General features: G+C 36.3%; 7 protein-coding genes and 1 long non-coding RNA gene across 11 annotated transcripts; 6 read left to right on the top strand and 2 right to left on the bottom strand.

Moving 5' to 3' along the window:
- Positions 1 to 7,038: 7,038 nt before the first annotated feature.
- entpd3 (ectonucleoside triphosphate diphosphohydrolase 3) lies at positions 7,039 to 13,295 on the top strand. The gene is given in 11 exon segments (XM_051131993.1): positions 7,039 to 7,200; positions 8,242 to 8,364; positions 9,118 to 9,235; positions 9,564 to 9,694; positions 9,696 to 9,724; positions 10,078 to 10,237; positions 10,557 to 10,784; positions 11,699 to 11,971; positions 12,091 to 12,201; positions 12,337 to 12,474; positions 12,624 to 13,295. Coding segments are annotated over 11 exon segments (1,560 nt in total). The 5' UTR covers positions 7,039 to 7,143; the 3' UTR covers positions 12,816 to 13,295.
- Positions 13,296 to 13,852: 557 nt separating this feature from the next.
- LOC127177869 (uncharacterized) lies at positions 13,853 to 18,683 on the top strand (the record flags this gene model as incomplete). Its single annotated transcript, XM_051130389.1, has 4 exons — positions 13,853 to 13,946; positions 17,068 to 17,261; positions 17,637 to 17,895; positions 18,091 to 18,683. Coding segments are annotated over exons 1-4 (1,140 nt in total), but the record flags the coding sequence as incomplete, so codon positions are not given.
- A 2,624-nt stretch (positions 18,684 to 21,307) lies between these two features.
- On the top strand, positions 21,308 to 57,549 carry gask1a (golgi associated kinase 1A). The gene is made up of 5 exons (XM_051131991.1): positions 21,308 to 21,589; positions 33,602 to 34,951; positions 51,543 to 51,665; positions 54,528 to 54,631; positions 55,863 to 57,549. The coding sequence occupies exons 1-5, from the start codon at positions 21,587 to 21,589 to the stop codon at positions 56,065 to 56,067; spliced, it is 1,785 nt and encodes a 594-aa protein (XP_050987948.1). The 5' UTR covers positions 21,308 to 21,586; the 3' UTR covers positions 56,068 to 57,549.
- A 10,634-nt stretch (positions 57,550 to 68,183) lies between these two features.
- On the bottom strand, positions 68,184 to 78,901 carry pomgnt2 (protein O-linked mannose N-acetylglucosaminyltransferase 2 (beta 1,4-)). Its single transcript, XM_051131992.1, has 2 exons — positions 78,639 to 78,901; positions 68,184 to 72,022 (listed from the first exon to the last, which is right to left on the bottom strand). The coding sequence occupies exon 2, from the start codon at positions 71,985 to 71,987 to the stop codon at positions 70,239 to 70,241; it is 1,749 nt and encodes a 582-aa protein (XP_050987949.1). The 5' UTR covers positions 71,988 to 72,022; positions 78,639 to 78,901; the 3' UTR covers positions 68,184 to 70,238.
- Positions 78,902 to 81,273: 2,372 nt separating this feature from the next.
- Positions 81,274 to 132,646, top strand: snrka (SNF related kinase a). Its single transcript, XM_051131472.1, has 6 exons — positions 81,274 to 81,460; positions 85,193 to 85,909; positions 108,338 to 108,479; positions 122,956 to 123,168; positions 126,836 to 126,970; positions 129,077 to 132,646. Exons 2-6 carry the CDS (start codon positions 85,321 to 85,323, stop codon positions 130,404 to 130,406), a joined length of 2,409 nt encoding a protein of 802 aa, XP_050987429.1. The 5' UTR covers positions 81,274 to 81,460; positions 85,193 to 85,320; the 3' UTR covers positions 130,407 to 132,646.
- A 2,644-nt stretch (positions 132,647 to 135,290) lies between these two features.
- On the bottom strand, positions 135,291 to 176,369 carry ano10a (anoctamin 10a). 2 transcript variants are annotated; one of them, XM_051131353.1, is made up of 15 exons: positions 175,870 to 176,369; positions 172,443 to 172,593; positions 170,733 to 170,930; positions 169,918 to 170,052; positions 168,113 to 168,232; positions 167,397 to 167,730; positions 166,883 to 167,118; positions 165,184 to 165,239; positions 164,852 to 164,926; positions 164,531 to 164,713; positions 164,096 to 164,287; positions 161,649 to 161,777; positions 148,843 to 148,959; positions 145,543 to 145,559; positions 135,291 to 135,982 (listed from the first exon to the last, which is right to left on the bottom strand). In XM_051131353.1, the coding sequence occupies exons 2-15, from the start codon at positions 172,579 to 172,581 to the stop codon at positions 135,931 to 135,933; spliced, it is 1,983 nt and encodes a 660-aa protein (XP_050987310.1). In that variant the 5' UTR covers positions 172,582 to 172,593; positions 175,870 to 176,369; the 3' UTR covers positions 135,291 to 135,930. The 2 variants fall into 2 exon arrangements, with proteins under 2 accessions (XP_050987310.1, XP_050987311.1); XM_051131354.1 differs by lacking the exon at positions 145,543 to 145,559 and having other exon boundaries at positions 175,870 to 176,368.
- Positions 176,370 to 176,871: 502 nt separating this feature from the next.
- On the top strand, positions 176,872 to 188,858 carry abhd5a (abhydrolase domain containing 5a). 3 transcript variants are annotated; one of them, XM_051131859.1, is made up of 8 exons: positions 176,872 to 176,947; positions 177,302 to 177,382; positions 178,382 to 178,467; positions 179,592 to 179,964; positions 180,936 to 181,090; positions 184,762 to 184,873; positions 185,019 to 185,205; positions 186,137 to 188,858. In XM_051131859.1, exons 1-8 carry the CDS (start codon positions 176,916 to 176,918, stop codon positions 186,224 to 186,226), a joined length of 1,116 nt encoding a protein of 371 aa, XP_050987816.1. In that variant the 5' UTR covers positions 176,872 to 176,915; the 3' UTR covers positions 186,227 to 188,858. The 3 variants fall into 3 exon arrangements, with proteins under 3 accessions (XP_050987816.1, XP_050987817.1, XP_050987818.1); XM_051131861.1 differs by having other exon boundaries at positions 176,903 to 176,947; positions 177,302 to 177,399; XM_051131860.1 differs by lacking the exon at positions 177,302 to 177,382 and having other exon boundaries at positions 176,902 to 176,947.
- A 50,088-nt stretch (positions 188,859 to 238,946) lies between these two features.
- LOC127177895 (uncharacterized) lies at positions 238,947 to 266,739 on the top strand. Its single transcript, XR_007829276.1, has 3 exons — positions 238,947 to 239,158; positions 253,938 to 253,995; positions 266,684 to 266,739. It is a non-coding gene; the product is annotated as an uncharacterized LOC127177895 (long non-coding RNA).
- Positions 266,740 to 270,673: the final 3,934 nt, after the last annotated feature.

Here is a 270,673-nt window from a genome sequence, read left to right as displayed (position 1 = left end):
TCACTGCTGCGGCAGTGAGCAAAAGAGTTTGATATGATGTCTGCTGAGGCCAGTGGGAGAATTCACTGCTGCGGCAGTGAGCAATAGAGTTTGGTATGACGTCTACTGAGGCCTGTGGGAGAATTCCACTGCTGCGGCAGTGAGAAACAGAGTTTGGTATGACGTCTCCTGAGGCTGGTGGAAGAATTCACTGCTACGGCAGTGAGCAATAGAGTTTGGTATGACGTCTGCTGAGGCCTGTGGGAGAACTCACTGCTGTGGCAGTGAGCAATAGAGTTTGGTATGACATCTGCTGAGGCCAGTGGGAGAATTCACTGCTGCGGCAGTGAGAAATAGGAGTTGGTATGACGTCTGCTGCAAGAAGGTAGGAGACGTCGTTGCAGAGGAGGGGAGTAATAGAGTTTGGTATCGTATTTTCTCTGGGAATGGTGGAAGAAATCACTGCTGCAGCAGTGAGAATTAGAGCTTAGTATGGTGACTGTCTGCTGCAAGAGTGGTAAAAAGAAATCACTGCTGGAGCCGGATTAACTGTGACTTTGCAGAGTGTTGTTAGTTGGAGAAGTGTGGAACGTCTACGTTCTACGTTTGGAACTTCATTTAATGTTATTGGAGAATAAGGAACAGTTGTTCAGATTTCATTGGTGATTTCAAATATGAAATTTAATCGTAAGCTTGGTGAACAGTTTGGAGAATTTGACTTGATGGCAACTCTTTGGTTCTGTCTTAAGCCCAGTGCAAAAAACCCAGTTTGGGTTGTTTTTAACCTAGCAATTTTTAGAGTGTGTGGAGGACAAACAAAAATCATTTGGAAAAAATGTCTCTGTGTTTTGAGGGTGAGTAAACAATGTCAGAATTTTTGGGTGAAGTATCCTTTAAGTTTAAAGTGCCCCTATTATGCCATTTTAAAGGTTGCTAATATTGTTTTAAAAGACTCCCAAAACAGGTTTACATGTATGCAAGGTCAAAAAACACTTCAGTTTTCTCCAAAAATAGATTTAATTTTACCCCATTTCTAAATGATTCATAAACGACTCGTGTGAAGCAGTTCGAAGAATCAGTCTCTCTAAACACCTCCTTTCCGTGAGCCCTCACTGCTGTGATTGGTCAGATGGCGCAGTCCTTTATGATTGGTCTATCGCATACGGTGTGTCAGAAAAGGAAACGCCCATTGCCATAACTGACTGACAGCCCTGGATTCCTAGTCAATACATAGAAATGAAGGCATTGATTTTACCATAACAATTCCAGCCAGAGTCTGATGATGAAACGGCTGAAGTGGCTGATCGACAGGTTAGCACAGTCTACTGTGGAAAGTGCTCGCAATTTGCTTATGTAAGCGAACTGGGCACACCTCTATGTTGTAAACTTCAACATTGTATAATGCATTAAGGCGGTTTTCACACCGAACGCTGAAGGTGCTGCGCTGGCCGCTGGGTTCAGTGCAGCCCTTCAGAGCACAGCGGCAAAAGTTCATTTGAACAACTTATTTGAACTTTGTCTGCGGCGTGCACGTTCCACTGCACGTGCGCTTGGTCGAGGCAGAAACCAGCCGTCCTCGCGCGGCAGAAGCAATTAAAACGAATGGGTTTCATAGCACAGTGCTTTCCGCATTCGGTGTGAAAGCCGCTTCGTGCGCCATCCTTTATCATTACTTCAACTAATGAGACAGACAGACAGTCAAGCTGCATCAGTCATAAATTGTCAGACTACAGTGGGTCCACAGCTGAACAACAGAACTACAGAAGCGTGATTTAGCCGGTTAGCATGACATGTGCAGGGTTGTTACACAACATAACATAGACAACTACTTATTTTGAATGATCGCTAGAAAATACGATCTTTGTAGATTCATCATCTTTTAAAAGTGAATATAAAACAATTTTACTCACAGCATAGGATACAGCGTCTTCCGTATAATGTACGTGTAAATGTCCATGTGAGGTAAACCACATGGAAATTTATGGGCGGGCAAGTTGTTCGCGACGTAGAACGTGGGTGGACATTATGCAAATGTGTTATTCGTGACATGTGGCCGTAACAGAAAAAGATTAGAAATCTTGACGACTCGTTCAGGCAAATGTGAGCCGACTCTTTTTTTTTGATAGACAATAACTTTATTTATCGTGCACTGTCGGCTTCACAACTTTGCAGATAGTTTATGTTCACATACAGCTACATGACACACTACATGAAAGATCATATTTGAAAAGGCATAATAGGGGCACTTTAACAGGTTGGAGGACAATACAGGATATAATTGACATGTTATAGAGATAATGGATTGGAAAATAAATAGGATTATCTTTTTTTTTCATGTAACATGCCAAATAAGCATAATGACAGTTGCATGCACCACTTTCCGAAGCTGGGTGGCCAGCCAGACTGCCTGGCAGATGATTATAGGGAATCACATACATTACACACAAATGTTCAATTGTGCAAATGGCCTATTAAAACTTACTGACTTTGAGGGTCTCAAGAAAGACTATTCATATTCCAGTCAAAAAAGGACAAGTGTCCAATTGTGATGTCACATTTGAAGTATGGACACAGAAAGCACAATTAGCAGGAAGCCTGTTTAAAGGGCACCCCAAAGTCGGACATTCATTCTTTTGATCATTCCTCCACTGACATGATGTCTTCACAATAATCTTAATATGTTCCACTGGTGTGTTTGTTTAAGCGTCTGGCCCTCTCACATTACATCTGCAGAATGTGACAGGATATTGTCTGGCACTCAACTAAATGCCTTTGGTAACGTCCTAGCAGACTTGGACTCGTTCTGGCCTTAACTGATAAACAGACATGATATAACTCTTAAGACCTAAGGGAGGAATGATTTGTGTACAGTTAAGTCAACATCGTTCCCCTTCCTGAATTTGTAATATTTGATTTACTGGTGTGGATGTAAAAAGCACATTATTTCTCTTTGTGGTCGGTGTCTGTCAGCTGTGAAACCAAGGAACACTTGCATCACTAATTGCTTCTAGAGGAATCACACATCTCAACTTCCTCCATTTAAGACGTCTAATGGAAGTGCTAATGTATTCTGAAAGTATCTGAATAACTGATACAGATGTATTAACAATACAGTATATTTTAATGCTTCTTATAATAATTAACTGAAGATTAATCTTTGCGTAGACAGTATTTGTGGTCACTTATTCCTGATTATTATTGCTATTTGCCACTTAAATGATTCAAATGACCAACGTAATGAAAGTTCATTTGCAGTCTTCTAAAAACCTAACATTTCAAAACATCAGGGATGTTATAATAAATGAGTTAATCGTTCATATCTCTTCACACTCAAACTCTGCATTGATTTCCCATCTAAATATGAAGGCTAATGTAATAAGCTGGTTTTAAGTTTCACTGAGAATTGAATTGAAACAAATGCTATTAGATTATTCAATGGTTGTATGACATATTAATAGAATTAGGGGAACACATTTCTTCTGTCTATACTATGATCCTCATAATCTTGTAAATGAGACTGCATACACAAATGGAGCGTTTTACACTGAACAGATTGAACATTATTTTTTTAGATGGTGGGCATATTAAAAGCGTGAAGAATTACATTATTAAATTAAATAATATATTATTTTAAATTAAAATATTGAGTAAATTATGTGTAATATGTTTAGAAATACCTAACTTTTACAGAACAATACTTTAACAGCATTTATTAATATTGGTTTATGTTAATTGCTACATGTATAATACATTTTTAGCTATCAAAATTGTATAAATTAACATTAGTTATTCTTTTCTAAACAGTCATTAGATAACAATGGTCAGTCATTTAAGGAGAAGTCCACTTCCAGAACAACAATTTACAAATAATGTACTCACCCCCTTGTCATCCTTTCTTTCTTCAGTCTTAAAGAAATTATGTTTTTTGAGGAAAACATTTCAGGATTTTTTCTCCATATAGTGGACTGATATGCAGTTTAAATGCGGCTTCAACAACAATCCCAAATGTAGCTGTAAATGATCCCAGCCGAGGAAGAAGGGTCTTATCTAGCGAAACGATCTGTTATTTTCATAAAAATAATACAATTTATATACTTTTTAATCTCAAGCGCACATCTTGTCTTACTCTCCCTGAACTCTGTGTATTCTAGCTCAAGACAGTTAGGGTATGTCGAAAAACTCAGACCGTATTTTCTCCCTCAACTTCAAAATCACCTTACATCGCTGTTTTACCCTTTTTGTTAAGGGTGTTTGATCTTCTTTGCATGTTCACTTTGCAAAGACTGGGTCGGAACTTCTGCAGTGATGTAGGATGATTTTAAAATGATTGAGGGAGAAACTACAGTCTAAGTTTTTCGACATACCCTGACTGTCTTGAGGCATAATACACAGGTTCAATGAGACAAGATGAGCGTTTGAGATTAAGAAGTATTTAAATTGTATTTATTTTAATGAAAATCACCAATCGTTTTGCTAGATAAGACCCTTCTTCCTCGGCTGGGATCATTTACAACCGTATTTGGGATCGTTTGAAGCTGCATTTAAACTGCATTTTGGAAGTTCAAACTCAGGGCACCATATCAGTCCATTATATGGTGAAAAATCCTGAAATGTTTTCCTGAAAAAATACAGTTTCTTTACGACTGAAGAAAGAAAGACATGAACATCTCGGATGACAAGGGGGTGAGTACATTATCTGTAAATTGTTGTTCTGGAAGAGGACTTCTCCTTTAATATATCCCTGTAATAATAAATTGTGGAAAATATATAGTTGTCCTTTTCTAATTTATGATACATGCATTAAACAATGTTAACAAATTGAACTATGCTATAAAGTATATCCTTTTTTGTTGAAACTAGTACATGTAATGTACTTGTGAAGTATGTAAAGTACCTCATCAGAACATTAAAAAATATATATATATATATATATATATATATATAGTTGGTATAGAAAACACATACAAGATAACACAAATGATTTGGAAAAGGCATGAACTGGCTCTTGTCATTAGTTCACTCTTGCATACAAACAGCAACACAATAAGCTGCAGTCATCCATGTCATCAACACAGTGGATCACGTTTTTGATATTAAACACCATTGACAAGCAAGGGTATTTATAGGTGCAAAGCCTGTGTGCGTGGCAATGAATCCAAGGACTGCAAACTATGTTATAGCATAGTGAGAAAGGCTTTAATATGCCTGTTTTCCCTCCCTTCTCTATCCTAATCAAATTGTGAAGAACTGACTTTCCGGCTTCTTGTGGCTAATGGAGTGTCAAATCACACTTCCAGCAGCTAAAAATACATGTATTCAGCACATCCTATGACGAAGTGAACTATCTAATTCAGTTTGGCTGTCTTCATCTCCAGTCAGTGTTAAGGTATGATTCATCTTCCCAGGCTATAGCAGGTTTGGTTAGATGTGTGCAGCGTCAGGGTGGCGAGGATGCCCAAGCACTTTGTAGAACTGCAGCGAATTAAGGACAGCTGAAGAATTCTATTTTTTTTTTTTTTTTCACATTATACATTTTCAGAATAATACTAATACTAATGGGTGTGAACCTTTTATTTTTGCTGAGCTTGGTCAAGTGATAATAGTAATCATAAAACAACAGAGGTAACATGAAGTGAACGTACAGTAAGCATCCAGCACAGTGTAAATTATTTGATACAATTAGTGAGCTCAAAGACATCATCTAATTCACAAGCTGAAATTTTATTTAAAGTACATAGTTTAAGAATGGCAACACGTCAAGCCAACAATGTCAAACAGTTTCCAGAATAAATGAATTTCCATGCTGATTCAGACTATTTCATGCTCTAACAGTCACCCATTTAACTTCAGACACAGATTTCTTTATCAGTGGGAATATTCAAAAGGGTTGAAAGTAGAATGAATTGATTACAAGCTTTAACCATTTTGGAACTGCTTTAATTTTACATTAATGTGATACAGAATTGAATTTAAATTCCAGTTTCAGATTTTAAAATAAGTTTGCTAAAATGATGCTGAATTGCAAGTCAATTTTGAATGTATAGAGCTAGATAGATTCACAATCATTTCATACTGTGGACAAAAACATAACATTTACCGGTGACCAGTCATTTAACAGGGTCAGCTGACTGAATTACTTTCAGATTTTTTTCTCCCAGCAGTTCCCAGAATGTTATCGGTTTGCATTAAAAATTCTGTTAGTAAATGAGGATTTCACTTGGAGAAGATCTTCCCTAAAGGATTAATACCTCACCCAAACCACACTGCAAAGTGTGGGTCTGTTGTGTAAATGGATCCTGTTCTAGCAGAGAGTTAATGTAAATGTCAGTGTCAGTATGTCTCTCATGCGGTATGTGACTTTCCAATAAAGCAATGTTATGTGAACTCTGATCACCACACAGCTCTTTTGTTCATTCTCAGGTTGCCGTAAAGTGCCCCATTAGGATCAGGCATAAACATATCCAGCTGACCAAGCAAACAAAATAACCCATTAAAAGGGGCATTTTCAAATAATATTACAAGCTTTTAAAAACACCTAATGCACAGCCAGCAGAAAGAGAATTATGAATAGATTTTTCGTCTCAAAGTGTCAATACTCTTGCAAACGGTTTTCATGTGCTGTGTTTATTCCCCACAAATATAAAGTCATTATTTTGTACTTTAACATTATTGAATAAAATATGTTTTTAAAATAAACTGAAGTCTCTTTTTTCTTTGCAGTGGGAACTCCTATATTGATATCTAAGAATATGTATAGCAGAAGATATCTGGAAAGGAATTAAACCTAATGTTTAAATATTTCCCTAAAACAATTGATTCTATATTTTTCAAAACAGTAATTCAATGTATTTAAAAAAATAAATTAAAAACATCATCCCCAGACATAAATAAATAGCGAAATATGAGCTAGTAATATTATTTGATTATTTTCAGAAATGCTAACAAAGGCTAACAAAGGTCTTTCCTTATTAACACCCATCTGAATGGGAGGAGTTTCTAATTAACTTTAATAGAAAGGTCCTGCTTACTAGGAGTGACAGACAAATACTCCTCCCATTCTGTCTCCTCAGCACGCTTTTTCACACACTAACATATGCACACACACTCTCACATACATACATCCAAACACAGTTACACATTCACAGTCTTGCACGTCTGGACAGAATGATCAATAAGGAGTCTCAATCTTCAGACCACCTTACAACAGCCTCACGCAGAGGGGTAAGCAAATAAACCTTTTATTACTGTATTAATAATGGCATGATTGTTACAGAAATGTATGGGGTTTTTTGCATTTGATAATAGCTTTCTTATCAGATCATGTTTGACCAGATCATAGAACAAATGTGGGTTAGATAAATGAAGAATTTCATTGATTTTGTTATGAAATTGTATTGATTGGTATGACGTCTCTGTAAACCGTCATCTCTTTATAAAAGAGCCATTTGTGGGCATCTCAAAATAAATACATTTATATGTATGTTATATAATTAGTTTAATAGTTTATAATGATATTAAACTAAACAGATACTGTGCTGTATGCCATTGTGCTTAAACCGCTAACTACTTTCTATGATTAAATTAGAAACTGAAACCATAATATGAGTTAGGATAAGAGGCTCCAGGGTGATGAGTACATACTAATATGTGTTTGAGTAGGGTACAAAACTGGGTGTCTTCCAGATAATTTTTACAGAAGATAACAAACCCATGACTGACAGAGTGCCTGTGGGCTTGACAGTGTGTAAAAGAGTTTCTCAAATCTCATAACGACAAAAGTAGATATGTCTGAACTTGTACTTTTTTTGTTCAAGAAAGTGCTGAGAGTAATTTAATGGGGAAATCATTTAGAATTATAGTACATTTTTTAACACTTCCTATGCTCAACAAATAACCCCCTTCCTATCATAAAAAGCTATGTCGTAATATATAAATTAACTAGTTAAAATCAATTTATAATATTTACTGAATAAATCTGGCTACAAGCTTACAATGATTTACACCTCACCTCAAGATTACAAGTGACAGTTGCAGATTTCATTTTTATACGAGCCTTTGTTGGCTGTTTCAGCTTCTAGATGGATGCATAATTCTCTGGAGAAAAATAGATGATTTGATTTCTTGGTTCTTTAAAGCATGACTAACTGGTTTTCTAAAGAAAGTGTGAACAAAAAGTTAATCCTTTATTTGAAAGAGTGCTTGGCTATCGGATGAGAACCGAGCAGTAAACTGGTAATTTGATATTCATCTTTTTGTCTGTAGGTGAGGATGGCAAAAGTGGCAATAGCTTTGGCCGCCGCCTTTATGCTTGCGAGCATAGCGGTCATCATTTCCATAGCAGTTGTACAAACTCATAAGAAGACTTATGTATCACGTGGATTAAAGGTAATGTTATATAATTTAAGCATGCATGATCCAAACATTACAGTCTATTGATCTGACAAGTAATTTTGATTCTCTTCAGAGTGAGTAAATTTATGGGACATAAAAGCATAATTACTGCTTACCAGTCAAATGTTCAAGAATGAATTTTCCTTAACTTATTTATTCCTGTTATTTAATAATATATAATATATGTGTTTTCCTTCTAATTCACATGAAAGAAGAATGTTTCTTTCACACATCACACATGTGGGCCACTATTCATTTATAGATGAATGGTGGGTAAAATGTGGTGAAAGACATATGACTTACAGATTGCGCTTTTCCATAATGCTTCATTCAGTGTCCTATTACTTTTAGTAATAACAAATAACACTCACCGGATACCTTTTTTCTACACACATCAACAGCTTTCAGTGGATAATCACTATTGATGGAGTTATTTAATTCCATACAATGCTGCATCCTTAATCTTAAAATGGTCCTTTTGATGAGTCATAAAGTCAGTCCTTGAATATTTTCCCAACAGAAGAATGTCCTTTTGTTAGTTTCTTCCAAAACAGCTTCAGGCAATAGACATGTCTGTTCTTGCATGCTTCACTCAATCATGATTTAGACCATGGCAAATTGCTATTCACCAAAGTGTGCAAATGAATAAGCTTATTATGGCTTTGCAAGATCTTCAGAATTTGGTCGTAACATGGTTACTGTAACATGTCTTTCTTCAGATCTGTTGCTTTCTCTTTTTTTCTCCAGTATGGTATTGTTTTGGACGCAGGCTCCTCCAGGACGACCGTGTATCTCTATGAGTGGCCTGCCGAGAAAGAAAACAACACTGGGGTTGTGAGTGAGACCACAAAGTGTCAGGTTGAAGGTACAAATCAACTGACCTAAAACCTTGGAAGGTTTATGTAAAGGCATGAAGGATCATTCTTTACAGTGACCAAAAGTTCATAGATACTAGTGAAACTAAGTGCTGAGATCTTGACCTTCTCATTAACAAAGCATACAACATAATACAAAAGGTCACACATTTTGGAAGGCTGAGTACCATTTTTGTGGGTATATTAAGTATTAAGAATAGTTATAATGAGTATAGTTCTTTACTACTCTTTTAACATAGGCAGTGATACAATAATAATGTATCTTCAAAATGTTCACATTACATGACGTAATCTAATAATAAAATGTGTCTTTTCAAGGCCCTGGAATTTCAGATTTCGGTAAAAATGAGGATCAGGACAAAAAGACATGGAAAAGTTTAAAAGATTGCATGGCAAAAATAACTGAAGCCATTCCTTCCCATCGGCATTCCTCGACCCCGGTTTTCCTCGGGGGCGACAGCAGGGATGAGGCTTCTACAGTAAGAATGATTTTAACAAATTCCATTCATTTTTTTTTTTATATATTATATAAAATATTTTCTATTTATGTTCTTATCCATATCATGACCTATCAGTAGAGCCATTTACTGTGATACTGAGTTCAGTGTTAGATAATACAATAGAATATAAATAACATAATGTTAGACAAAAAGACAAATGGCCTTATGCACTTCTTCAGAGCGTTAAAATTATGTCCAGAGTGTTCAAATTGTGGTGCTCTCAAATAACAATCAATTTTAAATCAATAAACAAATAAAATGTATAAATATGTATTTTCCACAAACCTGACACAATGTGTGCCGTATCTTTGCAATATCTTTTTTTTAAACAGCATGAAAGATGAAGAGACATCCAACTCTATTCTAAAAGACATAAAGAACTACCTTAGCTCTCTTCCTTTCAATTTCCAAAATGCTTCCATTATCTCTGGACAGGAAGAAGGCCTTTATGGCTGGATCACTGTCAACTACCTGAAGGGGAACTTCCTAGAGGTCAGTTCATGGGCAGTGGACATCTATTGTTCTCTCTCTCTCTTTTCTGGATCTACCTGATAATTTCAGGATTTGTTTGGTTACAGTTTAATTTTAAATGTATGTACTTAAACAACATAAATCTTTTACCCTTACATTACTAGAATATTAGTCTCATACTGTAGTAGGCCTGTTAAATGTCATCATATTATTTTGAAGGTACAAAGTACATTCAAGGTACTGCAGTAGTTTTATGACAAAATACTGAATCCAAACCAGAAGTAGAGAAAACAGATCTTACTTGAACTTTTAAAATTGTAAACTTTAGTCTGTTTTATAGAAAACTCTTTGGAATGCCTGGGTACATCCTCATGGGGCTAAGACAGTTGGCTCACTGGACTTGGGTGGAGCCTCCACTCAGATTGCCTTTGCCACTTCTGATGAAGCCAAAGGTGAAGACATCATTAAGGTTTCACTCTATGGCTATGAATACAACATCTATACACACAGTTTCCTCTGCTATGGGAAAAATGAGGCTGAGAAGAGAGTTTGGGCCAAACTTGCAAAGGTAGAGTATACTTGTAATCGTCAAGTGAATTCATCTGAATTAGTACTTGTTCCTTAAAATATAAATATGTTTTATTTACATTTTAGATCCAGACTAGATTTTCCTTTTAGATTGCATATGAATTGTTCCTGTTAGATAACTTCTTCTTGTTTTGCTACTGTCAGTACAAAAGACATTGATTGCAAAATTTGCGTAAAACCTTTCTTATAAAATCCATTATTGCTGAAAGATGCAATTAACCCATAGCTTATTCTTAACATTTCCCCAAACAAGCCACGTCAATACTTGTACAGACTGCATTGCCATCAGCCATTTAATGTAACATTGAAAAGATGAAGGAATTACAGAACATTCTGTTTTCCTGATATCTACCAGAAATGTTTATATTAATTTATCAGTAGACTTTTATTTTCTTTAAATGCATTATATTAGGTATTTTCTAACATAAAATTATCCTAGCATTAAAAGCAACATATTCAGTGTAAATGATTATGTTTATTATAAACATAAATGTATGCTGCCTTATTGGGATCTTTCCCTAACCATATTAAACCTACTGATCAGTAAATATGTCATCAAAGGTCCAGAAAAAGGATTTTGAGTGTAAGCCACTTAATGTGTCATGGTTGATGTGCAAGCTAGTCTGATTAACAGGATTCTTTTGTAATTTTGTCTAGCTCAACCAGACAATGGTAGGCAGAGCTAGTGTAAATAACCCAATTTGCATTTAGTTTTAATAGACACTTCAATATTTTTAATGATTAACTATTTTAAAGACCAATTACCTATAACCATTACAAAAAAAAAAAAAAAAAAAAATAAAAGTAGTTGTATTATCCATTATTGTAATTGCTCTCTCTCTCTCTCTCTCTCTCTCTCTCTCTCTCTCTCTCTGTTTTCTTCTTCTTTTCCAGCAAACCACCAACTGGGCTATTGTAAAGCACCCCTGTTATCCTTCTGGCTACAATATTTCCATGCTTGCACAGGATGTTTTTGGCAGTGAATGTACAAAGAATGTTCTTCCACAGGGTTATAGCCCAAATCGATATATTACTTTTGTTGGACAGAGTAACCCTGAACAGTGCAAAACCTTGGTCAGGAGTATCTTTGACCTGACATTGTGCCAAGGAGCTGAAAACTGTTCCTTTGATGGAGTTTATCAACCACCTCTCAGTGGGGACTTTGTGGTAGGCATTTCTCTTTAGTTTAACTAAATACTTTAGTATAAATAGTTTACCTAAAATTATGTCATTATTTCTTGCATATTTCTTGTTATTGTGCCCAAACATTATGACATTTTGCTTAGGCTTATGCTGGGTTCTACTGGACTGCTTGGGCTCTTAAAGTGGAGGGTTCCAAAAGTATGGACACATTCAACATGAACATGAAGACGTTATGTTCAAAGGACTGGAAAACTGTGAGCTGTGGCCGACTGCATAATCATGACTAGCAGGAAAATATAGATTGGGAGGAATTAATTTTTGTGTTAGATTTATGTTTGGCATGTAAAATCAATAAACCTACCTTTTTATGTCCCCCGACCACCCTTTAGCTCAAGAACTCCATCAATAACATCAAAGACATCCATCTGAAGTCCTACTGCTACTCTGCAAATTATGTGCACAGTATTCTCGCAGATGGTTACAAGTTCAACACAGACAACTGGAAAAATCTCAATTTTCAGAAAGAGGTACACTACATGCTTAACATGAGATTTGATTTATGGTTAGGTTTAGGATTAAAATGGTTACATATCTGCCAGTGTCTGCCAACAAATATGTTTTATCCAAAATTCTGCAGTGAACTGGACCTCTTCATATGTCTCTTTGTGTTTCACAGGTAAATAAGACCAGTATAGCCTGGTCTCTGGGCTACATGCTTGCACTTTCCAACATGATCCCAGCTGAAGGGAAAATCATCAAGCTGCCCATAAACAATGTTCTCTTCACTGGACTACTCCTCCTGTTCTCTGCTCTGACTATTATCACCCTCACGTACCTTGTCATTGCTCTGGTGCGCTTTTGTTATTGAGGTTTTTGTACTTGAGTCTATACTGCACTGAGTTCTCATCTGTAGAACTAGTGTCCCACTTAGGGAGGTTTTGTAAACCTGAAAAGACACTAATGTGTCAATGCAGACGTAGCTGCTAAGAAATATTTTAATTTTAGAACCTGAAGGTCTTGAAGTTCCAGCGGTGATAAGGTTAAAAAGAAGACACTTGATGTAAACACCAAATGTGTTTACAACCTGTATTCAATGTCATTCTATCAAAAAAAGGAGTATACAGGTCTTTCTAGTCTGGGAATGCAGTAGCAAAGTCTTGTACTGTGGATTCGAATGAAAACACTGAAGACAAAGAATTGATTTTAGCTTATATACAGTAAAAATTATCTACTAAGGTCATGACAATGTTTTGATTGTGCATTGTATCTAATGTTTGTATCATTTACTTGCATCATCCCTTATGTATCTTACACGTGTATTTCTGCATGTGCTTTCCAGCACACATTGTCTTTGGATGAAATATGTCATAGTACTCTAAATAAATGTTATGATTGTTAATGACAGTGCAGTGAGGACTGGTGATTATGTATTTCAACTGATGGTCTGGGCATTAGTCATTTAATGCTATTACAGTAAATGAAAATGAATTCTAAGGACAAGCTATATAGTCAATATAGCACTTCTCTAGTGAAAAATAATGGGCAGGGAATCTGGCTTAAGCAGCCATTCTGTCATAGCATCTTCAGGTTACTTTGACTGAAGCAACAACTGAGTTGTGCAACTACTAGCTTAGCACAGTATCTCAGTACATGCAGTATCTCAGGGAACTGAGGTTACGTTAGTAACCAAATACGTTCCCTATTGATACTCCACTCGTACTGCGTCGTTAGACGCTATGGAAAACCAGTAAAATCACGCCATGCTTTGGTAGTGAAATGACTAAATATATAAACTTGCCTTAAGCACCTAAGGGGCCCAGAGGGACAAGCAAAAAAAGCTGCACAAATTTCTGCGATGGACACACCGCTAGACCATGCCCAGGAAGAGGCAACGCCTCTGGTGGAATGGACTCGTACTTCTATGGGGCATTGCAGGCCCAAGGAAAGTGTGTCAGCTATCCACCTGGAAAGTCTCTGCTTTATGACCGGATGCCCATTGGTATGGTCACCAAAGTAAACTAAGAGTTTTTCTGACAGCTTAATGGGGCGGAATGCTCAATGTTAATTTTTAGCACCTTAACGGGGCAACTAATTTGTTCCTGCCCACCAACTGGCCAGCTATAAGAGCATGAGAAGCTGCTTTAGCTGTTACATAGACCTTGAGCATGGATGGGGAGTATCCCTTATCCAGTAGCTCTCACAAGAAGAACAATATCAATGATATGTCACAGTAGGTTGGATCTTTGCCATGAGTTGTGCACCAGGCAGAGAAAACCGACCATTTAAGGGCATAGAGGCGCCTCATAGACAGAGCTCTAGCCTAAGAGATTGTGTTTAGAATGCTCTTGGTGAGGTCAGCAGGCTCTCATTGAGAGTTCAAAGGTGCAGAAGCAACAGCTTGGGCCGGGGGTGCAATATTGTTCTGTTCGCCTGAGAGACTAGGCCCCGTCCTAGAGGAATGGGCCACGGAGCATGTGAGCAGCCGAGTCACCTCCAAGAACCAATGATGTTTCCTTCAGAACTGATGGAAATTTCCATCAGGAATGAAGAATGGAGAACAAGTTTTTTTTTTCTGATCCTCTGAAATAATTCTTATTAATAATTTGCTAGACTTAATGCTCTTGCAGCAAGAGCAATCACCCCTATGAGGTTGGACATGGCCCAGATGCATCTAAATCTAAAGCAGTCAGTAATAATAATCACTAATGATAGCATTTTCTTTAAATCCACCTAAAAAGATCAAACCACTCGTTAGAAGCATAGTACTGGTCATCCATATGGGTAAACATACCAGCAGATCAAAGGTGCTGTGCGCATTCTCTCAGATCCACTCGTAGCAGATGAGAAGAGGGACGGGCCACCTTCATTGTAGAAGGCAAACTGCAGGCGAAGCAGAACAAGACACAAGACTCTTGTAGTGTGAGCGATCTGTGTCAATGAGCGCAGCACACTGAATTCACAGCTGTCAGTGATATTGAAATCACTGGTGATAGCATTGAGCCACTTGACGAACGAGAGCTGCTGATCCTCACATGTAAACACACTGGCAGATCACAGAACTACATCAAGAGTGAAGCACGCGGGGGCTGTGCCAGCGTTAAATCACTAAAGCCTGATTGCTCAGCCCCATGAGTTCGCCATTTCTTTCTAATATAATATTCTAATATTCTCATTTTATATACTGGGAGAAATACAGTTAAAAGCTGGTGAGAAAAATCCACAAATAGAAGTTTCTCTAAATGTGAATACAGCAGATGCAATACAGTTAAAATTGCATCCTTACCCCCCTGGATGACTGATATGCAAATTACAGAGGATCTGTAAGATGTTGTGTTTCATATACAATGTACTTAGACTCACTATTTTTAATGAAGATGATTGTGTGTTGAGTATCTGTGGTGACTTGCCTTCAGTTTGCGTCGGCTTGCTGAAAAGACACCCAGGTACTCATCTGCGGCGATGGGTGTTGTAGGGTCTATTAGCACTGTCATATCTTACTGTAATGCCATATAGCCTATAACACACTCTCAAATGTTTATTATTTTAACATTTTGAGAGGTGTAAAATTTACATAATGTGGTTTCAGATAGCTATGAAGTGACCAGGTGTAAACAAGTCTTTGCGATTGACAGTTATCACTGATCTATTTCAGAGGATTGTCCTCTAACAGAGGTCACTATCATTACTTAGGTAAAAAGGATTCTGATTGGTTAACTTATAGAAAAACATGCAAAATCAAAACAGATTTACTTACGGATGTACAGATGTACAAGGTAATAAAGCGTATCTCGGAAAGTTATTTAGGTGACAAGCGATTAGAGGTCAGAAGCAATGTTCCAATTGCAAATGTTTTGGTATTCATGTGCTTATTTTTTAGTTTTTGTTTGCAGTACAACAACACAAAAAAAACAGAGAAGAAAACTCAAACTTCATAAAATTTCACACAGAACTCAAAAATGGAATGGACAAAATTATTGCCACCTAATTGTTTTCAAGCATGTGATGCTGCTGTAATTTGTATTTAGACACAACTGTGGCAAGTAACAGGTGTGAGCAATATAGTAATCTCACTTAAAATGGTAAAATGTAAAAAAAAAAAAAAAAAAAAAAAGACTCAACCTTTGTGTTGTGTGTCACACTGAGCATGGGGAAAGAAAGAAGTGTAAAGAGTTGTCTGTGGATTTGAGAGAAAAAAATGTGGGAAAACATGGACAATCTCAAGACTACAAGTCCATCTCCAGAGATCTTAATGTTCCTGTGTCCACTGTGCGCAATATCATCAAGAGGTGTACAGCCCATGGCACTGTAGGTAACTTTCCTGGACGTGGACGGAAGAGCAAAATTAATGAAATATTACAACAAAGGATTGTTTAAATGGTGGATAAAGAACAAGATTAACTTCCAAACAAATTCAAGCTGATCTGCAGACACAGGGAACAACAGTGTCAGTATGCGCTATCAGTCAGCATCTGAATGAAAAGGGACACTATGGTAGGAGACCCAGCAGGACACCACTGCTGACACAAAGGCATAAAAAAGCAAGACTGGAGTTTGTTAAAACTTATGTGACAAAATCACAATCCTTCTGGGAGAACGTACTGTGGACAGATGAGACAAAAGTAGAGCTTTTTGGTAAAGGACATCTTTGCACTGTTTACAGAAAAAAAATGAGGCCTTCAAAGAAAAGAACACAGTCCCTACAGTCAAACACGGTGGAGGTTCAAAGATGTTTTGGGGTTGGTTTGCTGCTTCTGGCACTGGATGCCTTGACTGTGTGAATGGTATCATGATATCTGAAGATTACCAAAGAATTTTGGGCCACAACGTAGTGGCCGGTGTCAGAAAGCTGTGTCTCCACCAGAGGTCATGGGTCCAGTAGGACAATGACCTGTAACACACTTCAAAAAGCACTCAGAAATGGTTACAAACAAAGCGCTAGAGAGTTCTGAAATGACCAACAGTAAGTCCAGATCTGAATCCCATAGAACAGCTGTGGAGAGATCTCAAAACAGCAGTTGGGAGAAGGCATCCTTCAAATCTGAATGACCTGGAGCAGTTTGCAAAAGATCCATCTGACTTGAGTATGTATCAGTCTTTGCTTTCATCCTTCTCTGCTCAAGTCCATACTGCCAAATCCTCATACTTCCACAACAAGATCAACAATGCTCCAGACACACGTAACCTCTTCAAAACATTCAATTCGCTCCTCTGCCCTCCCACACCACCACCCACCACTTCTATAACAGCCGATGATTTCGCCACATTCTTTACTGACAAAACTACAACTATCAGCAGCCAGTTCTCGGCTCCACACGTACAGGAACTAATACCGACAACATCCACAGCTAACACCCCACTCTTCTCCTTCTGTCTCCTCTCTGAGGCAGAAGTATCCAAACTTCTCCTATTCAGCCATCCTACAACATGCCCACTAGATCCTGTCTCCTCTCACCTTCTCCAAGCAATCTCTCCTACACTCTTACCAGCACTTACACACATCATCAACACATCTCTCCACACAGGCACTTTCCCCACTGCATTCAAGCAGGCTTGGGTAACCCCACTGCTCAAAAAACCTACATTAAACAGTTCACTTATAGATAACTATAGACCGATCTCTCTCCTTCCATTCATAGCAAAAACACTCGAATGAGTCGTTTTTAACCAGGTATCACTATTTCTCACGCAGAACAGTTCATTGGATGCTAACCAGTCAGGGTTCAGGAGTGGCCACTCAACTGAAACTGCACTACTGTCAGTCACAGAAGCGTTGCGGATTGCAAAAGCTGATTCCAGATCATCAATACTCATTTTGCTGGATCTTTCTGCTGCTTTTGACACGGTGAATCATCAGATCCTCCAGTCCACCCTCTCATCACTGGGCATCACAGGGATTCCACTTCGCTGGTTTGAATCCTATCTCACAGGTAGGTCCTTCAGGGTTGCCTGGGGAGGGGAGGTATCCAAAGCACATCATCTTGTCACTGGGGTTCCTCAGGGATCAGTTCTTGGACCCCTCCTCTTCTCCATATACACTACATCACTGGGGCCCATCATACAGGCACATGGCTTCTCTTACCACTGCTATGCTGATGACACACAGCTCTATCTTTCAGTTCAACCAGATGATCCAACAGTAGCTGCACGGATCTCCGGCTGCTTGGCAGACATCTCGGAGTGGATGAAAGAACATCATCTACAGCTCAACCTGGTAAAGACTGAGCTCCTTGTTTTCCCTGCCACTCCAACTCTACAGTATGATTTCACCATCCATTTAGGTACATTAACAATTACCCCATCAAGTTCTGCCAGAAATCTTGGTGTTATCTTTGATGACAAGCTGACTTTCAAAGACCATATTGCTAAAACTGCTCGATCTTGCAGGTTTGCCCTACACAACATTAGAAAGATCAGGCCCTTTCTAACAGAGCAGGCCACACAACTTCTTGTCCAGGCCCTGGTCATCTCTAGGCTGGACTACTGCAATGCTCTTCTAGCCAATCTTCCCTCATGCACAATCAAACCTCTACAAATGATTCAGAATGCATCAGCACGACCGGTCTTCAACGAGCCCAAAAGGGCCCATGTCACACCTCTCTTTATCACCCTGCACTGGTTCCCAATTGCAGCTTGCATCAAATTCAAGACACTGATGCTTGCATATAGAACAGCCACAGGCTCGGCGCCGGCCTACCTCCACTCACTGCTACCAATCTACACTCCCTCCAGAACTCTGAGATCCGCCAGTGAACGACGCCTCATTGTACCATCACAAAGAGGCACAAAATCACTTTCCAGAACATTCTCTTACACCATTCCTGGCTGGTGGAATGATCTTCCCACCGCTATCCGGAATGCCAACTCCCTAACAACTTTCAAGCAGCCGCTGAAAACCCATCTCTTTCGACACTATTTGACTTAAAAAAAAAAATTCCTTTATTCTACTCTTTTCCCTTTCTAGCTTGTACTTATCTGAACAATGCCTGTTATATGGTATTATGAGCACTTCCTAAGTCGTTTTGCCTCTTTAGGACAAATCGCTTGATGTATTCCCCACCTGTAAGTCGCTTCGGATAAAAGCGTCTGCTAAATGAATAAATGTAAATGTAAATGTAAATGTAAGAGTGGTCCAAAATTCCAGTAGAGAGGTGTAAGAAACTCATTCATGGTTACAGGAAGCGACTGATTTCAGTTATTTTTTTCCAAAGGGGGTGCTACCAAATATTAAGTTAAGGGTGCCAATAATTTTGTCCAGTGCATTCTTTGGGTTCTGTGTGGAATTGTATCAGATTTGACTTTTCTTCTTTGTTTTTTGTGTGTTGTTCCAATGCAAAAAAAAAATAAATAAATAATTAAATAAATAAATAAACATGTGAGTACCAAAACATTTGCAACTACAAGAATTTTCTGAAGGAAGGGTTGCATTTTCTGACAAAATTGCAAGGGTGCCGATATTTTTGGCCATGACTGTATATCTGCCATCAAGACACCAGGGTGACAGCAGACCTCCATATGAGTGTTTCCTCCTGGGTGCCATTTACGAATCTCTCTGGAATCTAGTCCTGCACAGACAGATACCAACGCACATACATAGAGAAACACTTATCTACTTGAAGGTAGTGTAGCTGAGCTCTTACTCTAATCCGGTAATGTTTCCAAAACACACAGACAATGAGTGCAGCTTCTCAGAGAGAAAAGGAGAGAATTTCAGACCACATTCAGCTTATTCTTAGGAAGCAACCTAAATGTTCTGAGTACACATTGGTCACGTAGGCATGTCTGCTACTAATGTATGGTAACTAATAACTTGATTAATAATCACTCTGAATAATAACTTGATCAATAATCACTCAAAAAGGATATGGGTCATTTCACAAAATCTGTGCCTTTTTTGTGTCCCTAAGAAATAATCATAATAATAAACAGAATTAATATAACAACAAATAAAGTTGCGATTTAAAAACATAACAATACTATGTATTATTTCATCAATATTACATCAAAAGTCAAATAAATATTATTTAAAAAAAAATAAATCAATAGCATCAACAATTATTGCTTTTGTGAACTTAACTATTAGCTAGCAATGAGCAAATTAGTCTGAAATTGTCAAACCTGTTACTTTCAGCCCTGTTACTTTTCAGAGTAACAGGTTTTGATGTGGGTAACAGGGATGAGATAGATTAGTCAAACAGATGGAAGCATGATGTAATTACAACACCCTTTAAAACATCAGATCTTGTAGAAATGTAATGTTGTAAATCAACAATGAACTGTCTTTAACTGAAAAATTGACTGTTTACTAATGTGGAGGACACTATTTTACACTATTAACACTTTTTTCCTTTATAAAATTGTAAAGCTGCTTTGACACAATCTGTGTTGTATAAAGCACTAAATAAATAAAGGTGACTTGACAATGGTAAAACTTTACAGTATTATGTAAACAAAGAATGTGCTTTGTGCTGAAGAACGTGTGTCCTGTCACCCCTGTTACTCTAAAAACTGTAAAAAGTGTTATTTTATACAGCCTTCCAGGTTTTTCCATTGTAACATATAGATCCAACCCTAATAAAACTCACCTGCCTATAGCTTCCTTGTAACCATTCAGACCTTGTTTAGCTTGTTCAGCTGTGTTTGATTAAGGTTGAAGCTAAACTCTGCAGGGCTGTGGCTCTCCAGGAACGATGTTCACCACCTCTGTTCTATGGACTAGTCTGGTTTCAGTCATTCCCTTCTACTGTAAATCACCATTCTACCAGAAGAGGACAGTATAGTCCTAAAATAAGTTTTTTTTAGATGCATTAAACCATTTTTAGACATACTCTTTATGGATTGTAAAACAAAATGTGAAATATTTCTTTAATAATAAAATTTATATAAATCATTTTCTTCGTAAATTGTAAGTGAAACTGTTTTACAAAGCTCTACATTTCTTCCTCTAATTTACCAAAGTAGCTATTATTGTAAGTACTCTGAAATCATAATTTATTTATATGGTATCTTCTTCAAACAATGTTTCAGAATGTTTCATCATTTTGTTCTTTTTTTTAGTTGACAGTGGAGGCTATCACCAAGTTCCCATAGAAATGTTTTCACAACATTAACTGTAGCTGCAACTTCTTTGATTGAAATTACAGTTACCGTAGCTAATTTAATTGTCTTCTGAATGAGGATTCTGTTTACATGAAAATTAAATGAAGATCACATACAACATTTGTGCATCAGCAATACGCCGTAAACTCTTGAAGCGCCCAGCCCAGGACAATAAATCTCCTCAGTATGTTTTTTTTTAAAGTCTCTTCTCAAGTTACACAGCACATTCCTCTCCAAACCTCCACTCCGCTTTCCCTTCTCAAGTCTACCATCCTCCTGCAACGTGTTGCTAGAGATCAGAGCTTTGTTCTGAGACTTTGGAGACTTTGCAATAGAAAAAGGGAAAGTCACTAAACAACGTGACTTTAGATGCATCTCATGCATACACTGGACGAGTTAAGATAAGAGTAACTTCAAGAAGGTTTACATGCAGGAATAATACTGTGTTTGCATGGATGAGGAGCGCAGGAATGAAGATGATGTGGCGCTGATGCTGTGCGCGAACAGTCGAAACACATTAGACTTCTATCGGTAGTGTTTACAATGGTAAGTTTCCAACTGAGAACTTTCCATTCTTATACTATCTCAGAATGATTTATCTGTAGTTACTGTTACACATTAACTGCTTTCATGTCATGTCCAGTGGTTAATTATCAAATACTGAAAGCGTGAATGAAAATTGTCTGAGATGAGCATTTATTGTTTAACTCACAATGCAAACCCTCACAAAGCCAGATAAATTACTGCTATTAGAATGTATCTGAATTCAGTAAAAAAAAACAATAGTCCTGAAACAGATCAAAAGAATTTGTTCCAGTGCTGTTTGTAGGATATGGCACTAAAGCCCATTGTGTGTATTAAGATCAGACTTCTGATGTATGTATTTATACTCGGCAGGAGTATAAATACATAATGCAAGAGTTGTACAACAACAGTGCCTAATGTTTTTCAGCATTGAGAATTCTTTGAATCATTCATCCCAGCGCCAGCCCTTCTCAGCAGACCCCATTAAACTCCCTGACTCAGCAGACCCAAAGATCATTGGATTTTGCCTGTGAGGGTTTGGTTGCAGTTACCAAGCATTGCATTGCAATTATTTGCAGAGAAGCCAATGAAAAATGCATGTGGTCTTTATCTGCTGATCACTGAACCACTGAGATAAATCTAATGTTTTATGAGGTTAAATTATTTAAAGCTATCTTTGATATGAGTCACTACTTTAGGTACTCATGCATTCAGGTGGACACTCTTTGATGGCAGAACATCCAGCCAGCTGTTTTTGCAAAATAAACAATGATCAGGACACCACTGTGAAGCTTAAAATCTTACCTGCTTATTATGTTATAACATGTTACCATGTACAAAACAGTCATCCTGTCAACAAGATGAACAGTATTGGAATACTATTACTACTCACTCTCTGCAGTTCTATGGCACACTCCAAAAATTGTACCTTTAGGGGTCAAAAGCTTATCCCAGGGTACCTTTATGCTTTCTTTAACTCTAAAGGCTGCATATTAGTACCATAAGAATACATATTTCTACCTTAAGGGTACGTTACTACTCTGAGGTACTACTATGTTACGTTTAGGGGTATAGAAGATACAGAGGTGCCCCCTTGAGGATACTGCCCTATAGTTACACTCTTTTGACCCTTAAAGGTACAATTTTTACACATATGTTATGACAGTGAAGTCAATAAGTAAGATGTAAGATGGTACCAATTGTGTTTGTATGAAAGGGCAAGTCAGCGGTATGATATGAGGGACATAAAAGCTGTGCTGGCCTCAGATACCTGGATAAGCAGTTTATTATTCAGTATTGCTATTGACAACGGCTATTATCATGGCATAACAAACCTCAGAATGTTGCAAACGACTAGTCAGAATCAAGCTTTTCAGAGCGCTGTGTAATAAAATAATGAAAAATGCAGGAAATAATGCATCTCTGTGAGACAAAATATTCCATGCGTGCTGGCACTGGCATCCAGATGTTGATGTAAAAACTGGAATTTAATATGGAGTCCGTTTGGAGGTATTTTAATAAGATTACCAGGTGTTTTGAAAGTAAAACCAAATAATCATACCTCACATGGAGATTCGTTTATTCTCTCTACGACATAATACCTTTTATACCAAACCTTTTGCAATAAATCTATGCCAGAAAGCTTTGTGTTTTTCTCTGTACTAGCCAATTCCTTTTTAAACAACAGGAAACCCTAGGCACTTACAAGTTTGGCAAGAGCAAAAGGGTTTTATTCTGGCAAACCTTTTAAATGGTTTGTTGGCATGGAGATTGTGTTTAATTGCAGGTTACAGTATTGTTGACACCAGGATGCTAAAAGCTCCTGCAAATGTCCGACTGTGGTCCTTGCTGTGTGGACAATACGCTATTTGTAACGCATTGTCTGGTTTATAAATGCCTACAACCTTCTGTCTCAGTCTCTGTTCTCTAATCTTGCCTATTTTTATGCGTATCTCTGATTTCTTGCCAGTTCTAGAATGGGCAGATTCTTTTATGTTTTCAGATCAAAGAACATTTAACAATGAAAAAGACATTTTTATATCCAGTAATTATGGAGGTTGCTGTTTGTATGTATTTACGTTTGTCGTTCGGTTTGTGTTGGCTTATGATAGCTGGCATGACTTTTCTACAAGATTAGAAAAACAAAACTTTGCCACAGATTTATGAATTCTGAAAACCCACAGAATATTGCCATCCCTAAAGCGGTCTCTTAAAGCTTCGACATTAAAGTGAAAATATAGGGAAATGAACTGCAAAACCAATACATCACTGTCATTTTACAAAAGTCTTTTTCATAGCTGAAGCTTTTGCAGGTGAGGTTGAAACATTTTGCGTTTTATTCAGAACTTATGCTGTAACATCTGCTAAATGTGACTCATTGCTGAACATCTTGAATTCACTAAGAAGAACTAGGTTTGAAAATATCTGTGCCATCTGGTCTAGAGAACCAGTTTGCCAGTTACTGCCTGGCTGACTTAGTCACTCCTGAGAGAGCAGTATTTCCTTCTGATAACTTTTAAGTACGGCAGTCCCAGATTCCCAAGCAACAGTTAAAGCATCAGACTTATTTCTTTCCTTTATGTAAAATCAGTAGCTGTGCAAATTTCTTGCTGGAAAAGACGTGGTACTAATCAAAACATTCGAAACCATAGCACCATCTTGGTATCACAGAACATGAATATCATTTAGTACCATCATATTTCACATATACATTTTGAGTCAGTAAGATTTCTTTCCTTTTAAGATTTGTTTGAATAAATTCATCATAAACTGAGATTTGACTCTGACTCACATAACATTATTTAGAAGTCATTTCTGCAATGTTATTGGTCTGCCTGTTAATCAGAGGCAGCCAATGAGCAGTGAGCAGTGAATGAGCATGGCAGAGTGAGATAGCCACCAAGGGAATTAGAATTGATTGTCTGAGGAAGTTGTGACATTGTAATAATGGCTTCTCAAATTGCCATGGAGTAACAGCACCTGCACACAATTTTGTTGAGCTTTTAGAGCAAGTCAGTGTCAGGGAGAGACTAAATGTAAATCATCAAGAAATATGATGAAATTTGTTAGCTAGCCTATATATGGAGTAATTACATGCAGGAAATCTGTAGCCTGTTATTGAATTCCATGGGTTTATCCAGCAAAAGATCCGAAATTTTCAGAGGTAGATATGCATAATTTTCATTATTATTATTATTTTTTAAAAATCAGTTTCTTTGAGGTATTTACTGTATTGGATGTAGACCTTATTTTAGAGGCTACATCCACATTAATCCAGCTAAATTTGAAAACATGTTATTTTCTCTGTGTTTTGGCCTTCCATCTACACCGCGACAGTGTTTTTGAAAACACGCATTTTCATATTGTAGTGTGGACTGTGAAAATGGAGATATTCAAAAACTGCTGAGTGTTTAGTCATGTGACGACGCATATAGATATGTAGATAATGTTATAGCCTTTATATTAAATTCCTAAAAAATATTCCTAAAAAGTAGAATTGTTGTTCTACAGCAGAACATGACAATTGTGTATTAGGCCATGGATGGCGTTTTTGAGGGTGAGCTGGATGCACCAGTGAGTCATGGAACATTTTGTTAATAAAATGAATGTGCAAAAAGAATTATGTGTAGTCTTATCTCACTGAGCTTTTATCAAGTTTTATACACGTGCAGTAAAGTGATTGAAGCGTTTTCAAACATTTCGGTGTGGACAATGAACTTTCAAAAAAAAAAATGCTTGAAAATTCTAACGCTAGGAAAGAAAACACTGTTTTCAGATATATCCAGATTAATGTGGACGCAGCCTAGGCCCTGCTAAAAATCTGTGATTAACTTGGTTGTCAGCACCCTTCTGTGATTATGAAATCTCCTGCTTTAGCTGTTTGCAATTATTTCACTTAGAATCCTCACAGTTTTTATTTAAAAAAAAAAAACTTACATTTTCTTAAAGTTACATTAAGTATTATTCTTCCCTCTAGTCAGTGGTAGACCTGGTCATAGGTCATAGGGCAGCAAAAACCCTGCACACAGCTCTCAGGCATTTACACTCCACTTCTCTATTTTCTCATCCAAAGTCCAGTGAAACTACAAATATTAAATTGAAAACCAAATCTGCCACCATTGTTGACATACATCTACTGACAAACAGATGCTAAACAGATTTTAATTTGTTTATCAAAAACATTTTCAGTCAAGATTTTTGTCAAGAGCTCAAGCTTAAAACCAATAAATATTCCTCTGAGCAACATCAGCTAAAATACAAATAGTATTGCAGCAGACTATTTACATAAAATGCATATAAACATTGTCATTCTATATCTCCCAGTAATATATCTTGCAAAAGTATTCATACCCCTTCATTTTTATTTATTTATTTTTTCCACATTATGTTATGTTGCTGCCTTTAAATTACTTCCCCCCTCAGTCTCAGACTGGGTAGGACAATGACCCTAAGCACACAGCAAGAGTGGTTTATAGACAACTCTGTGAATGTCCTTGAGTTGCCCAGCCAGAGCCTGGACTTAAACCCAATACATTTTTTTTTTTCTGGAAAAACCTGAAAATGTGCATCTGCACCTATCCAAGCTGATATAGCTTGAAAGGTGAAGAGGTGAGGAGAAGAATGGTTGATAATTGCGACATGCTGATGTGCAAAGCTTGTTGCATCATACCAAAAAGATCTGAGGCTATAAAGGTGTTTAAGCTAAGTGCTGAGTTAATGGTATAAATACTTATGCAATGTACTTATTTCAGTTTTTTTTTTTTTTTTTTTTTTTTTTTTTTTTTTTTATACATTTATGCAGTTGTGACAATTCTGTTTTTGCTTTTGCCATTAGGGTGTATAGAGTGTAGATTGATGTGGGAAAAAAAAGTAATTTAAAGCAGTTTAACATAAGGCAGCAACATAAAACATTAACAAAAATGAAGGGGTTATACAGTATACAGTATACTCTCATTTGTTCTGCAATGAATGTTGAATGTATGCAGCATGGCATCTGTTTGTGGTATTACACGTGCACAGATAATAGTATGCTTGACAATGTTTTTATTCAACAACGCTTGGGCCACAATAGCCTGTTGCTGTGTGTTTCTTTCTCTTTTTTATGTTGGTTTATGCTGTTTTTTTTTTTGTTTTTTTTTTTGTTTGTGAATATAAATGACTGCAGCAGGCTGTCAGTGACACATTTTCATCCTACACACACAGCCCCGCACATTGTATATTTCAGGATGACACTAGTGTCAAAAGCATCTGCTCTATAATAAGAAAGACACTCCGCTGATGACACTCTGAGGTAGGACAGACACGGCAGCAGATGGCTGATCTCTCTTTCTTCCTCTCTCTTTTCTCTCTCATTCTTTCCCTCACCGTACCTTCTGCTCCCCCTGAACTATTTTCCTTCTGCATGCAATGGTGCCGCGAATCCTCCTATATGGTTAAGAGTGTAATGCTGACCTTTGCACAATGCATGAAAGATCATACATCAAATAGTGTTTTCCCACAGCCGGTCATGCTATGGAAGTTCCTGCTATGCTGACAAAAAGTGTTAAGTTTAGTCTTAGGGGGCTACAGGATTTCTTATTGTAAGCATGATGTCTGTGTCTTGTTTTGTTTTGTTTCTAAAGCGCAACAGAACTCATCCCCTCTGTTACAAAATGGAATTGTCCTATTATTGGAGCAATTCAAATTTGAATACAAAACAAATGCAAAGCATTTTTGCATTCATTTTACATTTGAAAACAGCAAGATGGAACGCAGTAGAATAGAAATTGAGACCGCATCTTAAAATTGAACGAGATACTGCAGTATGACATGTTGCAATAATATCAGTATTTCATATTGCAAGATTTCCATCTGATCTGAATATATTTGTATACTTATATGTTTTAAGCATAAATGTAATAGGTATGCACAATGACAATCATTTTAGTTATAATATCTTAATATATGATATTTTTAACCACCCCAAACCAACCCTTCTCTCTGTCTTGGACCTAACCATTTCTTGACAATATAAAAACATGCAGATAAATGTATAGTAAGAGGTAATTTAGGCCTACTAAATTTCTTCATTATCTTATGCAACACCAGCAGTGAATAATCACCCTTCATTAAACGAATATTGGCTTAAAATGACTGGATGAGGAAGAGCGATATGCACTGCAGCTGAAGGGGCTCAGAGCACCATCTTTCCCAAATACATTTGAGCACTGAGTGAGTCTTTGTTCTCTGTTGTCATGAGAAGGTGTTCATTCAGATCTCTAATGCAGCTGCCATAAACAAGCCTTCAGTTGCTGGCAGTTTGTTTGTTTCCTTTGTCTTGCTCCTGACAGAGAAAGATGTTGTGAAGTAGTTCGACATTCTATATATTATTTTAATTCAATCAGAAAGATAGCAACTCCTCCTCAGTGGACCCTGTTGGCTGCAAGGACACATGTACGTACTGGATCAATGCCCATTTTAAGATACACACCGTATTTATGTTATTTTGAATGTTCTGGGTCAATAAAAGTTTATTTTCTGTCGCCATGTCAGCTTCTGCTGGCTTATTTTTTTTTAAACCCTATGGCTGGGTTCAGCTTGTTGGGTCATTTATTGGATTATTTTTTATATTTTTTCCCCAGGTCCTGGGTAGTTTTTTTGTAACTAAACTGCTGGGTCATTTTTAATGCTGGGTTATTTTTTTCTACCCAGCCACTGGGTTGAGCCTGTCTCCAATGAAACAACTCAACCGGAGACTTTTTGCATCCACTACAGGAGAGAGCGGTTCTCAGCGCCGCTGATTTGGTCACTTGTTCTGCAAAATAAAGGTTTGTATAAATTTTATTTAATTTCTACAGTAACGTATCATACAAGGACAAGATGTCAGTCAGCTGCGTCAGCAGCAGTCATTTCGCATGATGGAAATGCCTTTTGCTTTGCATAACATACACTGATTTTATCCGTTATAATACTGAATTGAATTGAATTTGATGTTATAATATGTTCTCTAATCTCAGTACTGTTTGTTTATGGGCAGGTTATGGAGTCAGTCATGGCATCTTTCAGCTATGAGTTAAACGTGAGGTAGCGGCCTGAGGTTTGCGTTTCCCCCAGCGAACAGCAGCCCATCACCGGCTCAGTTTTTGGTGACACACCAGCACGAGAATTAGCGCTATTTTGGTGAAAAGTGATTACAGGTAATGGTTGAATACACTTAAATTAAAATGCTACTTTTAAATGTTGCATTTTTTATTTCTAAAATGCTTGTTAAACGAGTTTAAATGTATGTAATATTGTATACTATGCTGTATTCACCCAAATAAATTGAAATTGTCTTATATTTTTGTCCATGGGTGTTCTTGCTTAATAATAAATATTCATGTTTTGATTATTGCTGTTGCCTCTGTAATTCTTTTTTATTATTATTTCCAGCCCATTTTAAACCAGCAATATAATATTTTTTAAACAATAGTTAAACTATATAAAAGAAACCTTTTCAAAACCCATCAACAGAATGAAACAGGTTTCTCAATAAAGTAGACGTATTGCAGTCCAGTAAAATATGTTTTAATGGTCAGTGGATTCAGACAAGATAGACAGATGCCATTGGTTTCACAAATGTTGCAAACAGAGTAAATGGATTACTTACAGTTGTCTATACATATTAATCTGGGATAGGAAAAGGTATTTTTTAAACATTAAAAAAGGACATACTTCACTTTTAAGCTCCACCGACAGCACATGTGAGATGTCGATTTTCACAGACAGTAATTTTGCCTCATCCATCGACATTTTTGGCTTCTAGCACATAAAGAGTTTTTCATGGACAAAACGCTTAACCTATTTCTATGATGTGCTGTAGACACACAGCAGCCGAAGTGAAAAAGGACAGTGAATGAAAGCACGGGGAACTGCTTGGCAAGAGTTACCAGAATGATCACAATTTATTTTCAATGAGAGTAGCCAGCGAGCGGGTGAGTGCACTTTCAGAACAAATTGTGCAAAAATTGTAGCTTTAGGGGAACAACAGCTTGCCACTGGGGCAGTACCTTCAACGGGACATCTTTGTACCTTCTTTACCCCAAAGGGTTCATATTAGTAACATAAGAGTACATATTGCTATTACAAGGGTATATATTACTACTCTAAAGTACTAATATGCACCCTTTAGGGGTAAAAAATGTACAAAGGTGTCCCTTTGAGGGTGCTGCCCGAGCAACATGCTGATTTACCCCTAAGGGTACAATTATTGCACTTTTTTCTGACTGTGTGGGAGCAAGAACTTTCACTGAATAGTGTTTCTGTTTTGTTACACATTTTGGTCTATTTTCTTTCATCTGGATTAGCCCTTTAAAGCAAGAGTGTGACAGTTAAGCCAATTCTCTCTTGCTATGCCCTGTCGTCTATGAATAGCTGGATAAACTGGCATTTCAACATTGTGTTTTTTAGAAAAAGCAACTGACCTATTTTAGATTAAACTGTGGGTCATTTCAGAATCCTTCACTTTAATTCTAAATCCAACACACTCTTATGGCAATACAAAGACTAAGTTTTGGCGAACTGGTTGCTAATTAGTTTGATCTCAATTGTACGTTTTCTGTCACTGACAGTTATGTTTAGGTGTAGGAATGGACCTTCATGCTTAGGGCATTTTTTCATACAAAGCACCACTTTCTAAAATAGTTAAAATTTCTCATGAGATTGGGTTGGGAAAACCATTTAAATAATTTTAGCGTTGTTTTACCCAATTGCTTCTATATTATATTTTACAATATTTTATACTATACTATATATATTTACTTTAAAGGCAGCATTTGTATTAACATTTCATATTAGCTTCATCACTGCTGGTAAAATGGATCTAGATGTGCTAAATGAATTGAGCAGATAAGAGAAAAAGATAGAAAGAACAAACAGAAGTGATAGATATCACCTTACATTAACACCCCAAACACCCTGCTTTAAAAAAATGTGCGGTGAGAAGTAACTACCATGTCTTGACATGTCATATTTTCAATGCAGACAGCATGTTTGCTGGATTCATTTGGCTTTTATTACTCCTTTACTTGCTTTCCATTATTTCACTAGAAATTGATTTATACACTGTTTTGAATCATGAAGGCGTAGTCTGTGCAAGTAAGACTTGGAAAAAAACTATTGAAAAACAATAGCTTTGAGATGTGAACATGTTTTCCCCAAAACATTGTACTTGTCTGAGTAATTCGTCTTTGTGGTCTCAGTCTGTCTCCCTGTGTTTGTTGTGCTTGGATCGCTGCCTTGTTGAACTGTGATGTCTTTGCCATACTTGTTTGTGTTGTTTGCGTTTGCCAGTTTAACACACTATGGTGTCATTATGCTTTGTTGTTAACAGAATTACTGAGAGCTTACAAGACACTTCATTTGCAAGGGTGGTCTAACCCGCAGACACAACAACTTTAAGTGTGAAGTTAAGTTTATTTAGAGTTTCCTCACATAGCCATACCTTCAACACTTTCCTTTAACCGTCTGAACATCTAGTCAGCTCTCCACTCACTCACCAGTGGGTAATCAAACACATTTGATACTTTTGGAGGTTTAAGATTTGTTAATGATTTTGAAGGTTTTGTTTTATTTGTTTTGGTAGATGTTCTGTGTCACTGGATCAGCGAGAGGCTGTTGCTTTAGTTGTTGTTTTCTTAACAGTTTGTTTAGAAAATGTGAATTGCTGAGGGGTTTCATCTCTGACTCACCGTTAATACGCTGACCTGGATTTAAAGATTTCCTTTGTGGAACTGAATTGCTGCTGTTGTAAATATGGTTTGTAAATGTGTGGGAAAGAGCCAAATCTCTTTTACAGATCTAAAGCCTGTAACCGTAAATAAAAAGGCATAAACTTTATCCTGCACTTCAACCAAACTGTTTTTTTTTTTAATTCAGTATTATTTATTTATCTAAAAATATATAAACATTTTAAAATAAAGATACATTTATTTGAGAAGAAAATGCAAAATATATTAAAATTAAGTAAATATCTGGCAATGGGGTAGGAATAAAAAAGCTTAGTTCAGTGGAAAAACACTTCCTTTTATCTTACCTCTTTTGTCTGTTATTATTATTATTATTATTATAATTATTAATTATTGGGTATATATTGAATTATTTGGGATATTTAACTGTGCATGTTCATTGAATTTATAATACCTTTGCTTTCATTTAAACTAACATCTAAATCTAATGTATTCTTTTGAGAAATATCTCAAAAGAAATATCCATTTTCATACTGAACATTGTGATGTTGTGATGGCTGAATTCCCTTGTAGCATTCAAAATGACTAATTTATGTCTTTAGTATTTTTTATTTTTTTATTTTGCTCTTTTAAGCTCTGAGTGAGGGATTTGAACTCTTGACATCTGGTAAGCGCACACATGAAAGCTTGTTGAGGCTTGTTACCAATGCAAGATAACAAAAATTGCAAATGAAAATCATTGTTTTTTGTTTGGTTTTGTTTTTTTAGGATAAATACCCAGAGGGCAAATATCGCAGATGATTATGCTTAACAAACAGAGAGAAGCCATGATCATGATCATGATTAAAATATGATTTATCGTGCAGACTTATACATTTCCATAATGGATTATATTTATCACTGTGAAGCTCCTTTGATACAATGTGTATTGAATAAAGAACTATATAAAAATAAAGATGACCTAACTATTTATTTGAACACAAAATATACTATTTTAATAAATTACAGGTAATTAAATTAACTATAGATTTTTGAACACATTTTAAGTGTGGCTTAAGTGTCCACTGTACATCTACAGTATTTGACTCCTTTACCAAACTACTTCACAGCAAACATGGTGAATCCCTACATACCCAAACATCAGCTAGAAATACATCAGCTAGAAATTTGCAAGATTTCCTCATGCATAATTATATCCACTTGCCTTCAAAGAAACATTTACTTTTTTGTGTGTAGTTAGCAGTCAAACAGGCCCCAACCTGTTGCAAGCTGTGTGATAGTTCTAAGCCTTGTGAAACTGCACACCAAAGCATTCTTCAAACTGAAGCAAAATAGAAGTCTTTCACAGGTACTATCTGCTAAAGTCATAAACATGTCAGCCAGAAGAGAGAGATCTCACAGTATTGAGAAATTTCATTTCTGTTTAGCTTCCAGATATATGTGAAAATATATTGCATTTAGGTGTCATGTTCCAAAAAAAAAAAAAAAAAAAAAAAAAATATATATATATATATATATATATATATATATATATATATATATTTTTTTTTTTGTTTTTTTTTTTTCCTAAAAAATGCATTTTCACTATAGTGTTGTGGAGTTACTAACTTTTACAAAAGAGCTTTACTCTCATTTGGCTACTTTATTTTAACTTAACTTGTTTGTAACACTGTAACACTATTTGTCACAGTTAACAAATGTTCTGACTTTCAGCAGTCGTTTCAAGCTATATTTTTCTATTCACAGTTGTGTGTACAGCTTCAGGATGATTGGTACCTCTTCTAAACCTTAAATAACAGGCTTCACCAAATTTAGAATGGGTCATGGCTAGGGCAGGAAAATTAGAGAATGCAGCTAAAACACAAGCCGAACACACTGACATTCTCCAGACTCTGTTTAATTATTCATGTTAAGAATATGATAAGAATAACTGTGAATCCAACATTTCATTTTCAGGCTGATTAATTGTGCTACATATCTCTGTAAAACTAACAGCTGTGAAAGATCCAGTCTGCATTCCAGTCTGAATCTGTAGAACCTGGAGAGCAACATAGAATGGACACATATGGAAAATCTCCAGCCTGAAGGCATAATGTCAATCTTAACCACATATGGAAATGGGTGAAATGAATCTCAGGCATGTGCATTCAAATTCCAGACCTCGGAATCCCCTCCAAAAATATCCCCTCATTTAGATTTCTTTGCCTTCCTTGAAATCCAAACTGCTTTTCTTGTTTACAAAGTCTTTTCTCTTTGACATTTACGACTTGCTTGCTGACTTTATTGTACTATTTGTCTATACCACTATCTTCTCTGCTGTGTCTTGCAGGCTTTAAAAGTGTGGTTGAAGTTCAGACTAAAATGTCGGTTTGTGGTGGCCTTCCTGTTTCTCTTCAGTCTATCAGTGGTGATGATATACACCCTTCCTCCCTTCCCATCTGAGCAGAGCAGGCTGAATGTACGGGGCCCCCGTAATAACAAACCCAACAGACTGGCTGAGAAGTTTCTGAGACATTATTCGCCAACGTCTTCATACGAACACAGCAAAACCTGGAAGGACCCTGAAATGAAAGATTCTGCTAAACATCTCCTGATGTTCAACCATCACCAACTATCATTTTCCTCTGGAAAAACAGTAGAGAAAAAATTATCAACTAATAAGCCTGCAAAAAGCAAAGCAAACAAAAAAGAGCAGTATCTGCAAAACATAAACAAGCGTCCAGTCACGGCATTTGCAGATGGTGCCAAAAGAGGGCGAGTCGTTAAACTAGGAAATAGCAGCAACTCTAACCCAATCATCCATCTTCGTCGCTCCAGACATGACCCAGCATTCCCTCAGTCTGCCAGCATCCAAAGCCTCCACCCAAACAACAAGACGTGCAGGCACAAATGCACTCCAGATGGGGCTAAAGCAAAGAGACTTGTGGGGCAGTTCTCTGATGCACAGCAGGTGGTAAAATTGAAACAGACCCCTGGAGATCCAGGAACACATGAAAGACAAGCAGGGCCCTCTGAGAGGAAGAGGCCCAAATTTAGAGCAGAAACCAGGATTCCAGGAGAGGCAGGCATCCAGGAGTCAGCCAATGACTGGTGTAAGATGGTCTCCGATGAAACTTTCATTGAAAACTGGAACCAAACCAAAGCAGAGTCTTTACCCTGGCTCAGTGAGGACGATATAAAAAAGATGGCACTTCTCTCCAGGGGCACTGTGTTGAGTAAAGCCAGGCTTCCGGGCCATGGACAAGTGCTTCAGGTTGGATTTAGTGAGAAAAAAGACATATTTGTTCCTGGAGGGGACAATCATATCACACGGTGTGAAACAGGAAACTGTGCTCTCATAAAACGTCCCAATGACTGGTTTGAGGTGTTCTCCTTTCACCTGGACAGAGTTCTGGGTCTGAACCGGAGCTTGCCCGCAGTGTTGAGAACATTCAACAGTGAGATTCTACCATACAAGTACACCAACGGATCTCCCAGACCAGTGATATGGTGGGATCCAAGCATCAAACATCTGTCTGATGCTGAAAATGACCAGAACTCTTTCTCACTCACTTGGCCACAATATCAGACTCTACTTCAGAGGAGGTGTGGTACTCGGGTGCCACTGAACTCTACAATCTGCGTGGGAGTTCATCATTCAGAGTGGGGGCGACTGACCTTGTTTGACTTTCTGCTGCAGGTAAGACACACTATTAAAATCAACATTTGGTTTCCACAAACTTTCCAGTTTAATGTGTTATTATATATTTAATGAGAGTAAATTGGATAGGTGAGAGTGGGGTAAATTGAGCCAGTGGATAAATTAACCCACCCCCTGTATCTTGGCAACTGTACACTTTTACTGTCATATAACCATGTATTTTGGAATCACATCATTTCTGCCAGACTGTGAAAAGGAGAAACACATGGGAGAAGTGGAAGGCACCCATTTTTACTCATTTTAGCAACATATAAAACTACGCAAATCATTTAGCTAAACATTAGCATGTATTGGTAAGCTAGCTAGGCTTTTCCAAAATGCCAGCTATAGGGCAAAGTGAGCCAAATGCGCTGGGGTAAGTTGAGCCAGGACGTTAACTTACCCTACCATAAGGCACTGAAGTTAGGTTAAATATCTGAAGTATAAACTGATATTTTAATGTGATATTATGCAGCTGGTTTAGTTTATCATATATATATATATATATATATATATATATATATATATATATATATATATATGAAGGGTTCAGATGCAAAACCAGCTAAATCCATCTGATGTTTTTCTTTCTGGCTACTTTGTATAGGTTTCTATGTAAGTACTGGTACTTCTGATTGGGCTGAGGCTGGAATTTAGCGAGTTTGAAGTAAAAGTATTTGATGAACGTATAATATGTGTGTAACGTGGACGCTGAGGCCAAATTAGAATCCATATGCGGTTGTTTATTGGGATTAGCAGCAGTAAACAAACACGTGAAAACAGGCAATGGGTCAGCAACTGTAAAGCAGTCCGATCTGTCGACAATCCAAGGGGCAATCCAAAAGACAATAGTAATGAGGCAGGCTTTAGGTCCAAACCATAACATCAGTCCACTCAAACAAACAATCCAAAAGGGTAATCCGTGAACTCGTAAATCAGAAAAACAAAGCAGGATCATACACAATAGTCAGGCAGAATAATCGGAGGAAACCACTCGGTAAGGCAGGTAAACTGGCAATACTTCGCAATGAGCAAGCACATTTCTGTTTAAAAATAATTTAAATAGTCCCAAACAGGAAGTGAATGTAGAAGCAGCAGAGTGAGCGTAGGCAGTCAGTATTTGGGTGAGGGCTCCCTCTGCTGGCTTGGCATTACAATGTGACAGGAGCATTCACTCAGTATCATTATCTCATTTTTGACTGAGATGGCTTTTAGCTGGTTTTGCAACAGAACAACAGTCCAGGGGAGCGGTGGGGTGGGAGCGAGACAGGGCGAGGGCTGGAGTACCAGGACCATGTGGAGGGCCTGGTGATTAAGGCAGGACTGGCAGAACAGGAACCCTCCAGGGCGGAGCCGGTTTTGCATCTGAACTATATATATATATATATATATATATATATATTTGTAGTTTATTTGATATGGACAGTGTACAAGTGCACCAAATCCTTCTCTGAGAACTAGAATTTACTTTCAGTCACATTATAATAAAATATATCTTTCCACCTGTAGTCCCTAATGGCCAGTTCGACATTGCAGAAAAGGTACCATGCAAAGAATCTTTTGACTAAAATATTTATTAGTTTCAGTGACATTAGGGGGCAGTCGGGGCCTAATGTTTAGAGAGTCGGACCTGTAACCCAAAGGTTGCGGGTTCGAGTTTCAGGTCCGGCAGGGATGGTGGGGGAGTGAATCACCAGTGCTCTCTTCACCCTCAATACCACGACTGAAGTGAGATCCTTGAGCAAGGCTTCCCGGGCGCCGCAGCATTGGCAGCCCACTGCTCCGGGTGTGTGTTTGTTCTCACTTCTGTGTGTGTGCACTTGGATGGGTTAAATGTAGAGCACAAATTACGAGTATGGGTCACCATACTTGGCCACATGTTACGTCCTTTCCTTTCCTTTCCTTTCCTTTCCTTACCATTTATTTCTTCATTCTATCTGTTTAGTCTGGTTAAAACTTTGGTGTTCAACACAGTGTTTCAGAAATGCAAACAATTAAAGATTGAAAATTAAAATGAATGTTGTTGGGTTTTATTTAGTTTAAGTTAGCTTTTGAATCAGATGCAGTCAGATGGTCAGTTTTCACCCAGATGGTGCATCTAACCCCCTAACTCAGGTCAACTTACCCCTAACTTGGGACAAACTGAGCCACAGGAACACTTTTTTTATAAGAAGCTATAGAACCCTCTTGTCATAGATAACATTCTGATTATTTAAAATGATAGGAAACATTCTAAAAAAAAACAAAACACGATTATCTTAAAACCAAGGGTCTTCAACCCATTGTCTTGCAGAGTTTAGCTAAATCAAACATACAAACACAGGTGAGCTGAAACAGATTGGAAATATCCTTTGCAGGACAGTGGGTCCCCAGAAGTAGGGTTGGACCTATCGAATAATATAAAAAAAGACTAGGAAATGTAGACCATAAAATAGAAATTATTACTAATTTAATATTAAAAGGTATAGGTTATATGACTTTAGTTTATTTGCATTCAAATTATGTGTTTGACCACTATGGTGAGAAAACTGTTCTATGAGTCACAAAATTTAGGGTGCTGCCAAGTAAAAAATTGCCTACCTGCCAAGGCTGGTATTTAAAATAATTCATGTTTTCCATTTTAGCGTTGGCATTTTTCCTGCTCAGAACAGACTCTCTTAAAGGTGAAGTGGGTTATTTTAGAATTGTGGGTTTCAAACTTGTTTTCTGAACAATTGGCCTATCTGTCATTGGTTAGACTAACAGGAAGTCCTGCCTCAAACTCAGATCACTGGTTGAGCCAAGACTGTTGTGTTAGGTTAGCCGGATGCTCATTCAGCCAGAGGCCTGTTGCGTTATAAATAATTTAAACAAACTCTAACTTTTATAGTAGGCTCAGAGTTGACAAACTAGACAAATCCAACATTGTTTATGGAAAATGTGCATTTAAAATGTGACATCTGCAGTCTAATTCATCTTTCTCTGGAGAGTCAGTTCTCATCTCTGTTGAAGATTAAGAAATCTTAATGAAAATGAAAACATATTTAGAAGAAAAGATTAAACACCACTGCTGAAAGCTTGACAAAACAGCTGAACGACTATATTAATGCAAATTAATCAGCTGAATTTTTATAGTTTTACAACAAACCTACAGAAAAGCATGTAATTATTAATGATTTTTAAAGCTTTATATAATTTAAAGCTTTTATTTATATGCAAATTGAAAGTAAAAGCCTAATATTAATATAGATAATAAACGTTTTGAGTTTGCTCAAACTAAACTCAAAATGACCTTGACATTAAATTAGCAAAGGAGAAAGCAATTCTACATGAAAAAAAAAAAATTACACATCACCTTTGAGCAGATTCATATAAGGCTGCTTTTTTGTTTGTTTTGTTTTTCTTTTCTTTCTGATATTTCTTATGATAGCTCTTAGAATCATTTTTAATAATAAAAAAAAAAAAAGCAATCACTGATGTGAGTTCATGACCTAGTCAACCTAGTTGTTTAAAACAATGATTGTAATTGATAACCAGGCAGTTATACCCTGCTTGAATCTGTAATGTGGAGAGCGAGACGAGAGGCGAGGGGATCCATACGCAAGCTTTTATTATTGGGACGAGACAAATATATGGTCAAGCAGGCTGGGTCAGAACAATAACAAACAGGTATGTTGGGGCGAGGCACGAGAGTAGTCCGTGAGGCAGGCGTGGGTCGATCAGCGGCGAACATAGTCCATGACGTGAGACAGAAAGGTATTCCTTACAACGAGCAAGAGTTTAGAAGGCAGGCGGCGAAACAGATGAAAACGAGGTAGCCAGGCGAGAATACAAAACTAAGGGAACTCGGGAACACGGGAACTAGGAAACTAGGAACTAGGAAACACGGAAACTAGGAAACAGTGCTAGCACTAGGAGAGCGCTAAACGCAACTGACACAGTTCTCCACATAACACTCCACAATACTCGGTAACTACCGAGTGAAAGTCCGGGGCATTTATAGGCTTTCTGATTGGCCACAGCGTGGTGGATGATGGGAGATGTAGTCCGGGGTGTAGAGTAACAGTCTGTGTGTGATGATAGAGCGAGAGTGACATCTGGTGGTGAGCGGACCATAGGTCACCGACCAGATTTATGACATAGCCCCCCCCAAAGAGCGGCTTCCAGACGCTCCAACAGAACAACAGTCCAGGGGAGCGGTGGGGCGGGAGCGAGACAGGGCGAGGGCTGGAGTACCAGGTCCATGCGGAGGGCCCGGTGATTGAGGCAGAACCGGCAGAGCAGGAACCCTCCAGGGCGGAGCAGGAAGCGCAGGAGCCCTCCAGGGCGGAGCAGGAGGCAGAGCAGGAGGCACAGGAGCCCTCCAGGGTGGAGCAGGAGGCACAGAGGCCCTCCAGGGCAGAGCAGGAGGCGCAGGGGCCCTCCAGGGCAGAGCAGGAGGCGGCGTCATGGACTGGGACCTGGGGAGAGCAGGGACAGAGGAGGCAGACAGAACAAGGAGAGAAGCAGAGTGTGTAAAGGTTAACGCCGCCACCATAGGAGGTTCTACAGCCGGAGCTGACACCTCTGGAGGCATTGGCGCGGCTTCTTCGGCGGAAGAAGCCTCTAGAGCTGACTCGTGGTCAGACGAGACCTCTGGAGCCGACTTGAGATCAGACGGGACCTCTAGGGCAGACTTGTGAACAGACGTGACTTCAGGAGCAGACTTGTGAACAGACGTGAGCTCAGGGGCAGACTTGTGAACAGACGTGACCTCAGGAGCGTAGTGTGCAGCCCATATACTCAGAATAGTGACCGCCAGCACACTGGCAGACATGACGTGATGAGGCTCTGGGAGGTCGAACGTGATCTGACTTGACTCTTGACAATCAGACGTGTTGTGACGAAACTCTGGACAGACAGCGGAGATGTGACCGGGGCTCTGGGAGGTCACACAAGACGTGAGGAGGCTCTGCACAGACAGACAGGACGTGACCTGGCTCTGGGCCGTCGGACGGGACGTGACCTGACTCTGGGCCGTCGGACGGGACGTGACCTGACTCTGGAACAGCAATAACTTGACTTGGCTCATGAAGATCAGCTGTGACTTGACCAGGCTCATGGAGATCAGCTGTGACTTGACCAGGCTCATGGAGATCAGCTGTGGCTTGACCTGGTTCGTGGAGATCGGCTGTGACTTGACCTGGTTCGTGGAGACCGGCTGAGGCCTGACTTGGCTCATGGAGACCAGCTGTGGCTTGACCTGGCTTGTGAAGATCTGTAGTGACTTGACCTGACTCATGGAGATCAGTAGTGACTTGACCTGACACATGAAGACCAGCGGTGACTTGACTTGGCTTGTGAGGATCAGCGATGACTTGACTTGGTTCGAAGAGACCAGCTGTGACTTTACTTGACTCAGGAATGACAGCTCTGACCTGGCTTGACTCAGGAACGACAGCTCTGACTTGACTTGACTCAGGAACGACAGCTTTAACTTGACTTGACGCTGGAACCACAGCTGTAACTTGACTTAGGAAGAGCAGCTCTGACTTGACCTTGGAAACACAGCTCTAACTTGACTTGACACAGGAACAGCAGCTGTAGCTTGACTTGACCTTGGAAACACAGCTGTAACCTGACTTGACACTGGAAATACAACTGTAGCTTGACTTAGTAAGAGCAGCTTTGACTTGCCTTGACATATGAAAACACAGCTTTGACTTGACCCTGGAAACACAGCTGTAACTTGATTTGACACTGGAACGACTGCTGTAATTTTGCTTGACTCTGGAGTGGCAGCCGTATCTTGACTAGACTCTGGAACAGCAGCTGTTGCTTGACTTGACTTGTTGGAAACTTGACTTGAATTTAGGAAACGCAGCTGCAACTTGACTGAACTCGGGTAGCAGCTGTGACGGAACTCCGTTTTCGCCGCCATTTTGTGAACGGGCTCCGCTGTCGCCGCCATTTTGAGCATGGGCTCCGCTGTAGCTGCCGTCATGTGAACGCGCTCCGGTGCAGCCGCCATTTTGCGAGCAGGTTGCGCGGCCGACATTACTGGGTAAGCGATGAGCCCACACACAACAATGCATAATCCAAGAAGGCAGCTAGTGATGAGCGCGGACCCTCGCGTCTCAGCCTCCCCCCTTAACGGCTGATTTATGCCATCGCAAAAAAATTTCTATAAATATACAGTCCGGGAGATCTGAATGATTAGCGATTGCCAGAAATTCACGGAAGTGTTGCTCTAATGAACGTGGTCCTTGTTTTAATCTGAATAAAATCCTTGTCGTGTCCATACCTGTTGAATGTCCGGGGGTAAAGCTGCTGGATCCTGTTGTGACCGAGTATTCTGTAATGTGGAGAGGGAGACGAGAGGCGAGGGGATCCATACGCAAGCTTTTATTATTGGGACGAGACAAATACATGGTCAAGCAGGCTGGGTCAGAACAATAACAAACAGGTATGTTGGGGCGAGGCACGAGAGTAGTCCATGAAGCAGGCGTGGGTCGATCAGCGGCGAACATAGTCCATGACGTGAGACAGAAAGGTAATCCTTACAACGAGCAAGAGTCCAGAAGGCAGGTGGCGAGACAGACGAAAACGAGGTAGCCAGGCGAGAATACAAAACTAAGGGAACTCAGGAACACGGGAACTAGGAAACAGTGCTAGCACTAGGAGAGCGCTAAACGCAACTGACACAGTTCTCCACATAACACTCCACAATACTCGGTAAATACCGAGTGAAAGTCCAGGGCATTTATAGGGTTTCTGATTGGCCACAGGTGTATGGCACAATCAGCGTGGTGGATGATGGGAGATGTAGTCCGGGGTGTAGCGCAACAGTCTGTGTGTGATGATAGAGCGAGAGCGACATCTGGTGCTGAGCGGACCGTAGGTCACCGACCAGATTCATGACAGAATCACAGGGTTGTTTAAAATAAAGGAGGATTGCATCTAATTAAATGTGTACGTTTGACATGTAAATAATGAAACTGTGATGCAGCTTAGTTTAATTATCTCCTCACCTTTAGCAAGCATGTTATCAATCTATCGTTGTTGTTTCTAGGATTGTGTAAGATTTGGCAGAAAACAGGTAATTCTCAGAAAACAGTGTTGTTAATGTGGCCTGTGTGTCGCTATGACTAACTACTAACATAACTAAAAGGATACTGAACTGTAGTGACATTATTTGATGGATTATTTTGAGTTTCAGTTTTCAATGTCCTTTCATTTGGAATATAAGGATCAAAATGTACAGAGATTTAGCCTTTATTGAAAATAATATTAAATGTTATATGCTGAATTAGTTTTTGTTCCTGTACTCTCAACGTTTTAAAATAAAAGCCATTTTAAGATGATCATGTTAACTGCATGGTTCTGATTATTCTCTAACAGATTTTTTCAAGTCCAATAGTTCAGCTTTGTTGGCAATCACAGCGGTCAGATGTTTCTTGTAGTTGGCCACCAGGTTTGCACACATCTCAGGAGGAATTTTGTCCCACTCCTCTTTGCAGATCAATATCAAGTCATTAAGGTTTCGAGGATGACGTTTGGCCACTCAAACTTTCAGCTCCCTTCACAGATTTTCTATGGGATTAAGGTCTGGACACTGGCTGGGCCACTCCAGGACCTTAATGTGCTTCTTTGTTGCCTTGACCGTGTGTTTTGGGTCATTGTCATGCTGGAATACCCATCCACAACCCATTTTCAATGAGGGAAGGAGGTTCTCGCCCAAGATTTGACGGTACATGGCCCCGTCCATCATCCTTTTGATGTGATGCAGTTGTCCTCTCCCCTTAGCAGAAAAACACCCCCAAAGCATAATGTTTCCACCACTGTGTTTGATGGTGGGGATGGTGTTCTTAGGGTCATAGGCAGCATTCCTCCTCCTTCAAAGATGGCGAGTTGAGTTGTTCTCCTTTAAATCATTCAGATGTTCCCTGGAAAACTTCAGACGGGCATGCACGTGTGCTTTCTTGAGCAGGGGGGTCCTTGCGGGCAATGCAGGATTTCAGTCCTTCAAGGTGTTACCAGTTGCTTTTTTGGTGACTACAGTCCCAGCTGCCTTGAGATATTTGACAAGATGCTCCGGATAGTTAGTTCTGGGCTGATTCCTTGCCATTCTCATGATTAATGAAACCCCAAGAGGTGAGATCTTGTATGGAGCCCCAGACCGAAGGAGACTGACAATTATTTTGTGTTTCTTCCATTTGCAAATAATCACACCAACTGTTGTCACCTTCTCACCAAGCTGCTTCACGATGGTCCAGCCTTGTGTAGGTCTACAATCTTGTCCCTGATATCATTGGACACCTCTTTAGTCTTGCCCATGGTGGAGAGTTTGGAATCTGATTGATTGCTTCTGTGGAGAGGTGTCTTTTATACAGGTATCAAGCTGAGATTAGGAGCACTCCCTTTAAGAGAGTGCTCCTAATCTCAGCTCGGTACCTGTATAAAAAATCCCTGGGTGCCAGAAATCTTGCTGATCGATAGGGGATCAAATACGTATTTCACTCATTAAAATGCAAATCAGTTTATAACTTTTTTGAAATGTGCTTTTTTGGATTTTTTGTTGTTTGTTGTCTCTCACTGTTAAAATAACCTACCATTAAAATTATAGACTTATCATTTCTTTGTCAGTGGGCAAACAAAATCAGCAGGGGATCTGAGACATCGTAGACAAACGCTCTTAGACAGGTTGAAATGCAATGTGGGCATTCACTGTGAATGATTATATCTCTAGGATTGTGATTCAGTATCACCTCATTAGCAGGTTTAGAAGATGTATTTTACACTTTCTTCTTTTCTTCCTCTTCTTCACTTTTTGCTCCCCATGGCTGCACTGGCTTTTAATTCTTATTCAAGAACTATTGTTGTCATGGTGATGCTTAATTAAAATTGTGAACATAGGTAATGTAGGAAAATGCATTCGTACTTTCTGATAAACAGGTTAAAACTGATATTGTGAAAATTCCTTTGTAATTTCATGATTTTAAGATAATCTTTACAAATTTACTTAAAATTACAAAATTTACTTTTAATTAAATAAGCACACTGACACTGATTCTTGGCAGCTGGCTGGTGAAATGTATCGTAACTTGTAGTTATAATAATAGCTTCAAGATATTAAAGGAACAGTTCACCAAAAAATGAAAACATACTCAGGCCATCCAAGATGTAGAGGAGTCTATTTTAATTTATTTTATTTTTTCAGATTTCTGAACATATTTACAGAAATTTAGCATTACATCATTTTCTCACCGGTGAAGTGAATGGGTGCCATCATAATGAGCTGATAAAAGCATCACAATAATCCACAAGTAATCCACTCCTATCAATTAATGTCATGTGAAGTGAAAAGCTACATGTTTGTAAGAAACGAATAGAATCCATCACTATACGGCATTTTAACTATAAACTGTTGCTTATGGCTTTCCAAAGATCAGCTCTCCAAGTTTCAGCATTTTTTTTTTTTATTGCACTATTTCTTTAAATTGCTTTTACTCCTTGAAACCTAACCTTGACATGTCTTTGTTTGTACTAATTTTGCTCGATGAGCATCTCTTTAACACAAAACATAACATTTTTCAGATGGACTTTCTATGCATTTTACATGTAATTTACAGCACTGCAAAACTTCTGCCATCTTCCTGCTTGATTAAAAAGCAGGGCAAATCAAGTATGAAAAAATCACTTGATGGCAGACATACTGTGGACTAAAATTGTGTGTCCAAGAATGTGTAATTGCAAGGGCTCATGAATGTGCTTCATGAATTTGTGAGAATAATTTGTGTGTGTGAAAACTGTGTTCTGTGAAAAACTGGGAGTATGGATTGTCCATGAATAATACATTAGATCTTAGAAGAAAAGTCAATAGCTGTAACATGGCCAACAGCTAATAGCTTTGTATTGATTTGGTGAAATTGCTGACTGGGACCCTTGAACACTTGTTCCTCTCTATTCATTTAGCACCTCTGATGGCACTGATGTGAAACCTCACACCCTTAAGCACAGAACAGTGTGAAGGACACGCTCACTGTCACCATGGGAAACACAAGTCCTTCTGTGTGCCGTTCTGAAATGTAGATCAGTGGTTCTCAACTGGTGGGCCACAGGTCTGGCCTGAGAGGATCACAGATGGCAGGAAGTAAGACAATTTGAAGCTATGGAACACAGACTTCAGTTTGGTTGTTGAAGTAGAAAAAGTTTAAAAAGTGAAACCAAAAAAAGTTTTAAGTTTACGAAAATGCTTTATGAACTATATTTTATATAAAATATATATTTTATGAAACATGTTGAACACTAAACTTGCTAGAAAACCAAAGCCATAAATCTAAACAAGTTGTGCTCCAAATTTGAGGTTGATATCTCATAAAATGAGCTTTCAGTAAGATTTTGTTTGGGCGCAGAACCGGATTTTCCTCATTAGGTGCCAGCAAAATTGCACTGGTGCACACAGTGGTTGGATTTGTGATTTGAAGTATTTTTTTTCTCTCTCAAATATTACAAGAACACATACACAATTTGTTTTTATGACACACATACAAACCACACTCTGACTTCCAAACCAACACACCCTCAAAATTATAACACGAAATAATAAAGCGAGTTTCCTGAAATAAAGCAAGTATTTGCTTTATTGGCTAAATCTAAAAAAAAAAAAAAAGACACCGTCTGGTAAAATATTGTAAAAAAAAAAATTCTGAAGCCTTGCCAACAGAATGGAAGTCTGTTAACAAAAATTGCATGATTTTACAGTTAAATGGCACTGTGATTAAAAATTTTAATGGGTTTCAATGGGGACATTTTTGTCCTTAAGGTACTGAGATTTTTTTGTACTATAGTGCAAAATAGATTTAATAAAGGAAATGGAAGTTAAATAGTAAAATTCCAATAAAAATACACACCTGTGCCAAAATGTATGCAGCTGGCAATAACACAGGCAAAATGATCTTTTTTTCAAAATGATGAAAAAAAACAAAAAACTGAAATGGACAAAAATGTCCAAAAGGTTAACATAAGAGTTAAATATGCTAATTAGCATTTGTTGTACACATTTCATTGTTGATGTCCAAACCAACTGATTTCACATTGGATTCACTTTTAACATGAAAATTTACCAGTATAAAGCCAATTGGTTTGGAAGTGATGCTTCATGCACTCTAAAAAAAAAAAATGCTGGATTAAAAACAACCCAACTTGGGTTATTTGGCAACCCAGCACTGGGTAAATATTGGACAGAACACATGCTGGGTTATTTTGACCCAGCTGGTTGGGTTAAACGTTTTACCAAACATGCTGGGTTATTTTATGTAAATCAACTATTGTTTAAAAATTATTATATTGCTGGCTTAAAATTGACTGGAACTTATAAAACACACACAGAATACTAGAGGCAACAGCAATAATCAAAAGATGAACATTTATGTTTTATGTTTTTATGTTTGGCGAGATTTTATTGTCAATAATGTAATGATGCACACTCTAAAAAAAGCTTTTTTTTTATTTTAACATAAAAACATTTAAAAGTAGCATTTTAATTTTAACATATTCGACTGTTCTATGCAATTGTTTTTTAACCGAAATAGTGCTGATTCTCGTGTGTGTGACGTCGAAATCTGAGCCGGTGAAGGGCTGCTGTTGGCCAATGTAACTGCGAACTTCAGACCACAGCCTTGCATTTCACCGCATTCTGAAAACCTGTCCATAAACAAACAGTACTGACATTAGAGAACATATTTTAACTTAAAATTAAATTAAACTCAGTACTTTAAAGAATAAAATCCATGTTATTTTATTCAAGGCAAAAGGCATTTTCTATCCTGCGAATCAACCACTGATAGCTCAGCTGACTGACTTCTGGTCCTTATGTTGCATTGCGTAAAATAATATAATTTACAGCACAGTAAAGACTTTATAAATGAAATAAAATGTATACAAACCTTTTTTCGCTGAAGAAGTGCACCAAATCGGCGGGAGCCGAGAACCGCTCTCGCCTGTAACTCAGCAGCTGGGTTGTTTCGTCAGCCTTATAAATGACCCAGCAGCTTAGTTACAGAAAAACTACCTAGCACCTGGGTAAAAGTATTAAAAATAACCTAATAAAATGACCCAACAAGTTGAACCCAGCATTTGGGTTGTAAAATAACCCAGCTTTTTTTTTAGAGTGTGCATCGTTACATTATTGACAATAAAATCTCGCCAAAATTTCCCTAATGTGGCTGTGCCTTTAAGATGCTATCATTTAAAAAAAATATCGGCAAAAGTGTCTATTGCCCATTGTCAAGTTTAGCTATACTTTCTGTAGGTCAGGGTGGTTATAATTCACATAACCAAACAGATTTTGCCAATAATAGAATTATTCAATAATTTAAATACATTTTACTTTTCATTTTAATCATTTAGTATTTCAATATTTCCTCTTAACCTTTAAGAACTTCTTAATTTTCCATATGAATTTTTCTCATATGAATCATAATTTGATTTAAATGAACCACTTTTATGCATAAAAATGTGCCATGGCTCCTATCATGCTGCTTTATGCACTTTGTAAGAGCTCACAAAATGGATTATACTGGTGTGGACAAATAAGGTTAATTATGGATCAGTGAGTTCATTTTTAATTAAATAAAGATAATTACGAGAATTAAATTAAAGAGATTGTTTTCAATGGCCTGTAACAGCAGTTAAGATACTCTAGCATAAAAATACACGCTTATACAATTATGAGGTAATTTTGTCTTCATTACCCCTTAAATGAATGAATGTTTCACCAGTTATTATCGAGTCTTTAGCGACCCAGACCTATATATCCAGCATGAATGGATCTCTAACTTCTCCAATAGCAAAAATCTCTCTTGATATTTTAAGAACTGTTACAGAAGAATAAAATAAAGCATATACCTTTTGAAACTTAGAAGGGTTCAATTTGAGCAGGTGATTTTACCATCGGCATCATTCTCAGAGCACCCCTTCACAGTACATTTAGCATCTAGCTCATATTCGCGATCTCAGACATTTTCTTAAAAATATAATTTTCAATGACATCAAAGTCAACATTTTGATCGCTGGCAGCTTATTTAGAAAAACCAACATCAAATAACAGTGACATTTATATTTTATTGCATACAGTAATTGCTCTGCAGTAAAGCCATTCAAACCACTTACATTTTTGCTGATGATATTTTTTTTTATACCTATGATAATTATGAGTGAAACATTACATCGCTATTGTCCATCAGACAGTGCCACCTCGAAGAATAAAGGTGAATTGCACATATTGAGTCATCGGATATTTATCTATTTTTTCACACAAAAAATATACTTACACTATTACACACCTCGGGTCTCTAGCGACCCTATACACTTTTTACTAAAAAATGAACAGAAAACAGACATTTTTTTTACATTTTTTTCTTGTTATATTGTTTATAATAAATAGACTGAGGAATATTTAAAAAAAAGTGAAAGAAAATGGGAGAGGGTTGTGAATGACGTCCTGGGTCGCTAAATACCCTATGGTATGTATTTAAGGGTTAAAGGAGAAGTCCACTTTCAGAACAAAAATTGACAGATAATGTACTCACCCCTTGTCATCCAAGATGTTAATGTCTTTCTTTCTTCAACCGTAAAGAAATTATGTTTTTTGAGAGAAACATTTCAGGATTTTTCTCCATATGATGGACTGATATGGTGCCCTGATTTTGAACTTCCAAAATACAGTTTAAATGCAGCTTCAAACAATTCTTTAGTAAACTCTCTGTGGACTGACTGAACTTAAAATCTGACTACTGGTCTGCAGTTGTTTTACTCAAATTGTTATTCTGAATATGCTAAATCTAATTTGTAATTACAGTATTTTTGTAAAAAAATGTGCTAAAAATGCCTGTATGTATACTGTCTATAAATCCAACATAACTCAAACCAGTGGCAAAGATGTTTGCATTGGTTTCTGAACAAAAGGTCACATGATTCAGAACTCTCAGGGGCTGTGACATGGAAATGTCTTCAACTGAAATGCTCTGCGGCATTCACCATGGTTCACTAGCAGCACTAGGCTAGAAAATTACGTAAGTGAGCCCTAAGGTTATCACAGTGCTGTCTGTGTGAGGAAAGAGAGCACAGATTTGAGTATGATGTTCGGCAGGAACACAATGTGTATTGACGACTGTCTGCTTCTGATACTGCCGACTGACAGCAGCTGTCACAGACACTGAGCTCATGTTAAAAATATTATTTTTAGTATAATATCAGCATGAAGACAAGTGACCCAAACATCTTTCTAGCTATTTGTAAAGCTTTTTTTTTATATAATCGACAAAGACTTTTATACAAACACTAATATTTTTTATTCAAAATGAATATTTTTAATAGAAATTGTCCTTATTTACTCACCCTGGTGTATACAGTATATAAACTGTGAAACACAACAGATGTTAAGCCGAATGTTCAAGGCTAAAGCTAGTTTTGTGTAAAGAACAGACCAAAATGAAAGCTGTTTTATATACTGAATCTTCCTCTCCACGCTGGTTCTCAAATCTCTTTTGTGCTTGCATCATGTCAAGTTTAACAAAAATGAGACAACCACCACAGGATTTAAAAAGTACAAGACAAAATGTTTATCATTTTATATGGTGGTTTGAACTTTACACTTTTAAATCCTCTAAAGTACAAGGGGAAAAAACACATATTTAATTTAATTTCCAAGATTTTACACAGCTATTGAAATCATATCCATCAGTGGATCTCAGCTGTTCTAAGATCAGACCCAGTTCACTTTACAGTGTGAAATATTGCAGTGGCGTGTCAGTACGGCCTGTGGAGTTTGAGAAGGAGGGAAGGTGTTCTAACTGGGAATAAGCTGGTAAAACATACACTTACTGCTCCACAGGGTCACATCTCACCTTAACTTCTCACCCACAGTGTGGTCCCAGTACACATATAGAAACCAAAGAGGAGTAATGTTGTTAAATGTTATGAGAAAAGATAAATCACAATATTACCACTGGAATCTCTTAAGACTCCCTGCTTGCAAGTTTAGTTACTTACTTTTTCCAAGTAGGAGGTGGGAAAAATTCTATTTTCAAGTAATCTGGAATGGAGCATTAAAAACAAGACTATGGGGTACTCACATGACGTAAACAACCAATGACCAAATGGAACTGGGGCACATTCAAGCTCAAACCGGTGCCCAACGTTTTGCTACAGTTTCCGGGTTGAACGACATGTTACCTGGAAACGGTGTGCAACGGGGTTTGAGATACATTTTCTCTTGTTTGGGGGGTGTGTCAAAAATGTCAACCCAATCAGCTGCAACATGTATACAAACCACGTGGTATTAAAGTGAGACAGCTCGCACAATGCACGCATTTATAGTAGAACTTTCGACAACCCCTATGGTGCTGTAAATAAGCTGACACAAATCTTGCTATGGCTGTTGTTTACGCACTGTTGCACATACTGCTATATACAGTAAGTAAATGTAATTAACGTCAAAATAAATTCACAAGAGCAAGTATATTGCTTGCACATGCCTATTTACATTAAAGGCAAAATAACTAAAATAGTAAGAGCACAAGTACTGGAACTTATTTAAGTCTGTCTAATATCATGTAGTAATTGCAATGTCTTCTGGTCCATATCCTTTCCTTAGGAAGGTGTGCTAGACACTGATTAATGTAACAACAAATACTATACATATTTATATAGTTTGCTACTGTATTGCATAGTGACACTTTCATAAACTTTACTTTACTCCTCTAATTGGGCTATATAATAGTAAATATTACAGTATCATAGCACGGCAACAGTGACCAGCAATAATGATAAGGCTAACGCTCACAATAAAAATAATAAGGTCATATAGATCGTAACACAGTCTTGGAGGTAAGAAGTAGATTATCCTTTACCTGAAATGTTTGTCTTTTCATCCTGAAATGCAAAGCAAATGTTGGATCACAATTATTAGGAACCACAGTTTCCACAAATCCCTTCACTTGACTGGGATGTTCTCTTTTATTCTGGACGGCAAGGGCAGTGACTATAACATTAAGCGTATTTTGCTGTATTAAACACGTATTTATACCAATTTCATCAGGCTCCGAAAATTCTTCAAAATGAACACAAAAAATAATGGCCTTCTCAGCTGCCATAGTTGCAACTCTTGCATCATCAGAACAGGGTGTTCAACGCACCACCGTTTCCATTTAAAAAACATGTTGCATTGTTTTGTCGGGGCTGAACCCAGTCTTGCTAAACGAAATGAACATGAACCAATGAGGGAACAGAATTAATAATTAGACAGCAAGACAACGAACCAATGAAAACAAAACATAAGCAACAAGTGGGAATATGAAGTCACATGACATTAAACAGGAAACACATGACTGAAACCAAAGTAGAAGACCTGGCATAAAAAAAACATGACTAGACCTGAACTGAAATCATGAAACATGAACAAAAGACAAGCTGTTTAAACTAACCCTCTTTCAAAATAATGTGTAACATTACTTTACCCAGGATAATACGGTAATTGGTTTTAAAAGATGCGCTTTGAAAGCCTATTTGTGGATGTCTATTGACATATATGAATTTGGTTAACATGTGTTTAATTTGTTGTTTTTTCCAGGTGAATGACAGACTGGACCGGTCTTGCTGTGGTTTCAGACCAGACCCATCAGAACTCTGTGTAGAAAACTTGCTGCATGTCAAATGTGGAAACCCAAAGGACTTAAATCTGGTGCACATCCTGGTAAAGGAAATATTGGTTATATTTGTCAGATCACACTCATTTTAGTCCATCCCTCAGTCCATCTCATATTATCTCCCAGTTGTAGAGAAATGGGTCCCATATTTTATATAAACTGAAATGATTGTATAAACTGTAAAAAATAAAAAAGCACACTTGTATTTTTACATGGTTGCCTGAATGTTTATTACAGCAGTTTTCAGTGGAATATATAGTGAATATATAATGAATAACAAAATTTTGAGCTGATGAAACCCAGAATAATACATATGATATGGAAGAATCCCATTACTGTCTATTATTATTATTTATACTTGAGCTTTTTCCATTTGACTTTAAAGAAAGTAAACATGCATTAATAATGACACTATGGCTTCAGTGAAACTTGAAGCAGTTGCCTTTTTTCATCAAGTTGCATTGACTGACCTCATGACAAGGTCACATAGCTAGCAAGTATTCGTTTTCTACCAGGAGAGTGTAGAACATTTTTCCCCTTCATTCTGCTTTCCAATATCAAAAGTAATAACTTTCCAGCAGCTCTTGAGATCTACGTGAAGTTTGAGTTCACACTCAAACTGTGAGTTAGAAACCCACGGAAATTAAGTGAGGCAGCTAAAACGAGTCAAGGCAATCAGTTTCTGTGGGAGCCTTTAGATTGGTTCTGTAGTCATTATCTGATAGCGTTCAGAGAGCTGGTGAAATGGAGCTCCAGTGTAGCTGTGGTTTAGGTTTCCGGAGCCAGTCTGCAAAAGTCATCTGTTTTAATATTGCTTGCCCAGAAAATCATTCCACAATTTCAGAAATATCTCCATGTCGCTTAGAAAAACCTACAGAGCACACTGCAACCAGTATAATTCATACAAGCTGTCCCTTTTGTTAACCCTAACCCTCATACTAAACATGCATGTGAACTTTCATAAAAAAAAGATATATTTTCAGTCAGATTTTTCAATGGCAGGCAAGATGTTTCAGTCTTACTCTACTCATGATTTCTAATTTTTTTTTGTACACACTTAATATACTTTTGACACAGTTATGCGATTGGAAATATAATTCAATAAAATCTGAAAAGAGGTCTACCATACCATAATTTTTATGTATTTTTCTTATTGTTTTATTGTGTTTTACAATTTTAAACTGTATGTGTTATGTTTGATATTTAAAGCATTTTGGTCAGCGTCTGTTGTTTTTAAATGTGCTATATAAATAGAATAGAATAGAATAGAATAGAATAGAATAGAATAGAATAGAATAGAATAGAATACCATTTGGTGTCAGGTGCCATTTTGTATGTAATGAAATGCGATTCTAAAATGTTGGAAGTGTGACTTGAAGGGTTAGTTCACCCAGAAATAAAAATTCTGCCACATTCTCATAAGGCTCCATAAAGCTTTTGTTCATCTTGAAATGGATATATTTTTAATGAAACACGAGAGATTATTGAACGCCCACGCAACAAGAACTTTGATGCTACAAAATATTCATGAAGACATTGTAAGTGCAAGTTGTCTGAAAAGATTGCTTCATATGATGGTCAGATTTAATTTAGGGTTTAATCACATGAACATTGATTAACACTCAGCCACATATGGTAAGTGGAAGCTCAAATGTGCTTGCTTGGCCCCCAAAAAATGATGAGAAGCATGTTTGAGCTTCTGCAAGAACCAAAGGGATTCGTTCTTATGTGTCAAGCAAGTAGCTGAGCTTCCATTTACCACATACTGTATGATGAGCTCTATGTATGTGCATTGACCAATGTGTATATGTGAATACATTAAATCAGTTCATCATATGAAATTATTGTCTCTTTAGAAGAGTTCATATGGATTACTTTTACATGGATTTATATGGATTACTTTTGCAATGATCTTTTTGAGTCATCAAAGTTTTGGTTGTGTGGATGTATATAACAGAGGGACAGAAATGGCTCAGGCTTCATTAGTGTTTCAAAAACTAAACAAAAGTCATATTTTAAACAACATGTGGCTAAGTAGGCTACAGTAACTTTTGACAGAATTCTCAGTTTTGGGTGAACTAACTCTTTAAAATATCCGGAGTGTCTATTTAGCCTTGTTGGCAGAGGTTATTTACACTAACTCCACCCACGAACATGTGATTGGGACAGACGTATGAAAAGACGTCTATTAGACCAGTGGTTCTCAACTCCAGTCCCCGGGGTTCACTGCTCTGCACATTTTATATGCCTTCCTCATTTAACACACCTGATTCAGATCATAGCTCATCAGGTGAAAGATCCATGAACTGAACTGTGTCAGTTTCAGAAACATACAAAATGTGCAGAGCAGTGGGCCCCAAGGACGGAAGTTGAGAACCAATGTATTGGACAACTGTTCTAGCAGCACAGTTGGTGAAGCGTTTATTCTAGTCTTTTCAACGTGATCGACCCGGGTTCAAATCTGCCCTTTGTCAAATCTCATTTAATACCAGAAAGGCTTTTTTTTTTTTTTTTTCAATAAAAATAAAGGAAATAATCGAAAAGTTGAAAATAAAATATCAGTTAGGGTTAGGGTGGGCTTTATTGTCCCAATAAGGTGGCATCCATTTAATAATTTGAATTAAAACTATAATTTACTCAATATGTTATTATTGCATACTGTTTTATAATATACTACAATACTGAGGTGCAGATAATTGCCTCTATTTGCATTATGTATTATAAATGGCGAAAAATCCTGCTATTTTAACACAATGTAAATAGAATCTATAGCTGTATTTACACTTAAATACAAATAGCCGCTGCCTTAAATATATCTAAAAGTTTCCAAATATTTTAGGGCTACTGCACATAATATAAATCAGCATGAATCTACTGAAAATAATCTGTATATTAAACTCTATTTATAGGTTCGAAAAACAGATCCATCCAGACTGGTTTTTATTGACAATGCAGGAAGACCTCATCAGCCACAAGACAACCTCAACTTCAGACTAGTTGAAGGAATTGATGAGTAAGTAGACACACTATTTATACTATCTTACTGGTTAAAATGTAGACTTTTAACTATTGTAAGTTTAAACTATGACTTTTTAACATTTGTGCCTTTGAATAACACACTTGTTGAACCACATCCATTTGGATACAAGTGGCAACTGAATTAGAAGCAGACAAGTTATGTTTACAATTTTTCAAAATAAGGATGCTGTTTTTAAAGGGGTCCTATTAAGCTCTTTTACAAAGTCTTGATTTTGTTTTGGGGGTGTACTAGAACATGCTTCCACGCTTGGTGGTTTGAAAAATGCATTATTTTTAACACAATTTACATTATTACAATACATTTCTCCCAGCCTGGCACAAAAGGCTCGATTAGTTCTGGGTTTAATGAAGGCCAGCCTTCCAAAAAATGAAATGTGTTGTGATTGGTGAACAGCATAGACTTGTTTCAGTACTGCCACTCCCCTTGTCAAAGAAGAAAGTTCCGTGTACAACTGTTAGCGCAAGCTAGATTAAAGTGATTCTTACATTTTAATTCTTACAAAAAAAAAAAAAAAAAACATCAATTCACTACAGCAGTATACACTTAGATTACACTTCTTACTCATGGAGGGTGAGTAAATAATACGCTACAGTAATGTTGGGTCGTATCATCAGCCTGCGAGATCGCCAATACGTGATATTGTCGTGCTAATGTATTTAATTATTTATATACTTAGTTTCATTGCCCAAAACCAGCTCCAGCATAAGGTTAGAAGCAGCCTAACATTATCAAGAACATTATTACTGATTAGCCTAGCCTAGTCTAGTGCAAGTTTATGCATTTTAAAAAACACTTGCGTTAATAAGTGATGCTATCTACACTGTATCATTAATCTCTGCAGCACGTTACTGCTCTGAAGTGGCCACTCTAGTCAATGCTTGTGTTTATACCTGCCGTGCTGTGGCTCATTGAAGCGTCTCTCCCCAACAATTCAAATTTCCGTGGGTGGGATGTAATTTAATGATATTCCAATAGACCGCGTTGTGACATCATTGCATGCGGAAAACAAACGTTGTAGTCCAAAGGAGCCGTTTGTTGTAGTTCTTGAAAAGGGATTTTTAAAAAAAATATATATATATTTCCTTTTGGACTGGACTTTGAGATTTGTAACTTTGTAGATCTTTCTAAAGCCCAAAGATACACACCACACACTGACTAAAGTTAAAAAACAGTTAGTGTTAACAGTGTTTTTGTTAATTGGTAGGTTTCCAGAGCGGGCCGTTTCAGTGCTGCAATCAGGATGCCTGGAGAAGATGCTCCTTCGCTCCCTGTCTGTGGATCGGGAATTCTGGGTGAGCAGAGGAGAGGCGTCCGGACTCAAATCTGTCATTCAGCACATAAAACAAAGAGCCAAGGCCCTCCTCCAGCATATACAAGAGAAGAAACTGCGACTTAACAGAGATCTTTAACTCTCCCATGAAGACATTCTCTTATATTGTAAAACCAATTACTGAATTCTAAAAAGACACAAAAGGTTTATGAAAATCCTTTGCTTTGATTTGTATCATCCAAATTAATTTCTGTGTTTTTTATGTGTTGTTTAGAAAGTCATGCAAACTATGCAAGACAGCTAAAATGTGAGGAGGCAGTGCATTTGCATGGATTTTTGAGTTGATTTCCCTAATCAGGGTTGACAATCCTTGAACTGTGATTAAGTAATGCTTACAGTGTCTGAGAGAAGACATTCCAGATGGTCATTTGCAAAGCAGGACTCATGCAGGGGCCCATCACTGTGAAGAGACTTACGCTATGTCCTAAGCAGACGCGACACAATAAGATTTCAACAACAAGCCATTTGTCTTTCTATGCTGAATGTTAATGTGCTGTCGACGGCACACAGTTACAGCCAATTAGAAGATATTTAATATTTAATGTACAGTTATGAGGAGTGGAATTTCGGTGTAATGATATTTCATAGTAAGTGAACGTTACACAGTTAGACAACAAAGCATCAACAAAATCTGTTGCTTAGCTGTTTTGTGGTCACAGCTGCATTGGACAAAACCAGAATTTACAAGCTTTGTAGTCAAGCGTTTCTGTGGTGCATTCAGGAACAGTAACTGCAGCTGTAAATCAGATATGAAGCTAAGCTAATGAAGCTTCAAAACTATTTTTCTTGTACAGTGTCCTTGAAACGCCAAAAACAAGAGAATTGTGGTGTACAAGCTAAATCTTTAATGAAGGCTGCTATACTAGAATAGATGCTGAGGACTATGAAACTGGTGTGGAGTGAAACTGAGCCCTCTCCATGTAATTCCTGCTGGGCTCTTACAGGGCACTCAGTGCCCAAAGGCTCAGTTATGCACAAATTGCTGAGTCAGAATTTGTGGTGTCATATGTTGAGTTGTCATACATGATTCTAGGCTTTCCACTGCAGCTTACAGGCCACTGCAGTTAGATATGGGTGTCTTTTAAACAACAATTTAGAACAATGGTTCTACTTTTTTTTTTTTTTTTGACTCCAAGGCCCCCATTCCAAGGCCAATATTCTAAGGCCCTATGATTGTTTGTGATTTCTGAATAAAAATAAAGATTTAAAAAAAATGTTTTAATATCTGATTTCTACCAAATCTTATACCTGACTTACAATTTAATGTCTACCTGATTTTTTTCTTCTTTTAATTTCAGAGCCTGGCATAACTAGAATATGTTAATTTAAAATGGCCATGCGCCAAAAAGAACTTCAGTTACTCCGTCATTTTTGATCGTACAGATAAGAGCAATACATCAATCGAATCTGTAAGGAATCTACTTTTATTTGTGTACACTCATAATAACAACAACACTCTATGGCTTTGTGAAATAAAGAAAACAAACAGGGTGTGCAGTCTGCTGCGTTGTTCTCTGTGATCGGCATTAAGAAATGCGTCACTAAAATGAACTAAAACTCAGCGAATACTCAACACAGAGACACGAGAGATATCTATAGAAAGCCTGACATGTCTACTTTTAAATGAAGCAAGTCTCATCGAAAACATGTCCAGTCTTTCTCGTCAGACCTAATTATTTTTAATTTGATTTACAAGTTTGATTAAATTTACCCTTTGGGACTCTATAACGGGGTGGTTTAGAAAAGGGGCCTGTCCAAATTTACACAAAATCCAATATAGCCTAAAGGAAAAGTCAAAACGTGATGAAACCTGGTGAGCACATGAGACAGGTGATTATAAACAAGCATGCAAAGTTGCAAAGTTGCAAAGACCAAAACTGGCACCATAACAGTCATAAACATAAAAAAACAAAAAAAAAAAAAAAAAACAACAGCAACAAAAAAACATAATATTTCAATGGCAAATTACCTGTATTAGCCCAAATCCTTTTTTTTTTCAATCATTGATTTAGGTGGTTACAGGCTTAGTAAACAATATATCTTTTTATATATTTGCTTAAATGCCTTAAAATCCTTGAATCCCAGTAATTGCTGTGTGTGTGTGTGTGTATATATATATATATATATATATAGTAATCATTGGAAGTCATCTTGAGGCCCCCTTTGGACGTTTGCTGAGCTGCAGTGTGCCCTGGTCCTCTGGTTGACAAATGATTTAGACAATTCAACCATGTTTATATGCGGTTGTTACTCCCAAAATACGTGGTGTGTACTTGGCCTTTTTGTTAAATAAACTAAATTGTTTAGACTGATTTGTCATCACTCACTCCCACTAGTTCATGCATAATTAAAAAGTCATTATTTTTGGAAATGTATGACTGCAGCTTTGGAACATTGATTTTTCTAATTACTGCTGGCTGAATTTGGATTTTTTTTTTTCTTGAATGAATGTGTTATCTAAGATTTATAAAGTATTTCAAGACTACTCAGAAACCTTAATCATATGAAGAATCACTAATATCTGACAGCTTATTTATTATATTTTATTTATTATTTATTATAGATCAATGCTCAAATCACATTTTTATTTTTAAGTTTGCATTTTTGATTTTGTCTTTCTTTGTTCAAGAACTGCAAACTTTAAACTAAAGACGTTCAGCAGATATCACTTCCTGAAATCAAATGAATAAAGGCTGAAGAAGAGTTCAGAGTGGCTATATCGAGCCCATCTGTTCGCGAGCTGATCTTGTCACTTCCTATAAGCCTCATACTGATCACACATTTGGAGATTAGGAGCATGCCGAGGGAGAAAAATAAATGATATCAGCGAAACATTAAATCTCCCTTTCATCCAGTTTAAATTCCCACAGGTCTCATTTACATTTGCCTAATGTGGGCCAGAGACTCCTGCCTGTGTTCTGCTTCCATTCTCACTTCAAAGTACTTTGGTTGCTTCTTTTTAAACTTAGGAAGAGAGTTCACCAAACAAATTTGTTACCCTATGGAACATAAGACTTGTTTAACATAAATGCTGAATACACAGATATTTTATATCCTTGATGAGCTGATATAATATTTAAAGACTGCAGTAAAGCTAGTGTATTTTAAAAAAATATGCATGGATAAAACAATGTAGGTCTTCACTAAAGCACATAGCCATATACAAAGGAACATCACTGACTTTTAACGGACAAAACGTCACTCTAATATCCTTAGAAGTTCATGTTTTGTTGTAAAGGATGAAAGTATAACATTTATAACACTGTTAACAAATAAGTGAAGAATATTTGCTTCATCAGAATTGATTGCACGATTATTTCAAATAAGAATTCCCCACCATCATAATTCAAGCTTCTTCTTTTTTTCATCAGCTGAATTTCTCCCTTACACATTTCAGCTCCTTTGAAGTTCATGGTTTTGCAATTTATAAATAAGTGCAACTTGATCGCAGTTGTCTTACAAGGTCAGGGTATAAAAAGAATGAAATATAAAACTACAAGCTTACTCATTAGGCAAGAGATGAGTGGATCAAGCCATTATTGCTGGACCACGTAAGAGGGTTTCTCAGAAAACTGTGAGAGTAGCAGAAGTCTCTGCCATGTGTTACCTCTGGCCTGCATTCATTTTAATAGAAACATGGTTTTAATTAATCATAACCATGGGAGTAATTAAACTAAGTGTAATTACAGATAGAGGGAAAGAAAGAGAATGAGGCAGAGGCATGAAAGAGAAAGAGAACGAGGATGCAGTTCTTCAGATGAAAGTAAGCTCCTTCTAACCCCAGTTTTATAAGTGTTTCCACTGACAGTCGAGCACATAATGCGTTCTTCCCCTTGAGTATAGATAAAAGCATCATCCATGCCTCACAGTAAAACTATAGCTGTGTCTTTACATATTTCTTAGTGATAACAGTAATATTTTATTAGACCGTTTTTGTCAACTTACCTCAAAATCCATGTGGCAGTATTACTCTGGGCATTGTACCTTTGTGCTTTTTTATTGTCACAGTTTATTAACTCTAGGCTAATTACCTAATTACCTCACCTACCATTGGTCATAGGGTATATTAACTGGTCTAAAAAAAAGAAAAAAATTGTCAGATTTTATTCACCCTTGTGTCATTTCAAACTAGTTTTTCTTTTTTCTCTGGAGCATAAAAATACTAAAATATCTTTTCTTTTTTTTCCCTCACAAAAACCAACCAACATTTGAAAATGACATTGAGAGTAAACAATGACAGGATTTTTATTCTTGGGTGAGCTGTTCCTTTAAATATTACATTTTGGCACTCGACTTACATTCTTTAAGCACTAAATAATATCTCAAAATGTGTGCCTAAGGTTTGCTATTATTTAAGTCATGAGATGTCATGTTTAAGTCATGTTGCCATCCAGTTTTGCAAACAAATGCACAAATCACATTTTCAGAGAATGTAAAGGTCTCGCTGGAACTAGAAAAGCTTTAAAAATCTATAATGACCACATACATTGTGTTTAATTGTAGCTGTGAAAATTTCTACAGAGCCTTACAATAGTAAGTAGGAACATTTGACTTTCTGTTTCTTGTTCCTGCTATTGGAACTTGGATTTCTGCCATAGATAAATACAATCATGCGTTTGGACAAATTCAAATAAATAATCTATGGTTTCGACTACATCAGCTCTGAGTGTGCGTATTCCTTTGGAAAGTACTGGGGAACAAAATGTTATTTTCACAAGCAGTACAGATCATTAAGCCTTAGACTCATTGCTCTCTGGAAAGAATTAACTAACTCTCTTTCATTTGCCAGCTTCAAAATCCACCACTGCACTGGCAAAGCAGTTACTCCTCTATTATTCAAGACAGTGTAACATTTGTGTATAGATATCACATTTATATATAAAAAGATATAATGTATGTATGTATTAAAATATACATATAATATAATATAATATAATATAATATAATATAATATGGATAAAATCAAAACTTTCATTAAATTTGTCCTAAAACCAAAATGAATACCTGTTCTTGTCTTAGGACAATTTTTAACTTTTTTTGATCCACTTCAAATGTTGACTGCTGTATATATATATATATATATATATATATATATATATACAGATAATAGGAACTGTTACTTGAGCATCATTCAGCATATTAGAATGATTTCTAAAGGATCATCATGTGACACTGAAGACTGGAATAATGGCTGCTAAATATTCTGCTTTGCCCTCACATGAAACTTATTTTAAATCGTAATAATACAGTTGAGGTCAAAAGTTTACATGCACCTTGCAAATCTGCAAAATGTTAATTATTTTACCAAAAAAAGAGAGATCATACAAATTGCATGTAATTTTTTAATTAGTACTGAACTGAATAAGATATTTCACATAAAATACACAATGACTATGATTTTGAGATACATCTTTTCACACTGAGGACAACTGACTCATATGGGACTCATATGCAACTATTACAGAAGGTTCAAATGCTCACTGATGCTTCAGAAGGAAAAACAATGCATTATTCTGAATTTGAAAATCAGGGTAAATTTAAATTATTTTGTCTTTTGGGAAGCATGTAAGTATTTTCTGTAGCTTCTGAATGGCAGTACTAAATGAAAAAAAAAAAAAAAGATATTTAGGCAAAATAAGAAAAATATACACATCTTCATTCTGTTCCAAAGTTTACACCCCTGGCTCTTAATGCATCGTTTTTCTTCTGGAGCATCAGTGAGCATTTGAAACTTCTGTAATAGTTGCATAGTTGTCCTCAATGTGAAAAGATCGATCTCAAAATCATACAGTTATTGTTGGGTTCAAATGCACAAAAATGCTAAAAAAAAAAGAGGAGGATTTTTCTAAAGAAACAAGGGACTCATGAACAACAATAACTAAGGTCCAATTCTCACTACTAAAACAACAATTAACTATGACTTTTGCCTCAATAAGATCCTAATTTGCTGCTTAATAATAGTTTGTAAGGTAGTTGTTAAGTTTAGGTCTTGGTTAGGATTAGAAATATAGAATATGGTCATGTGGAATAAATGTGTACTAATAGTCGGCCAATATGTTATTAATAGGCATGTAAATAAGCAAGTTAGTAAGAATTGATCCCTATACTAAAGTGTTACCAAAATATCTTATTCAGGTCAAATAAAAAATGCATTTTGTATGATCCCTCTTATCCCTGGTGAAAAAACCAGCATAAGCTGGTAGGCATGTTTTGATGCTGGGATGCTGGTTTGGTATGTTTTGGTGCTGGTTTAAGCTGGTCCTTTGCTGGTTTATGCTGGTCCTTTGCTGGTTTATGCTGGTCCTTGACCAGCAACATGACCAGCATAAACCAGCAAAGGACCAGCATAAACCAGCTTAAACCAACATCAAAACATACCTAACCAGCATCCCAGCATCAAAACATGCCTACCAGCTTATGCTGGTTTTTTCACCAGGGATTTTGGTAAAATAATTAATGTTGCAGATTCTGCAAGGTGTATGTAAACTTTTGACCAACTGTATTTCTGAGCATAAAAGATTTTTTTATATGAGGTGAACTCTAAACATTTTATATAACTGACTAATAGTATATAAACAATTTTGAAACTACCAGTGAAGCTGGCTTGAGAAGAGTGAGTGTTCAGTGAGTAGGCTGTTATCTCTGCTGTCTCTTCTTTCCCTGTTGCTGGTGATTTATTTAAGACACGGTTATCCTATTAACCCTCGTCTGGAGAGACATCTACCACAGACAGCAGCAGAAAGACTGTCATGATCAGGGTCATGCTACTCTCAAAATGTTTCAGAAGAGAGAGTTATTTCACGAATAAAGCAGGATATAAGCATGTCCTTGGAATTTAATAGGTTTTTAATTGGTTTAAGATGACTATATATTTTTTTCAATGGCCTGTCTCTGTCTGACATGCTTTATTATGGAAACCTTTAACATCAATAGTCTGTTGTGGCTCGTGTTTAGACTGTCTTTTGCCAGAATGACATACTGGTATACACAACGTGTCCTGTCTGTGAAGTTGTCTAAAGCTCATTATTAAAGGAACAGTACACCCAAAACTAAAAATTCATAAATTTTTCATCATAATGCCATTTCAAACCCAAATATAAACTTTTTATTTTGTTCACTGTTCATTTTTTATATTATTATTTATATGATTATTATTATACATGCCCATTGTAGAAGAGGTGTCGCTGAACCTGATTTTACCAAGTACGACATGTTCCTGGATCAACATCTTTGTTGACCCTGGAACAACATTGTGATTAACCAATCAGATTTGAAAAAACTGTTTGTAGTTTTTGTGAAGTTTAGGCTTACAATCAGCGTTTGGTGGTTGTACATCAGTGTCATTCATCTATCATTTCCTCTGATTTTAGGGATTACTCATGAGTTAGTTTAGGTTTAGGTTTAGGTGTAGGGATGTGGTCAAGATTAAAATTTTGAATTAAAATGTTGTTCCAGGGTCAACAAAATATATTGACCCAGGAACACATCTGACTCAGCAAAATCAGGATGTGCGGCAGAAATGTATGATTTGCCTTTTTTCCCACTTGTTTTTGAATAAATTAATAGATATGACAAAAATGTCATGTCATTGTAAGAGTAAACAAAAAATGGGCACACTTTGTGCTTACAATCTGTCATGTTTTCATATTTTCTACTAAACAAACTTGAAAAGCAGAGAAAACTTTAAGTAAGCCATTTAAAATTGGATCTACCAATAGCATACTGTTTGAATGTTAATGGCTGTTTAAATGTTAATTTATTTAATTAAATGCTTCCAGTTGCTTATTGTTTTGGTTTCTGGTATAGTACTTTTTGGAAACTATTAAGAGGAAATACTCTCCTAATTATAGCTTTACAAAGATGTCCCTATATTTTTTGCCTGTTTAGAAACTATCGTGTGTTGTGCAAGAGCTCTGCCCTCTGGTGAGTCTCTCTGACGCAAATGAGAGTCCTTAAGGTCCTCACCTTAGAGTGTTGCCATGACAATGAGCAGTCAGCTCCAGGCACCCTCTCAGGCTCATTGTGACGACGTGATTGACAGATCGCACTCGGGGCTGTTGTCTCAGGTGTAAAGATGTGACAGTAGCAGGAGAGAGTGTCATTTGGCTGCCCTCTCTCTTTCGTTCCACAGCTTTAATGAGGATTTACACAGCTAGCAAAGGTCACTTTAAACCTGGACCTCAGACTGAGATAATGTGGAGAATATTACAGCATTCCATTCGCATTACATTCAAGTCGAGTTGCTAATTGCTGTACCTGGAAAACTGGAAAACAGATATTGACAAATATTGAACTAGATTAACAATGTCATCACAGTCTGTGAAAAGGGCCCATTATTGGTCTTTCGCGGTTTTAAGTCTCAAAAAGGATGCAAAAGCTCAAAAAATCTACCATGGACTGTCTATTAACACTAAGTGCAAATAGCCTGCATTGTTGGCAGAGGCTATTTACACTAACTTCGCCCATCAGCATACACAATATTAAAAAAATGGTTACCAAACAACAGCTCAAGTGGCATAGATTGTAAAGTGCACTTCTTTCAACATGATGGACCCAAGTTCGAATCCAACTTTTACTGAACTCGTACTTCTCCCTTTTTACGGCTCATATCACATCGGTAAGACATTTACATTCAATAATGAATGAATGAATGAATTAAATAAATAAATAATAATCGGAAAGTTGAAAATAAAGTATAAAGGGAGGGCTTTATTGTCCCAATAAGGAGGAATCCATTTAAACATTTAATTAAAAATGATAATTTACACTCCATACGTTATTACTGCAAAGTGTTTTATAATGTACTACAATACTAAGGTAAAGATACTTGCCAATATTTGCAATAAGTAGTGTAAATAGCACAAAATACTATTTACGCTTAGTGTGAATAGCATCTCACTATTTTCACTTCATGCAAATAGCCGCTGCCTAAAAAAATTATGGTATAGGGATTAGTATAGGGAACAATTCTCACTATTAACTAGTTACTTATTAGCATGCTTATTAATAACATATTGGCTGTTTATTTGCACTCATAAAACACTATTAAATAAATAAATAAAACTATTCTACATGACCATCAAATGCTTTTTTTCATGTTGTTTGAACATAAATGTGTGTTGGCAGGGTATGTATTTAGTATATTACGTATTTATATATTTTTAAGTAAGTATTTTTAATGTATTATCTTAATTATGAACACACTGGTTTGTACTGCAAACAGTTTTAGCGCTTACTGCTCGTTGTTTTTTTTCTCATTATTTCCCTATAGCAGCTAATGAACCAGAAGTCTTGCCCAGAGGCTTACTTCCACATTGAAGAATAAGGTGGATAATGATAAAAATCCATCCAGTAGTGTTTTTTTAAATCTTTATAAGATTTTTAAATCAAGCCATTCTCTGCATCTTGTCTGTGTCACATTACAAAAACCCAAGTCGCTCCCATGATAGTTGATTGACAAGGCCGTCTTACCTTAGACCCACCCTGAGTGAGCTGTCCGCCATTGTGTTGACTCCGGTGCAAAGAAAGACGAGAATGTCTCCGATTGAGTGACTGAGGTGTTTGTTGTTAGATGTAATAATGAACATAGCAGTCATTATTTACTACCGACATATGAGCTGCTGAAGATGAAGGAAATGCACCCGGCAATTTACATAAATGCGTCTATGTTTACGCTAATCATTTGTGATCAAGCCTCACCTACAGCAGAACTGAGTATAAGGTATTTTTTATGCATCATTGCAAATTTCTTAATACTGTGCTAGTTAGCAAGTTTTGTGGCTAAAGTAAACATTATGGCTCTTCACCCCACAGAAGAGAGAGGCGGGCAGAGCTCATTAGCATTTAAAGGCAAGTGCAACAAAACGTCCCGCTCTGTAAAGGGGTGATTTTGACAAGGCAAAAAAGGTGTTTTTTACACTACCACTGAGACATTTTAACCATGTTATAGACTTCTCATTAAGCCCCTTACGAATCATATCAACATGTGGAAAATGGGCATCCGATGACCCCTTTAACTACCTAACTAACTATTAATAAGCAGTTAACGGTTTGTTAATAGCGTGAACTGGACCTTAAAATAAAATGTGACCAAATTTATTTATAACACTATGGTGCTATTCCAAAACTTCTGTCATATAATGGCTTTTAGTGTGGAACAGGCTAAAATTTAAGTCATTATTTACGGATAATCTATACAACTGCTGTAAGTCTCTCTGGCGTGTTGATAAAAATTCATGACAGAAGTAATGTAGCAATGTACAATTGATAGAATTTTCTAAATGGGGGAACATAATTAATAAAAAAAACTACCATGAACAGGTATGCTAACATCACATACCAGTCTGTAATATTCTTTTACAAAACAAGCTCAGGAAATTACATCAAAGGGTGAATAACTTAAACCTCAAATGCTTCTCTTTCACCTCATCTTTACTCAGATGGGTTATTTTTTTTTAATTTTTTTTTTTAATAAACTCTAATTAACTAGCCACATTTCCTTTGTAACATCTTCCTTTGGAAGAACACTACCAATGTATTACACATCTAAGAAATTTTCACTAATGAATGCCAATTTGTGGTCTTGAACATTACTCAGACTGGGCTCGTTTTCCCCGTGGAGGTTAAGTAAAATTTTTGCCTCAAAGACACACTTTGCAATTTCAGTACCATCTAAATAAAATGAGTGTATCTTGTTATGACTCACATAACCTCTGTGAAATGATGTAGCAAATTACCTGCTGTTTTTCAGCTAACTCGGAGGTCCTATGAGAAATCTAATCCAGTCTGTATAGGAATCCTGTGTTTTCACTTTTAGTGCTTCTCCTCATTTACTTTGACCTTCATCAAATACAGAAGCTCTGGTTGTAGCCCTAAAACCTGACAAACAATTAGTATCTTCAAGCCATGGGTTCCCTAAGGAACTTCTACAGGTTTTAAGAATTGTTTTTTTGTTTGTTTGTTTTTTTTTTTTTAATTTATGAGTAAAATAAGGTCTGCACTAACTTTACATGAAGTGACTTTCTCATTTTGCATTATACATTCCATAGTCACATTCACCTTGTCTTGTAATGCATTTTTAATGTTAATAAAAAATAAATGTAAAGCCAGATCAAAAACGGCCACTGTAGTGTCAGCATCAGGAACAATCATCACCATAATTAATTTTACTCCCTTTATACATATAATGTTATAATTCTATAATCACAAGTTTGTTTTATTAATTTAATGAAGCATGCATCCAGAGCACATGACCTTTTGTAATGGCCACATCCAGACAAACTAAATTTGTTCTTTTAACCAGAAAACTATATGCGCCACTAAAGAAAGCACATTTCTAATGATTCCTTTAAGAAAAGAAGTATAAAACATCACACCATTTCATGTTTAGGTTAATGAGTTCAAAGGAAGCTGATGTAATTTGTACTTCATGCCTGAAACCTGGTTTGAATCTCAACATGGTTTGGTCTCAACATGCGGAACACACCCCACACACATTCTATCCTTTTCATCGGCTCGTCGCGGTTCAACAGTACCCCCTTCGGCTATACATACCACCTTGAACTGACACTGCCCTACATGGAGACGCTGAGCATATTATCAGATTCACTATTCTTTCATGTTTCATTCTGTAGGCAGATGCAGCATCCATAAACAAATCTGTCTCTGGAGGGTCACAGTGATTCTGATCTCAAATTAAATGGCAAAAAACAGCAAGCAGAGAAGAAAATTGGTTACAAGAAGAGGATTATACTGTCCTCTAATAGACAATAGTAAAATTATAAATGCTTAGTATCAAACATATATGTATATTATCTGTAATTGAGTGCAGCATTTTTAAATCGGGCATATATTGTTGTTTGGAGCTAAAATGGCCAGTTATTAACAATATAATCTTTAAGGTTAAAGTACGAAACACCAAGACTGCACATTCTGGGAAAAAAAAGAAGAAGAAGAAGAAAAAAAAAAAAAAATCAATCCATAGTTTTCCAATTCATGACTGCTAGAGTGATGTTATTTACCAGGCCACCTGTTATGGACTGTAGTCTAATAATTCAGGACTTCTTCAAGGTTTAGAAAATATTTACGAAAAACAAGATATTGACAAACTAAGACAATAAACATTAAATAATGAACATTAAATAATACTACTGATAAATGATACAAGACATCACAAAACATCTGAGAAACTGTACATTTAATAAAAGTGACAAAAATGATGTATGACATTCCAGTGGCACATAATGGTAAATCTCATGAACTGGCACAGGGAAAGGAGCGGTTTACAGGACCCAAGCCTGCAATCCTATATATACTGTTTCTATGTTAAAAACTATCATCTAATTATTAAAAGGAGAGAATGGGAAACCACAAACATTTCTCAACTCAAAGTGTAGTTAAAGACAGTTAAAGATTTCCATGCTAGGTTTTTTTCTCTGATTATATGCAAAGGACATTTCTGCTATTTTGTATTACAAACAGAATTCATTTATTATCCTCATACTTGAATAAAATTACCATCGAAACACTGAGTTATGCTAATAAACTGCATGGCTGAGGTTTGCCGTTTCCGAATTTCAATTAGAAATGTTCTTGTTTAATCTGTTTTTAGCATCGTTTATATCCACTCCCATGTAATTCAGAATGTCCTCGAAGTGAAGGACAGAATAAAACCTCACTGTGGGAAAAGGGAAAAAAAAAATAAAGAAATAAAGAAATACAGATGACTTGACAGGCCATTCAGAACAAAACAGAGAAACAAAGCTTGTGGCTAGTTGTTGAATTTCTCATGTTCTATTCATTGATCACAGCACTGAAACAAATTTAAACACACAGTGCAACTTTAATAAATCTGGGCTACAGTATGTATAGCGTTCCAGAGATGTCTTCAATAAATAATAGGCAGAGATAAAGTACATGTTTCCATCTTCTCAAAAATCCATAAACTGGCAAAACACACCTTGTCTTTGCAGAAATGGAGATGAGAGCATGTAAAAAAAACAACAACAGAAACTGGCACTGTCCTTTTCTAAAGCAGATATAGATACGGTTTTAAGTTTGTTTGGTGAATGACAGAATAGGAAGCACATCTAAACAGTGGTTTCTTTACACATCATATAAATATTCATCTTTAAATCTTTAATATTGCATTCTGTAAGGCTTATGCAGTCATAAAATGTTCAAAGTACTGTTACTCCTCTACTCGACATTTATCAAATGCTTTTAGCCAGTTACTCAAAAACTCTACAGTTCATGAATTGGCCTTTCCCATGTTTCAACCTATTTTCTTTGTGCTACTAGCCACTATGCTGTTTTCACCAAAAACTCTAGCTTGCTTAACACAGTGGTTCCAACTTACTTAACATTGAAGTAATTACTGACATGCCACCAACAAAACAAAAAAAAAAAAACAAGACTTTCAAATTTCAGGACACTATCTTAACTATTTCACTCAAGTCATCAAAGATACTACTGACTTGGACATCTAAGTCTTCTGTCTGTGATGCGATTTGATAGATCTCACTAGCAAACAAATTAATTTCCCATTGAACAGGTAGATAATCAGTGTTTTTGAGGCTGGTTAAAATAAAAATAAAAAATAAAAAGAACATCAATATTGCCGGAAACTTACAGTTAACCCACGCAACAGCAGCCTATTTTTTTAAAAAGTATAATGTTTATCTTAAGTTCACTTTTATTTTTTTCTTCTATTTTCTTGCAGTTACTTCATACTCTATTTCTAAACCCTCTCAAAAAAAAAGCTTCTTCATAACTAAAGTCAATGAAAAATACAATGCAAAACCTTGGGCAAGATAGGGCACACTCACTAAGTCACATAAAACTCACATGTTGCTTAAGCCACAGAAATTTGTGTATTATTTTAGTTAACAAAAGCAGGTGTCAGACAAAACCAGTGTCTTGGACCTATAAATATAAATTTAAATTATGCATTACATTTCTGATAAATAAAGTCACTGAGAACTTTGCTTAGAAGGTGGTATGAACTAAAAGAACTGGCAGTTTGGTAAACTGCATTCTCTTCTAACCTTCACTGCAGTCAGGCCATTTGTTCTCTCAGTTCGTGACACTCCATTAGGACCATGAAGAACAATCAAGTCATAAGAGTGACAACCGAGTCCGAAAACAATTCACCCATGTCATACCTTTTAGTTTTCAGGATAGCTCCTGAGAATTAATCTTCACATTAACTCTTTGCTAGCTGACAGTGTTACATCTAACCTGATTACCGAATCAAGTTTTACATATAAGAACATCTGCAAATGGACCCAAGAGGTTCTTGTTAAAAATACAGCGCACCCATACTAAATATGTGGTAAAGGGTTTGATGTTCTCCGAGAAGGTGTAGTTCTGATGGGGCAGAATGTAAGGCATATATGTGTTCTCTCCCTGCTCTTGGATCCACACTTCATATTTCACCTCTTTAACCTTCAAGTACTTCAGGTTCCAAGGGATCTGCCATGACACTGAGAGCTTTGCTTCATTGGTGGCCTGTACTGACGTCTGGCACTTTGGCTCTCTGACTCGACCAGGATGTACAGTGCTAGCCACCTTGGCCTTTTTCAGATTAGGCTTTTTTAGAGTTTCTCTAAGTACTTCCAGAAAAGAGGCAATGTCCACAGTAGTGTCCTGGTAAATGCGAAAAAGCCACTCTGGATTGCGACAGCAAAGATGTCTTGGCACCTCCTTGCTGGCAAGGATCCGTTCTTGTTCCTCCTTCTCAAGGTGGACGATGCCACCTTGATCCCAGGGGCGATCAGGATATGTAACGGTGTTCTCTTCCATGGTATTTCTCCATGCGACATACTGAAGGTCCATGCCAGGTAAGGAGGCCAAGGTTTTGTAGGGAGTGTACTGCTCTGGGTTTATAGCGTAAGGGAAGAGTTCAACCACAGCGGCACCACGAGGCAAGAACATAGAGGTGATCATCTGGGCTCCGTGCATGCTCACCAACATAGTTGCCCCTCTGATAATTTGGATAATGCTATCAAACGGCTGCTCCTCCAAAGACACTGTGACAGTCCTCATCTGAAACTCTTGGGCTAAAGCCAGAAGTAGTTCTGCCTCATTGAGGATGAGCCTGTTAGTGGTACGTTTAAAAACTACAATGTAGTCATCGCCCTCCTCTCGCGTGACGTTAAGCCTCTCCACCAAAAATGAAGCAAACTGGCGGATCTCGTTACCTGAAATCAAAATATTGGCTTTGGGTCCTTGCGGTTGCACAAACCCATATTGGTACCATGTTGTCATCTTTGACAGTCCCACGTAGGACTTGGTGAAGCACATGAGCTTGCCAAAGGTCTTCAACTGCTCCTTGAGAAGTGGTTGCTTGCTGCTGAGCAAGCGGTAGAGATCGAAGTGAGCCCCTTCACTCCAACCCTCCATGAAGACAAGCCTGGCCTCATCATCCAAGTCTGAATACTGCTGCATGGTGTAGTAGATAGGCAAAAGATCATCGTGGAAAATGTGCATGAGGTTGTCCGGGTTAAAACGGTTTAGAATTAGAGTGACATCTGGCACAAACACAGGTTTCGGCATGAACTTCAGAGCTGCTGCCGGGAGCTCGAGAAAGTTAAAATATTGAGTGTTGTGGTCTTCTACAGACGAGAGGTCCAGCAGGGCGGGCTGAAAACGGCGAGGACCAAGGTTGGGCAGCATCACAGAGGCATTACTGTGGAAGAATACAAACTCCTCAGCCTCCGTGCAGTAGCAGAGGTAGTCGAAGCGGCAGATGCGATCGGTGTGCATCTTGCCAGTGCACACCATTCTGGTGCCATGCTCTTGGAGTGCTAACAGGGCACCGTGGTAGTCAATACGCACCTGTGAGAACTCCTGTGATTGGCGTGTAAGCTGTAGCTCCTCTTCCAACTGTGATGTGTGTTCAATCAACCGAACGTATTTCCAAAGCAAGGCAGCCACCACTGACACCAGCAGGCCATTCAGCACTGCCGGCAGGTTCATCCTACACCCAATAGCACGCATCGCAGCAGAGCTCCGACCACACACTCATGCTCCACCTGCAACAATCAGAATACCGAGTATGAACAAGGAGGTTCATGAGTTGCAAATACATCATAAACATACAGTTGAGGTCAAAAGTTTGCACCCCCCTTTCAGAATCATTAAAAATGAGAATTATTTTACCAAAATAAGAGGGATCATACAAAATGCAAGTTATTGTTTATTTCGTACTGACCTGAATAATAATTTTTACATAAAAGATGCTTACATATAGTCCACCAGTGAAAATTATTGAAGCTGAATTCATAAAAATGACCCTTTTCAAAGTTTACATACGCTCGAATGATCCACAGCTGTGTGTTTTTTTTTTTTTGTTTGTTTTGGTTTAGTGATAGTTGTTAATGAGTCCCTTGTTTGTCCTAAACAGTTACACTGCCCACTGTTCTTCAGAAAAAAAAATCCTTTAGGTTCAATTCTTTGGTGTTCCAACATTTTTGTGTTTTTGAAACCTGTTTTGAATGACTGTATGATTTTGAGATCCATCTTTTCACACTGAGGTCTCATATGCAACTATTACAGCAGGGTTCAAATGCTCAATGATGCTCCAGAATGAAAAACCATGCATTAAGATCCGGGGGGTGAAAACTTTTGAACAGATTGGAAATGTGTAAATTTTGCCTAAATATTAGGGATGCAACAATACAGTTAGTCCACGGTTCAATACGTATCTCGGTTCTTAACCAGGTTTTCGGTTCGGTTCGGTTCAGTTCTGATATCTTGCCACTTCAGTGTGGGTTTTTTTTTTTGGAACAAATTAACAAAATACTCCCGTAAACCTCTGTACACTACAAAAAGTGTGGTTTAGTATATGTCTGCTTAATTTTTCTTTTGAGAGAGGTATTATTTTTTCGATTTTTATGCAAAATAGAATGGGTTTAATTTATACTGGATGCCAGAGGGTGCCCTCATGCAAAAAAACAAAAAACAAAAAAAAAAACACATATGCGTAAAAGAAGTAGCACTGATTACGTTCCGTTCCGTTTGTATGATCCTTCTTATTTTGGTAAAATAATTCACATTTTTAATGATTCTGAAAGAGGGATCCTAACTTTTGACCTCAACTGTATAGTACACAGTAAACAAAAAGGGTAAAGAGTAGGGTATTAATAGAAAGAAGTGTACCAAATACTGTAAACTCATCCAGCGTGATATAAGTACATGGTAGAACTTATTTTGTGATGGTGACTGGCTGACTATACATTGTTCTCTATATGTCATAGCCTTTTCTTATCACATATTTCCACACCTTAAGAGTTTTCCTAGGGTAGTCTTTAAAGCTTTTACATTGTGAACTGTGAATGTGTTTATTTATCTCAAGCCTCCAAAACTGACCAGCAAAAATAAATTATATTTCAAATGCAGGATTTTTTATTACTATAATCATCAGTTTTTAGTTAAAGTTAAATTAAATTCATTACCTCCCTGCAGGCTTGTACTCCTTCTCAGTCCTGGGTTTTTTTTTTAAAAAGCCTTGACATAATCTCATCCTTTTAGCTGCTACCATTACGGTAGCCAGCAGAGCCATGGAGACCAGAGAGTAGCTAAAGATGCCCACCTGCATCCAGACATTCACAGAATTTGTGTTCTTAGTGCACCATGTACGCAACAGCCTATAGGCTAATGCTTTAACTGTACCTGCTGGTGTGGGACAACAAACAGGCTGTTTTTAGAAGGAGATAAGACATAAAAAACCTGCTTCAGTAATCTAAAATAGCGACAGCTCTTTCTATTATTCACAATGACTGAATCAAATTGAGCAAGACAACATTCTAGCTATGTTAAAGGCTTTACCACTACTAAAAATTAAAGAGGAGGTTGGCAGAGCTTCTTGCTGTCACATCTCGTGGATGAAAAATGCAAATTTTCAGGATGTGAAGGACAATCTTCCTTGTTTGTTTTCATCCATAGCATTTCATGTTTTGAGACTTAGGCGGCATTAACATCCAATCCACAAGGATACAAACAGGAGAAACGGCAGTGTCGCCAGTTGTGCATTTAATTCCCTTCACTGCATAGACAACCCAGAGGGAAACATAAAAAGGCTTTGCCAACTAACAAATGCCTGCAAAATGTCAGCTACGTATTGCAAATTACTGAGCAAACCCTCAGTGGCACCATCTCAGCTAACATAACTGTTTAAGACTGAAATGTCTTTGATGTCTGCTTGGAAATTAGGCATAAACTGAAGAATTAATGGTTATAAACCCCACATAGCTTGGGCTCCCCTGGGTGCATTGCCTCATATATTGGCCAAATTTCACATGATCTTCTAAAACAGAAACAGTTAGCTTCGACTAATTAATAATTTTCATAATACTAATCAGCTATTCTTTCTGTATTATCAAATTATGAAAACAGTAAAAGTCCAAAATAATTCAAAACATGCCTACATTTGGCTCATACTGTAGGTGATAATTAAATCAAGAAGTTTAATTTTAATAAAGAACTGACATGAGTTCCAAGTGAGTCCATTTCTCAATTTTCAGTCTATTTTGGTTTCAGGTAACATTTACATCCGTTTTAATGCTCAGTCTGTCTCTCTCATGGGACTTAACACCCACATTGCTTCAGAGACGTTTCGCCTACTCTATTCTGCCAGTGATTATTTCAAATAACTTCACTCAACTCAATGACTCTGCACAATAATCACTCAGAGAAAGTATAGGCTTGATTAAACAAACCAACAAAATGATGTTCAGAGGTAAGTATATGCAGCAATCTCATGAATCTGATTAACATACTAACATGCTACTCATACAATTTATGCAGTATGTAGTACTGCATGTACTGTGTGCAACATGCACATTTTCTGCATTATGCAATACTCAATTGATCTACTATAGTATATGTTCAGTATACAACACAAGCATACTGCATGGAATACTGTAATGCAATATGTTTGACATGGTCTCCAATTTCCAGTGTGATGAATGAACTAGAAATAAAATCAGCAATGATTTAAACTCTATTTCAACCCATTATTTGGCCAGACGGACAAATGTTAAGACACTTTACGCAATATTTAATTATAAATTATATTTTTCAGAATCATAACTGGATGTGACGCTAAGTCATATGGCAACAATGGCGGATTGTTATATGCACAATAGGATACTGCCTACTGTTTAAATTTTGTATCTATGAAAAGTCTGTACATATAGAGCATTATAATATGCAGGAATTTTCTGTGTTGGTTTCCCCCATATTTTTAATTATACACTGCCTTATTTTGTGTTTCAGGGTTAAAGGAAACATCCATAATCTTCATCAGATTATTATTTTTTTTTTCAGTGTACAGTGTGGACTATGCAGTATTTAATAAATGAAATGTTCCTAATACATTCCAAACACATTATAATTGAAACAGTTACTATAAATACTACAGCAATTTGGGAGCTGGATATTCAGCGCTCCATTTCTGGATATTCTGGCAAGTGGTTAATGCTTGTATTGGAATCTGACATGTTGAGCATAAGGTTGTGGATCAGATCCTAAGATTACATGCAAGCTCATGTGCTTCACATACTTGACTGCTTTGCTATCATTCAGATCTTGCATTTGTTTGTTGATGCTATGAGCAAAACTGACGGTAAAACCTAGAGGGAGGATGTTAAACTGCTTGCATGTAATGCACTGTGATATGGATCAGATTATGGAAGGTTCATTCACTGCTACAAGGGAAAATTCCAAGCTAAATCCAGACCAATGATGCATATTAACTTTTCAGAGCTCTTAACGTGGGGGGAAAGGGTTTTTAAAACTGATTTGTTTGGCGAAGCGACATCCCAACGCATTAAAGAGACAAAGAGACGAGTAATATGCTAAACAGCATAACGACTCTGGGAGCACGTGGCACTAAGGAGTCTCAGTCTATCTGAGCTGTCCAGATCTAAATTGCTTAGCAAGAGCTGGCAGATCTCACGCCCTTGAAACGCTGTCCTTTCCATGCATATGAAGAAAGAAAGCAGGGGGTCGCATCATGCAAGAGAGGGTTTTCGGAGGATCCGGGTGCATGCGTTTATGACCACGTGTGAGAGAATGGGAATGTGGGCCTGGCTGACAGGGCTTGCCCAGCTCCCTTGTGTACAGCTGGGCTGTTTGCTATGTGGATGATAAGCACCACAATGATGGGGGAAGGCAGCCTAGTGCTTCTAATGCATTTTAATAAGGCTCCTGGAAAGACACGGCTCTCAGTCTTTCAGTGGCTTTCTTCTCCGATGAGTCCCTTCAGGATAACCAAGGAGATTCCCTACTCGGCTCCCTGCCCACGACAGAAAACTCTCAGGCTAAAGAGACACAATCATTTCACCTCTTCGATTCTTCTGCCTGACTGCCTGTCCTTTCCACTTCTCAATAACGTCTCCTGCTAAATTTTTTAATTACCTTGTGACCAAGATCTTTCTGTGGCGATTTTTAATTTTGCTGATGTACATATGATTGAGACTTTTTTTCCACTGCATAAATAGTAGATGTTGTGCTCTGCATGCACGGTCAAATAAAGTGTTAAGTACTGATTCAAAGTACTGGCACACATTGCATCCTGATAAAAACCGCCAGGTACCATCAAAATTGACACTGCAACCAATCAAAACTTGTTCTCAGAAATCAAAATCAAAAGAGATTTCTTGACTGATTATTGCTGTCAGAATTTAATGTTAATGTTTTCGGTACAATTTTTTAATGTTAATGTTTTCGGTACAATTTTTTTTTTTTTTTTTTTACCCAATCCACATTCATTTTGTGTGTGTGTGTAAGTGTCTTTAGATACTATAATAACATAAATAAAATTAATAATTTGGCACAATGCATTTATTGTGTACATAAAATTATTAACTCTTACATAATGCATAGCTGTTGTACTAATACTGTACTAATTTCGCACAATAACAATCCATGTCTTTTTATATTTGTCTCTTATGTTTTACAAATCTAGTAGGCTCCAGAATTATATAGGTTCACCTCTTGTTATTACTCTTAATAAGCCGAATGCTGATTGATATAGTAGGCACTGAAGCAGGCAAATGTCTTCAGCATCCCTCTGTTCCTCAGGGACAGATGAAGAATAGGTCTGAAAGAGCTTTTCAGTGGGGGTTACAGGAAACAATGTCACTCTGCCTCCTGGGAGAAGGACTCTACGTAACACTGCAGAGCTGGGTTGAGGACAGCAAAATGACAAAATACTGGAGCAGGAAAAGGACAGGGTGCAAAATAAAAAGCAGGAATATACATAGGAATGAGTTTGCTTATAGAAATTGAGGCTGTAGCGTTTTTGAGATTTCTGTTTCAACATACGATAAGGAAGAACAATCCAAAATACTGTTACCCCTAAATGCTGTGACTGTTGGGCACAATGCATGCAGTGATTTCAATATGAAATGCCACTCGCTATCAGATTTAATGTGAAACGTATCTTTCTTTACCGACAGTGTAAAAAGTGTTGTGTTGCTTTGTATGTCACATGGCAAGACAAGATAGTCACTGGCGAAGGGCTTGGGACTCTGCATGTTCTTGAGATGCCATCAGCCAATCAGTCTAATTCTTCTACTTCATCTGGGGTCCTGCATCAGCCTAGCAACTGCTATTGACATAAATGGGACTGGAGCTTTCTTCATGTATTACAGACGTTATCAGTGATAACCAAATAGTCTGAAGACAGAAAAAGTTGCTACAATTTTATTAAAGATGTAATTTCATCTTGACTCTACACTTATCAAACTTATTTTGGCATTTTTAATGAATTTCAAGATTGCTTATATAGTATGCAGGACTGCCCAATTGTTGTCATATCCCTGGTTAAACAGTGTTTTAGATTAGGTTATGAATTCTCAGAGGACTCAGACCTAGTCTGCAGTTTTGAGAATGACTGGCAAGTACCTTGTCCACGACAACAACAAAAACAACAACAACAATAAGGTTGATCTAATGTAACGGTCAGTCAGAAAGCATTTATGTCTGGGGAAAAAATAAAAAATAAATAAAAAGTTTTAAAAAAGGCTGGCTTTCTTCCCAGAATTGTTTATACACGTCAAATGCTTATCCAAAATAGTGGTAGCATCACATTCAGCACAGATATGCCCTTTGCATCTAGTTTTTATTTCTAATATTACCCATGAAAATAGCCACTCTTCTTAGTGTTCCAGCAATGATGACATGATATAATTAATTTTGGCCTTATGATTCAAGCAGATCTGACTCGTGTGAGTGCAAATCATTCATAGTTGCAATACAAGCACTCAAATAATTAAATAAATGTAATATGATATCTATCTATCTATCTATCTATCTATTTATTTATTTATCTATATACACACATTATATGTGTGCGTGAGTGTGTAAATATATATAGATTACATATATATTCCCATTCAACACAACAGGTAGCAATTTAATACGGTCTTATGCAATGTTAATATATGTTTACATATTATTAAATAATCACGTGAGCAGTGATTTTAGATATTTAGACTTTCAAGAGTGAATGATCGGTCATCATTTGGTCAGCTTGTCATGACCACTGCTGGTGTAGAAAAAAACTTTTTTGCATTGACTTTCCCATAACAGACAGATAATAATACATATCAAACCATATAGAAACACAAATGCATTACATACCTGTGGAAAAGGTGAGCCAGGACGAAGTGATGTGAATTCACTGCGGATACACTTTCAACAGCAGCTCCAGCAAACCAGTGCCAATGATCATTTACAACTTTACATCGTACCAACGCAGCATTTCCGGGCCTATTGGGCTAAATACACGATGTGTTCATTCACCATTGTGACTAACTGATCGAGTGTTAATTTTATCGCTACGTAGCGCAAAATCGACTCTGTCGCGCGTATTCTGCCAGCATTTACCCAGCTGCTGAAGAAGTCTCCACCCACAGCTATGACCGAGCTCAGACGAGAAAACCTCGCGAGATCTTATCGCCGTTAATCAGTCTGACGTTTACATTCGTGTTATCGCGAGAGCTTCGCAACAATTGACAGCCTCATATGATAACGCACAATAAAACAACACAAATAACTGCAAATTCATGTTCTTGTTTATGCATTTACTTAGTCAGGTAAGTTAAGAAAAAGATTGACTTACGGCATATATTGACTTAACTTGTTAAACTTTACATTTACAAGTATATCTTTAAATGTAACTTTAAAGATGAGGATTGGATTTTTGAGTATATTGGCTATATATATGACTGATGTTAAATAAACACTATTAAACTCTCAGGTGTGACTTACAGAAATTAGTTTTATCAGCCAGCTAATCAAAATAGATGCATATACATTCCATAATGCCACAGTTATTGGCAGAACTATAGCATATAATTGATATACATTTTTGTCGGGTGAACGCAGATAAAAATTATATGACTTGACCAGGCTACTGAGCTTCTTTTAATGACCTAACTGAGAAATTATGTCCGGATTTGCTTTGGAAATGATTCATTTATCTCTCAAAGTCTCTCAGTGAATGAGTTTATCTATTCTCGTCGATTCTAAGCGGTAACACAACACCCTCTAGAGCCCATTTGAGAGACAACAACAATATATTAAAATACGTTCATAAGATCCTGTAAAATTGTATCTTTTAATCATAAAAGTGACTAACCATTGCCTATGTGTGTCATAATATGCTAATACGACTATCTCATACCTTATAATAAGCATTCTGCAGTAAACCGTTAAAATGAAGAGCTATTTAAATACAAAGAGTGACACTAATGACCAGTAGATGGCAGTCAATAGCTTTAAAAAAATAAGTGGAATGTAAAATAATAATAATAATAATAATAATAATAATAATAATAATTCATTTTGAATTTAATACTCCTCGCAGCGTTGAGGCAGTGTGTACTATTGTACAATAACCCTTCCTCTTTTCAAGAAACTAATAGTAATGCATTGTATTCATGTGGCATTGACCCGAATCTGCAGTTTTGTTATATCTTTGATATGAGTCATTGCAATTCTGTGTCTCCTGGGTCAAGAACCAAGCTATGGCTGTTCTGCTCTGTAATCAGTATCTATAACTCGATCAAATGTGTCACATTGCTGATTGCTGTTGCAAACGCATGTTTTGTTCTACCATAGTTTCATGAATTATTTATAACTCTGTTTCCATATGTAGGGCCTGTTTACTATTTGAATGGATGTGCACTGTTGAAATAAGATATTGTCTCAATCATATATATATAAAGTTTCATAATGTGAAAGCCTTTTTTATTATTTGTGATGAAGGCGCAATGTGTCACAATTAGAGATTTAAAAGATAACAGAGGGTAGGCTACTATAAACAGCAGAAAGGTTCAGTTGAATCATTTAACCCTGGATAAATCGGGCGCAATCTGCGCATGATTTCATAATTATCTGTTTAGAAAATTACGCCATGTGGAGTCATTTTAATAAAACCTATACACAACAGGGTCGCTTTAAAAATAAAAATAAATACTCCACGATATGAAATCGTTCAGTGACGTACAAGAATGCGGTTGTTTTAATATTAGAAATACACTTAAAACCTAGAAAAGACAACAAGTTTGAAACCAATTATTATTTCCGCACCGTTACAGTTACCACTTGATTGGTCAAACACGTGTCACGTGATATTAAATCGCCTTTTTTATTGAAATTGAATTTAAATTTTAATTAATAACTTGTTTACTCCCTATTCTTCCGTCGAACGCATGCTGATGTAAGATGTTTCAGCTTTTTCCCCGAAAATAATTTAGATGTATATCCAGTATAATGATTTATTTGTTTCCTTGTTTGTTTCCTGTGTTTTTACGTATGTTTTTAGATTATCATTTGTTTGAATTAAAGCAAAACACCATATAACGTTAGTCAACAATTTGCAAAAAAATATTCACAGTTACTGCAAAACATATTTTGATATTTCTAGGAAAACTCTAAACAAGGGTTACATCTACAGATTCCTTAGAAGTGTGTTTTACGGGATATTTTTGTCAATGTATTAGTGTACCAAGCCCAATCTGTTGAAGTTCGTCTCGCCTGCAAAAGTGTTCCACGTCGCTACGGTTATTTCTTCGCTCTCTGTCATCATTTGAGGTTATGGATGCTCTGTACTTCGCATCTCGATGCAAAATTTTAAAATGCGTAATCTGTCTAGACAAGCGCTAAAGGTACGACCACATAGCGTCCCCTGCTGATGGTATTTTTCGGTGCAGCCCGTCACAATGTGACTCATGTAATGATTCCGTGCAGATCACTGGTTTCAGGGCGGAGAGCGAGAAGCGCTGAGAGTCGCACTTCCACCAGCAGCCTTTACACACAGTGATCAGTACTAACCTCACACACATACACACACACACACAGGGCTGGACTCGCACTCAGCCGGGCCGTACCTCTTCGGACCTACAGCTGCCGGAGCATTTAGGAGTTTTAAGTGGTTTTAATGTTCGCCGGAGCGAGCGGTAAGTCAAAGCTTTGTGTGATAGTGCGTTAGAATGCTAACACGGTTAGCCGGTTAGCATCTGGTTAGGACACAATAAACGTGCGGTAAACAACATCCATTAGTCTAGATGTGATGTGACAGCTCTATGCATGCTCTGTTGGGGCTCATGATGCTGGATTGGCCTTGTTCCAGTGTATCCGATCATCACGGTCTGCGTTAGGAACGTATAGCCAGCTAGCTATTATTTATATCCTCTTCCTCTCTATGGATGTATGGAGCTCATAAGGAGCTTATGGGCCAGATCAGGCCTGGCATGCATGGGTATATCAGGTCTGCCTTCACATGATGTGTTCATGATCATCACCAGACATGGATGCTTTTCTCTCTTTGCACATGTGGTTTTGTTAGCATTGATGCTAGGAGAATGTTTCATGATGGTGGACTTGAACTATTCTGGTTTTTAGAACAAGCTTGGTTACTTGCATCACATCAAGAAGCTGGATGTGGTTTTGCAGGCTTGCTTCTGATGAGAGTGTGTGTCTTGGTAGCTGTGGTTTTTTGCTCTCAGTATTAAAGCTTGTGATCACATTACTGATCCATTGCATTTTGCCTGTGTTTGTAGGTTTCTTTTCGTCCATCAGCCTTATGAACATGAAAAGACTGCATTTCAAAAGGCTTGATGGTTTCTTGGGAGTCTTAAAGTCTTCACTTAGAGGTTTAATTCTTCATCAGTCCTTTTTGTACTCAATTGCAGAGGCTAGGAAGAGTTCAGAAGATCAGGTTCTGTTCCCTGAAGCCTAGTGTTGTAGCCTGATCAATATAACTCATGTCACACCAGTATGTGTTAAGGTGTGGAACACGTTCCTTCAGCTTAGTGTACTGTAATCATGTTACACAACCTGAAAGGTAAAACTAGGCCTATAACTGCTGGCCATATGATTGTGTGTGCAGTTGTCAGGGTTGTCTCGTAATTTGTGACTGGAATGTGATGTTAATATGTAGGACATCACCATCCCTTTTTTGTAGCGATGTAAAACATAGAACAATTTAAGTACTTTAACCCTACAAAGCCGACTGTGCAATATTTGACACATGCAAGGCCTCTAAATTATCAACATGTTCAATTTTGAAGGCAAACCTGTTTTATACAATCTTCTACATCCCTCCGATTGATAGTTCATACATTTTTAAAGTAAAATTCTGAAAAGGTCTATCTTCAGATTGTGTTACACATGTCTTTTTGCTGGGAAGTCTTTTATGTTTTTATAAAGTATGCTGATTATCCATACTTAATTTTTTTGAAAAATTGCTTTAAAAATGTATCAAATGTGATACAACAGGCATCAAACTTCAATAAACTGTTACATTTAAAAAAACAAAACAAAACTAAATAATTTAATGTGGGTTAGGGTTGGGGTCAGGCTTTACAGAGTTAACTTTGCTGATCTCACCTGTGTAATGACAGTGAATGCAATATTACACAATCAGTTACAGTACATTCCTGGCAATGAACAATCATTCACTGGCAGATTGTTGGCTGATATCCTTTATCAAGAACTCCACCAAAAAGGTGGAGCTGTGTGATTGTGAAAAAACTGTAAATGTATTCTGATTTCAGTGTTTTGGCATTCAAGATAGGGTTTTACTATGCTGCTGGGGTCATTTGAATCCATTACGACTGTGTGGTATTAGACATTATTGCGGGATATGATTTATTTAGGCCTTGCTGTAGGCTGCTCAATAGGCAAACTGAAATCTGAAACGTTATTTGTGCTAATCTCCCACTTTGCTTATGTATAACAGGGTTTGAAGCATCTGGGCCCCCTTGTTTGGAAGACATCCAGATTTGATAAATGCATACTAATATTATCCTTAGAAATTCTAACCATTCCAATGTGGGCTTTGGTATTAATATCAGTAATGATCAGCTGTTTATGATGACACCATAATCACTAGTGCAGGGGGCTGAACAATGATACAAATCCTTGAACAATTGCTCCTCTTAAACAATAACAAGCTCTGTTTTATGAAAAGAGAAGGACATTTCTTTCAGCTGAACAAAGCTGGTGTAGTGGCCTGTAGTGTTCATTGCCAATGAACCAAGCTATTATTCATGTACTATGAAAGCACTATAGACAATTAATGGACCTTGCAGGCTAATTAATGTTTTTTTGCTAAGGCAAGCATGCTGCTGCTTCTCATACTTAGGGTTAGGGATCTGAATGAACCCTTAACATTAGGAAATAAATGTATAGTTCACCCATTCGGTCATAATTTTCCAACCCTGACTTTTCATTTTTGGGTGGAAAATCCCTTTAAATTTTGTTTTTCTTTTTGTAGCCCATTTTTGCACATTTCCTATATGGAAACACCTGAACAAAATTAGGTGAGATATTGTTTTCTAATGATGATACTGATTGCTTTGTTTAGGTGTATAGCTGAGTTGATAAGCTGATTTTATGTTTTGTTTTTTAAGTTGCAAAAGTTGCATGAGTTGTTCTTGTTTGCATTCACAACACACTATTAGCATTACAACTTCATTAAATGCTACCTGTCAAGCTTTTCAGTAACACCTCTCATGTCAGAACGAATAACTTTTATGCAATAAATGTAACAATGTATGTAAACAACACATTAAAATGTTAACTTAATTTCCCTAGGAACACTGTTTCCTGTTGTGGTGTTTAGTGCAATTCTGGTGGTAGCCAGATGGAATTTATTGGTGCTACCAATACATTTAAGAATGCATGACTGATGGGATGGAAAACTCTGAATATTGGTTAAGAATGTTAAGACTCTTTTGACTTGGGCCAGCAACACACTCTAATGCAAGAACCTCTCAAATTTCCTTCAGAAAATGTAAAATGCAGTGCTGTATAATAAACAAAAATTGTATATGTGTTTTAGCAACCTAGCTCAATTTATATTTAATCTCTTTTTGATGTGTGACATGATTTTTGGAGATATGGAGAATAAATAGTATGGTATAAACATGTGAAAGTCATGGCAGTTTTCATGGCAGTCATCTCCAGTACTGGCCTGAGGTTAATGCCACTAAAATTGAATCAGCCCTTTTAGGAGGCAGCCTCTCTTCTGGAGCACCAGCTTGCTTGCCAGACTTGTGGCTTTTATTTTTTCACTAACGAGAGGAAATCAATACAAATCTATGATGCTCCATGTTGAAGGCTTGTGGCAGTGGAACCACTCTGTGGCTTGGCATGATGGAAGTACTCTGATATTCAGTGAAATCTGCTATGGTGCTGTATAAACATTTGAATCCTTTATTATTGCAACTAGAATAAAGAGTTCAAATGGTCTATTAAACCAGGGTAAAACACATGATGCTCTCTGCAATGCTTGATTCGGTGTGACCTTTATACAGTTTAACAAGCATGACTAGTTAATTTTACGTTCCTTACGTAACATATTATTGACAAGAAGTCTTTATTTGAAAAATAAAAGCCTTTACTTTTATTACTAAAAAAAGTGTCTTGAGCAGCTACCATTAAAGGCCTCTATGAAAGTTGAATTTATGAATCTATGAATGTTTTTAAAGTTTAGCCCTGTGCTAAAATTGATTCATGTAACTGCACTGGTCAAACCATTGGGTGACACAGAGCTTTAAGGTCTTCATTGCGACGTCAACGTGCAAGATTACAAACGTTATAAAACGATACTTGTGGCTGTTATCAATTTATGACTCTTGGTTTTCTTAAGATAATTTTTGTACTTGTGTATCTCTGATTAACAGAAACCTGCCATCATGGGATTGCCGTTACCAGCCAATGTGCTGAAGTGAGCTGGATTTTCCCTCCGGTTTAAGCCCCACCCTCCCCGAGGGGCCACTCCCCCCTCCATCCCACCGGAGGACCAGCAGTCATGGCGGGAATCAAGCGCGGGTACGACGGAAAGATCGCTGGACTATATGACCTGGACAAGACGCTCGGCCGTGGCCATTTCGCCGTGGTTAAACTAGCCCGTCATGTCTTCACCGGCGAAAAAGTGGCAGTGAAGGTAATTGACAAGACCAAGCTCGACACGGTCGCAACCGGTCATCTGTTCCAGGAGGTCCGCTGTATGAAACTGGTCCAGCACCCCAACATCGTTCGGCTCTACGAGGTCATTGACACCCAAACCAAACTCTACCTGATTTTAGAGCTCGGCGATGGTGGTGACATGTTTGATTACATCATGAAGCATGAGGAGGGGCTGAATGAGGAGCTGGCAAAGAAATATTTCGCCCAGATTGTGCACGCCATCTCGTACTGTCACCGGTTGCATGTGGTTCATCGCGACCTGAAGCCGGAGAATGTGGTGTTCTTTGAGAAACAGGGCCTGGTCAAGCTCACCGACTTTGGCTTCAGTAATAAGTTTCAGCCGGGAAAGAAACTGACCACCAGCTGTGGCTCGCTGGCTTATTCTGCCCCTGAGATCCTGCTGGGAGATGAGTATGATGCACCTGCTGTGGGTAAGTGTGTTTGCAACTCTGGATAGTAAGTCAGCTCAGTAATTCTGACTCTAAACTTCAAAACAAATAAATGCCTATGGCATTTATCCAAGCACAGTTTATTTCCTCTAAACTCCTCTAAACGTCCTATTTTAGTGTCTCGAAATTTTAGGATTACACCGATTTTGTGGATGTTATTTATCACAAATAAAAAAATTCTTCTAAACAATAGTAATATATGTCTTCAAGTTAAACCAAACTTTTATTTTGACGGGTTTCCGTGAATACCTTTACATTTCGGGGTGTATATGATATGACAATAGCTTCTCAAAGAAATGGTAAAATGCTCATAAAGAAACTTCAGAGCAGTTCTGGAAATGTTGTTCATGTATTTATGTCCTCATTTGGCGAGACGACAGACACTGAAATCACCGCAAACTAGGGATAGGGGTAGACTGATATGTGTTTTTCAGGGCCGATGCTGATACCGATTATTACAGATCAAGTAGACCGATAACCGATATTTTGAACCGATTTATGTCTAGTGTAAAAATTTATGTCAAAAATAAGAATAACAAGGGCTCTGACGAAAACTGCCTTCCCTGGGGTTAATTGAGTGTAGAACTCCAACACTGCACTTCTGCCTACCTCTGTGCATCTGTCTACAATAAGGGTAATATAAAGAGAGAGTTAAAAGTGGCGTCACTGCATCCCTGCTGACTGTATGCTTCATGATTAAGCCTGTGAACACTGTACTACAGCTAAACAGCTTGGGAAAATGTAAGTATTTGGCTTCAATGATGTTAGAAATGTATGTGTAATACCTTTACCTCTCGTAATTCCTCATTAATTATTTTCTGATGACTAAAACATAACCTAAAATAGTAGATGACTATTCAGTTCATCTAATGCACATGAGTGGATTAACTTAAAAAAACAACAACAACAAAAACAATGCATATAATAAGTGTAAATAGTTGAATTGTCTTCATAGCTCCACTGATGGCGTTGTTAATAAGACCACTATTTTTATGAAACTATAATAATAATAGTCTATTATAGGCACACTTAGTTCAATAGCTTAGTTCAATCAGTTAGTTGTAATTTAGAGTACAGTGCAAATGAAGACATAAAACAATTTAATTTACCTTTTAATCAAATGAGAGTTAAACTCTTTATTTTTGACAAACAAAGGGGTTTACTATTAAAACTGATGATTGTTATTTCAAACAAAATTGTAATAAGTGTTGTAGTAGTATTGCGTATATTGTACTGCACCACAGTAATATATCTCTGACAATTTAAGCTAAACAGAACTTATATTTTGACGGGTTGCCATGAGGACCTTTTGAGTTTCTGTAGTCTATTATATGATATGACACTAGATTTACTCATTTGAAATGGTCAAATGCTCATGAAGTGACCATCAGAGTAGATCTGGAGATGTTGTTCATGTATTTATGTCCTCATTTAGTGAGACAACAGACGCAAGCATCATCACAAGCTTCCGTATGTCTATAAACAAAACCCTGCGTCTGTTCCATTCACATTCACAGAGATACACAGAGCATGCTGACCTGTTTTTGCTTAATCCAAACTTTGACAAATTCTGTGACATTCCGTGTTATACAGTAAATTCCATTTATGACTGGATTCCGTGATTCTGTCTGCTTTTTCTTATTAAATCAGATAATATTGAGGTGTTTTGCAACTTCAGTGTGTCGTTAGTGGATTGAGATTTATTGCAACTTTAGCAATGTCTGCTGCTGCCTTAACTTTAAGAGACAACTGATGCGTGAGTGTTCACTGAAGCCTCCGGTTAGCAAGCGCTTTCGGTGTGAGAGAGTGTTCCGTGTTGATTGGTCGGACTCGTGACTCTCAACAAATCAGATTGGCGATGGGTGGAGATTGCTCTCGGACACAGAGTGGTGAGTTCCGACAGGCTGCATCAGCATCAGAGCCAAATAGTTCAAAATTAAATTATTTTATCTGTGAATCGGCTTTGAAAATGACCTATAATCATAAAAATGCCTAATATCGGCACCGATAATCGGTCGAACCCTACCGCAAACGTCACGCACGCTTTAGTCTGTGTGTAGTTAACAAAACTGAGTGTCTGTGCCATTCACACACACGGAGATACGCAGAACATGAACGATTCATATTTAAATAGTTTTTTTGCTTAATATTTAGAGATACTAGTCCATATCACCATTTGATTTAAGTGTAATAATCGACTTTTGATTAATTCATCCAAACTTTGACAAATTCCCTTACATTCTGCATTATACAGTAATTTCCGGTTTTATGTCTGGATTCAGCGATTCTGTCCACATGGCGGAAATCATAGGGCCTTTTGCTTCTACAATTGCCATAGATAATTTACCAGCTATGGTTTCTCATTGTTTACAGGCGACTTCTAAACAAAAATGGAATAAAAATGGAGTGTTAGTGTTTCTACAATACATGCATTTGCCGTATGGTAACCTGTCCCATTATGGACAGGACTGATCGGTGGTTTGACAGCAGCTTCATTTATTGATTTATTGAATATCTGGTACTTTAAGGCGTCTCCATACTGCTGCCAAAAACACAGTTTAACCTCTTCATCAGAAAACATGTCAGAACAACCCCCTTAACCCTAGATACTCCAAATGTGGTTCTTCTTGTCAGTTATGAACAGGAACCGTCATTTGAGCTTCAAGTTATGGATCATTAGGCCATGGATTCCTGAAGTGCGTTGGCGGATTCCTTTCATCATTGCCATGTTAGCTCCTCAAGATAATGAACACAAGCGTGCAAGTTGATGCAGGCTAGGAACTAACCTTTTCAAGGCTAAGAGGTGGTAGAGGCGTTAGGCATGTCGAGACATGCAAAGCTTCAATCCATTGACTGGCCAATACAGGGCGACAAGAGAGGGAGTCCTTTCTGAGCATCTTTCAAAAGCATCTCGTACGTTTTTTTTTTTTTTTTTTTTTTTTTTTTTTTTTTTGAACCATCAACTCATTAGCCCCTTTCACACATACAGTCTTTACTGGTAAATTACTGTTAAGAGATCATGTGTGAACAGGACTTTTTCAAAAATTCCAGGAAATTTGTCCTGGAAGTTTACCGGTATTAGAAGTTGTAACATTACCAGCAAATTATCGGTAATGTGCTTTTTGTGAACGCAGAATGAGATTACCGGTATGAGCATGTACGAGATGACACATTTACTCTGTGCTGTGTAGTTCGTTTTGAAGTCATCTAATATGATGTCTCTAGGCCAAAAGTAGCTGCATGAATGTGAACGTTTGACACAAAAATGAAAACATCAACAAAAACACTGACCGCGTATACCCCTCCATGTTTACAAATGATGTCACAGAACTTGCCGGTATTCTGAAACTGATGTATGAATGGTGCTTTACCGGTAAAAGAAGGAACGTCGTTGCCTGTGTGAACAGTGCACTTTTGTGTTTACCTGTAAAGTCGTTTTTTGTAATTTTACGGCAATTTGCTGGTATTACCCTGTTTAATGAATTACTGCAGCTGTGATCATGATGAACAGTACACAACCACTTTTAACAAAATAAAATACTGTAATATTAGAATACAAATCATTTATTGTCCAGTATCGACACGATTTTTAACATAAGATGTATCTTTTTTTAAAAAAAAATGCCTAATTTCTTATTTCTCATGCTCATTACTCCTTTTGTTCATTTTCATATATCTTCAACACTCACTCACTTGGAACAAATAAAAAATAAAACGAATAAATTAATAATGATTTTGCAGTAATAGAAACAAATCTAATATCAGTGTATCCCTGATTAAAAACCTCATATTCATAGAAAAGAGGTATGTTTGTGCTGAAAAGCTTTAATTTAAGCATGCATGGTGCCGAGTTATCCCAGCACACTAGCACGGATAGTATATTTAAACAATATTGATACTGTATCTCTGTACACATTTGTATGGTAACTAGCTGTCACAACACTGCAGTTGTTGAGGCATCGTCTTTGGTTAATTGTATTTCCAGCCCTTATACAGGCAGGTGGTGGGACAGTTAATCCGCTCCTTGTTTGAGCTGAGCTTCCCTGCTGGAGCCCTGATTAAACACTCTTTATTGACACTGTCAGTGTGATCAAATAGACATTGTGCTCTGATGCCAGTGGGTTCCCTGCTGAGGTGATTTCTGGTTTCGCTTCCTAATCGATAATAATTTGTCCAGTGTTTGGCTGGGAACCTGTTTAATACCTCTTCGTGCTCTTGTAAAACAGAGACAGGCAGTGTAGACAGGTATATTTTGAACCCTAGCTTTCAGGCCCTGTATTTGTGGTATAGTTTAATATGTAATGGATGTATCCCTGTGCTAAGCTAATATTGAATTGAATTGTCTCTCTTTATAAAAAAGGATATTCTTTTTCTGAAAACTTTTTCTCCAGTCCAGCTCAACCACAATGAGGTATTAAGTGAAACCAGGATAAATGCTATTATTACACAGATGATAATTTATAGGAAAATTGGCCTAATATTGTACTATATTGTGGTTGTGTGTAGCACCTACAGCTCTGCATGTAATTCTGTTTGTTGAGCTGTATTTTTACCAAGAATACAAGAAGATATACAGTTCAATTTATTAAATGTATTTGAACCCTTTCCAACAATGACTGAAAGTTTTCACCCTCCCGGCTCTTAACGCATCATGTTTCCTTCTGGAGCATCAGTGAGTGTTTGAACCTTCCCGTAATAGTTGCACATGAGTCCCTCAGTTGTCCTCAGTGTGAAAAGAAGGATCTCAGAATCATAGAGTTATTGTTGGAAAGGGTTGAAATACACAAAAATCAGAATTTGTGGGATTTGAAAGATTTTTTTTTCTAAAGAACAGCAGACACTTTTCAAGACAAGGGACTCATCAACAGCTACCACTAAACAAAAAACACAGCTGTGGATCATTCAGGTAACAACACAGTATTAAAAACCAAGCTTATGTAAGCTTTTGAACAGGGTCATTTATAAATTCCACTATTACTTTATGTGGACAGTATGTAAATGTCTTCTATAAGAAATATCTTATTCAGGTCAGTACTAAATTAAAAAAAAAAATCCCTCTTATTTTGGTAAAATACTTAACATTTTGCAGGTTCTGCAAGGTGTATGTAAACTTTTGACTTCAACTGTATATGCTGTATGATACAGACATATTGCTCATTTTGCAGTCACTTTTGAAAAGAGAAATATAGAATATGCACAAACTTAATGGATGCAGAGTTTTCTGCAGTAATTGAAAGACATGCCAAGATGTCCTAACCTTGGCTTCTGTATCATCATTAAAATGATGAGCAGTGTGATTCCTTCAAAATAATTAATTTCCAGAGTTTATTTGGAGACACTGGAAAAGGGCCTTAATACATTTTTGTTAGAAATTAATATTAGACAGATACACCTTATCATTCCTTTTTATATAAAGAAGAAGTCTAAACATAAACCACGCCAGCTGTATGTGTAATCTTGTGATATAACATTAATGGATTATTGGATAGCTATATTCATTGGGACACTTTTTACACTCCTGTATCTCTCTCATTTGTCCTTGAATCAGACTACAAGTAGTTAGATGCTTGACTGTCGTGACCCATCCTTAATTTATTGAAATTATATTTTTACCTTGACGTTGACATTTTTAAGCCTTCTGCTATAATAAAAAATGAATGAGCTTTTACACTAAAGAGAAAATTTCCGTCATTTGAAATGATGGCAATTCTGAATGAAATCTGACTTTTCCACTTCAGTTAGTTGACTGATAGTGTGGTGCTTGATGATACCTGATTCGAAAGACATCAGGTGTGAAAATGTTGAATCATACCTTGACATGTTTGTTCATGTTGGTTTCTTCAGATGTCACTTCCTAACTCTTCATTTAGAGTTAAGTCTAAGTTAACGTATTTACACCTGAACAAGTCTTTTGTCAGGGAAACCATGCACAACAGGATTTGAAAACGTTTCCCACGGTCATTGAAAACCTGTTTCCTTTTTAAATTATGTATTTCAGTCATGGGAATTTAATATAGTTGTGGACATTCAAATTTAATTTTACTCTTTGCGAATACTCTCTAAGTTAAATGCTATTTATTTATTCATTTATTTTAATTCTGGTTTAGTTAAAGGAGAAGTCCACTTCCAAAACAATGTGGAAGTTCAAAATCGGGACGACATAGCAGTCCATTATATGGAGAAAAATCCTGAAATGTTTTCCTCAAAAACATAATTTCTTTACGACTGAAGAAAGAAAGACACAAACATCTTGGATGGCAAGGGAGTAACTACGTTATATGTGAATCTTTGTTTTGGAAGTGGGCTTCTACTTTAATAATAACTCTTAATGAAATAAAAACCAATCAGTATCCTATGCATTGTGTGCAAAAATTGTTTGCAGATTTCCTGTTGTTTATCTGTACAGTGTGTGAACAGGCCTTCACCGGATTGATGCTAAAAATAGACTTTAATATTTGTCTAGCTCTGTCTGTGTTTAGCTAGTTTTTAAATCAGCAGCCTCAGAGACAGACTTTGTGATTATTAGACTAGCATGCATTTATTTTTATTTGAGTTTGTGTAATCACAGGGCTTTTATACCAGGTGACATACCTGCCTCTGACAAACAAATCAAAGCTTCTGTTTTAAATATTGGCCTTGTTTCAAATTAAATGAGATCACTGAAGTAGCAAGCAGCACATGGAAAATCTTAAATGGGGATATTAATTAAATAGTGTCCTTATTAAGTGATGGCAGAGTAGTGGCTTCTTTGCATCAACATTATGTCCTTGTAATCTCAAATATTTATTATTTATAGCGAAGCTTAAATTTTCCATGTTTTTCTTTAAGCTCTGTAGTGTTGACTTTGGTTCGATTTGTTGTATGATAATCTAAACACAGGAAACACGAGCTGAATTCCAGGACTGTGAACACTGATGTCTGTAAATTCAGTCTTGACTGTGGTTGGTTGGTTTATTGGCTCCAGTAGAGTTTGCAAGGCTTTTGGTTTGTTTTTAACCTTACATTCCTGCCTTGTTCTGCCTTGAAAATCAAACTTTATCAACAAAACTATATTGACTAGATGTTTTTTGAAGCATGTAAAAATGTCTCTATTTTGCATGCTCAGACAAGTCACATTAGAACACCTTGTAGTGGCCTCATATGTGATGTTTCTTTTTTATAGCTGCATCTATCTGTCCATTCAGTCATCTGAAACCATCACCAAAGGCAAACGTGTACATACTGCGGGAAACACACACACACACATAAAGACTGAATTGCAGTTTGTGTGTGTGAATGTTCTCAGCTTTCTTCCACACTTCCAGCAGAGTCCCTCAGCTCAAGTCGACAGCTCAGGTTCACCTCCTAGAGCGTCTCACGCCTGCTATAAATGACTTTATCTGAAGTTAACTTTCATCAGTGTATCATGAAATGGCACGTACGCTGTAGTATTACATATTTTGTTAATGATTTTTCGACTAATGTTTAACAGAGACACAGTATTTAGAGAAATTTAACTAAAATTAAACAAATTTTTACTCCCACGTCATGCCACAATATATTTAGTTAGATAAATGTACATCTAATGTAAAAGTATATAATTCACGTAGTTGGATGGCTTAAAATGTCAATATAACCATCTTGACAAAGTATGTTAAAAGGCGAAGTTTACTTCTAGAACAAAAATTTGATGTTTGTGTCTTTCTTTCTTCAGTCGATAAGAAATTATGTTTCTTGAGGGGAAAAAAAAAATTCAGGAATTATCTCCATATAATGGACTTCAATGGTGCTCCCAAGTTTGATCTTCCAAAATGCAGTTTAAATACAGCTTCAAATGGCTCTAAACCATCCCAGCTGAGAAAGAAGGGTCTTATCTAGCAAAATGATCCATTATGTGTGAAACAAATTGACAGTTTATATACTTTTTAACCTCAAATGCTCATCTTATCTAAGTCTACGTGATCAATACAGTTAGGGTATGGCGAAAAACTCCCATCTCGTTTTCTTCCCCAACTTCGAAATCGTCCTACATTGCTGCAGAAGTCCAGATCCAGTGTTTACAGAGTGAACATGGAAAGATGATCAAATGACCCTTTCCCAAAAAAAGCTTAAACAACGATAGAGGATGACTTTGACGTTGAAGAAGAAAACGAGACGGGAGTTTTTCGACATACCCAAACTGTATTGACCCGGATTACACGGACTACGCATGCACATCACAGAGACGAGACAAGACGAGCTTTTGAGGTTAAAAAGTACGTAAATTGTAAATTTGTTTAGAAAATGACAGATCGTTTCGGTAGATAAGACCCTTCTTCCTCAGCTGGAATCATTTAGAGCCATTTGAAGATGCATTGAAACTGCATTTTGGAAGTTCAAACTTGGGGGCACCATTGAAGTCCACTATATGGAGAACATTCCTGAAATGTTTTCCTCAAGAAACATAATTTCTTATCGACTGAAGTGAGCTTCTCCCTTAGTACATTATAGTGGTATTTTTTACAATGTATGACCTACTTGCTACAGTATAGGAAGTTTAAAGTACTGACATTTGATCTACTGTCTGAATGACAGGTGCCTGCATTCGAGCAATCGGCACGTGCTTCATAGAGCCCGCACGTACCTTGAGGCATGCTGCTGTGCGTGTGAACAGTCAAATGCAAGTTCCCATCTTGGTGTGGTATTGATGTAAACAGTCAAAACTAATTGCTGCATTAGGCCTTGCCAGTGCATTAGGCTAATAGACCTGCCTGCTGCTCTTTATTATGTCATTAATATTAATAAAGCACTGATATTGGCCAGAAGAAAATATAACCACTCACTGCTTTTAATTTATTTCTTCATTACTGACTGTTTGCTCAAATAATGATTGGGAACATCTTGGAACATTGTTTAGTTTAGTAATGCTTTAAGGCTATGTGTGCCATTGTTTTCATTTGTTTAGACTGATATTAAGCTATTTAAATAAACAAGTGTGATTAGTAGTGTATATGGTTTTTGGTGTAGTATTGAAATTGATATCTAGAGCATGACATGTTTGCTGCTGTTATTATCGACTAATGAAATGCTTGTATCAAAACATCCCTAAGCACTGGAATGAAACTGCCTAAAGTGAACAAAGTAAAGAGTGGATAGTGCAGTGGACAATTCCTTTGGGCTTGGCTGCTAAAGGAGTGGATAATAGAAACTTAGACGGTCTGAAGCATAGTGTCACTTAAAAATGTTCAGAAATATAGAAAAATTAATGGTTTTCCACAAACTTGTCAGAACACCCTGAGGCAAGATGGCAACTAAGATGTTAATATTATTTAAAAATTTGGGGTCAGTACGATATATACCTTATTCAACAAAGATGCATTGAGTTGATGCATTAAAGTGACAGTAAAGCTATTTACATAGATTTTCAATTTCAAAGCTATTCTTTTGTACTTTCTATTAATAAAATAATCAATAAAATATATAACACAGTTTCCACCAAAATAATAAGCAACTCAACTGTTTTCAAAATTGATATAAATAATTCTTTTTGAGCACCAAATCAGTATATTGAATGATTTCTAAAGAATCATGTGACACTGACTAGATTAAAGGGATAGTTCACCCAAAAAATTCTGTAATTAATTACTCACCCTCATTTCGTTCCAAAGCCGTAAGAGCTTCGCTCATCTTCGGAACACAAATTAAAATATTTTTTCAGGAAATCCAAGAGCTTTCTGTCCCCAAATAGGCATCAACACAACTACCATGTTCAAGGCCCAGAAAGGTCAAAGGACATTGTTAAAATAGTCCATGTGATTTCAGTGGTTCAACTTTAATTGTATGAAGCTACAAGAATATTTTTGTATTGTCTTGGACACACATTTACAACAGTACCACAACACATGCGTGTACATTCCTCTATTTGCGAACAAGGCTTGGTGCATCCAGGTTGTACGTCAGAACGCTGGCTCAGCAGCACCACACGCATCAGTCATGGTACTCTTGTGAACATGCATCGAAGACTGACACGGAAGAGAAGAAATTGTTGAGTAAAGTACAAAAATATTCTTGTAGCTTTATAAAATTTAGGTTGAACCACTGACGTCACATGGACTGTTTTAACAAGGTCCTTACTACCTTTCTGGGCCTTGAACATGGTAGTTGCGTTTCTGTCTATGCAGGGTTAGAAAGCTCTGGGATTCCATCAAAAATATCTTAATTTGTGTTCCAAAGATGAACGAAGATCTTAGGGGTAGGGCTGCACGATTAATCGAATGTGATTTCCATGCACATTTTGTCAATAAAGCCTGTTCTGTAATCATCAGTAAATATCCAACACCTGCTTTCAGATGGAGCAGCATTTACTACACAGAGCCGTAGTTTACTGATAGGTTATGCAAATCGAAAGAAATTTTTCGCGATAATGACAGCTGTTTGCATAGCTTCTCCGTTAACTTCGGCTTTGTGTAGTACATCTGAAAGCTTGTGAAAATACCACATTTAATAACATGTTTTTACTCCAAACTCGCTTCATAACATCAGGCGAGTGTTTAAAATAAATCCTTCTGTGAGATGATGTGGCTTCTTACACAGAATAAGGCACACAACATATTTCATAATATTCTAAGCAGTGATAAAGGCATTGCATTATAAATATACTTTATTATAATGACAATTCTAAAAAGAACTCTGATAAAACATTTATTGTCGCAGTCGTGTTTATTAGTCACGTTGAATCAATGAAAGCAGTTAAATCTTCTGTTTATTCAGCTGCAGCAATAGGCATTTCCTGTTGTTTTTTTTTTTTTTTATTCAGTGTATTTGGACGTTCTCTGGCCTCTGGCCTTCGCATGAAGATTTACTGCTGATCACAGAACCGTGCTTCACTGAAAAATACGCATGACAATCGCAGCTTCTGCCTAATCGCGATTGCGATTTCATTTCGATTTATCGCGCAGCCCTACTTAGGTGTTTGAAACTGAGGGAGAAACTGAAACAAGGATATACAAGCTATACGCATATATACGAAACATAAACAAAGCTGCGCTTGCTTACTATTTTGAATATCAGTTGTGTTGATGATTTTCTTGATTTTAGGTGGCTCATGATGTTATGAAAATATTCAAATACTGGAATGCTTGGGTTAGATCATGTAACATTAGAACAGTCTTCTGTTTTTGCCACCTTCGTTTACTTACTCGTTTTCATCACTTTCGCTTTAATTCTCCGGCACTGACTTATTCGTTAAACTGAACATCTAATCAGAATTCTTACTTGCGCCGACAGCCCTGACGCCCCCGACGCCGATTCAGCATGTTGCATCGGGCAAACTCCCACCTACGTGAGCTCGACGAGAACTGAGAACAAACAGACGCTGCCCGACAGCCAACTGCCGGCCTTAGAAACCATCTTTCGAATACATTTTAAAAATCTTACCAACTTTACATTTTTTGAAAGCCAGTATGTATATAGATGTAAAAAGAAAGATTCCTGCTCTAACCAGTTCTTACCACTGACTAATTCTTACCATTGACTAAAGCTCTGACTAGCCTATTGTGTCTTTTTGTGAGTGTGGTAGCCCTGCACCAGCATTGGAATAGGCTAGTTAACAGTGGACAACTCTTTATGCATGTGTGTTAGAAGGGGAAATGATGCGTACTTTCTGTCAGAGCAGCATGCTGCTCCTCTATGGGCCGCTCTGAAGCTGGTTACTGGAGAGGAGAACCGTTGCGGTGAGCTCACCAGAGAAAGTTGCCAAGTGACTAATCCCCAATCACTAATTAAAGCACCAGCAAGGCACATATGCTGCTTGCACGCTTACGCGAGTCCCGTCACTTCTGCTGCACTGGCACCACAACGAGGGGACGGCAGTGAGGTGTATCTTCTACCCTCCTCCTCGTCTCCTCCCATGTCTATCTCTTCTATGCTGTGCAACGCTGAAGCTCTGGATTACAGAGGGAGGGAGAGGGAGCAGAACACTAATGTGAGAGATGGATGACGCAGGCTGTTAAAGGAAATGGAGGAACTATGTTTAGAGTGGCGTCTTTTCCTGATTTTTGCCTGAGACAGGTGTACAATGTGAAGTCCACCTGGAGGGCCATTAATCCAGGCCGCTGGTTGCTATGGTAACACCTGCTGCCGCTGTTGAACCAGGTGTGTCCGACACTCTTGAGGTTTTCCAGAGATGTGTGCTCCCCGTTCAGATCGCCCATCAGACCTGACACCGGGACAGAAAAAAAAAAAAGACTCCAGGTGCAGGTGTACTGATGTGTCCCAGTCTTTCAGGGCTGAACAGGAGTTTTTTTTTTATTTTGTGTTTTTTTTTCTTTCTTCAGCCAGATTTGTACTTGCCCAGCCAGTCCAGTCATTACAAATATAAATTAATAAATGTTTAAAAATAAATAAATAAATAAATACACAATTAAATAAAAATGTGTATATCAATACATTAAGATATTTTACTTTAATAATAACTTATTTAATAAATACATGTTTATAAAAAGGAAAATATTTTTTTCTTTATAGTAATTTATTATTATTTGGGAATTACTAGTATTTTGCAGCCTTCTTTTGATGCCAGTTGTTTTCTTCATCGCTCACATCAAGATTGGCTTCCCTGATGGTGCTTTTCATATGAAATGTTTTGGTTCATCTATTTTTTTCTGAACTCTAAGGACTCGGTTAATTTCAAGCAACATCAGCTGGTGTCTAGTTGCGTGAGCTGAGAACATTATTAATGTCTAAAAATAAAACTGACTAGCCTTCCCCAGTTCGTATTCTCTGATGTCGCAGGTGTCTGTGCAGTGATTTGGCACTTCATATGTTGTTTGTGTGCATGTTTTTGCACGCAACTTCCTTGTTCACTAACACACACCTCTCTTCGTAGACAGTGAGTCTTTTCTGTAGCTGCCTGACCTTTGTTTCAATAGGACTCTTTATTTTGTGTAAACACAGAAAGAGTGCACACAGTGGTCGGGAGTATTGGGACAAATGAAGGCAAAGCATTTCTTTTCTTCGTGAACCTACTACCCTCAAACGCGGATGTGCTACAAATCTGTATCTTTCAGTTCCTGCTGAAACATCAGTTAGAGAACACAGATGCCACAAACATACAAAAACCCTCAGGCCCTGCCATGAAACTTAAATAGTCCTCATTGTTTTGGTTCTCTTGGGTTAGTGATCACAGGATGTTATTAGTCCACTGAATGGCTGTGGTGTGAAAATGAAAAATACAAGACCTTTGTTAAAGAAATAAGAGCGGTTGTCGTTTACTCACCTTCTCGTTGTTCCAAACCTGTATGAATGTATTTTTTTTTTCACTGGAACACAAGGCAAGATATTCTGAAGAATGTGGGTAACCAAACAGTTCCCCATCCCCATTGACTTCCATAGTATGAGGCTGGAAAATACTCTGGAAGTCATTGTGGACCAGAAACTGGTTGGTTACCCACATTCTTCAGAATATTTTCTCTTGTGTTCCAGTGAAAAAAAAAAAAAAAAATCCAAACAGGTTTAGAACAACTTGAAAGTGAGTAAATGATGACAGATTTCTCATTTTTGTGTGAACTATCCCTTAACATGTCGCATCCTCATCAGCATTTTTCATGCTGTAAGGCTGTATACCTAAAAAACAACTTTACTGAGTTCCAGAGTGGTTTTAAAATGTGAAACTTTGCTTGGAAAGTTAATGTCAAGTGTTTGTATCTTATTTCATGTAGTGGCTTCCAGTTGTTTGTAGCTGTCGTGTAAGTGTCCAAGTGCTATGAGTCATTGTATATGTAACTAAAAATGTGTTGTGACATTGGTTATATAAGCATAGGGTAACTAACCCTTTAATGAAACTATTGTTAATTTTTTTTTTTTTTTTATCTTCTTTATTTTTATCTTTATAAACTCTAGATAAATTCTTTCATTTATGGCAGTTTATGAAATCCAGTTGGCCAGTGAGTGTTATGTAATAATACAGCACCAGTTAAGGTTTTGTATATTTGAAAGTGTCATGCTTTCTCTCATCCAGTCCTGCAGAATACGTGCTGCTATTACTCATACTTAGGGTTAGAGAATTGAACAAAACAGTGCATAACTCAAACCACACCATATTAATTACAAAAGTGCATGACACCTCTAATTGTGAGTTTTATGCCGTGCCATTACTTGTCTTAGCAATTTACGCTTATGGAGTGTACAAATACAGTGATGATGTTTCAGGTATTATGGAGGAACATATTAGTGTGTGTATGTTTTGCAACTCAAACAGTATATTTCACAGTGATATAATAATGTTGATCTGCGAACTTACTTAACCTACACCACCAGTCAAAGTTTTTGAGCAGTAAGATGTTTAATGTTTTTCAAAGAAGCCACTTCTGCTCACCAAGCTAGCATTTATTTGATTCAAAGTATAGCTAAAAAAAAAAAACTTTTTACAGTAATAGAGTAGAGTAATATAATAGGGCTGTAGCGATACACTAATCTCACGATACGATACGATGCACGATATTCAGCTCACGATACGATATATGTATCACGATATTTAGCCAACGATACAATTCGATATAATTCGATACGATTCTATATAATTCGATACGCTTACATCATTTTCTGATAGATTTAAAAGAGACAGAGTGATTTTGGTGACATCTTGTGAGTGTTTCATTTACTTGGATTGAATTAATTGAAATAAACTCAAAAAACATCAGACAGCTTGCAAAATAAAAGCTGGACAAAATTAATCAAAGATGTGTTGAGAAAATTAGTTCCATTTATTGAAACAGTGCAAACTGTAGCTTACAAGCTTACAAGCCGCTGCTGCTTTGGGTCCTCCGTAAGCATAAACTTGTCCAGGTGGTGACGTTTTAGGTGCGCTCGTAAATTTGTGGTATTGCCGGAATATTTAACATTAGTGCCACATAGCTTACAAACCGCAATGCTTTTATCCAAGTCGTTGCTTTCCTTCTTTTTTTTTAAAACCAAAGTGCTCCCACACATCTGCTTTTAAGCAGGCGGGTGCTGGATTTATATTCGCCGCCATTCTCTGAATATCCTCGCTCTGACTTGGTGGACAGAAAGAGGTAGACGTCTGCGTCTGTGTAAAGTTAGTACGGGTAACTTGCTCTACAGCAACACTAGCGGCTGGCTGACCAAATCGCTCTTCCTGCAAGGCTAACGAGGGGAAAACAACACGGGGGATTTGAATGGGACGTATGTATCGATACTCGCGGCTAAAAAATCGATACTTTCTTTGGAAAAAAAATATCGATTTATATCGCAGAATCGATAAAATCGTCCAGCCCTATAATATAATATAATATAATATAATATAATATAATATAATATAATATAATATAATATAATATAATATAATATAATATAATATAATATTTATTTTTTTAAATAACTGGTTTCTGTTTAAATATATACATGTAAGTTATTCCTGTAATTTCAAAGATGAATATTTAGCATCATTAATCCGGTCCTTCAGAAATCATTCTGATATTCTGATTTGCTGCTCAAAAAACATTATTATTACTATTATTATTATTATTATTATTATTATTATTATTATTATTATTATTATTATTATTATTATGTTGAAAACATTTTTTTTTCTTTGATGAATAGATAGTTCAGACGAGCAGCATTTATCTGAAATGGAAATCTTTTGTAACATTATAAATGTCTTTATCATCACTTTTGATCAATTTAAAGCATCCTTGCTAAATAAAAGTATTAATTTCTGTAATTTCTTTCCCAAAAAAAAAAAAGATACTGACTCCAAGCTTTTAAAATGTATAGTGTATAGTGTTACAAAAGCTTTTTTTTATTTCAGATAAATGCTTTGGATAAAATAATATAAATGTTAATAATAATAAAAATATGTTTTTTTTGAACAGCAAATCAGTAAATTAGAATGACTTCTGAAGGATCATGTGACACTGAAGACTGGAGTAATGATGCTGAAAATTCAGCTTTGAAATCACCGGAATAAATGACATTTTAATATATATTTAAATAGAAAATAGTTCTTTTAAATAGTAAAACATTTCAAAATTGTACTGTTTCTGCTGTACTTTGGTGAGCAGACGAGAATTTGTTTTTTTTTTTTGTACTAACAAGAACCATAAATTTGACAGTATTTTACATTAAATTACATATAATACAATGTCAAACCATATAGTGTTTTTACTGTATATGAAAGTACACTGTTTTGAATGAATTAATACATAAATGAATGATTGGAAATTTACTGGAATTGCTCATTTTACTGGTCATTTTCTGCCAGAACATCCTCAATTCATTTTACAGACATTTCGGTTAACCCTAGAACACAATGCAATAAATACAGTAAAAAAAAATAAATAAATAAATAAATATGAAACATTCCTTTATTTCTAAAATTCCTTTAATGCAGTACATTGTGCCGTATTGTACAGATCTTTTTATTATTATTATTATTTTTTTTTTTTTAATGTGCAGAATTTTTACTTTTTTTCCTAAAAAACATTTATTTATTTTTAATAGTGTTTGACTAGGGCCAGTATGCAAGCACATGTCTGTGTGCTTATGAAACACTCAGAACACCCTAACAGTATTGACAGGTTCATTTTTAAAATGCCTTAAACTCACGCCACTCACGTGCTGACTGTGTTACGTAATAATAGCTCACCTGTCACGTTCAACACGAGAGCATGACCGTCACTCCTCAAAGCTCCCATAGCGGATCTACTGAAATGGATCTTCTACTTTAACTTTCAAATGGGTTCATTTTCTTCAGACTGTAAAGCCTAACCCCTTCTTGTAGTAATCAGATTCATTGTTGAGAATATTAGGCCACTGCGGTTTTCCATGGGAGCTTTTTTCATCTGAATTATAGAGAGCTCTAGTTTACGACAAACCCTAGAGGTCTAACATGCTGATTTCCACTCGCATTATGCATGTAAGGAGCAGTCGGGAGAGCAGCATGCGAAAACTGTGGGAGACATAAAGGATGCGCAAGGAATGCAGGGCTTGTGCTTTGACACAGATGCAGGATAGTGTGAAAAGTGTTTTATATATGTTTCGAAAGTGATATCGTTTTGAGTTTATGGAGGTGATATCATGAGTGGATGGAGAAAAAGACTAGGTTTTCCAGTGCTGTAAATATATTTTTGTATTTAGTATTTGTTTGAATTTATTAATAAATTCATGTTATTTTAGGTGAAAGGCTTCAACAAACCATTTGAGATTAGTTAGGGTTGGATTGTGTATGTGCACGCCATGCTCGCGAATCGATCTTGGATTACATTATGCTGTAAATATTTTATGTTTAGTGCAGGCGTTTTCTAGCGCCAAGGTAGTGTAACAGTCTAAGATGGATCCACACTTGAGTATTGTCCAGTCCTGAGGTTAAAATAACCCAAGTTTTGCATAATGACCCTGACGTCAATTGCACTGTGACAACGAGCCATTGATAGAGCTGCATCTGACGGCTTGACACAAAGAAAAGCACTCCTGTCACCAAGGGGCGTAGTGGTGATGGCATCTGTTGATGACTTGCTACACTTCTACAGCAGACTTCACAGACTGAGCCATTGTTTCTTTATGAGGGAACTGCATTTGAAGTTCATCCACAGCTGACAGACAGAGCGCCACAGATGGACTCGTACACTAAAGCAGCCCTTTGTTTGGCCACAACTCATTAGTCTTTGTCTAGAGCTGGAGAGAGTGTGTTTGAGGCATTGTCCTGTCGCCGAATGCATTTATATTTGAAGTACTCAGACGGTGAAATGAGTTGTTTGATTTACGTAGCTTGGATTGATCCTTTTGATGTGCCAAAGAGCTGTGAATGTTAGAGATGTAGTTTGAATGTCTTTGTATTGTTATTATGTCAGTATTTCGATGAGAGTTTCAGTGTCTTTGTTTGTGTATGGCTTTTGTCGCGGTTTCTTTTCTCGAATGAATTGGCAAAGGCATGATCTATCAGTAACTTGATTGTGATTGTTATAATAATGTGTCGAGTCTTCTGTTGAGTGGCTGAAGGAACCCATCAAGTGACTAAAGGCCCTTTCACATGATGTGTGTCAACATTTTCGAGCATGCTGAATTAGATGGAGTTAAATGTCGAGCTATAGTTATATACATGTCAAGTGTTGAAACATCAGTGCTCAAATTATTTCAACCTTTCAGATCTTTCTGTGCCAATTTAGATTTTTTTTTTTCAATGCATATTAGTGGAATGTGTGGCACATACAAATAAATTGAATTATAAGTGCATTCATTTAGAAAAAAAAAACAAAAAAAAAAAAACTTTTCAAATTGACAAGTAAACAAATATATATAAACTCATTTAATTATTGGTTAAATCACATCAATAAATATTAACATTCATTATATTGCATTTCAAATAAATGAATAAATTGATCTTAAAGTTATTTAGTTTCTACTAAAAATTAATGCAAATGAAGATATTTTACAATAATCTCAGCATTTTCATTTTGCAATGTCTTTGACACTTTTGATTTCTGTTTACTTTTTTTATTAATAATTTGGTAATAGACTCTTTATTTATTTTACTTTCTTTTTTAATATGGTTCACCTGGTACCTGGTAATTACATTGATCAGTAAGACCCTGTGCAATCCTAAGGTTTAAATTTGATGCATTTGGCAGATGCTTTTATCCAAAGTGACTTTCATTCAAGGTATTTGTTTCATCAATTCTTGCTTTTCCTGGAAATCAAATATGACCTTGGTGTTGCTAGTGCAATGCTCTACTGTTTAAGCTGCAGGGACATAATGTATGACTCAATGTTGAATGATTTTTGACCTTCTGTGGCAATCAACAAGACTTGTTTTTACTCAGTGAATTAGGCATATTAGTCTGGATTGCTCTGAAAGGGTGCTTTATGATGATGCTCACTGATTCAGGACCTACCCTCTCTTCAGTCATTCAAAATTAACGAGACATTGATTAATTAAATCATATCTCTGTCCATTCTATTTCCTGGTGCTCGTAATGGTTGGTGCAGTTTCTACCTTTTATCCATGTAATGTCTTTGTTATTACAGATGGATTATGGAGCCAGCCGAGAACTTTTGATTCTCGATGTGTTCACTTTATTTAAAATTGGAGCATGGTATGTTCCTTGTGGCACTGACCTTTATTTGAAAGCATTAATATTTCAAGGCCCTTGGCATCAGGAAGGTGTGTAGTATGGATTCTTTTTCTTGCTATTAGAGGATTTTTGGGTTTCATTTGGTTTTGAAAACCTTTATACCATTTTTAAGAAGTTTAATGACTCTGGAAAAAAAGTCATGTGGGACATGTTTGCAAGTGACTTTCAAACAAAGTTTGAAACTTCTTTTTGCATTATAAAATTAAGGTTTTCTTTTATGAGTTTAGGCCCACCCCAAACAGTTTTTAAATACATTTAAATTGAGAAATTAAAAACATGCTCATCTTAAAGGCTCATTCAAGCCATTGTGGGCGTGAACTGCATTTTTATGTCTGATGTCATTGACAGCTCCATTTTTGAAAGCTTGTTCACAGCAAGGACGATATACAACTCTAAAATTTAATAATTATCATAATTCTTTGAGAATATGGGACGTGAGCAACAGCTATAACAATATAGTAAAACGATTCAGCGGACGAACATTCACAGCCAATTAGAATTCACACAAGCAGACAACATAACTGCAGTGTGTGCTGATAATAAACAGAACGTTATCACCGTACATCGTATTCATAGTTGTTTATAGCTGTTGTTCTTGGTGTGAACCCACCTTAAATGGGCACTTCTTGGTCAAGACCAGACGTTTGTTTATAGTCAAAAATTCTGGCTGCAAAAGACTGCATTCTTTATAATATCACTTAATGCTGCCACCATGAATGAACTATGTTTAAATCCAAATTTAATAATCAGAAATGACAAAGCTCTCACAGTCATATTGGATGATTTACCATCTTTGTCCATAGGTAGATCATGCCGTGTGTTTACCCTGGTGTCAGCAGTAGAGTTTAAAATACTGCAGGATATCTGGCTATACAGTGACCTCTTGCTGGGCCAGATTGTTTCCGATCCATCTGTCTGTCAGTGGTCAGACAAGAACCCGCAGCCTGCGGGTGTACAGGTCATTACAGCCGAACAGTCCCAGCAGGGACGGAAACGGTCCAGAGCCACTGGCATGGTCCATAACCACGGCTGCTCGATGCCTCAGGTGTACTGCTGCACACTCCAGATTGGAGCTCTCCGAGGGGCCATTATCAGATAAAACATCTCCCATTACCTTCTAGAAATGCACCCCTGCCATCTGTGCAAGCTAGAGCAAGAAATCATGCCTCTTCCATTTTCTCAAATGTGTTGTCAGTTTTATAAATTGGGACTATTAAAGTGGTTTGCTTTCTTGCCATTGCAAACTGTTGCCGTAGTTGTGGTGACATCCCTGGAGAGTGAAGGGCTAATGGAAGTTTTGCTTAAACTTTCTCTCTCATTTCAGTTACAGCTGTACTTACAGTTTCTGATTTAAGATTAGGTAGTGCATGCCATTGCAAACTGCTCATGCAGTGGTGTTTTATGCTGTTTAGTTATTGAACATTCCGTAGCACTTGTTAATTATGTCCCTTGTGTTTTGACAGTCGGAGCTCGTGGGGCAGATTTTGGCTGCGACAAACCAATTTTTCTCAGTCTGTGGGCCACCCACACTGCTAAATTGATTTAATGTCTGTTAATGGGCTCGGCCACTTCTCCCAAACTCTGTTGACTTTCTGCTGCTCACCACCAGAGCACAGAGTCACTTAGCATCTCTCACACTTTTGCACATGAGTGCTCCACAATTACAGAAAAGTTGTAATCAATTAAGGAAACCGCACTACTTTGAAACTATAATAGTATAGTAAAATTATAGTATAGTATTGTAATAGTACAAATCCTGCGAGATATAGTGGGATCATAGTGGGACTGGCATACAGGGTTCCAGATTAAAATAGTCACAAATGTGACCAAAAAAAAAAATATATATATATATATTTTATATATATAATTTTATATATATAATTTTGTTTTTTTTTTTGGTCACATTTGTGACTATTTTAATCTGGAACCCTGTATGCCAGTCCCACTATGATCATTCACCCTGAAACTGAACAATTAGTCCATTTATTTATTTATTTATTTATTCTTTTGTAGCATAATACGTACACAAAATATTTAGGATGATGTGAGATGATGACATAATTTCCATTTTGTGGTGAACTGATACTTTAAAATAGTGTTCACATGTGTAACATTTGATTGAGTCTGAAACCAAATTCAGTTTGCCCCCCCTTTTCTACAGAACACTATTGTCAATCTGAATCATTTGGTTCTTTTTGTGAGATTATGATTAACTTTTTTATTTTGGGGCAAGTTGTCCTTCAAAATTGTCCACACTTGGTACATTTGATTGAGTTTAAAACCAAATTCAGTTTGTCCACCTTTAGAACACTCTTGTCAATCTGAATCGTTTGGGTCTTTTTGTGAATTATGATAGACCTTTCATTTTGGGGCGACTTGTCCTTCAAAATTGTGTTCACACTTGGCACGTTTGATTTAAGTTTGAAACCAAATTAAGTTTGTCCCGCTTTCCTTCAGGACACTATTGTCAGTCCGAATAATGTGGTTCTTTTGTGTGCCATGATGACAGACTTTTCCTGTTTGGTTGAACTAATCCTTAAAAATTTTGTTCACATTATTACATTTGATTAAGTTTGAAACCAAATTCAATTTGTCCCCCTTTCCTTCAGGACACTTTTGTCAATCCGTATCATGGTTCTTTTGTATGCTATGATGATAGACTTTTCCTTTTCAGTTGAAGTAATCCTTTAAAATGTGTTTAGACTTGGTACATTTGAGTTTGTAAACAAATTTAGTTCACTCTTTTCAGTCTAAATCATTTGGTTCTTTTGTATGAACTGATGATAGAATTTTCATTTTGGAGTGAACTTAATCTTTGAAATTAAGTTCACACTTGGTACATTTGATTTAGGCCATTTAGTTATTTTTTTTAAAAACCAAATGATGGGAGTTATTTTTGTGTGCCACCAAGTTAAAATGACAGCTTTTTTTCATACTAATCAAAGTAAATAAATGTTACGGCTGTTTGAAATCAGGTCCACACCTAAACCACCTGTATGAAAGTGTCTCACCACCATGGAAAAATGAGCAGTCACAGTTGATTTATTGAGAAGCATACTGAATACTGAACACAAATGCAAATAACGTGCCAGCTGTTACTCTGTGCCAAATTCTTGGTTGTCATTGTAGATATGTAGACCTTAACATGCACTCATAGAGTTTATCACGTTTGTCTGGTTTCATTCTGCCTTCCTGAGGCAATGACGGCTATGTGATGTTTTTTTTCTCCTTTCTTCTATATTCTTATGAATTAAACAACCTGTTGAAAATACTGATGACATTTTGACCTTCTTCCCTGTAGATATCTGGAGTCTAGGGGTCATCCTCTTCATGCTGGTGTGTGGTCAGCCACCTTTCCAGGAGGCCAATGACAGCGAGACCCTGACTATGATCATGGACTGCAAATACACTGTACCTGCCCACGTCTCCAACGCCTGCAAAGAGTAAGTTACTGCTTTAACCTCTACCTCAGCCCCAGTCGGATCATCTCTGGCATTTCCTGCAGCTTGAATGTCGACATTTTTTCCTTTAGACTATTAAGACACAATGCCTTTATGGAGCCTTTTAATTGTCTGGAAAGCAAAGTAATGTTGACATGGATGTTAATAAGCGACCTCAGACAGAGTCAGAGTGACCTTCTCTGAATCTTTACATCTGACATAACTTCCTTATGTTATATACAAAAATATTTATACAAAAATATTAAGCAGCACAACTGTTTTCACTGACAATAAGAAGATTTTTTTTTTTTTTCTGAAGACTGACGTAAAGATACTGAAAATTCAGCTTTGCCATCTCAGGAATTAAAATACAGTTCAAAATAGAAATTAAATTGTATAATAATATGCAGAAAGTGATCTGATGTGTCCCTAAGGTGTCAGGATGCTTGTGATTGGTTTAACAGGAGTCAGAGTTTGCATTAAATGTGATAGGCTGCCGCATCCAGACTGATCGTATTGTGTCAAACAGCACGGTTATGTAACCGATAAGCTCCAGGCGTAAGCTGGAGCTAACCTCTCATTCACTCAACATTTTTCCCCCCCTCCACTCCAAACTGTGTCGTTTAGCTCACACTACTAGCTGTCTCTTGCGGTTTGTCCTCAGGAACTTGCATGTCAGGCCAATGTGTGTTTGTTTTCCAGTTCTTTGTCCGGGCTTTGTGAGCACACATGTTTAGTGTTAACATCTTTTAGAACTACTGCCAACAGCTAAAATTAGACTTTGCTTATAGCATAGCTTAAATAGAAAGACTGCTCACAGAAAAACGGCGCAGAACACACACACGCATGTTCACGTCCAGCTGGTGGACACGCTACAGTCTGGTTCAAAATGGTTTGTGTGTTTTGCATGCCCTGCCACCATTTGAGCAGAATTTTTTTTCTTGGAATGTCATCTTTTAAACAGTCTTTGCAGATATATTTGTATGTTGTTGTTTTTTTTTAGTTACATGTATATGTTTATCATTCAACATAAGCCACAATTCTTTTAAATCTGACGTTATTTGCACATCCGTAATGTCTTTTGTGCCTTTATTTACAGGAATAGTGTTTCCTGATTATCACATTTATTGTACTTTCAAGTACCAAAACACATTTCAGACACTTCAGGAAAGTTAGGATGTGTTATAATAGTGCTGCAGACTTCATCCTGTCATTATCACTTCCATAGAGAACAAGGTGGAAACTGTGCGACGGGGTAAGGAAATGTGTTGGGTCTTGACGTCGTTTCTCTGCAGGATGCCATTGTTAGGCTGTTAGAAATATCACACAATGCTCGGCTGGAATTTAGATGAACAGTTGGGGTAGTTAAGCACTGAAACAAGACCTGTTTAACCAGTGGTAAATACTTTAGTACATATCTGTGTAAAAAGCTATTACTGATTACATTGATATGCAAATGACTTTTCCAATGAAAGGAATTTTAGGTTTTGTCTTTGTGAAGGTGGAAGATTCTGACTTATTCCAAAGGTGTTGAGTTGGTTATTCATTGCTGCGTCAGCATAACTTTAGGGTAGCATAGTTTAGCTGTTTTATCAATTGAGTAAGACATATTTCACATTACAGCTCCTAAGGAAAGTGAAAATGGACAGTGCACTTAGCACAGTATTTGCCAATATAGGCCTTAAAGGGTAACTTTGCTGATTTTCAACAAGCTTTGTATTGTTATAGTGTTGGTAGTGTATGTGACTGTTATTAGAAGCATTATTTAATGTAGTAACCCAGAAATCACTGTATAGTTCCACAGCATGCTTTTTCTGCGTGAGTTTCTACCACAGAAAAAAAGTATGCTTTCCATGTTATGCAAAAATGTTGAACCAGTTGTGACAACGATATGCGATAAGCAACAGGGTATTCTATTTTTGGAATGTTTTCTGTTTCTGCAATGTCATGGTTGAGAGTTCAAGATCAATAACTCTCAGGTATGCGTGTGTTTTACAATATTACAGTTGTTTATTGATGTTTATTAATTTGACTAAGTAATGTTTTGACCATTTTAATATTTTGACTATGTATTAGTTTTAATTGGCTGTCATTTAAAACACAGTGGATAACAGGAAAATTTCTTGGCTGTTTGGCTTCAACACTATCAGATTGAAATGTGATTGGTACACAATCCCAGTTTGCATAATTGTATATTAAATATAAGTAGGGCTGTCAATCAATAATAATAATAAAAAAAATCCGCTCATTAATTGCACATTTTTTTCTGAAATGATTGATTTGATTAATCACAATTTAGGGCTTTTAAAAGTTTTTAAATATGCTTTGATATTGTAATAACTTCATATTCAATCTTCAAATTAATGTAGAAACAACATAAAGATAGTATATTTTTAATATTTGTTCAGTGGCATCTTTTTTAGGTCTGAATGTGAGTATTACTGATACCAGTACTACTGATATCTCGATAAAATTGTTCTTTTTTTTCTAATATTTAACCACTGACTTTAGCCATTCAGCATTATAGTATAACTGACGCTTCGCAAAAAAAAAACCCTGCTTAGTTACTGTTGCTACGTCTGACAAACAATGCAACTCTCACACTACACATCATGTTCTAACGCAGTGAGAAATACATTGTGGAGCAAAGAGAAGATTGTAAACACACTGCTTCTGGTATGCAACAAGGTCTCAGCTTTTTCTTTTTGTAATGTAAGAAATTCAAACAGTAAATACAGTTTTGTGACTCTTTAATGTGTCGTGACAGATTAGTGTATTGCCTTATTAGATCAATGACACATGAACTGATCGTGTTTTCTTATCAACTTAAACCACAAAAAAAAAAAAAAACACGAATGAACATCAGACAGTATTTCATCTTAACCACAGAAAGATGTCAATACCGAAGTTAATCTACTCTCTTGTCTGAGTTGTTTGTCAAACACAATGGCGGATTCGTTGTTATGATTGGTCAGCTCGCCTGTCAATCAAGCTATTTGTGAAGGGTCAATTGAGAGTCATCAGTTTTAATGTTTATTAGACTTCAAAAAATAACTTGTAATTTAAATGAACTTAAAACAGTCTTCACATAAACCTATTATAATAAATGTCATGTGCCTGTGCCCTTCAGCAAGTAGGGAATATACAGAAATTTAAAAAAGTTCTGAAATAAAGATGAATCCTTAAAGCTATAAATTTTATTGATTTCCTCTTTTTTTGATTTCCTCTTTTTTTTTTTTTTTTTTTTTCTCAGATCTAACACACATGCTTATAGTTTCATTTGCGCTTTTATATGAAATGATACAGGCTACAGCACAAGCACGTGTTACGAGCACAGTATAATGGCTGACAGAACAGGAACATTAGTTTTTACCGACATATGGCCTGTTCGCAGTTTACTGATGTTCTACTAAAGCTGCCTTGTCACCTGTACCATTTCCGTGCCTGTTTGACTAGTGCGTAGGACCCTATGATTTCCGCGATGCGGAAAATGCAGACGAAGTCGCGGAATCCAGTCATAAAAACGGAATTTACTGAGTAACGCGGAAAGTCTCAGAATTTGTCACATTTTGAATGAATTAATCAAAAGTAGGTCATTACACTCCAATCAAACCGCAATACAGACTAGTATCTGTAAATATTATGCCGCAAAAATACAATTTAAATGCGAATCCTACATGTTCTGTGCGTCTCTGTTTTAATGAATGGAGCAGACGAGCGGTTTTGTTTACTACACACACTGAAGCATGCGTGAAGCTCGATGTGATTTCAGCATTTGACCGTTCCATTTTAGAAAAACTAGCATCATATCATATACACATAGAAATGTAAAGCTAGACACGACAACCCGTCAAAATAAAAGTCTGATTTAACTTGAAGACATTATATTACTACTATTACTACTGCTACTACTAAAATGAAACAAAAATTATTTTTTAGGGTATAATGACACAACATTTCTTCCGTGTTTTAATTTTAATACTAAATTCCCCTTCGTTTGCCAAAAAAAGGTTTGCTTCATTTTCAATAATTAAAAGATAAATGAAATTAATGTTTTATGCCTTCATTTGATTAAAAAGAACATTTTAAATACACAACACAGAATTTCTGAGGGTAAAAAAAAAAAAAAAAAAACTTTCATAAGGCTAATATTCAAATAATTTGACATGCTAAAACACAGAATTTGATAACAATAAAACATGGTGAGAAAAAATAAAACGTTTCTTAGGGCCCTAAACATGTTCTTTGTGTTAAACCTTTATTAAATTGATGTGAAATTGTGTAAGTTTTATGATTTTAATTAATGAGACATGCTCTTTGATTAATACAATTTAATTTACCATTAAAAAGGAGTTAAGAAAAATTAAAATGGAAAAAAAGTAATCCAGAAAAATTAAAACGGAAAAAAGTAATTTGGAAAAAAATAAAATGGAATTTGGGAAAAAATAAAACGGATTTCATAGTTGAGGTGATCTGAATAGTTGAGGCATCTGAATAAATGCAGTTCTTCTCAAGAAAAAAGAGACTGAAGCAGCAGTTGTGAGTGGGGTGGCCAACCCTAGCTCCACCCCGCGTTAAAATTTTTTAACGCCGTTTAATTGGAAAAATTAATCACCTGTGTTAATGTGCTAATTTTGACAGCACTAAATATAAGAAGTTATAATTGACTGATCTTGTGGCATCGAACAGCATTTCGCTGACAAATTTGTTGACAACCTACATGTTGAGTCACATCTGGTGAGGACATGGTGTAAAATCATAGAATGCATTTGTTTATGTGTACGTTGTTAAGGGTAACTACACAATTTAAACCCGTTGAGCCAACATTTTTACATGTTAATAAGGTTAACGCAGTAAGCTGCGGAAACATTCATGTGGAGAGCATTGGGCTAATTGGCTGTTGGCATGTGATTGAACTTTCTATGGGGGTCCAGTTAGCTCCAAATGCTCACTGAGCTGAATCTCTTTCAGCAAAGAAAACCCGAAAACAGCCTCTGGATCTCATTTTATGAGTTCTCTTGTTGTCCCAACAAGATTTTTGTTGGATTTTGAGTCATTTTTCATTGCATTGATGCATCTTACATGATGAATTCATTTTGTGTATTAATCATCTGCCCTTTCCTGCATTTCATAGTCCTCAAAATTCCTTGGAGTTTAATAAATATGGTAATTTCAGAGGATTATCTTTTAATGTGCAGTTCTCTCAGCATGTTCAAATGCGAACAAGTAATGCATGGAGAAATTCAGAGCATTCCATTAGTCGTTTTGTTTGTTCTGTTCCCTCAGTTATTTTTCAGTTTTTGTCCTGTGCTTTCACTCTTCTTATTTTATTTATTGTTTTTTGTTTTCTTCGTGTTTTTGGTCTGGGTCATTTTGATATCACAGTGGAACTGCTTCTGCTTCTGCTTCTCTGCTGAACAGACATTCTGTCTGATACAGTGTAGTGTGGTAAATGTGATTTATGGCTTTATCAGCAAACTGTCTCCACTAAAAACAATATTATAGAAGATTGTGGTTTTCTCTGGAAGGATTCCTTTCACCTTTCAATAGTGTTATGTTTATGCATTCCATTACTTTACTTAAAGCATGCTTTTAAGCAAGCTTTTAAGCTGTTTACGTTCTTAGTAGATGATGGATTTTTTTTCCCCTTTTTTATGCTAAAATACTTTTTCTATCCTTTAAAAATAAACAAGCAAACTCAATTTTAAATCAATTGTAGGGCTTCCCCCTAATAGTTGACTAACCATTAGTCGATGAGAAGAGACTTGGTCGACCAAAATATTATTAGTCGCTGAGTCGCAGGAAAAAAAATCATGCATCAAACTCAAATACAGCTTTTCATCTGAAAGATGTATGTAGTAACAACTTGCATGACAGATTGAGGAGCTGGTGCAGACACTTGCTCTTAACATACAATTTTTGCTCATACAGATAAGAGTCATACATCTTTTGAATCTGTAAAGACTATATTTATTTGTGTGCACTCAGAATAACACCGGATGTTGTGCTTTTGTAAAATAAAGCAAACAGGATGTGCTTTCTGTCATCTCTGCCTCTATGAATTTGAGCACAAAACTTCGAAAGTCTGTATACTTATAAAATTTATATCTATAGAGAGTAAAATGTCTACTTTCAAATTAACCAATTCAAATATAAAACAAATATACTCCAATTATGTAATCCGTATGAAACGTACATATAAGTGCATCCACTACTGCAGAGATGACGAGTCAGTGTCGTCAACTTCATCAACCCGAAAACAAAGAAAGTGCTAGTTTATTAATACGCATATCTGCCGGTGTGCTGTGGCAAGCTTGTTTTGCATGCGTTTAGGCTTGGTAGGCAATTAAAGACTAATTATTATGATTCATATGGTTTATTAATAAAACTGCAACTTAGGTCTGCACGATAAATCGTAAGAGATTGTGAGGCGCGTTTAGTCTGTAAAGCCGGTACTTTGATTAGTATTAAATCTCCATCACGTGCATTCAGCTGGAGCGGCAATTAATACACAGAGGCGTAAATCATTGACAAGCTAACCAAAGATCGCGCTCATAATCGAATGCATAATTAATCTGCGATTATGAACGCGATTTTTGCGTAGCTTGTCAGTGATTTACGCCTCTGTGTATTAATTGCAAATAATTTTATCAAAGTACCGGCTTTACTGACTAAACGTGCCTCACTGCAACTAATAGCCGACTGATGATTAAAATGAATGACTACTAGTCGACCAGAAAAATCTTTAGTCAAAGGCAGCCCTAATAAATTGCTAAATTGCTATAGACTGATTTGGGAGGGAAACCTGTTTCATAAGTCATGTAATTTGCAGTTCTGTTTGGTGTCATTAATGCCCAGAGTTATTGTTAACTAAAACATAAACTAAAACTGGCCTGTGTCAACACAAGGAAAGATTGTTCAGAGTTAGAACTGGTTGCACTGTCATTTTGTCTTAATATCTCCTCTCATCAGGGTGTGCCCTGCTCTACATGCACTTCTGCAAATTCCTCCCATGACTTTATTGTCCCTTTTCTAAGTTTAGCTTGACTCATACAACATCAACTTCCAGTGTTTAAGACTGGCATACACTGTCAGGGTGTATTTTGGCCCTAAAAAGAGCCAGCTGTCTAATTTAGCCCTCTCTATACCCCTGTGACTGCTGTCAGGTTGCTTTCTTCCTCATCACTGCAGAATCACAGATGAATTTGATAGGCATTGCAGCACACCGTGTGGTTAATGCATGTACAAGCAGTGGTTGGATCATCAACATGGCTGTGATTCCATCTGCCACCATTTTCATGTCAATCATCATTAACATGAATAATTCATCATTATTTGATCACTTTTTTTACGCCACATTCCTACATTCCTTGAGGTGGACGAAGGTGTTGAATTTCCTCTGGATGTCATCCACATTCTTGGTGTAAGATAAAAAGAAAGTGTAACTTACGGCCTGCTAATATTGTGTCTTCTGTTGATTTTACTTTGTTGTTTTTATCCTCGGAAGCGCCAGGAAGAGCGTAAACATTCCAAGCAGATCTCAATGGCTGTTCCTGCGATGGCCTTTCCGCTAGCAGAGATGCTGGAGATAAATTTAGACTAAACAATCAAAGTGCCCATTTCTTGGTTCGGGGGAAGAACATCCTTGACAAATCCCTGCATAAGTCAAAGTGTTAATTTATGCTTCTCTTTTCTACATCTTTTTCTCCCCTGGACAGAATAGACATCCACTTTTATATTGCGACTAAAAACCTTAATTTGTGTTCCAACCTTGAGATAGCTTGTGTGTGTGTGTGTGTGTGTGTGTGTGTGTGTGTGTGTGTGTGTGTGTGTGTGTGTGTGTGTGTGTGTGTGTGTGTGTGTGTGTACTTGTTTTTGCTACATTGTGGGGACCAAATGTCCCCACAAGGATAGTAAAACCTGAAATTTTTGACATTGTGGGGACCGGCTTGTGGTCCCCATGGGTACAAAAGCTTATAAATCATACAGAATGAGATTTTTTTTGAGAAAGTAAAAATGCAGAAAGTTTTCTGTAAGGGTTAGGTTTAGGGGTAGGGTTAGGGTAAGGGGATAGAAAGTGTGGACAGTATACAAACCATTGCGCCTGTGGACAGTCCCCACAAAGATAATAAACCAGACGTGTGTGTGTGTGGTAGGCAAGCAGCGGTGGTCTGCTGCAGTGTTTTGGACCGTTCAGCAGCGATAGAGTGATTATTAGGATTGAGTAGGAGTCTTATCGGGGCTCCCTGCCATGCTGGAGATCCGAGCGGTGTGTGGAGTCTTAGGGGAAGTAGTTGCTGACAGCAGTCTGGCATCATAGAGAGAGACAGAGTCAGTCCATGAATCCAGTGCTTTTAGCTTCCACACCTGAACCCACTGCAGCAAGTCACAATGTGACATGTTGACTGTTTTTTTACTTTAAAGCGTTGATATTTTTAAAAGGTTTAAATTGTAATGTGTGATTTATGCCACTATTGCCGACAAATGGAAACATTTCTTTTTTTGCTTTTCAGATTAAACATAGTGTTGAAGTTAAAAGTTTACATACACCTTACAGATTCTGCAAAATAGGAAGGATCATACAAAAATGCATGTTATTTTTTTTTTCAGTACTGACCTGAATAAGATATTTCACATAAAAGACGTTTCCTTGTTTGTCCCGAACAGTTACGCTGCCCGCTGTTTTTCAGAAAGGGGGTGAACTTTTTTTTTTTTTTTTTTTTTTTTTTTTAATTTGAAGATCAGGGTAAATTTAACTTATTTTGTCTTCTGGGAAACATGTACGTATCTTCTGTAGCTTCTAAATGGCAGTACTAAATGAAAACAAATAATATTTAGGCAAAATAAGAATCTTCATTCTGTTCAAAAGTTTACACCCCTTGCTCTTAATGCTTTGTTTTCCCTTCTGGAGCATCAATGAGCATTTGAACCTTCTGTAATAGTTGCATTTGAGTCCCTCAGTTATTCTCAGTGTGAAAAGACGGATCTCAGAATCATACAGTCACTGTTGGAAAGAGTTTGAATACACACAAATGTTGAAAAACCAAAGAATTTGTGGGACCTCAAGATTTTTTCTGAAGAACAGCAGGCAGTTTAAACAAACAAGGGACTTATGAACAGCTATTGCTAAAAAAAAAAGCTGTGGATCATTCAGGTAACAACACTATTTTTTTCTTGTGGACTATATGTAGACATCTTTTCTGTAAAAAATGATATTCAGGTCCGTACTAAATAAAAAATGATGTATGATCTCTCTTATTTTAGTAAAATAATAAACATTTTGCAGATTCTGCAAGGTGTATGTAAACATTTGACCTCTGCTGTGTGTATATTTAAGTATTTATTGAAAGAAAATGTATGGAATTGAAGTTAAATATTGTTTTTAATGCCTAAATGTCTAATCTCTGTGTTTTTGTATTCAGCTTTAGTTAAATTTGCAAATTAGTGGCCTCTTTTCTTTCATGCTATGTTGACAGCATTTTATCATTTAATATTTCTGTGTTTTGCGCATTAGCTTTGATTCACTCATTTTAACTTGCAGCTTGTCAGAATCTCTCCGATTTCCATTTTAAGCTCTTTTGTCTGGATTTGGTTTTTATCTTCGGGGCTTTTCAGACTGGGTATTTTAAGGCTACTCTGTCAGGCAGATTAATTTAGTCACTGCCTGCTTGCGTAATATTCTCACTCTCATTAAACAACTACCCCTGTTTTCACACATTTGATTTGAATGTGAAATTCAAGCTATTGAGCTGAGAGACAGTTCTCCACCTTATCAACAGCAAACTACTCAAAACTCTACCATTTGCGGAATTTCGACTTGTCTTAAGCTGATAAGAACAATTTAAGTAGTTAAATGACCTTCTCAGAGAGGTTAGCAACTAGATGTAATTGTCATTTCCAGATTGCGGCGAGGGCGTAAATCCTCGGAGAGAAGGAATAACTGTTTTAGATAAAGCTCTGAAGCCTTTTCTTCCTGCAGCAGAAGCTGTTTTCCACTGTGGAGTGCAAAAATGGAAAGCTCTACTGTAGCATGAATATTTCATAGACAAACGACGTGTTAAAAATGGTGACGGGCTGAAAGTAAATAGTTGGCTATGAATCTAAGTGGTGTCTTTTTTCTGGTGACAGGTTCTGTTTGGATGAGGTAGATTGCTTTCTATTTTGCCATAAGGAACCAGGAATGTGACTGGAAAATCTAACAAGTATTGCAGATTGGCATTGGACAACAGAGTTTCTTGCATTACTTTTTCAGCAATGATACTGTGTGCCAAAACAACATACAAATTGACCAGTGTAGTCCAATTCATTAAGAAATTGGACTATTTATTAAATTCATTAAGAATTCCTTAAAAAAGATCTATAGGCTATAAGTTTGAATCAGACAAATCCTTCACTAACCTGAACCATTCAGAGCAGTTAGTGTTGAATTAATGAATGAACATCTTACATAGGGATGTAACAATATTATCAATATTGTGGTATCGTGATAGCAAACTGTCTCAATATTATCACGGTCACATGACATTATGAAACATTATCGGTCTTCGGGGCAAAAAGTGTATTTTTAAAATACTCTAACATAAAAGGCCTTTAAAGTTTTGTTTTGGGCCATTATGCTTTGGCACAGTATTTGTCAAACAAACTAAAAAAAAAAAACAATAGATCTTTATCGCTTCATTTTCACTGTGCATTTTAAAGCGAAGCGCACATTTCGTTTAGGCGATCAACTCATGATCCGGTGTTTTTGGCGTCTCAGAACAGCTCTAATTACAGTGAATGCTAGTGATGGGAAGTTTGGATAATTTTACCGACTCGGACCTTTGAGTCTCGTTCAGCAAAATGAACAAATCTTTTTTGTCAAGTCATTTCGTTCATTTTAACAAAATATAATTACAATGGTACGCATTACTTCCCTAACACATCTACTGCTTACACAAATGTTGATCACACTACAAACAAGACAAAACTATAATGCTATAAGAAGCTATAAGAAAAGATTAATTAATTGTTTACCTGGGTCTTTAGTCTATGATTAGCTCACTTCACCTCTTTTCAGGTTTGAGTCGTTTGTTCATCACGTGTTAGCCCCATAAGCTTAAACTATGCAGTCTGAGCTGGAAAGAGAATTGATCAGTTCATCTCTCAAATCTTCAGGTTCGAGTCGTTCGTTCATCACTTGACAACCCCATTAGATGAACGAAAGACTCGAAAAACCCAAAGACTTGAAACAGGTGAACTAATTCCAGTACAGAACCTAATATGATGTTGCGCGTGCGCGACTGAACGAATCACTCCCAAAGACAACTTGTTCTTTTCGAGTCACATTACAGATTCATTCAAAATGAATGAATCGTTCAAGAACGACCCATCACTAGTGAATGCACTGCAGTGAACTCGTTTACATGTGCTGTGAGTTTAAGCGTGTTTGAGAATACAACAGCCACCAGTTATGCTTTATTTTCGTGGCAGATGATTACAGCATTTCACTAGATTTTGTAGCGAAACACATTTTTGTAAGCACGTTTTCACTGAAGCTCGAGTTTCCCACCGAAATAAAAGCTCTACTGCCATTTTGTCAAAATAAAAGCTTAAAAATGCAGTATAAATTGCTGACAGCTAGTGGTTTTAAATGAATAACGTTACTGCAGTCCAAATTCAAAACTTCTCTTTCAAGTGTAGAAATCAGGAAAGAAGTATTGTAATTTCCCTGCTGTGTAAAGCAAAAATAATATTTTAAAATATTAATTTTCATTTATTTTACAGTGCGGTTGTTTTACAATGGCTGTTACTGTCATAACAATAATATAACATTGTTATTATTATTATATTCTAAATTGTTTGGCTTTCAAAACCCCAGTGTGAATGCAATTTAGACTGAGATTGTATATCACAACTAAAAATAGGGTTGAGATCCCTTTAAAGTTCCCTTTAAAGGTACAAGTCAGTTCACTTTCTTTTCTGACATAAAGGGTTACTCCACCCCAAAATGAAAATGTTGTCATTAATCACTTACCCCCATGTTGTTCCAAACCCGTAAAAGCTTCATTCATCTTCTGAACTCAGTTTAAGAAATTTTGAAAAACGGGACTGCCGACTGCCAAGTAAATACCACTGTCAAGACCCAGAAAAGTATGAAAGACATCATCATCAAAATAGTCCATCTGCCATCAGTGGTTCAATCTGAGTTTTATGAAGCAAAGAGAGTACTTTTTGTACGCCAAGAAAAAAAAAAAAGTTTTTATGCAACAATTTGTCTCCTCCACGTCAGTGTAGCGCCATTTTGGAGAGTATCCGCTGGACGCAAACTATGTACACCAGATACCCTGTTTTTGTTCAAATCAAAGCATAAATACACAAAGAAAATTTATCTGTGTAGTGCGGCTGACACAGAATGGCATTCGCAGTTTGCGTCCAGCAGATACTCTGCAAAATGGCGCTACGCTGACGTAGAGGAGACAAATTGTTGAATAAAATCTTTATTTATTTTTTTTTTCTTTGCATAAAATTTTTTTCTGGTCGCTTCATAAAATTCAGATTAATCCACTTATGGCAGATGGACTAATTTGGTGATGTCTTTCAAACTTTTCTGGGTTATTTAGGTTATTTACCTGGCAGTCAATGGGACGGTCAAAAGTCCTACCAGTTGTCATCCAAAATATCTTGAATTTTGTTCCAAAGACGAACAAAGCTTTTACGGGTTTGGAACGACATGGGGGTAAGTGGTCAATGACAAAATTTTCATTAGTTTTCTTAGGAACATGGGTTGAAACTCTTAATTTTGAACTTAATTTTTGAATAATTTTTTTTAAATATGAAACTTTTTTTTTTTTTTTTTCCCCCAAGTCTTCATTTTTTTTTTTTTTCTTAAATATTGCAGTAAATATTATATTGTGGACTTCATATTGCAGTATTATCTTATTTTGATATCGTTACATCCCTAATCTTGCATGAAACGGCAAGTTTATTGTTTTCAGGCATATTTAAATGGAAAAAAAATATGCACTTTACCTTTAAATGTTTCAACAGCATATTAGTAAACATAAGCAGCCTTTCCTTGATGACAGGAATACTGAGCCTTGAGATGTCAGAGTTGTCTTGCTGTGTGCAAAAACAACATACAGATTGGCCAGTGTGTTATTAAATTCGTGAAGAAATAACTCTTATGAGGTTATTTTTAGTGATTCAAAAACAGACCTCATGACCAGTGAATACTGATTCGCAAAAAAAAAAAAAAAAAACTCTTATGACCCAGTTCTTTTTAATGAATCAAAAACATACAGTGTGACCAGTGTCATCTAATTCACAAACAAACTTTGACTTTTATGACATAACATCTTAAACTAAACTGCAAGTTTGTTTTTATGGCTGTTTAAATGAAAGAAGAAACTATACACGACAGCATAATAGTAAACTCAAACATCCTTTTCATAATGACGGAATACAGTGACATCATTTAGCCAAGCATTTGAGATGTCATATGCAGTGCATTGTTTGTTCTTTCAGGCTTTTTAATGTTGACATTGAAAGGTTACATCTGGACCCCATTACTTTGTCCCACAGCATTTGATAATTACACTCTTTTTATGTTACCCTAATGACAGCTGTTGTTGCCAGAATGCCCAATGACTGTAGTTATTTCTGAGACCCTGGAGAGGAAACGTCATCCTGACAACTTGCAGTCTTGTCCCCTATCATATTGTGACAGGCAGAAATTGTGGCTTTAATCAATTTGGTTCTGTTCTAAAAGCGCCCTGTTGTTCCGAAGCCCATTTTTGGCACCGTAATGGAAATTTCAGATGTAATGTCTGTTGATAAGAGCCCGGCAGCATATTCAAGGAGAAACAAACAGGCAGATTCTCTCGCCAGTTCTCATATCTATCTATTCTCTCTCTCCCTTAACAAATTTCTTGCATGCAGATAATGACTAGAGCAGGCTGGCTGCTTCTTCAGCTCAGCGGTGATGATTTTCAGACTGCTGCTGTAAGCCCGCTGAATCTCCTCGGCTCTTTCATGGTGGTTGGGCTGTAATTTTGCCACGTACGTGTGCTGAATGCTGATGCGCCCCCGGTCGAACTTTGCCTCAGCGGCTGCTCACAACAACAGCAGCTCAAGTCATTTTCAGTCAGCTAATACAAGTGTTATTGGCTCCTCTTTCGACTAATGATAGAAAGGCCCTCTGTGGCAGCTACATCTCAAGCACATTGTGCTCCTGTTTGCTTTCAGTGTGAATAACTGCGTAAGGCGCCTAGCTAAACCTTAAGCAGTTTAGAATTTTGACCAGTGAAATATGAGACCTTAATGAGATATGAGATAATGACCTAGATGTCTTTGAGCATTTACCCAAATATTGGACAAGCCTTGAACTAATTCTGGGTTTCAAAAAGTCACTTGTAAGACCATGACACAGCTCACATGTTAAAAAAAATGTAAGATTCTTCAAAAAAACTACATCCTCATCTTCTCTTCCTCTTCTTCACAGCCTGATAAACCGAATGCTACAAAGGGATCCGAAGAGGCGAGCATCGCTGGAGGAGATCGAGAGCCACGCGTGGCTTCAAGGAGTTGACCCATCTCCAGCCACCAAATTCAACACCCCCCTGGTGTCTCACAAGAATTTGTCAGAAGAGGAACACAACAGCATCATCCAACGCATGGTGCTCGGAGACATCGCCGACAGAGAAGCCATCATCGAGTAAGGCTTGTTGTAGGCTTGTGATACAATTGTTAAGAAGCTGGGATCTCTGATATCCTCAGGCTAATGTACAGCATTTTCCACAGAAGCAATACCTCTCTGTCATTCTTTGATTTTCCTTAAGCAGGACTGACTTGAAATGAAAGACTGTTTTAGAAACTGCCTCCAGGTTTGTGTAATCAGCTTCAAGATTTTGGTGTGAACGGTGTTAAAGCTCTTCACATGAATATGAGTTAGCTGGACAGGGAATAGGTAGCATGAAACATAGTGTTCAGTGTTTCAATGACTCTGCTGTCAAGTAATACACTCACGTATACAAAGGGCACTATAGACCTTTTTCCTGACTAAACGATGAGTGCTGCCATTACGTATTCTAACTTCAGATTGGATGCTCTTCTGTTCCGGTCTCCATTGGAACCCATTCAAATAGCGCTCAGCTGTTTTTAATGTAGCTACCGTCGGCAGCTTTGTGTCATCTACACACACGTTAAACTTTGAGGAGTGAGGCACTGACAAATGACAGTCATTGCGGCATTGCTAAATGATGGCGCTATGGAGCCATTTGCTTTTTAAAAACGTTTTAATAGGTTTAATAGACACTGAAACACTGGAGACCAGAAATGCAAGGCATCCATTCAGTTAAAAGAGAAGTCCACTTCCAGAACAAAGTTTTACAGATAATGTACTCACCCCCTTGTCATCCAAGGTGTTCATGTCTTTCTTTCTTTTTTCAGTCGTAGAGAAATTATGTTTTTTGAGGAAAACATTTCAGCATTTTTCTCCATATAATGGACTGCTATGGTGCCCGGAGTTCCAAAATGCTGTTTAAATGCGGCTTCAAACGATCCCAAATGCAGTTGTAAGCAATCCCAGTCGAGGAAGAAGGTTCTTATCTAGCGAAACGATCGGTTATTTTCATAAAATAATACAATTTAAATACATTTTAATCTTAAACGCTCATCTTGTCTTCCTCTGCCTGAACTCTGTGTATTCTCTGTGACAGTTAGGGTAGGTCAAAAAACTTCAATTGTATTTCCTCCCTCAACTTAAAAAATTTCAAAATCACCCTACATCGCTGCAGAACTACCAAGTCTATGCAAAGTGAACATGCAGAGATCAAACACCCTTAACAAAAAAGGTAAAACAGCGATATAGGACGATTTTGAAGTTGAGGGAGAACATGAGATGGGAGTTTTTCGACATACCCTAACTGTCATGAACCGGAAAAAAAACAGAGTTCAGGGAGAGAAAGACAAGATGCGCGTTTGAGATTAGAAAGTATATAAATTGCATTAATTTTATGAAAATTACCCTTCTTCCTTGGTTGGGATCGTTTACAACTGCATTTGGGATCGATTGAAGCCGCATTTAAACTGCATTTTGGAAGTTCAAACTCGGGGCACCATAATAGTCCATTATAAGGAGAAAAATCTGAAATGTTTTCCTCAAAAAACATAATTTCTTTACGACTGAAGAAAGAACGATATGAACATCTTGGATGACAAGGGGGTGAGTACATTTTCTGTAAATTTTTGTTCTGGAAGTGGAGTTTTCCTTTAAAAGTCAGGTGTGACATCCGCATTCAGGAAGAACGTCTATAACATAGTTACCTGAACTGTCTTCTCTGTCATTAAAGGGACAGCTCACCCAGAATGAAAATTACCCCATGATTTATTCACCCTCAATGCATTCTAGATGTATATGACTTTCTTCTATGTTATATTAAAACAAATGCCCTGGCTCTTCCAAGCTTTATAATGGCAGTGAATGGGGTTAAGATAAATTTGGATGGATGAAGTCCAATAAAAGTGCATAAATCCATCATAAAAAGTATTCCACATGGCAAAACCAAACATTGGTCATGAATTAATAGCACAAAACAAGGATTTGTGAAGAAAAATGTTGGTGAATCATGTGGTAACTTAAAGTGAATTGGGGGGTGTCCATGGAAAATGTGTTGTTGTGATGCCATTTGAAGCTAAACGCAGACGTTTAAACGGACAGACTACGGATGAAACCTGCTAGGATTACTGTACTTTTAAAGCACATATTTGATTTAAACAATAGGTCTACATAATATTCACATATGCAGTTCATAGAGAACAGATTGTATTAGCCCTACCCTGATAGCACACATACATCATGGAGATGTCTATTTGACGTCTGCATTTACATCTGCAAGACTTTTTTTTTTGTTTTGTTTTTTGTTTTTGTTTGCTCATCTACAGTACGTGTATAGGAGGTTTCCTATCAGATGTCAAATAGACGTCTATTAGATGGCTTTTAGATGTTTGTGATTTAGAATGTATGTAAAAGTGACATCTTACAGACGTCTATCAGATGTTTGTACACAGCAGATGCTTTCCAGATCAAGTGATCTTTATCTCACAATTCTGACTTTTTCCCTGCAAATGCAAGTTTATATCTCCTAGTTCAGACTTTATAACTCAGCAATAGTGAGTTTGTCAATTCTGAGGGGAAAAAAAGCCATAAGTGTGCGATATGAACTCTAATAATTCTGAGGGGAAAAGAAAGAATGATGAGTAGATTTTTCTTATCAGAATTGTGAGAATAAAGTCAGAATTTTGAAATATAATATCTATAATATCTTTTATTCCATGACTGCTACTTGAAAACAGTAATTTTCTGCCACCAGATAGGCTCGGCTCACAAAAAACGTCAACGCTGTTTGCAAACACTGAACTGGTCTATAGCTGGTTTAATATCTGAAAACACAACACATTCATGTTATTTTTGGGTTCAGTTTTCGGCAAATTGAAAATGTTTAAAATTAATTTCAGATTTTATACTGTTGTGTACATCGAGCCTGTTGTAAGACAGCATGGCTATATTAGTAGCAGGGTACCATTTTTCACAAATGTTAAAAAATAAGTTCATTTTACTGTCAGTGGAGCATGAAACGAACATAGTGCAGAAGACTCCCGCTGTACAGTCTCGTAGAAAGATGCATGCTGGGTGACAGTTCAAAGCACCCATCAGTCTTTTCTTTGTCTTTGATCCCACTCTGCAGTAGCTGGGGAACCCCACCACGAGAAACTGTAGTCAGTCCGCCTTAAAGGAACCCGCAATGTGTTTTAAAGAAGTGTACTGAACGATTGGGATTAAAATCCCATGTACAAGTCTTTCATCCTTTTCTACACACACACATGAACATAAGTTCACCCAAAGATCACAATATAAGTGTCACTATTCATGCTAATCGCTCAGTGCATTTAAACACAGGAGCTGAATTGAGCCATGAACACAGGCCATGTCGTGGATTCAAACCTCGCCAAAAGATTGTCACTACATGATTTGAACTAATTTGTTCAATTGTTGGTATGTAATCCCCAAAGAGGCAGTGTAATCTTTGCTAACATGCCCAGACTCACCAGCTTAAAAAGTTGGATGCAGAATGTCCCATTTGTATTAGGACAGTGTGGTAACTGGGATTCTTCATAGTTATTTTAGTCTCAGGTGTTCAAAATATAGGGCACTATGCAAGACCTTTTGAACTGATAGAAGCCACTTGGGTCTCTAGTTGTTAGAGCCCTGGAGTTTTACTAGTTATTGACATGTCATATTGCATTGTCTAAACTGGTGTTTCTCTCTCACATGCTGTCTGTATCTCCTCCTCACTTGTCCATTCTCTTTGCTCTTCCTCCAGAGCCCTAGAGACAAACAAGTACAACCACATCACTGCTACTTACTTTTTGTTGGCTGAACGGATCCTGAGGGAAAAGCAGGAGAAGGAGGTGCAACCTCGTTCTTTAAGCCCCAGCAACATCAAAGCCCACTTCAGGTAATTCGTGGAGGTTATTCTGTCTCTGTTGTCTGTCATTTAGTCTTTTGTGTTTTGTCAATAGAATGTAACTTTGTGTACATACAGTAGGCAAAACTCAATGTTGAAGGTATTTGAAACGTTTTTGTGACGTACCTATTTCCAGTTACAACCAAGAATGAAAGAATTACAAGCAATAATTCAAATAAATTGGGGGAGGAACAAAGGGTGACTTCCTTTATTGCAGAATCCCATGGTCACCCCTTGGAATGTCTTGAGTACACTTTCTTTTTAGTTGGATTTATATTTCTAGAAAGGTCAGACAGTGGGTCCCTGAGGTTTTCATGGTAGTGAAATTTTAGGAATTTCCTATTGTCAATACACAGACATGGTAACAAAACAAATGGAATGAAAAACCCAATTACTTGAAGATTCATGCATTGATGCCAACTAATAAGAAACTTGAGCTTGTACCAAAGTCAGCCAGTGGAGGAATCAAGTGATTAACGTTCTTCTCCAATTCGTACCTGGTTCATGCCGTAGTATGTACGAAAAATAAGTCACTTTACAGCGTTGCACATTTTTTGTTGTAATTATCAAAAACAGTTTCAAATCAGTCTGCCATATCATGGTGTGCTTAGGCAGGCTAACTGCAGGTTTGTTGTCTCTCAGAAGGTATCTGTGTGCAGTTAGGGACAGGACTCACTATAAGAGGTTGTGAGAGGTCAGCTCTGCTGGATGTCAGAATCCCTGTCTGTTCTTCCTGCTCTGTGTGGACAGCCAGCACATCCTCTGAGCACTGCACCGGGTGACAAATGTGTTTAAAAGATGAGGCTGAAATTGGTTTGGACTGACCTAGAAAAGCAGTGAGGCTGCGGATGCTTTTTGAAAGAAGCAGGGAGTGGAAGAAAAGAGAGGATGTGGTGGGAAAGAGAAGTAGGAGAGGTAGATGGAAAGAGGGGAAGAGTCCTCAGGATACAGCAGGGATCATGAGAGGGTGACAAATGTTTTTTTTGTGGGAATCAACATAGGAATTTCAGCCGAATGGGAAAGCAGACAGAGCCTCTCAGATTCTTCCCAGAATCATGTAATTCGACCTTGGCTATAGGTAACCCAGATCACGATCGCAGTGTTCTCGTTAATCAGTGTGCCCTTCATAGACAGAAAAAGTTTATAAGCTGTATGCTTTTAGATTTGTAATCCCTGTTCCTTGTGGAGAATATAGTTGAGCAGTAGATGATAAATTCTGACTAGAATGTTATTTTGACATATGAGGTTGAGTCTTGATACTATGCAGAAGTTTCCACATGCGTAGACTGACACCATCATTTGCAACACCTTTGTTAGGCCATTGCAGTAATTCTGTAATTCTTTTCTTAATGATGAACAGATATGGGAACGTTTACAGTCCTGTCTCATAAGGCCTGTAAATACAGCTATAGTTTCATAAGTCAGATTTGCACTTAAGTCCACTTCATTATATCCTAGAAATAATAACGTAGGCACAGGTTTTACCCTGTATCCTTGTTAAAGGATTTTCTTTACATTTCTAAGTGTGATTAAACATTTGCTTATTCACACAAGCCTTTTGCTGCATTTGTCTGCAATGGCTTGTCTGCATACCAACGTAAGGTTTATAGAGTGTTAATGTGGTTATGACAACCGGAGAGGACGTGCTGGAGCGATGTTCCTCTGATTTACTTTGTTTCAAAAGCCTCAAGTATCACCTTAGCAGAGTGTATACCCAAAGCAACTTGCATGAAAGTGCACATACTGTGCTGTGTAAATGATACTCCAGCAGGAAGGTAAGAATATAAGACAATAAAAGCATGTTACAGCATCAATTCCGACTTATCTTGCAAATGTCCATGTTCCCTGCTTGAGTGTTTGGCGCAAGAAGGCAGTCTGGCTTTTGTCAAGGACTGTCATTTACATTTGGGTTGTTTTCCTAAGGCACTCTCCAGAGCTTCTGTCTTTAAAAGTTATTTTTGGCAATGTCCAACTTTACTGAATATTATCCTGCTTGAGTTACAACCTTATGCTGTTTTTCACTTTAAGTGCGAATGTACTCTTTTTAAAGCAAGGTTATTCATATCAAGAACTATGTCCATTTTTTTTTTTTTGCAGGCAGTCATGGCCGACCAAAATCGACATGCATCAGGACATCGAAGACAGGTTAGCCTCTTCATCCATCTCACATGCTGGAGGTCCACAGTCTCCTGCTCGCAGTACAGAGAATCTGCTAAATGGTCACCGCAATAAAGGGCTTCTAGAAGTGAGCCGTAGAGAGGAGATCAGCGAAGCCTCCAGCAGCTCTGCTGCACATGCTGCTTTGCCCCCAAACCCCCTTAAATCTGGAGTCATGGCCCCTCTTGCATCCGCTTCAGCCAAGCAGCGAACCTGCCTCTTTCGGGTGGAAGAAGATGAAGAGGAGGAGGAAGAACAGGAGCCTTCACCCTTGCCCACCCAGGTGGTCTTGCGTCGCAAACCACTGTCTATCACCAACCGGCTTACGTCTCGAAAAAGCGCCCCAGTGCTCAATCAGATCTTCGAGGAGGAAGGCGAATCAGATGATGACTTTGACATGGATGAAAGTCTCCCACCCAAGCTCAGCCGGTTGAAGATGAACATGGCGTCTCCTGGTACGGCTCAGAAACGCTACCACCGGCGCAAAAGTCAGGGCCGCGGTTCAAGCTGCTCTAGCTCCGAAACGAGCGATGATGATTCAGAGAGCCATCGCCGCAGACTAGACAAAGACACAGGGTTCACCTACAGCTGGAACCGCAGGGACAGTAGTGAGGGTCCACCTGGAAACTCTGGGGGCAATGGAGGTGGTAGTAGTGGAGGGCAGAGCAAACCACCTGGGGAAGGTAACTCAGGACCAGACAAGGGCAGCCCTCCAGGAGGAGGGAATGGTGGTAGTACAGGAGGGGGCAGTGGAGGTGGTGGGAGTACAAAAGGACAGGGAGGCCCTTCCAGCTGCTCCCGTAGCAACAACAACAATGCTTCATCTGGCCAGACACGTAGTGCAGCTCGGAGTGCAGGGGAACTGGTAGAGAGTCTGAAACTCATGAGTCTATGCTTGAGTTCTCAGTTTCAGCATCGCAGCTCTGGAGGAGGTGGTGGTGGACGGTTCATCCTAGATCCTCAGAGCCTGTCCAGCGTTAAAGTCCAGGAGAAGTCCTCCTGGAAGATGTGCATTGGCTCCAACAACAGTCTAGACAAAGTGATCAAACCTGCCTTGAATGGTGGCGTTGGGGCTATGGAGCATTATCAAGACCAAACGGCAGTCATGTTAAATGAACTTGGCCTGGTCAAGGAGAACAACCTGAACTTGAAAAATAACGTTCTCCAGCTACCTCTGTGTGAAAAGACCATCTCCGTGAACATCCAGCGAAGCCCCAGGGATGGGCTACTCTGTGCCTCAGCCCAGGCCAGCTGCTGTCAGGTCATATGACGGCATGGCGCACAGGGCTGGTTCTCAGAGTGGATTGTTCCTATTGCCACATTTGTAGCTTTCGATGACTTGAGTTCTCCACCAGTAGCTGTACATGACCTCTCTTGATCCCAACTTGACCGTTAAACCTGCCTTCTATGTCATCTTAATCATTCTCATTCAACTTATTTATTAAGTTCTTTCCTTGGACCCATTGGTTTTTAATGAAGTGCACGCTGCTATCCTTTTCTTTTTTGTGTCTTTATTTGTTTTGCCCAATTAGACTTTAATACAATTTAATATGTGTTTCCAAGGCCTGTTCATTTTGCTTTTTTAGCCCTTGAAACGCTCTTAATATAAATTCCATGATTCCAACACCACCCAATCAGTCAAGAGTTGTGGAAACTGTATGTATAAATAAATGACCTTTAATAAAGTGAGATTTAAATTAAGACCAACAGTATGACAGAACAGAACATGGCAATTCATAAAACAAGCACTTAAAGTACCACAACTGGTTTTGTAAATTTAAGCCCCGATATGATTGTAATGAGATGGTTATACAGTAAAAGCAATAGTGAGAGTAAAGAACAAATCCTGATTTTTAATTCATAGTGCTGTCTGACGAGTCTTAAACTGAATGATTATTTTGCACACTTTCTTTCACCTTTTTTAAGTGCTATTGACTGTTTCCTTGTCACCATTTAGAAATGTTCACTATAGATAAACTTTTGAGGTTAGTGACAATCAGTTGCAATAACAAGGGGGATTTATTAATGAATAATTTCCAAAATGGGGCTACAGATAACCCAGAAGTGTTTTATTTGAATAACATTAATCACATTCACCATGTTCTTGATTCACATATATATTTCAGGAAACATTTGGGATTTAAGTGCAATTTCTCCATGTTCAAGCTGGTAAATTTTGTAATTCAATCTGCCCTCTTAAGTAATAATGTTTTGCCAAATTTGCAACCCAGACAGCACTGTGGATACACCCACACATAAATGTGTTCATCCTAGTTTTATCAAATTATAAAATTAAATTGCACTACGGTATAAGTAGAGACTACAATTAGGATACTTTGAACACCATACAATTCACAGCGGGGATAATTAGCCTTTACAATGTGTTTCTGCCAGAGTAAAATCAAACCGGCAGACAGCGACCGTATTCAGTTTGTGTAGTTTTAAATGTGTTAATAAGAAGTACCCCTCTAGAAACTATTTTATCATTAAGGACACTTTTTCGGTTCTCTCCCCTGTTGTTCTTGTACCATTCAGCTTTGAGTTACTGTATATACCAGTCTCAGATCGACTGGCCTTAGGGGATGTTTATAAGTATGTACATATATTTTTTTAAAAGTTTATTTTTTTGAAAACTGCTGTTTTAAAATGCTGTTTTGGATGTGAGCCTTGAACTGGCTTGTAGTTGGGATATATTGGGGCTTTTTTTGTCACCTGGCCACCTGATAACAGAGAAATAAATAAATGGTATGACTTCTATTCAGTGGATGGCCACTCTTTCAGGAAATTTGGCTTCAAGAGTTGGCCGTTGGGTGACCATCAACTGGTATAGAAAAAAAGTCAAAGATCTACAGGACTGTGAGTGTGAAAGAATCGGTTGTGAGATTTAAAGGGCATTTGCAATAAGCTAAGCTATAAGTTGCAGCTATATGTAAATATAATTTTTGTTTTGTTTTTATATTTCAAAACTGTACATCCTCTAAATGGCTCACTTGACCCAAATTATCTTAAGTATTTCTGTTTGTTTTGTCTTTTTGTTTTTCAAAATAAAGTCTGTAAATATTGGTGTAAATATGGTGCTCTACACTTAGAAATGCAGTGTTGGACTTCTTGTTCATAGCTGTAATATAGCCTTATTAGATATGAGTGTCAAAAACAGAGCAAGGGAGGTTTAAAAGAAAACAGTGCTATATGCATAATGTCAGTCTCTGACTTTGTCCTACCCTAATGTAAACAGCTAAACGACATGTGCATGTGTTGTGCGTTTGACATTATTGATCCACGTTCATTCAGAGGAAAAGAACCACCACAGAAATGTTACAGGACCAAACCATGTACTGACGTTAAAAAAGAAAAAAAAAAAAGAAGAAAAAAAAAAAAAACAACTTTGAAGAAGCAAAATGAATAAATGTTCTGTTGCTGAAACTTGTCTTTAAAAGTTACATATAGCTATGGTGATGTCCAAAATTAAATGTGAAATATGTTGTCTTTAAACCCGGACTTTGTCCTTTTTTTGCTGCATTTTTCTCATTGAATAGCTTGTTTTACTGCAAAATATATTACGTTACTCCAAAAGACATAACGGATGTAAAATGGTGATGTTTCACATCAGTGTTATTAATCTGTAGGCTTTCTGTACAATAGAAGCAATCTTGGTTCAGAGTTTCACTGGACATAATGTGGAAAGAAGTTAAACTTGACAGAGTACTGCTGCCCACAAACCCCCTTCTGCTGAAAGGTATTTGCTCCTAATTTACTGCCCGTTTGTGCTGCCAAGGTGTCTCTGATAACCAAGAGCTTTTCAGGGGTGTCTCAAGTGCACACTTCTCGTCCAAGCACATGTCCAGCATCAGCTTAATGGTCAAACACACTAGTGTGTTGTCAGTGGAGCACCTTGCGAGCACACAGACACATTCTGCATATTGTCAGTGTCATGCTTGGCCGGTGGAAACTGCTGAGACTGCTTCACTGTCAGAAAGTGTGACAAGCTGTTCTTTAATTAGAATGAGTTGTAAGTTGGCTAGTCACACTGCCCTCGGTCCTCAGCTTCAGGAAACACCAAGTGTGAAGACACAGGGAGTTGTTTGTTTAAACGGTAGTCTTTTTTAAAAACACTTAGACAAATATAAATTACAAGCATTTCTGCAATCAGTTGAATTCAAATAGCACTCTCTAATAAGACATACAGTTTTTTTTATTTTTATTTTTTCCCCCAAACTAGTGAAAGTAGGGGTGCGTGGGGCACAAAGTAACGCGGGGTTAATTGTAACACGTGGTTTAAATATTTCCACACACGCTAACATAACCAAATTTACTGTATTTACTAGTTGCCATAGCAACACTATACAGAGAAAAAAGTACGCCAAAATTCAAAAGCCTTTTGATGATATCGCTGAATACTTATTTAAGTAAAATTTAAGTAAATTTCTGCCTGAAGTAAATTTTTCTTCTCAGTTTTTAGTATTCATTTAAAATTAGACAAATCTGCTATTATTTTAATTGGCAATCTGTTATTTATCAGTTTAGATAGTTTATTCATGATTGGCAAGTCATCAGAAGACACTAACCACTTTTATATTCCAGTCGTGCTGATGGGGAATGTTGTAACACTGTGTTACAGTGTGCCCCACTATATTAAACTATGCTTTTCTATGGCATTAGCCATGTAATTTTCACTATTTATTTATATGGATTTTAAAAAGAAACCACAAACAGGTGAATAAAGACTGACAATCGACGTTTAATGTTGAGAAATGATTATTTCAAGAAATGTAAAGCATTTTGGCTCATTTATGGGTCTCGTGTTCTATGAGAGCTGTGTTTGGAGGGAGGGAAGTGTTTTTTTTGAATGTCTGAATGGGTTCCCTCTATTTGCGCACATTGTTTTGATCAGGGCCGTCCCACGCATGGTTGTGATGTTCATTGTGAACCTCAAAAATTAGATTTTTTTTTTTTTAATTCTTAAAAAACGCCATTATTTTATTTGAAAAAGTTAATCATTTTATTTTATTGACAAAATATTTTAGTTTGTCGTGTATATTTTTTTTTCATTCGATCAGATAACATTTTAAACTGTCATATGGTCATGTTACAACGTACCCCACATACGGGGCATGTTGTCACTTTTCACTTCCTTTCTTTTGAGGTAAATAACGAAACGCGTATACACTGTAATTATGAAACAAACCAACATATTTGTACAAGACAAGTGTGAAATTAACATGGATAACAACTTTTTGATCCACTTCAAATGTTGACTACTGTATACAATTTGCATACACTGCCCTCCAAAAGTTTGGAACCACCCCTGGCAAAGTGTCGCTTTGGACGAAATCAGCATAAATCCTTATCATTTTTTGGTGCAAAAACATTAAAGTAACTTAACATTATCATTGAAGACCAGCAATAATAATTTTCATTTTGATTACATAATAATGGCAATATATACATGTCAAAGTCCGACATGCCCCTTTGCCAGCTGTGATGCCTGGTTACTGGTTTAATCTTGGCCCAGTTTTTTAAAAGATTTTTGGGTCAGCACACCTTAATAGCTTCAACAGCTGATTGCCAATTAAGTTTATAATACAATGAATTTAGGCCCAGATAATACAGAGCTGTAATAGCTGCTAATGGTGGATATTTTGATGAATCGAAAATGTAATTTTTTTCTATGTATAAACTGTTTATGTAAAAAAAAAAAAAAAATGTTTTTGTAGTTTGTGTTGTCCCTTATCGGTGCAAAATTAAATGGAAAAAGGATTCATGCCAATATTGTCCAAAATCCCACTTTTCTAGGGCGTTTCCAAACTTTTGGAGGGCGGTGTACATACAATTTTTTTGGAAAAAAAAAAATTTCAAGACATTTCCAGCTCTAACTTGGACCAATTATACAGAGTGGCCCATAAACTAATACCAGCTGCTAAACATAAACCTTTTTCTGAATGACCTTTTCTTAACCAGAATATGTACCTCAATCACAAGATAAGCATGAAAACATTAAGATTTGCTTATATTTTAGAGCCTGATGAGACAAGTAACAGTTCATTTGGTTGTTCTCACACTATTTCTGTTTTTAATGCACATGACATAAATGACATCTGTAAGAAAGTCTCAATCACAAACATCTCATAGCAAGTGTTAAAGGATGAGGAACGTGTTATCTGAATATTTCAAATGTTTATTTTCAGGCAGAGAATATTGAATATGCTTAATTCAAGTACAGTACAGGGTGAAGTGGCCTGACATCTGTAAACAAAAGCCATAACAGTTAAACATAATACAGTGATGTTTAAAGGCACTGCTCTTCTATCTTTGGTAGAACATGAAGTGAATGAAAACGGACGATTTTAATTCTCTCCCCCCCAAAAAAAAAACAAAAAAACAACAACAACCTTATTTAGACCCAATGTCTGATAAATATTTTTTCGAATCACCTCTTTATACAACATTTTTTACAAGTTCAGACAGTCATGAATAAAAATGAGATGTAATTTGACAACCAAATCAACCTAGTCATTTAACCCCATCATATATGCGCAGATTGGATTTCCATTTTCACTGTCTCTCATTATACCAGTAACAGTTTTATTGTCATAGAGAAATAATAAAACAATGCGTGCAATTGCAATAACAGGAAAACATAGAAACCCTGTCATATTCAGAAGTGTACAGCATCAATAAGCCATTTCGTGAATAACATGGCTAGGAGTGCATATTTAAAGACAAAGTCAGTTAAATATAATACTACATAGTTTACAGCATGTGTACACCTTGAGTACTTTGTTGTGTTGTTGTCATCACTCGTCACTTATTCCACGTATTTCAGCTCTTCGCAGCTTCCAGTATTTTCTGAAAAGATAAACAGTATCAAAATATGAATGAATGAACATGTTTGGGAACCTAGACCAAAATACCACAGATGAACATAGAGTAAGTAGAATATCTAGGGTGTCAAAAAGTCTCAAATTTGAGAGATTTTACACAAATAACCAAGGGTTATATTCATAATCTTTCAGGTTTCGTAATGTAAGAGAACTGATTCAGACTGATTTAGCATCAGTTCTCCCTGGTCTAAACAAGTCTTACATGTTGAGATATAAAAGGCAAAGGCTGATCTTAGTTCAGCGTACATACAGCCTCAGGCAGGATGGTGTTTCAAATGAGTCATGCTGGGTTTTCAGAGACTGAGGGGAGCTGGGATGCTGCTATATTTTGAAAAGCTTTTGAACAATAAAAGAACATTACAGAAAGCTACTAAATCTTTTTAAAAGACATTCAAAATGAACCCATCTACCCATAACAGATGTTTTTCTCTACAGCATACACAACTTCCAGACTGTGGCCTATGCTGAGTTTCATTTAATCAATTAATTTCACTGCCTGCAGCAGCAAACCAGAGCAAATTACATTCTCAGTGAAAAAGTGTTAGGCGCAATTAACTTTTCAATCCAAAAGAGAGATCAATAGGGCCAGAGCTGCTGACTCTGTGATTCTGTACTTGTAAGTTCAGTGAGTCTGAGCTCTGGTCTCCACTGAGAAAACTGCACAATGGTTATTACTAGGCACCAGATATAAAGTCCCTCTAAATGTGGTAAAAGAAAAACTCATACTAGTTCTCATACTAAGGCCTCCACTGGAAGCTCCAATTTTTTTTTTCCAGAAAAACAAAATGAAATAGAAGAAAAAATCCCCTTCCATTCCTTTACTGATGATTACAACAGCGTTTTAGTGGCACGTAAAAAACAAAACAAAAAAAAACAAGATTAAAGTGGAAATACTACGAAAATAAAGTCAAAATATTACGAGAATGAAGGCGAAATACTACGAGAATAAAGTTGTAATATTTTGAGATTAAAGTCGAAATTAGGAGAATAAAGTCAAAATACTACGAGAATAAAGTTGCAATATTTTGAGAATAAAGTAGAAATTACAAGAATAAAGTTGAAATACTACGAGAATAAAGTCAAAATATTGTGAGAATAAAGGCAAAATACGATGAGAATAAAGTTGTAATATTTTGAGAATAAAGTCGAAATTAGGAGAATAAAGTCGAAATACTACAAAAATTAAGGCAAAATATTACGAGATTAAAGGCGAAATACTATGAGAATAAAGTCGTAATATTTTGAGATTAAAGTCGAAATACTACGAGAATAAAGTTGCAATATTTTGAGAAGAAAGTAGAAATTACAAGAATAAAGTTGAAATACTACGAGAATAAAGTCAAAATATTGTGAGAATAAAGGCAAAATACGATGAGAATAAAGTCGAAATTACGAGAATAAAGTCGAAATACTACAAAAATTAAGGCAAAATATTATGAGAATAAAGGCGAAATACTACGAGAATAAAGTCTTAATATTTTGAGATTAAAGTAGAAATTAGGAGAATAAAGTCGAAATACTACGAGAATAAAGTTGCAATATTTTGAGAAGAAAGTAGAAATTACAAGAATAAAGTTGAAATACTACGAAAATAAAGTCAAAATATTGCGAGAATAAAGGCAAAATACTATGAGAATAAAGTTGCAATATTTTGAGAATAAAGTAGAAATTAGGAGAATAAAGTTGAAATACTACGAGAATAAAGTCGTAACATTTTGAGAAGAAAGTAGAAATTACGAGAATAAAGTTGAAATACTATGAAAATAAAGTCGAAATATTGCGAGAATAAAGGCAAAATACAACAAAAATAAAGTCGAAATATTGCGAGAATAAAGGCAAAATACAACGAAAAATAAAGTCGAAATATTGCGAGAATAAAGGCAAAATACAACGAAAATAAAGTCGAAATATTGCGAGAATAAAGGCAAAATACAACGAAAATAAAGTCGAAATATTGCGAGAATAAAGACAAAATACAACGAAAATAAAGTCGAAATATTGCGAGAATAAAGGCAAAATACTATGAGAATAAAGGTGCAATATTTTGAGAATAAAGTAGAAATTACAAGAATAAAGTTGAAATACTATGAGAATAAAGTCGAAATTAAGAGAATAAAGTCGAAATACCACGAGAATAAAGTTGCAATATTTTGAGAATAAAGTAGAAATTACAAGAATAAAGCTGAATATATAATATATATATGTATATATGTATATATATATGTATATATATATATATATAAAATTATTTATTTATTTATTTTATTTTATTTTATTTTATTTTTTTTTTTACCTGGCACTAAAACGCCGTCTTACATGATTAATGGGACTCCCCAACAAATACAAATGTAGCAAATGAGGTACCTCACCATTAGTAATGGTTTGTCATGTTAAAAGCATTCAAATTCCATTAATCCGATTAACCCAGTCAGGTAATTCACAGTTAAGTATGAATGCATAGGATCAGTTTTTCTGTTTCTAGAAGGGTAGTATATCTTTTAAAACAATCTAATATTCAAAATAAGAACTGCCTCTAAATTTTCCTATCTCTAAAATACTGTATCTGTTCACATAGTGAGTCAAACTCCTCAGCTGCTCACGGAGACCGAATTTGCAGGAGCTCATATCTCAGGAGACACTCCCTTTGCTTCCTACGGGCTGAATTAGCATTAACTAAAGTGAGAACTGAGGTGTTCAAACAAAGGTTGTTGACATGCTTCTAAACGGAACAATATTCTGGATTTCAAGGGAGGTCCTGATGTGCAAACTGGGATAATTGATGGGACATGTCAGTATTGATTGTTAGAAGGGGGTGGGTTTAAAGCTTTTAAGCTTCTGCAACTCCAACATACTATCACTCATGTTAACAACTGTACTCAAGTGCAAACTTAGGGTCAATAAATCAATAGAGGTTGAACAGCTGTGTACAGTCCCATCATACTGATAAGATATTGTTTTTACAGCCTAATCGTTAATGAGAAAATCATCAAGGTGATTTTGGTCCAAAGTCTGACTCACAGTTTGTCAACTCACTCTGTTCACTGCAATGCAATGCTGGCTGCATTGAAAGTGTTGACTTCATTTCCCTCAACACCATTAAAGGTTGACATGGGACATGTCACATTCTCATGGACTTCAGCAAGTTGACAGATTGCCTCAGACGGCTGGCTTGTTCCACTTCCTGTGACGGTGGTCAGGCATTGATGTGAAAGCAGACTGAATCTGACGGGGCCCATCACGCAACCAACATTCTTTGGCACTAGAGCTGGATTATAGACCGCGTCAAAGGGTCCAGTGCCCCGGGGCCTCAGACTAGTCAAAGACTGGGCCATTAGTGCACAAAGTGCAAGCTGACAACTATAGCTTCTTGGCGCCTTGAAGCGCCCAGGGCCCCACCATATTGCACAAGATAAAGCCCTAGTTTTAATCTTAACGTAAGCAACCGAAACAAACATTTTCAATGATCCGTCCCTGTGTGACACAGTTACTTATAGTAAGTCTATTATAGCAGAAACTCAATCTTAACTTTGTTTTTATAAAAAGTTTCATCTTGCGATGATGTCCCAAGGTGTCCACCCCAAAATCAATTACTACTGATCAACTTCTGTCCAATCCTGCTCCTGAATGGACACTGTCCTGCAGCGTTTAGCTTCAACCATTATTAAACACCTGAAAAAAGGTAATCATGTTCTTCAGGATTACTAGAATCTTCCAGTCAGGTATGTTGGGATGTTGGCCCTCCAGGACCTGGACTGACCTAATGGTTAACGTGGTACAGTATGGTGTCACCCGTTGCCTGTCGTAGCAGTCAGAATGCACTGAATGTGGATTTGCAAAAAGTGGCAATTCAAGCTTGAATTGCTCTGAAGATAGGAATAATCTTTATTGTGTAATTTATTCTGGAATCTTATAACTAAAATCTCCCATTTAGGTGTGTTGGGACACGTTAAAGCTAAACTCTGTTGAATGCTGGCCCTCCAGGACCAAGACTGGATACCCCTGACCTTCTGTTTAATGTGGTAAGTGTGGCAGAGTATGGTGTGACTCGTTGCCTGTAGTAGCAGCCAGAATGTGGACTCACAAAACATGGAAAATCAAGTTTAAATTGCTCAGAATGTAGGAAAAATCCTTATTATGGAATTCATTCTACAGTCTTATTGCTAGAATCTCCCAGTCAGGTATGTTAGGACAAGGCAGAGCTAAACTGTCAGATGTTGGTCTTCCAGGACCAGAACCGGACACCCCTGACCTTCTGGTTAACATGGTAAGTGTAGTACACTATGGTGTGCCTCGTTGCCTGTAGTAGCAGCTGGTCTGTACTGAATGTGGACTTTCAAGGTGGTAATTCAAGCGTGAATAGAATTTCATTCTAGAGTCTTATTACTAGAATCTCCCAGTCATGCATTTTGGGCAACCTGGTCACATGGTAAAACCTGGGGGAACTTTTTCGCGAGATGCGAAATATGTACCAATAAGTAAATATCACCGCTTTTTCCAACAGAAATGTCCACTGACTGGTGGTGCAAAAAAAAAAAAAAAGTGTTAATTTTTTTATATACTGTACAAAAATTATTTTTGCATTAGGGGGTAAGGGGTAGGTTTAGGGTTGGGGTAGGTGTAGATGTTAATATAGCATAATCTAATAGGTAGAAAATGTAATTTAGTTGATGTTTTAAAAATTACATACCATCTGCACTACATCTAAACCTACCCAAAAGTATACGAACAAAAGCAATGTGGCGTAAAACGCAATCCCAAGGATGTCGTTTTAGCTTGTTTTTCGATCTCTCATCTTTCAGCTATCTCACTGTGAGTCATGTTTTTCATGGGATTCATACCCAAGGTTTCTACATCTTAAGTCCAATTCCGTGCCGCCTGAGCTACCGAGCAAGCTTGTTATGTCCGGTGTTGTGCCCATTAGTAAAAAAAAAAACAAAAAAAAAACACCCTGTCATGTGCACCTACTCCAACCCTAAACCTACCCTTACTGTATTAAATACAGTGTTGGTAGCATAATCTGATAGGTAGCATTATTTGTCGTAACGCTGGAAAGCAAAACATATGGAATGTAATCATACCGCCTCTAGTGTTCATTTTTTTTTAGAAACTACAGTGATATTTACTTACTGGTACATATTTTGCGTCTTGCAAAAAAGTCCCCCAAGGTACAGTACGTTTTTGTCATGAGACCAGGCTGATGTTGGGACAAGTCAGAACCAAACTCCAGCTAAACTTTGTTGGATGGTGATACTCCAGGAGCAGGACTAGACACCCCTGACCTTCTGGTTAATTTGGCAAGTGTAGTACAGTACAGTGTGACTTGTTGCCTGTAGTAGCAGCCAGAATCCACTGAATGTGGTCTCGTAGAAAGTGACAATTCAAGTTTGAATTGCTCCAAAGGTAGGAAAAATCCATATTATGGAATTTATTCTTGAATCTTATTACTAGAATCTCCCAGTCAGGTATGTTGGGTCAAGTTAGACCTAAACACTGTTGTTGGATGTTGGTACTCCACGACCAGGACTGGACACCACTGGCCTTCTATTTAACATAGTAAATGTGGAACAGTATGGTGTGATTCGTTGCCTGCAGTAGCAGCAATAATATGTTAAATACAGACTAGCAAAAAGTGGCAGTTCAAGGTTGAATTACTCCGAAGGTAGGGGAAATCCATATTATGGAATTTATTTTGGAATCTTATTACTAGGATTTCCCATTCAGGTATGGTGGGCCAAGATAGAGCTAAACTCTGTTGGATGTTGGTCTTCCAGGACCAGGACTGGACACCTCCATCTTTCTGTTTAACATAGTAAGTGTAATACGTAGTAAGTGCCATACAAAAGGTGGCAATTTAAGCTTGAATTGCTCTGAAGGCAGGAAAAATCCTTATGGAATTTATTCTAAAATATTATTACTAGAATTTCCTAGTCAGATATGTTGGGACAAGTTAGAGCCAAACTCTGTTGAATGTTTGCCCTCCAGAACCAAGACTGGACACCCCTGACCTTCTGGTTAATGTGGTAAGTGTAGTACAGTACATTGTGACTTGTTGCCTGTAGTAGCGGCCAGAATCCACTGAATGTGGTCTCGCAAAAGTGGCAATTCAAGTTTGAATTGCTCCAAAGGTATGGAAAAACCATATTACGGAATTTATTCTGGAATCTTATTACTAGAAACTCCCCCGATCAGGTATGTTGGGTAAAGTTAGAGCTAAACACTGTTGGATGTTGGTCTTCCAGGATCAGGACTGGACACCCCTGGCCTTCTGTTTAAGATCTGGCTGCAGTAGCAGCCAGAATGCACTGAATGTGGACCAATTCAAGCTTGAATTGCTCTGAAAGCAGGAATAATTGTTATTATGGAATTTATTCTGCAATCTTATTACTGAATCTCCTAGTCAGGTATGCTGGGACAAGTTAGAGCTATGCTCTGTAGGATGTTGGCCCTCCAGGACCAGTATTGGACACCCCTGACCTTCTGGTTAACATGGTAAGTGTGGTACAGTCTGGTGTGACTAATTGCCTGTAAAAGAAACCATCCTGGACTGAATTCGGACTCGCAAAAGGTGATGATTCAAGCTTGAATTGCTCCAGAGGTAAGAAAAATCCTTCTTGTGGAATTTATTCTAGAGTCTTATTACCATAGTTATGTATAGCTAGATGCCATATTAGCAGCTGTTTCTATGGGCCGATACATGTAAGCAGTCCGCCATATAGGAATGTGAACACTTCTTTTTACAACTAGATGCCGTGCAATGTTGTTACATCTTGAAACTCATTGATTTTTATTGTGAGTGACGACAAATAGACACTTCCAAAATGGTGGACTCGTTGACGTGTCCGAAGAAGTCAAATATGGCATCTACCGATACACATCTCCCTTTTAGGTATGTTCGGACAAGTTAGAGCTAAATTATGTTGGATGTTGGCCCTTAAGGACCTAGACTGGACACCCCTGACCTTCTGGTAAACAAGGTAAGTGTGGTACAGTATGGTGTGACTCGTTGCCATTTGTAGCAGCCAGAATGTGCTGAATCTAGACTCACAAAATGTGGTAATTCAAGCTTGAATTGCTCTGAAGACAGGAAAAATTCTTATTATGGTATTAACATAAGGGTCAGGAGGTATGATTAATTGTGTTAATTTTTTATCACATTATTTATTTTTATAATTACTTACACTAAATTAGTGTGTTAAACTGACAGCCCGGGTTCTAAGATTAATGGCCTCCATCATTCAACAAATTGACATCTGTTCGGAAAAACAAACCATTAATTCTAAGTTCTAAAACGAAGCAAATTAAAACCCAGGACACAACATGCATGCAAAATACAAGCTGCCTGTTAAAGGGAGAAACAGCTCTTATCAAAGCTTTTTAGTTATGGATCACCCATGGATGGGAACTGTAGACACCAACATCTTTTAAAGAAACCGTATCATTGGACTGCCACCTCGTCCAACCCATCTACATGGAAACACTTTCATCGAGCTCAAGTACTGACTCAAAGTGAGATCATACACAAATGTGACTTAACACACAACATGGTTCCCAACCATTTCTCTTCATCTTCAAGGGAGATCACGTCTGATCCTTACTGCCAGCCTCTTTCTTTGTTTTCTATTCCTATCAGCCACTCATACAGCTGTTACGGGTTAAAAAGGTTTCGTTCAGCAAAATAGAAAGGCTAAAATCACCAGTTGCCGTAATGGTTCCATGATAGTGTTGGCAGCTTGGCCTTTTCCTGGAGTTCACCCCGGATCTTTTCCAAACACTGGCCACTAACAGGGGGTTTCCACTGTCGGCTGAAAGTGGCGGCTATTTTCAGAGTCCCTTTGCCCTAGAGCAGTGGGAGCTTTTCTCCTGACAGCTGTCTACACCCTCTCAAGCTGCTGAACACATGGAAATACAGCTAAATGGCGTCATGTGCTGCTAGCTCATCACTAGCACTCTCAAACCACTGGACCAAGCACCTCCCCGAGGTCCTGCAGTCTTATATCACCAACCAAATGCACCGTTTAACTGCAGTCGGCACTTTTGAACTCTAACAGATCCGGACGAGGCCGCTGAAGCTATTAGCTGCCGTCCATCATTCTGATGGAGAGACTCTGGTGAAGACGCACCGCCAGCACTGGCAGAGGGATGAGCTGGTGTCAGGTGAAGTTTGTGAGAGAGAATTGGAGGGGTAGAAGCCCAGAAACATCACATCTTCAGTCATCCTGAAACATAATCAATATGTGTTTTACGACCTGCGTCTCTCTGCTAAATTAAAAGAAATGTTAGACGGATGAAGCTTCGATGGAGTCCCGCCTTCATCACAGATCGTCAGCCAAGTGCTTCATCATACCATTAAATGTGCTGTCTTGATTTCGCTGTGAGAATGGTCTTCCCTTTTCAGTACCTACGATCCCACAGCTCCACAGATAATCCTTCACAACACAGTCTTCATGAAATTGGGGTCATCAAGATGTTTTCATGGCTTCCGCCTTGAATAAATTTCTGGGTGTATTATCAAACGAACAACCATGCCAATCAGGATATAAACAGCCTGTCCTCTGTAGAGTTAAACGCAGGATAGGTGATTTGGTTCAAAAACACGTTTTGTTACACTGGTAGAAAGTCTCTTCACATCCCGTGTGTGGAAGGCGCGGGACCATAAAATGTTCGTCCAATCATATAGCTTGGACTAGGGACTATAATAGACAGTCCTACCTGCCTTTCCTTTTAGGGAATATTTGATTGGACAAATCTTGGATTTGGATCTTGGACAGGCCGAGTCATCAATGTCTTTTGGTCTTTTGGTCTTTTGAGAAACAAACAAGCTGTACTAGATAATAAATACGAACTGAAAGATCTTAAAAATTTATTATATTGCTGTCTATACTTCACAGAATGATAGCAGTTATTAAAGCATTTAAAGGGCTTCCATTAGCCTGAAGTCAGGATGTCCTTCAGTGGCTAAAGATTAACTAGTCACAAGGTGTTTACAGTTCAGGTGACTGCCTTAAAAAACCTGTCTGGAACTGAGTGCACATCAGTGAAATGGCAGAATTCAATTCACATACTTCTGGGGGGGTCCTGCACCAGCCCAGTAACTGCAACCGAATAGCTCTCCTCAGGTATTATAAACCTACTTGTCTTGCACATATTTATCAACGTCTGCTTTTCAGCAAATAAGGTAGAACCAATTGATATTCATAAACTAGTTGATTTTATAATCTGCCCCCTACTATGTTTCATTCCTACACCATTGCGCATTAGTGCTGCGATTTGCTTAAACCAACACATAAAAATGCAAAGTTATTAGAGTAGTGCTCATCATGTACCCAAATTAACTAGAAAATATTATAATCCACAGCATTAAGAGGCAAAGGGGGGCCATACTGCACACATCTTATCTGCTGTTAGTGAGGGGAGGAAACACAAGGCCACATTAAGGATAACGCTGGATGCCAACAGCACACGCCAGCTCATTGTCATTCACAATCCAACTGTGCCATATCACTAGAGCCATGGCAACGGACTTACCGACCGAGGGCTCGTCTCTGCAGAAATAAAGCCATTGAATCCTGTTAAAGCGTGGCGATGCTGGTGCTTTGACAGACATTGTATGAAATCATTATTAATACTTTAGATACTATATCATGCCCGTTCCCATTTTAGAAGAGAGACAGCGGTCTGAATTCATTACCACAAATGTTCCAAATGTGAATCACTGTTTCAATCTACTTGAGACTGGGTAAGGTTCATATCCATAAACAATAAATTACTCCCACTGGCACCACCAACCTTGACCTTTGAATAACAGTAAAAATCCATTCACGGATGTACATAGACATCTTAAAGAGACAGATAACCTAAAAATGAAAATTATTTTCCCTCACCGTCATGCCATTCCAACCTTGCTATTCTTCACTTTGTGAAGCATAAAATGAGATATCTTAAAGAATATTCCAACTGTTTGTGTCCGTATTAAAGGCCCTACTGATTTTCATTAGACGAAAAAGAAAAGAAAATCTTTTGGATTTAACAAAAGAAAAAAAGCATACAGGTTTGGATCATTTATGTGCATAAATTATGGTATGGTTTTCATTTTTAAGGCTCCTTTTTAAGGCCTCAGGACATGTTTGGTTCTGTTTAGAATAGAATACTTCCATACTGCCTGTACTAGTGTTGAATTGATAAAAAAAATGACTTTTATATTGTTACAAAAAGTTTAAATAAATGCTATGATTCTTGATCATAAATCAGCATATTAGGAGGATTATTAAAGGTCCATGTGACATTGAGGAGTTTTGATGCTGAAAATTCAACGTTGCCATTAGAGCAATAAATTCTTTTTAAAGTATTACAAAATATTCCAGTAAAAAAAAGTTTAATATCGTAGTTTAGTTTAATATAAAGATAATATTGTTTTTAGTTTTAATTGATCAAATAAATGCAGCCTTGTTATCCTTAAAAAACACAATAAAGAAACCAAATTGTGAACAATCACCTATTACTATAATATTATTGCATGTTTGTATTAAAAATACCAGCAAGACTTTAGTATAGGTAACAATTCTTACTATTAACTAGTTACTTATTAGCATGACTATTAGTAACATGTTAATGCAGCATATTTTGGCTGTTTATTTGTACTTATAAAGCACCTATTATGTATGACCATATTCTACATCCCTAATACTACACACTACCTGAACTTAACAACTACCTTACTAACTATTAATAAGCAGCAAATTAGGAATTTATTGAGGCAAAAGCCATAGTTAATGGTATGTTATTAGCGAGAACTGGACCTTAATGGAGAAGTCCACTTCCAGAACAACAATTCACAAATAATTTACTCACCCTCTTGTCATCCAAGATGTCTATGTCTTTCTGTCTTCAGTCATGAAGAAATTATTTTTTTTGAGGAAAGCATTTTCAGGACTTTTCTCCATATAATGGACTTCATTGTTTCCCCCTATTTTGAACTTAGTTGTAGTTTAAATGCAGCTTCAAAGGGCTCTAAACGATCCCTAAACAAAGAAGGGTCTTATCTAGCGAAACGCTTTCGGAAAATAAATATTTGTGTACTTTTTAAGCACAAAAGCTCGTGTAGCACAGGCTCTGGGATGCACGTTCACGTACTATTGAATCACGTTGAAAGGTCATGCAGAACGTAGGCGGAATCACAGACCCAGTGTTTACAAAGCGAGCGCACAAAGTCTAAGGAAGTGCAAGTAAGTCAAACGCTGTTTACAAACTAAAAAGGAACAACGATGTCAGACAATTCTGAAGTTGTGGGAGAAAATGAGATGGAGTTTTTTGACATACTCTACCTTTTTGAGCCAGAGTACACAGACGATGTACTTGTGGTGATTCAAAGACGTGATTCGTAGTAGTGTTGGGAAGTTCGGATCATTTTACCGACTCAGCAAAATGAATTAATCTTTTTTAGAGTCATTTCGCTAATTTTAGCAAAATCAGCATCACGTGACAGCCCCATAAGATGAACAAACAACTCAAAAAACCTGAAGACTCGAAACAGGTGAACTAATTCCAGTACAGAACCTAATAGGATGTTGCACATGCAAGACTGAACGAATCACTTCCCGAGATGACTCGTTTTTCCCGAGTCACATTAAAGATTCATTTAAAATGAACGAATCGTTCAAGAACGACCCGTGGACGTGCATCCCAGAGCCTGTGCTACATGAGCTTTTGTGGTTAAAAAAAAAATATTTTTCAAAAACAATGACCGATTGTTTCACTAGATAAGACCCTTCTTCCTCGGCTGGGATCATTTAGAGCCCTTTTGAAACTACATTTTGGAAGTTCAAATTCGGGGCACCAATGAAGTCCATTATATGCAGAAAAATCCTGAAATGCTTTCCTCAAAAACCATAATTACAACTGAAGACAGAAAGACATGAACATCTTAGATGACAAGGGGGTGAGTAAATTATTTGTAAATAGTTGTTTTGGAAGTGGACTTCTCCTTTAAAATAAATTGTGACCAAAATCTAATTTATTTATTTCAAAACAGCAAGTCTCACCATTTATACATTATTAAACATTTTCATATTGCTTCAAAAATAAAAGCTGATGAATCAGATGAATTTGAATTAATATCAACCATTATTCAAACAAACATATTTTAACAACAAATTCATATTTCATTTTTGACTCATTATTTTAACTCGCTGAATTAAACATGCAATATAATGAGGTCATAAGACAACAGTTACATACTGCTGTTTGAAATATTTATCACTTATTATTTATCATTTATTAAGATACATATTGTATCAATGTTATTTAAAAAATACTTTGCAGCAAGTAGTATGTTAGTATTGTATTCCAAACATAGCCTTGTCCTTCGAGGAAAACATTTTTCCCCTCATTACTATTAAGTAGACTATTAAGTCTACTTTTCTGCTAAGGGCAGACTGCAGCGCGTTTCTTTGTGAATGACCTACTTCTTATCCTGCATACAAGGTGATAAACATCTGCCTAAATAGCTAAACCTCATTAGCAAACACTACCTGAACATACTCTGTATGTCAGCAGAGCATCTCAGCATGTACAAAGGTCTCTCTGGATCATTTAATGACCAGAAAGCACGTTAACGCCGCTCTCTGCCTCTCTGAGCCGAGAGATAATGGTTGCCGCATCACCACTCATGTTGACGCAGACATGTGTTGTTGACTCTGTAAAGCCCACCGAGGCATATACGCAGATGACTGTTTGCACTGAAGTAGTTCCTGACAGGGCCTGTCGTATAGATGGTCACATTTCCTGTTTGCATGCTATAGATACGTTCATGTACAAATGTGTACTCACCCTTTTCTTAAGAGCTTCTAGGGAGTCAAACTCTAGCTTGGCTAGTTTAACTTGGATATGTTTAGGAACATCTGGAATGACGAATGCCAGGATGAATTTGAAGGCAAGGAGAACATGCTGCAATAAACAGAAAGAAACAAAATTACAACACAGTTTTCATTATGTAATTGTCTCTATATAATATAATTAAGTGCTAATTACACCACAAATATATTTTATGATGTGTTTAAGGGTTTCTAAGAAATTCATACTCCTATAAAATTGTCTAATTCCTGACTGATCAATGACATTTAACAGAGAGGCTTTTTTACTTTGAACCTCTCCTGACAAACAGAGACAGAACAAATCATAAGAGAACATATTTTAGTCATACTGAATGGCTGGATGATCTTTATGGCTTTCTATGTATTCAAAGGCCACATTAGTGAGATGTATGGTGCTGGCAGAGTGTCATCTGTCATTGCTACTCCATTTAGTGTGTTAAATAATCACCATATGCTGACTGCATCTGAAGCCGGCTCACTATTCATCTTTGTGTGATCTAAAGAGATCCAAAGAACTCTTTACAGTTGAACTACTGTAAATGTTTTAATAAGAAATTAATAATTTAAACCGTTTCAACAGAAGAATGTCCTGACTGGCATTTGTTTTTAATTCCCACCTTAAAGTTAACATGAAACGTTGATATTGCAGTGCAAGTAATGTGAAAACATAAATTTAAGGAAGTAAATTGGTTGCGAATGGGATTTCCTGTTGACTTAACAAAAACAAGTCATTTTTTTCACCCAAAACTCACCCATCATGTCCATAAGCCTTCCGTTCATCTTAAACACAAATGAAGATATTATAATGAAACCACAGGGATTTTGACAACGGAGTTTTACTGACACGTAAAAAAAAAAAAAGATTAAAATCATAATATTTTTAGAATAAAGTCTAAATGTTTCGAAAATAAAGACATGCAAATGGCCTGAATTGGGAGCAATGGAGAAGTTGCCAGACCACCAGAATTTGAATATATGTAGGATTATTAGCAGAAATCATACCATGTGTTATACTCGCAGGGACAGTATGCTTGGAATAATATTTCACGTCTTCAATTGCATTCATTAGGCCTATTTGTAGCCACACAATAATAGCAATAAGCTTTGTGCTTTTGATACTTTTAATATAAAACAAAGTCTCAGCTTTCAAAATCTGTCAGTTTTATAGCGAAATACAATGTGTCTAGCAATAATGCTTTTTAATGTGGCAGGACAGATTGCTGTATTCGTGTGAATCAGTCATCTTTTCGATTATCATGAGATTTTCGTTTAATGAAATTACACTGTTTTCTTTGTGAAAATTCCACCACGTACTCCGCAATAACATCTGTGGCATCCAGTCACCTTTATTTATATACCGCCTTTAACAATACAGAATTGTGACAAGGCGGCTGTACAGTATTAAATAGGAAACAGTACATCAACAATGCCAAAGGCAACATTAAACACTCACATTATAGGTAAAGGTAGTTAATCAAAAACAATAAAATAAAATGCAATATTGTGTTAAGAGAAAGTGTCCCCAACTAAGCAAGCCAGAGGCGGCATCCAGTCTTTCATTCCTTACATGTATTTAATTAAAAACAACAATAAAACGAAAATCCAATCTCTAAAGAGACACAATCACTTTATATGATGAACAGATTTAAAGTAAGCCTTTATTTTAAAATAAACATTAACACACCTACATGGAGTATATCAAAGATGGTAAACCCAAAAGCTCAAAAGTACTAGATTCATGCGCGAGAACAAACCTCAATCATTCTTGATGAAGTTCAAACATGCTTATGTTCCTACGTAAACCTCAATGGTTCTTCTGATTCAAGCAAGCTCGTATGAGCTTACGTTTACCATATGTGATGAGCTGTATGTATGTGTACGTGTGAATAAATGCCTGAATTAAGTCTGTTCATTTTTATATAAAGTGACTGTGTTTCATCGGAAGACTTGGATAAAACCAACTTGATTCATATGGATTTTTATCCATATTTAGATGTCTATATGAACCTTTTTGAGGCATCAAAGTGTTGGCTGCATGGATCTTTCAAAGAAAAGACAAATTTCTCTCTTCATCTGAGTTTCAAATATGAATAAAAGTGTAATGGATTTGGAACAACATTAATGTGAGCAACTGATGACACAATTTCATTTTTTAGGTCCAAAGTTCTGTCATGAAACTCTAGAAGGCACAGTCCAATAGGTCTACCTCAATCTGAAATAATGACATCATCACATGGCGCAGCTGATTGGTTCTTTTTTGTAGTAGCAGCCAATGTGCTTAACAATCAAATACTTGTCTAGTGCTTGCTGTAGCAGTTGCAGTGTTTTTCAGAAACCCTCCACCTTCCCCAGCTCCACCTGTATAGATCTGCTACGGGGTGATTCATGTATGCTACATATGGGGGTTATTCATATATGCTACATGTGCAGCAGCAGTATTTCTTACATGCTCACAGCAGCATGTTGTGGATGTATTGGCAGTAGCAAGTCTGGGTACTTCCTGTGCTGCACCAGTAGCAGCGTAGCAGATCCGTTCCACCAAGACCAAACACATTAACATTGTCATGTACATTACGATGCCAAACCCTTTTGTCATGATGGAACTAACATTTCAAACATTTCTTCACAGTTAGCTTAAATATAAGTGATGACGATATATAATATTCACTATAAAACTGCATGTTTCTTAATCTCCCTGTTAGTCAGCTAGTGTAGACTAATATGGAAAATGTACCAGCTCTACTTTGGAAGCAGTAGTTTAGCTCAGATCTCAATAATCAGTGTTAACACTCTAAAATGGTCCTAAAAGTCAGAGAAAAGACATTAGCTAAAGCTGTGACTGATGGAGCAAAAGGAACCCCTGGGACTCATCAACAGATTTTAGTGAAAACCAAAACAAAATCTGCTCTTCTTGTGTGGATGACATAAAGTAGGATTATGTCATTATAAATGATGTAGTGAAAGACGATGTTAGTTGGGAAATGCACCAAGATCCAAACTGCTCTTCTGAGACTCTGGGCCATTTTTGAACTTAAATGACCCAACTTCATATAAAAATATGAATCACTACACCCATGATCCATAAATATGACAGCTACTTCAGCTTTATTGTGCTAGCAAACCTCCCTTTACTCAAATTTCATTCATATTTAACAGTAAATGTACACTTCCCACAGTTTATAATACACATTGAATACTTAATGTCTGCATTGTAGACTTGCAAAAGTCACAGAATGGTTAAACAAACCATCATCATATCATCAAAGGATATACTGACTAAAAGAAACTCAACAAAAGTAACAGATCCAGAAATGCTTGATGTTAACATATTGCTACAAACCAATAATGGCACATGCTATACTGTACATTTTTAGCACTTCTTTCAGTCTTGAATGAAATTAGTTCATAGTAAAACTTCAGTGCAGCCATATTAGCAAACTTTCTGCAAATTTTGCAAGCAAAATGGTGCATTTTTCCTTGTCAAGTGTGGCAATGCAAACCCAATGCAAAATATGTGGATACCTTTCGCTCTTGTGAGAAATTCTAGATTGCAAAGACTCCTGTTGAAATTGCTAGATTTTGCCAGTGAGAATTTGCTGAACAATGGTAAATGTGACTGCATTAAAAGGGTCATCGGATGCAAAACTCTACATAAATGTGTCACACAACTCATTGCAGCTTGTGATGCAGCTTCACCTACAGCAGAAGTGAGTATAAGGGTTTTTATGGATCTTTGCAAATCGCCCAAGTTAATAATGTGCTAGTTAGCAAGTTTCACGGCTAAATGCGGCTAAAGTAAACAGACCGGCTCACCCCACAGTAGAGAGGGTCATAGATGAATTTACCTGTTCAGTGTGATGATGATTAATGTTCCCGACAACCTCTATAGTCACTTTCAGCTACTTGTTAGTAACAGCCTTTTTAAGACAAGTAAAAGCTTTTAAAAAAGGGGGTGTCTGATGTGTTTTATGTTGTAGAATAAAACATGAAAATATCTTGAGCTTGTGTTTACCACAGACCTTATTTCAGGGCATTTCAGGACCAAAAACTCATTTAAAAAACCCACTGACTTCAGAACGATTGAACCAGAAGATCTAAATTGATACTAATTTCTGGGTTTCGGCTTTCATCCCTGCAGCGCTTTATTAGACACGTTTTAAAAATCAAACATTGTGTGATTTTATTTTTGTTTTATAACATAAATGTGTCTATGTTCACACAAATCATTGCAGCCTGTGATGCAGCTTCACCTACAGCAGAAGTGAGTATAAGGGTTTTTATGGATCTTTGCAAATCGTCCAAGTTAATAATGTGCTAGTTAGCAAGTTTCACGGCTAAATGCGGCTAAAGTAAACAGACCGGCTCGTCACCCCACAGTAGAGAGGGGGCAGGGTGAGCAGAGCTCATTAGCATTTAAAGGAACATGCAATAGAATGGCTCACTCTGAACAGGACAGATTTTGAAAAGGTAAAAAAGGGTGTTGTTTTACACTACCACTGAGAAATTTTAACAAAAGTATGTTATAGCCTTCTCAGACCCAAGACCCTAAAGAATCATATCAGCTTATGTAAAAACTCTTTAGGATTTTAGCTAAAACAAGGTACCCTACACTGCAGCATCATTTTGGAACAGCCGTATCATAGATAACTCACTAGACTTTGGAACAGAACTCCTGTGTTTATATGAAAATTTCCATCAAATTTTCACTAGCAAGCCTTAAGAAACACTCTTCACTCAGTATTGCAGTCAGATAGGGCTTTGAAAGCACTGACTGAATGATTCATCAGTGATTTATCACAACAGTACATCAGTAACAGACAAGCACAGTCTCCTGCAGGGCACTGCCTAAAACAAGCTGAGAGCATGTGCAGAAGTGTGACTCAAAATGATGTTGCATTTGAACAAGAACTGTGGAAGATGCCACCCTCTCTTCAGGCTGATTGCTGTCTGAGCGAGAGAGGGGTGTGATGCAGAGACTGAGAATCTCAGATCTCATATAATGAGAAAACAAAGCCCAGATTATTTGTGCAGTCACATTTGTCTCCATAGACTTTACCAGACAAATGTATAATTACTGCAGATGGACTTAAAAAGGCAACCACACCACAAATACAGACAAATATGGAATTGCTTGAATAGGTAAACGGAACCCTAATAATAAAATCCTAATATTAAAGGAGCTATAACATCAAAAGCAACTAGAGACTCAAATAAGAGTATACTGGAATATTATAAAATAGAATTCTGGCCTGAGTTCATGAATTCATGCATCACTACTCTATTGGCAATGGACATTGGATCTATTTTGCCCATGGAATTTCAACACAATTTTGCTAATTTAAAGACAGAGCGTTGTATTGCATTGTTACATACTAATGTAGCAAAAAAGCATTGTGAGAAAGGAGAGGGTAGCCTGTTGATGACCAATCTCATGTGTGACCAGAGAACTGGAGGAAAATGTGTGTCGGAGAGGTGTCAGAGTCTTTCCAGGCTAGCCGTCATCCTCTTTAAGATGTGAGTGGAACGGAGTGAGAGAGAGCGTGAGAGGGCGGCCAGACACATCTGATCTTGCAGCATGTCAGACATGGTTAGGGAGTCATGCAACAGCACAGTCTTCAGTTAAACAGCTCTGGAAGAGCCCGTCTGCCAGTTAACATGAGCACTCACTGGGTGGGGTACACACAAATACACACACTCTCATTATGTCCGACTGCTAATTTAGCCACTGACATCTAGACAGCCACAGTCAAATCAGATTATATGAAAACCATATTTGCCCTTTGTTATAATCCCGTAGAAAGCCATGCTGCAAGCAATGGCAAAATTCATGATGAGACTCATAAATCTCATAAAACAAAAATAAAATCACACAATGTTTGATTTTAAAACATGTGTCTAATAAAGCGCTGCAGGGATGAAAGCCGAAACCCAGAAATTAGTAGCATTTTAGATCTTCTGGTTCAATCGTTCTGAAGTCAGTGGGTTTTTTAAATGGGTTTTTGGTCCTGAAATGCCCTGAAATAAGGTTTGTGGTAAACACAAGCTCGAGATATTTTCATGTTTTATTCTACAACATAAAACACATCAGATACCCCCTTTTTTAAAGTTTTTACTTGTCTTAAAAAGGCTGTTACTCACAAGCAGCTGAAAGTGACTATAGAGGTTGTCGGGAACATTAATCATCATCACACTGAATAGGTAAACTCGTCTACTCATTAGTCTGCTTTCACAGCCTCGCTGTGTTTATAATCACACTCTTGCAATCTATTCTAACTTTCAGGTAACATGTTTTTTTATGTTTTTTTTTTTTTTTAAATAAAGACTGAAAGAGTTGTTGGAGGCTTAATACTGGTGACTTTGAATTAATGTGACTATAGTGTAGTTTATAGCCTACTTGAGCTTTTTTACGTTGCCAATTGTATTTAGGCTTTAAAAATTCATAAATGTGGTGTTTCTTTGTGAAGATTATCAAGATGATAAAATATAATAAACTTTTGCTGGTCGCAGAGGTTGTTTTCTACAATAATCCAAAATTAAAAACAGTCCTATTGGGTTTTGGTTGAGCGACCCAGGGTTTTGCTAACTTCTGCGTCAGTCTACAAAAATGTCATTACTGCAGCACAATAAGTCCAAATTGCATTTAATTTACTTAATTTTAATACTTAGAGCACAGCATTACTTGACAGGTGTTGTGGAAGTCTGCTTATGATCGCATAGCAGTTATAGCAGTTAAGCTATATTTAAGCTACGCATAGTTACAAAGATGCAAGCTAATAAAGCTACAAGACCTCAAGCTACAAAGCAGCACTACAAGCTACTAACAAACACATACACACACAAATGCATACACTATCAGTCAAAAGTTTCTGAACGGTAAGATTTTTAATGTTTTTTTTTAAGAAGTATCTTCTTCTCACCAAACCTCCATTTATTTTATCTGGATTACAGCAAAAACAGTCACATTTTAAAATATGCTATATTTAAATAAATGTTTTCTATTTAAAATATTAAGTGTAATTTATTCCTGTGATTTCAAAGCTGAATTTTAGCATCATTACTCCAGTCACATGATTCTTCAGAAAGCATTCTAATATTTTAATTTGCTGCTCAAAAAATGTTATTATTGTTATAATGTTTTATTATTATGAAAACAGCTGAGTAGATTTTTTTTGTTTCTTTGATGAATAGAACGTTCAGAAGAACAGAATTTGTCTTTTGTAACATTATAAATATCTTTATCATCACTTTTGATCAATTTACAGCATCCTTGCTAAATGAAGGTATTAATTTCTACAATTTCTTTCCCACAAATAAATAAATAACAATACTGACTCCTATTCATCAAAGAATCCTAAAAAATAATAACTCAACTGTTTTAAATATTGACAATAATAATAAATGTTTCTTGAACAGCAAATCAGCATATTAGAATGATTTCTGAAGGATCATGTGACACTGAAGACTGGAGTAATGATGCTAAAAAAAAAAAATCAGCTTTGATCACAGGAATAAATTACATTTTAAAATATATTAAAATAAAAAGCAGTTATTTTAAATGATAAAAACATTTCACAATATTACTGCGTTTGCTGCATTTTGGATCAAATAAATGCAGGCTTGGTGAGCAGAAGACAGTTTTTTTTTTTTTTTTTTTTTTTTTTTAAAACATTACAAATTTTACTGTTCAAAAACTTTTGACTGGGAGTGTAATTCTCTGCCTCTGCCTGTAATTCTCTGAGGCTGTTCAAATGAACAAAATTCATTCTGTTTGAAATGAGAGCATGAAGTAATATAAATATTTAAAAAAATAATAATAATTACACTGTTCAAAAGTTTGGGGTCAGTAAGATTTTTTAACATTTTTGAAAGAAGTCCCTTCATTCTAATTTGCTGATTTGGTGCTGAGGAAACATTTTTTATTATCATCAATACTGCAAACAGTTATGCTGCTTAATGTTTTTGTGGAAACTGTGATATGTTTTCTTTGAGGAATAGAAAGTTCAAAAGAACAGCAATGATTTTAAATAGAAACAAAAACATTTAGCTTTTTTATGTGTGCGCATCTGTCTGCAGACAAATCTCTCTCCCTCTCTCTCCTTCTCTCTCAGAGGTCACAATCAGCCTCCCTACCATCAAGCTTTTCAGTTCTTCCTGATCCTCAGCCGTCTCCTGTCACCGTGGCTACACTGTTGCCTAGTTACTGCTCTCTGAGGCATGTCATCGTGTAATTACCTGAGTATCGAATGGCCCAAAAATAGGCAGCAGTCATGGCTCTGAGAAATACCAGCAATGACACACACACACACACACACACACACCCACACATACACACACACATGCTCAAAAACCTCTCTGATTCATTCCACCGTGAGCCAGTGACAATGCTCACAACAGCAAAGTAAAGAAAAGATAACAGAGTGAGGGGACATTTGCATTACCCATCATCCAAAGATGACCTTTGAGGGCATAGAGATTATTTCTGCATTAATCTTTTAGGGATGATTGCTCACCTATGCTACAAAAACAACAAATCTGTGTTTTCCTATATTCAAATACTGACAGATCTACAGTATATCTGTTACTATTGCTGAGTTTCTTTCTTCTGTTGAACACAAAAGAATATATTTTGGTAACCAAAAAGTTGACGTTTCCCATTGACTTCTGTAGTTTTTTTTTTTTTCTACTATTGTCAATACGATCAGTTGTTAACTTGAGGGTGACAGAATTTTCATTTTTGAAGGAGCTATGCCTTTCAGAATGATATCTTATGTGGCTTTTTTAAGAAAAAGATGCACCATTACCCTTTTAGGCAAAGATACATTTTAATTTTTTCAAGCAAATGATAAAACAGGTGGAAAAAAAAAAAATCTGTGAGACATTGACAGAGAAAGTGGGCCATATGGGGTCTTGAACATGAAAGATTTGAAAGTGAGATCTTTTGATTTGGCCATTAAGCAAACATTTTTTAAGGGGTCATTATAAGACATCTTGCATATGATAATTTAATGTCATAATATGTTGCAATAATCTAAACGATTTAATCGTTTATCCTGCCTCCTCTGTTGGTATATCATATTGCCATGTCAGACTTCTGAAAGTGATCCATACATCACACAGCACTCCGCAGTCCGTAAGAAGCAGACCCTCCCCCTCTGCATACTGATCTAACGCCATTCCCTGCTCACTCCACTTAATGAACTAACAGATTCAATAAAATATAGAAAGACAGCCTTGAGAAGCACCCTGCATAATAGATAGAGAATGTGCTTTGCTTTCTACTCAATGTGTGAGTTCTATGTAAATGAGAATATATACACATAAGTTTGTTAATTACAGAGAATTTATATAGCTATTAAGGAGTAAAATCTTAAATTTGTAGGCTCTTTAACAACTCCATTAACATTTCCTTTATCACTTTTGAAAAAGCACCATGCCTGCAATATTTCTCTTTACAAAATAATAGACTAAATAATAATTACTAATTACTAATAAAAGACTATCTAAAAGAATTATGTTTTTGGTAATATATATTCCTGTTTATGAAAATTACCACATTTAAAAACTGTAAAACACAAAAAAAATCAGTGACATTTACGATAAAACATCAGCAGCTGTGGGTTTTACAATTGTAACTTAAATTCACAGTAAATTAAAAAGTAAATAAATATATATATATATATATATATATATATATAAAAAACCCTATAATAAATATATATATAAAACCCTGATGTACACATCTGATGAGGGAAAACAGTAATTTAAAAAAAACAACAAACAACGACAAAAACAAATGTAACGGGTCATGCAGGGCTTTCTGGAAATGTCAATTTGCGTTTCCTTTACTGTAAATTATACAATGACTTGTTTTTTTGTTGTTGTTTTTTTCACTTCGCAAAATTGTCATTTTTTTGGGGGGTGCGTCTGAATAGTTTTGATTTTATTTCAGTTTTAGCTTTAGTTATTTTAGTACATTTTAGTTATTTTAGTACAAGGCTTTTTTGTTGATGTTATCGTTGTTGTTTTTTGGAGAACTATGGTTATTGGCTAGGAAACGTGTCATGCTCTTTAGTGTTCAGTGGAAGAATGACGACTTGTGATGTGAGCCAAATATCTTGAAATTATTTTGTTTAACCAGTGATTTCTTTGTTTTCAGCTTAAGAGATGAAGTCGGCGACACTGACTCGTCATCTCCACAGTACTGGATGCACCTGTACGCATGTTTCATACGGATTATATTATCTCAGAATATTTGTCTTCCATTTGGTTTATTTGAAAGTAGGCATTTCACTCTCTATAGATATATTTTTCATGTCTGTAAAGTAAGAAACACTGAGTTTCTGAGTTTTGCGCTCAAGTTCAGACCGAGACGACATCCTGTTTGCTTTCATTATTTTACAATAGCGCAATGTTTTGTTGTTATTGTGAGTGCACACAAATAAACGTAGAGTCTTTACAGATTCAAAAGTTATATTACTATTATCTGTATGACCAAAAATGATGGAGTATTTTAAGAGCAAGTGACCACACAAGCGCTCATCTGTCATGCAGTGAGTGCGCTACTATTCAGCTTCCACACTCCGCACAGACATTTGAATAGCACACATTTTTCTAGGTTAACATTAGATTGAGTGGCCGTGTAAAGTTGCTACTACAAGTTTCAAATAATAAGCCTCATTTGAAGTTGATGAATGATCAACCTACGAAAACGTATAATGACATGGATACTACGTACACACTTCCTGTGTCCTAATTAACCAAATGGCTTAAAAAACCATGGCTTAAAAAACATACTCTCCATTTCTGAAATTCAAAAATTGCTAGTAGTTTTCTGTATGGGGTGGGTTTAGGGGTAGGGGTAGGGGTAGGGTAAGGGGTATAGTACAAAAACCCATTACACCTATGGAGAGTCTCCAAAAAACATGGAATGTGCATGTTTTATGGAACTGGTTCTTGGGAAAATAAACACTCTCTTTAATACAAAAAAAATATCACCCATTGATAAAATAAAGTAAATGTAAATGAATGCAATATCAAGTCCAGCATGATTAATAAAAAATAATTAATAAAAGACAGACAAATTTTATAGGTGTTTCCATACAGGTTTATAACTGCCCCTTAGGTCGCTGTAAACACAAGCTACTAATTCAGCCAAAAGTTGACGCATAAGACCTAAGGGGTTTAGGATTTTGGCTGGTTAGCATTGTCCAGTTAAACGTGTCTGGTAGATGCTATAACTACACTATTATGGCTCCAAAAAACAGCTTTCTCCATTGATGCCAATTCAAGAGCTTTATTTATTTATCAATAAAATTAATTTATATTATAAGTTTTCAACTAGGACAGACTTGACTATGTTTCTCATGATCTTGTTTATTTATTTTTTCGTTAGTTTGTCTAATAGCTTTAAATACTTTTTAGATAATTATAATGTCAAGTAAATAAGACAGGTACGAAAAGGTAGGTATGATGGGATGGCAGTTAAGTATGGTGGTTTTTATTAATTACATAATTTCCATACTTCTATTTCTGATGATTGAATCTCATGATTTCACTGTTATTCTGCTCTACAGAGGCAAAAAACTGTACCTATGCCAACACTGAACCTGAGGAAAAAATATATGAAAATAGTTCTGTATGTAGTATAGATAGACAGATTACACAACTGCCCTAATGTAACAGCCTCTGCTCTACCATCCGAGCTATTGAAAGTTGATGAGTGCCATGACCCTCACAGGAAATGAATGAACACGTCAGAGATACACAGATACAGTGTAGCCACACACTCACCCACAAACAAAGTTGATTTGGAGCAATTGACCTGCCATGAACTGAGCTGACAGCAGCTGTTCCAGTGTAACCAGCGTAGCCGTACTCCAGCTGAACCAGCCCTAAACAAATCAATTCACACCAGCCAGCAGGAGCGGCCAAACTCAATCCAATCAATCTGAATTAGTACTTCAAATACAGCCTTATTCGCGGCAACACTACTATTTGCTTTTGATTTGACATGCATATCTTCTCTGACTTCAGTCAATTTGGATTAAGTTTACTTGATTTAATGTGGCAGAACGAAACAACAAAGCCACACACAGACCTGAATGACTACAGCCATTTGCTTTTGAGGTTTGTAAAGACTTTTCTATTCCCACAACACTCCCGGTTTTGAGTTTTATTTAAAATTCTGTCATGGTACACTGATGCTGCGCGCGAATCAGTATGGCCTAATTACAACTCCAGTGATTACTGCGAAGTTTAATTAGCGGAAAACAAGACATGGCACAATGAATTCCTCCCCAGATCCCCACCAGGTTCACACAGAATTTCAGGAGTTCTATTTTCTCTTCCCCAAAAACCCAAGTCTCTAGTGTGTTTGTGCGTGAGCGTGTGTTTCTCTCCATGCTTTGGGTCAGTTATTTTGAGTGAGTCTCCTGAGGCTAGAAGCAAAGCTTATCCTTTACTGAACCTCCTGTTTAATTCTGATGTTAACCCATATGGACTGGAGCTCCACAGTAGTGGGGTTCTGGATTCTTCTCTTACACAAACTGACAAAGTCTAATACACTATGTTTCCTGCATTATCCAAACCACCAGGATGGCGGTTAAGGAAACAAGAACTACAGCCAAGTTTAGCACCCTTTAACACTCATAGACTCACATGCAGAATGAAAACAACTCACTGATGCCACCTTATGGATCATCTGAGCCATTGCAAAAAGGGGTTATAGGTTGTTTATGGTGTAAGGACAGGAGAGAATGTTACCTCTATTGCCACCACAATGAGGATCAGCTGAGTCTCTGATTCAGGGAAATACGCTTTCACTTGTGGAGACAAACCAATCAAGCCACAGTTGGTCACCACTGCGATAATGCTCATCGTCTCGAATGCCAACTGGAAGAATAAAAACCCAAATGTTAGTTTTGTTTGTGTGTGTATGTGTGTGTGTAACACTGTTATTATTGTTACATACCAACTGATATAAAGTTTAAATAAAATAAAATAGTAAAAAGTGTAAGTTGCACTATTAGTAAAAATTACAAAAACCTAAAACTGATTTTTTAAAGAATTTGAATGAATGAATGAACAAATGAATGAACAAAGGCACATAACAAAATCACTAAAACAAACTAAAATGAAAATGAAAACTAAAAATCTAAAAAATAAAAGCTAATAATAGTACATAAATAATACTAAAATTAAAACACTGATGTGCAAATATATAATAACAGTTTAAATGTTGGGACAGGCTTGATTATAAAGACATTCAATCTAAATAACTTTAAATTATTTTTCACATACACATAAGTGTATATCAGATGTGGTTTGATGTTTCTTTATTTTCTTAATTTATTTTTTTTTCTCGTGCATTCTTCTCCACTAATCTTGCTTATGACTAGTTCTGGCTAGTTCTGACTTATATGTATTCTGAGTAATATGACGAAGCATATCAAGTTGAATGATGGAATTTTACATATGATACTTAAGTACATTAAAAACAAGTACCTTTGTACCATTTGCTCAAGTAAAACTTTAAAGTACTTATATTTTTACTGGAGTATTTGTACTTTTACTCAAGAACATGGTTTGTGGACTTTGTCCACCACTGTGTGATATCAATTTCACATGCCCTTTTCTCTGAATATGAGTATAGCTGAGCCAAATCCATCTTTCATGGGGCCTTTGCACGCAATGTAGTTCACTCAACAATGAAAATTCTGACATCACACAATGCATTACAGATAAATATGTACACTACCATTCAAAAGTTTGTGGTCAGTAAGGTTTCCAGGTATCATGGTTTCCAGAAAAAAATTAAAATAAAAAATTAAGCAGCGTAACTGTTTTCAACATTGATAACAATTTAAAAAAAAAATTAAAAATAATGTACTTGAGCATCCAAATAAGCATATAATGGCTCGTTTCCACCAAGTTGTGAATGGTACCAAAATAGTGAACCATACCGTACCCTTTTTTTGCTTCTGTTAGGGTACCTAGCACAGCAAAAGGTACCAAAAGGGTGGAACTAAACTCACCGCAGAACGTAGATTGGTTGACTAGAATCGGCACTTGTGCATGCTACAAGGGGATAAAGCGTCACTTGTTCCTTCACTTGTTCCGCCACGCTGTTCAAGCCTGTTGGGCTTATTAGAGTGCACAAACCGTATCTCAATATGCGTTCTTGTCTGTTCTTGAGGTCTCGTGAACCGTCATCAGTCATTGCCCAAAAACCTGCATTGTTTTCAAAATATTACTGTTATTGTGCTATGACAATAACAATATGTCATGAGTTTTTCAGGTGAGATTGTAGTTAAAACTTCAACCTGTGGTTTATTTATAAAGCGCCTATTTGAAAATTTGCTATGCCTTTTTCTGAGATGTGAGCTTCAAATGATCACAGAAATGTAAAAAAAAAAGAGGCAGAGCTGTGCTTTATGTCATATTGAGAAATGGCTACTGTTGAGGTTTATCGTCGATCGCTTCCTTCTGGCATACACCACGCCTAGCAAGTAAGGGTACTGTTGGCGGTGGAAACGGAAGCTGGATCAGGGTGTTCCATCCCGAACTGCACCATGCTGTACTGTATGGACCCAACCCGCTCAGTGGAAATAAGCCATTACAATGATTTTTGATGGTCAATATTGTATAAAAAAGAGCTGCTTATAAGACTTTTCTCAATTTCACATTTTGTTTTTCCACAAACAAAACAACAGCATACTTATTTAAACCAGAATATACAGACGATAAACTATGAGAGATGGATGTTCTACGTCAGAGCGCCGGCTCCTGCATCAGGAGCACTCATGGTCTCGTGGTACTCTCATGAACATGCATCAAGGACTGACATGACAGAGAAGAAATTGTTGAATAAATTGAATAAAGTTTATCCTTTTCTGCACAAAAAAACATTCTCATAGCTTCATAAAATTACAGTTGAACCACTAATGTCACATGGACTATTTTAACAATGTCCTTACTACCTTTCTGTGCCTGGAACGTGGTAGTTACGAAAGCTCTCGGATTTCATCAAAAATATCTTAATTTGTGTTCCAAAGATAAACAAAGGTCTTACGGGTTTGGAACAACATGAGGGTGAGTAATTAATGACAGAATTTTCAATTTTTGGGTGAACTATCCCTTTAAGCTTTCTTTAAAGTACTTTAAATTATCAGCTCTTCTGGATGTGAGACTTTCTCATGAGGTTTTCTCACCTGCCACACCCCGATGTTCGCGGCTGGTTCTGAGAAAGGCCGCTTGAAAACATGGCACATCTTGAAGGCGTCAGAATAAACCTCAGTGATGTTGTTCAGCACCACCAACACAGCAGCCAGCGGATACACACAGGAGAACAGACTCACATAGCCAAACAACAGGAACTGCTCAAGGTAGTCGTCAAACGTGCCCTGATGACCAAAGTTATTTCAGAGAATTTTAAAGGTGAGAAAGGGACAGAAATGGTCAAGTAATACTTTCTGTTTTTTTAAGTGGGTTTTTTTTCGGGGGTTTTTTTTTCATTTTAAGTGGACTTAAGGGAAAAGAGTGTATATCCTAGGTGCTTGTTCAGAAAATCTTTTTTGTTTACAATTATTTAATTATATATTTTACCAACCCAAGGAACCCAACTGATAACGATTACTGGGTCCTACCAGATAGGTGTTCATTTCAGTCTCCAGCTGAACTTGTTCCAGTAGGGGGAGCTCTTTATCACCCATTATTCTCCTCATCCTCTTATGAACCTTCTTGTTCCTCCTCCTCTGCAGCCAGTATGGCAGGAACGCCTCCATCACTTGATTCAGGATTTGAGAGGTGATGAGCAGAGTGGCCAAACTCTGACGATCCACACACACAGACAAATTACTTCCATTTAAAACCATAAGGCATCTTGTAAAGTAGGTTTTAATTAAATCATTCAACTACACTTGATTTATTGCTTGTCAGAGCAGCTGAGCTTAGTCTGAAATACTGACCTGTCTCAAAAGCACCATATCTTGCATGACAAAGGCAATATAGAAGAGAGAGGCAAAGCAGTTTACGAAGTTAAACTGGAAACAAACAAATCAAAAAACAAACAATAATTAAACCTAAATTTTCACTTCTATTTGCATAATTTTAATAATGACAAAATTCCTACATTTTACATGCATTTCTACTACTATTCTAGTCGTTTATAGTTACTAGATAGATTTACTAGGCTATTACTTAAAAAAAATAATCATGCATGGAAATCACAGTTTTCAAATTAGTGGGAACCCTATATTATAGGCAGAAATGTAAGAACAGACAAAACTTAAACGCGTACCACCAAAACCTTGAGCACAAGGTGATTTTGAAATGATGACTCCAGTCTGTGGTTTTCTGAAAAACAAAACACAAGGAATGTGATTTACCTCCATGTTGGAAGGTAAGAAGATAGAAGGAAAATAATTGTTGTGAAATAACAATTAGTATGAGGCATTAATAGCATGTACAGTACACTATGGCAAAGTTTAGACCATATGTTTTCAACCAGGAAGGCCAGAGCCCACTTGGGGGAAGCTAAATTAATTAAAACTATTTAAATAAATTATTTTTAATATATGTCACAATTAAAATGAATAAAACCTAAATATAAACTGAAATAATATTAACTTTTATCTTCCCTCAAAAACTATTCCTTTTACTAAACAACATATGCAGGATAACTTGCAGGATCGCAAAATGAATAGTGGTTAACCATGTTACGTCAATATATCTATTAAAATTCAAAAACAGCTTTGTCCTAAATACAGCAAATATTCCAGCAGTAGGAAAATAGAAATAGTTTCCTTCAAATATTGCTTTGAGGGTGCTATTAAGAATGATAAGAACCACTGATTTAGACTTAATATCTCATAATTAAAATTTTATTTCTCATATTTTTTACTGTATTTCTCATAATTGAGACTTTATATGCCCCAACAGTGACTTTAAATCTTACTATGTGGCTTTATATCTTTCTATGTGATATTACATGTCATTATAGCGACCGTATCTCACAAAAGTGAGTACACCCATCACATTTCAGCAATCATTTTAGTATATCTTATCAAGGGACTATACTATAGAAATGACACTTTGATATATTTTAGAGTACTCAGTGTTCAGCTTGTACAGCAGTGTATATTTACTGTCCCCTAAAAATAACTCAAAATACAGCCATTATTGTCAAAACAGCTGGTAACAAAAGTGAGTACACCCTAAGTAAACTTGTCAAAACTGTGTCCAAAGTGTCAATATTTTGTGTTAGCACCATTGTTATCTAGCACTGCCTTAATCATTCTGTGCATGAAATTCACCAGAGCTGCACAAGTTGTTGCTGGGATCCTCTTCAAATCCTCTATAATGACATCATGGAGCTGTTGGATGTTAGACACATGCTGCTTCTCCACCTTCCGTTTGAAGATGCCCCATAGGTGCTCAATAGGGTTCAGGTCATATCACCCTCACCTGCACTTTCCTCAGCAGGACAATTGTCATCTTGGTGGTGTGTTTGGGGTCATTACCATGGTGGAAAACTGCCGTTTGGCATTAAAAACTATATAAATTGTATTATTTTTATTAAAATAACAGATTGTTTCGCTAGATAAGACCGTTCTTTCTTGGCTGGGATCGTTTACAACTGCATTTGGGATCGTTTGAAGCCGCATTTAAACTGCATTTTGGAAGTTCAAACTCAGGGCACCATATCAGTCCATTATATGGAGAAAAATGCTGAAATGTTTTTCTCAAAAAACATAATTTCTTTACGACTGAAGAAAGATTGACATGAACATCTTGGATGACAAGGGGGTGAGTACATACTATATGTGAATCTTATTTTTGGAAGTGGACTTCTCCTTTAAGAAGATATACTAAAAACATTGCTGAAATGTGATACTGTATATCTCACAGTTTGACTTCAAATGTTATAATTGCAATTTTAACTGAAAAGATGATAAAAGAAGAATGGGAAACAAAGACAAGAAGAGTTTCAGGCTCACCCCAGTCTGTAAGAAACTCTGCTGCATAGCGATACAGTAAGTTCATGATCTCGATGACCACAGCGTAGATGATACTGGGTACAAACAGCAGAATGCTGGTTGCAAAGTTTGGACTTTCATTGTAAATGCTTATGGCCCAGTGCTCCATGTCAAAGTAAATCATCATCACGTAAAAGGACAGATACAGGCACAGCAGAACAAATGGAACGGACACCAAATATATCCTCAACTGCCGCCTGTCGTGGAAAAACAAACACTGTCAAAACAAATTGAGCATCTAGAACACTTCCCATATTTATCATGCTTATATTTGTTTGCCATTGATTTTGAATAGGCAGCTCTGTGTATTATTATTACATTTATCAATCAATAAATGTGAGTACATAAATCTCAATTACTGCATGCTGAAAATCTACACATCTTGAGGCTAACCAAGATGTGCCTATATACAGTCTTGCTAAAACTATGCCATTTTTTTTCTTCCAAAACACGATAACATTTAAAAAATTGGTACTTTGAGCTAGGGTAGACTGGTTCCTCTCGTCCCGTGACTGGATTAAACCCCAGAGCTCCGTGGAATCCAGCCCTCGGTTCTTCAAACGCTTTTTTACGGCTCAGAGTTCCCCATCCATATGCTAATGTAGCACTGCATCTCTTCCAGACTTCCAAGAATACTGTAGACCAGACCAGGTTGAAGACAGCAAACAGCACATACTTGTCATAGTCCTCCCAGTCAAAGAGGTAGTAAGGGATACCGATGAGGGCCATGGGTACCAAGGCATACGTGAAATACTCCAGAAATCCAAAGTAGAGCGCCAGACCCTCACCAAAATAATGTCTGATGTCATCTACATCATAGAGGACATAAAGAGAACATCTTTAAATTAATATATGGCAGTGCACTGCAGTTTCAAAGCATGTGTATAATGTTCATAAACACCAGACTTTAAGTTTAAGCTGGTGTATTTTTTTTTTAAGATGATGCAAGTACAAATCTGCATCACTTTACATTTACATTAACTGAGCAGTCAACAATGCTCTTTGAATTCCCACAATAACTCAAGAGAATAGTTACACATACACCTACCAAAAAAGACATTCTGTTGTACTTATATAACCAAAATTCTTGTGAAATTCTTTTCACAGTATGTTATATCAGAAACCTGATAATAAAGTCTGGAGGTAGGTTTAAAGTTCATGCTGCCAGCACACACAGACAGAGTGACTCACCCAGTGGCTGGAAGGACAATTTGATCTTTTTGTACCATGAGAACGAGAGTCTTTTAAGGTCTTCTTTGTCGTGGAGAGGAAAATACTGGACTAGGACACCTTTAGACTGCAACCTCCGCACTGGAAAAGAGTTTACCATTAAAATGTAACTTAAAATATAAGCGAAACAGCACTGTGCAATAAAAAAAAAAAAAAAAAAGTGAATAAAAAATATTAAAGTGGACATCGGAAGCAAAATCCACTTTAACATGGTGTTTGCATATACATGTGTCTTAGCAATGTGTGGACACAACCACCCTACAATGATAAAAATCCATGCACTCCTTTTTTAGAATCCCTCAAAAACCAAAACAGTCACAATTATCAAGCCATTTACATTTTTCTGGCCCCCGCACACAAATGCTTAAGGACTGTCTCGTATTAGCAAATTTCCACCCTTAGCCAGCTGTACGTTGACTGTCATTTCTCTGCGTTCGAGCAGCTGTACCAACAACGTCTCGTAAGCCATACTGTAGTTGGATGTAAAAGTGAACAATTTTCACCTGACATCAGAGCCACTAAGAACGCAGTGGATTAGTTTTGTTTTTGATGGTAAAACAAATACACAAAAGCAGTAGCTCATTATCATTTAAAGAGACACCGAAATGGGTCGATTTGAACAGAGCTGTTTTTGACAAAGTAAAAAGAGTGCTGTTTTACACGACCACTAAGGAATTTTAACCAAAGTGTTTTTCAGACATTTCATGAAGACCCTAAAGAATCATACCAACTTGTGGAAAATAGGCATTTGATCTCCCAATTAACAATTATTAACAATTAATATTGTTAAACAGCAAAGATAACAATCTAAATGGTGATGTGTTGAGTTTCAGCTGCTGACTAATTTTACGTTTTCTCAAAGCTGTGCTTTTTCTACTTCAAGACAGTTTTATGTTAATATAATATTGACAAATATCCAAAATGATTGTCACACCCCTGTGGACTGTTTTGTTGGTTTTTCCCTCATGTGTCTTTATTTGGTCTTTCCTGTTCCGTTTCTTGTTATGTCGTCACTTGTTAATCACGTACACCTGTCTGTGTCTCATTAGTTTCCTATAATAGTTTGGTTCAGTTCCTAGGTCATGGTCTGTTCTTATAATGTCGCTTAATGTCATTTATGTTAGTTTCGTTGTGTTGGATTGTGTTTTCCCTGCTGTTCCAGTTTGTTCCTGTTCCAGTTCCCGTTTGGATTATCTCATTAAACCACGTTTTGTATGATTTCCTCGTCCCTGCTCCTCCTTCCCACACACGACCCTGACAATGATATTGTTTTTACAACAATACTGTTATTGTGTTTTAAAAATTATGCTTTATTCTACAAGGGCAGGGTCTCCTACTCAAGTGAACCATCATCACATGACCTACCAAATACTGCTAGCTTATTTCAGTATACTTTTTAACAGTACATAAAAAATACCAATATATATATTCCCTCTCTAGCAATTTATTACATTTTGATTAGAGATAATGAGGATGAACAATTTTAAGGAACAAGAGGCACAGATAAATAACACCCAGAACATGTAAATGGTGTGAATTTTGATTTAGAAGCTGAAATTCTGAAGCTGACTTTAATATACAGACCACTGTTTGATGTAATGTTCTTATACCGGGCCATTCACACAAACAAAACAATGATCAAAGCATAAAAGAGCCAAAATGTTTATAACTGTTTGGAAAAATGTAATATACAAACTACACACAGCAACTCCAAAGTTTTAATTTCTGTATTTATCTAATTCAGCTGGTTATAGAAATGCACTTACCAACTGATTTTCCTGGGTAAAGCTTAAGCTTAGGGTATCCTGGAACATGCTCTTCATTCTTAGCCCTAAGTGTGTCCAACTCATGTTTGATAATGTATTGACACTCTGCATTACTGAGAAATCCTTCACCATCTCCTATGAACACAATGTAATAGTGTTATAAAACAACCTGAACCAATACAGTTACCATATTGTACCCTGATGTATCCCTGTTAGAAAAATCAGTCACTTTAGTTCTCACTATTAACTGCAACTTTCGCCTCAATAAACTCCTAATTTGCTGCTTATTAATAGTTAGTAGGGTAGTTGTTAAATTTAGGTATGGGATAGAATTAAGGGATCTAAAATATGGCCATGCAGAATAAGGCATTATTATGTGATTCATAAGTACTAATAAACAGCCAACATGCTACACACAGAAAAAAATGGTGCTTCAGCGGTTCTTTGGTGTGATTGTGGTGCTATATAGCACCGTTAGTGTATAAAGAACCGGTTAAGCCCCTGTCTGGTTCTTCAGCGGTTCTTCAGTGGTTCTTTGGGGTCGTTAAGGTGCTATATAGCACCACTGCCATACAAAGAACCTGTTAAGCCTCTGAATTTGACAAAGGTGCCATATAGCACCTTTTAAAATAGGTGCTTTAAGTACTAAAAGTGGTTCCGCTATGATTACGAGCCAAAGAACCACTTTTAGTGCTATATAGCACCATTTGTTTTTAGAGTGTAGTAATATGCATGCTAATAAGCAACTAGTTAATAGGGAGAATTGGTTCTTAAAATAAACATATTTCTCATATCTAGTTATAGTTAAATCTCACCATTAAAGTCTCTGAAGCTTTCTCTGTTGACATAAGTGAATCCTCTCATTGTCCCATCTTGAAACTCCTTAAACAAGCCTACATCCTCAGCTCCATTTAAGAGCCTCTGCAATGTGGAGCCCACCACAAAAACATTTGGATTAGACTTCTGACCATCCTGAGCTGGAAACAGGAGCTGATCCACCAACAACTCTGCTCCTGTAAACAGAATCACAGTGTTAGGAAATACATGTTCCACAAGGTCAAATTTCCAATAAAGAATAAATGTGCATACAATTTTTGGCAATAAAAACAATTGTCCACACTAAAGAAAAATGTGCATGTGCAGGCAATATCCTATAATAATATTAAACAGACAATTTTTTTGAAATTCTACTTTAAACCACATGTGCCAAGTTCTTTGTAGTTTTGTTAGCTTCATATAGTTTTAGAACATATAAAAAAAATAATGATTCTTAAAATTTAATTATTAACTCGTAAAATATTATACTTGCTTTGTCAGGCTTTGTCATTTTGTCTGTTTTTTTAGGAGACTTTCTGACCATTTTACATTCATATTTATTCATTTATCCTTATATAGGAAGACTGCAAGCAATTTGTCATAGATCTAGCAATATTCATAGTACATGTTCATGTTTAGTGGAAATCTAATTTAGTAAACAAGAAAAATCAGAGGTGAAATGCAGAAAAGATTTTGTGATGACATGTTGGGTGGGGACTGGCAGCTCATTCCACCAGAGAACAGTCATGAGGGATTCATTTCCTTTTTCTCTCTCTCTCTCTCTTTTTTCAGCATAGTGGTTACATCTCATGACTTTGATGTTGTAGACAAATATTTTCAGGAATTTCATATTTGAATTGTTTTCTTTTTTTCTTCAATATTGCATCTGAACAGTTGCAGAATAAGTTAAACCCCAAAATTGTAAACATGCTAATCATAGAAGAGGAATATTCAAGTAATTGTGTATAAAATGGATTTTTAATGTACTTTTGAATAAACAAGCATCATGTCACTGAACCATCATCTGTTCCTAATTTTCATATAAAATTTCATATAAAATTACAAACTGTCTGGAACAACCCCAAATGAATTTTAATACAGAACTGAAATTGTAAACATGCTTATCAAAGAAGAGGCATATTAAAGTTATTGTGTATAAAATGCATTTTTAATGTACTTTTGAATAAACAAGCATCATGTCATTGAACCATCATCTGTTCCTAATTTTCCTATAAAAACAGCTTCATATAATAGCAACTCATATTACTGTTCTCTAGTATTGAAACATTACAGCAGTACTTTATCATTTATCACAGCTTTTAAGTACAATAAAAATTAATTACAGAACTATTAATATCCATTTTACACTGCAGTCTCAGACTATTTTAATTAACAAATAGAGAACTGAGCAGTTAATATGAAACAGTTGCTCCTGTTTGTCATAATCAAGTATCTGCGCAAGCAATATGTATGAAGTAACTTTGCATTTGTATTTCTTCTACAGGCAGAATTTGATATCCTATGTCCCTGACCTCTGTGAAACGCAACGTTCACGTTTGGTGGCTCACAGTGGTTGAGTAACACTGACAGAGGCTCAAAAAAACAAAGAATGGTCTTCAAACACAACTTCAGAAGGCTAGTAGATATTTCAGAAAATATTCAGTTCCTGTCAGCCTCTATCCCTAGATGTAACATGCCAGGGCTCTCACCTCCATTTTGCTGCTTGTCTCTGATCCTGTTTAGTAACCAAGTGATGGCCTCTGCTTTGGTGTCATCAGCAAGCTCCAGGACCACCAAAGGGGTGAACGAAGAGACATCACTGTCAGAAAACGACAAGCCAAGTTGCATTTTTCCTGATCCCTGTGTTACACACAGACGAGAAGAGGCACAGGGCATAAAATTTATAAATAAAACATATCACTCTTCTCAAGACAATACAAAATACAAAAGATACAGGGTGAGATTTTACTTCAAAGTAAATGAAACACCACAAGTAACACCACACAATTTATGCAGTGCAGACCAAGCCGTATTTGCATCCATAACTGCTTAGAAGACTCATGCAAATAAATCATTCTAACAGATAGGTTATTCTGGTTAAATTCATGGCTGGTTAAAAATAAGTATACATTAGAGTATGTACTGCTTGATGATGAATACATATCATACAGTAGAAAATTCACTGTATGACTCATATACAGCAGATAAACTAAGTATTGAACATGTCACCATTTTTCTCAGTAAATATATTTCTAAAGGTGCCGTTGACTTTTTTCAGGGAAAAGGTTTTGAACATATGGAAGGTAATAAGGGAGGTGCAACAATGCATGGAAAACCAAGACACCAGCTGAAATCTATCAGTAATTAGAAAGCAGTCCTGCCCCTTGTCTATGGAAATTAATATTAGGTGGTTCAGTCCCAACACATACAGTACCAGGATGATGAAGATGAAACAAGAGTGGACATTTCAGCAAGACAATGATCCCAAACACAGCTGAGGAAACTCTCAATTAGTTTCAGAAGGTGCTAGAATGGCCCAGCCAATCACCTGACTTGAATCCAATAGAAAATAAGAACTAAAGATCAGAGTTCACAGAAGAGGACCACAGAACCTTCAAGATTTGAAGACTCTGTGGAAGAGTGGGCCAAAATCACACCTGGGAAACACATGTAACTAGTTTTTCCATACAGGAGGCATCTTGAAGCTGTCATTACCAAAAAAAGAACTTTGTACGAAGTATTAAATAAATTTCAGTAGTTCAATACTTCTTCCCCATGTCATTCCATAACTTAATTTCTTAAATTATTTGTTTTGTTTTATTTGTATGTATGGATTGTTTGGGTTGTTGGATTGCATCTGGTGATTTTCATGTCAACTGCACCTTTAGAATATATTTATATACTGTCATATATATATACGGTTCTTTTGAACTTTCTATTAATTAAAGAATCCTGAAAAATGCACGACAAAAAAATAAATAAATAAATAAAATAAAACGCATTAAAAGAGAAAACAGTTATTTATTTAAAAATGTAATAATATTCCATAATATTAAATTAAATGCAGCCTTGGAGAGCATAAGAGACTTCTTTAATTTAATTAAAACATCTTACTGACCTGACCTAAACTTTCGAACGACGTGTATCCATTTTTATAGTCAAATGTTAAAAAAAAATAGGTTTAAAGTGATACAAGCAATAACAAAACTGATGACAAGTTTAGAAGATACTGTTAATGAGCTGGTGCTTTTAAGTGCTATAGTAATTTGTAAATACTTCTTTATGTTTCTCTATGATTCTGTTACTGGTCAGTCGTGGTACTGGGCAGTCAAATCTTTTTGTATAATGGCTGTTAAGCTCTATGTTTTGCTGCTGTCTATAAAGCAACATACAAGTGCTATTTTCGTGTTTCTTGGATCACACCGTGGTGTCTTTCTTTTTATACAAACTAAGCTGGTTTAAGCTTGTTTCCCCAGTCTGACCAGCAGTAATGTACCCAATACCACTCTGAAATCAACTTTGTGGTAATGATCAGCTGACCGACATTACCCCTTACGTATACTTAAGTATCCCTTAAGTGTATATGTAGTGCACATATGTATGTAGTACTGTTTTGTTTTTTATATTAGTATGGAACTGACATTTCACAAATAAGCCATCCAAGACCAGAGATCAAGATGCTTCAGGGCCTGGCAAACTTAAATTTCACATTAAACCAAGTAAAGCTTGGGAAGAATGTGAGGTCATCAGTAAAAATGTTGCTGAACCATAAATTTTAACATGATAATGACACTAAACATGCAAGAAAATCCACAAAAGAATGTCTCAGAAGAAAGAAACTGAAAGGTCTAGAATGGCCAAATCAAAGCCCAGACCTCAATCCAACTGAAATGTTGTTATGGTCTGTACATGAAAGAAAACCCTCATCACACAGTTCTTCTAGCTGCTATAAGAAATTTTGGCCCCACTTTATATTAGGTGGCCTTAACTACTACGTACTTACATTTAAATGAATCATTTGATACAATGCACTTACTGTATACATACACATTTTACATTATACTTATATTAAAAAAAAAAAAAAAATACCTGCATGTTATTACATCTGTCATTAATTTATGTAATCACATTTATAATTACACTGCTGACCCATCCCTTACACCTTAGCCCACCTTTAAACCTACCTATACCACTAAACCTGCTCCTAACCTTATCTGTATCCCACCTCAGTAGCAGCAAAAGTGTTTTGCAATACAATATGAACAGAATAATGTGTTTTCATGTAAGTACACACTAGTTGAGGCCACCTAATATAAAGTAGGACCGAATATTTTTATAAGAACTACTGAAACACATCAAGAAGACACTAATGTAGGGGTGTACTTATTTTCTGCAGTCAACTTTCCATTGTTATTCATTACATCACACTCTAGATTATGTTTTATGTTTTAAATAATCTAAAAATGCAAAATGCCTTCTGTGAGGGTTAAGTTTATGGGAAATATGATAGGAAATATCATTGCTTCAATATTAAAACAACATAAGTGAATGGAAAGTCTCCATAAAGGCACAAAACATATGTGTGTGTATTATTTTGTATCTACCTGCTGCTCGCCTAATGTGATTAATAATGCATGTATGCATCTGCTAGTGAATTATCTCAGTATATGTTCAACATAACATGAACCATTTGAAGATGCATGCATCTTTAACATGCAAAAAAAGTCCCAAAAAATGTAACATTGCATGAAAGGGTGTGGCAAGAAAACAACAAAGAAGATCTCAGTAAAACTAAACCTGCTGGAGTATCCCAGAGTTTGTGGACATCTCTCAGGAAACATGAAGCATGTGAATCTCAATACATTTAACATTTCCTTGGTTGTCCTGGCTGATGACAGTCAACGAGGTTTGACTTCACTGACAGATTATTGGGCGGAGCTAAGCATGCATACCCGACAAGGAAACATACAAAGACAGGCTATATGATCCCACTTACATTTATAGGGATAGATAACCCACAGATGTCACTTTTGCGACCACTTTGCAAAGTTTAAATCCTTGTAAAGTCACATATTAAAGATACAAGCCGTATGTCGGGCCTGAAACCCCACTGACATGTAAACTACGTCTACTTACAGTGTTGCACGGGCGATCAGCTGTCCGGAAAGCGAAACAGACGTCAGTCCAGCGCTTTAGAGGCCCATTTAAGGCACTTGATTTCAAAACTTTGATTTAATCACTGTTTAATTCAAGCGTATGAGCCGGAGAGCTTTAAAGTTAAGGCTGACTTGAGTTCATCCACGTCATCGAGATGACACAGCCCTAATTCTAGATCACACCCACCCACCGTTCAAACCTGTTATACAGACACATAAATATAACAACTGTTACAACTGTGAGTGATTTATAAACACTGATTTAATTGTGCAGTCGAGCCTACAGTAAATGCGCTTGAAACAGATCCTCTACTTATTCGCGAATGCGCCATGCACCATTATAAATTCGTTTTAACATAAAAGAAAATAAACATTATTTGTGTATTTAAACAACACGTATGAAGTGAAAACGACTTCTGGACTGTACATTTCACGCTGATAATAATCACTAGCCAGCTAGGAAGTCTAGATCAGAGTTCACTGTTGACGCTTTTGTCACGTGATCAATGGTAGTGCTGTCCGATTCGTGAGTGAATCACTCTTTTGAACCGGTTCTTTATAATGAACCAGTCTGATTCGCGAAGCCTATGACTCGCTGGCTTATTACATGGGTCGAAACTCTGAATGGTTACCACTATTTCTCTCTTTATGTCATTAGTTTATGTGTAAACTGTTTACTTAGTTACAATAGACACTGAAATATTTATGGATGCCTTACAAGATAGTTGTTACAGAGCAATGCACAATTCATGATATCACAGATGCACGAATGCATAAATATCAGTACAAAAGTAGTTCTTTAATTATCCCAGCAGTTATTTTGTCGCTACCCTGCGAAACCTCGTGAGAGTTTCACGGGAGTGTTTTTTTTTTTTTTTTTTTTTTTTTTTTTTGTTATTTGTTTTTTTGTTTATTTTCTGTCAACTGATTCAACCGATTCAATAGAAAGATTCGACTCATTAGAACAATAACACGTTCACGATTCGGACATTGCTGTCTGATTGAACAACAAACAGGGTTGAAAACATGGCTGAGGAGACAGTGTTAGCGGACACGGGGTAAGTGTGACCCTCTAAATTAAACACAAAAGCATTCAGGATGAAAACGTAAATTAAAGCGTATTTGCGTTGTTACAGTTTTATTTTGCACCGTGTAAGCGAACTGTTTGTGTACTGTCAGTGTTGATCAATTAAACGTAACGTAACATGTTTGTTGTATTCTGTGTTACTTATTTAAAGTCTGCTTTAATTGTTACAATTGTCTGTTTTAATACTCCCTTTTAAAAATAAATATTTTAATTCAACTAATATCGAACTAAATGATTAACTGCCTGGATTCACTGTAATATAATTACTGTGTCTTTGATTGACAGTCGTTTGATTGACAGCTCTTTCACATTCTTTTGGCTTTAGACTGGCACAACGTGTACTGATGTTACTCGGTATTCGTAGTCTCTTCTACAATGTTTTCTGTTTCTTGGACAAGACATTGAGGTAAAATGTGTCCTTAGGTAATTCATAAACCAATTACTAAGTGCCATTACCATTTACAGTACCAGTAGCATGTTTTGGTCACTTTACAGTGTTCATGTTATTACATAAGAACAATGTAATCCTAATAAACAGCATGTAGGACTACTTAATGTGAATCAATATTCAAAATCAAATCTCCAAATCTAACAAATCTCTTCCCTTCTGCTTATAGAAAACTATTTTCTCTGTCTTTTTTCTCTGCTGGCCTAATAGTGTTTTTGGTGGCATTGTGTGGTCAGAGTGTCTTTTCTCAGTGATGTTTTTATTCTACAGGTTCTTAAAAACTGATCAGTTTTGTTCAAGCTGATTAATGAAGTCTTTTAACTCAAAATAAATATGATAGTTTCATAGATTCTTCTTAACTGTCTAAATTAGCAACATTTTTAAAAAGATTCAATGACAGACCCATATCAATTTGTCATTCTAATGAATCAGTCATTGCTCTTGATGACCGTATGCTTTAGGGCAGCAATGGTTGTTCAAGAAAGTACTGGTTTGTTTTGGTTTCTCTTTAGCTTTGGGATGTATAGCCCCACAGTACCCTATACTCAATATGATTCTTTTGTGAAAGTGTGCATAATAAACATTGTCATTAGTAATATATAGTTTAGTAAAATATGTTATTAACTTGTAATATGTATAACATGGGCACTGTAATGTACTTTTTTTTTTTTACAACACAATGCTGCTTTGATTTTTCAGAGTGGGATTTATAAAGTAATTTCTGATGGATATAGATCTTAAATATTTCTGCTATGAAAATAGATTTTAACATGTGCCTCCTTAGTATTTCCTATGTATGTATTTGTTGTTGTTGTTGTTGTTCTTTCTTCTTCTTCTTCTTTCTCTTCTTCTTCTTCTTATTATTATTATTGAAAGAACAAGCATTTTCAGCCATATCATTTTAGTTTCTTTCTAACTAAAACAAGAATGAGAGGCTCACCTTTAATTATATTGTAGGTCATGGTGGATCACTGGCTGGCTGCCCTCCTGGTGCCCGACATCTCAGAGCCAGCTGAAGGAGGCTGAAGAGAAAATGCTGCAGCGTGAGTAACCACCATTGTACCATTTCTTTGTATCAAATTATAAAGTCAAATTAGGCTGGCTCTAGAGTTATATTATCCACATAACTGATGATGATAAATGTATATTGATGTAGCTTTCAGTTTAATTTTGTTGTTACAATTAAAAATAATGTCATAGTTATATACAGTCTACAGTATGTTTTCTTTTTTTTTTTAAAGATTTTTTCTTAAGTAAAAAGAAAGTACAGTAAAAAACATAAATATTGTAAAATATTGCAACAATTTAAAATAGCCATTTTTTATTATAAAATATTTTAAAATGATTTATGTCTTTGATGACAATGAATTTTCATCGAGGCTTGTCTATGATTCATTCTAATATGCTTATTTGGTGCTCAAGATACATTTCTTTTTATCATCAGTGTTGAAAACTGATTGAATGCTGTGTAAGAATAATGCGCAGTGCAGAATGATTTATTAAACACAGAATATACACAGCAGAGCTAGTCTTAATGTATAGAAAGTTCAAAATAACGGCATTTATTTAAGATAGAATTTTTTTGTAGCATTATAAATGTTATTGCTCTCACTTTTGATCAATTGCGTCCTTGCTGAATAAGAGTATTAATTTATTTAAAAATATTTGTTTGTTAATTTATTTAAAAAAGAAATATATAATTATAAGTGTATATGTCTCTATTGTATGCATAAAATAGTGTATATGTATTTAAGCCTTGTGGGAGCAATACTAAAAACAGTGTGTGTGTGTGTGTGTACTTGCCACAACGTGTAGTATACATTACCAAGTATAGTAATACCAGAAAACTTTGACCTTGTGGGGACATTTTTTAGGTAAATCGAACAGAATGAAGTGTTTAAAGAAAAAAAAAAAAAATTCTAAAAATGCAGAACGTTTTGTGTGAAGTGTAGGTTTAGGGTAGGGGGATAGAAAATACAGTTTGTAAATTATAAAAACCATTACACCAATGGAATGTCCCCATAATGATAGGAATACCAATGTTTGTGTGTGTGTAAAAGATAGAAAATACTAAACCTATTAGTTTAATAAGTTGGCATGTTTTTTTGTTTCTCTGTAAAGAAGAAACTTATTTCTTCCCTCTCTTTTCCTTTTATTCCTCTGTCAGAAACCACAAACAAGTTCTGCAGGCAGTTTGTCCACATATCTGATGAAAACAAACTGTGGACATTGATATTTAAGGGGTCAATGGAAAATAAGACCCCTCTGGTGCTGCTGCATGGATTTGGGGGCGGTGTGGGACTCTGGGCGCTGAACCTGGACTCCCTCTCTCAGCAGAGGCCCGTTTACGCATTCGACCTGCTGGGCTTTGGTCAGAGCAGCAGACCTCACTTTAACACAGATGCACAGGAGGCTGAGCTCCAGTTTGTGGAGTCCATTGAACAGTGGAGGGAGAAACTGGGCCTGGAAAGTATGATTATGTTAGGCCATAACCTAGGAGGATATCTGGCTGCATCCTACGCAATCACATACCCAAACAGGTTTGCGACTAAAGAGAATGAAAAGAGTTCAGCTTCAGTGAAATGTAATGTGTATATATATGAAATGAAATATATATGTGACCCTGGACCACAAAACCAGTCATAAGTCGTATGGGTATATTTGTAGCAATAGCCAACAATACAATTATCGATTTTTCTTTTATGCCAAAAATCAGGATATTAAGTAAAGGTCATGTTCCATGAAAATACTGTGTAAATTTCCTACCGTAAATATATCAAAGCTTAATTGTTGATTAGTAATATGCACTGCTAAGAACTTCATTTGGACAACTGTAAAAGCGTCTTTTTTTTTTTTTGCCTTCTCAGATTCCAGATTTTCAAATAGCTGTATCTCAACCAAATATTGTCCTATCCTAACAAACCATATACAAATGGAAAGCTTATTTATTCAGCTTTCAGATGATATAAATGCAAAAAAAATGACCCTTATGACTGTTTTTGTAGACCGTGGTCACATATTTAATTTCAAATATATAACTTCCATAAATTTAAATTCATATTTATCATTTGCAGTTCTGTATCCTGTGTATTACCTGAATTCCAATTTAAATCTGATTTTTAAATCAGCCCTTTGATGAATAGAAATTAATTTCTGTGTGCTGTTGTGTTGTAACTGTGCACTCTGAATGTAAACCACTTTTCTTCACATCCTTCCTGTTTCCCCATTTCCCACATCCTTTACGTCTGTCAGCAGTTTTACCTCCGAATTTGATTCGGAACTATTTTTGTTAGCATCAGATTTCAACGGCATTAGACTTGCAGTGTTTTTGTTTACTGTTGTGTAGTTTCACTTATATCCTCTCCACAAAGATTTTTATTTTAAAAGATTAGTAGAAAAATGGTTTTAGTTGGTGTAACTAATTTTGCTGGAAACTGACCATGAAAAAACAGATCTAATTGAAAACATGCCATAGACTTAGTACACATGTCCTTTTTAACCCAATGTCTAGAGTAAAGCACCTGATTCTGGTGGAACCGTGGGGTTTTCCAGAGCGTCCTGACCCAGGAGACCAAGATCGACCCATTCCTGTCTGGATTAAAGCTATAGGGGCAATGCTGAGCCCATTCAACCCTCTCGCTGGTCTCAGGCTCGCTGGGCCTTTAGGTAAGATTTACTCTAATCTGAGAATGCAAATCAAATGTAATAAAAGTATTAATGAGAAAAAGAGAAATGATAGCTTAAGGCTCAAGATGTGCTTGTATATCTTAAATGATGTGGAAAACCATTTGATAAAGATTGTCATTAATGAAACCAAGGGACAGATTTAGCCAAGACGATGTGCTTGCAGTTTCACTAAAATGATTCCCTCAGTAATTGGAGCATGTCTCTTATCATACCTTTTACCTGTCTCATATCTCATATCTTAATCACATTGCCTTCTGTGTATATGCTGAAGTAAAATTGTTTTGCAAGAACAAATTGGCTTTGGCAGTAACCCTAGGATTTTCCAGAATCTGAATGTTTGTTTTTTGAAGTTCATAGATTAATATTAATGAGGATGTTCCAAACATATTTTATCAAGTTAGCTTTTTAATAACTCATATGGGATAATATTTCATGTCTCGTTCTCTCTTTTTCCTTTTTTTTTTTTTCAAGCGATAATGTTTGATCATGTTGTAACTAAATTTGAGATCAGTCCAAAATTCATGTGTCATCTTAGTTTACTGCTAGTTTAGTATAATATCACCTGGGAAGAAAGTACCCAGTATTTTAGAAATGGCATAACCTCGTACCCAGAAATCCCCTGACTCAGGATTGTTCTAACTTCACAAGCTAGCCCAGACAGAATCAGACTTTTTTTCACATTTTATTTGCTGATTTTTAGAGAAAATAGATTAATATAGTTGAAAGTGTTAAACTGACTATGATTACTATGATATGTGATTACTACTGTGATTACTGTGATTAATTGAAAGCTACTTTAATAAACAACTCAATAGCAATGTGCAGTAGTGGCTGTTGGGTTTTTAATAGAAGGAGGCGCACTAAACTTTGAGTTCTGAGGACCTGGATGTTGTTTGTTTTTCTTCGTTTTTGTCTTTCTCCCTTTTTTTTCTTTTTCTTTTTTCTTGGTAACTGCTTAAAAAGGCCTCTCTTATTATCTTTTAGACAGAAAATGTAAGAAAATTACAGCAAGACAATATGAATATAATTACACTCACCTACCACAAAATCTATCATGTCTGGCACTGTCTGCTGTTTAATGAAAATTGCTTGATGTGGGTCTTCCTTTGATTTGAATTTGTGTATAAAACAAATGTAGTACAAACTGTTTCAAAGAAACTTTACAGAAATCATGATGTTATTGTTAAACTGCCCCTATTAGGCCATTTTTAATATTCCTAATATGGTTTTGGGAGTCTCCTACAATAAGTTTACATGCATGTAAGGTCAAACAACGCTTTTGTCTTCTCAAAATATGCATTTAATATCACCCTCATTTTGCATTTTCTCATTTTCCGATTCTCAAACGATTCGTTCGAAGCAGTTCAACAATTCAGTCTCTGTAAACCCCTCATTTTCATAAGCAGTTGGCCCAGTTTGTTGTGATCGGTCTACCGCGTACAGCGCGTATCGGAACGAGTCGATTCTTTTTTTTTGGGAGACAATAACTTTATCGTGTACTTTAGGCTTTACAGTTTTGCAGATCGTTTGCATTGACATAGCTACATTACACACTGCATGAATGGCAATATTCGAAATGGCATGATAGGGGCACTTTAATAATTTCTTCTTATCTTCATGCCTTATAGTCACATTTAGCAGATTAGAGCTGGGTGATTATATTTTGCATAGATACAAGCAATCAAGCAGCTGAGATATGTATTATAGATCACCCTACGCAAGTATACTGTATATACAGATAACATTGGACATACTTATATATCCAGCTTTATACTGATACATTTTTGCAACAGTATAAACAATCACACAGCCACGAAATATCACATTACTTGAGTTTACTGTATGTATGCAGGTAAAGTATGATGTACACTACCAGTCAGAAGTTTTTGAACAGTAATATTACTTTTATATTTTTAAAGAATTTTTTTCTGCTATTCTACCCTAAGGTACAAATGTGAAAAGGAACATCTTTGTACCTTGCCTACCCCTAAAAGGTACATATTAGTACCTTAAAGGCACATATTAAAAGTACATATTTGTACCTAAGGGTCCCGTCCCGGCGACATAACTGTACCATTTTTTTTTTCTTTCTGACAGCGTACTATTTAAAATAACTGCTTTCTAACTGAATATAAGCTAAATTTTCAGTGTCACATAATCCTTCAGAAATCATTCTAATATGCTGATTTGCTATTCAAGAAACATTTATTATTATTTTATTATTATTATCGATATTTAAAACAGTTGAGTAAATTTTCAGGATTCTTTGATGAATAGAAAGATCTAAAGATCAGTATTTATCTGAAATAAAAAGCTTTTGCAACATTATACGCTATACCATTCAAAAGCTTGGAGTCAGTATGTATGTATGTATGTACGTATATATATATACATTTATATATATATTTCTATAATTAATATATTCTATATTTTTTAAAGAAATTATAGAAATTAATATTTTGTTTAGCAAACATGCTTTAAATTGATCAAAACTGATGATAAAGAAATTTATAATGTTATAAAAGATTTCTGTTTCAGATAAGTGCTGTTCTTATGAACGTTCTATTCATCAAGGAAACCTGCAAAAAAATCTACTCGCATGTTTTTAACATATAATAATGTTTTTTGAGCAGAGTATTAGAATATTACAAGTCAGAATATTAGAATGATTTCTGAAGGATCGTGTGACTGGATTAATGATGCTAAAAATTCACCTTTGAAATCACAGGAATAAATGACATTTTAAAATATATTATTCAAATATAAAAGAGTTATTTTATATTGTAAAAATATTTCAAAAATTTTACTGTGCTTTGGATCAAATAAATGCAGGCTTGGTGAGCAGAACAGACTTCTTTAGAAAAAAAAAGTAAAATTTTTTGACTTTTGAAAAACCTTTGACTGGTAGTGTACTATACGTCCAACTTGTAATATATATTACAATTTGCTCCACCCTTTATAACTAGGTAGTTGTCTAGATTATCAGCAGTTCATAATAATATAATGTAAATAACATTTATACAATGAATTCTTGATATATCAAGGGAGTTTAGCCACCTTTGCATTTTTGTTTTATTTCTATGTGCACTGTAGATGGTAAATAAGTAAAATACTCATTGGTGGTTGGCTGTATTATTTTTTTTTGTTTGTTTTGTTTTTTTTACCAAAAGAAGCAGAATCTACAGTACCTATGGATTGTGCCTCTCGCTTCCCTTCTCCATCTCATCAGATTTGCTTCCTTGTAATTACATTGGCAGTAATTGCATCATTAACATTACAAACAAGAAATACACATTCTGAAGATATGAATAATTAGGGAATTTATTACCATTAAATTGTTCTTCCATTTTCCACGTCAAAATTTTGAGTATGCTGTGCTCCCTGCTGCCTCTTCTAATGAGTCGCCAATGGTTATGTGTAGAACTTTGTGAGTGATGGACGTCCAATCTGGAGAGCTTTCTGATGAGTTCTGCAGAATTCTGAATGGAGCTGGACATTAGTCACTGACTATGGGAACATGTGACACATGAAGGGAAGAATTGATGATAAGATGAAAATTTTATGGGTGATCCATCATTTTTGGATAGATCGATTTCAGGTGGATTTTCAGTTTTTAGTTTTTACAGATGTGTGTTCACATTGTTCTGTAGGTCCCACTCTTGTGCAGACTCTGAGACCGGACTTCAAAAAGAAATTTGCAGCTGTGTTTAATGACAACAGAGTGACAGAATATATTTACCATCTTAATGTCCAAAGTCCAAGGTACTAAATCTGTCTATCTATCTAACTACCTATCTACCTATCTATATTATGCATTTGTAGTGTATGGCCTTGTTCAAGAAATATATGTGTGAATGTTGAAATGCTCATAATGGTCTGTTCTTTGTTATGATTCTAATTTTTGTAGCGGTGAAACAGCCTTTAAAAACATGACCATTCCGTATGGTTGGGCAAAGAGGCCCATGCTGCAGAGAATTGGCCTGATTCACAGCGACATCCCCATTACGGTGATCTATGGCTCACGCTCCAGCATAGATGGCCACTCCGGCAATTCAATCAAAGAAATGAGGCCAAACTCCTATGTAGAGATCATTGTGAGTTCTCCATTCACTGCTTAACACACACTGTCACTCATAGAGACTTTTGCATTGCTTTAAAGGGGTCATATATACTTGATCTTTTAAGATAACAGCTTGAGGTATTATGACACATGGCTGTCCATATTTGTTCAGAAGCTTGGTACACCTAGTCACAGTGAGAAATAAGGAAAAAGCCAGACAGCGCTGCTTCTGGATGTGTGTAGCACCTACCCCTCTGCATATCCTTCAAAGGATTCTAGCGCTGAGTGACTGAAGTTTATTTTTATCAAGATCCCTTGTCATTGTCAGAGAGGCTATTATTGAAGGATAGACTATTTAAATACTATTTTTGACACAGTTCTGAGACACACTGGTGTGTGAGCAACACAAAACATCTCAATTCTCAAGCAAAGAGGATGATTTTTAAAGATCACGTGACAGCATTTCCGTTTTAGTGCATGATATGACTCCACATGATGATAGGCAAGATATCCGTCATTGGGAGCTTTGACTGGATGACATGACTTTCATAAGTAACTTCTTACTCCCAGTGGGAGTTTAATTTGCATAAATTCTAATGTTGGTAGCAGACAGTCTTGTGGAAATAGATTTGCAATTGCTTGAATTGGCAGTCCAAAAACAAAGGTCTTTGTACAATGACTGTGCTCATGTTCCAGACTGACTCCTCTCAACACAAAAACTGAGCTAATTAGTCTAGTTCTGCAATGCCATTGTGTAATCTTAGAGTTATTAGGAAAGTTAGTTGTACAAAAAGAGCCAAGCAACAATATTGCAACATTTTACATCACTATCTGTGGCTGTGGTTCAAAATAAACACCCACCATTTATTATGGCACTTCTGATACCCATATTGTTTTCTTGGTATTCTGTGCCTGTGTACTGTTTAACTAATGTTTAACTTCTTATTGACATGCATTGGTTTTAGGCCATACGAGGTGCAGGACACTATGTGTATGCTGACCAGCCAGAGGATTTCAACCAGAAGATACTTCATATCTGTGAAACAATAAGCTGAAGAATGATGGTGAAGGTATTTCCTGTCGGGAACTCTTCAAACACGGCTTTCCGCAGAACTGTGTATCTCCACATCAAGTTGGGCATGTCAGAAGATTTTCTTCGTGGCATCCTAATTTTGGACCTGAGAGTTTGAAAACCACTTGGTTTGAAAACCACATGTTTGTTTTGCACCACTACTGAATTTTTGTAAAACATTTTTGTGCCAAACAGTAAGTTTGCACTGCAAAAAAAGGCTCATCTTACTTAGTATTTTTGTCTTGTTTCTAGTAGATAATCAAAATTATGTGAAATATTTAGTCTTGTTTCCCAAGGGAAAAAAATCTAAATTAAGTGACAAGATTATTTTTCTTACCCTACTGGCCGATCATTTTACTTAAATTGCTTAATTTAGAATTTTTTACCCCCAGGAAACAAGATTAAACATCTTATGTTAATACTATATTAATAGTTTTTTTTTTTTTTTAAGATTATGAGATTAAAGTTGCAGTATTTCGAGAATAAATGTGAAATACTATGAGAATAAAGTCAAAAATGTTTTGAGAATAAAGTCAAAATTGTGAGAATTAATTCGTAGGAATTATGAGATTAAAGTTATAATATTTTGAAAGTCTATTCTATCTTATTGCCCAAATGGTCCGGATTGGGAACTCTGCAAGAAATTCCAAAGTCTCAGCTTTCAAATTCTGTTAGGGTTTATAGCGAAATATAAACAATATGTCTGACAATGATGTGTTTTTCACGCTCTTTAATGTGGTGTGACAGATGGCTGTATTCGCTTCAGTTTGATTTAAGTCAGTCATCTTTCCGATAATAAAAATGAGACATTTGTTTCATTAAATTAGGCTATACTGATTTTTTTTTTTTATTCATTCCTTCTTATGTTTCTTCGCTTTTATATCTTTTTATAAACTTGAAATGAAGAGGAAAAACACATTTATAATTTGTATTTAGAGATAAAACGACAGAATTTGAAAACTGAGCTGTGTTTTATTAAAAGCAACAAAGCACAAAATTATTACAATTAGACGTTTTTGCGGAGCAGGTGGTGGAATTTTCACAAAGAAATAATTTAATGAATTGATTTACATGAATACAGCTATTTGTCCAGCCACATTAAAGAGCTTTAAAAACACGTTATTGTAAGACACATAGTTTGTATTTCGCTAAAAAACTGATTTTGAAAGCTGAGACTTTGTTTTATGTTAAAAGTACCAAAAGCACAAAGCTTATTGCTATTGGGGGGCTGGCGCACTACAAATAACAAATGCAATCGAAGACATTAAATAATATTTCCAAGCATACTGTCTCTGCGAGTATGACACATGGTATGATTTCTGCTAATAATCCTACGTATATTCAACTTTATTCTTGTAGTATTTCAGCTTTATTCTCATAATATTGCGACTTTTTTCTTGTAATTTTGACTTTATTCCCAAAACATTTCAGCTTCATTCTCGAAACATTATGACTTTATTCACAAACTATTTTGAATATATTCTTGTAGTATTTCAGCTTTATTCTCATAATATTGTGACTTTTTTCTTGTAATTTCGACTTTATTCCCGAAACATTTCGACTTCATTCTAGAAATATTTCAACTTTATTCACTAAATATTTTCGACTTCATTCTAGAAACATTTCAACTTTATTCACTACTAAATATTTCGACTTTATTCTCGAAACATTTCAACTTTATTCTCGAAACATTTCGACTTTATTCTCAAAACATTTCGACTTCATTCCCGAAACATTTTGACTTTATTCCCGAAACATTTCGACTTCATTCTTGTAGTATTTCAGCTTTATTCTCGTAATATTGCGACTTCATTCTTGTAATTTCGACTTTATTCTCGTAGTATTTCGACTTTATTCTCGTAGTATTTCGACTTTATTGTCATAATTTTGACTTCATTCTCGAAACATTTCAACTTTATTCTCTAAATATTTTGACTGTATTCACAAAATATTTCAACTTTATTCTCATAATATTTCAACTTTATTTTCAAAATATTCTGCTCTCGCATTCTTAAAATTTTTTGTTTGTTTTTACGTGACACTAAAATGCCATTGTATCTAGCAAATGCATCTTGATTTAAGAATTTTTATATATTTTGACTAAAAACAACACAAAAATACGTAAGATAAGCCTTAAATTGCAGTGTGCATGTCACATGATTATGATGATATATTAATGTGAAAAAAATGATATTTTTTATAAAAAAATGTGTGATTAGTGATTATTAGCTTTATAGAATAGAACTTAATATATACATATAATCCACAGACAAAATTCTCTAAATCAGAGCTATTAGGCACTTTAATGAAGCTATCATTAAAAAAAAATCCCTTGTTAACTGTTTTTAGTATTGATAATATTTTTATTCACTTTTTTAAACTATCATGAATGTGTTTTAGAGCTTTTAAAGCTTTTTTTGTTTGTTTTCTACCTCATGAAACTATAAACTTGTTCGGATCAGAAGGGAGACAGGTGGAGCAACAGAAAGCATGTATGTTCTCTGGCCATGGAGTTCACTTGTAGTGCTTTACTTAATGTAACCTGAACAGTTTCATGTAAGATTCCCGCAAAATCTTTTTTAAGTGCCTCAGTTTCCAAAACATCTATAATTTAGCCGTCTACTCTGTCATTTAAAATCCACCTTGCCTTCATCGTTATCTGCAGGCTGGTGTTACAGTTTTCACAAATTTGATATAAAGGTTCTGAGCCCCAGGTTACAGTCTGTTAAGTATTCAAGCAAAAAAAAAACCAATGCAAATGCAATGCTTTGGGGAAAAAAGTCAATATTCTGCAAAGGCATTCAGTGATAAATGGGCATTTTTTGTAAAGAACAGTGATTTTAATATCAATATTATTTTGAATTAAATTGAGGCTGTCATAAAGATTTTGTAAACAACATTTGTTTGCGATTATATTTTTCCAGTTTTGACAAATCTATTTTTCATGTGGAAACTCAAATGTCTATTGTTAATTTTAATAATAATAAACTTCTTTTGTGAGTCTCTTGAATACAGCTGCCCCCTGTCCTGAGGGTCATATCAAACACCCTCATCATACGACTCATTGTGGCCAGACCGTTGCCTGGAAACCGTTATGACACAGCAGGTGGAAAATGCTCTCATGATTTGCAGGTCATAATTTATATTGTACATTAAATGTCTTTTTACCTTACCTATAGCATTGATAAATGTCTAAGTATTCCTTATGTTTTTGTAACACTCTCCTTTTGTGGAAAGATATCTTAGGCTTTCATCCAAAACTACAGATACGATATGTTCTTAGCGTCGAATGGTCACCATTCTGAAGGTCTGTACATAATGTCTGTTCATATCCACAAGAGGGCACAATGTAACACTGCAGGGATGTTACCGCCCTGCACCACCCCCACCAACACACACACATACACTCAGAGTCCATGCAGTTAAATCACACACACTTACTGACACTGACTATAGAGTCAATGCAGTTAAGCATCAAGGGCAATGTTAAGCCATTATAACATCCGCTACATCAATAATATGACCCCCCAGCTCGACCCACAGGAAGCACTTTATAACTGCACTTCCTGTGCATGCGGTAACACTGAATGACCAAGAGTGCTTTACTGAGTTAAAGTAAAAAGCACATTTTAGCCCTGAAAGTACATGATAGTCTTGCGGTGCGTGGACTATTAGGTGTCCGATTCTCAAATGGTGCATCATAAATATTTGCTGATAAGACATGGAAAGATGTTCTGGGAAACCTGCGTTCCTAACAGAATGCAACAGACCCTGTGTGCATGAGTTGAAGGCTTGGTCGATGACAGGAATATACAGACAAGTGCACACAGAATAGTGTGTGGTTTGTTTGTGAAGAGCTTTAATGGTATATTCACGAAGCAATACAATGGTATATTCACGAAGCAATACGGAGCTGCTTTTTTCACTTCATTGATTTCAGTTCAGTACGTGTATGCACTACCGTTCAAAATGGCTTGGTAAGATTGTTTTGTTTTGTTTTATGCTCACATGTGTTTATTTGATTAAAACATGAAGTGAAGACAGTGATAGTATTACAATTTTAAGTAAAATTAAATAACTGTATGCTATAATAATATATTTTAAAAAAGTATTTTATTCCTGTGATGGCAAAACTTCTTATAGAAATAATTTGGTAATATGCTGATTTGGTACACAAGATGGTTGATGGTCATCTCATGAGGCCAATGGTAAAAAAGATTTGTACACCGATGTTCAGATTGTCCATATTGTATTCATACTACATACATACATACTTTCATAGAATATAGTTGCTTTTTATGGTCAGCCTCATTAAATGTAGTACCTACACAGAGAGCGCATGGTTTTAAAAGCATACACTTTCAAACAGCCCACTCCACTCTCTTAGGAAAAGAAAATCTGATCTGTTTCTCCTAGACAGCAATGAGATTAAAAGGAGACTTTTGCTCAAGTTTCTTACTTTCACACTTGTCTCTAGTAAGCTCTCAAGTCTCATTTGCAGTTCTAGATTTTAAACTGTGCTCCGATTTGACAAAATAGACCTTTTGAGGTCTGTAGGATTTTGTGTGTGTTTTTGAAAGGTGTCTTATTCTCACAAAATACATTTATTTGATCAAAAATACAGTAAAAACAGTAACATTGTTACAATTTTATGAAATAACTGTTCTATTTTAATATATTTTAAAGGACAAGTTCACTTCCAGAACTGGTGCCCCCAGGTTTGAACTTCCAAAATGCAGTTTAAATGTAGCTTCAAATGGCTCTACATGGTCCCAGCCAAGGAAGAAGGGTCTCATCTAACGAAACCATCTGTCATTTTTGAAACAAACTGACAATTTATTTACTTTTTAACCTCAAATTCTTGTCTTGTTTCATCTCTGTGATGCGCATGCGTAGTCTGTGTAATCCAGGTCAGTACATTTAGGGTATGTTGAAAAACTCCCGTCAGGTTTTCTTCAAAGTCAAAATTGTCCTACATTGCTGTTTTATCTTTATTTATTTATTTTTTTTATATATTTTTTTTTTGGGTTTGCTCTTCTTTGCATGTTCACTTTGTAAACACTGGGTCTGTACTTCTGCAGCGATGTAGGACGATTTTGAAGTTGGGGAAGAAAATGAGATGGAAGTTTTTTGACATAACTGTATTGAACCGGAAAAACTGAGTTCACACAGACTTAGACAAGAAGTGCGTTTGAGTTTAAAAAGTATAGAAATTGTCAATTTGTTTTGAAAATGACTGATCATTTTGTAGATAAGACCCTTCTTCCTCGGCTGGGATTGTTTAGAGCCATTTTGAAGTTGGATTTAAACTGCATTTTGGAAGATCAAACTTGGGGGCACCATTGAAGTCCTTCATATGGAGATAATTCCTAATTTTTCCTCAAGATACATAATTTCTTAAAGACTGAAGAAAGAAAGACACAAACATCTTGGATGACAAGATGGTGAGTAAATTATCTGTAAATATTTGTTCTGGAAGTGAACTTCTCCTTTAAAAGCTAATGTAACTGTACTGAAAACTGAATTGTCAGCAGCCATTACTCCTGTCTTGTCTACTCCTGTCTGCTGAGTGTTGTGCTGCTTAATATTTTTGTGGAAATATAACATTTTGTCAGTAGCTCTTTGCACTAAATAAATAGCGATAGGGGCTATTTACACAGAGCGCAAAAAGCAATGGATGCTACAGCTGAGGTCAAATGTTTACATCCCCTCTTCAAAATCATGAAAAATGTTAATTATTTGACCAAAATTAGATTAATCATATAAAATGCATGTTATTGTTTATTTATTACTTACCTAAATAAGATATTTCACATAAAACATGTTTACATATAGTCCGCAAGGGAAAATAATACTATTATTTTATATTACTATTATAAAAAATTACCCAGTTCAGCAGTTTACATCCCCTTGATACTTGATACTGATTCCCTCGATACTGTGTTGTTACCTGAATGATCCACAGCTGTGTGGTTTTTTTTGTGATAGTTGTTCATGAGTCCCTTGTTTGTCCTGAACAGTTAAACTGCCTGCTGTTCTTCAGAAAAATCCTTCAGGTCCCATAAATTCTTTGGTTTCTCTGCATTTTTGTGTATTTGAACCCTTTCCAACAATGACTGTATGATTTTGAGATCCATCTTTTCACACTGAGGACAACTGAGGGACTCATATGCAACTATTACAGAAGGTTGCTTCAGAAGGAAAAAACAAGCATTAAGAGCCAGAGGGTGAAAACCTTTGAACAGAATGAAGATGTGTGTTTTGTTTTGTTTTTTTGTTTGTTTGTTTGTTTGTTTTTTGCCTAAATATCATATTTGTTAATTTAGTACTGCCCTTCAGAGGTTATAGAAGATAGTTACATGTTTCTCAGAAGACAAAATAAGTTAAATTTACCCTGATCTTTAAATTTAAAAAGTTTTCACACCCGGCTCTTAATGCATTTTGTTTCCATCTGGAGCATCAGTGAGCATCAGTGAGCGTTAGAACCTTATGTAATAGTTGCATATGAGTTTCTCAGTTGACCTTAGTGTGAAAAGATAGAACAGCAGGCAGTTTAACTTTTCAGGACAAACAAGGGACTCATGAATAACTATAAAAAAAACAAAAAATAGTGATAGATGCTATTTACACTAAATGCAAATAGCAGTGGATTGTATTTACACTGTTAAAATAGCAGGATAGTTTCTTTCTGCTATTTATACTACTTATTGCAAATAATGCCAATTATCTGCGCCTTTCACAGCTGAACTGCACATTAAAGGAATAGTTCACCCAAAAATGAAATTTCTGTCATTAATTATTCCACCCTTATGCAATTCCAAAACCATAAAAACATTGTTCATCTTCGGAACAAAAATTAAGATATTTTTGATGAAATCCTTGAGCTTTTTGACGCTGCACAGACAGCAATGCAATTGACACATTCAAGGCCCGGAAAGGCAGTAGGGACATTGTTAAAAGAATAATCCATATGATGTCAGTGGTTCAACCTTAATTTTATGAAGCTATGAGAATACTTTTTGTGCTCAAAGAAAACAAAAATGACTGTGTTCAACAATTTCTTCTCTTCTGTGTCAGTCTTCAACGCACCTTCGCGAGAGTACCATGTGCATTTCTCTGCTTGTAAACAAGGCACAGCGCATCCGGCTTCTACTATACGTCAGATCTCCGGTTCCTGTGTCAGCAGCACCACACGCATGTGTTGTGGTGTGACTGTACCTTGAAGACTGACATGGAAGAGAAGAAATTGTAGAATAAAGTCATTATTTTTGTTTTCTTTGCACACAAAAAATATTCTCATAGCTTCGTAAAACTAAGGTTGAACTACTGATGTCACATGGACTGTTTTATCGATGTCTTTGCTACATTGCTGGACCTTGAACGTGGTAGTTGCATTGCTGTCTATGCAGTCAGAAAGCTCTCGGATTTCATCAAAAATGTCTTAATTTGTGTTCCGGAGATGAATGAATGTCTTATGGGTTAGGAACAACATGAGGGTGAGTAATTAATGCGAAATTTTCAATTTTTGGGTGAACTAACCCTTTAACATCATGCCATTGTGTCTATTTTTATTTCTCCTAAGGAATTGTACTGAGACAAAGTTAGTTCAATTAACTGAAATGTAGAGGTAAAAGAGACATTTTTAAAAAGATGATATCTGTGTTTTTTAGTCCATAAAATGAAAGCCAATGTTGTGTCATGGTCCCCATCGACTTCACTGTATGAACAACTACTCTTTAGAATATGTATTTAGTGTGTTCCACAGAAGGTTTGGACTGACATGAGGTTGAATAAATAATGGTGAGTTTTCATTTTTGGATGAACTACATCTATAAGACAGTATGAGTGTATATACTAGTGTTTAGTAATTTTGCACTAGTTTATTGACAAAACACCATGTCTTGTCAATTTTTTATTGCATTTTCATATTATTCATGCCCCAGTCTGCGTGGTATTTACCCAAGGCGGTGAGCTATTTGTTTTACTTTTAAGAACACCTGAGATGTGTCATACCACACACACAGACACCACAAATTACTCAACCTTGCAAGTTCATTACAATCTCCTTTCTGAGTCACGCACAGATATGAGGTTAATCTGTGGGAGAGTGTTTTCCCGTCTTTGGGTACAGCACTAGAGCTATGCGAAAGCAACGGAGAGGGAGGAGATGCAGTGCACTATGGGTCGTCTCAGCATACGGCCGGAGGAGGTCTTCACACAGCCCTCGGCAGACAGGGCTCTGTTGGGTTGCTAGGAGACCAGCCCGGCGCCTATATTAGATCTGATTTATTAAATTCCCCCTTCTCTCATGCCGATTTCTCACCATCTCTCAGCCGTCTCTCTATCGCTCTCTCTGCATAGGCTGAGAAAACAGAGATGTACAGAAAAAAAAAACAGATCTGCAATAGATGCTGCACAAATTCACGGAATGATACCACTTCCTCAGTGTTTTAGATTATGACTTATTCTAAGATGGGTGTGTGTTTATAACTGTAGCTGGACTGATATCTGGATTCTGACATGCCCACTTCAGGACATTACAGTTGTTTTTTAAAGGGGTCATAGATTAAGATGGCACCTTTTTTAACTTTAGCTAGTCGGTAATAATGCTGTTCGAGCGTAAACAACCTCTGCAAAGTTACAACACTAGGGTCCTAAGTTTTCCATGATGCGGAAAGCGTGGACGGAATTGCGGAATCCAGTCATAAAAGCGGAATTTAGTGAATAATGCGTAATGTCACAGAATTTGTCAAACATTGGATGAATTAATCAAAAGTTGGTCATTACACTCAAATCCAACCACGATATGGACTAATATTTGTAAATATTAAGCCGCAAAAATACCATTTAAATACGAATCTGTGTTAATAAATGGCGCATACGCCTGGTTTTGTTTGCTACACACATAATGAAGTGCACGTGACGCTTGCCGCGACTTCAGCGTCTGTCAAAATAAAAGTCCTTTTTACCTTGAAGAGATTGTGCCAGAAATATATTACTATTGTTCAGCACAATTTATATAGCCGAATTCGACACAGAATTTGATAACAATAAAACATGGTGAGAAAAAATAAAATATTTCATAGGGCCTTTCTGTTAAGCTTTTAATAAATTGATGTAAAATTGTAGTTTCATGGTTTTAATTAAATAGACATGGTTTTTGATTAATAAAATTTAATTTAGCCACTAAAAAGGATTTCATAGGACCCTACAACGCTCAAAGTTTAATGCAAAGGGAAGAATTCGCTTTTTAAAGCCTACAACAAATGGCTGGTAGGGACCACAATGAGCTACTTACTGGGTTAGTGACTTCATAAACCCTGAAATTTATAAACCTTGTCCCCAGGAACATGCAGTTACCCATAATGGTAAGAGGCATGACTTTTCCCGGACAACATGCAATATGTCGTTATTAAATCACAACACACTGGGGCCAGCTAACCAATCTGATCCCAATCTGAACCAGCCTGAAGGAGGAACCAGGAAGTCAAAAAAAGAATGTGATTTTTTTTTTAAAGCATGAACATGTTACATTGCACCCCATAAACAAAAAAAGCCAGAAAAAAAAACTTTAAAGTCGACATGTATGGAAATTTTGATCTTATGAGTGCTGATGACGTATTTTCATAGGCCATCCCAGAAGTTGGCATCTACCTGGTTCCCTCAAAAAAAAAATCCCAGTAGGACTTATTTTCATATCCTTTTGAATTGTTGCAGAAAATGACCAAATAAAACCTTATGATTCTTGAACATTGTGTTCATCATGACTTTCAAACTTGAAGCCTAAATTTCTTTAGAAAAAGCCAAACGCAGGCTATAAATGAACTAAAGCACGGTCATATGATTTTAACATCAACACTGTTTTCGTTCTTTTTTTTTTTTAAAGCATTTTCCCTGAAACTCTGATTTAGAATAGTTTGCAAGAGCACAAATATAAGCATAGTGAGGCTGTGAAAGTGAACTACTAATTAGATTGGTGTTTGGCTATTATACATTTAATGTCCTTAACAGGCCCGTAGCCAGCTATGAGGTCACCGAGGTACGACCTCTGTAAATTTTTCATGTTCTAATATAAAATTTGTTCTCTGAATTACTAATATGTTTGCAAGAATGTTTAGCGTCCATGGTATGAAAATGATTGCTGCGAGGTTTGAGAGAGAGTTGTGAGCAGGGTTGCCAGGTTTTCACACCAATTGCATTTCGAGGGGGGTCCCCGGTTAAAAATCACGTTCCGGGGGATAAAATACATGTGGTATAAAAGTAGCCCAGTTGGCAACCCCTTGGCAACACTGGGGGTGCTCTCAATATGCCTCCCATCTCATTGCTCCTCCGTCCTCCATCCTATGACCTGGAAACCGATCGAGCTCAGCCATCTTGTAGGACATCATGCTAAGTTCACTTTTACATGTTGTTTGAACATTAATGTGTGTTGGCAGTGTATGTACAAATCTACCCTATAATGATAAAAATCCATGCAGATTTTTAATCTGTAAAAATAATATTTCCTTTTTCAAATCGAGCCATTTAACAAATTATGATGCAATAAATACGACTTAAAAATGACCATCCCTCCAAAGCAGAGAAAACATCTTTCACAAACATCTACATGTCTGTCCTTTTTAAAGTGTTTATAGTGTATATAATGTAGTTGTATTTGTAATTATACAAATACAGCCTCACAAATTTTCAAAACCTGGCTATGGCCATGCTTCTTGTCCCATTTAACCACTTGTTAGCAACTGCCTTTTACAAGAAATGTAAAAGCTTTTAATTGATATATCTTATTTAGACCTTATTTATTACCTTTAATTATCCAGAAATCCATTAAAAAAAACTCAATGACTACAGCATGATAAGACCAAATGTTAACTTGTATTCAGGTTTTGTCTTACATAATGGCATCATCCCTGCAACACTCATTGTGGGCGATTCATTTGTGCGTTTTATTAAATTTGACCTTTTTTAATCAGAATGTCTTAGCTCGGTTTCTGTTTACATACAGTACGCCAGACTCTAATAACCCTAAATCCTGTCCTTTCCTCAAAATCAACCTCAGTCTTGCATTCAGATCTGTATTGTTCCAATCAAAAACCAATAGAAACAAGTCCCTGTCCTGCTTGGCCCAGAATGATAAACCAATAATTATTTTCATGTTATGCTACATACACAATAAATTGCAGATAAAATACTCCTATATTACTTCATTTTTATTTAAATAATAATAATAATAAAACACTATAAACTGAAAACTAAAATTAAGCAGTATGCTACAAATTTAGCCTTTACCGAATTAAATTTACTGTGTGAGAGATTAAAAAATATTTCTTTTGAAATCGGTTATAGGAAAGAATGTGAAGTTTGAAGTCTGCATAACAGAGGACGGACCTCTGAGATGCACTTAAAATTGTCCTTGAAAAACTCTAGTCCTTTTATGAGAGAGAGAGATGTGGTCAGAAAAAAAAAAAAAAAGTGTTTACTGTGTATTCAAAGAAACTTATAATGGTTCTCATGCTGCTTTCTACAACTGAACCAATTTTATCTATTAATCCACACAGCAATCATTGCATATAGATAAATAAAATATTTGTGACCCTCGACCACAAAATCAGTCATAAGGGTCTTTTAAAAAAATAATAATATTATTAATAATAATTGAGATTTATACATCATCTGAAAGCTGAATAAATAAGCTTTTTATTGATATATGGTTTGTTAGGAAAGGACAATATTTGAAAATCCGGAATCTGAGGGTGGAGAAAAAAAATTACCTTGAAAGTTGTCCAAATGGAGTTCTTAACAATGCACATTACTAATCAAAATTGATATATTTACAGAAGGAAATTTACAGAATTTCTTCATGAAATATGATCTTTACTTAATAACCTAATAATTTTTGGTATAAAAGAAAAACAGATTTTCAAACTTTTACCCATGCAGTGTATACCCATGCTACTTAAGACTGGTTTTGTGGTCCAGGGTCACATTTGTCTTTATTGTCAATGATGAAAACAGCTGTGCTTGAGAGACAAGACTAAAATGGTTTAAATTTGAATCCTCTGCTCAAAACCCAGCAGTAAAACTGTACAACATTACATTTTCTTGAAGAGAAAGATTGTTTGTAAATCTCAGGAGGAATGAGATGGATGTACTGTATGTGAGAGTCTGTTTGCTCTGTGTTCATGTGTCTATTCATTTATTTAGACCCTCATTAGTTAATGCCTCAGTGATTGCTTCCTGTGGTCCACAAGGAGCCAATTATTAGGCATCACAGACAGGAAATGACAGAATGTAGAGTCGCAGGAGGGATTTTAAAAAGCAAAAATGTATGGACAGCAACTATGATATTCCATGAATATGAGTTTTCTCCTTGCCTCTCTGACTATGATGTGTCTTGTGCGGTTAGGGGTTTTTCATTCTAATTAATGAATTAACAAACGCGAAGTATGTTCCATGTTCTCATCTCTGCCTGTCATCTCTACAGCGTGATCGAAGCAAATTACAGGCCATAAATATCCTAATATTCTCCCTAAATGTCTTTTTAAACAGCAGCTGTGAGTAACATGGAAGAAGCCTCGCAAAGCTGGTGGTCTCATCAGTAAATAAAGTTATCTTGCCAAAAACATTTTGTTATTTAAAATCTCAGTTGCATTTGCATGTCAAAATATCAAATTGCGTAAGTGCGGAGCAATTTGTTCTTCTTAATTTGATTTCAAACAAAATAACAATGGAAAGTCTTGGTAGGATGACAGGTTATTACAATTACACAAAGCCATTATGAATAAAGAATAACTTGCCTCTCTGGCACTGTTAAACAAGAACTAATTAATGAAAATAAAAATGCAGTCGCATTTAAGATGCGGCAATACTCCATTGAAAAAAAAAAATGTAGTGTAGGAACAATTTTCACTCAGAAATTCCTAGTGAGTTTTACAAATATTTACAAAGAATCACCAGGTAACGTAGTGAATTAAATATGAAATTATTAAGTAATTAGTAATTATTGTAAAACATGCTCCAATAATCTTTGTTTTACTTACAACTTTGGAAATAATTTGTTATAAGGTGGACTTTGAGCACTCAAAATGTATGTGGATGCTATAATGGTCATAAAACGGCATCACACTCTGTGCTGTCTTTTGTAAAACCATAATTTAACAAATAACACATCCAAAACTCAAAAATTTAATTCATCAGAGCAGTCTCTAAGTTTTAGAGAGATAGTTCACCCAAAAATGAAAATTACCCCATGATTTACTCACCCTCAAGCCATCCTAGGTGTATATGAATTTCTTCTTTCAGACGAATGCAGTCTGAATTATTAAAAAGCATCCTGGCTTTTCCAAGCTTTATAATGGCAGTGAATGGTGGTCAAGATTTTGAAGCCCAAAAAGTGCATCCATCCATCATAAAAAAGTACTCCACATGGCTCCAGAGGGTTAATAGAGGCCTTCTGAAGCAGAGCGATGCATTTATGTAAGAAAAATATCTATATTTAAAACTTTATAAACCATTACCTCTAATTTCCGCTAACTGTCATTTACGCGTTCTCGAGATGTTTACGAACAAGAGGTTCAGGCAGAACCTTTGCATTATATTTCAGAGTGGTATGTTTTTCCAACACATTCTCACTCCCAGTTCGTCACATTTTAATGCTTGGTCAGGACCCTTTGGTGTCACTTTTTGACGCACAGGGTACCCCTTTAGCCCTTTTCGACGTGCAGAGCTTTAAATAGAGAAATTGTTGGCATCAATATGCAGATGCAAAAGGCACTGGGAATTTTATCTTCATGACAAATTATATATTGAGTAATACTGCCATTATTAGATATATATCTATGTTGGGGTGTGATTTTTCAAAGTAAACGTTCACATCTATTTTATTTACATTACACCATGGTCAAACTCCAGTCCTGGAGGGCCGCAGGCCAGCAGAGTTTAAATGCAACCCTAATAAAACACACCTGATCCAAATAATCAAGTCCTTCAGGCTTTCGAAAACTGCATAGTATGTGTGTTGGAGCAGGGTTGAAACAAAACTCTGCAGGGCTGCAGCCCTCCAGAAACTGAGTTTGACACCCCTGCATTACACTATTTACACATTTATAAGCACTTAACTCAAGCCCTGCCCCTAAATCTACCATTTGTCAATAAAACAGGATATAACAGGCAGATACAACTACAGTCATAATTTATTCTAAAAATATTAATATTTCAAGTCTTTCAAGGAAAAATGATTGATGCCCCACACCTCGGCGCAACACCTGTCTTGCTCGCAAAGTAATCAGTTTAACATGGCAGAATTTTAATTTTGTTCGGTTTATAGAAAGGGTTATCCCACCCCTCTCAAACTGATTACAATTTATTCTGCTTTTTATTCCGATTGAGGTGTTTATATGGAGCATTTTCATTCGGACTGGACTTTTAAACCGATTACAATGCTCCATGTAAACGCTCCTATTGTGACTTCACAATATCTGTAAGAAGCACTCTGTCGTCTGAGTGAGCTGTTTGTTGTAGTTCTTGAAAGTAGTTTTATGTTAAAGAGAATGTGTCCTTTTAGATCTTTTATATGCTCGAACAGCAAAATAAATACAAAGTTCTGTCATTAAACACTAAATGGCGCAGTGTGTCTGCCATAATGACATCATTATTCAAATGCCGCAGCTACTGGTTTCCTTTTGCATCAGTGGCCAGTGAGCTTGCTGCTCAACATTTAAATACTTGGCCGTGCTTGCTGTAGTTGCAGCGTGCTTCAGAAACCCACCTTCCCCAGCTCCACCTGTGTAGATCTACTACAGGTTTATTTCAGGTATGTTATATGGGGGTTATTTAATGTATGCTATATGTTCAGCAGCAGTATTTCTTACATGCTCACAGCAGTATGTCTGTGAATGTATTGGCAGTATCAAGTTTTGGTACTTGCTCTGTCGGAGCAGCAGCGTAGCAGATCTCCAAACACATTAACATTGTCATGTACATTACTAAGCTAAATTCTCCAAGAGTTGTCATGACAGAACTAAAGTTGAAAAAGCATAATAGGACTCCTTTAACAGAAACAGAATCACAGGGATGCATGAAGTCAGTTCCTCCAATATATCATGAGGAAAAAGCATGTTAGTGGGAAAACTCCACTGCAGGGTTTGTGAGAGAGCGAGAATAAAAAAAGTTTTGGAAAGAATTGGTGATCAGACCCCGGGGCACAGCCATCTCTCTCCGTCAATGTGCCACTACTTCCTGTACAGCTCATGACACTCAGCAGGCCACAGCTGGAGCAGCAGACAGGGGAGGAATCAATCTACCATTTCCCTTCTGCATTCTCTCTTTCGCTCATGCTTGCTGTCAGCCTCTGGACTGGCTAGAAATGTGCTAAAAATACACCCGTGGAATAATAAGGTCTGAGTGCCATGCAAAGAGAGAGAAAAATCTATAAAACATGACAGCTGATGAGCATGTGTAGAGTGTGCGTATATATGCGTGTGTGCGATTCCAGCTGCTGTTGTTTTTGACCATAACCCTTAGGTTGGCCAATGTGCGATACGCCACTCACGCGTGCTTCGTCTGAAATGCTGTGCGACTGCTGACTGCCTGAAACCGCTCAGGTGAGACAACAGCACAACCGTCGCCATGGTGACCAGGACCTGGTGATGCCTGACAGCCCAATACTCGCTCACTGCATCCCTGCTGCACTAAAACATCGCTCAGTGTGACGAAGACTGATTAGAACACTTCAGCAAGCTTTCAGAAAACAAAACTAGGTAAAATGTGAGGGGTATGCACCCATCCAAATGTTATTGCCACAAAGCTAAGGTGTTGTTGAATGTTAGCTAAATGTTTTTTTAGCATGTTGCTAAGTGGTTTTTAGGTTTGTAATGTAAATGTATGTTATATTTTCACTTGACCTTTGCTTCAATATAAAGCAACCAATACTATTACTGTATGTTTATATTGGCATAATATTTATTAGAACAAAGTCATACCAAAATCCCATTGGGTTTATGCATTTGTAACTTTTTTTGTAATATGTTTTAAATAGTGCTGTCAAAATAAACGCATTAACGCAGGCGATTAATTTTTCCAGTTTCCAGGCATTAAAAATATTTCACTTGCACGCACAAATGCAGTTACGTGTGCTGTGGTCTTTATTATTTATATTAAAATGTATAAAATAAACAGTAAAATAATAATAAGCACCACTATATCACAGATGAACCATAATTTTTTTTTAGTTATATTTTGTTATATTTAAAAAGTTTATTTGCAAAAACGGATAAATAGCATTTTCAAAAAAAAAAAAAAAAAAAAAAACGAACTGGGTGCCGTGCATTATTTTCCACATACAGCACGATTTGAACCCTAAACACATTTTGTCAAAAAAAAAAGCCGGTTTTGACCACTTTCAAGGCATTGTGATTTCACCTTCTACTGCAGAAGACGACAGGCTCCCTTGTTTGTGAAAAGAAGCCGATAAATCCATTTTAGCGAATCAGCGCGCTGTATTCAGGTCAGGTGACAAGGCTGCCAGTCTCTTTGAAAAGATGTGGTAGATGAAAGGAACTTTGTCAAAGCTGACTACAAGTGACTGAGGATGGTTAATTTCGACATACTTGATGAACCCGTGAAAACTTCTTCAGGGCGTAAAAGGAAAATAAAAGCTGAAACTTTTTCACAGAACCTTTCAAAAGCAGCATGTTACAGTGGTAAGGGAAAACTGCATGTAATCACAACCACACATGTCTATGATCACAACCATAGATATATATATATATGTATATATATATATATATATATATATACGATAATTATCGCGATATAATTTTCCTCGATAAAACGAATAATCGCGCCACACGGACTGTTTACCGCTCGGACCAAAGTTCAAGCTGAGTGAGCTCACTAGAGAAGATGCATTTATTTATCTCGATGCGTCGCGGATGCGCCTGGAAAAACCGAGCGGCGCGACTGCGTCGCTTCTGTTGTTAGCGCAGCTACCTCACTACCTGGATGCTAGCTCCAGACCTCTCCTTGCTCTTCCCCTTGGAATTCCTGTGCTGCAACCTGGACTCTCTGCTGAATATATAACCTGGACTTATCCATCATTACAACTATACAACGAACTCTCAGATAAGCATTGCTCAACCCATTCTTGCACAGCATTCATACCAACTTGTCAATAAAATTCCTGTTTGGTTTGCACCTAACATCTGCCTCTGGTTTCATCATTCTGAGATCGTGACAGAAGACCAGACCTACAACAACAATGAGCACCGAAACCCCCACCGCTTCAGACCCGTTCACGGATTTGGTGAATGCCCTCAAGTCATCGTTGTTACCTGCACCAATGCCACCATCTGTCTCAGGTAGTCCCATGGCGATGCTGACAATATACTCGGGGGACACGGCTAAGTGTAGCGGTTTTCTCCTCCAAGTCGATCTCTACATACAGATACAACCACACCGTTTCCTCACTGAAAGCTCCAAAGTTGCCTTTCTCATATCACTCCTCTCCGGTAAGGCCCTACAGTGGGCAAAGGCTATTTGGAACGTTAACAATAACATTATCAACTCCTATGAACAGTTTACTAGTAATTTTTTACTAGAAGTTTTCAGCACAACCGCCGGATCACTAACCACTTCCGATCAGCTCTTCCGTCTACGTCAAGGTTCTTCTTCAGTTCAGGAGTACACCATTGAATTCCGCACGCTGGCGGCTAGCGGTTGGAATGAGGTAGCACTCCTCAGTGCTTACCGTCAGGGACTCCACCCAGACATTCGTGCGGCCATGGCACTCTATGACGACACTATTGGGTTGGAGTCTTTTCTACAACGAACCACCAGAGTGTCACAATGCTTAGCTGCCTGCCAGCCACCCGTAACCGCTCCTCAGCCTCCATCAGTGGATGGAGGACTTCGCCCCTGTATCGACTATCGCCAGCTCAATTCACAAATTATCCAACAGCCGTATCCACTTCCCCTGGTCCCTGCCGCACTAGAAGAGTTACGAGGAGCTCAAATATTCTCCAAGTTGAACCTTCCTCTCCTCCATCCCTGTGCATACTTCTTCCATAAACTCTCAATGGCGGAGCAGAATTATGACGTTGGAAATCGGGAACTCCTAGCCATCAAGTTAGCCCTGGAGGAGTGGCATCATTGGCTGGAGGGTTCGGTTCACCAATTCACCATCATTACAGACCACAAGAACTTGCAGTATCTACGTGAAGCCAAACGCCTAAACCCAAGACAAGCACGCTAGGCACTCTTCCTGACTAGGTTCAATTACAAGATAACCTACCGGCCTGGTACCAAGAACACCAAAGCGGATACCCTCTCCCGTCAATTCTCCACCAACTCTCCAGCCGAACCTGAGACCATCATACCATCAGACGTGATCATTATTCCCATTGTTTGGGACTTCGAAGATGATATCCATCATGCCACTCTCCAGGAGCCTGCTCCGCCAGGGTGCCCAGAGGGTAAAATCTACATGCCCAGCTCCTTACGTCAACACCTTCTGGGCACCATACATGAGTCTCCGGGCTCTGGACATCCTGGCAGGAGACGGACCCTCTCACTCCTTCAGGCTCGTTACTGGTGGCCCAGTATGCACCATGATGTCAACAGGTATGTCCTGAGTTGCTCAGTCTGTGCCATGTCTAATACACCACGTCATCTGCCCACAGGAAAGCTGGTTCAACTCCCCATTCTACAGAGGCCCTGGTCCCATATAGGAGTTGACTTTGTCACGGATCTCCCCAACTCTGAAGGTAACACTTGTATTCTTGTCACAGTGGACAGATTCTCAAAATCCTGTAAGCTCATTCCTTTAAAAGGACTCCCCACCACCCTGGAAACAGCTGAACACCTATTTCAACACATCTTTCATAACTACGGCTTACCGGAGAAGACTGTCTCGGACCAGGGTCCTCAATTCATCTCCCATGTATGGAAAGCTTTCTTTAAGCTCCTCGGCATCTCAGTTAACCTTTCATCTGGTTATCACAGACAGACAAACAGCCAGACTGAGAGAAAAATCCAAGAGCTCGGACGGTACCTCCGGTCATACTGTCAAGAGGACCAACACAGGTTCCTCCCGTGGGCCGAGTACGCACAGAACTCCCTCCGCCAAGACACCACCGGCTTAACACCTTTTCAGTCGTACTTGGTTATCAGCCTCCACTGTTTCCCTGGATGGAGGAACCCTCCAATGTTCCAGCTGTAGACCACTGGTTTTGAGCGAGTGAGAGAGTGTGGGACTCAGCTCATCACCATCTCCAACGAGCCATTCGTAGACATAAGAGGTTTGCAGATGCTAGAAGGAGGGATGCTCCCCAATACCACCCAGGGGACCTGGCCAGGCTGTCCTGCCTGGACCAGCCTTCCATCTATCTGGTCCATGAGATCCTGGACTCACGACGTCGAGGAGGCCGGCTGGAATACCTGGTCGACTGGGAGGGGTATGGACCAGAGGAACGCTCCTGGGTGGCCAGAAACAACATTCTTGATCCTGCTCTCCTGCTTGACTTCCACCACAGTCACCTGGACTGTCCTGCCCCTCGTGGCTGCCCCTCAACGTCATGTTCTTCCCCTTGGAATTCCTGTGCTGCAACCTGGACTCTCTGCTGAATATACAACCTGGACTTATCCATCATTACAACTATACAACGAACTCTCAGATAAGCATTGCTCAACCCATTCTTGCACAACATTCATACCAACTTGTCAATAAAACTCCTGTTTGGTTTGCAACTAACATCTGCCTCTGGTTTCATCCTTCTGAGATCATGACAATAACTCATTAGAACATTCAGAAATTATTTGTTCTATTAAGATATTTATTTTGTTAAGGAAAATTAATGGTCTGGTTTGTACAACTTTCACTTTGGAGCAAAAATCTGACGTTAAACTTGAAAGAAATAAAGATTTTACATTTATTGTGTGTGTGTATATATATATATATATATGTGTGTGTGTCTTTGAAATGTGAAATGTGGAGTTATCTGCCTTTTCTATAAAACAAACTTTATATATATATATATACACACATATACATATATATATATATATATATATATATATATATACATATATATATATATGTATATATATATATATATATATATATATATATATAAAAACATACTTTCAGTGAACATTCATTTGGTAAGTTATCTGTATTTAAGTTATTACCTAATCAAAATAACCAAACTGCAGTTTTTCTATATAAGCTTTTGGTTGTTCCTTTTTTTTTTTTTTTTTTTTTTTTTTGGTTTAATAATAATAATAATAATGAGAACACTCCATTTATAGAAAGACTTTTAAGATATCTATTTATTATAACTTATATTTGGGCCATCATTTGGGGTCTATGGGCATGTCACAGCCTATGTATGCATTCCTCTAAACTACCTTGGCAAATAAACCCATGTTCTCAGCATAGTCACATCCGTCAGATTTTTCTCTTTTTTTCTCTCTCTCTCTCCCTTTTTAATTTAAATTAAAAGGTCTTGGCTCTGCCTGTGCTGTTTAGGCAGACCAACCCTGGCAGCTGCTCTGAGTTAGAGCTTCTAAAAAACAGCTACAGGACAAAAGACAGCAGAGAGACCGAGTATTTCCTCTTTTTCTGTCCACTAACTGTGCTGACCCCATGGTACGGAACAGACTGAACTGCTGAGTGGACTGCTCATCTGGTACCTGCTACTGACATTTGGGATTTTTATGTGCATGTGAGTGTATTTCTAGATATGTTTTTGTACAGAGCACATATACATTTGACATCTGAATGTTCTTTTGCCACTATAAATACTTGTTCAAGAGTATGCAACTGTGTGTGTGTGTGTGTGTGAAAATGAACGCATGGGTTGTTCCTGCCAAGCCAGCAATAATAGGGCTAATGCTTCCGGAGGAGTTGTCCAGCTCTGCATTAGGTCTAGATGGGCTCATTGATTTAGAGCTAAGAGGCCGAGTCGGACCAGCCCCGGCGCTTACAAACACACGCGGCATCCTGTCCCAAACCAAGCCTCTTATCTCCCCAATGCAATTACAGCTGGTGAGAGTGCATTTTCAGGAAGGGGGAGGGAGGGGTAATGAGGTCTCAGCTAACGCCACTCCTATAGACGGCCCTCAGAGCAGCCGCCACACCCACGGCGCTCACGAGGTAAATCGGTGCATTACTGCATTACTGAGGGCGGAAATGCATCTGTTGAAGTTTCAAGGGAGAGGGTGCATGAGGACGGTAATGGAGTAATGCAGGGAGAAAGAGAAAAAGGAGAGAGATAGAATGGCAAGAGATGAAAAGTAGTGAGATGAGAGAGAGGAGAGACAAAAACAACAAAAGAGATACGCTACGCTCACACAGCAACAGAATACCATTGTCAGCAGTGTTCGAATTATGGGGGGATTATTTTTTTCACACAAAGACATAATGTAATATTTTACTTTATAAAAAAAAATATTTACTAAATTAATTTTATCACAATATTCAAGTTACTTTTTCAAAATTATTATTTCACTCACTCTTTACAATGAGGTATCATTTGTTAATATTAGTTAATGTATTATATTAGTTAAATGTATAAACAAACAATGAACAATACATTTATTACACTATTTATTCATCTTTATTAATGTTACCTAATAAAAATACAGTCGTTCATTGTTTGTTCACGTTAGTTTGCAGTGCATTATCTAATGTTACCAAACAAATTATGATTTTAATAATGTGTTAGCAAATGCTGAGATTAAAATGAAGATGATAAATGCTCTAGAAGAACTGTTTATCTTATTTCATGTAAACTATTGTAGTCAGCTAATGTTAACTAATGAACCTTATTGTAAAGTGTTACCATTATTTCAAATAATATTCATTGAACATATTTTGTGAAGAAATATATGTTTTTTATATATATATATGCAGGTTTTTTCAAAGATCCCCACATATGATCTCCTTAAATTTTCTATTTATAGTTATACTGTCGAAAAAAATATAAAACACGAATATATAAACATGTTGTTTGCAGATTTTTAAAATAATTTACTAAATCCAATTTAACATAACATCTGAGTTTTTTTCCCAAATTATTTTAGTAAATGATATTTATTTTATATATTTACTGAACATTTTATATTGTAGGAGTCCGATGACAAATATGATGATCTCCTTGTCAACTGTACATTTTCACTTACAACGTTTTACTATAAGAAACATATATCTTAATATTATAAAAACATGATGTTTGCAAAATAATTGTTTTATACTAATTATTAAAATATTTACTTTGTAGTAAGTTGCATAGCGACATAACATTTTTTTTTCTGGTAGAATTATGTTTAAGCCTAAAGGAAAACATTCAAAATTCAATTAAAATTCATACTTTTCATGTTAAATACCATTCTAAATTCTATTATTTCTTACTGTTAAATAATACAATTAGTTCATTTATCTACATATATATGTGACCCTGGACCACAAAACCAGTCTTAAGTAGCACGGATATATTTGTAGCAATAGCCAAAAATATATTGTATGGGTCAAATTTTTTCTTTTATGCCAAAAAACATTATGATATTAAGTAAAGATCATGGTCCATGAAGATTTTATTATTATTATTTTTTTTTTTTGTAATTTTCCTACCATAAATATATCAAAACCTAATTTTTGATTAGTAATATGCATTGCTAAGAACTTCATTTCCATAAATGTGTTAAATAATTTTGCGTTTAATAAATAATTTACAAATTATCGTTGTCAGCTCTAAAAAATAAATACATTTTGTAAAATTTCTGTATAAATACATATATATGTGACCCTGGACCACAAAACCAGTCATGAGGTTTTTCTTTTTTCTTTTTTTTTTTTTTTTTTTTTTTTTTTTTGTTGAATAAATAAGCTATCCATTGATGTATGGCTTGTTAGGATAGGACAATATTTGGCCGAGATACAACTATTTCAATATATGGAATCTGAGGGTGTAAAAAATCTAAATATTGAGAAAATCACCATTAAAGTCGTCCAAATGAAGTTCTTAGCAATGCATATTACTAATTGAAAATTAAGTTTGTATATATTTACGGTAGGAAATTTACAAAACTTATTCATGGAACATGGTCTCTACTTAATATCCTAATGATTTTTGGCATAAAAATCAATAATTTTGACCCATACAATGTATTTTTGGCTATTGCTACAAATATACCCAGAGTACTTAAGACTGGTTTTGTGATCCAGGGTCACACACACACACACACACACACACACATATATATATATATATATATATATATATATTGTACATATTATACATATGCTATGTCTTAGGGAAATAAATGTCTACAGTGAGAAATAACTCTTTGAATGTTAAGAAAATGCACAGTGCTTTTGCTGAATTCTCTCATCAGTCGGTGGGAAGCAAAAAAAAAAAAAAAAAAAAAAAAAGTCCTAGTCTTTAACATATATGGTCTGATGGTTTGAGACCACTTTTAGTTTGTGCATCACTTGGTGACATGCAAAACTTGATGCTTTGGCATCTATTGGAACTATTGTCATCAACAGAAAAAAAAAAAAAAACAATTGGATAGTCACTTTGGTAAGTAAATATGGTTGTCGATCCAAAATATTGACAGCGTGAATGTAGCTAAGGAGATGAGTCAGGAATGAGACATACAAGAAGAGTCACACAAAACATAAAAAGAGTGAAGATTCAGAGATGGGGGCAAGCTAGAGGGTGAAAGATTTGAAAAGGGAAATGAAGAGAGAGAAAGAGAGAATCATTGTGACTGATGAGATAATTACTTGAGACCATTTTCCCCTGCTGCTCTGCATTATACAATAGCGTGTGGGTGAAGCTAATCAGGTCCAATCAGCTGACGTTTCTGGTGTCTTCTCACCCAAGTATTGGTGTTTATTTGGGGAAATCCTAATGTAAACTATTAAATCTTTACATTTTCCAAAAAACATCTGAGTTTAAAACTGCCACAGGGTGTTGCTATGCAGTTGGTAACATGTTATCAGTGGTTTTTAGTGCATTACAATACAGTTGCTATGGTGTTGCCAGATGATTGTTTACTAACAAGGCAAAATAATACAGGCAAACCATTGTTTTTCATGCACTGGTCATTTTTGATATATTGGCTATTTAGTCTGTAACATCTTTCAGACTAGTGCAAGAAAAACATTCAAAATACACGTTTTTACAGCTTATTTGCTTTTAGATGTCAGTAAGAATATATGTCTTCTTTTTTTTGCATGTTTTAAGAAATCGTTTGAGAAAATCTTCACTTCAGAAGCATTATTTATTTATTTACAGAAAAGTTTGTTCATATATTATTCACATTTGCTTATTTAACATTTTATTCACAAGCACATGGTGGTTTTTTGTATTTTTATTTATTTATTATTATTATTTTTCTTTTCCTGGCTGTTTTATTAAAACCTTTTACTCAAATAGTTCAACAAAATTAAACAAGAATTTTGAATGCGTTGGTGTTTCACAGTTTCACCTGTGGTGGTATCTTGCTTTAAATAAATAAATAAATATTCTGGCATACAGTCATGTTAAAAAATTAGGACACCCTATTGAATTTCATGGTTTTCTGTATCAGGACATAATAAAAAATTATCTGGTCCTTGGCAGGTCTTAAAATTTGGAAAATAAATCCTCAGATAAACATCATCACATGACATATCACACAGTGTCTTTATTTATTTAAGAAAAGTACAACCAAGAGGATAAGGCCATGTGTGACAAATTTAGGACACCCTATGAGTCAGTTGCCTGCAGATCCACCTTTAGCAACAATAACTTGAAGCATTCATTTTCTGTGTGACATTAACAGTCTCTCACATCGTTCTGGAGGAATTTGGACCACTCTTCTTTTCAACGTTGCTCCAGTTTATTGAGGTTTGTGGGCATTTGCTTATGCACAGCTCTCACCACAGCATTTGAGTCAGGATGAGTTCTGGAGTTGGACTGGGCTATTGCAACACCTTGATTATTTTCTTTTCAGCCATTCCATTATAGATTTGCTGGTGTGCTTGGGATCATTGTCCTGTTGCATGACCCAAATTTTGGCCCAACTTTAGATGTCGGACAGATTCCCTTGCATTTGACTCTAGAATACTTTGATATACAGAGGAGTTAATGGCCAACTCAATGACTGTGAGGTGCCCAAGTTTTGTGGCTACAAAACAAGCCCAAAATTATCAGCCCTCCTCCAGCATGCTTGTCTTTTGGTATGAGGTGTTTGTGCTAATATACTCTTTAGGTTTTCACAAAACTTGACACTGTGCATTATGGCCAGACATCTCCACTTCAGTCTCGTCTGTTCAAAGGACATTATTCTAGAAGACTTTGCAGACCTAAACTGTTCTGCAATGGGTTTTTTTTTTTTTTTTTTAGATAGAAGAGGCTTTCTTCTGCCAAGCCTTCCAAACATGCCATTTTTGTCCCATATTTTTCTAATGGTATTGTCATGAACTTTATCATTTAACATGTTAACTGAGGCCTGTAGAGTCTGAGGTTTAGTTCTTGGGTTGTCTGCCATTTCTCTGAGGGTGAATTTTCTGGGATGTCCACTCCTGGAAGGAGAGGTGTCTGTTTTAAATGTCTTCCACTTGTGAATAAACTTCAAATAGTTTGGAAATGGCCGTATTACTCTTCTCAGATTGATGGCATCAACAATTGCTTCTCTAAGATGATTGCTGATGTCTTACCTCCTTGGCATTGTGTTAACACACACCTGAAAGGTCCAGACCAGCAAACTGTCAAAGCTTATGCTTTTATAGAGGCGCTCAGACTTGCTGATGATTAGTTAATCAAAGGTATTTGACTGTTATTTACCCTCTTAATTCCAGTGTTAACAGAAAGGCTGTCCTAACTTTGTCACACATGTTTTTTCCATTTTGGCTTTATTTTTGTTCACTAATAGGTTTTATTTTTGAAATTTTAAGACCAGCCAAAGACCAGTTTTTTTAATGATGTCCTAATACGGAAAAACATGGAATTCAATAGGGTGTCCTAACTTTTTCACATGACTGTATATGGCTCAAGTTCCTCCTTCAATGTAAACTTATAGTATTTTTTTCACCTAGTTTATGTTTTGTTATGTTGGTTATAAATCCAGTCGCTATCCGCATAATTTAAGGTATAATTTATTTGTGTGACACCAACCGACATACATTTTCCTACAGTACTTTTAATTAGTTCAAATCCCAAAACAATATCTATAAAGCAATTGTAGGCCTAATCCTTAGCAGACACAACTAATAGCATTTATGGATATACATATCTGTATGCTTATATTATAACAGAATGTGTCACTTTTTTATGTGTAAAAATGTATAAAGCAGAAATATAGCTTATATACATGTGGGCAGAACAGCGAAATCCAGACAACATTCCATAACACCTCATTCAGCTGCCGCACGCCATTTATAGCACTGAATTTTTTTTTGTGTATTCGCCCCAAGTCGGTAACTGAAATACATGAATACGTTCTAGGCTTGGTGTAAGAAAATAAAGCCCCACTAGGTCAACCATTTAATTTGCTGAGTTCATTCACGCAACACTGATAGATGGTAAAACTGTGAAACCCCACAGCAGTTCTTCACTATCTGTCAATACCTCACACTCGTACACTACTACAGTCAAAATGCTTCAAATGAGCTACCGAAGGCTTTTAGGGTGCTAAATATAAAGCTAGAAGCGACTCATCGGAGGACTAACGGAATAAAAGCATATGAAAGAAAAAAACGTTGAGAGGACAGATGAGCAGAGCTAATGAAGAAGGAGTCTTCCTTTGGCTGAGTGCTAGCCTTGCTGCTTCCAGTAAAAGCCAGTCGTCTTCACAATCAATAGCACCATAATTCCACTGCAGTAATTGCCGTTTGCATTGAGAAACGATAGTAAATCATTAGCTGGTGAGACCAGCTATAGGCTTGAGGGAGCTGGAGAAGAGATGGTGACAATCGCTAATAAGGTCAGTGGTGGCAGCTTAACACTTAATGAAATTCCCATACACTGAACCACCACTGAGTCTTTCTCACTTTGAGTATAAAAAAAAATGACAGGCCACATGAGTGGGAGCAGAGGATGGAGCTTGATACATTACTGCGGCTATTATCAACGTGAGATTTTCACAAACAAAACTGTGAGAATATATTGCGACTACGGTTGTGGTACTAATTGCAGACTGCTTTAATAATTGTGTTTCTGCCATTAAACATTTTATATTTTATTGCAGGAATTTCAAATTAAACGTACCATAACACTTATTTTAAGGACCAATTCTCACTGTTAACTAGTTGCTTATTAGCATACATATTACTAGCATATTGGCTGTTTATTACTGCTTATTAGGTACATATTAATGCCTTATTCTGCATCACCATATTCAAGATCCCTTAACCCAACCCAATACCTAAACTTAAAGGGATAGTTCAAACAAAAATGAAAATTCTGTCATTAAAGGGGAAGTCCACTTCCAGAACAACAATTTACTCACAATGTATTCACCCTCTTGTCATCCAAGATGTTCATGTCTTTCTTTTTTCAGTCGTAAAGAAATAGTGTTTTTTGAGGAAAACATTTCAAGATTTTTCTCCATATAATGGACTGATATGGTGCCCCGAGTTTGCACCGAGATCCCAAATGAGCTGAACTCAAAGATCTAAGACTTTTTCTATGTACACAAGAGGCCTGTTTCTCTCAAATATTGTTCACAAATCTGTCTAAATCTGTGTTAGTGAGCACTTCTCTGCTGAGATAATAAATGCACCTCACAGGTGTGGCATATCAAGATTCTGATTAGACAGCATGATTATTGCACAGGTGTGTCTTAGGCTGGCCACAATAAAAGGCTTGATATGCCACACCTGTGAGGTGGATGGATTATCTCGGCAAAGGAGAAGTGCTCACTAACACAGATTTAGACAGATTTATGAACAATATTTGAGAGAAATAGGCCTTTTGTGTACATAGAAAAAGTGTCAGATCTTTGAGTTCAGCTCATGAAAAATGGGGGCAAAAACAAAAGTGTTGCGTTTATAATTTTGGTCAGTGTAAACATTACTGTGTATTTTTAACAGCTTGCTTGCAAAATTTGAAATCATTAGTAGGATCAGTTTTTGCCTGTGTTTATATTTTGTGTTCAGTCTCGTTTTTTTCTAGATACTTTTGTTACTATTCTTTTGTAACTATATCTGTTACTATCTATCTTTTGCATTAAACAGAACTTAATGCTTGACAAATACCTGCTGTACAGTAATGCCCTCCTGAACACAATGTGCTCCAGGCTTACAATTCTCCCATTTTCTAGCCCTCAGTAGATTATAGAAGTGGTAAAATGTCCATTTACACAACCCTGCAGGGCATGCTGGGGGTAAGAGGCACACTGTCTATTACACACTAATGACATCAGAGGAAATCTGATTTCTAGAAAAGATCTGTGAGAGAGAGGGAGAGTGAGCATAAGACTGCGGTAATGGCTTTATGATTGAGCCGTCTCACAAGTATCGTCTTCACATGCATTAAAAGACCTCACACACACACTGTCACACAGAACCATATCTAATAGTCTTGACTTCCTGTGACACATTAACAGTGAATAAAACTGAAGAAAACTTAAAGTGCTTCAAAAACAATAAAGAATGTCATTACAAATCTCAGGAGGAGGCAAAACTTGAATTTATACTATAGCCTAATGCTGTATAGTTTTCCGATATTATTATTTTTAACTGTAGTAGTTCTTTTTAATATGAATATTTATTATAATATTTTATTAAAGTTTGATGACAGTGGTATACTGTCACCACAGTGAACATATGTAGGAAATGCTCTGAATACAATAACAATATTGTGCTGTAGAAACGTATAATCTTCTGTATATTTACAGATAAACTGAAACAATGTGATGTGCACGGAACTATGCTGGCGCTAAGGTTTCAACTGTGCACAGCAGCATGAATAAGTAATGTGGTTTCAGTAACGTCAAATCAACAAAATATGACAACAATGTTACGGTAAATTTAGCTTTTGAACTTTTTTTAATGCCTCAGTTAATATACAGGCGTAGGCCTACATCTCTGTTATAAAGGCAAATAGCTCTTGTAATTGAAACTGCCATTCCTACTGTTTCCATGTTCTTGTTTTGTCTCTGACTCGACTTACTGTTGAGCCTAACAGTTTGGCTTTACTTATATGACAGTAACATGCATAAAAGTACACCGCACATAAATATTGAGTAAAATGGTATTGAACAACATGTCATTTTGTAAATAATTCCATCAACTTTAGTTTGTTGAAATGCATTCTGAGATCAACTTCTCCATTAAAAATATATTAGATTCTGTCTTAGCTAATGGTACAAAACAACAACAACAACAACAACAACAACAACCCAGGCTCATAGAAATAAGTGCCTGTGGATATTAATTCTTGCATGTTTCACGACACTTTCTGATTATTTTTTTCAGAAAACGGATGAACGTGAATCTGTAATGTTTTATCACATCGCTGTTGTCTATTAATACGCAAGATCAAAGATCAAAATGAAATGTAATAATAATAATGTACCACCCTAAACCTTAAACCTAACCAAAACAATTATCCTGTTAACAAAAGCAAACATAAGAATGTGTTAAATCAAATGCAATTGCTAAATCAAGCATGCATTTTAGCATGCTTCTATAAATGTTTTATCATGACCCGTGTTTTACAGGACTCACACACGAGGTGTAATGCTGTACCAGGTGAGTTACCAATGAAGTTTACTTTAGCCACTTTACATAAAATGATAATTTCACAATTATCTATATACTTATTTTTCCTGGCTATCTAAATAAAATATAATTTATTAATATAATACTTACGCATTGATGATTAAGAATTGTATTATTTAAGATTTTTTTTTTTTTTTTTTTTTTTTTTACTGTTGCATCAAAAGCAGCTTGTATCAAAATAGACTGGTAAAAAAAAAAAAAAAAAAAAAAAAAAAACTACCGTCAGTTGGTTGGTTCAGTAAAGTCAACTTTAAACATGCAACTCTGCCACAAATAAAAGCACCATTTTAATGGAAAAGGAGAGAGCACTTACTTGCCTCTACAAAACAGAGCATTGATTGCTATGGCATTGACAGACAGAGAAACATCATCACAGACTAAATAACGATAAATGGGTGCCATGGGTCCTATGGGTGCCAACCACTAAAAAGCCCAAATACATAACTGTATTCTGGAAATAAGCAGCCTGCTACTGCTCAAATCTATAAGGGCCAAAACAAGCCCAAATTTTCCAGAGTTATAATAAATGGACTTGGCAACTCTGTTTACTGTTTCAGCAAAGCCATACATATGAAGCTGCTTATGTAATGTAAATGTCAAAATGTATTTGTTTAAAAATCATGCTCTGTGGTAAAAGCATTTTAAAGTCATACCCAGTGTTGGAGAGTAGTTACATGTAACAGAATTTCGTAATTTAATTACAAAATAAATGTAATGTAATAAATGTAATAAATGTAAACTGTAATCTGTTACAGTTACTGAGAAAACAAAATGTGTAATTAAATTACAATCACTTATGAAGGCGCTGCTCATTATTACAAACTGGCTGCTTTAAAATATGAGACACCAATGTTTCAGGAGTTTAGGACACAATGCTTATTCAATAACTGTTTTATTTTCTGTTTGGGTTTATGTATGTGCCGTAATTTTTAAGAACTTTTTCAAGGCATTGTTAGTGTTTCTTGTTAGATTTGATTTGATTTCAAAAACAGTATCGTAACTATTAACCTATATATTGTGATATTAAATCTGCATTTAAACTCAGAACGATCTCAAAGTAAAAAATAAAAAAAGGTGCTAAAGTCTAAATTGGGGTGGCTTTGCTATAAAATTAAATTATTATAATCTTAATTCAAGTGATGAAGGATTTTGAGAATTTAAAAAATGAAATAGTTACACATTACAAAAGTAACCTTCCCAAAGCTGGCCATACCATTTGTACAAGTAACCGTATAAGAATATTTCTTTAGTAAATGATAAATGCCCCTGCAATCACAATTTATGTGAAAAAGAATAGAAGATGTGCACATTTTACTGGCTCTAGTGATAATTTCAGCTGAAAACTGAAGTAAATTGTATGTATAGAGGCATGTATTTCCAATAAGTCTAAGTTTGAAATTTCTGTTAAAGCTTCTAACAACCTAGTCTTTTTTCGTGTGCTGTTCTGCTCTTAAATCCTGTAAAAAAGTCTTATTTACAGCACACATCTGTCAGGATCACGAATGGCTTTCTCTATTACAGTATCCTCTAATGTCTATTTTCAGGATTTTGAGGACGCAGCAATCATTGCTGACTAACAATCATTTTTAATGCTAATGACAGCAGTGTCGCTTTTCCTTTTACAGCAATTACCCGAACATGAGGAAATGTCCTCAACGGAGGTTTCAAATTTGTCTATTTAATCCCACAACCTCTCTGCGAGAAACCTTATTTGATCTCTCTTTTCTAAGAGGATCGGATCTTTACGTCTCTGCGCATTCCGAGGTAACGGGCTAATTTCCGTATTTAAATATTCATGTATGCAGACGAGGCAGTGTGAGTGCGTTTACACCTACACAGGGTCTGTGACAGACAGACGGTTTGTTTTACAATGAGCTTCCCCCCTGAGGGAGAGACAGGCTAAAGGGTGGATTTCGTTCTGAAATAGCAACATTAAGGAGGCATTCTGGGGCTGCAGATGAGAAGAGAGTTTGATTGAAGGTTCGTCGTGGTGGGTGGGTGCGGGTGATGGTGATGGTGGAGGTGGGGAGTTGCAGGCAGCAGAGGCCGAGAGAACCGAATGATGAGTACAATACCACCAGCAGGATTTATCCTGGATTATGATGAAGAGTCGGAAAACTGCACAGGCATGGAAAGAGGTTTCTGTCTCTCTCTCTCTCCTCCTATCTCTCTCTCCTTCTGCCTTTCCTCGTTTTTTCCCTTGTCGCTCTTCGCTGGGTCAGCAGAAGCATTTGGAAATGAAATGGGTTTCTTTATGGCAAGTTTACAAGGAGTCTCTCCCTGTTCTGGAAGCATTTTTGGAGAACACTTAGAGTTAATTAAGGTCCAATAATTTGCAAATGGACTGTGAGTCCAGATGCAGAAATTTTGCACCTCAAGCTTTCTGTTGGCATACTGAGAGAGAGAGCATGTTTTATAGTGGGGTTTTGCAAATGCGATTGTGTGAAGAGATTGTCCCCACTCCGCATTGTCAGTAGGAGGCAATGGGAGCTACAGCATTAGACTAAATGTGATTATAGCCACATTACAATGGTTCCTGTCAGTCTTGCATTCCAGAGTGCATAACCAAACGAGGACCGTCTTATAAGTCGCTGTATAGCGACTTTTATCCTGCACCACCAAAACGTCACTTTTGGACAATCTCACTTTACATCAGATGAATGAATGGGATCAGGAAATGTCCTCAAGTAAACAAAATAATGTAAGATTTGAAAGATTTGTAAGAAGGTGCAGATTCCATTACACTACCAATCATAGATTTTTAATGTTTTTAAAAAAGTCTTTTTTGCTCACTATACCTGCATTTATTTGATCCAAAGTATAGCAAAAAGAGTAAAATTTTGAAATATTTTTTACTATTTAACTGTTTTGTATTTGAATATATTTTAAAATGTAAATTATTCCTGTGACAGATTTTTTTTATCATCATTACTCCAGTAACATGATTCATCAGAAAACATTCTAAAATTCTGATTTGCTGCTGAAAATACATTTATTATTGTTACATTGAAAACAGCGATGAATAGAAAGTTCAGAATGGCATTTATCTAAAATAGAAGTCTTTTGTAACATTATAAATGTCTTTATCATCACTTTTGATCAATTTAAAGCATCCATGCTAAATAAAAGTATTAATTTCTATAATTTCTTTAAATATATATATATTGACTCCAAGTTTTTGAATGGTGTTGTGTATAATGTTACAAAAGCTTTATCCATCAAAGAATCCTGAAAAAAATGTACTCAACTGTTTTAAATATTGATAATAATAATAATAATAATAATAATAATAATTATTATTATTATTATTATTATTATTATAAAGGTTTCTTGAACAGCAAATCAGCATATTAGAATGATTTCTGAAGGATCATGTGACATTGAAGTCTGGAGTAATAATTCTGAAAATTTAGCTTAAGATAATTCCTTAAAAACATTAAAAATCTTGACTGGTAAAAACTTTTGACTGGTAGTGTAATTATTACGAAAACACAACAACACCATAAAAAAAAAGTTCTACATTTTAATTCTTCTAAATTTTTGTGCTAGGATTAGACAGAGAAAAATACTTTGTTTACAGCAGAAATATTCTTTACGCAAGTATGCAAATATACGTCGCATACTGATGCTTGGTCGGGACCCTTTAGCGTCAATTTTCTAATTTTTTTCAGTGTTTTCAGTTTTTTTGAGTGATTTTTCAATGTAAACAGTCACAGCAGTTGTATTTACATTACATTACACATTTACAAACATGTAACTGAACCCCTAAACCTACCATTTGTCAATAAAACACAAGATATAACAGGCAGATACAGCTACAGTCATAATTTATTCAAAAAGTATTAATATTCCAAATCTTCCGAGGCAAAACGATTCATTTGTAAGAGGTATAGACGCAATCACTATCTCCGTCCGCCGTAAAGCTCAGTCTGTTTGTGCATAAATTCAAAATATGCCACCAGAAGAAGCGTTACGTCAGCCTTGGTTGTGAAATGCCATTGGCTCTTGTGTTTCTTGTGACCGACTGCATCATGCTAATGTTCGGGAGTATCTTTTTGAATGAGATGTGAGCGTGTTAACAGAGCAGAATCATTTTCAGTGATTAAAACCTTATGTTTTACTCTCTTCTTCGCATAAAGATATTGTGTGGCTTCAGAAGACTTGGAACGCAGCACCACTTGTTTGTAATGCTTTTGTACAGCTTGTTTATGGTCAGTTTCTCCAATAAATACTATGACTGTACTAAATAATGACTGTGCTTATATTTGCCTGTTACGTTTTTTTTTATATTGTTCAGAAATGGGTAAGTCTAGGGTAGGGGTGGGGTTAGGTGCTCTAATGAAAGTATACATTTATATAAAATTATTTATATATTTTTTTACAAATGCGTCAAAAAGCGACGCCAAAGGGTCCTTACTGTGCATCAACATGTGACGAGTTGGGAGTGAGAACATGTCGCAGTCAACGCATGGCTAACACACAGTTGGTTCAGCATATTTAATGGGCGCTTGAGTTGTTCAAAAGTCCCTTTAAGACAAGTCATTTCACTCGGCCGCCATCTTTGAAATGCCTCTTGGTCATGCAAGTGCAGCTCATATCTTTTTAAATGGAGAAACATCAAATTCTCCAAAACTGTTCACTATGATTACATTTCGTATTTGAAAACACCAATGAAATTGGACAACACCAGGCTCATAAAACATGTTTCTTATGTTCAGATACCAATAAAAAAGCTTGTTTTTAATGGTAGACCAGCCAGTGCTTCTTTGAACAGTCACTGCGTACCATTAGCATTAATACACACAATTGGTCAGGTTTTGACCATGCAAAAGGCTCTCCAGCAATCTAACAGTAATTTTATAGAATCTACAATGCATCCCAGAATTGATTGTTCTTTCATGTCAATTTCACATTTAAGTTTTTTTTGTTTTTTTTGTTTTTTTAACATAATTGATAAGCTTTATGTATATGTGTTATCCTATATTAAATCTTTTCATCATATTAAACAATCCTCTCTTCAGAAGACTTGGATTAAACCACTTAATTTGTTGAAGTGTGAACATTTTGGTTGAGTGGACTTTCAATAGAAGATGAGATGAGAATATTAAAAAAATGTGATCCAAAGATGGGTTTGGAACAGTGAGTAAATGATGACAGAATTTAATTTTTTTGTATGTATGTATTTAGTATATATGTATTATGTACTTATTACTATGTATATAAATTGTAGGTGTTTAAATGCAAAGCCTGCTTAAACACGCAGTGAGCTATAATGGGATAGAGCTCAAATAACTGCAGTAATAGACGTAGCACCCGTGATATCACTGACTGAATATAAACCATTTATTTCCAGTTTAATTGCCATTGTAATGCAAATATGTGTCCTACGCCTGTGGTGGATCCAGTAAAACTCCTCTGTCTGTTCGTATTTGAGTCTGAGTCTGGCTAATGTGTCCTCTCAGAGGCAGGAGCCTAACAGCATATTAACGAGCAGAGCCCAGTTTAACCGGGCCGGGATGAGCTATGCATGTGGGAGAGAAGAGACTCTAAGGCTGCTTTATAGCAATTAGATGTTACGCTGCTGTTCCCTTCTCTTGCCATCCTCCTTTTTTTTCCTCTCCCGTCTCCATCCCCCCCATTTATCTGCCTTTTCTTGCCTCATCCAGTGTACTTACGCCACAACCAATGTGCTTATGCCACCAACACACGGATCAATCCAGCCTATTGAATGAAGCCTGTTTCCGCGCTGTCCTCTCTAAACGCTATTTTATGTGAATGTTTAAGCTTATTTGTTGGTTGGCAGTTTTTTTCTATATCGTACAGATTTTGAATGAATTTTAGACACTATGAGAATATAAATCTTGACAATGTACATGTACTCACACAGATACACTGTTCCCATCTGTGGTTTTATGAGATAAATCGTTCACCATTTCTATTTTTGTGACAATGTCATCATGTCCTATACACTGTAAATACTGCGTCTGTGAAGCTTCTTTCTTTTAACATAATCAATGACATGGGCCTTATTCCCAAAATAGCACTTCTCTGTCAGCTAAAAATAGCCCGAAATAAAACCTAAAGAGGAAGCAAAGCCTGGAAGAGAGACCTGCCTTTGCAGAGCACAAAGAGCTCTGCTATTGATAGTCCTTTGCAATTGCAACTGTCACTAGCTCTGTTTCAATACCTAGCAAGCATTTAAAGGCATCATATGGCTACTAATACAAAAGACTGTTTAAAATGAGGTAACTGATTTAAGCTGCTACCATTAGATATCTTGTTTAAATAAAATTGTTATGCTTTTATTTCCTTTGTGAAGTAGGTAATTGTAGAATGCATTTAAAGAAGCTCAAACAAGATCATGGATGATAATACACCAACAATCAGTTCAATACTATGTAAAAACCTTCACTGTAATAAAAAAAACAACCTATTTTGCCCAAATATGAGCTATGTATAGTTTTCTTATTATGGTATCATAGTTTAAAGATTCAGTGCTTCCAGACACTAAATAAGCAAGCTAACATGCAATACAATCTATTTATTGTATTCCACATATACACAAATTTTATTCTGTCTTTTAGTTTGTTGACAGAATGAAAGTGCTATTTTTGAACAGTGTGCATGTGTGAATCAACATTTGTAAACAAAGCACAACAACAGAGAACCAAAATAGCAAAGTAGTCCTTAGATGCCATATTTGTTATTTACAGCAATAATCTGTTGTTAATTAGATCTTGAACAGATTAATTAGCAGAATTTATTACTCTTCCACCTGCGTTTCATGATTACTGATAGTTCTGTATTATATGTTGAATCAACATTCTTCAAAGGTGAAATGTATGAAAAGTTTTGATAAACAGTCCATGGTAGTTAAGCAGTGAGTTACAACGTTGTGCGGGAAACACACCCTAGTAATATAATGCAAATTATCCAAATAAAAAATTGGAAAAATTAAGGTTACAGCATATATTTTTTTTTATTTTAGTTTTCCACACTAATACGTTTCAGTTTGAAAATGCATCTTTCTCTCTCCATTTTGGCCTTTCGTCCACACTTTGTCAAGGAAAACGGCAAAACATGATGACAGTTGTATGTTAGATCGGACATATAATGGTGAGTAAGTGTGACCTGGACAACTTTTGAAAAAAGATTGAAAACAGTAGAGTGAACACGAAAACGTTGTTTTCAAATGTACCCGGATTAATGTAGAAGTAGCTTGAATGTTTCACTATGAATATCAAATTCCATAATCATTAATTTCCTAAATGATTTTAGTCGCAATTGAATTTGAAAATCCTTGGAAATATTCTGATATTAAACTGTAAATGGACCACGGTTGATCAAGAATTTTGACCAACCCGGGCTCAAAAAAAAAAAAAAAAAAAAGTACCTGTGGCGACATTTCTGCTAAATGGAATTATGTTGCTTCTTGCAGATTACAAATATGATTACTATATGGTCATTCAGTTTTATCTTAAACAGATGAACATGAATCTGGCAGTGTTTTATTTTGTTGATTGTCGTACCATCAAAGCAGTTTGGAAACGAAACCTTTGTTCATCTTCCTAACACAAATAAGGATAAGAAATAAAATAAGAACAAATAAGAACTTTCTGTCTTTCCATAGACAGCAACGCATCTTACACATTCAAAGTCCAGTGGTTTAATCTCAATTTTTTTAAGTGCTTAATAAAATTTTTGTGCTTTGCTGCATCAAAAAAATAAACAGCATAATTTACAACTTTATGAAAATATTGATCTACACTGTGTGTTCACAGAGTACCACGATGAAAAATATATATATAAGAATAAGAAAAGAAAAGATTAAAATGACCTTGAAGTATTTTAAGTATTTCAGTACAAAATACTCTTTTAAAATATTTAATCACAAATTACATTTTATTTTTTCTTTGTTCAGCGAAATATAAATTACAAAATACTCAAAAGTAATTAAATACATATTTTAAATACATTTAAATAAAATACTGTTCATCACTGATTGCAAGTAATGCAAGTTATGTAATCAGATTACTTTTTTCAAGTAACTAGTAAAATAATGCATTACTTTTTCATTTACAAGAAAATATCTGAGTTACTTTTTTAAAATACTGTTCATCACTGATTGCAAGTAATGTGAGTTTTGTAATCAGATTACTTTTTTCAAGTAACTAGTAAAATAATGCATTACTTTTTCATTTACAAGAAAATATCTGAGTTACTTTTTTAAAATACTGTTCATCACTGATTGCAAGTAATGTGAGTTTTGTAATCAGATTACTTTTTTCAAGTAACTAGTAAAATAATGCATTACTTTTTCATTTACAAGAAAATATCTGAGTTACTTTTTCAAATAAGCAACGCCAGTTATTTTGTTTTACCATTGACTGATTGACAGCTCTTCTGTCCCCATGTTGAGTAAATTCAGGAGTAAGTGCAGAGGCGAACTTAGAATATGCGGCAAACCTGCAATAATTAAACATGCTAAATAACACATATGTGACTCTGGACCACAAAACCAGTCTTAAGTAACGGGTATATTTGTAGCAATAGCCAAAAATACATTGGGTCAAAAGTACAGATTTTTTTTTTATGCCAAAAATCATTAGGATATTAAGTAAAGATCATGTTCCACGAAGATATTTTGTAAATTTCGTACCATAAATATATTAAAACTTAATTTTTGATTAGTATTATGCACTGCTAAGAACTTCATTTGGACAACTTTAAAAGGCGATTTTCTCAATATTTTGATTTTTTTTGCACCCTTAGATTTCAGATTTTCAAATAGTTGTATCTCGACCAAATATTGTCCTATTTTAAAAAAAAAATTACCCTTATGACTGGTTTTGTGGTCCCCAGTCACATATATCCTTGATGTATTTAATCCCATTGTATTAACTAATGTTTTTGCTGCTGACCATCGATGATCCAATTCAACCATACTAATAAACAAAAATTAAATTGGTCTAACATTTCAAACTAACATTTGTGCTTTATTTTATTTTATTTATTTATTTATTTTTTTTGCTGAAGAGTGTTGAACTCTTAAATGTGGGTGGGCAGACATGCTCAGATGCTTCGTTTACTTTGCTGTGTTACAGGAGTGCAGCAAGCGCGAATATTCCCTAAACACACCCAGTATAGACAGCGATGTGGTCAGGACCGTGGCACCCGCTTCCTTTGAAATATGTTTGATTGCGCCTGATGCGCCCGTGACCGTTCCGTCCACTCCTCCACCCCTGATGCTGCCTATAGACTATTTCAAGGATGTAAACAATAACAAGCGCGTTGGAATGCTACTGCGCATGTCTGGTTCTGGAGCATTTCCGGTAGCGCCATTTTTAAATCTCGTATCTGTCAAAACAAGCGCATACTTTAAGTCTAGCAAAAACGCAACAGTTATGCCCCGTTCACACTACAAACGACACGCAGCGACAAAGCGACACGATCCCATTTATTTCAATGGAGAGCTGGCGATTTCCGGCGACAGCGAGCTACAGCGACTGTTGGCGACCGGATGGGGTGTGTTCAGTGACGCGACAAAGTTCAGAATTCCTCAACTTTATGCAAATGAAGAACGACTTTCGGGAGCGACAGCAAATAGGAAAGAAGACGGTAGAGCTCATGTGATCTTTCTCCTCTCAGCCGTAGATAAACATACGCAATGGAAAAAAGCAGGCTCTGCTTCTCATTCGTTTTTGTTTGTATGTACAGATTTAATTTATATTTATATTATATTAATATAATATATATTATTAAGATATATTATATCTTTTGCCTCCAATTGTTTGAATTTAGCGGCAAGAAACCTGATTCGCTGTCAAGGAAACCAGCAGTGAGAATGCCCACTAGCAACCTCGTCGCCTGCCCCTGGCGACATGCAACGACAGAAGTCGCTGTTGGTGTGAACGCAGCTTTAAGGTTAAACAAGCAGCTTATTATCTGATTGATGCTGCGTGCTTGTTCGGCACTGCAGGACGATCAGCTGTCCTTCCTATCTCCCTGTAGCACTGTCTTAGGTGTCTTACATTAAAAATTATGGCTTTCCTAAGGACAAAAGTAGAAAAACAATTATTTAATTTAATGCACAATATTTAAAAATAATAACATTATTGTTTAATACATCAGTATCGGAATTAACATTACACAAGCTTATGATGAAAAATGTTTACAGTACACATTTTTATAACGTGTTACCCACTGCATTTGTCAGCTGACAAAATAGCTAGACAACTAATGTGATCTCGTACTTAACTGTAGCCCACATAACACTTAGCAATAAAATGGAAATAAAAACTTGCCCCCTTTTCACTACACACAAATCAAAATGCTAGGTGCAACAATGACAAAATGCTAGCTTAAATTATGCTGCATCATACTTGAAGAGTTAACAAAGATGTACAAAAAAAAAACTGCCACAACCCAGGAGCGTTTCTCGGAAACCTAACGTTAAACACGTTTCCGAATATTAGTTCCGGACCAGATGGAGCACTCAACCACCGAACGAGAAGGATCTAATTTTAGTGTTGACATTTTAAAGGGGTCATCGCATGCCCATTTTCCACAAGTTGATATGATTCTTTAGGGTCTTAATGAAACGTCTCTAAAATACTTTGATTAAAAATTCTCAATGGTTTTGTAAAACAACACCCTTTTTACCTTGTCAAAATTAGCTCTGCAAAAATCGTCTCATTCTGAGGGGTTGTTCCTTTAAATGCAAATGAGCTCTGCTCACCCCGCCCCTCTCTTCTCTCTCCGGAATGACGATCTTGTTTACATTAGCTGCATTTAGCCGCGTTTAGCCGCTAAACTTCGTAACTACCACATTATAAGGAAAGGTGATCGCAAAGATTCATAAAAAAAACGTTTATATTCACTTCTGCTGTAAGTGAAGCTGGATCATGAGTGATTCGCGCGAACATAGACGGACATATGTAGATCGGGAAGCGCATTCCATTCACAAACAAATGTAATGTACTGCATCTTCAGCTGCTCAGATGTCGGGAGTAAGTGACGACTACTATGTTCATTATTACATCCAGCAACACAACACCTCAATGGCTCAGTCAGAGATATTCTTGTCTAACTTACATCCCTGCTTCGGCATCGACACAAGGAAAGTTACTGGACTGTGACAGCTGGTCTGAGGTAGGAGCTCATGTCAATCAACTATCGTGGGAGTGGCCTCTGTCGGTGTGACGCCACCTGTCGGTGTGACAGGCATCTGAGAACGGCTCAATTTGAAAAAGGGGATATTATTTTTACAGATTAATTAAAAACCACTGCATGGATTTTTTATGATTATAGGGTAGATTTGTACATACACTGCCAACACACATTAATGTTCGAACAACATGAAAAAGTGAACTTAACATCCGATGACCCCTTTAAACAGCAGGATTAAATGAATTATCGCAATCCCACTGGGCATCAAGCGCCTCCCGCCATTGTTTTGAATGCGCTCGATCACTAACTGGAAACGTCCAAGGAACAAAGACGTCACTTCCTTAATCTGCCGCATAGCCGTTGAAATGGTCAGGACTGTGGCACCCGCTTCCTTTGAAATATGTTTGATGATTGCGCCTGGTGCGCCTGTGCCCGCTCCGTCCACTCCTCCACCCCTGATGCTGCCTATTCATACGCGTGAGCATAGAGCTTAATCTATGAGAGCATTTGTCACGTGGAATGAATTTGACTGATGGCGCTCTAAAAAGTCCGCAGACATATTCGCCGAATTAGAGAAAAGTGAAAAGTAGAAAAGTGAGAAAAGTAAAAGTGGGTGGTCTGATATCATTGGTCTTCAAAAGTGGGTGGGTCCTCTCCCACCCACATTCAATGGTTTCGACGCCCATGAACACAAAAGTAACATAACGCATTACTTACATAAAAAGTAACCAAGTAGTTACTTTTTTAGGCAGTAACGCAATATTGTAATGCACTACTTTAAAAGTAACTTTCCCCAACACTGTGTAATCTCATAACTAATAAGTCATCCCAAAAAAGTAATATTGTCTAATGGAGTGGTTATCAAATCCAGTCCTAGGACCACATTTTGTATTTTTCCCTTATTTAACACACCCGATTTAGATCATCAGCTAGTTAGGAGGGAGATCCATGAACTGAGCCAAGGGTGTCAGATAAGAGAGATATACAAAATTTGCAGAGCAGTGGTACCCTAGAACTGGAATTGAGAACCACTTCTAATATATACTGAAAAATTTAAAAAATACAAGTACACATTTAAACTTAAATGACTTCAAGATTATATTGCATTTAAGTACAAAATTTTGCTTAATTCACTGCAATCCAGTGTCTTTATTTTATTATTTTTTTGTCTAACTGAATATTTGCTAGAATCAGAATCTGTCTTGCTCTGTTAGACAAAATCTAGCTGCAGCAGTGTGGATTTGTCAGAAATCTCTTATCGTACATTGCCAGCATTCTTTTGTCAGCTAGTGGTCACTGTGTATGAAACTATTTTGATAGTACATCGCAGGACATTCGGATGTTATGACTGTAGCCTGTCATATTATGTTCTGTGAGGGATGAATATCCTGACTGAGTCAGTTTAAGTGGTTTCCATGTTGACTGTGGTGATCTGTTACCACAGTAGCTAGTTCCTCAGTAGCTATTATAGGTAAATAAACATGCTGAACTCTCTTTTTCGCTATCCCTTTCTGTTCTCTCTCTTTCTGTCTGTCTCTCTAACTCTGTCTAACTCTCTGTCATTGCTTTGCCCTCTTGTGAGCATAGGGTGGAGCATGCCAAGTTGCTCTGCCAGGCTGCCATGTGCTTGGCACAGAGGAGAGCGCCAGTGAATCAGCCTTTTCTCTGAGCCGTACCCCCAGTACTGCAGTGGGAACCGCACGTACACACACACACATAGAGTAAAAGAATTCAGGACAGTTCTGTTCTCTTTCATGCTTTATTTAGCAAAATCATAACACTACATAATGCTCTGTTTGTCATATTTAGGATTTAGCCGTAAACTGCTTACTGAAGCGATCACAACTGTCAGGAAATGAAACATTTCAGATCAAATGATGTTTCCTTCAAATAACGAAGTTATGGAATTCACATTATCTTAAAAAAAAGCAAGACATTATCTTGAAAAAAGTAAGGCGTTTCAGCATCAATAAATAGATTTCAAAGGATTATTAAAGGTTTGTCACTTATTTTTGATGAAGCACTGTTTTGCTCTGTTAACGCCATCAGTATGTGTAATTTATGTGCATAGTGGCCTGTTATTCAAAATAGCACATCTTGACAACCAGCAAATTAACTGAGATCTGCTACAGATTAGTGTAACTAAAAGATGTAACATTATTGTTATTACATTGTTATTACTTAGTAATTACGCTGTAATTATGTCTATATGACTTAGAAAAAAATCATTTAAGTATTTCACAATATATAAATGCACTTAAGGCAATGTTGGTCCAAATCTTATTCAAATTTTAGCTATCTAAAATGATAAAAGCACCGCAGAGCTAAAAATAAATACCCCTCTCTCAGGGGTAGAGCAGCCTGCTGTAATTCTAAAATTCATATTGATCTTTTTAATAGAGAGATGATGAGACCTCTATGAATTATCTGCTCATGAATTATCACTTCCCAATAAAGACACTCTTGCTAACAATATTTGATGCTTGAAATGAGCATGTGTCTTTTGATAGATATCACAGATAAATGAGCTATATCAACATTTGTAGACTCTACAAAATACTGAGCAAATGTTATTTTAGTCAGACACTAAGTGCTCTGAGTTATTTGCCAGACGTAAGTGTTGTGAGAATAAATTATGTTTACCAAATAAGATTAACTTTAGCAGCCAGCGAAATGTTGAATATGTAAGTTGCACACTGAATATGTAAAATATTATGTTAACCGTGAAACCGAAAGAGCTGAAAATGAGAATACACACACATAAATATTACAAACTAACAGTGGTAGACAGTATTTTTTTTAATGCATTATTGAATTGATTTTATTTTTCTTCACTGCATTCCAACGTGTTATATCATACTTTTTACTCTTCTACATTTCATAAAAATATTTTGTTTCTTATTTCAAACTAAAAAAAAAAAAAAAAATCGACAACCAACTTTCACTATGAGATGTAATAGCCATAACCGATTTTTGAATACATTTTCCCCCGTGTGATGTCTGTTTACATATTGCACAATTATGTCGCGTGACTGAATTATTACATTACCCTAAATTAATATGTTAGTAAACTGAAGTTTAATGTTTCAAAAGTGTGTTTCTTCACAGACTAATCTTCCTTATTGTGGGAAGAAGTATATAAAATTGCTAAATATGTCCATCTCTGCAATCCAATGACACGATGAGCTGAAGTAACGTGAGGTGATCTGTAGTTGACTCATGTCTAGCATAATAATGGCTGCTGTTGGTCATTGCTTTCCAACCAGTCCTGAGGGAGCACTTGGCCCGGATCAGTCTGGGAACCTGCGCAGGATTCTGGGAAGGTTGCGGAGGCTGGGGAAAGGGGAAAAGTCTGAACAGAAGTGCTGACTCATTTTAGAGCTGATAAGGGGGAGCTGCAAGACTGGAGACATGAGTGAATGCAATTTCCTCCACGGCTCAGAGAAACACTCATTGGTTCAGCAGGGGTCAATAGGATGGCTGGTATGGAGATTGCACTTCCAGGCAAGTCCAGTCAGGACATTTAGACATTTACCAAACCCATCTCTTGCCATAAGTGCCTCTAACCATTTGCCTGCGATCCACGGTCCTCTCCCTTTACAAACTTCCAGTTTTCTATCTACTTAATGCAAACAGAATGGAGGCGTGAAAATAAACCCAACAGCAAATTTACATGCCCTATGGACATGCCACTCAGTAATAGCCTGTGTAAACGTGAAAGCTAGCCTAGATCTCCATTATGACTCAGAAGATCCAAAGCAAATGCTAATGGATGCTGTCTGTTATGTAATTTCAATGAAACCACTGTCCTGGAGGCAAAATGGAGTCTGTTAAGAAAATTGCAGACAAAAGAAACAACCCCAAGGGCACTGAATTCATATTTTATGTAAGTACATCTGGTTATCATGGTGGGTGTAGGTTTGCATTTAAGTGTAGTATACATGACACATTTTTACAGGTTTTTATATGCTTTTAAAAATACTTTCACTGTGGATTATGAGATTTGCGTTTTTTTATTTATTTATTTTTACTTAATTATGTGTCTAGACTACTGGCCAGCATAAATGATGTTAGCTAATAACTGTGTATGAGAAGACAAAGGGGTCTTTCCTTGAAGCTAAAACATCTTTTGGGCCAAATTTACATCTTATTATGTTAAAATTTTGTAGAAAATATTTATACATGAAAAGTATGCTTAAATATATTAATTCCAATGATTGGTATCTAATATAAGAAAGAAAAAAAAACTGTATTTAATGTGATCAAAATTTAATAAAAACACTGTAAGTTAGGTCTATTAATTGCAATAATTTCATTTCCATGGTTATTCAAACAATGAATAAATTATATAGAGAAAGCAAGCAAACACAGTATCAACAGAACTTTTTAAAAATCAGAATCAATAAAACTATCAAAGCGCTCGAATCGGATCGCATATCGCAAATCATTTGATTCAGATCGGGACTTCAAAGTGCGTATCACAAATCATTTGATTCAAATCGGGACTTCAAAGTGCGTATCGCGAATCATTTGATTCAGATTGGGACTTCAAAGTGCGTATCACGAATCATTTGATTCAGATTGGGACTTCAAAGCACGTATCACGAATCATTTGATTCAGATCGGGACTTCAAAGTGCGTATCACGAATCATTTGATTCAGATTGGGACTTCAAAGTGTGTATTGCAAATTATTTGGTTCAGATCGGGACTTTAAAGCACATATCACAAATCATTTGATTCGTGTGATCGTTTGATTCAGATGGGGACTTCAAAGCACATATCGTAAATTATTTGATTCAGATCGGGACTTCAAAGTGCGTATCGCGAATCATTTGATTCTGATCAGGACTTCAAAGCGCATATCACGAATCATTTGATTCAGATCGGGACTTCAAAGCATGTATCACAAATGATTCGATGCAGATCATCGTGAATCGTGGAGCGGGTTCAGATATTTTATTAATTTAGAAGAGGCAGAAATGTATAGACCGGGGGGGGGGATGTTTGGGGGGTTTGGGGTGATCTCCCCATCCCCTCTTGAGCAAATCGTGCCCTGTATACACACACACACACATACACATACATACATACATACATATATATATATATATATATATATATATACATACATACATACATACATACACACACACACACACACATCTATATACACACACACACATATATATATATATATAATGTATATAATGTATGTATTTTTCACAAGATGGGACCATCTAGTTATTCTAACACATAAAGAGTAGGCTATGAAGAAATACGCAAGGCATAAACATAACACTGATATTTTGCCATGGACAAAGGTGAAGTATGCAGATTACAGTTATTGTAGAAAAATATCTGAAGTCAAAGCCACAACTGACCTACTCATGATAAAGTATTACAGAGAGCTGTGTGATAAAATAAAAAAATATGCTCTGTCAAATGTCTGACCTGTACTCATTGCGATTTCTGTATTCTATATTACTTCTTTTTCTAGACAGAATGCAGGTATTAATTTACACAAGAATAATCAATACAATTTTAAAGAATCATTTAACTGATTTGAGAACTAATGGATTATTTATGGATCAGAAAAAAGTACAGAGTATCTTCCAAATCTAGGGATTTTCCTTCAGGTTTCTTTCTCTCATTTCTCTTTCTCCTACTCCTATCGTTTTTCCACCCTTCATGCTGAACTGCAGTGGAGTTTGGCTTTAAATAGCTGAGCTTTGACAATTGTCTGTGTGCTACCTACACACATACACACACACACACACAAACACGCACATACATCCTCTCATCCTACTCAGGAGCAGGAGGGTTGAGCTGGGCCTGAGACATCTGGGTGGATCTCAAACAGGCGTGTGGGCAGCCATGCATTTCAAGAGCCAGAGAAACTGACAGCCTGCTCTTTACTTTTCAGCACTCTCTTTCTCTCACTCTCTCTCTCTCTATCACACACACACACACACACACACATACTGGAAATCAGTTAATGTCTATATCAGACAGTAAGGCGCATTTAACAAGCCTTCAGTGTATGATGAGCCTGGCGTTTGTGCTGGCTTCAGCATCTTCGTGGAAACAAGGAGAATAAGTGGCTTTTATTTGATTATGAGAGGATAAATTCCCAGCAGCGTCTATAACTGGACACTGATTCCAACCAAACCTACTCCATGAAGCAATAGTCAACAAATTTAGTGCTAATTTGCAGGACATATTCGCACTGCACAACCACAAAGAGGTAAATCGCTAACTTATTGCCACTAGCAGTGTTAGGGAAGCTACTATGAAGCTGTAACTTGTCTAGCTAAAAGCTATTAATAGTTAAACTACAGTCAAGCTGCCTTTTTACACTACGAGTTATAAACAGAACATAGATAGCTGCACCCCATTTAAAAAGATAATGAGTCTGCATAATAATAATTGGATTATTCATAACAGGTGCATACTCCCATTGACTGTTCTTAACCTCGTTTTAATGTTAATGACTGTGGACTAGATGACCACATGATATTATTACATTCTACAATCAGAGCACTTTTTTTTAAATCAATGGCTACATTTCAATATCCAGCCAACAACTGATGCATTGAGCTAAGTTCAATTGTCCATTGCATATACATCAAAAAATTGAAGAAAATGCCTCTACTTCAATATCCTTGTAAATAAAATTAAAATATCTGTACCTGATGGGAGTATTTTTATCTAGGAAAATATTTACTTCACTAATTTCAAAGCATAATATCTTACCTCCACTATGTTTTGTTAAAAAAATATTGTTCCTTATTATTTTAAACAGGAGAAATAAAGATCTGATGTCCAGTTTTTTACAAGAATCATTCTTTTGAGAAAATCCTGTTTAATGAATCAGTTCACAAATCACACTGAACCATTTATTATATTGAACTAATGAATGATTCAATTGCAGCTGTTCTTGAGTGAATGACGCACCGATTTAATGATCCCGTTAGAGGAAGTCTCACTGAATTAGTCTTCTTTGACTCAAAATCAGCCAAAAACCAGAAGCAATTTGATGCTCAGAACTTGAGTCTGTGAAGGGATTTGCCTGATGGCGTGAAAAGTTGATTTAGAATTTTAGTATTGTCCACTGTAAATGGAAATTAGATAAATGTTTGTGTACTTCATTTACCACTGATGAATTAATGTGTATCAAAACTATAAAGCATTAAAAATAGCAACATTTAAAATATTTCAATACCAATTTTTTTTTTTTTTTTTTTTTTTATTTTATCCTTGAATCATTTATTTAGAGTAACCATCTAAATGAACTGATTTACTAACATGAATCAGACCAAATATGATTATTGCCTTGGCTTGCTCAATTGAGCTGTGGGTGTAATCTATTGTGTGGCCAAACACAGCAATGTTCTGTAAATTTACTTTAAATTTAAATCTCGTTGTTAACCTAGCTTGTTACTGTACAAACTATAGTGTTTCGCTAATGCAGGCTGCTGACAAATCTAGTTAAGTTAGTAATGTCAAACTACAGAATTAACTTTTGCACGCCACTCTCCTATCCTCTGTGATATGCTATGGTGACCCTGATGTCCAGCCTTTGAGAACAAGCACCGGGGGTCTCCATCTCTTCAGAGGTGTGAGCATAAACATTAGCAGTATCTCTGCCTGCTCGGTGGGGGCTTGGGGCAGACAGATGGAATCTATTAGAAAAAGAGCTGGTCTATGGAGCTTGTGATGGCTTACACACACACAAACACACACACACAAAATACGCTCTATTTAGACTGTAACATTTGCCGAAGGGGAATGTCACATGATGTAGTCAAATCAATGGAGCTTCCTCATTCGCCATCACAGAAGGAAATGTATATTCTCTATCCCTCTTTTCTCCATCTGTCTCGCTTACTCGCCATCTTGTTGCTGTTCTTTCATTCACCCTCTATGATTCTCCTCCAGATCATATCGTGCTATAATATAATATAATATATCAGTACATGATTTTTTTTCCATTGAAATGGTTCTTACATATATATGTATATATATATATACACACACACACACACACACACACACACACACACACACACACATATATATATATATATATATATATATATCAGAGGTTGCGCTAGACTTCAACATTGTCCGTGACGGACAGGGTCGTAAAAATTCTGTCATAATCTATTATAACTCGTCATTTTTATTTTCATATTTTAATTAGAATGACACATTTAATTGCTTTAATTTTTGTTCACATTTTCAGTTTTTAATCATGAACCTTCAGGATGACAGTGCAGTGTTTAAAAAAATATGTTAGGGCTGGGTAAAAAGAAAAAAAAAACAGTTTCCCGATTTTAATAGATTCTCATTTTAATGAACAAATATTGATTTTTCTTTAAAAGAATATTGAACCAATATTGATCTTCCTTCCAATAAATGGCAATAAGCTAGGCTTGGTGTTACTTTTGTTATGAAACAAAGTCTTAAATTTCAAATTCTGTCAATTTCCTCAGCAAATTCAAGCAATAAATACCGTTTTGGCGCTCTTTAATGTGGCGTGATAGATCATTGTAGCTTCTGTGTACTTGGCTGCGTGTAATCAAATGCATAGGAAAACATTAGTTATAATTTTGTTTTTGTTCTGTATCCCGTGCTCTGCTGACCGGAGCGCACTCGAAACCAACTGGACAAGGGTGGAAAGTACAGCTACAATTTGCAATAGATCACCCTTAGTGTAATCTGTCAAAATGACAGACGCCCTTCAGATTTTTCTGTCACTCATAAAAAATTTCTGTCCATTTCAATGGAAAAAAACATGTACTGATATTATATTGCATATCTTCTTATATATATCCACTTATATATGCACCTTATTATATTAACACCTTCAAGTCTTGACTATTAAAAAACAAACAAACAAACAAAAATCTACTGACAAATTTTTCAGGAAACATTTATTTATTTATTTATTTAAACACATATCAACCAAATGCACAGCATGTTTTCAGCAAGCTGTCACAGTTGCACCTACTAATAAACAACGTTTTTCAGCTGAATTAAAACAGTAAAACATTTATGACAAAAAAAATCAAGAAACAATGAAAAATGAAAGAATGGAAAGTAAACATACAAAAATCATTCACAAAAATCACAACAAACATGTATAAACATGTATTATTATTATTATTATTATTATTATTATTATGCTAAAAACAGCTGAGTATAATTTTTTTCAGGTTTCCTTGATGTTTCCTTGACTGCCCTATGGAAGTTCAGAGGAACAGCATTTATCTTTATCTAGAAATCTTTTGTGACATTATAATGTCTTTATTATCACTTTTGATCAAGCATCCTTTCTAAATAAAAGTATTAATTTCTATATATATAATTAGGTAGATATATCTTCTTTTATATTCCATAGAAGAAAGAAAGTCACATAGTTTTGAAATAACGTGAAGTTAGTTAATGATAACTTAATTTAAAATGGTTTTGAACTAATTAAATACTAAATACAACATACTAAATCGAGATTGGGAATACATTTTTTGCAATTGGACTTTTAACTCCAAACGTCATAGCTACTGAGATCTACCCTGTAGGACAAGTTCTCCATACAAAGGTCTCTCCTGTATGCTCCATATATATCTAGTCGCTTGATTCCATCTGTCGCCTCTCCCTCTGTATCCCTTTCTCTGCTGTTAATTCTGTTCCATCTTGCAGTCTAACCTCACCACTGTCTCATGATACATCAAAATCAATAGGGCCATCACAAAGAACGCATATAAGGCCAATTTCCTCCCACCATCCCCCACATGCTTTTATTCTCCTCCATTCTTGCATCAAACTCCAGTAGTGCTGGCTAATCATATCCCCTCTGTGGCACGACGGAGAAGACAGGAGGCAGACAGGCGTTCCTATAGGGTGTGCCCACCGACAAACCGCCTGAAACAGCCTTCCTCTTTTATTTCAGGAACACCTCTTTAAGAGAATGAACCGGGGGTAGAAAGACAGTCTGATGGTGATTAAACACAGTAGCCACCATGTTTATGCACATATGTACACAGGTCCATTCACAATGCCACAAAAGCTCTATGGTGCATTTGAAATCTCTACATGTGGAGTATTAACAAGGTTAATAACTGTAAAAACAAACAAATATGTAAATGCACACGCTATTAGTGTCAGTAGCTTGGTGTGGCAGTGAGGCGTGTAAATGCGTTGGCTTTGTTGGGGGTAGGGAGTAGAACCATCTTCATTTTTACACACATTTATACACACATGCACAAACACTGAAATGCTTAAGCACTAACACATATGTAGATTCAAATGCGTAGCATTTAGATGCACATGCAATGCTTGTATTGTAGATATGGATACACATGAAACGACAAGCATGTGCACAGTTAAACAGGTTTATTCATCAGCTTAATGTTATATATCAAGATTAAACATTGTCAAACTACATTATATACACAAATACAGTTAAACACATTGCACTTGCCCTCCCACACCAGCCTGCCAATCAAATCGCCTGTCAACGTGAGCCTTGATGGATTTTGGCTGTTTTACTGCAGGGATCTATGTCAATCAAGCCTGATACAATACGCCCAACCAACTCGCATCAAATTATCTTTAGCGTTCTGCCCAAGGTGCTCAGATATGTCACAACACCCCTGGTTTTATTTAATCCCTGGGATCAGTTTCTATCTTTATAATCCGTATTGCATACATGTTGAAATTTGAGCCCTTTTTGCTTTGACCTATCGAATTCGGATTCGGATATGAAGATACGGCATGAGCAACACTACCTTTTGTGCTGATCTCTCCAAACATATTTCTGTCATTGATTTTAGTGACTGCTGAAGACACTGATGGGTGATGGGATGGCTAATGTCGCTATTCATGCATCTTCACACGCCGATCCGAGCGCATCTAGCGTTCCATTCGTTTTCCGACAGATAAATAAACGAGAAGGCACCTTCACGCATAGAAAAGTGCTTTTAAGACGATATCTGGTAAACCAAAGCGGAAAACCCCACCCAAGAAACCCAGATGCAAAAACGCAGCCGCACACAGTCAAAGCCACTGCGTACTGTAACTGCACCGACATGTCATTTCCTGCAAAACATGACATCAAGTCATTGTGTCATTCAGTCCACAGTCAGTGAGTAAATGCTATAATGAAGCATGTAGTGACAACCACAGCCTTTGTCATGATGGCGTCGACCCTTAGGCGAACGACCGTTTCATTTCGCACTATTAGCATTGATTTATTTTTAATCTGCTTGAGTGATAACTTCCTATATCATATAGGCAAGCTGTTTTTGCATGGTAGACACTCACTTTCCACTGCGTACAGTGACTCTACAGTCGTACACCAGTTTTACCCCCACCACAAGCTCACACATGCTGCTTCATCAGCTCACGCACAGCACGGCGGTGGTAGCGTGCTCATTCTAGCATGTCTCGATGACTTATCCTAATCCTTATGTCTTAGGCAAATACCAATAGCTGAATCAATCTCCAGTGTGAAGGCATTCCCCTTGTTTCTCCTCTTTTTTTGCTCGAATTTTAATGAAGACAAGGCAGGAGATCCAATCGGAAGGTGGGAGAGACCACTCGCAGTCAGACGGAGGGTGTCAGTGATGGTATAGATGGAGAGCGTTCATGGCTTCCTCTCTCCCTCCCCTCTTCCCGTTCCCCCTCTCGTCAGCACTCTCCCGTGGGTGGTACGACCTGGCAGATTACAAAACACCCCTCCCATGTGTCTCTCTACTCTCTGTGCCAGGGTGAGGCTACCGATCTCATTCTCCTGGAGCGTGTGAGTGTGTGAGTGGAGTTAGGAAGCAAGGATGGAGAAAGAGACGTAGTGAACAAGAGCGAGAGGAAGGAAGTATGAATGAGAGTGTGTGTGAGATCAGAGCTGGGAAGCTCGTGGAAGCACCGGGACACAAGCAACACTACTGTCTGCAAAGATCATGAGGGTGTCCGAGGGGTAAGTGCAGGCGGCAAGCGCGCACACACACTCACACACACATACATGTACTACACACACTCACTGACATTGTCTATGTGTGTATGTTCCAATGCCTGAGGCCTTGCAGACCATACTTCCTTTATTTGGAGTGTGTGTCTTATGCACACCACCGGTGATGCCCTTATAAAGTGCATGTTCTCTTTGTATAACGGTCTGTCACATTATTGTGCTAACCTGTCCACTATAGCGTCGCAATGAGAACAGTGACTTCTCTGTCAAGCCAAGCTGTGGACGAGGGACTGTCCCTTTGGGTTGCCTTAAACAATGAGACTTCTCAAAGATGCCCTCGGAAATTTTCGAAAATATGGAAAACGCATGTGGCTGGGAGAAACGTACACCTTTTTGAGATCAATTTTACGTTACGCCACAAAGGCTGTCCAGAAATCACTGCGCAAGCCCTGTTCACACTGCAAAGAATCAGAACCGATGCACATGCAAATGCGGACACACATATGTTCGCATGCACACATTCTCACACATAAAGCAACTGGCTGGAGTTGAGAGTATATAAGTCATCTAGGCGAAGATACAGGAAGCGGCTTCTCCTTAAATGCAGAAAGCTTCAGTAAGCCCTGCCCTATGGAATAGAGAGAGCCATTTAAGGCAAGAAGGAAGGGACATCTTAGAGACCCCACAGATAAAGTTTAGCCTCTGTGCTCTAATAGGTGTAGCTTTAATATGGGAAAACCTTGGAGGCCAATGTCTCTGAGAGAACTAGTCAGAGGTCAGGTGTGGTCGCACTGTGGCGGCACCAACTGAACTTGCCTGGGCGGTAGTCGACTTTTCATGATGACCTGCATGCAAATGAACCTTTATCAAAATGTTATCTGTGCTACCAATGTATAATATTCACAGGAATCTATATATCTAAATGATTTTTTTGTAAATGCTAGAATAACTGTGTATGTAGGTAATGGTAATTGCAATGGCAATGTATGTGTGCTATGTATGTCTGTGTGTGCTTGTCAGTGGGGGGCTTCATTAGTGAGCTGAGGGAGCCCAGGTACATTAGCCTGTGTCTCTCACCTGCGTCCATCCACACAGGAGGAGTCTACCCTGACATTTTCTGTTCTCAGCTTACTATATTACGAAAGGCCATTTAACCCGTACCACCAAACAGCATCCACGGATACGCACTTCATTGCAGATATGCAGAAAATTGCCTTACTGAGCTTATGCTCACCGTGTTCAGATAATTTTTTGAGCACCAGTGGCCATGCTTTTAGTTTATCAACAGATAAATGATTTGAAATGCACTTGAATTATGTGCTAAAGTGAAGACTGCTAAATCACCCCATAGTGAGGTGAATGCTACGTATTCACTACGTACATTTCCATTATTCACGCATACATATGCGCAAGTGTGCATTTGATGCCTTCTTGTGAATAGAGCTGACATATGATAATGGCCAGTTGATGATGTAGAATGAGCCTCATAAAGCAATATGGTTCCGCCTAGAGTGATTCATACATGTGTTGCATGATGGCCTGAATAAATGCCCCTATTGTGGCAAAAGCCATCTTGACGCCAGCGACACGGTTGTGCCTGTGCATTTCACTGCATGTGTGTTCATCACACCCTGACGAAACACTAACTGATGAGTGCCTAGAAAATTCCAGCATACTGAGACCTTTTAAAATGGCCATAGACTGAACTGTATTTAGGCCTGTTTCTCATTATCTTAATTGAAGATGACTCATTGACATCTGTCAAGGTTCATTTAAAGCCATGGTTAAAAGTCACTTGCATTTCCCCTTAAACAAAACGCGTTTTAAGTCTCATACACATTATTTGGATTGTAGCGCTTGTTCAGTGTACCATTTGGACTCAGTTGTGCTCCATATGCTCACTGTGGCTTTGGGTGTGGTGCCGTACGCAACCAAATGCTAGACTAACCGTGAGGATTTACCTAAGCTGTGTGTCTGCAAGAGGTTGTGTAACGCTGTTGGTTTTTTCTTGTATAAGAGGCAATTAATGTAATTTGTAAATGAGCGACACTGCAAAGCAAAAGATGCATTTATGAGCAATTATTTTATGATATATGGGATATATGACACAGACCACCCAAATATGCATGGCTGAATTTTATTCCAGTGGCTCTAATGAGATAAATAAGCTATTATTACAATACTAGCGAGCGACAGTGTTCATATAGATACAGCTGCTTTAAGGCAGGAAAACAGTTTTTGCATTTGAAAAAGACAAAGAAAGACACAAGTATAAGACAAAGACAGAAAGAAAACGGGATTGTTTTTTCTAGTATTTGTATTTACTATTTCTCCATTTAATATATTGAATATATATATATATATATGAAGAAGCTCCTTGGATCGTTAAATAATAATAGCATTAATCTCTATAATACGAAGCCCTCCCTGTGGATCCGCTCACAAAATGGCCGTAGAGGCAGTGCTGCCCACAGGCTCTGTGATTGACAGAGAATTCCTCCGAGGATGGATGTGCGCTATATGGTGAGGAGCTCAGGAAGTGTGTGTAGGCAGAATCACCAGCGCACCAGGGAGGTTCCTCGTCTTTGTTCTCTACACCATAACCGTTAACAAAGGCAGTTTGAAAGCAATTCGTTTTCTAATGAACGTGTTTTCGTTCTGCATTTGCGCAATGCAAATTACGTTCGATGCATTTTAAAAGATATGAGGAGATAAAGGTATGTGTGTACAGTACGTAAAGCGAATGAGCGTGTCGCTTGCTTTGTGTTGAATGAATGGAGATTTGTGATGGTAGACTGCGTTTACATGTTGAACTCAACATTCAAGGTTTCCTTCACTCTTTTATTTAGTACAGAGTTACAATGGCAAGTTTTATAAATAACACATGAATTTTGACAATATCTTCTGTTAAAGCAACAATTATTTTGCAATGCAAAAGCATTTTTGAACAAACCTAATTTATTTAGTGTTTAATGTTATCACAGATATCACTCAGTCATTTTAATATACAAAATGAACACAATTATTTAACTACTACATTCATAGCAATCATAAATCACTGGAAGAACAGTTTTTGTCTCATAAAAATAATTAAACTCTAACAAGCTCTTTTAAAATTCTCTTTAATACAACAATTAGCCTGTTAAACAAGAGAATGTTCAAAGCGTCTTAGCAGCGCAATATTGAAAACCTTAATTTAAACGGCAAAATATGGATTTAAAACAAGCCATTATTAACGTCAATGACGTTATTATGAAAATCGCTTTAACGTGAAGGAATGTATTGGCGTGCATTATTCTATTGGTTAATCCTCAGCACTCGCTAATACTAAATTCTATTCAGTGCCACAATAATGCCGATATCAGACAAAAGCTTCTCAGCAGAGCAAATGCACAATACCAACGCTGATTAGTCTATTAAAGAGATAACATGCCTCCCATCCCCCTCCACCCATCCCTATCTCTCTCTCTCTCACACACACACACACGCTCCCTCATTTTTCTCATTGATTGGTTTCCTATGCCGGAATTAGCCTCCCATTTCCGTTCCTGAGCTAGGCTGTATGCAGTGATTTCAATCCTAGCTCTAAAGAGCCACAGCGTTGCACATTTTGTATGTCTTCCATATTTAACACACCTGATTCAGATCATCAGATCATCAGGGACTGAACTAGATCTGAGTGTGACAGATCTTCTGGACCAGGACTGAAAACCACTTCTGTGCTGTCCTCTTTTTATCATTAGTTTCTTCCTTGTGTAACTGGAAAAATATCTGTTCATGGACACAATACAATTTTAAAATAACAAATAAATAACTAAATTAGTGTGAGTAATTGCAACAAAAACAAACTGCTAAAATATAAAATAAAATAAAATCTTTATTTCTCAGCAAATGTTGCTATTAATTACAAGCATTTTTTTAAATTAATCTATATTTCAGTTAATGAACTGATACAGACAAACAGATAGAGATAGGCTAAATTTTTGCTTCCTCTTATGGATTCTGACACTCACCCATGTTAAAGCAATACAGCCAATATTCCATGTAACGGCACCATTAAAAGTTATTAATAATACAAGGAGGGCGGTTGTGTGTGTGTTGAGCGGCTGTGCTCCCTGAGGGCCTCGTAAAACAGATGTGTTCTATATCCACATCTCTTTGATGGCGGTTTGTAAGGTTTCCCTTCATTTGTTTCCCCTTCATTTACATACACACACGCACCAGTGTGCGTATTCGTGTACATACTTGTGCTCAGGCACACGTGTCATGTGACCGCACTGGAGTCTCCTCTGAGTTCTTTGTGTGTAGCCTCTCACGCTGTCACACTCGCGTGTTTCTGTATGTGTGTGTATGTTCTCTGTTGCTCCTGCATATCTGCACACGCACTGGCTGCGTGGGCTTTGTGTGGGTGGAGAAAGTGGAGAACAATGATGGGTTCTCTTGTCTGTCTGGTCGCTCGCGTCAGGACGTGTGTGTGCGTGTGTGAGTCTCCAGTGTTCTGATGCACTTACACAAAGGTAAGCACTTTCTTCTTTTGTACTTTGCTCTGTCTCTTTTTTGGACCTAGTGTCATTTCCTGGAAGATTCCTGGAATGTTTATTGTATAGTGCACTTGATGCTGCACATGGCTTGTGGTTATATTCCTCATGTCATTTTATTTCGCTTAGCGAATGTAAAAATGAACCATGGAGGCTTGAAGCAACGAAATTCTGTTTGAATTCATACCTCAGGAAGCGATTTCAACGGCTCCCTTTGTCTTCACACCACCCACATGCCACACGACCATGCGTTTCTTAAATATAAGATGGAATGTTACTTTTATTATGGGAATTTGTTGTGAATGAACTACAATTGATCTGTTTTGTTATCTCCATCCATTATCCATCCTCACCGTCTATGTTCCCATGACTGTAAGAGCAGACATCTCGCATTCATTCATTTCCCATAATGTGCCAAGACCGAAGCATGTCGCCGGCTGTTAAGCGCTTCCCAAAGACCACATTCCATCACACTCGTTTACCGAGGGGTTGTCTGGCCTTTCCGCTCTCTCTTTCTCTCCTCCGTCTCTCCCTCCCCTCATTGTCCTCCTCGGCTGCCTGACGGAAACGTGCTGAATCCGTGCTCGCCTATTTCCATATCAAAAGGTGAGGTATCACCACGGGAGTTATTGGCAGGACATTTTCGTAATTATTATGACAAGGATAATATTAGCTCTGTTTGACAAGGCTGAGTTTGATTGAGGTTTAATTGAGCTATTTTTATAGGTTACACCGTGGTTTTATCTGTTCGTAGCTCTACTAACCATAAGAGGCATTATCAGAGAGGCTTTTTTCAGCTTTCTGATGCCACTGCCAGAATTGCTTTCAACTGTGAGGAGGTATTGTGCACTATTCTTATTAGAAGAACAGGACTTGGTACATCACACTAGTATGTGGTTCCTCTTTGTTCCTTATTAGGAACAAATCCTTCGCGTTGACTCGCACATTTCGCTTTGTCTGCAAATTCTTATTCAAAATCGTTCTTCTAGGAAAGAATGTAATGAACTACAGTGTTTCAGAATGTATTAAAACGGAAAATTCCATGTGCCAAACGAATAAAACTATTTTATTCTAAGATGAATATGATGTAAATGTTGTGTATTTTGCCTTCTTTATTCAGCATTTTTTAAAATGCATATTTTATCTCATTATCCATATACGTAATTAAATGAAGAATAATTTCTTATACAGGTACAAAGCACAGAGTTGTACCCTCCCTTGGCATCCACTTTAAATGAAATATACGAGTACACTACTCGCAGTCCTTTGCCATATTTCTCAATGCTTTGTAGTTCACGGAGTCATCGGTTCTGTGTTCAGTAGAGTGGAAGAATTTGGCTTGAACTCCCTCCATCCCTCCCCTCAGTTCATCTCTCTCCTCCCCCTCCCATCCACTCCCCGTACTTTCATTTCTAAAGCTTAGCATGCTACAAAAGGGTCAGGAGCGTAAATCACACTATAAATCCCTGTTAAAACTGCTGAAGATTTACTAGATTTTATCTTCAGTAGCAGCTACCTTTTCCGCCCAAGACAGCGTGCCTAACAGATGTCAAGGGAAATTGGGATTGGGAAATTGATGTAATATTCAGTTTCTCAGCTGAGCAGGGAAGGGTGAAAGCCTAAAATGAGTTAAATTTATCCGACATCTTTTGTTGGAATTAATTGGGACTTTTTAGAATAGCTTTGAAAGGTTTTGTAATTTTCATTTTTAAAGGTAAAATTATTCTTTTCAGTGCCACTAGTTACCAAACAGAATAATTCTGTAAATTCAGTAACAATTTTTTAAGTACCAGTTCTCACTGTCAACTGGTTGCTTATTAGCATGCATATTACTAGCATGTTGGCTGATTATGAGTACTTATAAATCACATATTAATGCCTTATTCTGCATTACTACATTTTTGGGTCACCTAATTCATACCCCAACTACCAACTACTTAACAACTACCTTACTAACTACTAATAAGCAGCAAATTAGGAGTTTACTGAGGAAAAAGTCGCAGTTAATAGTTAGTTAATAGTAAACATTCTTACCAAAGGCCATTGTTCAAATCATCAGCTCACATCACTGGTTGAGCCAACATACTCTCATGGAAGTTCATAAGTATGTCATGTTGTGGCAAATTTGTATGATTTCATTTGTACGTTTTCGTAAGTTCTGCTTACTGACAACCGAGAGTTGGATTTAGGGCCATTTTCTTATGGCTCAAATCATACAGATTCATCACCATTTCTCCCAAACATAATTTTTTCCTTATTTCTCATGAGTCTGGGTTGGTTTAAGAGAAATTATACAACTTTATTAAAAGCAAAAAGATGTTTTTTTTTTTTTTTTTTCTACACTGAGAGCCATGTTTGGTTACTGGTCTGCTTGACTGTTTTTATTCTATTATTATTATTATTCCTCAAAATACTGTTTTTGGACTTTATAAATGTGCATTGCCAAATCCCAAGGTTCTGCTTTGTTGTTCACCAAAACACTATAAACAAATATATTCACTTTTTGAGAGAGAGAGAAAAAAAACTTTATTAGTGGCAAAATGTTAGTTGTGGTGGAATTATGATATTATTGGTTTTTTACACTATAAATATATATTTATGATCATTTCTTGCTATTTGATAATCAGGGCTTATTTTATAAAAGCAATAAATATTTTTTATGATATCATTTTCATAGTTTAAATTTAAATTTAAAACTGTAGCACTGGGACTAAAAGTATCAAAAATAAATGTAAAATGTTTTCAAGACAGTTTTGATGTGATGTAAAGTAACAAAAAGAAAGAAAGAAAGAAAGAAAGAAAGAAAGAAAGAGAAAGAAAGAAAAACAACCTGCCATTTTTTCTTTCGTATTTCTCTAGAGACTGCGTTGGTTTAAGAGACATTATACAACTTAATTTAAAGCAAAATGAAGTTTTTTCTGCCCTCAGGGCCATTTTCTGGCAAACTTTCTCACACAACTATTTCAAAAATAAGAAAAATGGCCAGTTTTCTTCTAAGATGTTTGGGCACTGGTCTGCTTGACTGTTTTTATTCCTCAAAATACTGTTCTTAGACTTCATAAATGTGCTTTGCCAAATCCCAAAGAGTTCTGCTTTGTCATTCACTGACACTATAAACAAATATATTCACTTTTTGAGAGAAAAAAAAAACGAACAAAACTTTATTAATCGCAAAATTGTTATTTTTGGTGGACTGATGATATTATATTTTATTTTATTTTTTACAATATAAATATATCTATGATAATTTCTTTCTATTTGATAATCAGAGCTTATTTGAAAAAACAAAATCAATATTTTTATGATATAATTTTCGTAGTTTCATTTTAAAACTAGCTATGACTAAAAGTAGCAAAAATAAATGTACTTTTTTTTCAGACAGTTTTTATGTAATGTCAAGTAATAAAAACTAGGAAAGAAAGAAAGAAAGAAAGAAAGACAGAATCTGCCTTACAACATGCATGTTTCCATATTTCTCTTGAGACTGGGTTGGCTTAAGAGAAGTTACACTTAATTTAAAGCAAAACGTTTTTTTGTTTTTTTTTTTCTATCCTGAAAGCCATTTTCTGGCAGACTTTCTCACACAACTATGTCGAAAATAGGAAAAATTGCTTGCTTTCTTCTAAGATGTTTGGTTACTGGTCTGCTTGACTGTTTTTATTCCTCAAAATACTGTTCTTAGACTTCATAAATGTGCTTTGCCAAATCCCAAAGAGTTCTGCTTTGTCATTTATGAATAATGGAGATGAAAATGGTAAAAACAGTCAATATTTATGCATTGAAATTGCATTGCCAGTGTATAAGAGGATTAGTTACATGGCATTAGTGTGCTGTCGGCATCATGAGTGTGTCGACACTAGGATTATGACATGAGGATAATTGGCATTTTTCATGGAATGCCAAGAGACAAACTGTGCTCCCGAGACAAAAAATACGGACATCAGGTAACAAAGATGAACATTTTGTCCTAAATCAATGTTGATACGCCATTGAACTATTCTTCTGCATGTTTGCGCAAAGCATGTGGGGAGCGAGGATCAGAGCAGATTTCGTAAACGGTTGCCGTGAAACCTGAATTGCTGTGGCTCGATAATCCAGAGAAGAGCTCTCCATGTGCTCTTAATATGTGTGCTTTAATAGACGGCAAGACCTGAATAACCGCGGCTTTGAAGTAATTCTGTTCTGCACTCTCCAACCCTAGCTCTTTACTGACCCTTTCTCCTCACCGTATAGAAAAACAATCGCACATTCATATTTGTCTGCTGCACAACTAAACTTCACAGTTCATCCGTTCAGCCATCAAACACATTAGATCCTGCTGTACTCTGCACAGTTGTGATAGAGTGACACACAAAGGGCTTGTAGCACTAGTTTGCAGAGCCTGTTTTCTACAGGATGACATTGCTCGCGCCCGCGGCAGTCTTAAATGGATTTCACACCCATACCTCCTCGGTGGGGGATTTTCTGCTGCTGGGCCCAAACTTAGCCGCAAACTGTCAGCAATTTTACATTCGCTGCTTGAGGATAACAGATGCTTCCTTTCCATGAATTCTGACTGCAGGAACTGAAATATAAGGAAAAATTGATTCATTATAACATTTGTGTACGTATGCATGTATGTTCTTATTTATTTATTTATTTATTTTTATGTATTAATTTATTTATTTTCCCAACACTTTGGCCCTGTGGTCACTTAGATACTCATTTTTCACACTGTCAGTATTAATTTGTCCACTAACAACGTCCAACAGTGGCCTTATATCCAGCACAGAAGATGTATGACATTTTTGCCATTGGCATTTTTCATCATATCTCAGATTATTTTTTGTATTTATTTTTTTATTTTTATTTATTGATTTATTTATTTTTAAATAAAAAGCCAGACTCCTCTGTCTTACTAAAGTGATCTTCATTGCTTAAATACAACAACATTAAATAATTTCACTTAATTAAAAAAGGGCGATAAATAAATTTGTGATTAGATATATATATATATATATATATGTATATATATATATATACTTCAGCTCAAGTATGCTCTTCACTGACACTATAAACAAATATATTTACTATTTGAAAACAAAAAATTGTTAGTTGTGGTGGAATGATGTTATTGATATTTTTGATATATTATTCACTATTAACTACGACTTTTCCCTCAATAAATTCTTAATTTGCTGCTTATTAATAGTTAGTAAGGTAGTTGTTAAGTTTAGGTATTGGGTAGAATTAGGGATGTACAATAAGGTCATGTAGAATTTTTTGTTTATTTTATTTTATTTATTTTTTTATAAAAAAAAAAAAAAGCCAGACTCCTTTGTCTTACTAAAGCCATCTTCATTGCTTAAATCCAAAACATTAAATCATATTATTACAGTTAATTTCAATTTTAATTCAAAAGACAATAAATAAATAAATACGTTTGTGATTGGATATATATATATATATATATATATATATATATATATATATATCTCAAGTATGCTCTTCACTGACACTATAAACATATATATTTACTTTTTGAAAAAAAAACTTTATTAGTGGTAAAGTTGTTAGTTGTGGTGGAATGATGATGTTATTGATATTTTTACATTATAAATATATATTTATGATTCTTTCTTTCTTTTTTGATAATTAGAGCTTATTTTAAAAAAGCAATCAGTATTTTTGATGATACAATTTTCATAGTTTAATTTTGCTCTGGGACTGAAAGTAGCAAAATAAATGTAAAATGTTTTCAAGACTGTTTTGATGTGATATCAAAGAAAGAAAGAAAGAAAGAAAGAAAGAAAGAATAACCTGAATAACCTGAAAATCAGTCTGTGGGTCAAATGAAACAATCTAAAATGATATATAACTGTTTGAGAAACCAATATGGCCACCTTAGTATTTTTACATATAGACACCAGAAAACTGAAATCTAATATCATACATTTTGTTTTCCTTTGATCATTTCACGTGTAGACACACACACACACACACACACACACACACACACATACATATTCAAAAGCATGTACTCACAATTTATCCATTCAGGTTTTCTTAATTCCCTCTTTCAGAGCTAGACTTCACTTGAGTCCTGCCAGAGCGGAATACAACTTAACAGCAGATATGAAATGAAAAATAATCCTTTGAGTGAGGAGGGCTCTGGAAGGGGAAGCAGATGAGGGAAGGGTCTGATCTCTGGGAGAAAGAAAAAAAAAAAGGCAGGTTTAACATAGTAATCGCAACTGTTCTGTCAGTTCTGTCTTTAACACTCTTGTCATGTGTGTCTTCAGTTGTTTCTCTCAGCATTTGTCTCCTTGGCTCTTTCTCTGGTTACATTCATCACACCTCACTGAACTGCACACAGGAATAATTATCCTCCAAACACTATTACATCCTCAGTCGCTCTTTATGTAGAGCGATGTGTTGATCTAGATAATGATACAGGTTGCCCCAGTAGCGGCAGTGACGGCCTAGTCCGTATGGCAAACTATATTTTTACACAATTTAGAACAGGCAGCAATCATTTGGTTCATGCCCCTGGGCGTCACAATAATTCTGTAAAATTAAAGTCTCCTTTTTTGCTGCTCCAATTTCCCATCCTAATTTTAAAAGGTTGTGGACAGATATTTTTTATCAGCTTCCAACGAGCTGTAAGCGCTTCTTGTCTCATTTTGAGAAATATCTCTGAAGATCTCAATTAAAATCATCAGTGGGATGGAATTAATTGTAATTGCCACTGTGAAAATGCTCTTTCTTTCATTTTGCGGTTTGCTGTCAATGACTGAATCACATTCATTCATTTATTCATTCAGTTTATTATTTTTTTTTTATACAAAAACATTAGTCAAATTCATCAGTCATATCCTTGTCCTTAAAATAATTGTTAACATAGTCATTTTTATAATCAACACAATTACACTCATGAATAAATCATAATACTCCACAAAACAATGTCTGCTCAAGGAATACTATTTCCTGTAGCGCAAGAACCGAAGCCTCACAGATTGAATCAGCATGCAGGAAGCCAGCAATTATCTGAAAGAGAGAAGGTTAATGTACTGTACACTTAACCATCTATCAGCCTGTAGCCCACACCACAAATGATCTTTTAAAGTCACTAATGGCTTTCTGTGAAATAATCAACATGCGTGTGCCTCATAGAGGAAAAGCAGCTGCGCTAGACAGTCGAGCTGCTGAGAGTGAGCTCGGCTTGGCTGTGCTGAGCTTTGCTGTGTGCGTTTCATGCTGTGTGTGCCTACGGCCGTCACCTGATTCAGTGGCAGTCCAGAAATAGTAAACCCGCCATACTAAGATCAGCAAATGCTTTGCTATATTAAAAACGTATGGATCATTAACTATATGTACGTATATTTTGATAATGCTGTTTTGCTTACAATCTCAGGAACACAACATGTCGTAAAATTGGGATGAATATACATTTCACTCTTTACATAAAATGCAGACGTATACACAAAAAAAAGTTTAATCACTGAATCAGTCATTGTTACTTTACAAATATTCACTTTTTACATCAGCTATAGATTATAAGTCATATTTCTTTAGATTTTTAACAAATGCGAAAAAAATTAGTTAATACTTGTTTCAGTATTTACTGTAATAATGTATAAATATAATATTTACACTTTTTACCTCAGCTAAAAATTACGCAAAACTCATATCACTGTGCATAAGTATTCCTCTCTGCAAAACATACTAAATTTACAGGGAAAAATGGTCTGCAAATGTTCATCTTAAAAAAAAACAAAAAACAAACAAAAAAAAAAAACAGAATATACTACAATTTAACAAAACAAAGTTAAAATGTTCAACTTTATACAACATGTATTTATTTAGCTGACAAAATCTAATACTGTATTACTGTAAAGATGTACACAAATACTGTAATATTTACACTTTTGATCTCAGCTAAAGATTATGCAGTAGTCACATTATTATGCATGTTTCTCGCTGTGAAATGTAACTGTTAAATGAAATCTAATAATACCAAATAAATAAATAAATAAATAGGTAAAATTAAATAATAAAATAAAAATTGGTGTGCAAATGTTCAGCTTAAAAAAGAACTAAATATACTACAATTTTAAAAACAATGTTAAAATGTTCAGCTTTATAAAACATATTTATTTATTAATTTATTTAGCTGACAAAATCAAATAGCTGTAATACTGTAAAGATTTAAATATATTTACACATTTTACCTCAGCTAAAGATTATGCATAAGTGCAAATATTCATATCACAAAATGTTTAACATAAATATTTCTTTATCCATTTATTTAGTCAAACATACTAAAAACAAATATACCAAAATAAAATAAAATAAAATAAAATAATAAAAATTGGTGTGCAAATGTTCAACTGTAAAAAAAAACAAACAAACAAATAAATATACTACAACTAAAAAAAAACAATGTTAAAATGTTTAACATGATAAAAAGATTTATTTATCCATTTATTTAGCTGACAAACTCGAATACTACAATACTGCAAAGATGTATAAATATAATCTTTAAACTTTTTATCTCAGTTAAAGATCATGCAAAAGTCATATCTTTGTACATAAATACTTCTCTCTGTCAAACATATTAAACATACAAAACAAAAATGGTGTGCAAATGTTCAGCTTAAAAAAAAAACATGTTTATTTATTGATTTATTTGACAAAAGCAGTACTAAAATAAAAAATAAAAAAAAATTAAAAAAATGCTTATAAATATTTATTTTTTAACGTCAGCTAAAGATTATCCATAAGCTATATCTCTGTCATCTTTTGATTTATAACAAACATTAAAAACAAACAAAACATCTGAAAACAAATACTTACTAAATATAGTAACGATCTGGTCAATTTAAAAAGCAATGTGTAAATGTTCAGCTGTATAAAAACATTACACTTTACAATAAGGTGTGATTTGTTAACATTATGAACAATGAACAATACACTTATTACACTATTTATTAATCTTTGTTAATGTTAGTTAATAAAAATACAGTCGTTCATTGTTAGTTCATGTTAGTTCGAAAGAACAAACACAACTTGTGATTTTAATAATGCATTAGTAAATGCTGAAATTAACATTAACTAACATTAACTAAAATTAATAAATGCTGTAGAAGTATCATTCATTCTTAGTTCCTGTTAACTAATAAACCTTGTAAAGTGTTACCATTTATTTGACAAAATACAAACAAGCATTAAATAATTTGTAAACATGTCATAACTTTTTATGTTAGCTATAAATTACGTAACCAACAGAAGTGATGCTCTCTTTGAAGGGACATTTTAGGGGATTTCTCTGGAAACACAGAACAATATTTCATATTCAGTCGTGATAAGATGATTCATAGCTGCATCCAATGTCACACGATCACAAATCATAAGTCCACGGGAGTGAATCTTTTCTTCATGATCATTATCGCCTGACTAGTCCATTCATGTGATCCCAGCAGTGCAAGTGAAGGGGGAATTACTCATGGTCCAGTTTGTCAGCTTTTGTCCTTGAATCGGTTAGTCAATTAATAAACAATCGGGCCGGAACAGCAGCGAGCAGGCAGCTGGAGAAAACCTCCGCTCAATCAATGAGTGTAATCATATGGCTTAAATCTGATATCGAGCCCGAGTGTGAGCCAGGTGATTAATGACACTGTTAACTTTGAAAAACGAGTCTGGCTGCGGTTGACCCCTCCCCCTCACGGATGAAGCCAGAAGTACACTCTTGTCTTCTTCTTCTGTCCTACATTTCTGTTTGTTTGTGTTGATGTCCTCCTACTCCACCTTTCTCGCTCACTCTCTGTCTTACTTCGTCCGACAGAGTGAAAAAATCACTCCATATGTGCTGACCGAGCGATCACATTGTAATGTTTAAAATATATTTTGTCCCTCTTTTAGTCAAAGCGCATTTCTGAATTAACTTTCACTACCTTGTATGTGTGTGCAAGTGCTCTCTCATAGATTCCAAATCATTTCATGCAAATTTAACCTCCTATTTAAAACCAGTCAACTGAATCTCCCTTTAAAATCTGAAACTGATATTTAAATTTTAATTAGACTTCATCACTTTTCAAACAAATTTAAAGGAAATGACAACAAATATTTTCCTCTCTTATATGTTAGTTTTGATTTGTTGGCTGTTTTAGAACTCATTACAGCTATGTCATTTCTCAGTGGCCTGTTTGATATTTTGGTATCCAAAACCACAATCATTTTTAAATAATAATGTGCCCTGTGTTTTCTTGCAGCAGTCAGAATGGAGCTTCCTGAATTATGTTACACAACACCCGGTGGACCCTCTGTTTCGTAAGTATACTGCAATAATCATATCTCATTTTGTTCATTTTTTAATGCTCTTCTGTGCATCTGCATCAATAAAAATCTCATAAACAAGAGATGTAAATTACAAATTATATTCTTGTTTTTCATGTTTGCATCATTATGAACAGCAGCAGGAAATGTATTAAATGGCACTAAAACTCATACTGTGCTTATTGTTGTGTGAGATCAGTATGTCAGCCTGAAACCATTCATCAACATTTTAAATCTATGACAGAATGCAAAAATAATAGTTTTTACAGTATTAATGTGAAGAAATTAATAAATTAATCTTCTACAATATCAGTGATGAAATCACGTTTTTATTCTAAATAAACGTTGTTTCTGACTGCAACACACTTTCAAATTGTTATATAATTGTGATTTATTACATAGTTATTACATAGTAATAAATATATATTATCATTTAAAATGTTATGTTTTTTAGCTTTAAAAAATAAAATCATTTAATGTTAGTTTCTGAAGTGTTTTAGGCACAAGACAAAACAAATTTATAGAAAAACTATGAAAAATGTAACAAAATAGATGTATTCGGAGCAAATCCAGTTAATCAAATGTGTTCATGAAATAGCAGATGAAAAATGTTCTATGTTAATACTCCTTGTGAATAAATTATCCTCTTTTTGCTTTGTCATGTTTTCCGTTGCTCCAGCTTTGCAGCAGCAGCAGCGTCTGTTGTGTAGCACAGTTGTATTTTCTATCCTCTCTTTGTTTCGACTGACAGGTAGAAGAGTAGCCGCGTGCCCATTGTGTCAGTGTGTGTGAGAGCGAGTGTGTGTCTTTGAATGGTGTGAAAGCACCAGGCTGGCATGCCAATAGATCTTTTCAGCAAATATAACCCCGACAGCATGCAGGCTTCCTTTCATTTCTTTTATTTCCTCGTTCTCTCTCTACTCGCGCTGTGTTCACCAGTAATCAGATTATCAATCAAATAAATTCACAGCCTTTTTAGACTTCGGCTAAATCTTCGCGCTTCCTGTGACTGACTGAAAGGTTCCTTTCCGCATCTGTATCTTTGCAAATTGGGCCAAGTCATCTAATAGAAGCTCAGTCTGAAAAAAAAGAACTTTAGTTTATTTACATTTATTTTGTGCATTTGTTATAAAAATCTTGTTCATTTCTGAGAAAATTATGTTGATTAAATTTTAGAACACATTTATGATCAGAATAAATTCTAATTTGTAAATTATTAAAGCTTTAAAATGTACAACTACATTTTTTACAATCAAGATCACAGTTAATTCTAAATTATAGATTCGATTTGGATAGAAAAAAACGCTGTTATACTTCTACAATTACACTTAGTTCTTAATATTTAAATATGTGAAATAATGATTTAAACTTAGACTGTTCAAAATACATTAGCATATAATAGTATAATTCTATTGCTTTAACTATAATTTTATGATTTCAACTATAATTTTAAAGCAGCTGTTAAAAACAGCATTTGCATGCATATTGTTGTTTCTGTTTTTGTGATTTCTGTTTGCTTCTGCATTATTTTATGTTTGCTATCATTTATGTTCTCATTTCAAATCATGATAACACTTTACAATAAGGTTTATTAGTTAACATTAGTTAACTACATTAGTTAACATAAACTAAGAGTGAACAACATTCCACTTTTATTAATTTTAGTTAATGTTAATTTCAGCATTTACTAATGCGTTATTAAAATCAAAAGTTGTGCTTGTTAACATTAGTTAATGTACTGTGAACTAAGATGAACAAATAATGAACAACTGTATTTTTATTAACTGACATTAACAAAATATTGTAATAAATAGTGTAATAAATGTATTGTTCATTCTTAGTTCATGTTAGTTAATACATTAACTACTTTTAACATATGACACCTTATTGTACAGTGTTACCCAAATCATTTTCAGTAACACTTTACAATAAGGTTCATTAGTTAATATTAGTTAACTGCTTTAGTTAACATGAACCAAGACTGAACAATACTTCTGCAACATTTAATAATCTTAGTTAATGTTAATTTTGACATTTACTAATTCATTATTGAACATTTAAAGTTAATGCACTGTGAAATAAAATGAGCTAACAATGAACAGCTGTATTTTCATTAAGTAACATTAAGATTCATAAATGCTGCATTGTTCATTAACAAGGATTAATAAACACTGTATTTTTCATGTAGTTAATACATTAACTAGCATTAACTAATGAAACCTTATTGTAATATGTTACCCATTTTTCTTTCAAAAACACAAAATGCACACTCATCGAGTGTACATATTTACAATATTCACATCAGATGACTAAAGAGCTCTGAACAAATGCTTTGTGGAACCAAATATTTAATGCCACTAAATTGAAACATTATTTTTGAATCATTTAGCAACCTATTGGCCATCATTAGCCATAACTGCAAATCGTTACATAATGCAGTTAATGTTGTGTGCCTTGTACATCATGTTAGAGCAGCTTTTCTCATCTGCTTCTGACCCGCCCACAGTAATGGCTCTGCAGTCTGCTGTCAATCAAAACCTACTTCTACAAGATGACTGATTTTATCATGTACCATGCAGCTCAACAGATTCTTGTCATTATGGATTTTTTAATAGCGGTGATGATTAGGCAAGATCGTGATGGGGGGAGGAGGGGAGGACGGGGATGGCTGCAGAATGACTTGCATTTTGTGGATTCTACAGGGAGGCCTATAATCATAGTGGGACTAATTAGCAGAAGACGACTTTTAATGGACTTTCTCAAGCATTTCCAGTGAATGTCCTCACTGCCCGTCTGCTCAATTTAGCAAGACATAAGGTAGAACATGAAAAGCTCGGTATCTACCTAATATATTTTTAATGCAGAGGTGTAAATTATATTACGCAGTATAGATTTTTATTGCAGGGAGTCCCGGTATTTAAAAAAGCATTATCTTTACTGCTTCATATTTAACGCATAGTTCAAATTAAAAAATGTGATTACACTTGTTAAATGTAACCAGTGATCTTCCCATTTGGATTTAATAATGGATAAATAGTTGGTATGCTTGTCTGGAGTCATGATTGGATCTTTTTCATAAGCTTTTGTGGTAACACTATAGTATAGGGAACAATTCTCACTATGAACTAGTTACTTATTAGCATGCCTACTATTAACATATTGACTGCTTAGTACTTTTAAAGCACATGTCCTGCATGACCATATTCTACATCCCTAATCCTACCCAATACCTGAATTTAACAACTACCTTACAAACTAGTTTATTGAGGCAAAAGTCGTAGGTAATGGTTTGTTAATAGCTGGACCTTAAAATAAAGTGTGACCGCTTTTGTGAACTGGTCGACATAAACAGTAGATCAGATCTGCTGGGTTACTAGAGTATTCACTCTATGTGCTTAAAAGTGCAGTATAACTGAATAAAAGTAACTCTCTTCTTCCGATTAAAGCCATGTCATTAAACAAATTACATTTTTTTTTTTTCTGTCGAACCACAGCTCAAATTCCTTGTCTTTTTTGTTTTGTGTTTATTTGTTTTGTTTGGTTTTGTATTGTTTGTGTTTGTTTTTTTGTTTCGTTTTGCATTTAGTTTGTTTTGTTTTTATGTTTTTTTTATTTTGTGTTTTTGTTTTCTGTTTTGTTTTGATTTCTAATCTACCTTTCCTTTTATTCTCACTCTCTTTCTCTTTTATTATCATTATTTTTTGCTTGCAACCCAGTTCTTTGTTTTTGTACCTTGTCTTTATTAGTTAATTCCTGTTTTCTTTCCTTTCCCTTCCTTTCCTTTCCTTTCCTTTCCTTTCCTTTCCTTTCCTTTCCTTTCCTTTCCTTTCCTTTCCTTTCCTTTCCTTTCCCTCTAGTGAAAAATAAATACACTAAAGTGTATTTAAAATACATTCATTTAATGCTAAGTATACTACAAATACATTTACATATTTAATTTAAAAAAAAAAAAAAACCTTACAGTTGTACTTTTATTATGCTTAAGGTCTGTTAAATTGGAACTAATTTTATACTTAATGCACTTTAATTGTGTGGAAGTAGTGCTGAAGTCCAACAAAAGATATACTGAAGTATATTTGATTGTGCTAAAGTGGAATTATTTCAAGTATACTTTAGGTACACTTTAAATATATTGCGAGATTTAGAGGCCAATAATATTCAAATATCATATAATCCTTATCAATGGTGACATTAAAACATATTTTAGGCTTAACAATGTGTATTGTGCACAAGTAGTACTCCAAATAAAGTTTAATTATCAGGACGTCTCAAGCGATATGACAGTATGTTAATAGATTTGAACTATACTTAGTATGAAATAAATATATTTTAAATATATTCCTTTTTTTTTTACTAGGGCCTTTCCTTTCCTTTCCTTTCCTTTCCTTTCCTTTCCTTTCCTTTCCTTTCCTTTCCTTTCCTTTCCTTTCCTTTCCTTTCCTTTCCTTCAGGCAGTTCACTCATATTATATACAGTAAACTCAAAAAAGCATTTATGAGTGCTGCGACAATGTTTTCTTACCTCTGTGGCTTTGGTATGCTGCCGAGAGGTCCAATGTAAAGGGAAAGTCTCTCTTTTTGTTTCTGTCTTCCTCTATTACACACATACACACAAACAAACATCTCCCTCTCTCTCTCTCTCTCTCTCTCTCTCTCTCTCTCTCTCTCTCTCTCTCTCTCTCTTTCTGACTGCAGTGCCACGCCTGCCCAACACACAAATACTCTCAGACTCTCAGACCTGTCTGGATACAGACAGGTCCAGATAAGACCTCAGCCTACGGTCAGACGTCTATTTAAGAATTTATCTTCAATCATTTCAGCATGCGTTGAAGAGAATTTAAATTCGCATAATAGGTTAGGAATGGCAATGAGTCTCGACTAGTATTCCATTAGCGAAATTAGTCAAAGCAGAAAGCAAATGTAGCATTTAGCATCGCTAACCGCTTTACGCCGAACAGCAGCGTATAATGGGTGATAAAGACGGCCATTTTGTGTCTAGAGGCTGTCCCTTACTGTCTGACTACAGCAGGGAACACAGAAATGGAGAAAGAGCCGTGCAGCATGGAATCAGATTGGCTTAAATTTATCCTCCTGCATTCTGTTTTCGACTCTAGATTTAGAATCTTTAATAGAATGTTTAGAATCTAATTCCAAACAATAGGAAACATTTTTGAAGGAAGTAAAACAGGAGATTTGTTTCTTCTAGAGGCAGCGTTGTTTCTCACAGCATACATTCTCGGGGACTATCACTGGATGTCATGCATTCACTGACAGTCTGGAGATCACAAGGCCGTCAGACAAGGCAGTTTGTGTGTGTGTGTGTTTGCGGTTTGGAGCTGTTTAATGTATGCAGCAAGATTCAGACCAGTAGCTCGTCACAAGATTTCAGTAGTAATGAGCAAACTGCCTTCTGGCTTAACAGATTCAAGCAATAGATCTGCTGACTGTAGGTATTAGATTATTTTCACAATTAATGTCCTTCTTATTATTGACATGAACATGTATTTCCATTTGGTTGATAAGACTGACAGTCAAAGACAGTTGATTTGCACTCATGTGAGAATCTTTAATGCTCAATGCACAGTATTACTGTACATTACAGGCAGTTTACCATGACCTGACTGCATTATAACCAATTTATTATTTATTTATTAATTAACCAGTTAACCATCACTGCTCCGAGTGTGTGTTCACGGTGTTTGTGTGCGTGTTTGTTCACTACTCACTACTGTGTGTGAGCACTTGGATGGGTTAAATGCAGAGCACAAATTCTGAGCATGGGTCACCATACTTGGCCTCATGTCACGCCCTTTCCTTTCCTTTCCTTTTCCTTAACAGGTCATATTTGTGACCCTGGACCACAAAACCAGTCATGTGGTTGGTTTTTCGCAACTGAGATTTATACACTGTAAAAAAAACCTCAACTCAAATATCCATGTTTTCATGTGGTACAACTTAACATTTCATGTTGACTAAACTTTAAATTTTAAGTCAGCACAAACACATGCTTTTTTAAGTTGAAACAACTTTTTTTACAGTGTACATCATCTGAACAAGCTGAATAAATAAGCTTTCCATTGATGTATTGTTTCTTAGGATAGCACAATATTTGGCCGAGATACAACTGTTTGAATATGAGTGTGCAAAATAAAATAAAAATACTGAGAAAATCACCTTTAGTTGTTCAAATGAAGTTCTTAGGAATGCAAATTAGTAATCAAAAATTAATATACATATAATACATATAATATAATATAAATTAATACAATGTATTTTTGGCTATTGCTACACAATGCCCGTGCTTTTTAAGACTTTTTTTTTTAAGACTCTTTGTGATCCAGGGTCACATTTACATTGAATGGGTAGCATGTCTTAACACATTTGAAGCTCATTTGAACGATTAGCTGTTGGAAATGACTTTGACCTCAAGCTTTGCAAAATGGCATCCTTGGGTTCCTAAAATATCCATCAAAATTTTTTACCCCAAAGTCACTTTTGCAAAAGTTTATAGGGGAGATGGACTGATCTTTTTCCAATTCGTTTTTCAATGCGGTTTGCCTTTGGCAGCTGCAGTGAATGTGATAAGAGTATAAACCGCATTGCCGTTTTGTCTGGTGCCTTTAAAATGACCATCAAATTCACACACACACACAAGCATCCATATACGCAAAATGCAAGTCTGTGTTAATTATTTGTACAGCATCATCTAGAACATTCCCTACTAGAAATTATATTTCTGTAATTTTTGTGGCTTCTGCACTTCACAAGCAGAAGGAGTAATACTCGACTGTACTGAACCCTCAAATATTGTATTGCATCTTTTCATCACAGTTGTATTTTGGCAGAGCATCAGCTAATGAGTGCGAGCCAGGCACGTCCAGCCTGTGTCTGATTCTATGATTGTTTGATTGATCCTTCTGTTAGGTTTCCTGCCGGGACTTTGAGATATGTTGAAACTGCTAAGTAAAGTCCCAGAATGTGAGCTGGGTGGGCCAGCGTTCTGCTGACTGAGCCTAGCTGTCAGGACAGCTCAGAAGGAATGGCTCAGTCTATGAGAACTTTGATGCAAACTCTGCTGTGTGAGGAGGCAAGGCTGGCTGGGATTGTGCCATGGAATCCTCCCCCGCAGCAGCCTCCACAGAACTCAGCTCAGGGTAATTTCCTTAAGAGCTTTAATTACGGCCAGGAGCCATTAATGTTTAGGCCAGCGTTTAGCAAGCAGAACAAGCGCGACAAAATGTCCACGTTTCCTGTCCGATCCTAAACGGCATGGAATTAAGAAGTGGAAATTTACATCACATTAATAAAATAAGGTTTTTTACCTTTATTATATGTTGGTAAAAAGGAAGCCATGTGATTAATCAAAGTTTAGCTTTTCCATGAGCTTTGATAAATACTAATATAGGTGCACAGTGTCCACTCAAATACAAAACACCATCATGGTAACAAACATGGTGACTTTAAAATAATGCAATAAGCAACACTTAACAACATAAGATATGACATAAAACCCTAATGTATATAAATTATCCACCTTATTCTTCAGTGCGGTAGTAAGCCCAATGAGTGAGACTTTTGGTTCATTATCCGCTATAGGGAAATAACAAGAAAAATAACATGGTGGCGTAAATGGTAAAACTGTTTGCACTACAAACCAGTGTGTTCATAATTAGGATACACCAAGACACACCAATTTGCAATATCAATCAGGAAAATGAGCTGTTTCGTGCAGCTAAAAATAGCTGGATGCGGATGAGACCAGAAGCCAGAGCCATAAAATGTAATAAAAAAACTAAAAACTGAAGGGGGAAAAAAGCTAAAAAGAAACAGTTATTTCAATAAAAAAACATCATCAAATGAAAGCTGTCACACAGAGGTTTCTGGAAATGTCAGTTTTACGCTTTCTTGCGGTAATTATTTAATTATTAAACAGTGACTTGTTCTTTTTTACTTCCAAAAGCTGTACACACTCTTAAAAATAAAGGTTCTTTATTGGCATCAGTGGTTCTTTGAAGAACCTTGAACATCCTTGGAACTTTCAAATGCAGAAAAGGTTCTTTATAGTCGAAAAAGGTTCTTTAGATTTTTAAAATATTCTTCAAAATCAAAATCATTCAGCAAAAACACCCTTTTGGAACCTTTTTAAGAGTGCATTTACATATTATTTTCAGTAAACAACTGTCCCATTGGATCTATTACAGTTTTTCATTATATAGAGTAAGGACTTACCGTTAATAACCACAGGTTTTTACCATAACATTTTTACATATATTCATTTCACAGTCATAAAAGTTGGAAAATTTTGCAGTGGCATCAGGCTCTGCCTTTCAACAAATAAGGTAGGGCTAATGGGTAAATCTGATGTGACAGTTCAGCCAAACTCATCATTAAGTTTTATAGCATCTATTTCTACTGGACTTTTTTGAACAAGCCCCTAATATGTATATATATATATATATATATATATATATACATATAATTAACTATTAACAGTTAGTAAGGTAGTTGTTAAGTTTAGGAATTAGGTAGGATTAGGGATGTGGAATATGTTCACGCAGAATATGTGCTTTATAAGTACTAATAAACAGCCAATATGTTAATAATAAGCAACTAGTTTATAGTGAGAATTGTTCCCTATACTAAAGTGTTACCATATATAATTTAGTAAATTTTGCATATTCTTTCATATTTTCTGTGTCGTGAATCACATTGCACGTGAAACAAATGATGTGTCCACAGAAGATCTGTATCTGCTACTGCTCTATAAAAAAATACCATCTGAAAAAAAGATAACTAAATAGTTTTTATTCAGTTAGTTTCATGCATAATTTTTATGTGTAAGCCTACAAGTATATCTGTATGTATAACTGTAAACTTTAGACAAAAAGATGATGATTAGACATTGACTTTGGTTTTGTCGACGGGCCGTGTGTGGGATGTGTGAGATAAATGAGTTGGTTCTGATGTAGCAGACAGACTGTCAGAGGAACAGCTGGTGCTTCAGCAGGAAATGGCCAGAGCTCAGTCCGTCAAGAGCACTGCTGCACAAACATGACTACAAAAATAACTCACTCTCCAATATCAAGACAAGATCCATTACTAGACCTATTTGTGTCTATAGGATGATTTGGAGTTCAGTAGTTATTATTATTCTTATTTACATAGCAGCTCATATAAAAATGTAAAAATGTAAAATGTAAATTTAAAAAATAAATGTAAAAAAAGAAACAAAAAAACATTTTCAAGAATAAATGTGTCACTAATATTTTTTTTAATTATTTACAACTTAGATAATGTCCATAAATGTGTGTATGTATTTTTTTGTTTTGTTTTGTTTTGTTTTTTTTTTTTAATGGAAAATGATTATAAAATGATTAAATTGTAGTCCTGTTCCTCATCATGTACATGTATGTACATATTATAGCAATTACAATAACTAAGCAATAATAAGGTACTAACCCTAACCCTGAACATACCCCTAAACCTAACCCTACCCCATGCAGTTACCTTTTATTACCAGTACTTTCTTAGGTAAGTACACTGTATGTACATATGTGACCATGGACCGCAACCAGTCATAAGGATCAATTTTTTGAAATTGAGATTTATACATCATCTGAAAGCTGAATAAATAAGTTTTCAATTGATGTATGGTTTGTTAGGATAGGTCAATATTTGGTCGAGATACAAATATTTGAATATGTGGAATCTGAGGGTGCAAAAAAATCAAAATATTGTGAAAATTGCCTTTAAAGTTGTCCAAATTTCCTAATAATGGATATTACTAATGGATGGAAGTTCCTAATAATGGATATTACTAATCAAAAATTAAGTTTGAATATATTTACAGTAGGAGTTTTACAAAATATCTTCATGGAACATGATTTTTACATAATTTCCTAATGATTTTTGGCATAAAAGAAAAATCAATAATTTTGACCCATACTATGTATTTTTGGCTATTGCTACAAATATACCCCAGTGACTTAAGACTGGTTTTGTGGTCCAGGGTCACATATAAGTACTGTAAAATGAAGTGCAACCAACATAATAACACTTTACAACACTTACTTTATTTGTTATAGTTAACTAAATTAGTTCAACATGAACTAACAATAACAACTACTTCTAAAGCATATATTAATGTTAAATTCAACATGTACTAATATTTTATTTTTTTATCTGCTAATTTTATTTAATAGACCTGAGCTAACATAACAATGCTCTGTTGTATTTTTAGTAACTAATGTTACTAACTAATCTGACTAGTGCTTTTTAGCATGCCTAATTTATTAATTATTTATAAAGCACATATTCTGCATGACCATATTCTACATCACTAATCCAACCCTGTACCTAAACTTAACAACTACCATACTAACTACTAATAAGGAGCAAATTAGTTTATTGAGGCAGAAGTCATAGTTAATGGTTTGTTAATAGCGAGAATTGGACCTTAAAAAAGTGTGACCCAAATGCATTGCCCGTTATGTAATATTAGGCAATGCATTAACCAATGTTAATGCATTGGAAAACTTTGTATTATTAAGTATTATACTGTTATATAGCTGTTTAAGCACATCAAGTATCAAAAGCCTCACAATGTGTTTGATGTAATAGCTTGGAGCTGTCCCATCTGATTCCCTTCATTTTCAAAAGATTAAAATCTGTCACTAGCACTGTGACACTGTTGAGGTGAAAGCTGCGTAGTTGTAGATATCAGAGGACTTAATATTAAATGCACACAAATCATTGAGGTCAATTTGAAAATTAAACTCAGTGCACTTCAATAAGAGTATTAAAATCCTCAAAGGCTGCTGGCAGCGAGTAGAGAGGGGGCTTGATTATTTCTGCTTGTCTCAAAGACGGGTCACATGTCTCTTTTCAACGCACACACGCTCATGCTTTTACAGTTCTGTACAGTTTCCATGTATTTTCCTTACACACATGCCTTGTTTTATTCTTTGTATGGCTTCAGCTCTGCGCTGTGACAGTCTGTGTTTGAAGGACACTGGCAGGCATCCAAAAATCTCCTGCCTCTCACGGTCTTTAATTGAAACCTTAAAGAAGTTCTTGGCTCAAAAGCCCTTATGTGGGCTTTGTCGCAATTAGATTGACCATAAAGGGCACGCGAGCTGATGAAACAGGATTAGAAGGGGGAACGCATTGCCTGGATATTATATGTGCTGTGACATGTTCATCTGTGCGGGAATTAACATGGATTAACCTGCTGTGGATAGAGATGGGACAGTAGAATAGCCAAATAATAGAGTCACAGGAAATAGTCATTTTCCTGTGAAAAAAAAAACTCCACTGAATTAGTTCAACTCACTTAAGTCTTTGAACTGAAATCAGAAACATAAGCACCACACTCATAAGACCTCTACCCTGGAGGTTCTCCTGTAACCGGGATGGAATTATCAGGAAGTCAACATTCCCCAGTGTGGTGAGCGCAGTAATTGCGCCTTTTGTTCTGCGGGTCGCGCAGAGTGCTTTGTAACGTGAGGTCATTTTTTACATTGTGTGTGGTGGTATATTAGCAGCTTCTTCAACAGAAACATACTGGAACCTGAAATGCAAAATTATTATGTGTCTATTAATTAATTTTACATAAAACCTTTAGTTCAAACTGAATATTAGACACTGACCATAAAAATAGATAGATAGATAGATAGATAGATAGATAGATAGATAGATAGATAGATAGATAGATAGATAGATAGATAGATAGATGATAGAAATAAAATAAAATAAAATAAAATTTTGTGTTCTGCAAGAAGAAAAGACTAAAGATCTCAAATAAAATATAATACACGCAGGAAAATGAAAAACATCACATTTGCTAATTCTGAAATTTAAACTAAATTAATGAGTGTGTTTCTTTATACTTTAACATAACATTAACATATGTCCTGAAAAAATAAAATAAAATAAAATAAAATAAAATAAAATAAAATAAATGTACTTTCTGCCAGTATATTAACCATTAATTTTATGAACTTTTCCATTAACTCTAAAACACAGTGCAATACAGTGCACAATTCAAAATACATGTTATGCCCTATTTTTGAATTTTTTTAGAGTGCTGGAATATATAGCTATGTTCAGTTCAGTTTATTTGTATACCACTTTTCACAATACGAATTACAGAAAATGCTTGTTTAAAATATCACAGTCAAAAAGCCAGAGGTGACTATGTCCCGCTGTGTTTAAATGGTAGTTTTATCTACACTACTAGTCAAAAGTTTTTGAACAGTAAGATTTTTTTTTTTTTAAAGAAGTCTCTTCTGCATTTATTTGATCCAAATTGCAGCAAAAACAGTAAAATAACGACAAAGAAATAAAAAACAGTAAAGAAATATTTTTACTATTTGAATGTTTTCTATTTAAATATATTTTAAAATATAATTTATTCCTATGATTTCAAAGCTGAATTTTTAGCATCATTACTCCAGTCACATGATACTTCAGAAATCATTCTAATATTCTGATTTTGCTGATTTACTGACTCCAATCTTTTGAAATAAATGCATGCAGGTTTGGTGAGCAGAAGAGAATTCTTAAATATATATTTATATATATATATATATATATATTAAAAATCTTACTGTTCAAATATCATGGTACAGTTGTCTAATATCAGTCCAGGGTGCATGTGTGATGTATATTTTCTTGACTGACAGGTGGATCCGCTTGGAGGAAGATGGTGATGAATGATGTGTTCAGACCTCTATGATGGGGCAGGGCAGCTGGTGTTGTGAATCAGGCCGCCGTGGTGAAAGGGTACGGCTTCTTCACAACACCAGGGTCTCACCTCATCTCACACAACGGCACCATTCACACACTCGCACATGAGCCTGTCAATTGACCGAGTGAGAGGATACGGCTTTCCCATCATATGTCATAAAAATGAACCCGTGTCTGCTGATGACAGATGAAGACGTATAGAGTGTATTCTCTGCTCCCAACTTACAGAGATGTTGGTGTATTATTGTGCATGTGTGATTTATAGTATTTTGTCAGTAAACTGAATCCTCATATCAGACAGGTAAGTACAGTGAATTAAATTCCATTGACTGTTGATATTAAAGGCATACATTTAATATCATTGTAAGACTAGAATCACACTTGTGTCAAACACTAATGTCTTGTCATGTGATTTTTGAAAAATATTTTTTTTTTTATACAGCAGAAGTATATTGGGACTTAATATGTATAATAATAAAAAATTAAAGTAATAAAATGACTTTGTGATTTTTTTTTCTTCATTGAAAATGAGAAAGACAGTTTTTTTTTTTTTAACACTTTAGTTTGGGGACCAATTCTGTCCATTAATCAACTATAACCTGTGACTTTTACCTCAATAAGCTCCTGATTTGCTGTTTTTTTAGTAGTTTTTTTTATTAATACTTATTACAACTTTATTAATAATTAGGTAGTTGTTAAGTTTAGGTATTTGGTAAGAGTAAGGGTTCTAAAATATGGGTTTGCAGAAAAATGAATTAATATGTGCTTTATAAGTACTAATAAACATCCAGTATGCTAGTAATATGCATGCTAATGAGCAACTAGTTAATAGTAAGAACTGGTTACTAAACTAAAGTATTGTAATTTTTTATTAGTAATTATATCAATAAAGGCTATAAAAAAAAAACATTATAGTCAGTTTAACATAAACTTCAGGCAAATAAATAATACTTTAAATAATTATTATTATTAAAAGTGTAATTTAATTTAAGCATTTTTGTCTTACATTTGTATTATGATTATTATTATTATTATCATTATTATTATTATTATTATTAAATATCGAATTATAATTAGATGTAGGTGGGATTACTCAATAAATGCATTTTGGTAAATTCAGAGAAAGTAATACTTGCTCCCTCTAGTGGATACAGGCCGTCTTAACCTCCCCGAAATTGTGAAAAGATTTATATATATATATATATAGTCCTTCAGTAACCACAAAACACAATGAAATGTCTAGTCCTAGTAATCTAGTCTGAATAACAGTGTGTCACTATGGTTTCCCGAAGGTTTCACTACACACACAGACATCAACATACACTCATCTTTTCCAACAGCAGCAGGCTCCCACCTACATGAAACATGCATAAAATGACCTGAGAAGCACTGCTGATGCCACCACTGACAGGTCCAGCACAGCACGTTAGGAAAGCAGCATGGTGTCTCTCAGGGTCCTGTCAGTGATGCCACCACTGTCTCTGCTCAATGTTTTGGCAGCTGTACCGGTGCCATATCAAAGATTTCTACAATCTGATTTGTAAGTCGTGCTCTGGTCATTCGAGAGTGACCAGATCCGTTCTGACCCTGCTGAGAATAGCAGTCAAGATGTCTGGCAACTCAAGAGCATGACATGTCTGCCTGCAGCACGCTAGTGGCCATCGCCTTTAGCTACTGTACCCCTGCTGACAGTCACACTATTACAGAATGTAAAGAAACCTTAAGTGTTACTTTATTCTTACAGTTAACGGATCTGGATTATTTCACCTTCATCTCACAGGTTTACAGTGTTCCTAACATGTATTCTTGTTATTGGCACGTTGCAATGTGCTACGACAGACAGTTTCTGCCAGAAACTGCATTTAAGATGACTTGACATAAATTAGGGCTTCTTTTTGCTGAAGAGAGGCAAAGACAAAATAAAAGGTGAAAAGTATAAGGAGGAGGATTTATTCTCTAAGTTGTAGCCATAAATAATACTATTGGTATATAACATTACAAAGTTCAACAGTATGTTTTTTAATATAAATATTTTTTTCTTTCTTCTCTTTTCTCTTCTTTTCTTTTTCTTTTCTTAAGAAATTGAGGATCTGTGATACAAAATGTTTTTTTTTTTTTTAATGACAATAAGACATTTACAATGTCACAGAAGTTTTCTATTTCAAATGTTATTCTTTAAATGTTCTGTTCATCAAAGAAACTTGAAAAAGACACTTTATTGTGGTTTTCACACTACATTAAGCAGCACAACCATTTTCAAATGTCATAATAATAAGAGAGGTTCCTTGAGCACCAAATCAGCATATTAAAATGATTTCTGAAGGATCATGTGACACTGAAGACTGGAGTAATGGATGCTGAAAATGGAGCTTTGCCATCTTAGAAAAAAAATATAATATTAATGTTAAAAAAAGCTTTCTGATTACTCGAATGAAAGAGTGAAGCAATATTGCAATATGCAATAGAACATATATAATATAAAATATATAGAACAGCACAACAAATACAAATGTGCAGAGAGCGATACACAAATCAAATAACACTGCAATAGAAATAATAAATTATATGAAGAAAGTGTACACACACACACAAACAGACACACATTCAGATAATACTGTCTTAAACCGGCCTGTGTTAAGTCGCTGGGGTTTATTTGCAGCAATAGCCAAAAATACATTGTATGGGTCAAAATTATAGATTTTTCTTTTATGGCAAAAATCATTAGGAAATGAAGTAAAGATCATGTTCCATTAAGATATTTTGTAAAATTCCTACTGTAAATGTATGAAAACTTAATTTTTGATTAGTAATATACATTGTTAAGAACTTTATTTGAACAACTTTAAAGGCGATTTTCTCAATGTTTTGATTTTTTTGCACCCTCAGATTCCTGATATTTAAATAGTTGTATCTCAGCCAAATATTGTCATATCCTAACAAAATAAACATCAATGAAAAGCTTATTTATCCAGCTTTCATATGATGTATAAATCTCACATATATTCATATGAACGTATAGCCTAGGCTATGAAACAAAAACGACAAACAAAAATTAATAGCTATTATAATGTCATTATTATGCATATTGTTGCATTATTAACCATATTTTGACTTTTCTAACTTAGATTATACATACACTTTGCATTTCATTTTGTTTTAACCATGAAATCTGAAGTCAGTGGCACATCAATAATAATAATAATAATAATAATAATAATAATAATAATAATAATAAAATCCACTATTCATATATACATATATATGTATGTATTTGTAAGGGGAGACACTGCAGGCAAAAGCATGAAAAAGTTTTTTTATGCAACTGTCAAGTTTGAGATTTTGGGCTTTTTGGTTTTTCATTAAGGATTTTTTTTTTCAGACTAGTAGAAAGAAAACATAAAAAAAAAACAAAAAAAAAAAAAAAACACTGTTACTACAAAATGTAACACTGTTAAGTGCTTCTTTTATTGCATTTCATCTATTTGTGTCAATAGATTATTTCAATTACAATCCACATTTTTAAAAGGCTGTTTTCCCTAAATTAGTTTTTTTCTCCTAAACTGAGCCATAAATCTCCACTTCAGTTGCACCTCCACACACCACACTTTACATTTTTATTCCTGTCTATATCCGGAAGGTTTTTACAAAGGGTTTTGTTCATATATAATTTGCTTAATTATATACAGCATTTTATTCCCCAATTAATTAATTAATTTAAAATAAATAAATAAAACCAGAATTATGAAACGGACTTTATCCAGTGTTTAGATTTTTGTACTAGAAATGTATGCAAATTAGCGCATGTTTCAGTAAATAATGCCTCATTTGCATATTTTAAAACGTTTTAGAAAACTTGTAATACAAACAATGTTTGCAATTATCAATGTAATCAATTAACTGGCTAAGTAAAGCGATAACTTTTTTTT

This window comes from Labeo rohita, chromosome 16 (genome assembly GCF_022985175.1).
Source record: "Labeo rohita strain BAU-BD-2019 chromosome 16, IGBB_LRoh.1.0, whole genome shotgun sequence".
NCBI lineage: Eukaryota > Metazoa > Chordata > Actinopteri > Cypriniformes > Cyprinidae > Labeo > Labeo rohita.
Note: the sequence above shows the minus strand (reverse complement) of the source record. Positions and strands in the feature narration are given on the sequence as shown.

What these genes read in the sequence shown, in the direction of transcription:
- gask1a (XM_051131991.1), top strand. An exon ending in TGTTTGACTTTCTGCTGCAG is followed by an intron (nt 34,952 to 51,542) that starts GTAAGACACACT and finishes TGTTTTTTCCAG; the next exon opens with GTGAATGACAGACTGGACCG. An exon ending in TAAATCTGGTGCACATCCTG is followed by an intron (nt 51,666 to 54,527) that starts GTAAAGGAAATA and finishes CTCTATTTATAG; the next exon opens with GTTCGAAAAACAGATCCATC.
- pomgnt2 (XM_051131992.1), bottom strand. Translation starts at nt 71,987, where the DNA reads ATGCGTGCTATTGGGTGTAGGATGAACCTGCCGGCAGTGCTGAATGGC.
- snrka (XM_051131472.1), top strand. Translation starts at nt 85,321, where the DNA reads ATGGCGGGAATCAAGCGCGGGTACGACGGAAAGATCGCTGGACTATAT. An exon ending in GTATGATGCACCTGCTGTGG is followed by an intron (nt 85,910 to 108,337) that starts GTAAGTGTGTTT and finishes TCTTCCCTGTAG; the next exon opens with ATATCTGGAGTCTAGGGGTC. An exon ending in GACAGAGAAGCCATCATCGA is followed by an intron (nt 123,169 to 126,835) that starts GTAAGGCTTGTT and finishes CTCTTCCTCCAG; the next exon opens with AGCCCTAGAGACAAACAAGT.
- ano10a (XM_051131353.1), bottom strand. Translation starts at nt 172,581, where the DNA reads ATGCAACTTGGCTTGTCGTTTTCTGACAGTGATGTCTCTTCGTTCACC. An exon ending in CCAGTCTACCCTAGCTCAAA is followed by an intron (nt 167,119 to 167,396) that starts GTACCAATTTTT and finishes TTTCCACGACAG; the next exon opens with GCGGCAGTTGAGGATATATT. An exon ending in ATATGGTGCTTTTGAGACAG is followed by an intron (nt 164,714 to 164,851) that starts GTCAGTATTTCA and finishes GTGGATCGTCAG; the next exon opens with AGTTTGGCCACTCTGCTCAT.
- abhd5a (XM_051131859.1), top strand. Translation starts at nt 176,916, where the DNA reads ATGGCTGAGGAGACAGTGTTAGCGGACACGGG. An exon ending in TGAAGAGAAAATGCTGCAGC is followed by an intron (nt 178,468 to 179,591) that starts GTGAGTAACCAC and finishes TTCCTCTGTCAG; the next exon opens with AAACCACAAACAAGTTCTGC. An exon ending in CAGGCTCGCTGGGCCTTTAG is followed by an intron (nt 181,091 to 184,761) that starts GTAAGATTTACT and finishes ATTGTTCTGTAG; the next exon opens with GTCCCACTCTTGTGCAGACT.